Source organism: Lepus europaeus, chromosome 16 (genome assembly GCF_033115175.1).
Source record: "Lepus europaeus isolate LE1 chromosome 16, mLepTim1.pri, whole genome shotgun sequence".
NCBI classification, from domain to species: domain Eukaryota; kingdom Metazoa; phylum Chordata; class Mammalia; order Lagomorpha; family Leporidae; genus Lepus; species Lepus europaeus.
The window spans coordinates 44,948,111-45,236,468 of record NC_084842.1 but is presented as its reverse complement, the minus strand read 5'-3'; the positions used below and the strand labels follow the sequence as shown (position 1 = coordinate 45,236,468).

General features: G+C 41.7%; 1 protein-coding gene and 1 non-coding gene across 6 annotated transcripts; both read left to right on the top strand.

The window, feature by feature from the left end:
• Positions 1 to 69,067: 69,067 nt before the first annotated feature.
• On the top strand, positions 69,068 to 69,200 carry LOC133775510 (small nucleolar RNA SNORA20). The gene has a single exon (XR_009868253.1). It is a non-coding gene; the product is annotated as a small nucleolar RNA SNORA20 (small nucleolar RNA).
• A 108,060-nt stretch (positions 69,201 to 177,260) lies between these two features.
• Positions 177,261 to 285,906, top strand: ADRA1A (adrenoceptor alpha 1A). Of its 5 annotated transcripts, none has more exons than XR_009868169.1 (3): positions 177,265 to 178,897; positions 271,002 to 275,715; positions 283,232 to 285,906. XR_009868169.1 is itself a non-coding variant. In XM_062212682.1 (3 exons), exons 1-3 carry the CDS (start codon positions 178,015 to 178,017, stop codon positions 283,250 to 283,252), a joined length of 1,290 nt encoding a protein of 429 aa, XP_062068666.1. In that variant the 5' UTR covers positions 177,266 to 178,014; the 3' UTR covers positions 283,253 to 285,906. The 5 variants fall into 5 exon arrangements, 4 of the variants coding, with proteins under 4 accessions (XP_062068668.1, XP_062068666.1, XP_062068667.1 ...); XM_062212682.1 differs by having other exon boundaries at positions 177,266 to 178,897; positions 271,002 to 271,387; XM_062212683.1 differs by lacking the exon at positions 283,232 to 285,906 and having other exon boundaries at positions 177,267 to 178,897; positions 271,002 to 271,387; positions 275,549 to 277,405.
• Positions 285,907 to 288,358: the final 2,452 nt, after the last annotated feature.

The following is a 288,358-nucleotide window of genomic DNA, read 5'->3' as shown; positions in this document are numbered from 1 at the left end:
TCCCTCAAACATTACATAATACCATTCTTTGTCTCTTTTAACATCTTTTGTAATAAAGTATATTTTGTCAGATATTAGGATGGCTACATCTGCTCATTTTTGCTGTCCATAGCATAGAATATCTTTTTTTATCCTTTATACTTTCAGTCATGTGTATCTTTGTTGGTGAGATGTTTCTTGTAGGCAGTAGAAAGATGAGTCTTAGTTTTTAATCCATTCAACCAGTCTGTATATTTTAACTGGAGAGTTGAGACCATTTACATTTTCTGCCTTCACATTCTTTCATGATGAGTATCACTTAATGAGTGATAACTAATTTTTCAATTTCTGTTTGTTTTTGGAGGTCTGTATTTTACATTAATTCATAAATGAAAGTTTTGTTGCATACAGTATTCTGGGTTGACTGCTTTTTTATCTTTTAGGATTTGGACTATATCTCCCCATTCTTGCTTATCCTGTAGGGATGATGAGAAATCAGCTGTCAGTCTAATTGGAAATCCTTTGAAGATAATCTGGCATTTCTCTCATACACATTTTAGAATCTTTTCATCATGTTTTACTTTTGAAAGTTTGACTATAATGTGTCATGGTAAAGATCTTTTCTGATAATATCTTTGCGCTTCCTGTACTCAGATGTCCCTATCTGTCTCCAAATTAGGGACTTTTTCTTCTATTTCACTGATTACACCTTGTAATCCATTTTCTTTTTTGATACCTTCAAGATCTCCTAAGACAAGTATGTTTCAGGGACCAGTGCTGTGGCTTAGTGGGTAAAGCCACTGCCTGCAGTGCCAGCGTACCATATGGGTACCGGTTCTAGTCCCAGCAACTTCACTTCCAATCCAGCTCTCTGTTATGGCCTGGGAAAGCAGTAGAAGATGGCCCTAGTCCTTGGACCCCTGAACTCACATGGGAGACCAGGAAGAAGCTCCTGGCTCCTGGCTTCAGATTGGCACAGCTCTGGCCATTGGAGCTAATTGGGGAGTGAACCAACGGATGGAAGACCTCTCTCTCTGCCTCTCCTTCTCTCTCTGTAACTCTGACTTTCAAATAAAATCAATAAATAAATCTTTAAAAAAACACAAGTATGTTTCATTATTTGATATTATCTAACAAATCTAGAATACTTTTTTTTGTTTTTCTCATTTTTTATTTTGCTTTTTTTCTTTTTGTCTAAGATATTTCTAAGGATTTGCCTTCTAGCTTGGATATTCTTTCTTCTGTCTCACTAATTTTGTTGTTGAGGCTTTCCATTCTATTTTCTATTTGACATATTGAATTCTTTATTTTTAATATTTCAGTTTGATTTCTCTTCTATATCTCTACTTCCTGGCAGAATTTTTCATCCATGTTGTGTATGAATTTTGTTAGCTCATGTATTCACTTTTCTGTGTTTTGAGTAATCTTATGATTATTCTTTGGAATTACTTTCCAGACACTTCATCAATATGTTTATCCTCACATTCTAAGACACACTGATTTCACAAAGACTCAGCCATGCCCTACACCTGCCCTATTGCACTCATGGAATTCTCACAGTCACAGGGTACAAGTCTCCCATAGTCATGGGAGCAAGGGTTCCACTCTCAGCCCCATAAGCCTCCCCTATCCATGGAAATGTAATTGATCTTTTTATCCTCTTCATGTGGGCTTTTACACATCAAATATTTCTAATGTTGGTAAGTGCAGTGTATCAAATGTATCAAATTTTTGTCACTGATTGTGATTTTTTCATCAAATCTAAGGGTTTTAGGTTATACTCAGAACTAGAGAATTTTCTTCAATTTTTTCTTAAGAATTTTACAGTTTTACATTTTTCCCTGAATCATTTTGAATAAATTTTTGTGTAAGATTAAAGGTTGAGGTTAGAGTTCATGCTTTCAACTTTAAATTTCAGTTTGCTTCAGCAGCATGCGATAAAATGGTCATCATTTCTCCACAGAGATGCTTTGGTTCTTTGGCAAAATTAGGTGTGAATATTGGTATGTGTCTGATTTTGGATTCAGTCTTGTGTCCTGCTTATCTATGTGCCTGTCTCTCCACAATACTACAAATTTATGGGATACTATCAAATGACCCAACATAGAGATCTTAGGAGTTCCTAAAGGTGTGGAAAGAGAGAATGGGCTGGAAGGCCTATTTAGTGAAATAATTACAGAAAACTTCCCCAATTTGGAGAAAGATAGGGGTGTCCAAGTACAGGAAGCACATAAAATTTTTCATTCCTTTAATTTTTAGTCTGCGTGTATCTTTGTTGGTGAGATGTGTTTCTTATAGGCAGCAAATTAATGGGTCATTTTTTAAAAATCTGTTCAGCCAGTCTGTCTTTTAACTGGAGAACCGAAGCCATTTGCATTCAAGGTGACTATTCATAAGTAATGGCTTGGCCCTGTCATTTTTCCATATATATTCCTATTGTTTACATTGGATTTTGTTTGTACTTTTACTGGGGGATTTTCTACTTTCACAATGTTTCACAATGATTGCTATATTTCTATGTTTCTGTATGTAGTATATCCTAAAGCATCTTTTGTAAAGCTGGATGAGTGGCGACAAATTCCTTCAATTTCTGTTTGTTATGGAAGGTCTTTATTTCACCTTTATTCATAAATGAGAGCTTTGCAGGGTACAGTATTCTGGGCTGACAGTATTTTTCTCTTAAGACTTGAACTATGTCTCACCATTCTCTTCTAGTCTGTAGGTTTTCTGATGAGAAGTCAACTGTGAATCTAATTGGAGATCCTCTGGAAGTAAACTAGCATTTCTCCTGGGCATACTTTAGAATCTTCCCTTTATGTTTTACTGTGGAAAATTTGACTATAATGTATCATGATCAAGATCATTCATGTCTGTTAGGAGAAGAGTCTTTGTACTTTCCTGTCTCCAGGCTTAAGAATTACACTCTTTCCATGCTAATGGAAAGCAAAAAAAGGCAGACATTGCCATCCTAATATCAGACAAAATAGACTTAACACAAACACTGTTAAAAGAGATCAAAAATGGCACTATGTAATGATTAAGGGATCAATTCAACAGAAAAATGTGATTCTAATAAATGTATATGCATCCAATTACAGGGCACCTGATTATTTAAAAGAAATGTTAATGGATCTAAAAGGAGACATAGTAACAGGGAGCCTCAACATCCCCTTTCATCAATGTACAGATCAATTAGACAGAAAATCAACAAAGACAAAGAAACAACAGAGTTCATTGACAGTATGGACCAAATGGACCTGATATTTACAGAACTTTTCACCCAACAGTTGCAGAATACACATTCTTCTCATCAGTACATGGAACTTTCTCTAGGATAGACCATATGCTAGGCCATAATACAAGTCTCTGCAAATTAAAAAAAAATCAGAATCATACCATGTATCTTCTCTTACCATAATGGAATGAAATTGGAAATCAACAACTCAAGGATCTCTAGATTGTACGCAAATACTTGGAGACGGAACATGTCCCTGAATGAGCAATGGATCACAGAAGAAATCAAAAGAGAAACTCACAATTTCTGGAAACAAATGAAGATAAAAATACATTGTATCAAAACATGGGATACAACAAAAGCAGTGTTAAGAGGGGGAATTTATAACAATTGATGCCCATATCAAAAAATTGAAAAGGTAACAAATAAATGAGCTATCTGTGGATCTCAGGGACCTAGAAAAACAGCAACAAACCAAATCCCAATTTAGTAGAAGGAAAGAAATAATTAAAGTTAGAGAAGAAATAAACAAAACTGAAACCAAAAATACAATACAATGATCAGTGAAATGAAGAGCTCTTTTTTGAAAAAAATAAAATAAAATCGATACACTATTGGTCAAACTAACCAAAAAAGAGGGAGAAGATGGAAATCAACAAAATCAGAGGTGATAAAGGAAATTTAACAACAGATACCACAGAAATAAAAAGAATTATCAGGAATTACTACAAAGAGCTGTATCCCAACAAATTGGGGAACCTAGAAGAAATAGGTAGATTCTTAGACACATACAATCTACAAAAATTCAGTCATGAAGACATAGAAAACCTTTACAGACTAATAACCAAGATGGAAACTGAGTCAGTAATAAAGACCCTCCAAAAAAAGAAAAGCCTAGGATTGCATGACTTCTCTGTTGAATTCTACCAGACATTTAAAAAGACTAGCTCCAATTCTTCTCAAGCTATTAAAAAATAATTGAAAGAAATGGAATCCTCTCAGACTCCTTCTATGAAGTCTGCATCACCTTAAACCCTTAACCAAAAATGATACAACAGAGAAAGAGAACTATAGATAAACATCCCTGATGAACATAGACGTAGCAATGCTCAATGAAATACTAGCTAATTGAATATAATTTCACATCAGAAAAATCATTCTCGTGGACCAAGTTTGATTTATCCCTGGTACGCAGGGATGGTTAAATGCTTGCAAATCAATCAATTTGATACATCACATAAACAAATTGAAGAACAAAAACCATATGGTTATCTCAACAGATGCAGAGAAAGCATTTGAAAAAATACATCATTTCTTGATGAAAACCTTAAGCAAATTGGGCATCAAGGAGCATCCTTTAACATAATCAAGGCAATTTTTGACAAACACATGGGCAGTATCCTATTGAATGGGGAAAAGTTGGAAGCATTCTCCATAAGACCTGGAGCCAAACAAGAATGCCCACTCTTATCATTGCTATTTAATATAGTCCTGGAAGTTTTAACCAGAGCCATTAGACAAGAAAAAGAAATCAAAGGGATACAAATTGGAAATGAGGAAGTCTTACTATAACTATTGGCAGATGACATAATACTATATATAGGGAATCCAAAAAGCTCCACTGAGAGACTATTGTTACTCATAAAAGGGTTTGGAAAAATGGCAGGATATAAAAATCATACAAAAATCAATAGCATTTGTATACACAGATAATACCTGAGAAAGAACTTTTTTTCAACTTTTATTTAATAAATATAAATTTCCAAAGTACAACTTTTGAATTATAACGGCTTTTCCCCCTGTAACCTCCCTCACATCCACAACCATCCCATCTCCCACTCCCTCTCCCAAGCCATTCTTCATCAAGATTCATTTTCAGTTATCTTTATATATAGAAGATCAACGTTGTATATATCAAGTAAAGATTTCAGGCCGGCGCCGTGGCTCACTAGGCTAATCCTCCAATTGCGGCGTCGGCACACCGGGTTCTAGTCCCGGTCGGGGCACCGATCCTGTCCTGGTTGCCCCTCTTCCAGGCCAGCTCTCTGCTGTGGCCAGGGAGTGCAGTGGAGGATGGCCCAAGTGCTTGGGCCCTGCACCCCATGGGAGGCCAGGATAAGTACCTGGCTCCTGCCATCGGAACAGCGCGGTGTGCCGGCCACAGCGCACCTACCGCAGCGGCCATTGGAGGGTGAACCAACGGCAAAAAGGAAGACCTTTCTCTCTGTCTCTCTCTCTACTGTCCACTCTGCCTGTCAAAAATAAAAAAAAAAAAGATTTCAACAGACTGCACCCACACAGACACAGAAAGTATAGAGTACTGTTTGATTAGTAGTTTTACTGTTAATTCACATAGTACAACACATTAAGGACAGAGATCCTACATGGGGTGTAAATGCACAGTGACCCCCATTGTTGATTTAACAATTGACACTGGAGAAAGAACTTTTAAGATCAATTCCATTCACAGCAACTACAAAAAGAATTAAATGCCTTGGAATAAATTTAACCAAGGTGTCAAAGGTCTCTATGGTCAAAATTACAAGACATTAAAGAAAGAAATAGAAGACATTAAAAACTGGAAGAATCTTCCATACTCATGAATTAGGAGAATCAACATCATCAAAATGTCCATACTACTAAAATAGATTTACAGATTCAGTGTGATACCAACCAAAATACCAAGGAAATTGTCCACAGAGCTAGAAAAAGTGGTGCTAAAATTCGTATGGAAACACAAGAGATCCCAAATAGCTAAAACCATCTTATAGAGCAAAAACAAACCTGGAGGCATCACAATACCTGATTTCAAGATATACAAAAAGGCCGGCGCCGCGGCTCACTAGGCTAATCCTCCGCCTTGCGGCGCCGGCACACCGGGTTCTAGTCCCGGTCGGGGCACCGATCCTGTCCCGGTTGCCCCTCTTCCAGGCCAGCTCTCTGCTGTGGCCCGGGAGTGCAGTGGAGGATGGCCCAAGTCCTTGGGTCCTGCACCCCATGGGAGACCAGGAGAAGCACCTGGCTCCTGGCTTCAGATCAGCGCGGTGTGCCGGCCGCAGCGCGCCAACCGCGGCGGCCATTGGAGGGTGAACCAACGGCAAAGGAAGACCTTTCTCTCTGTCTCTCTCTCTCTCACTGTCCACTCTGCCTGTCAAAAAAAAAAAAAAAAAAAGATATACAAAAAGGGCAGTTATAATCAAAACAGCCTGGCACTGGGACTAAAACAGATGTGTATACCAGTGTAACAGAATATAAACTCCATAAATCAATCAGTACATCTACAGCCAACTTATCTTTGACAAAGGGGCTAAAATTAGTCCTGGAGAAAGGACAGTCTCTTCAACAAATGGTTCCAGAAAAACTGGATTTCTGTGTACAGAAGTATGAAACTAGACCACTACCTTGCCCCTACACAAAAATCCAGTCAAAATAAATCAAAGACCATTACCTTACCCCCTCATAAAAATCCACTCAGAATAGATCAATGACCTAAATCTATGACAAAAACCACCAAATTACTAGAAAACATTGGGGAAGCTCTGCAAGACATTGACATAGGCAAAACCTTTTTAAAAAAGACCTCAGAAGTATAGACAATCAAACCCAAAATTGACAAATTGGATTACATCAAATTGAGACACTTCAGCACTGCAAAAGAAACACTCAATGAAGGGAAGAGGCAACTAACACAATGAGAGAAAATATTTACTAACTATGCAATAATTGATAAAGGGTTAACAGTCAGGATCTATAAAGAACTCAAGAAATTCAACAACAAAATCAAACAATCCAGTTAAGAAATAGTTAAAGAACTGAACAGACATTTTTTTTCAAGTGAGGAAAATCAAATGGCCAATAGACACTTGAAATAATGCATTGGGGAAATGCAAGTAAAAACCACAATGAGGTTTTACCTCACTCCAGTTAGAATGGCTCTCATATAGAAATCAACAAACAACAAATGCTGGTGAGGATATGGGGAAAAATGTACCCTCTAATCCACTGATGGTGAGAATGTAAACTGGTGCAGCCACTGTGGAAGACAGTATGGAGATACCTCAGAAATCCAAATATAGACCTTTCTTATGATCCAATCATCCCATTCCTGAGAATTTACCAAAACCAAAAGAAATCAGCATATGAATGAATAATATGTACCTCTATGTTCATTACAGCACAATTCACAATAGCTAAGATATGGAATCCACCCAGCTGTCCATCAACTGTTGGCTGGATAAAGAAATTATGGTATATATACACTCTACAGTACTACTCAGCTGTTAACAAAATTAAATCCTGTCTTTCAAACAAGATGGATGCAACTGGAAACCATTATACTTAGTGAAATGAGCCAGGTCCAAAAAGACAGAGATTCAATGATTTGTTACAGCTCTTGTCTCTTCTGTTGATGAACAGTGTTTTTTTTTTTTTATTTTCATACTATTTGTTGAACTTTTTTACCTAGTGTAGGATTAACTTTATGATCATTAATTACACTGAAAACAGATCTTTAAAAAATTAAGAGCGCCGGCACACTGGGTTCTAGTCCCGGTTGGGGCACCGATTCTGTCCCGGTTGCCCCTCTTCCAGGCCAGCTCTCTGCTATGGCCCAGGAGTGCAATGGAGGATGGCCCAAGTGCTTGGGCCCTGCACCCCATGGGAGACCAGGAGAAGCAACTGGCTCCTGCCTTCGGAACAGCGCGGTGCGCCGGCCGCAGCGCGCCAGCCGTGGCGGCCATTGGAGGGTGAACCAACGGCAAAGGAAGACTTTTCTCTCTGTCTCTCTATCTCACTGTCCACTCTGCCTGTCAAAAAAAAAATTAAGAGTGGGAATGGGAGAGGGAGAAGGAAGAAGGGTTGGAGTGTGTGTGGGGAGAGGGAAGTTAGGATGGGAAGTATCACTGTGTTCCTAAATCTGTATATATGAAATACATTGAACTTGTACACCTTAAATAATTTTTTTTTAAAAAAGACTCTTTTCAGGCTAGCCATTTATTGTGGCTGCATCCCTCTAGCTGAGTTCCCCCACCCACCACCTGGCCATGAACATTTTCTGTGTCTAAATCCATCCCTCTCTTCAACCTGCCAGCCTTCACGCCTCCTGGGGAGAAAGGGACTCATAGCTGTTTTAGATCTGTGGGACCGAGCGGATAAAGGAGGCTTCCAGTCTGTGCCTCCTGTGACAGTGAGCTCCTTTTCTCAGCCTGCCTCCACCCCACTGCCTACATCGTGGTGTCTTTTAGCAGTGCAGGTGTCCTATCTCTTGCCTTTGCTTCTTGTTAATGTTCGTGATTGATCCCTGTTGCCATGTTGGTCTCACCATTAAGTCCAGGGAAGGCATGAATTTGCCTAGGCTTTATTCTGGTGTAAAATACCAGATTGTGTGCTCCTCCTCTGTTAGGTGAGGAGGGACACAAGACATGTGCCACTGCATTGTTCCCCCAGTCAAAGAGTCGCAAATCAGTTTACCTTCTTATCACCATTCAGCATCCTGCTCATTGTCACTTGCATTACTCCCAAGTTTATATTTGTACTTGAGTGAAGAATCAGGGAGAGACAAGTCTATGCCATTTCATCAGTACCGGAACTTCCACCACAATATTTTTGTTACAAATCTAGAAATTGATTTCTGGAAAGAGTTCACAAATGCAGTGAGATAGTTTCTGCGTCTTATCACAGCAGAATTCCTCTAAAACCTCTGAAGAATGAGCATAGTGTGGAGATATGTTTCACTTTTAAAATGGTGGCCCTTTATAGGTTTAGACACATCTGTGGGGAGTACTAGTTTGAGAAGCAACCCTGAGGACTGGTTCCAGAAAAAATATGGGAGTTTTCTCATAGTGAACACAAGAACAATGTTAAATATCAATATAGACATGCTCCTGCCCTCCTAAGCCAATGCATTGAAAGCAAATTCCAGAATGTATATGAAGTCTTAGACTAAAAATCTTAATTATAATCACATCTGCTTGCCAAAAAGTGCACAAATCTATGGTATGACATGCAGGTATCTGGCTCCCCTTCATCCCTACAAAACAGAATTTACAACTGGAATTAATTGTGGATGACTGGCTTGTGACTGTGTAATTTATTCCAGGCCAGAGGTCTCAGGGACAAAGCATTCCCATCTATCTTTGTTTTCAACCCTCATGTGAGGAGCCCATTTGTCAGCTTTCTTTATTGATTTTTTTTATTTGGAGTAGTGACTCAACATGTACTAGACAGCCAAATAAATTACCCATCACCACCTTCTTCACACACTTCTAGGTTTCCAAAAACCTATGACGTATGATTCTGTAATATACTAAAACTTCAAAGGATCTGGAAGTAGCTCATCACTCAAAACATATCCCATGTTGTTGGCTTTTATTGGTTTAGAAGTGAGAGTCTACTTTTGATATTTCTTAAATGATAATTTGGTGTACATTGTTATTACGACATAACAATTTGTGCATAGACTATTTGGGCATTTTATATTGTCATCAATTTTTTTTCACTGTAGTCTGATGTTAATTTTTATTTTGCTCTTTTCTCAATCCTGCGGCATAAAGTATCTTCATTTTGCAGATGTGCACACTGAAGAGAGGGATAGGACTTATTTTTTCTAAGGTCAAACAGCTAACTTCCAGCAGACTTGAGACCGCAATACAGATCTTCTGACTCCAGGCTCTTTGCAGTAAACATCAATCCCTCTGTGACTAAAGTGCAAACACAGGATGAAAGGATACATGGAGCAGAATACAAAAGGCATCATTTCATGCTGCATCCGGGAAACACTTCTGATTACCAATCTTGTATTAATTTACTGATCTGTGTGTAGCCTGTGACTAAATATGCTGATGAACTCTGATATGAATCAGCTATGTTCGTCATTGGCTAAAATTCATACTTTAGTCATACCTATGTGAGTGGTATCCTACCCTATATAAAGAGATTGTTTCTTTGTAGCTAACTTTTAAAATTATGACTCATAGAGTTACAGTTCAAAAATTTTCAAATGATTATTATTATTGTAGAAAACATGTCAGCATTATATGTCAATTTATCTCACTTCCGTTCACCACTTTGTGGAGAAGATAAATTTTGGACTTAATTTGTCACATACTCACAGATTTAACCAGAGAATGTGGCTCCACTTTATAATAAAATTTCCTTTGTTTATTCAATAAGCTGTATTAGTTTTATTATAAAACAATTGTCTATGGAGAAGATTTTAAAGTAATTGAGTCTATTTGTTTCTTTCTCCCTGGTATATTAATATTTCCCTTGTATGGTGTGTTAGAAAATATGTGACCTGGAAAGCTGCCTAATTCTTGTCACAGCTGCAACCTTACTGATGCAGAAAATTTGGCATTTATGGAAAATGAAGCTATCTCTAATGTTCTGAATGCCCTTCTAGAATCCCCCTTGTTTACTCGCTATGTTTGGAGCCTCCAAAAAAGGACAGCTTTCGGGAATAAGTGGAAAAGAATGAGGAGATGCTCATTTGTGAATACAATGGTGGTATAAAAGAAAATTGATTTTTGCCCCCTGCAGCTGATGTCTGTGGAGGTTGCTCTGTCTGTCACTGATAGCTGTGTGGGTCAGCCTATGACTTGTGAATTACAATACTGACCCACCCCCGACCAGGATTGCTGCTGTTATACGTTTCCATGGTGCCAGGCTTCCCTATCAGAGTGTGCTATTGTGATTGCTTAGTGTACTTTCCGTATTCCCTGATGCACGTTCTGGGTCAGGGATAATACCTTCTGTCTCACTGTTGCATAAATCTAGCACAGGATTGGCACATGGTGGCTGCTTAATGAATGTTTTTTTTCAACAAAAGAATGAATACAGTTAAAAATGTGGACTCATTCCCACATTCTTTTTTTTAACAGCTTTATTTAACTATAATGTTTATATAATAAAAATCCTATGTGTGTTTAAAATGTACAATTTGATGAGTTTAGACTCATGCATACACCTATAACACCATGAACACAATCACGTTGACAAATACTTCCACCACCTCCAAAAGTTCCCTCTGTCTTCTTTTGGTCATAGGGATATAAGGATACCAAGAAAATGTATAGCCAGACTTTAACTGGATCTTTGTTGTTTGCATCTTCCAAAACTAGAGGGCAGGTGTCATGGAGTAGTGGGTTAGGCTGAGCTTGGGATGCGGGTGTCCCATATCAGGATGTTAATTCAAGTTCTGACCCAGCTGCTAATGTGCTTGGGAAAACAACTAATGATTTCCCAAGTACTTGGATTGCTGTCACCCACATAGGAGACCTGCACAGAGTTCTGGGCTCTTGGATTCATCCTGGTCCAACCCTGACTATTGTAGCCATTTGGGAGGGGGGGGGTGAACTGGCAAATGAAAGATCTTTCTGTCTCTCCCACTCCCATCCCTCTGACTTTCAAATAAATAAAAAACTAAACCTTTTAAAAAATATTCTTATTAGCATCACTTCTTCTTGTTTATCTTCCAGCCCTCTTACATATGTTGTACAAACTAAATCATACTTAAATGAAATGAATGGGACCAAAAAAAAAAAAAAGGAATGAATACAGGCAAAAGGTTGACGAGGGCAATCTTCTCTCATTCTCCCCAGATAATGAGCATTTGCCCAGATGGTCATATTCTTATCATTTATCAGGTAACTCGTATCTGAGGGACAGTTTTGGAGAAAGGAGAAGGAGGAAATGGAGTGTGTATGGAGTAACAAGACAATTGTTTATTTCAAAAATAATTCTGAACTGCTGCAGAATGTGTGTCCTAAACTAACTTGTCTGTATAGATATAATCTTCTCAACACAGCAAGGGTGGTCCACATTGGGTCCAGGTTACTTCTATGATGGCAGGGAGCAGAAGGCAAGGGGAGGAATGAATTCTATGGAGCCTGGAATAGAGGCAAAAGTCCCCCATTTGACAATGCCAGGGGAGTAAGAAGGGGTTAATTAAAGAAGTGTGCAGATCCCAAAGCAATGTCAAAGTCAGGTCCATAATTCTAGTGGGAAATCCTGACAATGGTTAAATTGAATGACTTTTCTAAAAAAAGGTCAGTATTAAGGCAGGAGTCATGGGTAAGTAGATGAAAGCAAGCATGACTGGTTAAGCAGTCATTGAGATGGGGCCAAAGAATCCATCCATTGGAGGATTCCTCTGCTGAGCCACCCCAGTACAGGGCAAGCATACTGAGCGTGATTTTATGGTAAGAGTGGAGCAGATGGATGTCCTCATTCCACACTGCTGCTCTCTGAGTGCTGTCTCTAGTCCTCTCCGCAGGACTCCGAAACTCCACAACCATGGGCATCCCGCATGTTCTTTCTATACAGACATCCCAGTCATCTCTTCCTCTTTCCCAGCTTCATCCACTTCCAATGCCATCTCCTTTCCCAACCTCAGGAGAGAAATCAACCATAGACTTTAGTTCCATCCAGTTGGCCGGGCTGTGGGATTAGAATGGCTGAGTTTACCACCACTTGGATGAAGCCTAGGACCAAGATGAGAAGAGCATAGATGGAATAAGAAATAGTGTGGCCCCTACACATTGTAAATTTAGGACAGATTATCTATATATATCTATATATGTCTATATATAGATATATTTAATGATGTATGTATTCATTTGAAAGTCAAAGTTACATACAGAAAGAAGGCAAGGCAGAGAGATAGAGAGAGAGAGAGAGAGAGGTCTTCCATCTGCTGGTTCACTCCCCAATTGGCTGCAATAGCTGGAGCTGCGCTGATCTGAAGCCAGGAGCCAGGAGCTTCTTCAGAGTCTCCCACATGAGTGCAGGGGCCCAAGGACTTGGGCCATCTTCTACTGCTTTCCTAGGCCATAGCAGAGAGCTGGATTGGAAGAGGAGCAGCTAGGACTCGAACTGGTGCCCAGGTGGGATGCCGGCACTGCAGGCGGCGGGCTTTATCTGCTACGCCACAGTGCCAGCCCCAGAAAAGATATTAAGATCAAAAACTGATGCATTTTCCACACCTAACGGTGTCTTAGGGTAATGAAAATCTCTTCCCTTTACCACATTGTCTACCTGCTCTGTTTTTTCAACAGGCTGTGGTTGACTTCTATCAAGGAGGAACTATTGGGACCTTTCTCTTGTTAACCAGATAGTGAGTATCATCCAGTGACTTAGATACTGTCATTTACATACTTACATACTGACATTAAGCTGCCCCAGTCAGCTGGCATCCTTTCTCCTCTCTCTCCCTCTCTCTAAGGGATATTCCTGTAACTCTTTTTGCTATTAAGTGCTCTAGAATACCTATTCTGTCAAAAACACAAGCCTGGCCGGCGTCGCGGCTCACTAGGCTAATCCTTCGCCTTGCGGCCACGGCACACCGGGTTCTGGTCTCGGTCGGGGCGCCGGATTGTGTCCTGGTTGCCCCTCTTCCAGGCCAGCTCTCTGCTGTGGCCAGGGAGTGCAGTGGAGGATGGCCCAAGTCCTTGGGCCCTGCACCCCATGGGAGACCAGGAGAAGCACCTGGCTCCTGCCATCAGATCAGCGCGCCAGCTGTGGCGGCCATTGGAGGGTGAACCAACGCCAAAGGAAGACCTTTCTCTCTGTCTCTTTCTCACTGTCCACTCTACCTGTCAAAAAAAAAAAAAAAAAAAAAGCCTTACTCCTTCTCCCTGATATACAACACACATCTAATATGTCCAAAACAGAATTCTTAACTGTTTCTGCATTTTCTTCCAGCTATTTCTGCTTCATTTGACTTACTTATATAATTAAATATTACATCCTTCTTATACTTTTTTGGGGTCCAAAGCCCAAGAGTTTCTGTGATGTCTTTCTTGTCTTCTAAACCACATTTAAATCACCAGTGAGTCCTGTTGACATTGCCTAAAAACTACAAGTCAGGTCTGACTTCTCATTAATGTAGCCACCTTCACAACCCGGGGGAAGCTCCTTATGTTTTCCCAACTCGGCTCTGCTTCTGTCTTTGTTCACCTGTGCTCTGTTCTATTCCAAGCCCCAGAAGGAATCCACTCAGAACAGAGTTCAAGCCCTCTTATTCATCTACTTTAACCTATTCAATATATTCCCATTTCATAATTAAAATTTAAAAACCTCACCTTATGCATTAAATTCATCTATCACCTGGTTCCCAACTATCTCTCTGGCCATAGTGTGTGATAGTAAATGCTTAACACTCAGCTGTCTAGGTACAGTCCTGGCATAAATATTGGTTGATATTTTCATTTAAGATAACAAGTAAGACACATGGGTGTTGAAACTTCATCCTTGTGTCAGTGCTATGAATTAATTCTTTGCCAGATTGGATAATAATTTTCAAATACCAAAAAAAGTGTTCTCATTATTTTGTGCTATTCCAATGTAGCAAATTTTTTTTAAGTTTAATCTGCATTTTCAACATTTTCTCTATTTATTTCTTGAATCTAGACCATCAACTAAAATTAAGTTCAGCCCTGCTTTTTATTTATTAATTTCCTTGTAGTTCTCCCATCATGGATGGCTTAGAACTAACAACTCAACCTCACTGAAGACAGAGTTGGGAAGAGATGTGCAGGAGCTATGAGTTTGTCTTCTGAACTGTGTCAGGGCTGGGAACATCCACATACACCTGTCAGAGGCACACAAGTTAAATACAGTTCATACCTGTATACGATTTTCAGTCAAGCATGAACTGCACATTGAAATAAATGTAAATCGTTTAACTTGGATTTTTCTGGTCCCTTGGCTTTGTTTTTTATGGGGCAATGAAGAATGCAATTGCAGGTCAGTTTCTGAACATACTTTGTTGTGATGCTGAAACTTTCACACGATGAAGAGTAGCAGCCGCTATGGTATGCTGGTTTCATTCCCTAACCTGGCACCTTTTCTGTTTGTTTTTTTCTTCAAACTCAGATAGTCTCACCTGGCATTTGGAAGACTGATTCAACTGTTTCAACATTTCCTAGGCAAAAAAAAAATTAAGTTAATTAAAAACCAAAATAGAGCTGATCTCTGTAAAGCAGAGCACCGACGAATACCAATAAGCAGATATTTATGTTTTTATTTCTACAGAGCTTTGAAACTATTTAATATTCTATTGCACTCAGTTCACTAGTCACCAACACAGTTAGTTGGCTTTTGATCAATTTTTGTTTAACTGGTGAATATAGATTTGTAAAGCTTTCTAATCAATGAAAAATGTATTGGAGCCATGGAAAATGTGATTTTATCTCTTTAGCTGTTGAAAAACAAAGATGGGAAATAGGAAATACAAATACCTATAAAAAGATAGTGGCTGTCTTTGGGGTATATTGAGAGCCTCAGTGGGGAGTAGGGAAAGCTAATTTGCATAGCTAGCAAGAGAACTCTGCATAGGATGAAGAGTCTTGTCCAAAGAGAAGAGGAACAAAAGGCACAGGGTCTCACCAGCCCCAGGGTAAAAGGCAAACACCCTACTTCCTTCAATAGGGGTTACTCTTGGTCTCCCCAGATGCTTCTTAGTACCATATCAACACAGAGAAGACCAGGAGAGCTGGAGAGGGGGATGGAAAGGGAGAGGCCAAAATGTGTCCCCATGCAGCCAATCACAGCACAAGATGTGCCACCCATCAGCCTGACTGAGTCTGAGGCACTGCATGGTGCCTGGATGAGCTGAAGGGGAGCAGCCTGGGGTAGACTCCTGCTTTTGCACCTGCCATCGATTGTGTTGCTGGTGCCCTTGAAGGTACGGAGACACAGATGCAAACAAGAGACCTCACTCCTACTCCCATGAAACTTACCTTCTAGAGAGGAGACAGCTGATATGCAAGTCAGTTGTAAGAACAAGAAAGGATTGGAGATCAACATATGCATGAGAAAGAAAGAATTGGGTACTTGAGAGAGGGACAGGATTGGGGTGCAGGGATGTACTTTAGATTAGCTGAAGAGTAGACTCAGAAAGGTAATGCTTGAATTGAATCTAATGAAAGAAGCATTCAGGCATGTTGACTTCTGAAGGTAGGGCAGGCATTTTGTACAGCAGTCAGGACATCATTGGGACACCTGCATTCCGTATAGGAGTGCCTGGATTCAAGTTCCGGTTCTGCACCTGATTCTTACTTTCCACTAATGAACACCTGGGAGGCTCAAATACTTGAGTGCCTTCCACTCTTGTGGGATATCCAGATTGAGTTCCCATTTCCTAGGTTTGGTCTGGCCCAGCCCCTGCTGTTGAAAGCATTTTAGAGGAAGAACCAGCACATGGAAGATTGGAATATTCTCTCTCTCTCTCTCTCTCTCTCACTCTCTCTCTCTCTCTTTCTCTCTCTCTCTCTCTCTCTCTCTCTCATTGTGTGTGTGTGTGTGTGTGTGTCTTTCTGCCTCTCTGGCTTTCATTCCCATGGTGGAGTCTTACCCACCAATGTGATGGCATTTGAGGAATGGAGCCCTTGGGAGATACTCAGGGTTAATGAGGTCATGAGGGTAGGGCCCCAGATGATGGACTTAGTGCCCTTAAAAGAGGATATATCAGAGAACTAGTGTTTTGTCCCTGCTGTGTGAGGACATGGGAAGAAGGTGGCTATCTGCAAGCCAAGCAGAGGATGCACACAGACACTGAATCTGCTGGTTCCTTATCTCAGAATTCCCAGCTTCCAGAACAACGAAGAATGAATGTCTGTTACTTAAGCCACCCAGTCTATGGCATGTGGTGATTGCAGCCTGTGCAGACTAAGATACCATCTTAGTAACTTCTAATTATTGGCTAAGCCTTGACTGTCTCTGCTGTAATATGGGAAGGTATAAGCATTCATAACATGGTTTATTGGGATAATTAAATGAAATTATGCATTCCAAGTGTTCAGTACAACACCCATGACATAGGAAATTCTCACAAATCCTATTATTAATCAATTCTGTAGGAATAAATGTGGTGACAAACAAACACTAAAACTTTTTAGGAGTCTTCTTGATTTTCTTTGTATTAGCAAAGTCCTTCCTGGTGGCACCCCACAGAGTGGAGGGAGAAATACTGCAAGAGTCATGAGATCATTGGATGTGGAGCACAATGGTGGCTTCCGCAATGAGAATGCAGATGCAATGCCAAGAATGACTCTGGAAAAGGAGAAAACAGAATAATGATTTCTTGAAATGATTGCATTAACATTATCTGAAAAAGAAGAGAAGTTGAGAAAAAAAAAGATTAATATTCTTTTCATTGCCTCCTACCGATTTGGATCCAACCCAATCATATGAAGTGGTAATAGTGGTTTTGTTGGTTTCTCATGAGGAGAAGGATCAGTCTATTATAGGAGGAAAGGTAGGACTTACCAACTGTACTTCTGCAGAAACTCCTGGATTCTCCTTTTTATAGGTCACAGAAATGAATTTTTGGTTTTGTCTTCTTCTTTTCTATTTTTTACATTTTTGTTAATAAAAGAGAACAAATTTCATGTGGTCAACAGAATTCTAAGAATATAATGATAATTCCCTCCCTCGCCCTTCCTTTCTTTCATTAACTTTTTCAATAACATATTTTTTTCTTTTTTTTGCCTGTTTCTTTTTTTATTATTTTTTATTTCATAAGTGTGAATTTACAAAGTGCAACTTTTGTATTGTTGTGGCTTCCCCCCAACCTCCCTCCCTCCCATGGCCCTCCCCTCTCCCTCTCCCATCCCGCCCTTTATCGAGTTTCATTTTTAATTACCTTCATATACTGAAGATCAGGCTGTATTCACACAACCGCACAAGGTATAGGGTATTGTTTGACTAGTAGTGTTTTTAAGTTTCATAGTAAAACACATTAAGGACAGAGATCCTACGTGGGGAGCATGTACCCAGTGACTCCCATTTCAACAACATATTTTTAATTTACTTTATAGTAAAGGCTTAATTCTCCACTAAATAAAGAATTCAACAAGTAAAAATGAGAAAGCACACTGTGAAGAACTGAATTTTAATGTAGAATAAATTAATATAAATAAATAAATAAATAAAACAAATAATTTAGAATAAAATTCTCTGCCATTTACACATTGATCCAAAAATCTGTGAGCTTTGTCACATGCCCCGTGCTCCCTGACAGACACTCGAGCTCAGGAGGTCCCTTCCTGAAGGCAGCCATTGCGGACATGTAACTAAACGCAGCACAAAGAGATGCTTACTCCATGCTTACTTGGTCCAACTCAGGGCCAAGCACAGGCCACGCAAGACAGAAAGTCAAGGCTCCCTGTTGGTGTAATAGGCAAGTTATCTAGACTGGGCCTCTTACCAAAAACAAAGAAAACTCCTCACTAGCACAGGGAAGGAAAATCTTGCAGCATTGATACCCAACCAGGAAGGGAATTTTAGGTAAAAAAATTAAGCTACCTAAAGAGGCACACAAGGGTCTGAGGTGACTTCAGCTCTAAGTGGATTTGCTGAACAAAATGGCTTTGTGATTTTATCTTCATAAATACACAGACATAGGAGACTGGGGCAAGACCCCTTATCCATAAAAATGATATCTTGTAAAGGTGAACAAGAAATAACATTGATATGGATATTGGGTAAGTATCAGTAATTCACTGAGAATCACAACTAATTGGTTTTAGCAGGGTTAGAAATTTCACATCATTTCTTCTATTCAACAGCAGTTCATCTCCAAGAGATGAAATATTGGCTTATGGAGAAAAAGAGATCATGTTTAAGGAGACTGAATATGATGTTAACACATACGACTTTCTCTGTTTCAGGTTAAGGTATGAGCAAGCAAATCCAGCCTCCTGTGAGTACATCTGAAACCTCCCTGATGTGATCAGGGACAGGGGTCTCCACGACAGAGCCTAAGCAGGAATAACTCAGGGCCTGCTTGAAGGCTTGTGTCACAAAGAGCCACATCTGCTCCTCTAACCTTTCTGTCTTGCAGCAAGCAAGGTTGGTGATGTCTGGAGAGACCAAGTGTGACAATGGAAGAGTCTCCATCGGTCCAGACCTGAGTGAGAGAAGACCCACACACTGAGCAACTGCCTTGACTCCGAGGTGAGGAAGCAGGAAACTGCTACTGTGCCAAATCGTGGGCAGATTGGGATCTGCTGATGACTTCAGCCTCGTCTGACTAACGTAGAAGGACCAAGCACTTGTCCTTTTGCAGGCTAGAACCTCTGACTACTGCAATCCCAGATCACTAGGAAACTGGAAACTGGAGGTGAGGAGAGGAGTGGCAGATCAGGGGTGAGATGGGGAGACAGGGGAAGGAGATGCACTTTCTCATTATTTTCATTTGTTGCACTATGAAGACAATTGCTAACTATAAGATCCATTTTGAGACAAAGAATGAAGCACGTTGTGTTAATATTCTATTCCTATCATCTGGGACATTAGGAACTCTTCATGTGACCCTTCCTGATGTCATCATATCATTCCATCCATGAGCTGAGCAGGTATCCATTGCTGTGACTTTTATATAGTTATTCCTTCACTTTTTTTCACAGTTTTACACACTAAAGATGTATGCATCTTTAAATTAATAATATTTAATCTAATATGTAATAATATAAAAATAAATGATATAAAATCTTTCATAAGTAGAATCATTATGTCCATATTCTTCTGTGATTGATAGTTCTCTGTTATGTGTGTGAAATTCATGTCTGTGGATACAATTACTTGTCCATGTCATTTTTATTAAATCATATTCAGTTGTGTGAATGTTCTAGAATTTACATATTTTAATTAAGAAACATGTGTCTTCTGGTGTCTGCATTGTGGTGTAACAGTTGAGTCGCCACCTGAAACATGGGATCATATGGGCACCAGTTCATTCCTGGCTACTACACTTCAATCTAGCTCCAAGCTAATGGCTTGAGAAAGCAGCAGAAGATAGCCCAAGTGCTTGGGTCTTTGCACGCACATGGGGAACCTGGAGGAGGTTACTGGCCCCTGGTTTTGGCCTGGTCCAGCCCTAGTGTTTGGAGTTGTTTAGAGAAGTGAATTGGCCAATGAAAGATTTCTCTCTTTCTCTGTCTCTCCCTCTCTCTATAACTCTGCCTTTCAAATAAACAAGTAAATATTTAAAAAAATAAAATAAACATGGGGATTCTTCCCAGTTTGTGAACAAACTCAGTGTCTTACATGCCTTCAGGGGACAATACACTTATACTGTCCTATGTTATAAATACACATATATATCATTTACAGCTAGATATCTAGTTTGGTTGGGTCACAAGATACATGGATGTTCAACTTTTCTGAATAAAATAGAACTGTTTTCCACAATAGTTATACTAATTTCCAGATCCACATCACTGTAGAAAGACTTCCTATTGCTTTCCGTCCTTTCAACGGTTAGTCCTGTTGCACTTTATCTTCATCACACTTTTAAATGTATAATGCAATACCATTCTGACTTTAATTTGAATTTTCTTGATTACGAATAAATCATACACTTTTCATATATTTATTAGATAGTTGAGTTTCCTCCATTAAAAAGCATGCATTACTAGTTTCTTGTTTATAGACCGGCCCGTGGCTCACTGGGCTAATCCTCCGCCTGAGGCACTGGCACCCAGGGTTCTAGTCCTGGTCAGGGCACCAGATTCTGTCCCGGTTGCACCTCTTCCAGTCCAGCTCTCTGCTGTGGCCCGGGAGTGCAGTGGAGGATGGCCCAAGTCCTTGGGCCCTGCACCCACATGGGAGACCAGGAGGAAGCACCTGGCTCTTGGCTTTGGATCGGCGCAGTGCGATGGCCGTAGCCGCCATTTGGGGGGTGAACCAACGGAAAGGAAGACGTTTCTCTCTGTCTCTCTCTCACTGTCTAACTGCCTGTCAAAAAAAATAGTTTCTTGTTCACTGTACCCTTAAATCACTTGTCTTTTAATACTTTACAGGAATTTTTGTATATTCCAGATACAAATTCTTTGATTTTTTGTTATTTTTTGTATTCTTCCAGATTATAGCATTTCTTTTTATTCTTTAAATAGAGTCTTTTGATGAATAGAACTTTTAGGTTTAATGTGTTTGAATTTGGAGTTTTGTCAAATTCTTTACATCAAGACATGTGTAAACGTGAACTCAAAACTATACAGAAATTGGCTTGGAAGTCAAAACCTTCAGATGGAAAACCCCAACTCCAGCCAAAAACTGAGAAAAGCAAAGTTACTTCTATCTTGCTCTGCAAGGTAAATTTGTTTCGCCTCATCATTTTCTATCCACTAATGTTAAGATATGTCAGGAATTCTATTTTTATTACCATGTCTCAATCACTCTTTGACCTGTGCAACCCTCGGTTTTATATCCTACCAGTGTGCTTCCACCTGACTTGGAGCTCTGGGTCTACAGCCTGGGAACACACTTCCAAGTAGCCATTGGCTTCAGCTTAGCTTAATGCTCTGCACTGCATTTGGGCTTTCTTTTCCACTCTGAGGATTTTCCTTAAAATTTTACCATCTCTATCACATCTCTGACAAGAGATTTCATTATTTTATCCAAAATGTAAAATTGTTTTCCAGCAGAAGAATTTCCCAGGATACTTTGCATGACTCGTGGCCAGAAAAGTAAGTATAAATGATAGATATTCAGACAAGAAAATAAGAATTCAGCTGTCATTGGGTAGAAGAATTTAATAGATAAGCGAATGTAAGACACAGCAGTTTAAAACTGAGCCTAATCTTTAGTGCAAAAGGGAAACAGACACTAGCCCAGGTGTATTTTATTCCAGTTTCTCTTTCTGAATAAATGGAAATCTGTATGGAAATCTACCAACTCTGATTCCTTTAAAAAATTTGATTCAGCCAGAGGATCACAGTGTTATTTAAATCACAACATAGTTCCTGGTATGTAACATTCACTCAAGAAACTTTCTATAAACAGAAGTTTTAAAGCAGAAATATTATCCCATCTTCCCTTTCCTTAACATGCATCAATGTCTTAATTATTTACAAATTTCTTAGCTTGTACAGTACGAGATTCATTGTCTCTATTTGTGCATGTGCTACTCTCTCTACCCGGGATCTCATGTTTCTGCTTTTTTTCTTCTTGTGAGCTCTTTCCCATTCTTCCAGAACCTACATGCACAGCACCACTTTTTTTTTTTTTAACATTGTCCTTGACCATCCCCATGCACAGATGGCCTCTTCTTCCTCCTTGTTCTATTGAACTACACACCATATTGTAACTTACTGCACTGTAATGCAGTTATTTGTTATGTTAGCACTTGGCTACCAAGTGTGATACAAGTCACGTGGGAAAAGGAAAGTGTACTATTCAGTTCCTTATCCCAAAACACTCAGCAATTGTGCCTGACACAGAGCGTCAAAGATGCTGATTAAGTGACCAAATGGAGTAGCACTACTTCACAGTCAGGTTGGGAGGCTTTTTCTTTTTAAATATACCATTAAGAATTCTCATTCTGAATTAAATCTGGACAGCATCCCCATTTCTGTGTCTTCTAAATTCCTGTTACAGTAACAGTGAAGCTAAAGAAAGATGAAAAAACTCTTATCTCTGAAAGTGAAAGCTGATAGACAAGTTAATGACAGAAGTGAAGATAATCTCCACCTGCAGTAAAATAGATATAAATGAGCTAAAAATAAAGTGCATCTATGCCTCACAGCATAACTGAGTCTTGTTTTTAGGTCACACAAAATTTCAGGAAATAAAAAGAAAAGGATCAAGCACTCCTCTCAGTCAACCCAACCCCTACTTTTCCCAACTGAAAAGAGCCAAGGATTGTACCAGAAAAATGACATGCTAGCTTGCAACTCTTTGGGTGTTCACCAGGACCTGTGAAAGGAACGCGTCTGTCTTTCTCTGCTTTGGTATTTCCACAGCTATCACTGGCAGACAGTCCCAGGGACCAGCTGTGCAGAAACTGCAGGAAAGGTATGAGCTCCTCAAACGGCTGGCACTCACGGTAGTACATTCTATTCCAATAAGCACAATTCCCAGTAACACAATGTGTTTTGTGAGCATGCATGTGTGTATGTAGTGGCAAGAAGCGAGCAGAATGTTCTCCTCAAGGTGTGCAAGTCATTTTCGTTTTGTTCACTTGTTTTGAGTAACAGAGGACCAAACAATTAGGTCAGAGAAGTTCTCTGTTTACGGAAATTTCAGTTATGAGCTCACCAATTCATCGGTTCGCTGCAGCAGAGATCTGAAAAGGAGAATAAACCAGCAAATAAGACTGTGGTTCTACTGATAATTTACACATTCCACTCACTTGTGAGAATAGAGTTTCTGTAGATTATTGGTATGGGTGAAGATAATTAAGTCAACATGAAGCATATGAATATTTCTTACAATGAAAGAACAGCATCAAGAAAAACTCTGAAAATGAGATACCAGAGAACTCAGAAGAAAATCATAAAACATCAAGAAGAATAAAGAAAACATGGTATCTCCAATTCATTTTGCTTTACTATAATGAAATCCATGAGGTTATTTTGCCCACAGTTTTGTATGCTGAAAGTACAAGATTGGGCTATCCCCCTCGTTTGACCTCTGGTGAGGCTCTCACGGCTACATCACATCACGGCAGATGGCATCTTGATGGCAGTGCATACAAGAAGGACAGATTACGTGGTGAGACAGGAAGCCAGAAAGTAGGGAGGGACCAGAGTTTTTTTTTAATAACATTTTTGATATAATTAATCAAGATCCTATGAAAACTACCTTAGTCTCTTCCATGTGTGGTGCTTCCAATGATCTAATCACCTCCCACCAAGTTCCATCTCCTGAAGGTTCCACCACTTCCCATCACGATACAAGGGGACCACGCTTCTAACATATGGATCTCTGGGAGATAAACTTGAACCAAAGCATACCAGACTAAGTGTCAGAAGCAAAAGTTCACAAGGAGGTGCCAGAGCACAGAGGAAAAAAGATAAATTGATGATATAGAAATAAATGAAATACAAAAGGACAGCCACAAATCTAAAACTTGATTTGGTAGGATAAACATATGTATATATAATGTATATATATAATATGTATACATATGATAAATATATATATAAAAAACATCAAGAAATGTTTTGAAAATTGAGATTACACAGGAGACATATTCTTTCCCAAATACAAGTGTAGTATTGCATTAAGTTGGATTCTCAGAGAAATAGGCTCTGTGGTGGATAATAGTGTGCAGGAAGTTTATTAAGATGTTCTTCAGGTTCAACACCTGTGGGGAAGTAAAAGAGGATTGGGTAGAGGAGTTGTGGATGATGCAATTGCAACAAATTCTACAACAGAGATGGCTGGAGTCAGGATGCTTCATCAGAATTGTCCACTCTGAGATAAGGGGACCTGTCCTTTGTACTCCTGCCATGGTCATTCTTTCTTTCCTGGTGTGGAGATGATCCTCAGGATGGGGGATTGGCTAACCTTGAGTGAGGCAGCTCTCTTTAGCAGAGAACAATCCCCTATGGAGGGGCTCAGGACTGGAGGAATGAATGCCTCAGTCTGGAAGTGGGGCTCTTTGTGGTGTCTCAAGTCATCCATTTTATTACAAAGAGAAAATAACTGAACAATTATACTGGAGTGGATTCCTTTGTATCCATATCCTGAGAACTGAAGACAAAGTTCAATAATGTATCTAGAATATGAATTCATTTATTAACTGAGGATAGAATAAAAGGAATTTTACACATTATTAGGCAAAAGAATGGATTATTTAATATATTTCAGTGTGACAAGGGACTAATCGTTTTAATAAAAATTAAATTATGCCCTCAATTTATTCCCTATTATTTAATACCTAGATTTGCTGTGAGGAGTAAAGATTTAAAAATCCAATGACTTAAATGAGATAGAAAGTTACTCCTCTTTCAGTTCACAATCTGAATAAAGGTAACTCAGGTGAAGAATAATCCTGACAGGCTATTGACGCAGGTCCCTCCATTTTGTTCTAGCATTGCTAACAGTGACACTTATTGAATATTCCAAGACATCCCACAAACATACTGCACAGCAAGATAGAGGGTGAAGAGAGGACAAGACTCCTCTCTTTAGGAAAGGCTCTGGGATTACACACGTCACCCTTACCTGACATTCCGTTAGCCGGGGTTTGGCTCTGAGGGGAATTGAGAAATGCATCTTTATTCTGGGTGGCTATGGACCTTGCAAAAATTATTATGGCTTTTACTTCTTTTTGAGAGAAAGTAACATTGATTATAGAGAGTATTTGTCACCCACATTGTAAGCCAAAATAAATACCAATGAATTAAGATTTTAGCTATAAGAAATATAACTATAAACTACTGGCAAAGGCTAAGCAAGAATGTGGGAAATTAACACCCTCAAATATAGATAATAGGAGCTGGCACTGTGGCGTAGTGGGTAAAGCCACCACCTACAGTATCGACATTCCCTCTGGGCACTGGTTTGAGTCCCAGCTGCTCTACTTCCCAACCAGCTCTCTGCTATGGCCTGAGGAAGCAGTAGAAGATGGCCCAATTAGTAGAAACCCAAGCAGGAGAAGATGGCGGATGGAAGCGCTCTCTCTCTGTCTCTCTCTCTGTAATTCTGACAACTAGATAGATAGATAGATCATAAAGGTATTTTTAGATTTAGGTTTGTTGATCTCGAACTTCCATTTCTAGGTTTTTATCTTAAGGAATGAAAAAAATGTGCAAACATATAAGTGCACTTATATGCAATAGTGATGACATTGTTGTACATATTGATGAAACATCAAGAATGGGAGATTGTTAGATATTCAAGAATGTGAGGGGAGTAATTTTATCTTTTTATGTAGTGCTAATTTACCTCTGCAGTGGAATACTATGAAGTCATTAAATACGTTGCAAAGAGTATTTGATATAATGGAAAATGTTCAACATATGCTACTAAGGGGAAAAATTGCAAAGGGTTATGTATAACATGATCTCATTTTCTATGCATAGATAAAAAACTAAAAAAGATACAAGAACAAAAGTTAACAATACTTATTGCTATTTGCCTACTTTCCACACACATTTCCTATGTATTACTATGTAAAAAAACATAGAATCATTCAAAAGAATAGAGAGACTCTAAAATGTTTATAGCATTTAAGATGCAGACAGCGTAAGACATGGGATTCATGGTGACTTCATAGAGAACAGCACTTCCATGGTTCTTAAGGGACGTGTAAGCTTTTGTTTTGAAAACAGCAACGTGATACAGAAGATCAACCATGGCTTACGGAACCGAGAGAGCTTTGTTGTGTTAAGGAGTTGAGGCTGGAAAGTTGGGCTACCATCCTATTTCAAAGTTATATGTTATGAAGCCTGAACTCTTTCTTTCAAATAATGAAGACTCAACAAAGTAATTGGCCATGGTTACGTGGGAAGGTTTGATTGCTGAAATGGAGAAGGTGCCTCTTCCCAGCCCCTTGCCTCCTCAGCTGTGCCTCTCACTCCCCTGCTCACTACTGCCCAACACATGACCAGGAAACTTCTGGGCTCTCTTGTTCCCTCTGCTTTCAGAAGCTCACTTTCAGTCATTTTAACTTGTTATTTAATGTGTTCCTTCTCCCAGAACATTTGCCATAAGGATGTTCTTTGTCTCCCTGTCCCTCTTAGAAATGTATATTTAATTTATATGTTTGCACACTAGTGTGACTGTATCACATGAGTGATTTTAGTGCATTTTATAACAGATTTGATCCCCAAGCATACATCAGCAGACAATGTCACATCCACACAGAAACACATATGTATAATTGTTGTCATCATTTGTTTTACCAAAAAAAAGGAATTTTTTTTAAGATTTATTTTATTTATTTGAAAGACAGAGCTACAGAGCGAGAAGTCTTCCATCTGCTGGTTCACTTCCCAGATGGCCGCAACAGTGGGAGCTGCGCCCATCTGAAGCCAGGAGCCAGGAGCCTCCTCTGGGTTTCTCACACGAGTGCCGGGGCCCAAGGACCTGGGCCATCTTCTACTGCTATCCCAAGCCGTAGCAGAGAGCTGGATCAGAAGAGGAGCAGCCGGGACTAGAACCGGCGCCCATGTGGGATGCAGGTGCTTCAGGCCAGGGTTTCAACCCACTGTGCCACAGGGATCATTTTGCACACACTTTTCTAAGTGTGATTTTCTCTCTCATCAGTAACTAGAAACATTTCCATAGTACGTAATCTTACTCTACTCATTCTTTTTGCCAACTGCATGTTACATGTAGTAGCATCACTGCAATGCAAGAAGAATTCTTATATATGTTTGTTTCTCTAAGGTAAATTCCTAAAAACAAGGCTGCTGGATCAAAGGATGTGAGCAATTATAATTTTAGCAGAAAGCGACCAAATTGCTTTCCAATAAGGCTGTAAGAGTACATTTCCAATTGCTTTGGAAATAAATTGCTCTTTTCCCCAGATCTTTTGCAACAATAGATATTATAGCTATTTTCCATGTTATTGTCCTCAGCCTATTGGGAATAACATCATATCTTATTATTCTTTTAATTTGCATTCCTCTAACCATTATTGAATTTCTGCATTTTTTCACACAATGTTTTTGGCAACTGAATTTGAAAGTCCATGAATTACTATTTATACCCTCTTTTTCAATTTTTTCCCCTATATAATTCTCCTTGATGGAGGGTTATCTGACTGATCAATTTACATGGTGGCCATTGACACAGGGTCCTTGAGTACTGCTGGAACTCACATTTTCCAAAAGTGAACTGACTCATCTGTGCACGTGTCTCCCTTGAGAGGATTAATAATCCATCCAGAATCTAAATAATCCCCACACAGAAGGACCCAGTCATTCATTCACATACATTTTCTGTGGCAAAATGGGTAAAGAGAACACAAATCCTCAACTCCTAAAACACGCAAATGAATTAGGCACCTTATCAAGAAATGCAGGCCTGTGGTGGTGGGATAAGTTTCGTCCAGCTGTGTCCCATGCCACCAACGAAAATGTGAACTAGCCTGCAAATAACACATTCTTGGTAACAATGAGATTTCCAGAAGACAGATACAGCTGAGAGGTCTCACAGGGGACTCTGGTGGTAGCATGTGTCCCTCTGGTTGATTAGTCAGTGTCTTCCCTCTCCATTCTGATCTATTCCAGCCAGCTGCACACAGCAGATTATTACCTAGTCAATACAGAACACAGCTCCCATTGTGGAGTTGTTGGGCGACCTGCCATCAAGCTGTGCAATTGCTAAGACCAACCCTTCCCCCAGGAGCCTTTAATAAGTTAAAATGATGCAGCTCGCTTGATCTCCTTGTCACCACAGTGACAAAATCAAGAGAACTCAGCCTTGTTTCTATGACTAGCATCATCTAGTTTTCTAAGGAGGGGTTGCAGGAAGGTTAACACACTGATCAGTCCCTGCTGCCAGTCGCCACCAAAAATAATCCATCTGCCCACCACATCATCATCCATCATTAGCCAAAAGCACAGGCTACTCTAACTCATTCTAACCTCCAAAACAATTTTTAAAGGAACCTCTCTGATTCTCATTTCAAAATAGTAACCTCTTTGATAGCAAAAGCATTAAATAGCCACAGACATCAATGTGGAAAAGACCATCCCTGCACGTTTGACAGGAAATCTAAGTCAAATCAAGAGAGATGAAATGACTTAGCTTATTACAGGCAGTCAGTGTTAAGATGAATGCTGCCGACTCACACCAAGGTTGAAATGTTTGTGGGTGGTTCGCAGGGAAGCTGTGAAGCCTTTGCAACTGTACGTGCATTGTATGTGTCAGCGTTTTCATCAGAAAAGAGTTCATGATTCTCATCAGATTCCTACCTGGGCCCAGATTAAAAACTGGGGTAAATAGTTCCAATTCCAAGGCTTTAAGAGGGGGCTCTCATGCAGGTCAAGGACAAAATACAGTCATGCGTCACGTAATGACATTAATAATGCATTCTGACAGCTGCCGTCATTAGGTGATTTTATTGTTGTAGGAGTATCAGAGTGGATTTACACTAAGATAGCTATGACACTACTAGGTGATAAAATCTCATGAGACCTTCATCATATGTGTGGTCCATCATTGACTGAAACGTCGCTATGTGGTGCTTAACTGTAGATTCCTCAAGGATATGCAACAGGACCCAGGTACCAGAGATGTAGGTGTTTTGATGGAGAAGTAAAGGGAATTGTAACTGTCTTTCAACTTCGGTTTTTGTTCTATATGTAGTCTTTTCTTTCATGAGGCAGAAGTGATAACAGAGCTTTGAGTGTCCTCCGTTTGGGCCTATACTTCATCCTTTGACATTCAAGAGGCTGTAGAATGAGCCTCTGGGGATGGAAGCAAGGATGGAAGTCGGATGGCTTCAGCATGCTCTGCTCATGGGCTCTCCTGCTCTTCTCAGCTAGCTCCTTCTCTTCATCATCTTTGGGGAAAATGAGCAAGAGGGCCAAGTAGGCCATGAAGGACCAAGAGAACAGAAGACTGGGTGGCCATTTGTCTACACTTTCCTTATCTCAAAAAAGTGGCAAGAGGTGAGACTTTCATGCTAGTTAGCCCGTTCCATCAGAGCAAGAGATAAGACCTATGGTTCAGGTAGGAGCTAACAAATACTGAGGAGGGGTCTCTCTGTGCATCCTTTGGAGGCCTAGCTCAGAACTAAGAGGCTAAGTTGGGCATGTCCTTGGGACTGGCCATATTCAATACAACCAACACAATTTACTAGCGATTATCCATGGCATCTAACTGCATTCTGGCATCCGGCAGGTGTCATTAGTAGGTTCTGAGGGGGTAAATGCAAATTCATTTTAATAGCAATGTCAGAAAAACTAGATTTGCAAAGTCAGTCTAGCACAAATGGACCAACACACTTTTACCTACATACGTGAGTGTGGGTATATGTAAAAGAGAACTGAATTTAAATGAACATTCCTTTAGAGGATCCACACCTATCGTATTTTTTTAAATAATGGAAATTTTCATAAAAAGGAGGCTATATTGTGTCCTAATCTTTTATTGTATCTGGTTTGCTGTTCAAATGCCTGGTATGCCTAAGAACATATGCCAAGTTTCTCATTAACTTGCAGACTAGCCATGTGCTCTCTTCCCCTTGAAGCACACTTCCTACTGCTCTCCTCTCCTTGCTAACTCCCACCCACCTGTGTGGCCCGAACCAATCACCACCAGAATGGATTCTTATTTCGCCCCACCACAAAGAGCCTTGAAAATAGTCTGGCTTTCCCCAAACATACAGCTGTTCCTTGATATCCAGGGGCAATTGGTTCCAGGACTCCATTAGATACCCAAATCCTCAGATGCTCAAATCCATAATATAAAATGACACATGCAAAGGTTATATGCACAAAGGTTATATTTACACAAGGTAAATTCTAGGCAAGCAGTTTTATACTATTTTATTTGGGGAATAATAACATGAAAAAATAGTCTGTACATGTTCAGTGCAGGCACTTTTTTTTTCAGAGTATTTTTGACTTGCAGTTAGTTGAATTCATGAATGCAGAACCTGCAGATACAGAGGGCTGACTGTACATATAATTCTCTGAGATAAAAAGAAAGCACAGTTATAGAATTGGAATGCAATGTTTTACTGTAGAATAATATTATGTATACAGTACACCAAACCAGACGTTTTGTTTCTTTAAAACCAAAAGCCAAGATTGCAAGCATCTAGCAGAAGGCTAAAATATTAACAATTGCTTTATTAGTCACTTAGACATCCTAGTCAGGCTAAACGTCTGCTGCTTTATCCAATAAACAAGAAAGTAATGCCTCTTCCTATTTAAAATCATGGCTACAAATTTTAAAATCATTTCACGGTATGTGGACAGCCAAGTTATGCTGCAGATGTATGACTATAAAGACACAGGGTGCCTTAAACTAATTCTCAAAATAAAGCACATTAGATCAGCTCCTGGCTATGCTTTGTTTTGCTCCCAGCTCCTATTTCAAGCCTTAAAAGACTCTGGCTCACAGAGCTTGGATATTACAAAACCATTTGGTCAAACTGCAGGCTTTGTAACGCTTCATGACAATGAGAATCAATGGAAGGGCAGTTCATTTACTTTGTATTTAAGTAGATGATAAGTCGTAGGACCTTCTGTGAATCAAAATGTGATTCCTCTGAAGCCACTGATCTTTTTCCAAAAATAAAGAGGTTTAATGATGTTTTAATCAGAACAATGTTTAATTCTCAAACATAGCAGGTATTTAACTCTCTTAGCATGCCTGCATTCTCCCTTCTGAATTTATGTGGTTTTTTCCCGTTATTAGCGTTGCATCTTTGGTTAAATCTGTGCCAATGTCTTTCAATTTTTGGAAATGGATTTACTATAATAATTTCAATATATAAAATGATTTATTTTCATTTAAAATCATTTGTTTTATTTTTATTTGAAAGGCAGAGAGACAGAGACTGAGGAAGATGGAGGAAACATCTTCCATTCACTCCCCGAAATGCTCATATCAGGCTGGATTAAGCTAGGCCAAAGTCAGGAGCCTGGAACTCAATCAATACAGGTGGCAGGGACCCAACTACCTGGGCCACCATTGCCTGCTGCCTCACAGTATGCACACTAACAGGAACTTGAACTTGAAAACTGAACCAGGACTCAAATCCAAGTATCCAATATGGCATGCGAGCATCCCGAACACTGCACTAAATGCCCACCTCTACTTTATCTTGTTCTTATACAGTATGGTATTCTCTATATAAGTTTTAAAAATACAAAATAACAGTAAATAATGCTTGTAGACGTACACATATGCACTGAAGTTGTAAAAATACAATTTCACGACAGCAGAGACCTGCAAACAAAGGAGAGAAGAGACAGGCTAGTGGTGGTGATTTACAACATTGCAATTTATAACATCACAGTGCTGTACAAAAAGTGGGATTTGCAAAATAGATTGTAAACAAAAATCAAAAACTCCTGGGAATGTCAGAGGAGGGGTGTGTGTGTGTGTGTGTGTGTGTGAGAGAGAGAGAGAGTGAATTGCAAAGCAGATTAGAGAAGGGCCACACACCACAGGCAGGGGAAGGCACAGCAGGAGCCAGAGCTCTATAATTGTGCTCTTTTCCCAAAACAGCCAAAGATGAAAAATCTTATCAGCACTTGGAAGAAGAAAACCTGAATTCAGCCTAGTGCTGCAGCCAGTGGTAGGTGAAAACCAAATAGATCCAGGGTCCAGCAGGTGTGGGACAGCCAGCTGTAAGAGGTACTATCCAAGGGAGTTGACAGCCTCGGACAACATATAATTAGATAGAAATAAAATGAACATCCAAAATTTAGCTGGGGAACCAAAACAAAGTGAAGCAGAATTGAAATAGGAAAAGAAATTTTCTTCAGGAATGTTTTGGTAATCTAAACTAGGAACAGGGGCCAGAATTGTGGTACAGCATGTTGAGCTACAGACTAGGAGACCCACATCACATATCAGAGTGTTGGTTCCAGTCCTGGCTGCTCTACTTCCAATCTGGCTCCTCGTTGATGTGCCTGGGAAACAGTGATGGTACTTGAGTTCCTGCCACACGTGTAGGACGTACTGCTGGAGTTCCTGGCTTCTGGCTCTGTCCTGGCCCTGGTCCTGCTGCTGTGACCATTTTGGGAGTGAACCAGTAGACACAAGATTGATCTCTCTAGCACGCGCTGCCTTTCAAATAAATCAATTAAACTATTTTCGAAAGTACTGAACTTTATTTTAAAAAGTCCAAAGATATAATTGTAAAGCAGAAGCAATTATGTTGTTATTACAATAAGAAACTTGAATATGGGAGCTGATATACCAGAAGATGAGCTAGTAAACTGGAAAACATGTAAAGGAATTTCCCTGGAAAACTAAAGTGCTTTTAAAAAGAGGAAAATATAAATGGAATGTTAAGAGAGAGGGAGGATGGAGCTTCAGAAAAAGACATTACAATAAATGGGAGAGAGAAACTATGTGAAGAAATGATTATTGGGAATTACCTACAAGAAAGATACAGATTGAAAAGGCTTAGAAAGTGCCAACAGAAACAATACAGAAAACTCAAACTTCCCTAAATCATAGAATTTAAGAGCATCAAAGTCAAAGAGAATATTTTTGCGATAAGACAACAAAAATCAAAATGATGTTTGACTTGTCAGCAATAATATTGGATGGCATTAGGCCACATATATTCAATATGTAAAAAGAAAAGTAGATTTAAGCGTGAAGGATTTTGTCCAGCTGAGATTTTTTTGCACACAGTAAAGACTGCCTCAAGCAGTCTCTTTGCTTCCTTCAGAAGGATTTCCTCAGAAGGCTTCTCCAAACGCTGTTTGAAATCACTTGGAGGAAGTGCTTCCACAAAAAGAATGTGTGCAGAAGAAACAAACAGGTATGTATGTACAAGAAGTAAATGTGAGGAGATGACCGAAGACCTTGGGATGTTATAATGAACATGGGTATACCAGAAGTCCAAAACAGAATCTTAACATGAGATCTCTAACTAGAGCACATGACTAGAGTAGTGGGAGTGAAAAAACATTGCATTTCTATCCGCTTTTGTATTTTCTGCCAGATGCTAAGTAGCTACATAGTTCCCAAAATTTAACCAGATTAGATTGACTTCAAAGTGAGGATTAGCCGGAAAGTAGACAAAGAAGAAAGGAAGAACAAGACGAGCTGGTGATTGTGATTTAGCTTTGAAATTTGTAAAACTGTAATAATTAATAAATGTGTATATCTGGGAAACAACTTTATGCTGACACTAAAATCATCATTTCAGAGGCGGTTGTTTCTGGGATGGACATCTGCTCCAGAGGCTTTTACTTATTTTCTCCTTTGTATACGCTGTGAGCATAGTAAGTGCTGGAGGTGGTTTCACAGTATTTTGTCTTAAGCCGTTAGTATATACGGAAGGTCCATTATTGCAGAAGGATCCCTTTCTCCCTTAAAGTTCATCCCACAGAACATTGTAAGCTATCATTCCACCTGTAAATCAGATTCAGCTACGATCAAACACAGGATATCAGACCTAATGCACAAGGATCAAATAGACATGTTCATCCCAGTATGGATTTATCTCCTTTTGAAATTTTTACACAATAGAGATGCCATTGGATTTTTTCATTTGAGCCATAAATATAACACATCATGCTATGTATTTATTTTAGCTTGTTTCTGAAACTATTGGTCTATCCTACCTGCGGGTTCTCTCCTCAAAACACAAACACTGGGGCCAGTGTCCTTCAAGAACTAGAAGCGTTCATTTATAAGGTGCCCAGGAAGAAAACTGGAGATAGGACAGTGCAGGGGGAATAAAAGGGAAGGGAAGGGAAGGGAAGGGAAGGGAAGGGAAGGGAAGGGAAGGGAAGGGAAGGGAAGGGAAGGGAAGGGAAGGGAAGGGAAGGGAAGGGAAGGGAAGGGATGTAGTTAGGTTAAATGGGGCTCACCTGAAGGAAAATGGGTGCTGTGACCTGACAGACTTAATGAAAAGGGCTGTGGAAAGTCCTAGCATGCACCCCATGTTCAAAGGTAGCTGCTGAAAATCACAGCATTGGAGTGAAACATAAGGTAACTATCTGGTTAGCCTGGGTCAATATGTGCAGAATCCGTTCTGATATTTTGGTTGCAGTTGATTCTGTCTGTTTTTATCATAGACTACCACATAAGAAAGCTCGTCAAAAGTTTAAAAACTATTATGGGACAGCAGGTTACTATGTAGCAGGAAGACAAATGACTATTACGGGTTGCTGGTATGTTAGGCAGCTAAGGGAAGCTTACTGTTAAGCGAAAGGGATCAGGATACTGTATTGTCTGTGGCTTCAAGTTTCTAAGGCCAGAGACACAATTTTAGTCCAGTCTTGAAACAGAATATTTGCACTGGCTAGACCAGATTTCTGGGTTTATTTCACTTACAAAATATTTGGGGCTTCAACCTTAAACTTAGATTTTTATTAGCTGCCATGTTAGAATACATTTTATTAATTAACAAGTAATCTACTAACTATGGAATATTTAGAAAACACAGACTAGAAGGAAACAAAAGTAAACCACTCAACATTTTCATTCCTTCCTCTCAATCTCTCGCTTACTCTGTCATTTAAACGAATATTAAGTTGGCCAGTGCCATGGCTCCATAGGCTAATCTTCTGCCTGCAGCACCGGCACACTGGGTCTAGTCCCGGTCTGGGCACCGGATTCTGTCCCGGTCGCTCCTCTTCCAGTCCAGCTCTCTGCTATGGCCCGGGAGTGCAGTAGAGGATGGCCCAAGTACTTGGGCCCTGCACCCGCATGGGAGACCAGGAGAAGCACCTGGCTCCTGGCTTCGGATCAGCGCGGTGCGCCTGCTGCAACACACCACGGCGGCCATTGGGGGGGTGAACCAATGGAAAAGGAAGACCTTTCTCTCTGTCTCTCTATCTCACTGTCCGCTCTGCCTGCCAAAAATTTTTAAAAAATGAATATTAAGTAGTACACACAACTGAGCTAATGAGTCAGATTTCCGTGGTCTACTTTCTATCCCAGTACCTACCTCACCGTGGGGCATTGAGGCACTATCTGACTTTTCTACGTCAGAGACTTTGTCTGTCATAGATTAATGATCAGAATGTTACCTATCTCAAGGACTTGCTACATGGATGGAATAAGAAAAGTTAGTGAAGCATTTAACTCAGCCCGTGTCTGGTACTCACTATGTACTTAATAGCATTAACATAATTTTTCCTTCCACACAGGTGATTGATGAAACGAGAACTTCCTAGGGATTGTGCTGTAATGCCCAGTTCAGTCATCCCCAAAGAACACCAAGGAGCCGATACCGCTGTAAAGCACACGAGTTTTATTACAGGTCCGGCCTGGACTCTCAATCAACACCAACGCAGCAGGTTTGCATTGAGAGCCCCAACCCTTCAGTTAACAGGGTTTTTATAGGGTTTTCAGAGACATTCTATACATCATGGTACCATTTAGCAAATCATCTCATCCCACGGGAAATTCAAAGGACATCTCCTAGAACTGATTAGTGCATCCAGTGGTGGGAACGGACCTACTAAAGGTGGTTGGGTGGCTTTGGGGTTGATGCCTTTTGAATTGATTGGCTGAAGCATAGGGTCCGAGCTGCTGGGGTGTGCGTGCCAAACTGCAGGGTCTCAGGTAGCTATCAGTCACCTTGTCTGCCCTGAGAAGACACCAGGAACTCTAGGTATTTCTCTGTTATCTGTTAATCGGCTGTTGCTAGGAGAGTTTATCGCAAGGTGAGTTCATTTATTTACTTCTGGCTCAGAGTTCAGGGCCTGGTCAGGCCCAAGTTACAAGATGGAGGCCTAATTTAAAATAGTTACACCTTGATTCAGGCTCAGGTCTCACAGTGCCTACTAGTTCAAATTTCTCTTCACTCTTCGCTTTGCTGAGTGTGCGCTGTGCAGGAGCGTCTCAGCTTGATGTACTCACATTTGTCTGTTTTTGTTTGATTGCCTGTGCTTCTGGAATCTACCAAGAAGTCTTTGCCTATGCCAGTCTTACAGTCCCTCCAGTGTTTTCCTCCACTAGTTTGATGGTGTCAGGTTGAAGATTTAGATCCTTGACCCATTTTGAGTTGATTGTTGTACAGAGTGGAAGGTGAGAGTCTTGCTTCTTCCTATTGCACATGGAGATCCAGTTTGCCCAGCAAAGTGACGGTGCTTTCACCAAGGATTGTTTTTAGCTCATTTGTCAAAGATTAGTTGGTTGGTTGTAGATGCATGGATTGATTTCTGGGCATTTCAATTCTGTTCCATTGCTCTACATGTCTATTGTTAACACTACCAGGTTGTTTTGATTATAACTGCCCTGTACTATATCTTGAAATCTGGTATTGTTATGCCTCTGGCTTTGATTTTGTTCTTTAGAATTGCTTTAGCTATTCGAGGTCTCTTGCATTTCCATATGAATTTTAGCATCTTTTGTTCTTTAGGTCTGAGAAGAATGTCATCAGCATTGTGATTGTGATTGCATTGAATGTATAAATTGGTTCCAGTAGTAAGGACATTTTGATGATATTAATTCTTCCAATTCATGAAAGTGGAAAATATTTGCATTTTTTGTGTCTTCTTCTATTTGTTTCTTTAATGTTTTGTAATTTACATTGTAGAGATCTTTTACATCCTTGATTCAATTTAGTCCAAGGTATTTAATATTTTTGTAGCAATTGTGAATGGCACTGATCTTATAAGCCTTTCTCAGCCATGAAGATGATTGTGTATACAAAAGCTATTGATTTTTGTCCATTAATTTTATAATCTGCAAGTATAGCAAACTCTTCTATGAGTTCAAATTGTCATTTAGTGGAGTCTTTATGTACATTCACGTCATCCCTTTGATTTCTTTTCCTTGCCTAATGGCTCTGGATACCATTCCCAGTACTATATTGAATAGCAATGGTGAAAGTGGGCTCCAGGCCGGTCTCACTCCAGCCTCTTCCTGCAGCTTTATCACAGTGGCGTGGGCTGCTGCAGTCTGGCTTCACCTCACTCTCCAAAGCTGGCACTGAGGCTCTCCGCTGCTGGGGTCCTGTGTGGTGCCGGTGCTTGTGCTCCATGTCCATACCCTCACGTGGAGCCACAGCATCCTCTTCCTCCAGTGGGGCTTCCTCTGCAGTATTCTCCCTAACTCTTCCCTGAGATCTCACACCCTCCACTGTTTTTGAAAAACCATCTTCCCCTAGTCTAGAGCAGTAAGCCCCCTCCATATCCCCCTTCTTGGAGTCTCTCTGCATGGATTTCTTTAACTCACGCATTTACTTCTCATTGCTTCTGAGCAATCCTATGCTCAGTCTTTTGAATTCCTTTCCAAGTAGTTCATCAGTCTCTTCATCTTCACATTCTAATATTGAAGTATTGTGTTCCTATCAGGGAGTCATGTTGGCTTCCTTGTTCTTATTTCTTGAATTTCTGCATTTATTTTTAGGCATCTGTGGAAATACTTGTTGGTTTTCTCCTCTGATGGATTTTATCTTTGAACTATGCCTCTGTGGTTTAGTGGAGTGTGTGCTGTTTTAGTGAATTCCCAGAGGCATTGACTGTGTTTGGCACAGGAGCACTGGTCAGTGCCCCAGGGTGAGGCAAGTATCCAGCGTGACACTGTTGAGTGTGGCAGATCTCCTGTATTGTCAGGGGGAGAGGGGTGTGATCACCTCTGTTGGTGTAATCACACCTGCACCTCCTCTCTTCCAAGGTGATCCATCAATGCCCGGGGTTGGCCCACAGTGGGTGCAACACTCCCTAGCGCTGTTGTAGGTACTGCACAAAGGATCTGTGCAGTCCTCAGTGTAAGCACAGATCGCTCTGCAATGACCCACTCCAGGCAACCAGGGAGCTCCCAGCATCTAGCATCAGATACAGGGATTGACCAGAGACCCAGGGAATCCTCCACCCTATCGTGCAGTCACAGTGTTCCCACAGTTTCAGCACACAGGACTCCCATGGTCACAGGGTGCAGAGGCTCTGCTCTGCCCCACTAGTCTGTCCTGTGCATGGAGAGAGCAGAGACGTTCACAGAGCCAGCTGCCTGTGGGTGCTCCACCTGCGCAGTCTGAGTCCTGGAGACTGTGCTATGTTGAGAGGCTAGGGCACTTCACCATCCTTCCATGAGTGCCCAGCCCCTGTCAACCCTCCAAGTCAGACTCAAAGTCAGTGTGAAATGACTTTTTCCCCTGGATAAAATCCCTTGATCACCCACATGCACAAGAGCCGACGCAGCCACAGCCGCTACTGGTTTCAAAATGGTGTCTTCTCCCTGCCAGTTGCTGGGCTGGGCACCCCTTTTGCTGGATTAGGTGGGTGCCCTGCCCCCCAACCCCAATGGGGCTCCAGGCAGGTCTCAAAGACAGCATGGTCTGCAAGGCTCTCCCTCCAGCAAAATCACCAGCGACATGGGCTGCTGCAGTCTGCTCTTAGCTTGCTCTCCAAGGCTGGTGTTTCCTCCAGCTCTCAGCTGCAGGGATCACGCGTGGTGTCTTTGCTCACTGATGTGTGTCCGCACCTTCTGCACTGGTCCACTGCATCCCTCGTCCTCCTGCAGAATTCCCACTGCAGAGTTCTTTCCGGCTCTCCCCTGGAAATGCACTTCCTCCACTTTTTTGCCCCTGTTGTTTCTCCCTCCTCTAAAGCAGTGTGTCTTTTTCCCTATTCAGCCATCTTGGAATCTCTAAATTCTTATTTTCTGTTTTCTATTCCAAAATAAAATCCCCTTGCATATTAACTTTAAAGATTTTTTGTGGGGGAGGGAGTTGGCACTGGAAACTACATTTTAAGTCTTTTAAATCTAAAATCTCCCGTTTAAAGCATGTGATTAATACACAGTGAAAACTACAGATTTTTAAGCCTTCAATACAAACAGTTTGACAATTGAATACATTCGAGTAACAAGAGGTAAAACACTGCTATCCCCCATGGACAGTTCCCTCATGTTTCCTGTGGGCACTCCCAGCACTGCCAAGCATACCTCCCCCTAACTGTCAACTACTGCCTGCTTTCTGTCTACATAGATTAGTTTTGCTGGTAGAATTGGATTTCGTATACATGTATTCTGACAACACGTACTCTTTTGTGTCTAGCTCCTTTTGTTTAGCTTAATGTCTTTGAGAGTCATCTACCTTGTTACACTTACCATCCATGATACTTTCAATTATTCACAATTTTATCAAGCAGAGGGAAGAAAGTCAAAAGGGTACTTTTTTATTTGAAAACCTTGAGTTGAAATACTGACCCTTTGTGATTATGTGATCTTGTACAAATGATGTCATCTCAGTGCTGGCTGTGGACAAACTTCTTCTAACCCTCAACTTCCTCTACTTAAAATGACCATAAAAATCCTCGGTAGGGTGGGAAGTATTACTGTGTTCCTAAATCCTAAATGAAATACATGAAACTTGTATAATTTAATATTTTTAAAAAGAATAATAACAACAAAAAAAGTAGAATGCCAGTTGCCAGAGGCTGAGGAGGGAGGACATGAGGAGCTGTTTTTCAATGGTTACAGAGTTTCAGTTTTGCAAGATAAAAAAGTCTAGAGATCTGTTGCACGGGTACGTGTGCTCACACATACACACGTACACACAAAGAAACAAAAAAACCTCCTAAGAGTTGTCAGGAGTGAAATAGCCTAAGTGAGAGCATAGTGGTGGGCATATAGCCATTGTTTAAAAAAAAAAAACAAACAAAAACTTGTTCAGTCTGAGAACGGCAGGCAAACCACAGATGGTAACACATTCTGCCTCTTTAATGGCACAGCACACTGGAGGCAGAAGGAGCAGGAAATGCTGCTCTTCATCTAACAGGACGACGCAAACCTGATTTTCTCTCCTGGGATATGCTTACAAGGTTTAGAAGAGATGAAATACAAGAAAGCACAATCTCAGAGTTAACAGAAACAAGTACGCAATTAAGCAAAGCCAGCAGCGAGGCCGAGGCTGGGCACTCTTCTGGAAGACTTCTCTGCATCCTTCGTGGTGGGAGTCCTGATGCTTGCCCCTTGTCTTTCCTCAGGGAGGATGGAGTTATCATTGGAGGTTTACAGGTAGACATTTCTGTCGTGCTAAAATATGATGGAGTTCTTCAGCAAGAAGAACTTGAGTAAAAATATGTTTCAAGAGCATCTAGAGAACCAGCATGACTACTGCCATTAAAACGAAACTACAGACCAAAAACAAAAAGTCATTTTTCTGCCTACATTTTCATCAGGACAGAGAAATTCTCTGCATTCACATTAATTATTCCAAAACATGGAGGAATTAAGCATCTTCCTCATTTCCCATTATTAGAGCTTTTCTTTGAGAAATAGGGCACTTTGGACCACTGCAAAGAACTTATGTGGGAATGAAAATGGTTTCTGAATATATTCAATATTTATTTACGTATTTTTAAAAGATTTCTTTACTCATCTGAAAGGTAGTGACAGAGAGCGAGCAAGACACACACACACAGAGACATACAGAGAGAGAGAGAGAGAGAGAGAGAGAGATCGAGACATAGAGAGATCTTCCACCTATTTCACTTCCCGGGTGTCCGTGATGGCTGGGTCTGGGCCAGGTTAGCTCTAGTGCCCAGAGCTTTCTCTGGGTCTCCCATGAGGGTGACAGGGATCCAAGCACTTGGAACATCTGCTGCCTTCCTAGGTACACCAGAAGGGAGCTAGATGGGAAAGAGCAACCAGATCTCAAACCAGCACCCATAGTGAGATGCCAGTATTGCAGGTGATGACTTTACCCGCTACACCAAAACACCAGCTCCAGAATATATTGATACTTTGATAGATACTTTGGAGTACCCTGGCACTTTGTTATCTGGTTTGATGTAATGGTTTAAATTATCATTTAGCAGACACAGTTTTACACTGATAATACTTGGATTGGGCAGCTTTACATGAAAAAAAAAAAAAGCATACTGAGGCAATCATCTCTCTTCTTGTGGTGAATTTTACATGAATATAAAGAGATAACAGAAGTCAGCTCCTTTCCTAATGTTTCCAAATAGGGTTGACCTTACAGAAATCTAATTATAAAATACATTTATAAGCCATAATGAACCTATTAGGAAGCTGTAGCATAGATAAAGATATGAAAGTAATTTCTCTCAAATAAGATAGCAAATTAAGAAAAATAAATATGTCAGTGATTAAAATAATACTCTACATCTTTATAGTATTTTCAGATTTCATTTTTTCATTTGCCTATAAAATAGAGTGGATATTATTATCTACACTTTGTAGATAAAGAAACTTGGACTACGAGTTTTGGAATGACTAATAGGAAAAGAAATTACTCTTCTCCCTAGATGATAACCCTGCCTGAGTTTTGTAGTCTCTTATGATGACCTTTTATCATTTATGACATACTTAGACATTACCAGCTAAGGTAGAAATTTAAATCAGTTTCATTCAAAACTAAGGGAATTCACGGACTGTGTAAACCAGGGCAATTGGCATGCCTGCATCTGTGGAGAATCCGACTCCATGCTGTCCAGGTTTCTTGCTTCCTTCAACTTGCCCACATGTATTGTGTTTGATCCTCATTGCCTGCCTCTGTAGATGGGCTTCCTCCATGTGACTGGGAAGGCCAATACCAGCAGCCCCCCATGTGATTTCCTCCCAGCACCCAAATTAGAAACTCTGGGGCAATCTTCCTTAGTTGGTCTAGCCAAAAATCTTGGGCCCTGTTGGGGTCAGATAACAATTTTGAACCATTTCCTGAGACCCTGCAAGAGCTCTGATTGATCATGTAGGATATCCCTCAACCTCAACTTCCGTGATGGGCGAGGGTGATGACCTGAGGAAAATAAGGACTAGGTTGACAAGTAATATGTGTCTCCTACGTACTGGCACAGAAATAAACAGGTGGGCTGGGCATGGTGGCAGCAGGTTAAGCTGCACATGTGTCCCAGGCATCCCCCATCAGAGGGCAGGTTGAATCCTAGCTGCCTGCTTCCAGCCCAACTTCCTGCTAATGCACCTGGGGAGGTTGATGATGACCCAAGTACTTGGGTCCTTGTCACTTATATGGGAAACCAAGAATGAGTTCCTGGTTCTTGGCTTTGGCCTGGCCCAGTATTGTCTGTTGTGGGCATTTGTGGAACAAACCAATGGGTGGAGGACAGAAGATTCTCTCTCTCTCTCTCTCTCTCTCTCTCTCTCTTCCTCTCTTCCTCCCCCTCCCCTTCTGGTGCTCTTGGCTCCTGGCTTCAGATCAGCCCAGTTTCAGCCACTATAGCCATTTGGGGAGTGAACCAGCTATTGGAAGATCTTTCTCTCTCTTTCTCCTTTTCTTTATCTGTAATTCTGCTTCTCAAATAAATAAATCTTTTTGGCCAGCTCCGCGGCTCACTAGGCTAATCCTCCGCCTTGCAGCGCCGGCACACTGGGTTCTAGTCCCGGTCGGGGCACCGGATTCTGTCCTGGTTGCCCCTCTTCCAGGCCAGCTCTCTGCTGTGGCCCGGGAGTGCAGTGGAGGATGGCCCAAGTGCTTGGGTCCTGCACCCCATGGGAGACCAGGAGAAGCCCCTGGCTCCTGCCATTGGATCAGCGCGGTGCACCGGCCGCAGCGCGCCAACCGTGGCGGCCATTGGAGGGTGAACCAACGGCAAAGGAAGACCTTTCTCTCTGTCTCTCTCTCTCACTGTCCACTCTGCCTGTCAAAAAATAAAAATAAAAAAAATAAAAAATAAATAAATCTTTTTTAAAAAAGCAAAATGATGCAAAAGGTACAATCAGAAACACTGATTCTAATGCTTCATTTTGATAGTTACAGGCATATTTGCATATCATTCATTCAAATTTATATTGGTACAATCTGTAAGTTATTAAGCAATATTTGCCAAAATTCTACTAACTTTTATGTCATTTCATACTGACATTTTATATCTATAAATTATAATTATCTTAGTTACAGGTATGAAATTGTTATGATTCAACTTGAAAGATTCTTACTTAGTGTCTATTAAAGGAAATTGTTGGAACCAACCTAATGTCCAATAATAGGAAATCATCAAAGAAATCATGATATGTCAATAAATGAAAACAGCATGTAGTCATTAAAAATGAATTTATAAAGGAATACTTAATGACACAAAATGGTCAGTGTGTATTTTTCAATTGAGACGGAGAAGTCATAAATAGTAATGGAAGTAATTCTATTTCAATACATGATCAGCTTTCTAATTATTTTTTAAAAGAATTGAAAAGTTTACCAAGATAGCTTGGATAATTTTTTCCAGATGAAGAGAAATCCTTTACCATGTCATCCAATATGAGATTGTCATATAGTAAGAAATAGATATATATTTGGTTTCCACCCCTTGTTCCTGATACAAAGTTCCTCAAATCTGTATAATTCCCTGACCCATAAAGTTCTAGAAGCCTCTTTTGGTCAAATGAGGCAGTCCTTGGTCATGCAAACAATGTCATGATTAGAAACTTGGAGCTCTCAGCTGCAACCCCCCTACTGTAGAAAAAGAAGGCCTGGAGGCTGAGTTAATCAAGAATCACGCCTATGGAACGAAGCCTCCCCAAACCCCTAAAGTACAGGGTTCTGAGAGCTTCCAGATGAGTTTCCAGATTGACAAAAATGTCTACATGTGGACACCCCAAATCCACAGGGACAGAAGCTCCTCACGAGAGGTGCTGGATGGAGCAGGCATTGTGGGGCAATGGGTTAAACTGACACTTGGGACACCTGCACCCCATATCAGAGTACTTGGCTCAAATTCCAGCTACTTTGCTTCTGATCCAGCTCCCTACTAATGCATCCTGGGAGGTAGCAGATTATGGCTCTAGTATTTGGGTTCCTAACACTTATATGGGACATTCAAATGGTGTTCTGGATTCCTGCTTTGGCCTGGCCCAGCCCTGCTATAATGGGCATTTGGAAAGTGAACCAGCAGATAGAAGCTTTCTCCCTCTCTCTCTCCTCTCCTCTCTCTCCTGCTCTGCCTTTCAAGTAGATGAAACACCAGTAAATAAAGACTTTTAATAAAAAGAAGTTCCTGTACTGGGGACTCTTTTAGATCTCACTCTATGTACCTCTTCATTTTTTTTTTTTTTTTTGACAAGCAGAGTGGACAGTGAGAGAGAGAGACAGAGAGAAAGGTCTTCCTTTTCTGTTGGTTCACCCTCCAATGGCTGCTGCAGCCGGCGCACCGCGCTGATCCAATGGCAGGAGCCAGGTGCTTCCTCCTGGTCTCCCATGTGGGTGCAGGGCCCAAGGACTTGGACCATCATCCTCCACTGCCTTCCCGGGCCACAGCAGAGAGCTGGACAGGAAAAGGAGCAACCGGGACAAAATCGGCACCCTGATCGGGACTAGAACCCATGGCGCCAACACTGCAGGCGGAGGATCAGCCTATTGAGCTGCAGCACAAGCCCTCTTCATTTTTTGTCCCTTAAAATATCCTTTATTAGCTGGAAGATGTAAGCAGGTGCTTCTCAGCAAATAAAGCCACTGCCTGCAATGATGGCATCCCATATGGGCACAACATCAGCTCCAAAATATTTTGCTTTCTAAGTGTCCTTTCCCTTTATCCTCCATGCGTTCCCCCTTTGAGGTACAGAAGAGAATGGACTTGTGCAGCAACGATGAGAATAGCTTTCATCTTCAGGAAGGGATTCTGCCCCACCTCCTCCATGCTGGCTTAAGCATAACAAAGGCAGTGGTAGCTATGGATAGGGGTTTTTTTGTGTGTTTGTTTGTTTCAAGTCCAAAAGTTGCACATGCCATCTGATATAATGTCTGAAACATGGTATGGCCATGAGACTCAATGTATGAACTTCAGATTTGCCAGTAAATCAGAAATAAATTCTCTCTGAAGTCAAAGATTTTCCTTTCTGCAAGAGGTACACATACCGGATTTTAAAACCCAAAGATGCTGCTATATCCTATAGAAGAAGCTTGACTGTTCTTTTGCCTATTCCTGCTACTATTGTAATGTAAAAATACTCAGATTCTTCATGCCTTCCATTGTCTCCATACCTATGGAGAAAAATATTTTATCATTATTGTTTTTGCTATTTTAAGTGTTTGTGTCAGCTTAATGTTGTGTCATTACATAGATTTTCTTCTGTAAGATGATCTGCTTTCATTATCCACAAAAATTAATTACTAACTTAATCTTCTTAAAGGGAATCATAAAAGCTATTCACCAAAATTACAAGGAAATATCTATGTATATTCAGTGTTAAGATTACAAAATAAGAATAAAAAATTTTACATATAATAGCCTGGAAATACTAACTACACCAATTTGATTATTATACATTGTATACATGAAGCAAATTATCATCCTGTACTCCACAAATGTACAACAAAAATAATAATATAATTGTAAGAAGAATTTTTTGTACTCTAAATCTCTTCATTTTCTTGTTGCTAAGGAAAAGTGAATGGGCTTGAGGCCAATGTTAGCTCTGCCTTATTCATTTGAAAATGTCTTTTGAGTTCTTATTAGCACCACAAGTTCTCACCCATTTTTAACTTTATGTTGAATGTCTCTTCCCTTTAACCCCACTGAAGTAGAAAGATGGCCTAGAGAAAACCAAAGAAGATCCACTTGCAATGTGTTTGGAAATCAGGTACAATTTTGCTTTTGCTAGCATTGCCTTCTCCTTCATGATCTGCAAATGGTCAATGTCTGCATGGAGCAAAGAGGCATTGTTTAGTGGTGAGTGAGAGTGCTCTGTATTTATACAAGCAGTCTGCCATTCCCAACAAATGGGCCAAGCATCAGGCCTAAAGGGCTTTCCTTGCCTGACCTCTTAAGATTGCTTCATAGTGGCTGCCTTTTGGCCCCAGTAACTCCACCAACTCTCACTTCTGCAGCACAAGGTTGTATAGGAACTAAAACATTATTTTGTCATAGTTTGAATATTGACAGTAATCTTTAAAAGTCATAATACCTCGGCCGGCGCCACGGCTCACTAGGCTAATCCTCCGCCTTGCGGCGCCGGCACACCGGGTTCTAGTCCCGGTCGGGGCACCGATCCTGTCCCGGTTGCCCCTCTTCCAGGCCAGCTCTCTGCTGTGGCCAGGGAGTGCAGTGGAGGATGACCCAAGTGCTTGGGCCCTGCACCCCATGGGAGACCAGGAGAAGCACCTGGCTCCTGCCATCGGAACAGCGCGGTGCGCCGGCCGCAGCGCGCTACCGCGGCGGCCATTGGAGGGTGAACCAACGGCAAAAGGAAGACCTTTCTCTCTATCTCTCTCTCCCACTGTCCACTCTGCCTGTCAAAAATTAAAAAAAAAAAAAAGTCATAATACCTCAGGGTACAAAGCACAGGCTTTGGTGTTAGATGAACATTGGCTACTCAGCATTTGTTATTTCATAAAGTCAGTGAGTGAATAAATGAATCAAGAACCTGGAGTTAAAATCTCAGTTCTGCCACTTACAACTCTGGGGTCATGGGATAATTCTCAATCTCGGATGGCTTCCCTTTTGCTAGATTGTGTGAAAAATTAAGTGAGATAAAAGCACATAAAGCACTTAGTAGATGATATGTCCTCAGTAATTGCTTTTCTTGAAATGATGCTCAGACTGCCCACAGGCTTTATAGATACCCCCAAAAAAGTAGTCGCTATGAACTTCAATGTCAACTGAGGCTCAGCAACTTTTTCTCTGGCTGGTGCCTTTTTCTTTTAGACTTGAAGTAAATTTCTCACAGGAAGGTGGGGAGAGCATGCATTGAAAGTGTTACAAAAACTAAGTGACACCAGTGAAGGAAAAGCACTTCCCTCAGAACAAAAGACAAGCTTCCTAAAGTTGGAATTGCTCCTTCTCTACAAATCAATTCAAACAAAGAGAGGTTACTGGCTGTGTGCCATATACCAAGGATAGAAAATAAATCTGGGACTGGAAATTAGGGAACATGCTCGTTCACATTGTTCTCACTTTGGAACTGCTTCTGACTACATTTACATATATTGTAATAGCATCCTTTTTATTTACCTTGAAAAGAGGCCCATTTCCCTCTAAAATGATTATTCTTTTCAGAATTTCTGACTCTATTAGGCACAGAAAATTCTGGAAGTTCCACAAAAAACTGGCCTCTTCTGCATACAGCTTCGTTTCCCCGTTCTGTGGCTGTAGATAATCTGGGACCACTGGTAAAGTCTGGACATTCATCTGAAATGTAGCCTGCTTAACTGCCCTACCTTATTTTGAATTCATAGCTTGCTGCACTGCAGCAAGCAACAAGCTCAAGTTTAAGGAAAGAAATGCACAAACACAAATATTCTGGCTTCCATCTGAGCTGAAGAGTTAGACCAGGCAGTGAACTCAGCCAGCTCAGCTTCAGTACCCTGCAGCATAGGAACTTGGCCTCCATCCCTTACACTGCAGACTATTTATGAGACTTGAAAACAGATTAAATGGTGTCTGTAATGCATAAGAAAGGAGAGTGTGTAGCCATCCATTTCCCAAAGAATGGCAGTTCCGCAGACCTAAAGAGATTTCTAGGAGCAGAAAAAAGTCATGTGCATTCAGTATTTTGCTTCCAGTGTGTTTGAATCTGATGGGCATCTACTTATTTCCTTCTCATCGTTTGCATATTTGCATAATATGGGAGGGAAGGCAATGCAGTATCAGTGGAGCATATATTTTAGGAATCAAATGTAATAGGGCAGGGATCCCAAACACGAATACCTACAGGCTCAAGCAGATGATCTGATTTTGTAAATCAGACAGTGCACATACACTTCCAGTAGTTTGTTTCATGTAGTGTCTTAAGGGTTATCCTTTGCCAAAGTCACATACTGTTTATGTATAAATGCTCTTTATTTTTGCCAAAATATGAGAGGATTTCTTCCCATTTTACTTGAAACTCACGGACCTCTCAAAAACTCTTGATTTTTCTTGCTTTTGATAGATACAAACATATCACGATTTCATTTCTTTTATTTTTGGTATAAGAAGTCCATCAGCCCATGCACAATCATGAATGGCAACTATGCTAGTTAGTGTGAGGGAGATAACAAAAAGAGATAGAGACCATGGCTAGCTGGAAGGTGCATGCCTTGTGCTGTAGAATGAATATTGTCATCCTAACCCCCAATGAAACTGTATTTGGATATAGGGCCTTTAGGAGATGATGAAGGTTGAATGAGATCATAAGAGTGGGACCCTGGTGCCAGTGTTGTGAAGCTACCGCCTGCAATGCCAACATCTCATATGGATGCTGATTCGAGTCCTTACTGTTAAAATTCCTTTCCAGTTTCCTGATAATGGCCTGGGAGAAGTATCTGAGGATGGTCCAATTGTTTGAGGCCCTGCCATCCATGTGGGAGACCCAGATAAAGCTCCTGGCTCCTGGATTCAACCTGACTCAGCCCCAGCCACTTGGGGAACGAGCAGATAGCAGCTGGAAGATCTCTCTTTCTCTGGTTCTTCCTCTCTTGCTCTGTAACTTTGACTTTCAAAAAAATATTTTTTTTTAAAAAAGAGTGGTGGTACCCTAGTGTGATCATACTAGTGACCTTGCAAGATGAGACCCTAAGGATCTCTTGCTCGCTCGCTCTCTTGCTCTCTCAGTCTCTTGCTCTCTCTCTTTGTCTTTCCACACACATGAACACACACACATCCTAAGTAAACATGAAGAAGAGATCACATGAGAGCACAAATATACTGTGGCCGCATACAAGAGAAAAGAAGAGGCTTCAGAATGAAACCTATTTCACTTGTACCTTGATCTTGGATTCCCCAGCCTCAAGAACTGTGGAAAACAAACTTCTGCTACTCAAGTCACCCAGTCTGTAGCACTTTGTTAAGGCACCCTGAGCCAACTACCACACTTTTTCGAAAGTATGCGGCTCAATAGGCTAATCCTCCTCCTGCGGCACCGGCACCCCAGGTTCTAGTCCCTGTCAGGACGCTGGATTCTGTCCTGGTTGCCCCTCTTCCAGGCCAGCTCTCTGCTGTGGCCCGGGAGTGCAGTGGAGGATGGCCCAAGTCCTTGGGCCCTGCACCCCATGGGAGGCCAGGAGAAGCACCTGGCTCCTGGCTTTGGATCAGCGCGATGCGCCAGCCGCAGCGCGCCAACCGCAGCGGCCATTGGAGGGTGAACCAACGGCAAAAAGGAAGACCTTTCTCTCTGTCTGTCTCTCTCACTGTCCACTCTGCCTGTCAAAAAAAAAAAAAAAAGTTGTAAAGAAAGCAGAGCATATTCCTCTCTCAATTTCCATATGAGAGGACTTCAAAAAGCTCACGGTAAATGTGTATTTTGAAAAAAAAAAAAAAAACTACACGTGAATTTCAAAAAAAATTTGCACCAAATTCTATTTTCTACGGACTTTTTGAGGTACCCTCTCAGATGCTGCAGCTTGTCTACTATTCCCACTAAATGACAATAGTGCCCCCAATCTCTGAGAAAACCAAAAGTGTCTCCACAAATTTCCAACACACATCTGAGTGGAGGGAGGAGAGGGCAGTTTTGTCTTTGTTGAGTGCTTTGGATGGAATGTCTTTTCCACACTCAAATTCATATGGTAAAGCCCTAACTTCCAACGTGACGATAATTGTATTTGCACAAGAGGCTTTTGAGAAATAATTAGGTTAGGAGGGTAGGACCTCTTATCAGTGTACATAAAAGAAGAGACACAAAAGAGCTCTCTTCCTCTCTGCTGTACAAGGACGCCATGAAAAGGTAGCCATTGACCAACCAGGACACAGACCTCCGGCAGGAAATGAATTTCTCAACATCTTCACGCTGAACTCCCCAGCCTCAAGAACTGTGAGAGAGAAGGGTCTGTTTTGGAAGCCACCTTGTCTATGGCATTTTGTTCTAGCATCCCGAGGCGACTGAGACATTGAGAATCATGGGGCTTGGTGATTTCTCATGCCCCTTCCTGCCTTTGACCATGGAATACATCTACAGAAAGGATTAGAGTGCCTAGATCACCAGAGGTATGTGTTCATAGTAAATTCAGGGAAGAATGTCTGTGACTAAAATTCACTATGGAAGCCAAGATTTTGTGAGATTCCAGACCTCTGAAAAGGACAGAACACAGATGGGAGTAAGGAGGTGAAATGGGTCATGTGGAGTAGGGTGTGAACAGAGGGCCTACTGCTAGCAAAACAGGCTGCCAGGTCGACTTCCAAAGTGTCTTGAGCTACTCTGCGATTTCCTGAGGCAGACACTATGTACTCCCTGAGGATCAGCCATGGCATTGTGAAGGAGAATGAAAAATTAATGAGCTCAAAGGTCCACAAAGACCTTGGCGGCATTAGTCCAACAGACACTCAAGAGTGACAAAAAAGGCACTGATTTAGGATGGGGTGAGGAGTACTCCTTTAACAACTTTGTAAAAATAGCCTCAATAAACTTCAAAAATTACAGGTTAAACAATGATTTCATTCTGCCTCATTTTAGCAAATATTTCTTTCTTCAAGAGTCCCTAATTATTGGTTACTTGAAAAAAAAAATCAAGCTTCAGATTTGTTGACTTGAGGCCACAACTGGTTTAACCCATCTCAAGATTACTGTTTGCCTTGCTCCTGTTCCCTCATGTGTGTAATGGTTAACGTACTTTAAAAATACTTCATCCAAAATCTCTGTCTTTACAGGGTGTGATTATATGAATAATCTTGTCAGAACAAAGTAGATGTTCCCTCCACTACCCGCTCATCCACCCACCCCCTCTCTTCCTCCTTGGCAGTCAGCCCTCCTCCCTGTCTGGAGTTTATCCCAAAGTTTTCCAACAGGTCCCCAATATGGGATCTGGAAATGGAGTCAGGACCCCATGGGATGGATGTTAGTGGAGTTTCCAGCAAGAAACACATGGCCAAGGAGAGATTGCATATACGAAACAGAAAAAGTGCGATCTTTAGTACAAGGTTTCTGAGAAAAGGTGGGAGACTTTTTCAGTAGAAAGAATCAGGAAAGAGAAATATCAGGGCACCTTGTCTAATTCTTCTTTCCCACCACCACCTCCTCCTCCACTCCCTTCCTTTTTTCCTATTACTTTCATTTCAAGGTATAAACTTGGGATATTTGGACTCAAGTCAGCCATTGCCCTTCTTACACTTTTACTTTTCAGTAATTTGAAGAGTGTTTTTAACCTATTCTGGAAGGATACCAGCTCCTTTGGAGTCATAACTAAAATGTCATAGCTATCATCAAATGGTTGGGAATATAGTATCCTCCCTAAGTTAGACAGAATAGATTGCATTAAGGATTCATGATATTCAGGTTTTTAAAACAAAATCTCAAGCAAAGTCAAATAGGAAACACAAAGGAGCCCTCTCTGTTGTCCCACCTCACGCCTACCTACCTGAGACCAGTGACTTCTGAGTAAATGTGATGCGATCATTCTTTCATAATCACCTCAAAAGTCTGTCTGCCATAGTCAAAGAACCTGATGTTGAGGAGCCAGATCAAGTTTCACAGAGTCTGAAATGATCAGACACACTCTTTGGCATAACCCCTGCTGCCTGTCTTAATAGGTGGATCTGTTAGTCATTTTTTCATTACTACAACTGAAATATCCAAGTGAAAAGGAAAGGGTTTACTTTTTGATCACAGTTTGGAGGTTCACAGTCCAAGATCAGGTGACTCCGTAGGTTCAGGTATCTGTTGAGGATGATTTCATGGTAAGGCAGGAAACAGAGAGAGGAAGATAGACTGAAGTCAAATTAAATAGCCAACCTTCTCACAAGACTACCTTCTGATGGCATGCTCCCATGATTTAAAGTCTCTCAGCGGACCCACCCTCAGATGCCAGCCATAATTATATGTAGTCTTCACCCTTAACCATTTAACTATTAACATAAGACCTTAATGACCAACCCTCAAATACATGGGCCTTTGGCTATACCCAAATTGTTATCCAAACCATGATATTTCAGCCCTGGCCTCAAAAGATTCATGTTCATCTCACAATGCAAAATACATCCATTTCACCCCCAAGGGCTTCAAAGTCTCAGTGTTCCAGCATTTATCAAAATTGCAAAGTACAAAGTGTCATCTGCCTCTCATGAAACTCCCTTAGCTGTAAACTGTACAATCACAGATAAGTTACTCACTTCTAAGACACAAAGATGGGAGAGGGACAGAGTACCTATTTCCAATCTATATAGGGGAGACAAAGAAAGAGAGAGGATCCATTGGGTCAAAGCACAACCAGAAACAAGCAGGGAAACATGAAATCCTAAAGCCCCAGGTCTGGCATCCTGGGCACCTTGTGGTTCAGATTGGTCTCCCGCTGTTTTGGGGCAGCCCCATCCCTGCTGCTTCACTGACTGCAGCTGTGTTTTCAGTTCTCACAGATTGCAGCTCCACCTATGCAGCTCCATTAAGCACTGCCCTGCTGGGGACTCTCTGTGGCAGCTTTGGTTTCACATTTACACTTGGCATTGCCCTAATGGAGGCTCTCTGCAGTGGCTCTGCCCCTGTGACATGTCTGTCTGTGCCACCAGATTCTTTGAAATCAAGAAGGAGGCCATGCTGCCTCCAGGGTTCTTTCGGTCTCTGCTCTCTCAGAACACACCGGTGTCTGATGCTTTCCTGGGCTTGCCTGACCCCCTGCTTGCAGCTTTCCTCCAAGGGTCTCATGTCACTGGTCCTCTACCTTCCTGAGGTCTCCACCTTGACTTCAATCCTACAGTTTCACTAGACATCACCTCACCATGGGCTCTGGGCGGGGACTCCAACAATGCAGCCCAACTCTGCCTAGGCTGTCAGGCTTTCCTTGGAAATCTTGGTGGATGTCCTATGACCTCATAACTCTTGCATGCTGCATGTTTGTAAAACCAGCATCACATGGCTGATGCCAAGGTCTTCTGCTAGCAGGAGCCACACCTGAACTGAAGCACCCTTGGAGCACTTTGCCAGTAGTCAGTCCTAGGTAAGAAGGGTGCCCTGACATTTGTTCCTGAACAAGACTCTGCCCTGGAAGATCTCTGAAATGCCTTCAGCGTCTCCCTCTCATTGCTTTGCCTGTTAGTCCAAGGCTGCCTTTCATCTGAGCTAATCTCTTTAGCAAGTGGTTTCTCTACCCCACTTCCCTATGTCTAACAAGTTTTTTTCTTCCTTCTTTACCTGGCCAGGATATGACTTTTCCAAGTGTTTCCACTTTGCCTCTTTTTGCTCCTGATTCTAACCATAAACTTTGTTAGCAGCAAATAGCACTCATGCTGCAGCCTGAATATTGAGGTGCCTTCAAATCTACTTCACCAAACAAACTAGTCCACCATGTTTGATTTCAACCTTCCACAAAGTCTCACAGCATAGATCCAATAGAGACCAGTTCTTTGCCACCACGTAACAAGAATGGCCTTTAGTTCAATTCCATAGAATCTACTTTTAAAAACAAGTTAAATTAAATTTTAAAAATATTTATTTATTTGAAAATCAGAGTTACATGAGGTAGAGGGAGAGAGAGAGAGAAGGATCTCCCATCCACTGGTTCACACCTCAGATGGCCGCAATGACTGGGGTTTCCCATGTGAGTGACAGGGGCCCAAGTACCATTAGCAGGAAGCTGGACTAGAAGTGGCATAGCTGGGACACGAACCAGCGCCCATGTGGGATGCTGGCACTGCAGGCAGCGCTTTACCTACCTCAGAACCCTCATTTTAATCTGAAAGTTCATCAACATGGCCTTGCCTGTCCACAAGGCTCTCACTATTCTGGCTTTCTAAACCCTTTTCATAACAACTTATATTGCTCTGTTTACAGCAGTCTGAACTTTGTCTAGCCTGCTCCTCTAAACTCTTCCAACCTTTTCTGATAAACCAATTCCAAAAGCTCCTCCATATTTTCAAATAGAGCTAATATTAACAACCCCACTTCTCTGGTTGATGAAACTAGCTTGTCATCACAACCGGATACTGAAAAGGCTAGGAAAAGGCTTTTCTTTCCTCACAGTTTGGAGGTTAACAGTCCGAGACTGAGTGACCCCATTGGTTCAGGCGTCTGGTAGGAGGGAAGATCGTGGAGGAATAATCACATCGTGAGCAACTAAGCCCAGAAAGGGAAGCAGGCTGAACTAACTTAAGTAAGAAACCCTCTCACGAAAACATGGACACATCCAGATGATCTGGAGACTCCCCACTGGGCCAGCCTCCTAGATCCCATAATTAGGTCAGATATACACCCTTAATCTACTAAGCATTAATGGTAACCATTAAAGCACCCTCACATGGGCCTTAGACACCCAAATTATTTTCCCAAAACATAACAGGGGCTTTGTATTCTGATATGTGCCTCTTTAGCCCAGGTAGGTCATTGTGTGAACACCTGGACTCATGGTATCCAGTAAAAGACCCTACTGCCCATTCACTCCACAGGAAACCTCTGGATTTCTATGTTATCTCTTAGACTTAGGGACACTTGCCAAGAAGTGAGCACATCCAAATACTCACCAGGAATAAAGAAATATTTCTTGTCTCAGAGACTGGTGGTATTTTGTAAATAATAATAATAAAAATCTGCAGCCTCTTTAATTTTTATTATTTGGAGTATGCCAAAAAATTTCAGTTAAATTCAACCAAATCAAATTAGATACTAATAAGTGAGGAGCGATCACAAAGAACATAAAGTTTCATTCACCATACTGTGGGTTCCTCAGAGCAGAGCCAGGTCTTATTACCTGACCTCCTAGCATAGTGCATTTGAAGCAAGCAAAAATGAACTTGTCTCAGCCATTATCTGTAGATCATTCACCATCAAGCGGGAGGGTATAAGGCAAACACAAAAGGTAATTATAAACCAGGGCACAATGTGTTAAGCCCATAATTCAGAGACAGACAAGACATTATGATGTGTAACAATTGAGCAATCACATATTTTAGGGATTAATTGTAAAAAACTTCCCAAAGGAGGAAGTCATTGAGGTAGTCTAGGAAGAATAGGGACTTGGTGGAGGAGTGAAAAAAAAAAAAAGATGAAAATTAGGACACAGCACATTTGAGAAAGAGGGAACAGTGGGCAGGAATGTGCCTGTGCCAAGGCTCCGGGGCTGGAGAGAACAGGTTTGCGTGTGCAGGCGGGGGGTGTGGTCTCAGGCCAGCGCTGCCGGTACAGAATACCATAGACTCGAGGGCTTCAAGAGACAAAACTTCTTTTCTCCTGGTTCTAGAGGTTGGAGACCCAGATTAAGGTGTCAGCAGACTTCCCTCTGAGGCCTCTCTCCTTGGTTGGCAGATGGCAGCCTTCTTGCTGTCTTCACATTTTATCTCCTCTGGGTCAGTCGGTGCCCTAATTTTCCCTGCTTTTTAAAAATATGCATTTATTTATTAGAAAGGCTAAGTCACAGGGAGGCAGAGGCAGAGAAAGAAAGAAAGAGAGCGAGGTCTTCTATCCACTGGTTCACTCCCCATATGGCTGCAATGGCTGGAGCTGGGCCGATCCAAAGCGAGGAGCCAGGAGCTTCTTCCAGGTCTCCCACACAGGTGCAGGAGCCCAAGGACTTGGGCCATCTTCCACTGCTTTCCCCAGGCCATAGCAGAGAGCTGGATTAGGTGTAGGGCAGCCATATGGGATGCCTGCACTGCAGGTGCTTTACCCGCTATGCCACGGCATTGGTCCCTAATTTTCTCTCCTTATAGGGACGTCAGTCAACTGGTTTAGGGCTTACTCTAATGACTTTATTTTACCTTAGTTACTTTTAAAACCTTGTCTCCAAATACAGTCCCATTTTTAGCTAGTGGGCGTTAGTACTTCAGCACATGCATTTTGAGGGTACACAATTTAGCCTAACCAGAGGGCAATGCATATTAATTACACACACAGGCTCTGGAGTTCAAATCTCTGCTCCGTCACTGACTCCAGCTATGATCAAGTTATTTAAGCTCTTCTGTGCTTCAGTTTCCTCAACTATAAAATGCAGTAATAATGGTATCCTTGTCACAGAGACAGAAACAGTATCCTCATCTTCTGGCACACAGTGAGTGCTCAATAAATGTTGTCTACAGTAGTTGCCCCTTATCTGCATTTTTGCTTTCTGTGGCTCCAGAGGTTCAAAAGTACTAACTGGAAAATTCCAGAACAATTTGTATTTTAAATTGTGTGATATTCTGAGCATTATGATGAACTTGCTGTCTTTCTGCTCCGTCCCAGCCAGGCTGTGAACTCTTCCTTTGGCCAGCATACCCAGTGGAAGAGTGGAGGTTTTCAACTTAATAAGGAAAGAAAATAGTTGTATGCTGAAGTTGCTAAAATCTAGAGTAAGAAGGAGCCATATAGCCATGGAATTATAAAGAAGGAAAAAGAAATCCATGCTGTTTTGCTGTTGTGCTCCATTGTGAGAGTTATGGCCACAGTCAGTGCCTAATAGGTGCTTAGTTAGCATGGAAAGGGCACACTAAATCACAGAACTCAGAACTTCCAATGGTCCCAGGCATCCACAGAGGGTCTTGGAATGTATCCCACATGGATTAGGGGGAGCTAGTCTATTATTATCCCTGAAGTATAAATTTAAACACTGGATAAAAATACTCAAACGCTGCTTTCAAATTTCAACGATTCCAACATGTGGGAGTTTGATCCTGGGAAATTTGCTCAGCCGACAAATATTAAGTGTCTACTATGTGTCTATCAGTCAACCTCACTAGGGCTCAGCTTTTGCATTCACACAAAAGGTTTGACAAGAATACTTTCAAGTTCCTTTAAAGTCTAAAGTACAATAAGTGTGTTTATTAGATATGGATTAAAACCTGAGCTAAATGTACGATGACCAAAAAGAGAACAAAGATAGAAAGATGGGAAAACGGCAGGTTGTGAGCAGCCCTGCAGGCTGAATGAACAGTTGATATCTAGGGAGTGGAAGAATTCTTTTTTTTTTTACTTTTTTTATTTAATAATGTAAATTTACAAAGTACAACTTTTTCCCCCATAACCTCCCTCCCACCCACAGCCATCCCATCTCCCACTCCCTCTCCCATTCCACTCTTCATCAAGATTCATTTTCAATTAACTTTATATACAGAAGATCAACTTAGTATACTAAGCAAAGATTTCAATAGACTGTACCAACACAACCGCACAAGATAGAGTACTGTTCAACTAGTAGTTTTACTGTTAATTCTCATAGTACATCACATTAAAAACAGAGATCCAACGTGGGGAGCAGGTGCACAGTGACTCCTGTTGTTGATTTAACAATTGACATTCTTATTTCTGACGTCAGTAATCACCCGAGGCTCTTGCCATGAGCTGTCAAGGCTAAGGAAGCCTCTTGAGTTCACCAAATCTGAACTTATTTAGTCAAGCCCATATTACAATGGAGGTGCCTTCCTCCCTTCAAAGAAAGGTGCCTCCTTCTTTGATGGCCCATTCTGAGAAAGAATTCTTTTTTTTTAAATTTTTTGGACAGGCAGAGTGGGAAGTGAGAGAGAGAGACAGAGAGAAAGGTCTTCCTTTTTGCCGTTGGTTCACCCTCCAATGGCCACTGTGGCCAGTGCATCTCACTGATCCAAAGCCAGGAGCCAGGTGCTTCTCCTGGCCTCCCATGGGGTGCAGGGTCCAAGCACTTGGGCCATCCTCCTGTCTTCCCAGGCCATAGCAGAGAGCTGGCCTGGAAGAGGGGCAACCGGAACAGAAGCCAGCGCCCCGACAGGGACTAGATCCCGGTGTGCCGGCACCGCAAGGCGGAGGATTAGCCTATTGAGCCGTGGCACCGGCCGAGAAAGAATTCTTAATGGAAGAATACATAATAGGTTCTAGTTTAGGAAGAGGATTGAAGGAATACAAACTAGGTAGGGCTATCTAGTCAACTTTACTCAGCAAATCATTCCTATATAAATGATTTAAGCTGGAAAGCAGATGATTTAAAATTTGTTGTATTGAAAAGCACTGTTAGGCCAGTGCCATGGCTCACTAGGCTAATCCTCCGCCTGCGGCGCCTGCACTCCAGGTTCTAGTCCCGATTGCGGCGCCAGTTCTGTCTCAGTTGCTCCTCTTCCAGTCCAGCTCTTTGCTCTGGCCTGGGAAGGCAGTGGAGGATGCCTCAAGTGCTTGAGCCCTGCACCTGCATGGGAGACCAGGAGGAAGTGCCTAGATCTTGGCTTTGGATCAGCGCAGTGTGCCGGCCACAGTGGCCATAGGAGGGTGAACCAATGGAAAAGGAAGACCTTTCTCTCTGTCTTTCTCTCACTGTCTAACTCTGTCAAAAAAAAAGAAAAGAAAAAAGAAAAGCACTGGTAAAAAAGTAAGATACTTTACAAACTCTATTTTTTGCTGTTATATTGACAAAGAAGAAATCAAAATGTAAATCCTAACCATACTCCATACCTCACCTACGGAGAGGTAGTGGGCATGAAATACACCACTGCCTATGATAAGAAGTACTCCAGGAGAACCATAAGCTTAGTCAAAATTGGCACAGGTGAGGGCAATGAAGCACTATTTCCCTTCATAGATTTAACCCCAGGGATTTTCAAATTGAATATTAGATTTTGGAATCATCTGACCACTTTCCCAGAGTTTAAGTTGCCCACTAATTGATCAGAAACTTTCTCTCTTTTTTAAAGATTTATTTATTTATTTGAAAGGCAGAGTTACAGAGAAGCATTGACAGAAAGAGACAGAGAGGTCTTCCATCTGCTGGTTCACTCCCGAGATGGCCGCAATGGCTGAAGCTGGACCAATTTGAAGCCAGGAGCCAGGAGCTTCTTCTGGGTCTCCCATGCAGTTGCAGGGGTACAAGGACTTGTGCCATCATCCACTGCTTTCCTAGGCCATAGCAGAGAGCTGGATCGGAAGTGGAGCAACCGGGACTCAAACTGGCATCCACATGGGATGCCAGCACTGCATGCGGTAGCTTTGCCAGCTGCGCCACAGTGCCACCCCCCAGAAACTTTCTTGAGAAACAGATCCACATTAAAAAAGAAACTCTATTTTCTATCATTTAGATATGTTCTTGTTGTATTCAATCAACTGCCTACCATATCAATCACACCACTCTGCTGAGAAAAGTTCTTGTATTCTAGAACTTATAAATTAATGGTAAGAACAGTTAACTGGACAAGCAGCTGTATATAAATCTTGCTTTCCCAGATGCTTCATGACAGGTGCAAGTATGTGGCATCAGCTCCTCCAATCCCATGCACCCACTGTAGATTCTCACTCAGAAAAGAGTGATGAAATGAACATAGATGCTCTTAAAGCATTCCAGAAAGATAGTGGGTCGTGGTTGAAAGGCAACTGGAAAGAGGTTCTAGGAGCACCTGTCACCCAGCATCATGGTATGGCTGTGGAACCATGCTGCTTAGTGGCACCAGCCAGATCCAAACTGGAGTGGTCTATCTACAACATTGGTTAAGCTTCTCCCTGGCCCATTTTCAAATTCCTGCATTCTCTGACATGATTTAGTAAATCACTTTCTTGCTTGAACTAGCCACAGTAAGTTCTGTTCTTTGCAACTTAAAACCCTTCACGGATGCAGTAATTGATTCTAAGAGTGTCTGCTGTCAGCAGATCTTCAAGGAAATAGAATATTAGGGCTATAGGATAGTCTGGATGCGTCTAAGCTGAAGAACTTAAAGAAAGAAAACAATTTCAAAGTGTTAATTTGTCAGCCCGAGGCAGTGTCAGAAAACCAGGGACTTTCTTGGATTTCTATAGCTATGCTGAGCCACTTATCATTATTATAGACATGGGGATGAGGTAGCTAAAAATCAAAATCAAGGTTTAAGCCCAAGGGTTGCCAAAATTCAAAGTCAATTGAATTCACAGCATTGTCTGATTTTATCTGTGAATAATTAGACATCAAAATGGAATGAGTAAGATCTTGAGCAAGGGAATAGGGACAGAACAGGAGGATTTGGAGACCTCAGACCCAAGCCCCCGAAGACCTGAGACTTCCTGTGCCAGGGCCAATACTCCGCTGCCCTCTCTGAAGATTTCCCCCTGCCTTGCTTAGATACCTCTTAACAACTTCAGCCAAAGCGGTCACCCCTTACAAGGGTCTCTAGTTATCTTCCACTATATCTCTCACTTTCTCTAGCCTATAACTAGACTCAGAGACCAGTGGGTCCATGGCATCAGACACAAATCATAGCCAAGCAAAGAGAATTATGTCAGTCATTTATGTGACTGTCAATCATTATTATTACTAAGGAAATGTTTGTACCTCTTGTGGTAAAATTTAATGTGAGGTCACAGCAAGCTCATATACAAAGGATTCCTAAAGATTGAGGTATCTTAAAAATGAATATCAACATAAAGAACAAGGAGAAAACAAAATGTTTCCTGAGTGCAAAGCAAATATGGAATGGACAGTAGAGGAGGGAAGCAAAAACTGTAGTCATGCAGATTTAATCCAAGGAGATTTACCTTTGCACTTATATAAAATATAATTTCATTAAGTGAGATAAGATTATTTTTATGATTTTCTATTGTTATTTGGAGACATGAACACAAATGTTTTATAATATTGGGCAACTTCGAAGTGAACTTTCATTCAAATGTTATTCCAATGATTGAAGTGAATAATAATACTGTCAGACATGTTCATGCTCTCATGTTTTGGAAATTTCCTACCTCATAGGTCCCACCTTTGTAAGGAGAAGACTGGAGTTCACTTTTCCAATCTTACTTAGAACTAAAATTTTAGCATTTGACGAATGTCCTCAAATTAGATGCATCATGTGAAATCTCTACTTAAAACTCAGTGACTTACATGCATGGAATGAATTCTGAGCGACCAAACTCTCAGATAGAAGAAATCCAAACTGAGATGCGAGCTGCTCTCCTGAAGTCACTGAAGGATGAAGGGAAGTAGAGAAGGACTGTGGCTGGGAAGACATGCTTGACCGGAGGAAGAGAGAGACAGAGCTAATCAAGTGAATTCCCATTCCTGAGGCTTCAAGCTCAAGGCCAAATGCAGTCTACACAATGCACACCACAAAGCAGAAACTCACGTGGGAAAACTATATTGTTTCTGCCCCGTGAACCAGAAAAGAGAAGCCATGAAACTGTGAAAGCTGAAGCGAGTAGGGACTCCTGCAAGGGAAAGATCCAGATGCGGGATTCCCAAACTCTCTTGCCAAATCTCTGACTAATCCCTGAAGCATGCATGTGCTAAACAGATGTAAAGAGGCACAGCTAAAGAACTGGCTGGAGATTTGCTAAGTTTGATAAAATACAGAAGCTTGCAGATATAATACGCTAAACAAGTACCAAACAGGAAAGATGTAAGGCACACCATAGTCAAATTGTTGAAAGACAAAATAAAGAGCAACAACAGAGAACAAGAGAAAAATGATGTTACAAACAGGAAATCTGTGATCTGATTAATAACATTTCTCATTAACAACAACAACAAACAAAAGCAAAATCTAAACCAAAAAATTGTGGCCAGAAGAAAATCAATCAACATTTTTAAGGGACAAAAGAAATAAAAAAACTATCAACCCAGAATTCTTTAAACAGTAAGTATATCATCAAGAATGAAAGTGAAATTAGATATTTTCATTTAAAAGAAAATTCAAGCCAACAACTAATTCATTTTGTTTTAAAAAGGTACATAAATCACTAATAAGCACAGAAAAAGGTGTTCAACATCAGTAGTTCTGTATCTTAGTTGTGGCTTGTACTTAGAAAATAGTGTACTTGTACTAAAATTTATTAAATTGTAAATTTAAAATTGGAGACTTCTGAGGCATGAAATAAAATGGGACTAAAGTAAAGACCAAGATTCCCCAAAGAATCCACTCTATTAAGACTTCCAACTTTCAGAGGCTGTGGTAAAATCCTCAAGTCTTAGTACTAGTTCTTAAACTCCTTTGTGCCATTAACTTCTTTAACATTCTAGTAAAACCAAACCTTGTCAGATTGTTTTCATTGTAGCAAAATATACACAGCACAAAATTTACAATTATTAACTTTATAGATCAGTGGCATTAAGTACAATCACATCATATGACCATTACCACCATCAATCCATAGAGCTCTAATTTTCCCAAACTGAAATTCTAATAGGAACTTGCTATTCCCCTCTATAACTCTAGTCTTTGATTCCATTCTACATTTTGTTTCTATGAATTTGACTATTCTATGTCTTTATATAAGTGTAATCTTAGAATATTTGAGGGTTTTATATATACGATTGGCTTATTTTACTTGGCATAGTGTTCTCAGTTTTTATTCTTATTGTAGTACATATCAGGATTTCAATCTTTTTTAAGGGTGAATATTATGCTGTTGTATGAATATACCAAATTTTCGATTTCTTCATCTATCAATGCAAACTTATTGTTTCCATATTTTGGCTATTAGGGATAATGTTAGTATGATCACAGCTACACAAATATCTGTTTGAGCTCCTGCTTTTGGTTCTTTTTTTTTTTTTTTTTTTTTTTGACAGGCAGAGTGGACAGTGAGATAGAGAGAGAGACAGAGAGAAAGGTCTTCCTTTGCCGTTGGTTCACCCTCCAATGGCCGCCGTGGCTGGCGCACTGCGGCCGTTGCACCGCGCTGATCCGATGGCAGGAGCCAGGGGCCTATCCTGGTCTCCCCTGGGGTGCAGGGCCCAAGCACTTGAGCCATCCTCCACTGTACTCCCTGGCCACAGCAGAGAGCTGGCCTGGAAGACGGGCAACCGGGACAGAACCGGCGCCCCGACCGGGACTAGAACCCAGTGTGCCGGCGCCGCAAGGCGGAGGATTAGCCTAGTGAGCCACGGCGCCGGCCGATGCTTTTGGTTCTTTTAGGTAAATATCCACAAGAGGAATTTGCTGTATCCTATGGTAATTCTACATTTAGTTTTAGAAATTTGCAATAATTTAAATATGTTAAATAAGCACATTGGATTATTACAAAGGAAACCAAATACTGTGCTAAAATAAATAATTAAAATATTTAAACATAATTGTATATTGTATTAGGGATCCAAGATTGCTGAGTAGTGAGAAGTCACAATGACCTCAGACATAGAAAGATACCAGAAAAACAAAGGAAAGGCTACATTCCCAGGGGACCACGGAGAGACATTTTCATTGGAGAATGGAAAGAATAGAGACTCTATGGGGCAATGAAGAGAAAGGGCAGACATGCTGCAGCCAGCTGTATTAATGGCCACCCCTGGATCCACGCAGTAGGCTCCAGCCCTGAAGCACCATCTTGCCAAGCTAAGATGACAGGAGGCTGCCATGGCTGCCAGCACTGACAGCTTTGACTGAGGGAGAATTCCATGGTTTCCAGTGGCTTTGAGTCTGGCCTGGGGAGATGGGGGGGATATGGGTGATTACTTCACTCTGTGAAGGGAGGCCATGCTGCCTCCGTCTCCTACCATCACTAAAGTTCCCGACTCAATGGAGCACCGGTAGAGCCGGATTCTGTGCTGACTCAGGGAACAGCTGGCAGTCCCACTGCTGCGCAGGAGGCTGCCAGGGCCAGGGATGGGGCGACTTGCATGGTGAAGAGCAGGTGCCCTGCACCCTGTGACTGTAGCCTTCTGGGCATAAACCATGGAGCTGAGGGTCTTGAGTTGTGTCTGGATTCCCAAGCACACCTGATTATGGAGACTTGGAGCTCCCTCAAGGTTCGGGACAGACCTCACAGACAGGTTGGGGGACACACTATGGAGAGAATTGGTGCTCTGGACAAGTGAGAGGCACTGACATCATGAATTCTCTCCAGGCTGTCAATCAGCTAGTTCACCCTGACAGACAAGGAGCTGGCGCAATGAACAGATTAGCAGGCTCCACATCCCCTCCCCGCACTGACTGTAGCCAAAGTGCTCCACCAAGCCCATCACTCTGTGTCACTCTGGACCCTTGCTCCAGCCACAAGCTGAGGCCAGCGCTCCCTCCAAGAATGCATCTCTGGAACCCCCATAAGCCTTAGGCACTCCACTGAATGCCAGAGGCACATTTTCAGGAATAATGCCTTCAATCAAAAGAAAAAAGAAAATCATCCTCCAGAGGAGATAGTAAGGAAATTGCCCAGATGTGCAAATACCGATGTAGAAACACAAGAAACATGAACAAGGAAGGCAATATGACTCCTCAAAGGAACGCGATAATTCACTACTATTGGGCTGTGAAGAAGCGGAGATTGATGAGCTGCCTGATAAAGTGATTGTAAGGCTTCTCAAAAACACAGGGTTAAATGAATTTGTTTTCAAAAACACAAATATTTTAACACACTCACGTCTTTTAAGTTAATTCTCTTTCATTTAAAAAATTATTTGAGAGAGACAGAGAGAGAGAATGAGCGCTCCCATCTGCTGTTTCACTCTCCAGACGTCTGCAATCAATCGCCAAGGTGAAGTCAGGTGCCAGGAACTAAATCCAGGTCTCTCACGTGAGTGGCAGGAACCTAGTGTTGTGAGCCTCTCCAGCCACCTCCCTGGGTACACATTAGTAGAAAGCTAGAATTAAGACCTGGAGATGGGTATAGAACCCAGAAGGTGTCCTAACTGGTGTTTTAATTAACTGCCAGGCCAAACACCTCCCTCAAGCTTGTCTTCTTAAAGGCCAGAGAGCTTTGGCATCCATGGAAGTCATCAGTGTTTCCTGTTACACTGCAGCTGCTACATCTTGCTAGGCTGTTTCTGCTCCTATTATTTCAAAATTACGTTAGTGACTGGACCTGCTGCCCTGTCAGACGAGTTCATAGTCCTCCTCTCTGCGGACAGTTGGATGACCAGTTGGCCAACACTGAAGTCTCTCTATGGCTACTGGCCATCCAGCCATGAAATAATAAGATGGCTTGTTTCCATACCAGAGTCCTGGCCCTCTATGCCGTCTATGTTGTCTTTCACTTTTTCTGTTATAATTATTCATCAACAAATATGTAACTATGTTGATGGCATTATAGACCAAACAATCGCAAATAGTTTATTGTTGAGATAAATATTGAAGTACAGTATTTAAAATAATTTATGACTGCTTACAGATTGCTCAATGGGCATAGACCATGCCCAGTGCAGTATATTATAAAAGTAAATAGTCTTTTTAAATTAGTTTTTTCTTTATATTCCTTTTTTTGTAGGCTCTGTATGTTATGAAATGAGAACACACACATGCAATGTTTGACACAGATAATATTTACACATATTTATTCAGTTAAAATACCATACTTGTAAGAAGTATCTTTGTAAGAAAAATGTCAAAGTGATTATAAATAAACACCACTGTTTTACAAAAATTTAAGAAAAACCAAGCAAGTCTCTACTTGACAGTAGCTGAATATCAGGAAATTCTAAACTAATTGTTGCAATTTACATGTCTGTATAAGGACTAAAAACCACAAAATGAATTAAAATTTAGATATATTTTTAACATCTGTTGTATTTTGCTTACTTGTTCTGTGTATTTTGTTAGTATAAATTGAGTATCCCTAATCCAAAAACCTGAAATTTGAAACATTCCATTATCTGATAATATGGCAACACAAATGAAAAATTTCATATTTGATGTCATGTGACAATCCCCATTTAAAATTCAGGCATGCCAAAAATATCGTATAAAATTATATTTAGGCTATGTGTGTAAGGTGTATGTGAAAGAGAAATAAATTTCATGTTTAGGCTGGAGTCCCATCCCATAAATATCTCATATGTATGTGCGAATATTCCAAAATCCAAAAAGAATTTGCAATCAGAAACACTTTTAGTCTCATGTTTTTCAGGCTAAGGAATATTCAACCTGCATTGTGTACTCAGGTTGCCAAAAACAACTTAATTTACTACACAGTAAACAAAATAAAAGTTCAGGCCGGCGCTGCGCCTCACTAGGCTAATCCTCAGCCTGCGGCGCAGGCACTCCAGGTTCCAGTCCCAGTTGGGGTGCCGGATTCTGTCCCGGTTGCCCCTCTTCCAGGCCAGCTCTCTGCTGTGGCCAGGGAGTGCAGTGGAGGATGGCCCAAGTCCTTGGGCCCTGCACCCCATGGGAGACCAGGAGAAGCACCTGGCTCCTGCCATCGGATCGGCGCGGTGCACAGGCCGCAGCGCGCCTACCGCGGCGGCCATTGGAGGGTGAACCAACAGCAAAGGAAGACCTTTCTCTCTGTCTCTCTCTCTCACTGTCCACTCTGCCTGTCAAAAAATGAAAAATAAAATAAAAGTTCAAAATGCCAACAAAATCAGTATCATTTCAGATGTTTATTATTCATTTTTACAGATCCAATTTAAGTTGAAACCTCAAGGAAGAATGATCAGTCCAGTAAGATGTTGTCACATGTGATAGATTCAATGATGTAATACAAAGCCCATAATGCCTCCTGGGCTATAAGCTCTTGTCAATTAAAATATGAGTTCAACAAATTGACAAAGTCTGTCACATCTGTCCATGTTAAAAATACTTCTGAACAAAATATTTTGAGTAGGGAGGATGTAGGGGAAGCAAATCTCAACTCAAAAGAACTGAGACCTTCCTAAATGTTGAATTCAGTGCTCATAAAACCTTTTATTCACATCCTATGGAGTAGCCAAACACAGAAAGCTCCATCCCACTGGAGTAGTAACAGCATATGTTGCAAATAGTTGAGCTGTTTTGTGAGCTAGAAGGAGGAAAAACTGAAAGTGGTTTTTTTTGACTAAGGACAAGCATTGGAATAATTAACATTGTGTGTAACATTTGGAAGGAAGTCATCAAGCACTTGACAGTCTCTTCATCCTTTTGCAGGATGCAATTGGTTGAAACCACAGACATTTTTATATAATCACTTTCTTTTTCATACTCACCATTTACATGCTAATGCATCAAATAAAAATTCTTATTTTGTGAGCTCTTTTTCAAAAGGACAAAAATTGTTAATGTTTTGGAAATGGCAAAAAGATTTTTGACAATTTCACTCAAAGTATCTTCATACTCTGCACAGATGGTGCTCCTATGATGCTTGAATAACATTTGGTTTTACTACTTCAAGGCAAAAGAAAGCTCAACTTATCTTCATTCACAGATATGCCAAAAGTCTTCCAATATCTCCATAAGAAATTCATTCCTCAACCTTAAACTACGGAATCCATCAGAACCGACCTTGATCCCATGGTTACAAACAACTGAAAATGAATCTGAAGCTTTAGTGAAAAAGGTATCCATATGAAGGGATTGGTCATGGTAAGGCAGGAGAAGCAGGCTCAGGCTGTATTGAAGGGGGAAGTGAGTCAAACTTCTGTTGCAGAAATGGCCAAGCGATGAGTGCCACTAGGTTCTTGACTCACTTGGCAGCAGCCATTAGAAATAACCCCTAGCTGACCCTCTGGTTTTGCCCTGCTCCTTCAAGAATATCTGTTATCATTAGAGCAGCTGACTATACTAACACTGCCAAGATACGGAGAGAGAGAATAATTAATTGCTTTCCTGATAAGGCAAAAGGATTTTCTGAAATGCACAGCTGATCAATGGTAGCATAGTAGAACAAAGAATTCGAAGCTCTTCCCTACTAAAATTTTACAGTGATCTTATATTATGATGTTGCTTGAAATTTTGGATTCATTTATACTTTACTAATCTGCATAGGTCTATTAAGAATATTAAGAATAGGTCTATTAAGAATGATTAGAACGTGTCCTCTGTGCATGTGTGTTTGTGTGTGTCCACGATGAATTTGTAAAAGAAGTAGTATTGGTCACACAACAGTTCTGTTGGCCATACCGGTAAGCAGGAGCCAGTGCTGATTTTAGTCATGCCTTCATCTATCACAATGAGCATAAGCATGTGTTTTATTTTGAACTGCAGCACATTTTTTCTTCTTTCCAGGCCAGTGAAATCATCCTCCTGAGGGAAAAAGAAAAACAAACTTTTGGGAAGAAGGTTCTGGAGACTGTAATTGGCTACAGAAAGAATCAGCAGAGACAGATTGGTACTTCAATCAAGGAACAAATTCAATTTTAAAGCATTTTGAGGGCTCTTGTGTACCAAAGTCATCACTGAATAACTTGTACATAATACTTCATTCCAGGACAGTAAAGTCCTCAGAGTTTTGAGGGAGAAAAAAAATATGGTCTAAGAATTATAAATGTACAATTAGATTACAAAATGTAAGCTCTCTAATGACTGTGTTATTGATTAATAGGTGGTGAGCAAGTAGGGTAGAAGGGAAACATCAAGAGGGGAAATGTGGGAAATGTATGATATGAGGGTTAGGACAAGAGTTAGTTTGCAACATGCACTGAGGGATCCTGAGCCTTGATAGCTCCTATTCCTGCATGATTTCCTGAGATCCTGGAGAAACAAGGGGGCATCTTAGCTACCACTGCTGCTCACCAGATACAACAGTGGGTTCAACTGTGGTGAGTAATGAATGGTCAACTGGAGTGGTAGGGCTAGGAATTCAAGATCTAATAGGTGGTGTGGTGAAGTCCTACGTTCCAAAGGAGGACCAGCTAGAGGATCAGGTGCATGGCATAGGAGGAAATGCCTCCTTGTGGTGGCTCTGTCAGACGGATCCCTGCTATGGAACCAAGATCCAAGAAACCTCTGGATTGAAGTTAAGAGCAATATGACGTCCACCACATTCTTCACAACTTGTTCAGGTCAAAATATTCCTTTACGAGAAGCAGAAAAATTCTGAAAACAATAGCCTGGCTCTAGTTTTGCGGGGAGAAAAGAGAACTTGTCCTTGGTGGGACCTGCTTGAAACCACAGAGAATCTCTTGCCATTTACTTGCTGCTATGATCTCTCAATGCTATGCACAGTTATATGCACGGAATAAAATAGTATTGGGCCATTGTAAATGGAGATGAAGTAGTAATAGCGTCATCTCTCCTATGTGGTCTGTACATTGAAAAAACACTGATAATCTAATGGATGAATATGAAGAAGATTTGGAGAATCCTCATGCCAGGAGCTTTATTTGCCTTCCCCCCTCCTCTCCATTATTTAGGTCTCTCTTTTTTTGTCTCCATGGTTTTGCTATTTCACAATGATACACTTTAATGTGAGTACACTTTCAACCACTGCTCTGGTTACTAAGTGAACCCTTTCAATTTGGAAATTCGCATACTTTAATTCTAGGAACTTTTTAAAAATAATTTATCTGATTGCATCTTCTATTTTGTTTTATCTATTCTCTCTGGAACTGTTCTGGTTCAGATGCTGAGACCTCTTACAATAATCCCCTAATTCTCTTATGCTTTCATGTTTTCTCTGTTTTGCATCTCTTTTTCTTCTACTTCTTGATATAATTATTCAAATCTATTTCCTAATCCTTTTTAAGGTTTTTCTTTTCTGCTGTCACATTTCTTTCAAACATCAAAGAGCTAGTTATATTTTCTATGTATCTATCATCTATCTATCATCTGTCTATCTACTGATCTGTCAACCTGTCTATGGTATCCTGTATTTGTTTCACAGATGCAATGGCATTTCTTCCCTCTTGGAAGTTATTAGTAATTATTTTAAAATGTCCTTATCTTTAAATGATAATAGTCCTTCCAAGTTGTTTTTTTTTTTCTTGTTTGTGCTTGTCTCTAACATTCTTATTAGAAGCCTAGGAGTAAAATTGTAAATACTTTTAAAAAGCATCTCAGAGCTTTTTAGCATGGCAGACTTGTGCACTTTGCTGTAGAGTAACCTGGCTGAAATTTTCTTTGTGGGACAGTGTTATCACTTGTTTTAGACTTCTATTTTGTTCTTGTTTACTCTTTATCTTCTGTTGGCTACCTGGTTAGATTTCCTGTAGAAAAATCTTCGTACATCTGTTTTGAGAACCAAATTGGGGAAGAAACCTGGAGGTCTCAGCTTTGAGTAATAGGTTTTGCCTAATACCCCCATTCAGTTGGTACTGCCTCACTCCCCCAGTGTGCTCTCTTCAGAGAATAAATCTTGGGGCACAGAAGGTTATAAATGATTATTACACTCTCAAACATTTCTTCTGTTTCTGGATACCACTCATACTTCAGAGCATCCTGCTGGCCTTAGATTTGGAGAATTCTGCAATGCACAGTGTATTTGCTCTCCAATATCTCCTGCCAACTTGACATTCAGCTTCGTGAGTTCTAACTAGTCAATCACTGCTTCTGCTGACATTCAGTTTCCAAGATATCATTCTAATGATCTTACCTGTTCTCCTGTGCAACTTTATATTTTTTATCATAAATAAAATTCCCTTTCTGTCATCCTCTATTTTTGGAAGGGAGAGAAACAAAACTTCAAATTCAGTCTTCCATCTTCAACCATAATCTCCATCATCAATTTCTATATATAGAATTTTTTTTCTGTTCTTGCTTTATTTTTCTTTAACCAAATTAAGACTTGTTTTCACAATGTTGCAGGACAAAGGGAATTTTTGCATGACATTTTTGTCCAATTAACAATAATATGCTTTTTTCTTTTGTTTCAAAAGTTTATTTACTCTTTTAAGGCATTGCTACATTTTTTAGCTGCTACAATCTCAATTCAAGAATGCATTTTCAAGACGTAGGCAAAATTAGAAATTATTTCAACTCTTAGGATTTTAACTCTGCATGATTTGAAAGCTATGCCACCTTCTCCCAGCATATTTTCTTATTTTGGAGAAATTAGCTCATCTATGGCTAAAGCACCAAAAATGCAAGTGGTTCTGAAAAGTGATGATGATGTTGAAAAGAAGTGTACCTGTCAGAGAATCTCTGTATAGTGAAGACTTTTTTGTTAGTGGGAAAAATTTCTACTTTAATGGACCAAGGAGCCTTTTCTGAGTCTCCCAAGTAGGTGCAGGGGCCCAAGGACTTGAGCCATCTTCCACTGCTTTCCCAGGCCATAGCAGAAAGCTGGATCAGAAGTGGATCAGCCAGGTCTCAAACTGGCACCCATATGGGATGCTGGCACTGCAGGCGGTGGCTTAACCTGCTATGCCACAGTGCCGGCCCCTCTCTAATAATTTTATGCATATTTCCACAGTGCCATTTTTATCTAGTGTTTAAAATAAGACTAATGTAAAAAGAATGCACAGATTCTTTTAACAAAATGTACCAAATTTGCCCAAATCAGCACAGTTCATTATCTCTCTTTTACAGCCACTCCTGTTTTTCTGGAACACCACTTTCACATAGAAATTATGTGAGCAAAGATTTCCTAAGAAGGACGTCAGTACTGACAAATTCAAAGCACACTTTTCTAGTCTTGAAACCTTTTTGATCCAGGAGGCAGATAATTGACCTTGGAGCTGAATGCATAACAATTAGATAATGAGGGGAAACATTTTGAGATTTTTTTGGCTAATGGAACAAGTTTCACTCTGTTGAACTCAGCTTCAACTGAATTATTTTAATTCATAGGAATGATTGATCCCACATCCAGAGTATCCAGAGTTAAACAGTTTGATTAGGAGCCATTCTCTGAGAAAGAACTGTGAGCCCATAGTTTGAACTACACTTTCTGTTCTGAGCATATTGCATCGGAAGATACTGGTAAGAAATAGAAAATCAAAAGACTGACCAAAGCACAAATCAGATCACCTCAAGTGATCTCTCCCTCTCATGTAAGGTGGTTACGAAAGTGCTGCCCACACTTCTTGGGCTTGGAGTTTCACGAAGCAACATGGACAAGAGATGTGAGCAAACAGACACATCTTTCAATTGGGAATGGCTAATTGTGGTGGCAAGATCAGCAGAACCCCCAAGATACTTCCCAACACACAATATTGTAGTTTAGGGCTAGATTACTGGAGAAACAATATGTAGTGCCACAGAACTTCCCATTCAGTGATTGAAGACAAGTCAAGTTAGAAGCATATGAACAGGTAAAACCTAACGCGTGCAATGAAAAACATGTAACAAGCTTTTGAGACAGACACCTACTCAGAGGCATGGTAGTGGATTCTCCTTTGGGACGCCGAACAGTAGAGAAATCTTCACTAAACTTACTCTTCCCATTTCCCTTTCTCATTTTATTATAAATATTTAAATACTACACACTAGTTATAAAAATATGTCAGGCTCTACAACATTTGTGATTCTGCTTGGCAATCATAATTACTACAGCGGTTTAGCTGTAATTCTAAACTCCAAGCATTAAATTTCCCCAAACCATCCTCTTTTATTATAGCCTTTACATTTCTGAGTTCTTAGTTTTGAAGCAGGTATTGATTTGGCTAGATTTTGCCTTCCTGTGAAGGACAATTTATATGGACTTCTCATATTCTTGCTTGCCTGAGAAGGCTAGTTTGTTGAATAACAACTAAGTGAGGTATAATCTTCTAGACCCATACCCATAGCTTGTTGAATAACAAGGTATAAGCTTCTAGATCCATTCGTTTCTGCCTCCTAACTTTTTAGTTGCTCAATGTTGTCTGTCATTACGTGTCTTCTATAACTCTGAGGAAGGCCAACTTCATTTTTTCATTTCTTAAATGTGACATACCCTTTTACAACGATGTTTAAAAGATGCTTCCAGGAACAGGTATCCAGCATGGTGATTAAGAGGCTACTTGAGGAACGGACATCTGACCTAACAATGAAGCTACTGTTCAGATGCCTGTGCTGTTGGCCTGCATTAGAGTGGCTGGGTTTGAGTCTCTACTCTAAATTCCAGCTTCCTGCCAGTGGAGACCTGGGGGGCAGCAGACAGTAACTCCAGTAACAGGTGACAGGTCCAAGCTGAGTTTCCAGCTCCTGACTTCATTTAAGTCCCTCTCCCTGCCCCTAGTTCTTCCTTTCAAATAAGTAAATAACATAAAAAAATGCATCTAGTGAGAACACATAAGAAAATATTTTAAAAATAGATAAAAGATTCTCTCATCATCCTTGAGGTTCAGAAATGAGTCCAGGATATGGATCAGAATGGTACCATTCTGTTTGCATTTTTCCTGGGGGACTGCATAACCTTTCAGTAATGAGATTTGGGCAAAGCTTAGTTTAGGCAATTTTTAATCTTTTCAATCTTACTGTGTCCTGAACTTCAAATTCTTATTCAATTTTGCTCCATAAAATTTCCATAATATTTTATTTTTCTTTTCCATTTCCTCTCTTAATGCTGCCAGCTCACACTTTTATTGCCTTTTGTGGGCTTATCAGATCTCTTCTAATCAGTTAGATCTCTCATTTTCATTCTTGTTTCAACAAAACCAGGCTTTAATTCCTATGAAATCACAAATTCCTTTTAGAACTCTGTTCCATTGTGTGGCCAAATTTATCTTCTTTGCACTCATTTTTTTTTGCTTTTTACTTTTAATTCATGTTATCCCTTTCTAATAGTTTATGTGCAAAAATCCATTACTCAATTTTTCTCCTCTCATTGTAATGAAATTGTAATATTGAAGAAGGGAGGAGGCCAGGAGCTTTTATAGTGTCCACTTTATAAAGTTGCTAATATTAAAGTGTGAGTTTTGATGAACTTGAATGCAAGTATACAACCACAATATTATTAATATGATTCAGGAAATCAACACATGCATCATCTGTGAAAATGTCCTTGTGATGTTCTCTGTATTTTTTAGTTTTAGTTTTTGTGGCAAGAGCACTTAATCTGAGAACTGTCCTCTTAACATATTTCAAAGAGTAAAATACTGTTTTGTTAACTGGAGGAACTACATTGTAGAGTAGGTCTCTAGAATTTGTTCATCTGTACATCTGAAATTTTATAAACATTGGACAACAATTCACCACTCCCCTGCCAACCCTTGGCAATCATCATTCTATCCTCCGCTTCTGTGAACTTAACTGTTTTAGATGTCACATAAGTGCAATCAAGCAGTATTTTCCTTTTATAATTGGCTTATTTCACTTAACAGAACATTCTCTAGGTGCAACCATGTTGTCAGAAACTGAAGAATTTTCTTCTTTTTCATGACTGAGTAAAAATATTCCATTGTAGCTATACCCTTCATTTTCTTTATCCATTCATCCACTCGAGGACATTTGGGTTGCTTCCATATCTTGGCTATTGTGACAAATACTGCAAGGAATGTAGACATGCTGATATCTTTTTGAAACCACGATGTTAATTCTTTTGGACACATACCCAGAAGTTGGACTGCTGAATCAATGAGAGTACTTCTAGTTTCAATTTTTTGAGGAACTGATAGCAGATAGCTGGGGACTCCCTGCCTGGTCTCAGGAGGATGCTTGGCTTCAGCAAGAGAGAGAAATCAATTATGAGCTAAAAAAAAAAAAAAGGAATGCAAGAGAGTTTTATTAAAGAAGGCAGCAAAGAGCAGGGTACTCCAAAGAGAGAGCAGAGCTGAGTGTGATTAGGGATCTACATTTGTGGGGTCCAGGAAATATATGTCATATCAGGGCAGAATATTCACCTTATATCTGGGAAAGGGGTGGCAACTTACAGGAATTTAGGATCCACTTCTTTTGTCACCTATGATCACTTCCATGGGTTACCGTGGAAATAGTAAACTGTCATGGTGTAAGGGGAGTGATTTTTCACTATGATAAGTTATTATACTAAGACTATAATGTGGGTTCAGGTCTCCTGGTGGTAAGTGCCATTTTGGTTCCCATTTTTTCAAACCAATTCTTTGGTCCTTGTCTGGTTTTTGGCCCACTTCCTGGGTCTTGCACACTCTATCTTAGAACCCCAATTCTGCATTCCATAATGGTTACAATAATGATCCTTCCTACCTTAGTGTACATCAATTCTTTCTTCTCAATTTACTATTTTTGTTTGTTTGTTTCATAATAATCATCCTAAAAGGTAAGAGGTGATATGTCATTGTAGTATTGACTTGTGTTTCCTCAATGATTAATGATATGGAATAACATTTCATGTACCTCCTGGCAATTCACATATCTTTAGGGAAATGTCTATTCAAGTCCTTTGCCCATTTCTTTATCAGGTTATTTGTGGGGTTTTTGTTTGTTTGTTTGTTTGTTTGTTTGCTGTTGAGTTGTAAGAGATTCTTATATGCTTTAGATATTAGCCTCTTACAGATGTATGGCTTGAAAATACTTTCTCCCATTCCATAGGTTGCCTTTTCACCCTGCTGATTATATCCAGGGCTGTGCAAGAGTTTTAGTTTGATGTGATCTATTAGTTGGTTTTTATTCTTATTGCCTGGGCTTTTGCCTGGACGTCAAATTCAGCAAACCATTGCCAAGACCAACATCAAGAGCCTTTTCCACAGTTAGAATTGCGGTACAGTGGGTTAGGCCACCATTTTGACATTGGTATCTCATGTCAGAGTGCAGACTCAAGTCCCAGTTGCTCTGCTTCTGCTTTCAAGTTCCTGCTGATGTGCTGGAAGGGTGGTAGACAATGGCGCAAGTATTTGGGCTCCTACCACCTGTGTGGGAGACCTGGGATGAGCTCCTTACTTTTGGCTTCATCCCAGCTCCACCTGTCCCCAGCCTGGCCATTGAAGGAATTTAGGGAACTGAAACAGCAGATGGGAGCTACCATCCTCACTCTCTCTTATCTCTCTATTTTCAAATTGTGTGTATAAAGATTTATTTATTTATTTGCTAGGCAGAGTTACAGAGAAAGAGGGAGAGACACAGAGATATTTTTTATCTGCTGATTCACTCCCCTGTAAGATGCATTGGCCAGGGCTTTGCCAGGCTGAAGCCAGGAGCCAGGAGCTTTATTTGGATATCCTATGTGGGTGCTGCAGGGGTCCAAGGACTTGGGCCATCCTCTGCTGCCTCCCTAGGCACATTACCCGGGAGCTGGATTGGAAGTGGAGCAGTCAGGACATGAACTGGTGCCCCTATGGGATGCCGGTGCTGCATCTAATGGTTTAACCAGATGAGCCACAGCGCAAGCCCCCAGACATCTCAATTAAAAATTAGATTTCAGTGTTTATTACCTGAGATCAGAGTAGATGATCTTTTTAATGTGTTGTTGGATTCCATTTGCTAACATTTTGTTGAGAATTTTCGCATCTATGCTCATCAGGGATATTGGTCTATCTTTTTGTTGTATCTTTCTCTGGTTTGGGAATTTAGGTAATGCTGGCCTCATAAAATGAGCTCAGAAGGCTTCTATTCCTTTCAATTCTTTGAAAAGCTTAAGAAGAACTTGTGTTAATGCTTCTTTAAAAGTTTGGTAAAATTCAGCAGTGAAATCATCCAGTCCTGAACTTTTCTTTCTTGGGGAACACTATTACTGCTTCAATTTTAGCCTTGGTCATTGATTTTTTCAGGTGTTCTATGTCTTCATGCTTCAATTTTGGTAAATTAAATATGTTCATAAACCTATACATTTCTTCTAGATTTTTCTGGTTTGTTGGCATATAGCTGTTTGTAATAATTCCAAATGATTTTTTTGTGTTTCTGTGGTATCAATTGCACCATCTCCTTTTATCTCTGACTTCACTAAGTTGGATCTTTTTCCCTTTTTTGGTTAATTGGGCCAATAGTTTATCAATTTTGTCTATTTTTCCCCAAAGAACCAGCTCTTCACCTCACAAATCCTTTGTGTAACTTTTTTGTTTCAATTTTGTTTATTTTTACTCTATTTTTGTTATTTCTTTCCTCCTGTTAATTTTGTATTTGATTTGTTCTTTTTTTTCTGGTTTCTTTCTAGGTTAGATCATTTATCTGATACTTTTCCAATTGTTTTATATGGGCACTTATTGCTGTAAATTTTTTCTCTTAATACTGCTTTTGCTGTATCCCGTAAGTTTTTATGTGCTGTTGCTTTCATTTTCACTCATTTCAATGAATTTTTTAACTTCCCTTTTGATTTCTATGATGACCAACTGTTATTCAGGAGCATGTTGTTTAGTTTACAAGTGTTTGTTTATTTTCAAGAGTTTCTTTTGTAGTTGACTTCCAGCTTTACTGCGTTATGATATGATTTCAATATTTTAAATTTATTGATACTTGTTTTATGGCCTAGTATACAGTCTATCCTAGAGACCATTCTATGCAGTGATGAGAATGAGTACTCTGCAGCTGAGAGAGAGATGGAATGTTCTGTAGATGTTTGCTGGGTTCATTTGGTCTACAGCATAGGTTAGTTCTGTTGTTTCTTCATAATTTTTTTTTGTCTGGTTGATGAAAGTGGAGTGTAGAAGTCCTCCCATTATTATTGCATTGGAATTTATTCTCCCTTTAGATCCATTAACATTTATCTTATAAAACTTCATGGCATTGGGCATATATATGCATTTAGAAAGTAATATTCTTTGTGTCTTTCAGCAGTTTTTGTTCTAATATTTTGTTTTGTCTGATAGGAGTATAGCTACACTTGCTCACTTTTGATTGGATTATCTTTTTCCAACCTTTCACTTTCAGTCTGTGTATCTTTATTGAAGTACATTTCTTGTAGGCAGCATATAGAGGAGTCTTGTTTTCTTTTTATCCATTCAGCCAGTCTGTATCTTTTAATTAGGGATGTAATCTATTTACATTCAAGGTTATTACTGAATGCCCCATCAGTTTTGACATGTTGCGTTTTCATTTTCACTCACTTTGGTCCTACCATTTTTTGATAAATATGTTTTGAATGTTTTGAATGTTTTGAATCTGCTTTGTTCTTTTACTAGGAGGCTTTCTGCCGTCACATTCTTTCATGATGAGATTTCTGTATGTAGCACATGCTTAAGTATCATTTGTAAGTTTGGCCAGGTGGTGACAAATTCTTTTCAATTTTTTCTTCTCTTCTCTTGTTGTTTCACCTTCATTTATGAATGAGAGCTTTGCTGGGTAAAATATTTTGGGCTTGCAGTCTTCGTGTAGAACTTGAGCTATATGTGTCTATTCTCTTCTAGATTGTAAGATTTATGTTGAGAAATCTGTTGTCAGTCTGATGTAAGTTCTTGAAAAGTGAACTGCCACTTCTCTTTTGGAAAATTTAGGATATTCTCTTTATGTTTTACTTTTGAATGCTTGACTATGAATGTACCATGCTGTGTTTCTTTTCTTATCATGACTACTTGGTGTTCTATGTATTTCCTGTATTTGGATTCCATACCTTTCTCCAAATTGGGGAAATTTTCTGTTATTATTTCATGGAACAGGTTTTTCAAAATCATTCTATTTTTTTCTATCATTCCTTCAGGAACTCATATTTGGTTATTTGATGATATCCAATAGATCACAAACACTGTTTTTGTTCCTTCTAAATTTTTTTTTGTATGTCTAAGATATTTCAAAAAAAACCTGTCTTCTATATCAGATATTCTTTCTTCTGCTTCACCAAGTCTGTTGGTAAGGCTTTCCATTGTATTTTTTAATTTGACTTATTGAATGCTTCATTCCTATCATTTCTTTTGGTTTCTTGTAATATCTATCACTTTGCTGAATTTCTCACCCATGTCATGTACTGATTTCCTAATTTCATTTAACTATTTCTCTCCATTTTTGAGTAACTTTATAATCATTTTTTGAATTCTTTTTCAGACACTTATCAATTGCTCCTTCTTCACAGTCCAATATTAATGTATTACCCTGCTTCTTATGTTTATACATTGAATTTTGTGCATATCAGGACCTTTTTTTCTATCTCTTGGAGGACCTTTTTGTTTAAGGTTTTATTCTGGGGTATGTGGCTCTGGGGCTTGGTGGAGTGCCTAAGACTTACACTTGAGCTCCAGGGGCATGTGTGGATGAGGCCAGGAAGCTCCGGCACATTTTGTAGATGGACCAAGAGTTCAGAGTGACTGCCAGGACAGGTGTGATGGAACACCTCTGGCTACAGTCAGTGAGAGGAAGGGGTATGGGAGCCAGCTGGTGCATTTGAAGTCCTAGATTCTCTCTGTGCTGGGGTGACCTAGCTAATTCATAGTTCAGAGCGAGTCCTGGTGTCAGCCCACTTCACCCAAATATGTGTGACCAGATCACCAAGTCACTCCATAGAATGTCCTCCGACCCCACTGTGAGATCCGTGTGCAGGCAGTTCTGAGTCTCTGCAGTCAGACTGGGTGGGTGCTTGGAATCTAACCACAGCCTGCAATTGTCAAAGTTCCATGGTGTGTGCCCATGACTCCCATAGCCACAGAGTGCAAGGATTTGCTCTCTGATCCGTAGGTTGTCTGGCTCCAGTGACTTCAGGTAGCAGCAGGACGACTTGCTGTCCCCTGAGTAAGAACAGAGTCCAGCAGTGACTCTGTCACAGCAAACTGAGACTGGAGCTTCGGTGAGGGGTAGGAAGGGAGGCAGTATGGCCTCCATTTTTGGAGCTAAGTATTTACTCAGACCCCTGTTATCTTCCCTAGTGGACTTGTGGAATTCCTTCTCAGTTAAAGCTGCCAGTAGCAGGGGCCACAACACCTTCTTCCTACCTACTTTAGTGTGCAAGATGGCATTTCCCAGCCTAGAGTTTACGGCATAGAGGCAATGGTGGCTGGCAGCAATGATCACTTGTCCGTCTTCTCTCATCACTATCCCACAGAGACTCTGTTCTGTCTCACTTCTCCATTGAAAATTTATCCGTCAGTCTCTTGCAGACATTGTCCTTCCTTCTCTTTCTGATGTCTCTCTGTGGCTGGAAGTTAGTATGGCTTCTTACTATCAACCATCTTGGAATCAAATCTTGCATTTCAGAAAATAACTGAAAAACGATCCCTATTAAATATAAGAGTGGGAATAAGAGAGGGAAGAGATGTACAATTTGGGATATGCTCAATCGGACTTGCCCCAAATGTTAGAGTTAGAAACATGCCAAGGGATTCCAATTCAATCCCATCAAGGTGGCATGTACCAATGCCATCTCACTAGTCCAAGTGATCAATTTCTGTTCACAATTGATCATAATGATACGACTAAGAGTCAAACTGAGCACATAAACAAGACTAGTGTTTGCAAATACTAACTGATAGAATAAAAAAGGGAGAGAACGATCCGACATGGGAAGCGGATACACAGCAGACTCATAGAATGGCAGATGTCCTAAACAGCACTCTGGCCTCAGAGTCAGCCCTTAAGGCATTCGGATCTGGCTAAAAATCCCATGAGAGTATTTCAGGCATGGAAAGCCAAGAAACTGTGGCAAAAAAAAAAAAATGAAATGACCTAAATGAAAGATCTCTATGAGTGAGATCCCAGTGGAAAGAACAGGTCATCAAAGAAGGAGGTACCATTCTCTGAAGGGAGGAGAGAACTTCCACTTTGACTATGGCCTTGTCTAAATATGATCAGAGTCGGAGAACTCAAAAGGCTTCCATAGACTTGGCAACTCATGACAAGAGCCTAGGGTGATTACTGAGGCCATAAACAAGAGTGTCAAATTGTTAAGTCAACAACAGGAGTCACTGTGCACTTACTCCTCATGTAGGATCTCTGTCCTTAATATGCTGTACATCGTGATTTAATGCTATAACTAGTACTCAAACAGTATTTTTCACTTTGTGTTTCTGTATGGGTGCAAACTGTTGAAATCTTTACTTAATATATGCTAAATTGATCTTCTGTATATAAAGATAATTGAAAATGAATCTTGATGTGAATGGAAGGGGAGAGGGGGTGGGAGAGGGGATGGTTGCGGGTGGGAGGGAAGTTATGGGGGGGGGGAAGCCATTGTAATCCATAAGCTGTATTTTGGAAATTTATATTCATTAAATAAAAGTTTTAAAAAAAGAATAGTATGTCAGGATGAAGGTCAAGATTGGGATGAATCTTCCACAAGCCAGGGGACTCCAAAAACCAGTAGCAAACCATCAAGACCTAGGGGAGAGGGATGAAACAGAGTCATCACAGCCTCAGAGGAAACCAACATGGCTGACATCTTGATTTTGGATTTGCAGCTTACAGAACTGGGAGACAATACATTCCTAGTGTTCGAGTACCCATCTGAGGTACAAGGTCATGGCAGCCCCCACAGACTGTTACCACAGCCTTCGTAGCTTAGGCTGGGGTCACTGCCTAATTGTCTGATCTTCGTACTTAACTACGGGCTCTTACAGCTGCCTAACTCTGCATAAGTTATTCAACCTCACCAAACTCCAATGTACTCAACTGTATAGTTAAGATAATCATCATATCTACATCCCAGGATTGTTGCGAGAATTCTATTAAACCTACGTATAAAGAACTTTATAAAGAATCTAACCAGTAAGTTTTCTATAAATACAATCATGCTATTAAACTCTTAGAGCCTCAATAAATTCCAGAAGGTAGAACTTGTATAAGTTACAGTCTCCAGGGTACAGAAATATGCACAAAATAAATAAAAAACAAAACAAAAACTCTCCTTAGTAACAAATGGGAAAAAGAAAATAAAAACTGAGAACATGGAAAATACGGAATTCATGTCATTAGATGTTACAGAACTAGTCACAAAATATTTCTCAGATTAAAAAATGCAGAGCCTTAGGTGTGTTTTTTTAACCAAAAAGTATTAAAATAAGTGGGTAAATTAGGTAGCACAAGAACTTAATTGATGCAGCAAAGTAACTCTTAGCAGTACAAAGAAAATGATCGGGACTGTGGTAGTCAATTGAATGAGTTGACATGACTGGTGCATGTGGAGTCCAGACATTCTGATAAAATATCATTCCTGGATGTGTCAGTAGGGTGTTCCCGGATGAGACCAACATTTGAGTAGATGGACTGAAGTAGAACTCTCTGCAGTGTGGATGGCCTTCATCCAATGTGTTGAAGACCTAAATAGAATGAAAGGCTGGGGAAGAATGAATTCTTTCTTTCTGCCCATCTTCCAGCTGGAACATTTTTCTTCCCTATCTTCAGACTTGATCTCGGACTAGGGCTAGAAGGTGCACCATTGGCCGTTCTAGTTCTCAGGCCATCAGACCTGTGCTGGAGCTACATCATCAGCCCTCCTGACTCTCTGGCTACCAATTACAGATCTTGGAGTTATCAGTCTCCAAAATTGCATGAGTCAATTCCATATAATTAATTATAAATACTCACACATGTAGTCTATTGGTTTCTCTGGAAAACCCAAAAAATAAAGAAAAATGGAAATTTTTTCTGACAAGAAAAGTAACTAACTAAATAAATAATAGCAACGAAAAATGTAATTATGGCAACTAACATTTATAAAATATCATCTCCACCACAGACTGCGCTGTTTTACACAGACTGAATTCCCACTTTTATGACACAGAGACTGATTATTCTCATTTTACAGGTGAGAAAAGAGGTTTTTTTTTTAAAAAAAGATTTATTTATTTATTGGAAAGTCAGAGTTACAGAGAGAGAGAGAGAGAGAGAGGTCTAGAGGTCTTCCATCCACTGGTTCATTCCCCAACTGGCCGCAACAGCCGGAGCTGTGTCAACCCAAAGCCAGGAGCCAGGAGATTCTTCTGGGTCTCCCATGTGGGTACAGGGGCTCAAGCACTTGGGCCATCTTCTTCTGTTTCCCCAGGCCATAGCAGAGAGCTGGATTGGAAGTGGAGCAGTTGGGACTCGAACTGGCGCCTAAATGGGATGGCACCACTGGAGGTGGTGGCTTTACCAGCTGTGCCACAGTGCCGGCCCCAAAGAGATTTTTAAGAAGTGAACTTGACCACTATCACAAATCAGTATACACAATTTTGTCCCAGAGAGTGTAGCTATTAATCTTAAATTCTTGATAATTGCATACTGCACATTCTTCATCCAGAAGACAATCGGTCAAATTCTGGAGAAGACCGCACTGTCGCATACACGGATCCTAACTGTGTGTTCTGTGGCCCTTGAGCTTCGTCATTTCCATGGCCTGCCCTCATGCTCTCTGCTGCCCCCACCCTCATTCACACGTGCAAGCCTGCACATCCACGTGCACACACATCCATCTGCCAGCTGCTCAGGCCTCTCCCCAGTTAGAGTAGCAAAACAAGGAATAATGACTTTTTAAACCTAACCATTCTACTCACGGATGAATCACTGTATTTCCCACCATTTGACCATATCAAAGTTTACATAGCTCAGCCCTCCTTGAGTTCACTTTGGCCCTGTTTGGCCTCTAATACTTGTTGTGCTTGTGCGGCTCATGGAACCCAGCTCGACCCTCCCTTTGCTGCTGGCTTTCCTGCCTGTCTTACTTTGCCTTCCTGAAAGTCTATAATTTACAGCCCATGCCTTCATTTAGCCACATATGATTTAAAGACAAATTAAAAACAGGTATTTTTTATCTTTACTTAAAAATCCACAAATAGAATAAGTTCCAAAGACAGATTGTTTTTTAATATTTGTACATTTCTGGCCCCTATCATTCACCAGACAGTAACAGTGTTAAAAAAATTAAATCTCCACTCTCAGGTCACTCTCTTCCACTAATAAATTAAATGTAATTAGCTAAAATATGCCTTTACTTGTCCACTATGTTTTTACATGACAAAAAGTAAATCTTATTGTTAAGAGCTTTAGATAAATCTCGGTTGGCATATACGGAGGCAAATCCTACAAATAGAACAAAGGTAAGTTGCAATTAGTTGCTTTGTGAGCATCCTGCTCAGAAGGCCTAGTGTTTATTTCAGCTTTGCACCCACTGTATAATGACATAGGATATCTGAAACCATACACATTGAGAGACTGTAATTATAGCCATGGTACGCTTTCCTCTCTTATTTGCTAAGCTTGGTTGCAAACAGAAGCAAAGTGGAGTCAGAGTTTACTTGTTCATTTTACAGATTTATCCAGTTAGAAGTGAAATTTCAAAACCAATAATGCTTTTAAAAAGAAAAGAAAATTGCTATATTTTGTCATTCCTTTAGAGTTTGACTCATACTAAGGCAGAAAGTAGAAAAAGGGGATTTTCATTGGAGTTTTATTATGATTCACAGAATAAGGTTAGATATGTCTTTTGGTTCTAATGTTAGTCTTCTTATAGTTAAGGGTGGATGAGCCTCAGTTGGACTCTTTCAGTACATTTCATATTCTTCGTAAAAAGATCTTGGGTTCACAGAGACCTAGAATGTATCTTATCCTAAACATTCTTTCTCTTCATTTTTAATTGGCCACATAAATGTTTGTGCAATTTTCAGGTGTTCCTACACTTATTGAAACTTTTCACAGCATGATTTTGGATGCACCAAAAGAAGCTGGATTCCAGAATCTCATTGTAGATTCTATCAGATGGTTTCTTCTGAGAAGAGACAAAATCATGTTTTCACAAATAGAATTAGATTTAAAAATCCACTGACTTTTCTACTTGAAATTCATGGATCTGTCTGAGCACTGGGAATCTACTGAACTTAAACCTTTCCATATCCCACACGGTTTTTGTCCATAAGAGTCTGTGATGAAAGCCCTCTGTCCTTGAAACTCATTGTCCTTCCTTACAAATTGGCTTTTCACTTTCCAGTTCATTTTCTCAGCACTTGTTCTACTTCCTCTCACTGCCCCAACCAGAACCTGGAGTCATACTTGACCTTACTTCTCACTCCCCACCCATCCTGTCCTGTCCATTCCTGCTCTCAGCCTTCTGATTTCCTCACCTTGAAACCCTCTCTCAGCCTGTGCAGCATCATTTGTTGTCCATTTCTGGACAACAACCACCTGCAACCAGTTGTTATGCTCCCTGTCTTGTTCCTCCACCATCCACAATGCAGGTAAGGCCAGAGAGAGTTTTCCAAAAGGGAATTTTGAACAGCTGAATTCCCTTGATAAAATCTCTCAATTCTCTCCTCTTGCTTTCAAAGTTCAAATTTCTTAGTAGATTTTACCACTTTTTTTTAAAGATTTATTTTATTTATTTGATAGGCAGAGTTACAGAGAGAGGTAGAGACAGAGAGAGAGGTCTTCCATCCGCTGGTTCACTCCCCAGATGGCTGTAATGGCCGGAATTGCACCAATCTGAAGCCAGGAGCCAGAAGCTTCTTCCCAATCTCCCACATAGGTGCAGGGGCTCAAGGACTTGGCCCATCCTCTACTGCTTTCCCAGGCCACAGCAAAGAGCTGGATCAGAAGAGGAGCAGCCGGGACTCGAATCGGAGCCCATATGGAATGCCGGTGCTTCAGGCCAGGGCGTTAACCCGCTGAGCCACAGCGCTGGCCCTAACTTTACCACTTTTAAAAATATATATATATTTTTTTTTAATTTGGGAATCAGAGAGAGGGAAGCAACTAGAGAGACAGAGACAGCTCCTCTGGTTCACTCACCAAATGCCTGCAATGGCCAGGGCTGGGACAGGTCAAAGCCAGAAGCTGGGAACTCAATCCAGAGCTCCCATGTCAGCGGCAGGAATTTAATTGTTTGCACCACTACCACTGTCTCCCAGGACCTGCACTGGCAGGAGGCTGGAGTCAGGAGCTAGAGGCTGGTATGAAACCACATACTCCAACGTGGGAGCAAGGCAAATCCTTCTAAGTAGTACTTCGCTTGCTTCGGTCTCCCTCTTCAGTCTTCCTCACCCCTTTCTTCCTCTACCTGCAGCAAGCTGGGAATTTCATTCATTTATATCCTCTATGTCATTGCTTTAACTGGTCGTTTACTTGGTGTATCTCCTCCCCTACCTCACTCCCAGGGTCTCTCTCCAGAAAAGTCGTACACATCCTTTTGTACTTGGCCTTATCATTTTCTCTGGTACCTTCTTATGCCAGGTTAATTATTGCTGCAATGTACTGGCTGGCAAACCACCCCAATGTACCCTGCCTTGGCACACTGCTTATTTAAACGTTTGCCTCCTTAGTTAGACCTTCAGGTCCATGAACTGTGACTGTGCCGTTTTTGCCTCTTTTTGTATTCAGTCAGCCCAGTCCCAAGCGCCTAGGAAGCAATCAGTAACTATTTGTGGAATTAATATTACACGATTGAATACTGTCCATGATTTAAAATATCCTAGTATTCTTTCTTCTGGAATAAAAATAGATTTCTGACTTGGTCAGAAGGATTCTATCTGCTTAGCATAATAATATCTCTAATTTATTCAAGGAATAAATTGTGTACCAGGCATTATTGTAAATGCAATCAATTCTGCTATAATGTGATATTTGTTTTGAAAAAAATCACTGTGGAAACCCTTGTGAAAAATGAAAGTTGGAACAAAACAGTCAGAAATTTCACCAGTGACACCAGAAAAAAGACAGGATACCAATAAAAAAATGGCAGCATACTTTTAAAACATGTAACGAAACACACAAATACTACAGAACACATAGCACCGTACCTCCAACAAAACTCACATGGTAGAATTTGGCTTCAGCAGTGCTGTTGCTTCTGAGTTGTTTTCCAAGTGGTGGAAGGAGCATTACCTGAGTTGGGAAGGAAAACTGCAGTAACAGATGTGGTGCATGGCCCATGCCACCAACGCAGGGCGTGTGTGGACTTCTGAGGGTGTGAGCGTGTGTGTGTCTGTGCTGCATATGTGATATGTGCACACACTGAGAATAGTCTAAGCTTGCTGACTCAGCCGGATGATCTTCTGCATGCATCTAGCATTTCTCACGGGTAAGACTGCACAAAAACCAAAGCAAAACTTCAAGGGAATGCTCAGGTTGTTCACTAATACGTCAATCATGATGGATCAAATTCATATTTTTAAAACAGTATTACAACAGCACTGAGAGTAAATTAAATTTTCAAATATTAAGTCCTGATACAAAGCCAAAAAAGTTCAGTACCACGTATATTATATTAATTCCACTTTATGGATGAGAAAACTGAGGCTTCGAAAGTTGAACTAACAGACCGGCACCGCGGCTCAATAGGTTAATCCTCCGCCTTGTGGCACCGGCACACCGGGTTCTAGTCCCGGTCGGGGCACCGGATTCTGTCCCGGTTGCCCCTCTTCCAGGCCAGCTCTTTGCTGTGGCCCGGGAGTGCAGTGGAGGATGGCCCAGGTGCTTGGGCTCTGCACCCCATGGGAGACCAGGAGAAGCACCTGGCTCCTGCCTTCAGATCAGCGCGGTGAGCTGGCCGCAGCACGCCGGCCACGGTGGCCATTGGAGGGTGAACCAACGGCAAAAGAAAGACCTTTCTCTCTCTGTCTCTCTCTCTATCTCACTGTCCACTCTGCCTGTCAAAAAAATAAATTAATTAATTAATTTTAAAAAAAAGGAAAGTTGAACTAACCTGCTAAAAACACACATTTAATAATTAACAGAGCCCAGATTAGGACACAGGCAATTTTTTTCATATCTTTGGCACATGACCATTTCCCATGGTGTATATTGGAACTTATATTTTGTTTGTATTAAACAGCATTTTGCAAAAGTAAGATATAGCCAGACTTCTTGACATTTCACACCCAAATGAATACACTGACTCATTTGCTTCTCTACATGTTTGGAGGTCTGGGGTTATGTGGTCTCACCCAATGAAGTTGTGGGATGTAGGGAAAGATAGATTTTTGAGTCAGATGGATATCAAATACTGGTTCTTTGAACTTCATGGTCTTTGAAGCCAGAACAAATTAACTTCAATGAGCCTATTTCCTTATCTGTAAAATTGCATGCTAATTCATACCTCAAAATGCATGATTGGAATAGAAGGCACATCTAAGTAAAAGAGCTAATAAGGTCACCCTAGCCCTCCTCAGCACCTTGTTGAAATTCCACATTCTGGGTTGGCCATTCCCTTCTGCAAAGACTTTGTATACCACACCAGATCCCTAGAAATTTCCTTTAAATAAAATTTCCTGAGAGGGTAGTAAAAGTCCTAACTTAGAAAGAGACATGCTATAAACTAGGAGAATGAACGCAGAATTGACAGTTTTCTGCCTGCACAACTTTGCCTGCAGCTGGTTTCACTTAGTTTCAAAGTGGTGCCCCATCATCTTCTCACCGACCTTAGCCTTTGATGCTATGGTAGCTCCCTGTTTGCACAGAAACCAAAGAGTGCAGAGGATAAAAATGCAATGCCAACAAACTTATTTTCCACTATGCAACATTCATAAATCTGTCAACACAGTAGCACTCAGGTTTCCCTGACTTTATCGGGACAAGTGTGGTGAAAGGGTTGTATTAATCCCATTTAACGGATGGGGGACGTGAGCCATAGAGGGTAGAGTAATGGATTGCCGAAGAATGCAGTATTAATTAATAGCAGTGGCAGGACTGGAAATTGGATCTCTTGTCTCTACCTCTAATAGAAGCTTCCATTATGCTATCGTTTCTTCATAAAACAATAATCAGCCATTAAATCGCTCATTGGCTCATTAGTAATTATGTGAACTACACCAGCGCTATAGTCCTTGCAGGTATGCAAAGGTGACTGCAAGAGGGCATGTACCCTTGGCATGGTCACCTCTGTATGATACCAAGGAAGGGAGCTCTCTCCTTCCAAGTCAGAGGAGAGTAGAAAGGTCTGGGTAAGAGGAGCAGAATGTGTTGGAACAAAGAATTTTACTTTCTAAAACTGAGATGCTGGGCCAGTGCTGTGGCATAGTAGGCTAAGCTTCTGCCTGCTGCACTGCCATCCCATATGTGTGCTGGTTAGTGTCCTGGCTGCTCTACTTCCAATCCTGCTCCCTGCTACGGCCTGAGAAAGCAGTGGAAGATTACCCAAGTCCTTGGGCTCCTGCACCCACATGAGAAACCTGGAAGAAGCTCCTGGCTCCTGGCTTCAGATCAGCACAGCTCTAGCCGTTGCAGCCATTTGTGGAGTGAACCAGCGGATGGAAGACCTTTCTCTCTGTCTCTCCTTCTGTCTATAACTCCACCTCTCCAATAAATAAAATCTTAGAAAAAAATCTGAGATGCTGCACAATATCCAGTTTAAAAGAAGACAGATTCCGTGGAGAGTATCACTGTGAAGAGTCAGGTTAGGGGAGGACTGAGTACAGCAAGAACACTGAATCCCAGGAATAGGGCACATGAGTACCAAACGCAGACATTAGGATCAAGAGCAAACATAGGTTCACTGGACGCTAAGTCCCCTAAAGTGATGCCTCTTAATACAGAACAGGGCCCCAGATGCCCTTAATAACCCAGTTTTATCCCCCCTTCTCACTTGTAGACCTCAAAATAACAGTAGAACCTACTGGGAATGTACTATACGGACATAAGCAGCAGCTGACCAGAACAGCCTGAGCTCTGGTCCCATCCCCCCTAAAACATGATGCTCTATAGTGTTTTAGCCCAACTTATTAAGTTGCCCTGGGATTTAAAATCAAGGCAGGTGGACAGCTTGTTGGGGCTCTTCAGCTGCAGAGCAAGGAGGGCATGCAAAGCTGAGATTCTGTCTGCCCTAGCCAGTGTTCCTGAGCCTGGAAGACTAGCTCGTTGTGAGTACAAGGCTACTGTTTTACCTTGATTCCTAACTGTCAGTAATACAGTTGCTCATTGTCTTGAGACTTCCACAGTAATAGAAATTGCAGCCTGGATGCAGTGGGTTGATGTGGTAACCAGAACATGGTGAATCTGTTTCACACATTGGGAGGGGGGGGGTTAATTCCCTCCTGACAAAGTAGCTCAGTGGTTCTCTTCATTTAAAAATCACCTACATATAAGCAAAATCACCCAGAAAACTTGTACAAATAAAAATATATTGTTCAGTCTCATGCTCTCAGAGGTTCTGACTGAACGGGTGGTAGGTAGGTATTGTTTTGTTGTTTTTTTTGTGTTGTTTTGTGGTCTCTATTGATTTGAATATGAAACCAGGGTTAGGGACCATTGGAGTAAAGCCTGCAGATGGTTACAGGTGTAGGAGACTCAGTGATGTAAGAATCAGGCAGGCCCCAAGCACTTTCACAAGCACTTGGATGACAGGACTTTGACTTCTCTACTGGCCCCAAAAGTCCATGAACCTGGGATCAATCAGACTGCACTGAGGAGAAAAGAAGTCAGCATGCTGGCACATTACAGGATTGGAGGTTATTTTATGATCCCCGAAATGATTTCATATTATGTGTTGAATTAAGTACTGTGCCTCAGACATATTATTGTCTCAGAACAAGAAAGTCAGTGTTAAAAAGAAAAAAAAAGAAATTTAAAAAAGAAAATCAGAGTTAGACACCCCATAAAAAGATGGAGGGTGCCAGGTGCATGGAAGGTGTAGAATTGTGATGGTAGTGCCTTTGCTTGATGAGCATCAAACAGAAAAACTGATCATACCAGAATGATTTGCTGTGATGGTTTGAAAGATTAAGAGTCAGTGCACCGCATGGGAGATCCAGAAGAGGCTCCTGGCTCCTGGCTTTGGATCAGCGCAGCTCCAGCTGTTGCGGCCATGTGTGGAATGAACCAGTGGATGGAAGACCTCTCTCTCTCTCTCTCTCTCTTTCTCTGCCTCTCCTTCTCTCTGTGTGTGGCTCTTTCAAATAAAAATAAATAAATCTTTTTAAAACAGAGTTCGTGCAAGATCATGGTGCCAGGTTAACAGGGTAACTGTCAGTGTGTGTGCAGATTACTCAAGTTCACTATTCAACAAACTGGAGTGTCCAGAGAACAGTTTTTCCAATGTGTATTTCATTAAACACCAATTTCTTAAAGTTTTGTGAAATAAAATTAAGGGGGTTTCTTTACTGTTGGGTTTTTTCAGTCTTCCTTTTAGATTCATTTATCTATTTCAAAGGCAGAGTTACAGAGAGCGAGAGACTGAGAGAGGTCTTCCATCTGCTGGTTTTCTACCCCAGATTGCTCAATGCCTGGGTGCTGGGCCAGACTGAAACCAGGAACCAGGAATTTGATCCAGGTCTCCCAGGTAGGTGGCAGGGGTCCACATACTTGGACCATCTTCTGCTGTTTTTCCCAGACCATTAGCAGGAAACTGGATCGCAAGTGGAGCAGCCGAGACACGATCTGGTGCCTATAAGAGATGCTGGTGTCACCGGCAGTAGCCTCAGCCGCTAAGCCACAATACCTGCCCGCTTTAGTCTTTATTATAAAGGTATACACGGTGGAACTGAAAGGATGTGACACAAACAGTAAAATCTATCTAAATCTAAATATCATCTATCTCAAAAACATACTTTTAGAGAGATCCCAGTGGAATGAAGGGGCCATCAAAAAAGGAGGTACCTTTCTCTGAAGGGAGGAGAGAATTTCCACTTTGATTATGGCCTTGTCTAAATAATGTCAGAGTTTGTGGACTCAAGAGGCTTCCATCGCCTTGGCAGCTCATGACAAGAGCCTCGGGTGATTACTGACACCATAAACAAGAGTGTCAGTTGTTAAATCAACAACAGGAGTCACTGTGCACTTAATCCCCATGTAGGATTTCTGTCCTTAATGTGTTGTACTATGCGAATTAGAAGCTTCAGCATAAAGGATTGGGGAAAGTATGGAAAAATTAATTTCATGTTTCTCAAAACTGCTTCCACCCATCCAAATGTTTGAACATACTGTATGCCTTAGGTCATTTCCCTTACCACTGGGCTGTGGACTTGAACTTTTCATCTGTATCTCAACGTAACCAATGAATATATATGCTACCATAAACAAGTAGGCTATTTATCCACATGCAATGAACCAGCCTCTGCTGCTGATGCAAAGAACACAAGCCCCTACTCTCTGATGATTGGAGCGTCTGATCTTTGGACTCAGACGTACCTGGGTTCATCATGGCTGTCTGATAGGTGATTGGGGGGAGGGGCTGCCTATTAATTTTCTGTAAAGTATGATACTTTCTGTCTATAAACCATGGTCTCTGTGCTTTCGCTCAGCCTCTGAACGAAGAAGCAATGCAATTTAAACATCATCCAAAATTGTAAAATAGACAAATGAGCTCTGTGAGCATGAAAGGCGAATAGGGTCAATGGCCAGGCCTAGCCTGGGAGCCAGAACTTCAATGCATTTTCCAGCTCCAAATAGAACTAATTTGTTCTAATCAGTTTGGGGGGACCAAGCAGTCCGATGAGCACGAGATAAAAGGAGCGTTCTTCGACCACGAGGGTGGTACTTTTATGTGGCTGGCATTCGTGGGATCAAAGCTTCTGCAGCATTAACACAACCCCCAGTAAGATATTCTTGTTAGTTCCATTCTGGTAGTGTGAATCCTGAATTTAAAATTACCATGGGGGTTGTCGCTGTGGCGTAGCATGTAAAGCTGCCGCCCACAGTGCCGGCATCCCACGTATGGGTGCTGGTTCGAGTCCTGGCTTTTCCACTTCTGATCCAGCTTTCTTGAATCCTTGGGCCCCTGCACCCATGTGGGAGACCCAGAAGAAGCTCCTGGCTCCTGGCTTCGGATCAGCTCAACTCCAGCCATTGTGACCAATTGGGGAGTGAACCAGTGATGGAAGACCTCTCTCTCTCTCTCTCTCTCTCTCTCTCTCTCTCTCTTTCTCTCTGTGTAACTCTTCTTCTCTCTCTGTGTAACTCTGACTTTCAAATAAATGAATACATCTTTTTTTAAAAAAAAAAGTGTAAAATTAGTGTGAAAAAGCACTTTCTTATAGCTAGATTCTCGCTTCAGGCTGCTAAAACTGTGAAAACTTGAGTTCCACAGGTGCCAACCACATAATCACCTTTAGGGTCAAGGAAGGTCCCTTTCTTCCCTGCAATCACCCATCTGCTGGGCGCCCTCAAAGCTGTCAGGAAAAGGAAATCTTTTCTTCACTTTCTAGGGAAAGGAATTGTAGAATGAAGAAGTAGCCATTTAAATAAAGTCTTCGCATCAAGTCAGAGGGCTCGGTTTGCTCTTCTGCAGCCCTGCAGGGAAAACAGGGCCTCCCTGAGGGCAGTCTGGTGAAGGGACAGGTGCACCAGGGCTCTCATACCACAGGTGCCAGCCAGGACGCCCAGAAGCCTCTCACTAAACTCTATAAGAAAAAAGGAACCAAGCTACAAAGTTAGTGAAGTAGAAACTAGAAAGGCAGCAGAATGGAGACATCGGTCCAGGGGCTCACTCTTTGTACACACATGATGTGACTCGTCACAGCTCTGCTCAGAGGTTGCCTCCGCAGTGAAGCCTTCCTTGACTTTCCTGGAGAAAGTCTACCTGCCTCATCACTCACTTATTCCTCTCCCTTGCTCTGCCTTCTTCATAGCACTGAAATTCTATCGTCTGTCAACTTACTTGCTTAATTGCTCCCCGCCCCCTTTCTACAGTGGGATCTCCAACATGGAAGGGACTTTCACTGTCTTGCTTACAAAGATACCCTCAGTACCTTTTAAGTACAATGTGTAGAACACGGTAAGCGCTCAATAGTTGTTGACCAGAAGGATAATAAAGAAAAAAATAGAACAATACAAGGGGTCTTCATAGAGTTCATGGGCAATGCATATCATGAAAAAGTTTTTGCACCAATATCAACTTATCTCTTAATTCTAATTTGCCACAAATCTGTTGTAGGACCTTAATATGTGCTCAATTATAAATATGAGAATGGATAGATATATAATTATAACTATATGAGATTGGAAAATTGGACAAATGTATTAAAATAATAAATTCACATGTTAAACTTTCTATTGGGCTGGTGCCGCGACTCACTAGGCTAATCCTCCACCTGTGGTGCCAGCACCCCGGGTTCTAGTCCCAGTCAGGGCACCGGTTCTGTCCCAGTTGCTCCTCTTCCAGTCCAGCTCTCTGCTGTGGCCTGGGAAGGCAGTGGAGGATGGCCCAAGTGCTTGGGCCCTGCACCCGCATGGGAGACCAGGTGGAAGCACCTGGCTCTTGGCTTCAGATCGGTGCAGCACCAGCCATGGCGGCCATTTGGGGAGTGAACCAATGGAAGGAAGACCTTTCTCTTTGTCTCCCTCTCACTGTCTAACTCTACCTGTTAAAAAAAAGAAAGAAAAGAAAAGAAAACTTTCTATTAACTCCCACATAAAATAAAGATGATAAATAAAATATTAGAATAAAAAACAGGTGACTATTATCATGGGATTTGAGTTGAGAAAGGTCTTTGTACAAAGAAAAGGCTACTAGTTGTGAATGTTGTGAGATAAAAGGAAAATCTAAATATTAGAAAAAAAGAAATGCATGAATGTTTGCAATATATACCCTATATATACTATCACGGAAAAAAAGATTAATAGGAAAGAATTTGTATAATTCACAAAAAAAAAGATGAGCACCTCTATAAAAACAGACAAAAGATGTAATCAGTGTTAAAATAAAAACTCTGGATAAATTAAATTTGGCAAAGTTTGAGGAATCAATGTTTGAGGTGGTGGGCAGCCTGAGAACCAGCCGAGGTTCCAATAGCTCCACCTCTGTGGACAGAAAACAGAAGTGAGGCCCAGAGACAGCTTGATGGGTTACAGCTCCCATTTGCCTTACTTGAATGTGGTCTGATCAGTGGTTGTTTGTGATTGATTAAAGCTCAGCTATTGTGATTTGCTGAGAATTAGCTATTGTTACAAAAGAATACTCCTAGGTTTTTGTTTTCAATGAAGTTTAGGTAGTAGTCTGAAAGCAAGGTTTCAAATGTGGAGTCAACCCCAGATCAAATTTAATTTGACAAGAGACAATTTTCCAAAGAAAAAAAAGTTGTGCATGGGTAGCAAATGTACTAGAGTAGTGCCCTTCCTCCAGTTATCCAAGAAATGAAATTCTACATTCACCTATGATATTGACCAAAAGAAAACTAATAAAGACTTATACCGGGTCTTGGTGACAATGCACAGGAAGAGATACTTAAATGTTGATAATGGCAAGGAAATTGACTAAGCCTTTCGGAAAAGAGTCTCAAGATTATATATCACAAATCTTTAGAAGGAGTGTCACTTTTTCAATAGTAGTTTCCAGAAATTTATCATGAAAAACAATGTTAGGGGAATGTGGCAAGATTTAGTTACAAAGTTGTTAATAGCAATATTGTTAATAGCAATATCATGAACTTCAAACAATCTTAACAGTTTTGAATGTATCAACTAAATCATGGTTTACCTGTGTGAATTAGTTTAAATCAGCAACTTACTCAGTGAATTACGCATCACTTACAAACAACGGCAGACTGGGGCCAGTGTTGTGATACAGTGGTATCACTCTGTAACTCTGCCTTTCAAATAAATAAAAATAAATCTTCAAAAAGACAACTGTGGACAAAGTACTAGGCAATATTGGGGAGCTACCATTAGTTTTGTTAATGGTGATAATGAATTGTGGATATATTTTCTTGTAAAGTTTTTTTTTTTTTCTTAATACTTGGACTATGTCTCTCTGTTGGCTCCTAGCCTGTGGGGTTTCTGATGAGAAGTCAGCTGTGAGTCTAGTTGGAGATCCTCTGAGAGTAATTGGGCACTCCTATCTGCTAGAGATACATTCAGAAATAGAGGAACTGATATTGTGTCTTGGATAGCTTTAAAATACTCTATTTTCTCTCATTCCTCCTCTCCTCCAAATAAACACATTCATAGAATGGATGAAGAAATCCTTATTCTGGGGTCATTGCCATGTAACTGTCGGAAATTACTTAACCTTTCTGTGCTACAGCCCACCTATGACATAGGGGCAATAAGAGAAATTACTCCTGTTGTTGTTCATGCTGAACGCAGGTATGGAGCTTCCTGTAGCATCTCCCAGAGTCTGCGTTCTCCCAGGATCCAGGATAGTGCAAAGTTTTAGCAGGTGCTCAGTGAGGCGTTGAGGGAACTTCCAACAATACCACTCTGGCTCTCCTTTTTCTTCCCACCAAGGCCTGTATTTCAATGGGTCGAGGGTTAGTGAGGCTCAAAGGGGAGAAGCCTTCATTGAAGGAACAGGGCCAGAGTCCTGCACAGGGGGCTATAGAGGACAAGGACAAGGTAAAACAAGCTTTTGTTTCCTGTAATAACTCAAAAGGCAGCAGGGACCGGGCAGTAGATGAGGAGTTCAGAGACTGACTGCAGAGGCTTCTCTGTAAGCCTCTGGCTCCTTCCCTGAAGCCCCTGACCACTCTTGGTTTTTCTTCCTGAAATTATTTTCATTTAAATAAGACTTTGCTGTGGAATGAAAAAAAAACAACAAAGGACTAATAAGGAAATGAGAGAACATGGTCTTTCTGGCTTGTGGGTGACCTTTAGCCCAGAAGGTGGCCGTGGAACACAGGGACCTGCAGGGAAATTTGTCCTGCAGTTGCTTTCCCACTGAAGTGGACATTCTGAGGCTCCAGTCGCTCTACTTTCCAGTCCGATCCTCAGGCAGTGCAGCTCTATCGATGAAAAGAATCGTAGGGTGGAGTGGGAGGGTCTCTGCAGGGCGGAAAGGAATTCGTGGTCTGTTTCAAATTAGCCAGTGCAATACAAAGTGCAGCAGAAGAGCAGAGGATAGTCGGAGTCCAAGTAACTCTCTTGTATCTAAAATATCCAAACTAACACCCAAAGCACCGGATTACTACACACAGTTGTAGCTTCTACCGTAGACTTTAACATATACACCAGGAAGGAACGATTTGGCTCTTTTAATTTCATGTGCTTGTGCTTTGTATTTAGCAAGAAATCGTCATTTTTTTGTGCAAATATACTGCCAGTTTCCCCTAGTTGCTGGTCATAGAAGCAACACTACACAGGTTCTCGCTTTCGGTCATCCCCTCGTTTAGATCCATTCTTCTGTTTGTTTTTTAAGTCCGAGGGAAGGCTTTATGTTTACCAGTAATCTGGGAATGTGCAGTTCAAGGCTGTACCCTGCCTCCAGTCCTCCACCCACATCCCTGTCATTCCAGTCAGACCCTAAATCTGCAGGGATGTGTAACAACAACCCTGGGAACAATCCACTCAAGGGAACTGGTGTGGGAAAACGTGATCTTCCAGAGCTGCTGACTGTGCCTTCCACAGTGGAATCAAGAGTGGCAGGTGCGCCTTCTCAGGCTGCCACACCAGAGCACCACAGCTCTGCAGGTTTCAACAGCCAATAGCTGTAGAGACTAGAAGTCCTGATCAAAGTGTCCACAGGGGCATCTTCTCCTGAGATCTCTCTCCTTGGTGAGCAGGAGGCCACTGTCTCTCCGTAAGGTCCTTTCTGGCTTAGTCTTCCTTCGGTGGCCTAATTTCCTTTAAAAGGACATCAGTCAGATGGGATCAGGGCCCACTGCAGTCTCATTTCACTTTAATTACCTCTTAAAGGGTCCCATGTCCCAGTACAACCATGTTCTGAAGTACTAAGGGTTAGGACGTCGACAAGGGAGGACACAGCTCCTAGCGTAACTCTCTATCTCTGGCTTCCATAATTCAAGTCTTTCTCATATGTAGAATCTGTTCACCCCATCTCAGCAGTCCCAAAAGCTGTAGTCCTTCTAGTATCAGCTCTAATTCCAAAACATCATCTAAGTCAGGGATGGATGAGACACCAGGAATCATCCCTCACGAGGTAAAATTCCTTTCCAGTTATAAACCCGCAACACCAAAGCTATCTTCTTTACAAGTACAATAATGGAGCAGGCATAGGGTGGACATTCCATTCCACAAGAGAAATCAGAAGGAAGAAAGGGGCCGTGAGTCCAGACCAAGTCCTAAAGCTCAGAGGACAAATAAGCCTGTGTTGCAGGCACAGTAAGGCACCCTGCCTTCTGGTCCCACCTGAGCATGAGCCTCAGCCCTCTAGTTGGGCAGAATGGGGTCGGGGACTCCAACGAATGGAGGAGGGGGAAGACACAATTCATCCCATAACTGGCTCTTCCAGTTTATGGTGTTATCTATCCCAGCATTGTCCTTGTCCAGAAACATGGACTCTAACAGGGCTGTATTGTCAAGCATCCTTCTTGAAGCCAATGTGCAAGGTGTGGTTGGCCTGGGAGAGTAGCAGGAGCATGCACTATGGACAATGTACACTAAGATAAATTTAGGTTTGAACTCAGTTCTTTCATAAGCCATGTGGGCACATAGGTCATAGCACTGGCCTTGTCTAGCTTCATCTTTTCCCTCTCTGTATAATAAACATAATACCTAAATTGCTACAAAGATTAGCAGTCAAGTACATGAAATTCATGTGTGGTGTCCAACATATCGAGATGCCCAGTGAATGATAAGATCCTTGGAAAGCAACGAAGAAAGCATGATTTGGGGATGTGGGTACACCTAAGGCTCTCAGCGCTTGGACAAGAATGCATCACTGGGAAATAGAGATACATAGTTGGGATGCCTTTTCAACTTTAAATTATAGAATTCCTACATGACAAAGGCTTAAGTGAAGGTTCATCTGACTTCAAAAGAGCGTTGTGGGTAATCAGTTCAAGTGCTTTTCAGTTACTCAAAACTGTGGGTGCCCTCTCTTTATAATTGCCTGTATAGGGTAGACACTTTTATTTCTAAACTTCTCAGTTGAGAATTAAGGTGACTTCAGAGAAAGATCTATTTAAATTCTTTCCTAATTTTTAATTTGTTTGGTTATTGTTGTTGAGCATATTATTTTTTAAAATTAATTAACTTACTTATTTGAGGCAGAGAGACAGAGATAGACATAGACATAGACATGGACATGGACATGGACATGGACATGGACATAGAGCTCCTAACTGCTGGCTCACTCTCCAAAATGCTCACATTGGCTGGGACAAGTCAAGGGTGGAAGCTAGGAGCCAGAAATTCAGTTTAAATCTCCCTTATGAGTGGGAGGAATGCAACTACTTGAGCCATCACCTACTGCCTCCCAGAGTGTGCATTAGCAGGAAGATGAAATCAGTAGCAGAGCCAGGACTTGAACTCAGACACTCTATTATGGGATGCAGGTGTCCCAGTTAGCAGCTTAATAACTAGTTAATGAAGAATACAAAAAAGTGTAAAAATGAAACTGACATAACTTGGTTATTGTTTTTAGCCCTTGTCTGTATTACTGTGGAACAGTGGTCTTTCTACTTTTTGCTTGTTGATCATTATGGCTAGTTGTGCACTAAGTCTGTGATTATAAAGTAAACTGAAATTATGAGATTTCAAAAGTTAAAGGAAAAAGTAAGGAAAGGATGAAAGGAGGGGAGGCTGAGGGCTGGAGGGAAGGAAGGAATTATGGTTAATTTCTTAGAAGTGTATCTATAAAATAGATGGAATGTGTACTGTTTATATTGATACACATAAAAAAGTATTTCCCTTGAAAGTGAAAGGCAAAATAATAAGCCATCAAAGAAAATAAAGATTGGGGCTGCTGCTGTGGCATAGTACGCTAAGCCTCTGCATGTGCACCAGCATCCCATATGGGCACTGATTCGTGCCCCGGCTGCTCCTCTTCCAATCCAGCTCTCTGCTATGGCCTGGGAAAGCAGTAGAAGATAGCTCAAGTGCTTGGGCCCCTGCACCTGCATGGGAGATCCAGAGGAAGTTCCTGGCTTCTAGCTTCAGACCAGCCCATCTCTGGCTGTTGTGACCATTTGGGGAGTGAATCTGCGGATGGAGGACTTTGCTCTGTCACTCCCTCCCTCTGTCCGTAACTCTATCTCTCAAATAAATAAATAATAATAATAAAAGATGTCATGAAACAAAACAAAATAAAATTTAGGAAAAATAAGAAAATAAAGACATTGACTTGAGTGGAAAATAAAGACATTGGCTTGAGTATAGGAGAAATAATAAGATCAAGCATATCCATTATGACCACAAACGGTCGGCTTACATTTCCTCCTTTCCCATCTGTGTTGCCTATGAAGAGTCCTTTCTTTTTTGTTCAATATCTTCCATTCTTGTGGTCTCGAAGAAATACCCGTACCCCAAGCTTGGTGGGTCCTTGTGCGTCTTCTAAACATCTCGAAATGTTTGTTTATCAGTCTAAAAGCTCTCCGAAGGAGAGGTTAGTAATTTCATGGAGGTTCCATTAAAAGATATGATTGATGAAAACACTGGCCATTTGAGACACTGGAGCTCAATGTCAAACAAACAACTTATCACTGAACCTTAAGGAATTATGAAAATAGGAACAAATAAAGTAGTAGAAGGAAAGAAATAACAAAACTCAGAGCAGAAATAAATGAAATAGAGACTCAAAACATTATGCAAAAAATCAATGAAATAAAGAGCTGGTTCCTTAAAAGAATAACCAAAATGAGGAAAACCCTTAGCTAAACTAAGAAAAGCAAGGAGGTTTCAAATAAATAAAAGCACAGATGAAAAGGAAGACGTTATACCTGAGGCCACAGAAACTCAAAAGGTTTTTAGAGATTTTTATGAACAATTTTACAGCATCACATTTGAAAATCTAGCAGATATGGACAAATTCCTGAACACATACACTTTACCAAGATTGAGCCATGAATGACTGGAATACCTATCAGACCAGTAATAACTACTGAGATTAAATCAATAATAAAAAAACCTCACATCAAAGAAAATCTGAGGACCAGATGGCATCACTGCTAAATTCTACCAAACATTTGAAAAAGAATTAATACCAATTCTTCTCTGATTAGTTCAAAGGAAAAAGAATAGGGAATTCCTCCAAACTCATTTTATAAGATTAGTATGACCTGATACCAAAAAAATAAGAAGAGAGAGAAAAAACAGACAAGGACACAACAACAAAGAAAGGTACAGGCCACAATCTCTGATGAACATAGAGCAACACTCCTCAACAAAATACTACCAAGCTGAACCCAACAGGGCATTGCAAAGATTGCTGACCTTGATCATGTGTGATTCACCCTAGGGATTCAAGCATGGTTCAACATAAGCAAATCAGTAATACAAAAACTCACATAAGAATTTTTAAAGAGGTCTTCCATCATCTGGTTCATTCCCCAGTGCCTATAACAGCTAGAGCTGGGCCAGCCAAACCCAAGAGCTGGGATTTTAACCCTGGTGTCTCATGTGAGCTACAGGGATCTGGCTACTTGAACCAGCACATGCTGTCTCCCAGAGATTGGAAGTAGAATTAGGACTACAACAAGGCACTGTGATCATACAAGATGTGGGCATCTCACGCAGCATCTTAACCACAGCACCAAACACCTGTCCCTGTATGATAATACCTATTGCTTTCATTTGTAATAGCCCAAGCTGGAAAAAAGTCAAAATGTCCTTCAATAGGTGAATGACTTAACAGATTTATACATATATATATGTACATGTATATATATATATATATACTCTATGGTGTATTTATATATATATAAATATATATATTTATGGTGTGTATATATATATATATATATATATATATACACCATAGAGTATTACTTAGAACAGGGCAGTTACAAGCAAAACAGCCTAGTACTGGCACAAAAAGAGACATGTAGACCACTGGAACAGAATAGAAACCCCAGAAATTAATCCACACGTCTACAATCAATTAATCTTTGACAAACAAGCTGCTTTAGAAAGAAAAGAAAGAAAACAGTTGCTATTGCAAAAGAGGAAAGATGGTCAATGATTCTGGAAAAATGAAAGTTCATATTATTTAGTGCATATTTATCCATCTACAGAGATCACTAACATCATTTTCATAAAAGTAAAGAAGTGGTCAGTTTTTCAATATTCCTAATCAAGCAATAAATTTTTAAAAATTCGGTACTGAATTTGAAGACATGCTTGAAATGCAGTAAAATGCAGACCCTTAGATCTTGAACCAAGAATGGGATGCTCAGGTGCCTGTTTAAAGACCTGGCGAGTACAATAGCTCAAATTATCATTGGGGAGGTCACTCTGTAACTGAATCCTCTCCTGAAAATCTGAGGAAAATCATATTTGCGGGGGCCTTTGGCATATCGTTCAACAACTGATTGCCTACTCACTCAGCAATTACCCAGTTCTCCAGTTAAAATCTTTAGTCTTTAACATGCAGAAAGGAAATGTTTCAGCAAGGAAATTAGAAAAAAATGCAGAGGAATTAAGATGAGAGCTGATTCATGCCATTAGAAAAATGCTACTCAGCAGGAAGAAAAACTAAATTATAAGAATCCTGAGGTTGGCAAGTTCTCACAGGCCCAGTGTATCAGAATGCTGTCATCTCGTTAGGTAGCAAATCATGCCAATAAATTAATTAGCATTATCACACTTACTAGTATTAAAAGAACCGTTAGAAATCTCTTTCAGCAATCCAAATCTCACAAAAATTTAGATTCAGTTTCATTCCAAATATTCCATCAAAAAGCGGCCAGCCGTAAGGCAACACTGGTCACTTATAAATCTGAGTGTGAGAAGAAAAAGTCTTCTATACTGGGGTGGTGACTGTGTGTGTTCTCAGAGACCTGTAGATACGGGATTAGTGACCATTAGAGGCAAGAAGAAACTAAAGTCATGCAATCCAATACCTTCACTGCACCTGAATCTCAGGGCCAGGAAAGTGAAGTTGCTTCTCCCTCCACATTCAACATTCTTCCAATTAAACTGACTCTGGATCTACCACAGTAGATAAAGGATTTGGTCTTTTGGGGTTTGCTTCTGGGGAGGGGTTTCTCACACTGAAGAAGAAACACATCAATGAGCTCTTCACCTCTACAGAGGCCAAAAAAAAAAAAAACAACGGAGAAGTAAGGATTTCAGTCACAGTGTGGTTAATTTAAGAAAATGCATGCACACACACTCACGAAGTGTGTTGTTTAACAGAAATGTGTTCTGAGAAATTTCATCCTTGTGTGACCATTTAGAGTGTACTTACACAAGCTAAAATGCCTACAGCATCACTAAACAATACAATCTTAGGGGACCACCACTGTATATGCAGTTCAGTGTTCACTAAAACAAAGCAATAATTAAGGGTTGCATGATCACACATGCACACGCGCACACGCGCACACACACAAGGTTTCGAAAAACTCACGGAAAGTGCCCATTATCTTTAAAAAAAAAATCGCAAGAATTTCAAAACACTTTTGCATCAAAATAAGCTTTTCCTTTAAATCTATTTTATGAACTCTATGAATTAACACTTATACGTATATGAGCATTGTCAAGTCCCTGTTCATGTTTTACAAAAATGCTGAACCAGTTTTTGAGGCTTGGAGAAACACATTTCATTTTACTGACTGATTATTCAATAGAAACGGCAAGCAGGGAACAAGAAAATACAGCATTTCTAATAAGCAAGCCAAGGCTTGAATTAGCTTCTGCCCCTTTCTCCACTGTGTGCTCCGGAACACTATCAGTTGTTTTAGGGATTAAATGAGCTGACATTTAAAGTGCACACATCCATGCCAGGCAACCTCATAGACAATTAACTATTTCTCACAAATCAGTATCTGTTTGCATGTGGGGGACTGAAGAGTCTGCCTGGTCCTCATTCCTGGTGCCGGTGTCAGAGTGAGAGGGGCAAAGAGGGAGTCGGGGTACCCATGTAGGGACTGAAGGCACCTGCTCACCATGAGTGTTAAGGAATTGGTTTCACACTTCGTGCCAATGGATGAGACAGAAGGAAAGAAATAATAACTGATTCACAGAGAAAGTGGTTTGGTGTAGCAGAAAACAAAAGCCTATCCCAGTAGAAGCCCTCTCATGCTTACTAACTTGAAGGACTAAGAAGTGCCTATTACCACGTTTTTTCAAAACAATAACAAAATACCAGCAGTTGGGTGCTGCGTAAGAATAAATTCATTTAGCTCACAGTTTAGGAGGCTACAAGTCCGAGGTCGGGCAGCTGCGTTTGCTCTGCCTCTGCAGAGGACCACGTGGTAGACTATTAGAAATTTTCAGGCCCAGTGTGAGCACCAGGCACTCTTCCCTCTAGTTCTTCTGAATTTTTATCCCCTAAGGTCAAATATTTTCCTTCTCATGTACTGATCTGTACAATGCTAAATACTCTGCGGGGACCCTTTGGAGATCTCCAATGTTCTCTTTCTGCATGGTTTCTTTTCTCCTGTACTCTACCCTACCAACTCTAGTTGCTTTGTTTTATCTTGTCTTCTCCTCTGTCCCATCAACTCAAAGAACCTGTCATGTCTCACCTAGGTTCTCCCTCAGTGTGCTGGTGCACTGTCAAGGCAGTAAACATGGGCAATTATCGAGGTTATCTCTCTTTTTCCAACTCTTAGTTATCACTGTCCTTCATTGTCTGATGTCCGGTGTTGTATAAATTTTTGTTTCATATACACAAATATTGTCTGGCTCTTTTTAAAAATATTTATTTATTTATTTATTTATTTGAAAGGCAAAGTGAGCAAGAGTACTTGTTTTTCTTTTTTTTAAGATTTTATTTATTTATTTATTTGAGAGGTAGTTACAGACAGTGAGAGAGAGACAGAGAGAAAGGTCTTCCTTCCATTGGTTCACTCCCCAGATGGCCACAATGGCTGGAGCTGTGCCAATCCAAAGCCAGGAGCCAAGTGCTTTTTCCTGGTCTCCCACACGAGTGCAGGGGCACAAGGACTTGGACCATCTTCCACTGCTTTCCCAGGCCATAGCAGAGAGCTCGATTGGAAGAGGGGCATCCAAGACTAGAACCTGCGCCCATATGGGATGCCAGCACCGCAGGTGGAGGATTAACCTACTGTGCCATTGAACTGGCCCAGAGCAAGAGTACTTTAAAAGTTTTGTGGGGGCTGGCACTGTGGCGTAGCGGGTAAAGCCGCTGCCTGCAGTGCTGCCATCCCATATGGGTGCCGGTTCTAGTCCTGGCCACTCCACTTTTGATCCAGTTCTCTGCTATGGCCTGGGATAGCAGTAGAAGATGGCCCAAGTCCTTGGGCCCCTGCACCAGTGTGGGAGACCCAGAAGAAGCACCTGGCTCCTGGCTTCAGATCAGCGCAGCCCCCGCTGTTGGGGCAATTGGGGAGTGAACATGCATGGAAGACTCTCTCTCTCTCTCTGTCTCTCCTTCTCTCTGTGTAACTCCGACTTTCAAATAAATAAATCTTTAAAAAAATAAATAAAAGTTTTGTGGAAAATGGAATTAAAAGATAAATTTATTTTGGACCAACATGTTTTTGAAATCCATGAATTTTTTTGATAATATGCATTCTCCATCTACCCTTGGAAGGCCTCTCATATGCATGGATTTCAAAATGTTTTACACTAAAACTTATCTTTTAATTCTATTTCAAGAAATGGTTGAAATACCCTCATGCATATAACCATGTAATTAGAAATGTACCCATCAATATTTATATTAAGCTAAAGAATAAGTTTCTACTGATGTCTTCAAATCTAATTGATTATCACATAAATCATTATATGTCTTGCTTTTCTTTATCTATAATCTTCTACTCCAACATGAGAAATCTTGTCCCCACCATCTACTTTCTATTTATTTGTTGAATTCCATTATAAATATAGCCGTATCAGAATTGCCATGTACATCCCTATATGAAACAACTGTCTCAGCTAGAGTTCAGCATTTATGTACAATCCCTTTTGCCTTTAGTCTTGGAGACTCCACCCACTTTTACATGAACTTGGGTCAATGCCTTTTTCTCTGATGCCCCTCACTGAAGTTTCATACATCAGATGTTTCATACATCTGAGGTACAGTCAGGCTTTCTCACATTTTTTTATTCCATCCTGTATTCTCCAACATCTAAGTAACTCTTCTAGTGACTTTAGAGCCATAGAATAACATAACCGACACTATACCAAATAAGGTAAATAATAAAAACTTCAGAAATTTTTCCAGTATTCAGAGGAAAATGCCAAAAAAGTGGACATAAGAAAAGGAAAGCATTCCCTAAAATAATGAAGCAAAAAGAAATTCACATAACTAATAGAAACTGAAAAGTGATACCAGAATGTTTCCCTACAGTATACTAAAACATGTTTTTGAATTATGTTAATTATAATAGTGTGGCACAGATTACTTGTGATGCAAGATACAAAAAGCAGCCTGAATATATATATGAAAATTTAGTATGGTATGAAGATATCATTTTTTAAGATTTATTTATTTATTTGAAAGAGTTAGTTACACAGAGAGAGAAGGAGAGGCAGAGAAAGAGAACTGTCTTCCATCTACTGGTTCACTCCCCTATTGGCTGCAATGACTGGAGCTGAGACAATCCGAAGGCAGGAGCCAGGAGATTCCTCCATGTCTTCCCACATGGGTGCAAGGGCCCATGGACGTGGGCCATCTTCTACTGCTTTCCCAGGCCATAGCAAAGAGCTGGATCGGAAGTGGAGCGGCCAGGACTAGAACCGGCGCCCATATGGGATGCAGGCACTGCAGGAAGTGGTTTTACTCCCCACACCACAGTGCCGGCCCCAAGGTATCATTTAAAATCAGCCCCCTCTGATAGTCTTTCCTAGCTTCTCTTCCATGCCGATCTTTCACTACATTACTCTGTTATTCAAATGCAATAACTGCTATAGTGAGCTCTGTTTCTCAGGAGTTCCATCACAGGATGTGCTAACCTTGGCCATGTAGGCTGGTTTGGCTGATGTTAGAACATCTGATTCTTCTGTATATTTGATCCTCAAAGGGGTGAAAACTCCTAGTCCATTCTTGCTTCTATAAAAGTAACAATAACTGGGTATTATACATAATAGAAATTTACTTCTCACAGTTACAAGAGTTAGGGAGATCAAGATCCAAGCATCCCCTGTGGCTGGTGAGGGCTGCTCTCTGCTGCATCCTCCACAGGGGCAGAAGGACCAGAAAGAGACATCTGATAAGGAGGGCGAGGTCCCCATGACTCCATCACTTCCTCCAAACAGCCCCCCTCCTAACTTCATGGGGCCTGAGCCAAACAGAGACACACACACTCAAACCACAGCAACAGCCATCCATGTCACTCTGCCCAAAGGGGCTCAGCAACCCTATATCCGGTGAGAGCAACAGTAATATGGAAGAGTGTTTTGTGCAATGGGTGACTCTGGCAATTTCTATGCAAATTGAATGTGAACCATGCATGTGATAAAGGATTACTATCCAGAATATATAAGGAACTCAAAAAATTCAACAATAGAACAATCTAGTTTAAGAAATGGGCAAATGATCTGAACAGAAATTTTCCAAAAATGGAAGTACAAATGGACAATATAAACATGAAAAAATGCTCAGTATCACTAGTCATCAGGGAAATACAACTAAAAATGACAAGAAGATATCTTCCCATGTCAGTTAGAATGTTGATAATCAGAAAGACAAAGAATAGCAAATGCTGGTAAGATTGTGGAGAAAAGGGAACTTAGATATGCCATTAGTGGGAATGCAAATTAGTACAGCCATTATGGAACAGAGTATGGATAGTCCTCAAAAAAAAAAAAAATGGATATGCCACATGGCCCAGCTATTCCAATTCTGAGAATATAGCCAAAGGAAATGAAGTCAGTTTATGAAACACTCCTATGTTTATTACAGCTCTGTTCATAATCACAAAGACATGGAGTCAAACTGGATATTCTTTAATGGATAAGGAAAAGGTGGTATATATACATAATGGAATGTTACTCAACCATAAAAAAGAATGAAACTCTGGTAGTTGCAACAAAATGGATGAGACTAGAGATAATTATGTTAAGAAAAATAAACCAGTCACAGAAAAGCAGATATCACATATTTTCTATAGTATGTGGAAGTTAAATATATGATATAATAATACATATTACTTGCCATATTATATATATATATATATATTGATGCCATGTTATGGAGTATATGCATATAAACATTGTCTTCACTAAATTGTACCCCTCACATAATGACATAACCTTCTTTCTTTGTTTTGTGATCTTTGTCTTGAATTCTAAGCTGTGTGATGTTGCCATATCCATTCCTGATTGTTTTTGTATTATATTTCCCTGGTAGATATTTAATCCCCAGATTTTCCAGATCTTTTTTGGGGGGATGTACCTATTATAATTGCGTAGAGCTGGATTTGCTGTGTGACCCGTTCAGGAAAACATTTCATCCCAATAAATATTTACTTTTATTTAAAAAAATTAATTCACAAACCTCCAATAAGAGCAAACCTTACAGATAAAGTTCAACTAGAATGTCCGGGTAGGAGCAGGATGAGACATTCCCAGGTCAAATCTAATCCCAGCAATATCAAGGTCTCGGTACAACCTACTGAAGTTCAAGCCCAGGCTAAAGAGGAACCGCAGTAAAGAGTAGGAAAACAAGGCCAACATGAGCTCATGTGAAGTAAATCAACCCAGGCACAAAATACCAGGAAAGAGGGAGCAGTGTTTCTTGCCCTTGATATTGCTGCAGGCACCGGAGCTGGTTGTGTCTGTGATTAAGTGCCCATAACTGGCCGTATTGGAAACTGCAAGTATTATGAAACACCCTACACATGGGCTGAGTCAAGAAAGACCCATAAGTTAAAGAAGAGGGTTTGAAGAGTGTAACTCATGGCTTCCTCAGTCAACCTCTGTTTTTGTAAGTCCTGCTGACCAGGGTGGAGCTGGGGGAAATGCTTCTAGCAGCAAGAACTTCGTACCCTGAGGTGGCGGGCCCTGCACCACTTCCTCACACCCCTGCAGCCAGTCGGACATCTTCGGGCAGCCTATTTATTTTCGGTCCTCGCCCCACCATCTTCCCCGCCTCCATTCTGTCCTGGAGCTCAGGAAGGTGCTGAAAGGAGGACGCTTGCCCAAGTTAAACTTGAAAGCCTTAGAATTCAGCCTTTGGCTAGGCTGGCTGTTTTCACTGAGAGCCAAGAATAAACCTGAATCAGACAAATACCATTTGCTGAAGCCAAGAAATTGCAGAATCACAATCAGAGAATAGTACCACAAAGTACTAGTTCTCTTTTACTGCCATATTTCTCTTGCTGTCTCATGCATTGTACTAACAGATGTGAGTGTGTGTGTGTGTGCATGTGTACAAAGATGGTGTTAAAGAGTGAGGTTAAATACATTACCCTGCGTCTTACAATGGCCTCCGGCTTGATTCCTTGACATGAATTCCCAAAACAAATCATCCTGATAGCTGTGATTCCATCTGTATAATCATCTTTCTCTGTTCTTCTCTGTCAAATGAAAACCCAAAACTTCCTTGTGACCTGAGTAATTCATACTCTTCCTAAAAAGGCAACTAACATTTATAGAGTACCAGCAATGTGTTATTTTACTTAATTCTAAAAATCAACACGACAGTTATCATTGTCAACTTTATAACTGAAGACATTTTAAGGAAAACTAATTTGCTCACAATTTCACAGCTGTTAAGTGGCAGAAACAATATTTGAGTAGAAGGGTATGTGCTCTCAACACTCCTATTCTTTCTACAGCTTTTTGAGTTAGTGCTAAAACACGGAATTATTTTTGAACTGTGGAGGGAACAATATGTGCCTTACAAATAACCCAGAAAGCACAATAGAATCAACAAGACCTGAAAATTCACAACAATTAACTTTTTCCAGGACCACTTTGTTCATACGTTCTAAGTGGAAAACAGAAAAGAAATAATGGATAAGAAGATTTCTTCAACCATATATTTAGCTCAAGTCTAAATCATCTTTATCTGTTGTTATAATGTGACAGGGGCTAAAGGAAAAGAGGGGTATTGTTCTGTAAATTAAATACTCAGATTGAGAAATGTGATCCTCTAGATATTACTTACCTCACAGATCAACAAAATCAAAGAACTGGATTTTTTAAAAATGTATGTATCCTTGGAAACCATCTCAACTAATGATTTCTAACTGCATGAAGTGTGTATGATTCTAAGGACCTCCTCCAGGACCTTGGGAGGGGTGAGTGTGAAAATAGTGTCAGAGAAAAAGCAGTGAAAATGACTGGACTCCTAAATAAAAATATTTTTGAAGAAAAAAAAGATTGCTCAGCTTTAAAAGCCAGCAGGGCCGGCGCTGTGGCATAGTGGGTTAGCACCCTGGCCTGAAGCGCCGGCATCCCATATGGGCGTCGGTTTGAGATCTGGCTGCTCCTCTTCTGATCCAGCTCTCTGCTATGGCCTGAGAAAGCAGTGGAAGATGGCCCAAGTCCTTTGGCGCCTGCACCCACGTGGGAGACCCGGAATAAGCTCCTGGCTCCTGGCTTCGGATCGGCACAGCTCCGGCCATTGCGGCCAATTGGGGAGTGAACCATTGGATGGAAGACCTCTCTCTCTCTCTCTCTCTCTCTGTCTTTCTCTCTCTCTCTCTCTGTGTGTGCATGTATGTGTAACTCTTTCAAATAAATAAATAAATCTTTAAAAAAAAAAAGAAAACACTCGTGACAGAGACTGAGAGTCAAATATCTCCTCTCTCTTTCCCTTTTCTCATTAGTAACAGGATCGCAGTTTTACCAGGATGGCAATGGACCTGGCTTGGAAAGCTACATCTTCCAATGTCCCTCTCAGAGACTAAGTCCCAGCCAAGAAGGTGTTAACGGGAGATATTGCCTGGACCTTTAAAGGACAGTGTCACCCTGGACTCCCCCGTGGTGATAACAGGCTGGAGACCCGGCCCTCCTCTAGAACTACAGGAACCCTGCAGGCAGGGTTGTGTTGAGGATGAAGGACTCAGAGGAAAAGCTTCAGTCCCAGGTGGAGCTGTGCAGCCACCACACCCTCCCACTCCTAGACTGCCTGTCTCCTAACTTCTTTTGCAAGAGTGAAGAAATAAAATTCCATGCTGCTCAAGCCAGCATTTATTTCTGTCGGTTACAACCAAATGCAGTTGCAAATGATAAACCACATTTACCATATAAATAATCAAAGATCTTAAAAATAGCCTCCAAGGAAGGACACAGCGCTAAAAGAAGTTAAACATTTATCCGCTGTTCCTTTTGGAACACTGGTTTAAGTAACTTCCCAGCCATCTGGGTGTTCCTAAAGAAAAAGAAAAATTTTAACTAATGGAAGAATGTATTTATTAAAGCACATGCTTATAATTCAAACTTACTTTTACAACAAGCACAGGGAAATTTTATAGGCTCCTGCGAAATTAAGCCAAGCCATACATGCTTATTCTCAGAAACAAGTATAAAAACCAGTGGGCCACAAAAGATTTTTAAAAACACATAAAGTCAGCCAGCGCCACGGCTCACTTGGCTAATCCTCCACCTGCAGCGCCAGCAGGTTCTAGTCCCGGTTGGGGCGCCGGATTCTGTCCTGGTTGCTCCTCTTCCAGTTCAGCTCTCTGCTGTGGCCCAGGAAGGCAGTGGAGGATGGTCCAAGTGCCTGGGCCCTGCACCCGCATGGAAGACCAAGAGGAGGCACGTGGCTCCTGGCTTCAGATCGGCGCAGGCGCCGGCTACAGCAGCCATCTGGGGAGTGAACCAACGGAAGGAAGACCTTTCTCTCTCTCTCTCTCTCTCTCTCTCTCTCTCTCTCTCTCTCTCTTTCTCTCTCACTGTCTAACTCTGCCTGTCAAAACACACACACACACACACATAAAGTGAAAAATGTTAAGGTGACACCAAAAAATACCGGATCAATGTGCTTTTCCTCTTGAACAAACACTTTAGAAAGAATGGACATAAATGCTCATGAAAATTAACTAAGTTAAAATGCAGTGGAAAATATGTGTGGAGTTCAAAGGGAAATAAGTTAGTGTGAAGGCGTAATTTTACCAAGGATATTTAAAGAAGTTGTGAAGTTTGCATTGAAGTGAGGCTTACCAAAAAAGACAAGTCTAATAAAGATAGGTGACCATGTGTCACAGTCAAAGCTACTGCTTAGACACTTCACCAAGTAATGCCTGCAACTCCTCTTTTATTTGTGGAATAGATGTGATTTGAATGCAAGATCCATGAGAAGTTGAAGCCCTCCATCACTTCAAAAAACTGGCCATCCCAGCCCCAGCCCCGTGTGGTTTTCTTTTGTTTTGATTTAGCTCTGAGCCATTGTGTGAAGGAATTTTCATATCGCTCAGTCCCTCTGTCTCAGCCTAAACACCGTGAACACGCGCACCACAGAGCTCCTCTACCTGGGGACGGCCCTGTGTAGTTAGGCTGTTTCCCATCAGACCTGGCCTCGGGATGCCACTCCCACAACCCCCTACGGCCATGACAATCAAAAACGTCCCCGACATAGCCCAAGTCCTGCGAGGGGAAACCGCTTGCCCCGGAGTTGGCGTGTTTTACTTCCGTGGAGGGTTAGGGAGGCTGCCTGGTGCCAGCGCGTAAAGAAGGCGAGCACTCCTGCTGCCCGTTCTCAAAACGCTTCTCGCAGAGCAGGCCCGGCGGGGATCAGCAGCCAAGCGTCCTCTCACGAAGGGTCCTCGGTGCTTCGCTCAGGCCTGAGACCCTAGCCTTTCCGATTGCCGCGTCTTCCTGGACACTAGAGCAGGCAGATCCTCTGCCCGCTGGTACCCGGCCTCTGCCTGCCGCTCCGTGCTTCCCTTGTTTGCTCCTGAGGAGTCTCTGGCACGGGAGGCAGTAAGGCCTGACTATTCATTTGTCAGTCTTGCCCCAGGCCAAGCTGCTCTCTGGGTTGAGAGCAGAAGGGCCTGGACCTCCCCGAAGAGGTCACCGAGGATGCGCACAGTGGGCAAATCCTTTTCCCAGTGTTGCTGCAGAGTGCTTGTCAGCTAAAAATCAAACAGCATCTGGTTCAAGATGGAAACTAGAGGCCACTGGGCTTTCCTGCACATTCTTCACCAGGACGACTCAGGGAGCACAGCACAAGTCAATTAGAAACTGCACAAAAAACTGCAAGACAGGAGCTAGCAGACTCCGGACACAAAGATAACGACATAGGAAAGTGAATCGTCTGATTAGATCTGCTTATTTTGTATGCAAGCATGGAAATACAGCACTGCATTCCACTAACATGTTCAAATATTATGTCAATTAAAATTTTTAAGTAAATATATTAATTTTTTTTAAAAAAAACTATGTTGGCACTGGAAACTAGCAAAGTATAGGACCTTAATGCTAGAAATGCTAGTATATTTCTTCAAGAAATAAGAGCCTTGATTGAAGGAAGGGCCAACCCTGTAAAGAGAAAAACGGACCTGTGGAAGAGCACACCTATCATCTCCTGGGGCTGCAGATGAAGCAAATGCAAAGCTGCTGCCTCCAGGGACGTAATCCTTCGGTTAACAGAGGATCACAAAGTGGGAATGTTGTGGGGGGCTTGCATACATTTGGCATTGGGGTGTGCTAATCGATGCACACACTGCTCTCATCAACTCCCTTCCTTCCCTCCTTCCCTCCTTCCCTCCTTCCCTCCTTCCTTCCTTCCTTCCTTCCTTCCTTCCTTCCTTCCTTCCTTTTTTTCCTTTTTTGTCTTCAATTTCAGCAACATTGAGAGATTGTTATTCCCAGACACCCTTCTAAGCATCAGAGATAAAACAGTGCCCAGGAAGATCTTGTAATTCTTAGTCTGTTTAGTAAGGCTGGAAGAGCTTACAATCAGCCTTACTAAACAGACTCAGAACTACCACGTGGGTGAATTTCCACTTCAGCAGTGGGTAAACCAGGGCAGCAAACACGGGGTCCTCAGTCTTCCTAGCTTGAGCTTCACCACATCACAGCAGCACCGAGAGGAAGGCTAGAGAAGCAGAGAAGACAGATTTCCTCTCCACTACCAATCACTGCCCAAGCAAGGAAAAGATGCCCCCATAGAGGGGGCAGGGGGGAGAAGGCACAAGAAGGCAGAGTTCACTGAGTTTCCAAGTCGGAGCCCTGAACTTCTGGAAGATCCTGAGAGACAGGTGCCAAGAACTTGAGTTTGCGGGCTGTCCCAGGAAGAAAGGGTATCTGAGTTTCCTCTGGTCGGGGATTGTGGAAGGACGCACACTCACAACTGGATGACGTACCCAGAACCTACAAACTACCCCAGAGAAAAGAATTACTCTGCCTTAAAATTACATACCCCCTGATGTTATGGAACCTAAAGTAAAATTAAGTTCAGGTTTGTAAAAAACTGAGGTATATATCCTGCACAGTGAATTTGTAAAATCAGATTTATATATTTTGTCCATAAATTTCTACCATGCAAAATAAATTAGTAAATTACTTTTTAAAATATTCCCTCAATCCAGTCTCCCTCTCTCTCTCTCTCCCTCTCCCCCCCCCACTCTCTCTCATTTTTCACTCACTTCTATTCCTAAGTTTCCTTAACAGGTTCTATCATTGCTATTTCAATTTCCTCCCTCACACTCACTCATACCTCAATTTGCTCCACCAGCATTTACTAAAGCCATTAGTGACTTTTACAATTCCCAATGCAATGGCATTTGGGGAATTTTTTCAGCTCTCTTATTTGATCTGTAAATGGCATTTGACCACATCCCTCTCTGTTTAACACTCACCAGCCTTGCCTCCACGGTCTCACACCCCCTTGGGCTTTCCTATCGGCTCAGTCTTCTCAGTGACCATTACACACTGGTGGTCCTCATGGCTTGTCCCAGGAACTCTTCTTTTCTCATTCTGTCCTTTCTCCCTGCATATCTGCATCCATGACCCTACCTTTGTTGCGTGTATGCACCTGGCACTCCCAATTCATATCATTGCACCAGTCCCCTCCTTTATACTCTGGACCCCTGTGTCACTATTTACTTAACATTTCCACTTGGACTTATCAAGGTGATCTCCAACTTTACCTTTCCAGGATCAAGTTCTTGTACTTCCTTCCTGTCCAAACTTGCTCACCTTCCAGGGTCCCTGTCGTCATGAATGAACTTGGGTGTCCACCTCGTCCCATTCCACTCTGCATCTTACCCTCTGGCTTTGGTCACATTGGCCTTTCCCGAAATGGGGTGTCACTCCCTGTGGCTGCACTGCTCCCCTTGCTGCCTTCTGCCGGCAGACTTGGGCTCATCCTTTGATCTCTGCCCAAGCATTACCTATTGTAACTTTTACTGGCAATCCTAGTCTACAATAGGCTCATCTGATACCTGCTCTCATCACACCATTCCCCTTTCCTTCCTGGAAGATACATTCATTAGTCAGTGCCTGATTCCTCTCAGGATTATAGACTCCATGAAGGCAGGTAAATTGTCTTGTTACTCTCCATTACCGCAGTGCCAACATCTTTAGAATGAAAAAAATTAATGAATCAATAAAACAGAGAATTGCCTTCTGGAACGAAGTTGGTTGTCTTTCCATTTTATTTATAGTGTTTTCATATACCAACTGCATTGTTTTTATGAAATCTAATGTATTCATCTTTCCTACTTTGGGGCCATTTTTAGAATGGCCTTTGCCACACCAAGATTACATAAATATTCACAAAAATTCCCTTCCAGTACTTTTATGGCTTTATTTGCACGATTTAATTCTTAAATCCATCTGGAATTTGTTTCTGAAAGAAGTGAAATAGTGTTAGCTATTTTGTTTCCGAGCCAGTTTCTCCTAAGTTGAAAACTTCAGCTATATCCAGTAGTGTGATGTCATTAAAGATAATGGAATTTGGGAACAGAAGGCCTGGTTTTCAGCTCAGCTCCACTCCCTGTGCAAATTTTACCAAGCCTTTCCACCTTTCTGAGAACTATCAACAAACTTCATGGGAAGAAGATGGAAGGGAAGAGACGGCTCCTGAGTCTCCGTGAACAAAATGGCCATGGAAGAGGCAGGCTAGAGTGGAATGAGAGCCTACAGGCTGACAGCGTGCATTTGAGTCAAATGATCTGGGTGTCAATCACCTTGTCCTTCATTTTCTTATCTGTCTAATGGGATTAAAAAAATAGTACTCTCCCATCTAAAATCTGCTGTGAAGGTTAAATAAATTAATAAATGCAAAGCAATTAGACTAGTGTCTGAATCATGGCAGTGGTAAGTCCTAAGCAGCAGTTCTCCTGGAAGAGGAATGTCACTGTCTCAGGGAGGAGAGCAAGGAAGGGTCCCCTTTCACACTCACGGGGAGAAACTAGGAAAGATGCTGTCAGAATCTCCTCCAGAATGAGCTAGTAGGGAAGTAAAGGAAAGGAAGGAGAAACGCCAGCTGACTGGACATACAACCACATTGGCCCTCTCCCAATTCTAATTTCCTTTTGTTCTTGTGGATTTGTTGTCTTTTCTCAACATGGGAAGCATAACCACTAATGTTTTACAGCTCTAAGGAAGTAATTTTATTAAATTCAATAAATTACTACCTTGATGTTTATAAAAGCCAATTCCTTTTATACAGACAAATTTTAATAATATAACTGGCTATGCATACCTATAGAGAAGCACTGATAAAAGTGTCACAGAGTGTAAGAAAGTGGTATCGGGAGAGAACAGTATTTTGTGTCCAACCATAATGAATTTTTCCATTGCCATTTTGACCCCTCCCACGCATGAAGACCAGGGCATGGTGGTGGTGTGTTTACCTTCATCACCGCACAGAACAACCAACACTAAGCTGATGTTTTCCTCTCCCTTCCTAACTAGTGTTTCCCTGGGTTGTAGACTGACATGCTTACAGCAGAGCAGGCAGAGCCAGACCAACAATGCAGCGTCCAGACACTGGCTTCAATGATTAATGGAACTGTAGATCTCTCTCACTGAGTTCAAATGAAGGGAGTTATTACTTGTGCGGAATTTAAACACTCTCACATATCCAGAATTATCATTTCACAGTTTGTCACATAACTAGATAGCATGTGTTACTCAACTAAGAATAAAATAAATCTCTTTTAGTGTTTTCTGAGGTTTTTTTTTCCTTCAGTGCTGGGAAAAATGTTTTTATTTTCCTGACATATTCACTTCTGCAGCAGAAACATTATCAACTGACAAGTTCCCACAGAGAATTCAAATGCTTGTTTGACATCAATGATTGTAAATACAGTTTAATCATTTTGAGTTTATTAAGCCATAAGACAAATGTGTCGTTTTTCCCATGAGCAATTCACTGTAATTTATGGAATCAGAGAAATAGCAGTTATTGGAAACTTGAAAATAAATGGTCTTTTTTCCCACCTATACCTCACATTGGGGGAAACCTTCACCCCAACCCTCTTCTCCGTCAGGGAATCAGTGTGTAGAGTTGGAGCAGACACTGGTTGGATATACAGTTATGTTGCAGCATCAGCGGGTTCCACATTCCTGAATTCAGCTAGTCACAATTGGGTATATTTGACAAAATAATTACGTCTGTATTGAACACATTTAGTCTTTTTCCTTATTATTATTCCCTAAAGATAATGTGTAACAATTGTCTGCATAGTATTTGCATTGTACTCAGGATTATAACTAATCTAGAGGTGATTTAGAATATTTGGAAGGGGGAAGGATGAGGGCTTGTGCTGTGAAGTAGTGGGCTAAGCCTCTGCCTGTGGCACCTGCATCCCATATGGGTGCCAGTTCCAGTCCCAGCTGTTCTTCTAATCCAGCTCTCTGCTGTGGCCCAGGAGGGCAGTGGAGGATGGCCCAAGTGCATGGGCCCTTGCACCTGCATGGGAGACTGGAAAGAAGCACCTGGCTCCTGGCTTCGGATCGGCACAGCTCCGGCCTTTGCAGCCATTTGGGGAGTGAAACAGTGGATGGAAGACCTTTCTCTCTGTCTCTCCCTTTCTCTGTCTGTAACTCTACTTCTCAAGTAAATAAATAAGATATCTAACAAATAAAAAAAGTATTTGGAAGGAGTAGATTGTGTGTAAAAACTATGCCATTTTATTAAAGGACTTGAGCATCCCTAGATTGTAGTCCATACTAATCCCCCATGGATTCTGAAAAATGGCTCTATTCTCATCCACTGTGCTAACAACACTCAGACTCCCAGACTCCCTGTCCCTGGCTTTCTTGAATTTAATTCTTAGCCCTCCAAGCCAGCCCATGACCCCTACCTGCGGTGTGCAGCCCAGGAAATTTCCAGCTCTCACCATTCTGACTGCCCAGCCAGGCTGCAGATTCAACATCTATTCCAGCCTTGGGGTGAGTAATTCCAGTTGGCCCTCTGCTCTTCAGTGGGGTCCAGTTATCTTAAATTGAGAGGCAGGTGTGAAATGTCCCATTTGTGCTCTAGTCAAAGCTGTGTTCTCCAATCTAAGGTTGTCAGCAGTGAAATTAGCACGTTGACTCCCATTTGCCATCTGGCTCTCTTCCTTACGTATTGGAAGCCAGGGAGGGAAAGCAGTGATTAACTGAGACCAGTGTACTTGGTCGGGGCACCATGCTGTGGCACAGGAACCCTCATGATTAATGACAGCAGCAGTGTTGAAATCCAAGACAGCACTACTCTAAGCCGATGAATTTTCAATTGTTGTATCTTTACATTAATCATCTGAAACTGCAAAAAAAGAGCAAATATAATTATATTTTAATATTTATTTAAAATTGAGATAAGAATTGGATCCTGTGTAAGTGATTTTTGCCCAAAACAGGAGGAATAAAAACAAAATCACTTACACATTTACTCCCACTAAAAATAACAAAATCAAAAGCAAAAGACTCACAGCATTCCTCCTCTACCAAAATCGTTCTCTCTCTCTCTTTTTTTTAAAGATTTTATTTATTTATTCAAAAGTCAGAGTTACACAGAGAGAGGAGAGGCAGAGAGAGAGAGAGAGGTCTTCCATCCGATGGTTCACTCCCCAATTGGCCACAATGGCCCAAGCTGCGCCTATCTGTAGCCAGGAGCCAGAAGCCTCTTCTGGGTCTCCCATGTGGGTGCAGGGGCCCAAGGACCTGGGCCATCTTTTACTGCTTTCCTAGGCCATAGCAGAGAGCTGGATCAGAAGAGGAGCAGCCAGAACTAGAACCGGCACCCATATGGGATGCTAGCACTTCAGGCCAGAGCATTAACCCGCTGCGCCACAGCACCAGCCCCAAAATCATTCTCTCTTAAGTTTTCTTTTCAAGTTTTCTGAAAACCAACCTTCTCATATGGGATATTATTCATGATTTTTTATTTTAGATAAGAAAATCAGTCACTCCTTTTTGGAAAATGGCTCCATGTTCCACACTACTCCATTTCAGAATTTCATAACATTCTACTGATATTGTCAGTCAGTTGTAAGTCACTTGGTCAAAAGTTGTCATTTAACCCTGTAAGAGTTCATATGCATGCCACAAATACTCACAAACTCAGTACTCATACGCTAGATCTGCACTGGTGAGATTTATTATTTTTATTACATATTCTATTTATTGAGGACACTGTTCAATTTTGGGAGGAGCAGAAATTAATTACATTTTGACAGCTGTATTAGTTTTCTGGGAGTACCATAATAAAATGCCACAAGTTGATGGCTTAGAAACCATAAAAATTTATTTTCTCATAGTTCTAGAAACCAGGAATTGCAAGTCAGTCTATCAGCAGGGCCACAGTCCCTGCCAAGTCTCTACAGAGGTCTCCTCTCCTGCCTCCTCCAAATTCTGGTGGCTCCAGCATTTCTTTCATATGTGGCCCCAGAACTTTAATCTCTCCCTCCATCGTCATATGGCCTTCTCCTTTATACGTCCTCTTCTTTTGTTTCGTAATTGAATTTAAGACTCGCCCTTTTCAAGGATGATCTCATCCACAAATATATCTGCAAAAGCAATTTTTACAACTAAGGGCATATTTACCGCTTTGGCAGACATTCATTCCATGGGCAACCACTCAGCCCACTATACTGCGTATTTAAGGCCAAGATATAGAAATCTCAGCTACCTGATGCTGTGTTTTTGCTTTAACAGGGTACCAAAAAATCCACGGAAAAATGGAATTACTAGCATGAGTGTAGTTAGATACAAAAAAAATTGAGGTACGATAAATTACTTTTCATAATATATAGAAAATGAATATTATGACAAATATCATATTATGAATGTTATGACAAATATCATATTATGAATGAATTACACATGGATCTCAATTTTCGTATGAATATTAATTCGTATTTTCACTTCTACTTTTCCATGATCTTTAGGAAGCACTATTTTATTTTAATGATTGGAGCCCCCTTAGACTTCACTTCCTGTTTGGAGCTTTCCAGATGACCTCCATGATACATCAGAGAAAGAAGGAAAGAGGTTGTGCACTAGCATAGAGACTTTTGAAAGTTCTGTGTTGTATTCTGTGCATTGCCACGCTAAAACCCCCCTAGTAAGTGTTCATTAAATGTTTCATGGAAATAAACCTACCACAGCTCCTCCCAGGCGAAGTCACCTCCTGCTTAAACTCAGCCAATCACTTTTCCCAGCCCTGTTCCTACGGCCTGCCTTAGCTCGCTTGACACTCATGAACACCACCAGCACGCTGACGTCAAACACTCCTCAGCAATCCCACCTCAGTTCCTTGACAAGTCTGCTTGCAACTGTGCCTCCCTTCTCCTTTGTCCCGAAGGGTAATAACTCCAACACTCTTAACTGGTGGTCTTGCATCACGCTTATGAGTTTTCCTGTTCTCAAATACATAATAAGCAGACATCCAGCCCACAAGCTCTGTTTTCCCTCTTGTTGTAAACGTCTAACACCTTTTGCTATCGGGCACTACTCCCTGCCCAGCTTCTCATCACCCTTTCTGAAGGATCGCATTCCTGCACTCAGACCTTCATCTTCAGCCCTTCCCCAGGCAACATTCCCGCTAGAATCCAGCTATGGCTGAGTCACTCCGGGATATTATGAAATCCTCCTCGTCTCAAAGTCCCTGTATTTGGTGCCTTTTTTCCCACATGCCTTTGCAGTCTTCTCTGCTCATTCTTCAATTCACTTTTTCTTGGATTTAATCTCTCATTATTATATGGATGCCACCCCTGTGTGAGTCTCAAACATCTTCATGCTATCAGCTGCACTGATCATCTCTGTTTTTATACTCCTTAACTTTTATTTGAACAAATTCCCTGTCATTTGCAGATTTATACACATTGAGAAACTTTCATTTTCTATATTCTATCAGTGTCTACTTATTTTTAATTATATGCAATATATGCAGAGATAAAATCCTATGGCCAATCTACCTGCCTCGGTGTTCCACTTGGAGTTACAGACTTCAAAAAAAAAAATACTTGTAAGACTGATAAATTATGTATATATCTGTTTAAGCAGTGGCACCAAAATATTCCTCCGTTAGTATAAAATCTGCTTAACATACAAAATGCTCATTGGCTTCCTAAAACCTACCAGAATGATGAATAATTATCTGAAAAATTGGCAGGAACTTTGTTTTCTGAAAAGGTGATTGAAGCATGACGTTGTGTGCAAATTAGATTGTTAAATTATTTCTTTGGCACAAGGGAGTCTGAATATATCTCTAGGAATGCACATTTGTAGAGCTTTTTATAGTTTCCAACAAAATTTCACATCCTATTATTTTACTTGATCCTTACAATAGTCCTTATGGTACTGGTACTTATCCATTTTTCACACCTAGGGAAAATGAGACCCCTAACTCTAGCATGTCTCAGCCAATACCCTCGAGCTAGGATCCATGACCACTACTAGGGGTACACTTTGGACTCACCTGAGAAACTGAAAAAAAAAAATGCCTAATGCTGCCCCCACACCAATTACATCGGAATCTCTGGGGTTGAGACCAAAGTAGCAATAGGCAAATAAGCCAGGCACAGAAAGACAAATCCTGTGTGGTCCTACTTACATGTGACATACGAAAAAGTTGATCTTATAGAGTAGAAAGAAGCAGAGGCTGGGGTAGGAAAGGGATGTTGATCAACCGGTACAAAGACTCAGACTGGAGGAATAAATTTCAGTCATCTATTGTACCACATGTGTCCGCAGTTAATGAAATGTATATTTCAAAGTGGCCATAAGAATTGACCTTCAACATCCTCACCACAAACAAATGAAAAGTTGGTGAGACAATGGACATGAAATTAGTTTCACTGACTCTTTCTGCAAATATAGGCCTAGACCAAAACATCACTTTGTACCTCATAAATATACAGAATTATTGTCTGTCAATTAAAATAAATGAATGAGTAGAAAAGAAAACATTATTCCAGATAATTTTGCACAGTTAATTTTGTAAACCGGTTCACTACTCTACCCTTTTCTGAAATACTTTTGTCTTTCAGATTCAACCATCCTTCTCTCTCAACTGTAAAAAGTGCTTTTGCTGGAGCTTACAGGAGAAAATGAACCCCTTGGCATCAAGTTTCTTACAGACACGAATATCACCCTTTGATGAGGTAAGAACAAAGGATGAAGAAACATGACACGCAATTTAAATGTATAATTTTCCCAAGCTTCTTGTGGATATTTCTACAACTGCACTAATGGGGAAAATAAAAGATGTCTCAAAAGGTGTGATCTGTGGAAAATATCACAACATTTTAACCCATCTCATAGGTTTTCACCTATCTTATGGATATTCATAACAGCATATAGATATCATCATCTTCTTACCCTTTCTAAAGGAATTACAAATACGGCTCTGAGAATGTGACCTCTGTGTTTCTTTTATTACCTTGGGTAACAGCAGAATGGCTTGAGGAGGAGCCTTCATATCTTAACACTTGTCCTATTCATGGAAGGTCTGGAAACTATTGGTTGTCAAATAATTTTCACATTTCCCCACTTGTCTCTGAGGCTAAATTGGAAAATGACAATAAAATGGTCCTGCTTTTAAGTATGTGCTAGGGAGAAGCAATGTTGGTAAAATGCAAACTAGTAGCACACTGCAGGTTTTTTTAAATTATTGAAAGAGCATTTTCCTTACAAAATTGGACTACAAATAAAAAGTAGTTAAAAGAAATACTCCCAGAGTATATTTCAAGACTGTTATTAATATGATTGAAATAATGTAAATATTGCACTAAAAATGTGGGACAGGTGTTTGGTACAACAACCAAACCACCACTTGGGATGCCTACATCCCATCTTGGAGTGCCTGGGTTGAGTCCTGGCCCCAGTTCTGATGTCATCTTCATGCTAATGTGCACCCTGGGAGGCAGAAGGTGTTGGCTCAAGTAGTTGGATCCTTGCCATCCATGTTGGAGACACAGATTGAATTCCTGGCTCATGGCCTCAGCCTGGCCCAGCCCCAGCTTTTGTGGGTATTTGAGGTGTGAACAAGTGGATAGAAAAATCTCCCTTTCTCTCTCTCTCTCTCTCTCTCTCTCTCTCTCTCTCTCTCTCTCTCTCAAATAAATATATTAGAAATAATATTTAAATGATGGTTCCTACCTTGATTCATAAAATTGTAAGGTGCATCATTGCATTGTTTCTGCTGCTTTCTCAGCTGCATCACCTTCTCTCCCCTCTCTTCTGGAAAAAAGCACAGTCTTTTCAAGGCACCACTCAGTTTACCTCCCCTCCATGAGTCCTCCTCCAGCTGCTCTCGACCACACTGGTCTCACCATTCTGTCTCAACCACACTCAAAGCAGAACAAGCATTGTATGTTTTCCTAGCCCTCTTGCAAATTTCTACCCCACTCAGAACCCTTGCTCTGAGATGCCAGGACTCATGTCCAACAATTTAGAGACCAAATCCCATTGTATTTACAACTGACACCATGCTTCCATATAAGGGCAGTGTCTACGGAAACCAAACGACAGTCGTGATGGCTAGCTTAACGTGTCAACTTGACCAAACCATGGAGTGCCCAGACTTTTGGTCACATGTGATTATGGGCATGTCTAAGAGAGTATTTCTGGATGAGATTAGCAGCTGACTCAGTAAACTGAATAAAGCAGACTGCTCTCCCTCATATGAGTGGACCTCATGCAAACAGTTGAAAGTCTGACGAGATCAAAAAGGATGAGTGAGAAGGAATTTCTCAAGTATGACTGTCTTTGGGCTGGGACATCAATCTTTGCTGTCAGATGCAAACTACAACTGGAACTCACACCATCAGTTCTTCTGGTTCTCAGGCCTCTGTACTCAAACTGTAGTCATGCCATCAGTTCTCCAGCTTTCCCACTGCAGATCTTGAGACTTCTCAAGTTCCATAATCACATGGAACAGTGCCTTATAATAGATCATTAATAAATATATGTGTAACATGTATATATTCATATATACACGTGTGTGTGCACGCACACACACACACCTATTTCTTTTTTTAAATTTTATTTAATGAACATAAATTTCCAAAGTACAGCTTATGGATTACAATAGCTTCCCCCTCCATAACTTCCCTCCCACCCACAACACTCCCCTTTCCCAACCCCTCTCCCCTTCCATTCACATCAAGATTAATTTTCAATTATCTTTATATACAGAAGATCAATTTAGTATATATTAAGTAAAGATTTCAACAGTTTGCGCCCACACCGAAACACAAAGTGTAAGATACTATTTGAGCACTAGTTATAGCATTAATTAAACACCTAAGAATAATTGTGTATTAATTACAGAGTTCAACCAATAGTTTTAAGTAGAACATAAAAAAATACTAAAAGGGTAAAGTATTAAGTTCTTTTTTTTCTTTTTTTATATAGTTATTTTTTTATTTAATAAATGTGAATTTACAAAGTGCAACTTTTGTATTGCTGTGGCTTCCCCCCCAACAACCTCCCTCCCTCCCACGGCCCTCCTCTGTCCCACTCCCTCTCCCATCCCATCCTTCATCGAGTTTCATTTTTAATTACCTTCATATACTGAAGATCAACTTAGTATATACTAAGCAAGGATTTCAACAGGCTGCACTCACACAACCGCACAAGGTATAGGGTATTGTTTGACTAGTAGTGTTGTTTTTAAGTTTCATAGTAAAACACATTAAGGACAGAGATCCTATGTGGAGAGCATGTACCCAGTGACTCCCGTTGTTGATTTAACAATTGGCACTCTTATTCATGACGTCAGCAATCACCCGAGGCTCTTGCCATGAGCTATCTAGGCTATGGAAGCCCCTTGAGTTCACTGACTCTGAACTTGTTTAGTCAAGGCCGTGTCACAGTGGAGGTTCCTTCCTCCCTTCAGAGAAAGGCGCCTCTCTCCTTGATGGCCTGTTCCTTCTGCTGGGGTCTTGTTCACCAGGATCTTTCATTTAGATTGTTTTTTGCCACCGTGTCATGGCTTTCCATGCCTGTGAGACTTTCATGGACCTTTTAGCCAGATCCGAATGTCCCAAGGGTTGATTCTGAGGCAGGAGTGCTGTTTTGGACGTTTGCCATTCTATGAGTCTGCTGTGTGTCCTGCTTCCCCCGCAGGATCATTCTCTCCCTTTTAATTCTATCCTTCATTATTTGCTTACACTGGTCTTATTTGTGAAATCTCTTCGACACTTACCCTATCTTTTTGATCGGTTGTGTATTTTTACTTATCACTTTACCAAGTGCGCTGGCATTGGTACCTGCCTCCTTGGTAAGATTGAGTTGAGATCCCCTGGCACATTTCTAGTGCCACTATTGGAGGTAAGTCCAAGTGAGCATGACACACACCTATTTCTATCTTGTTGTTTGTTTCTTCAGAAATTCCAGACTAATATCGATATAGATTGTGTCCAAACATTGCAATATTTCAAGATGGCAAGAGGCCCCTAAGATGCTTCTGAAATATTTGTCATATGCTGGGGAGACCAGTTGACTTCTCTGTGTACCATTTAATCATCAGAAAAATTATATAAGTGGTATTTAGTGCTCATTGAGGAATAACCCCTTTTTAAAATTCTGTGACTCTAATTTTCTTTTTCCTCACTAGATGCCCTTTTGTCCATTGATTTAGCACCCTATAGGCAGCATTACATTTAACTAAACAAACAGGTAAGTCATGATCCCTCTACTTCTCACTGTGCCTTTCCTCAAGTGACATTATCCAGATGCCAATGGCATGTTGACATTTCCATTGAGGTGTGAAGGAGGACCTGTTGTGGACTATTAGCAAAATAGTCCTGCTATTCCAGTCTCAACCCATACCCTTTAAGGGGTTCAGTATCCACCAGTCTGTCAGGAACCAGTGCTGCTTGGCCTTGTTTTCTTTCCAACTTTGAGCTAACACTGAGCAGTCTGACTTCTGCCCCTGTTGCTGTAGAACATTGCCAAAATATCCACCATTCTGTTGTGAAAGGTCCCAGCCCAATCCGTCCTCCGTGTTACAGTCAGTGAATGTGTCATGCCAGGACTGACCTGGCTTCTCCAGTTTATAACCACAAATGCTTAGATACTAAAGCCCCCAAGGCTGAGTTAGAACAGACTAAGACAAATATCCTCAACTCCGAGCATTAGAATCACTTCAAAACCTTTTATTCCCAACAGCTTTATTGATATATAATTCACATAGTACATAATTGCCTTGTTTAAAGTATACTATTCAACAGTTTTTAGTATTTTCAAAGTCATGTAGCCATCATCATAATTTCAGAATGTTTTCATAACTTCAAAAAGCAAACCAAATACCCTAACCATCAGCCATCAACCTCCCTTTCACCCCCACCCTCCAGCACTAGGCAAAAATTAATCTACTTTTTGACTCTACATATTTGCCTATTATTCTTGGTATTTTCTAACAGTGGAATCATATGATACATGATCCTGTGTGGCTGTTTCTTTCACTTACCACAGTTTCTCAGGGTCCCTCCATGTTGGAGCATGTATCAGTTCTTTTCATAGTTGAGTGATATTTCATCATATGAATATACCACACTGATCTTTTCTATTCATCATTGGGTGAACACTTGGGTTGTTTTCACCTTTGAGGTCTTTAAGAATAATACTTGTATGAACACTCTTTTACAAGCTTTTGTGTAGACATATGCCTTTATATTTCTTGTTATATACTTTTGAGTGGAATTGGTGGAGCAAATGATAACTCAATCTCTAATTTTTGAGGCACTCTTGGATGTTTTTCCTTGTTCTCCACAGCTTTACACTCCCACCAGCAGTGAATGGCAGTTTTGATTTCTCTACACCTTCATCAGAACTTTTTTCTATCTGATTCATTCACTCATTCTTTTATTCAAGTAACTTCCAGAAGTTTCATGTTGCTCACAACAATAATCATAACCATTCCTTTCTAGTTCAGTCTATAAGTTTAAATAATAAGGAAAAGTTTTTTTATGAATCAATGCATAAAGCAATATTTCTTAATTATTGTCTCTTTAAAAGGAACTCTTAGGTGGCTTTCATTTCATTTTTAGTGAGCAGGTATGCCTTAGCCACTGTGTTTCCAAGTAAGCCCAGTCATTGCTTACTCATTTGTTATGCAACTGAACCACAATGCTTTTGAATTATTTTCGGTTATAGTCTCAGAGTTTTCTTTTACCTCCATAGTATACCACTTGTAAACCAAAGCATGAAGAATATAATGCCAAAATTCAAACTGAAAATAATAACAATTCTGAATTGTTATTTCAGGTTGATATTTACCAGTTCTGTAATCTGTATAACTCCTTATATAGTATGTAAATACATAGGAATGGTTTTCAAAAAAATGTAAAAATACAAAATATATTAATGAACATATCTGAATTGATTAATAATTTATTGGATATGAAGAATAGCAAACTAATTTATCTAAGAATATAGGTTGGACAGGAGTCACTGTGCACTTGCTCACCATGGAGGACCTCTGTCCTTAATGAGTTGTACTATGAAAATCAACAGTAAAACTAGTATTCAAACAGTACTTTATACTTTGTGTGTCTGTGTGGGTGAAAACTGTTGAAATCTTTACTTAGTATAGAGTTGATCTTCTGTATATAATTAAAAATGAATCTTAATGAAGAATGGGATAGGAGAGGGAGTAGGAGGTGGGATGGTTTGGAAGTGGGAGGGCGGGTAAGGGGGGAAGAACTGCTATAATCCAAAAGTTGTACTTATGTAATTTATATTTATTAAATAAAAGCTTTCTATAAAAAATTAAAAAATAAACTACTCTATTGAATCAAAAAAAAAAGAATATAGGTTGTAAACAACAGCCTAAAATCCGATATTATCTCATCACATAGAAATAGAAAAATAAAACAGCTATTTTTTTCAAGCTGTGGTCAAGATCACAGTTTTTGGTCAATTTTCAGTGCAATAATAATTGCATTTCAATATGCATATTATCGTACATTCCATTCCCAACCCAAAATAACTTAATATTTTCTGATGGATTTGCCAACAAATTATACTTCCTTTACATAATTAACACAAAGTAAATCAGATCACGCAAACCATTGCCAAAGAGAAAGAAACAAATGCTGCCATGAATAGAAGCACAACTTAAGAGAGTCTCACAGATTTAGAGGCGGCAGTGATCAGCTGAGCCATCCGTGGCTGACGGGAGGAGAGCAGAGGACCAGCCCTCCCGCCAGCTTCTTTCCTGGTGCCACAAGGCAATCCTAGTCACTGTAGTTCATGTTATCAACCACTGACTCCACATAGCCATTGGCTATTCAGTCCACAAATATTCTGAATACAGGTATGTCCCAGATCCTCAGTAACAATGCCAGCAAGCGGTCCTTACCCTCATAAAGAGTATAATTTAGAAGAAAAAATACTAAAATGGGAAAAGTGACGAATTAAAGAGTTACTCAGTACTGGGAAAGAAACACGTTCAGCCTGCTGGAAGAAAGAACATGTAAGATGAGACTTAAGAAGCAAGTACCAGACAATAGACATCAGTAGCCCTGAAAGGAGCTAAGCCTGGAGGATTTGTGGACCTGCCAGGAGGACAGGGTGACCGCAGCCCAGGCTGCTAGGAGGGAGGAAAGTAGCCAACTAAGGGAGGATGGAAAGAAACGGACCGTGGTAGGCTATGGTGAGAAGTTTTGATTTTTTTAAATATAATAAAATGGAAAAAACAGTTAAGTGTTTTAGGCAAGTGACTAACAATGATTAAATTTACATCTTAAAATGTCAGCCTAGAGGCTGGTGCTGTGATATAGTAAGTTAAAGCCCTGGCCTGCAGTTCCGGCATCCCATATGAACGCGTGTTCGAGTCCCTGCTACTCCACTTCCGATCCAGCTCTCTGTTATGGCCTGGGAAAGCAGCAGAAAATGGCCCAAGCCCTCGGGCCCCTGCGCCTGCATGGGAGACTGGAAAGAAGCTCCTAGTTCCTAGCTTCAGATCAACTCAGCACCAGCCATTGCAGACATCTGGGGAGTGAGCCAGCATACAGAAGATCTCTCTCTCTCTCTCTCTCTCTCTCTCTCTCTCTCTCTCTCTGGCTTTATCTCTCTCTGTAACTCTGTCTTTCAAATAAATAAAATAAATCTTTAAAAAAAATCAACATAGCTCTGCATTTGGTATAGAGCGGTGAGCTTCTCATAACCATTCTCCTATGAATAATGATGCAATAGGCCTCTTTAATCTATGGGAAATACACTCCAAGACCTCCAGTGGGTCACAGATACTACTGAATCCTATAGATACTGTTTTATTTTGTATACATGCATGCACAAAGTTAGCGCCTTTTCCATATTAACTAAGTGTTATAACACACTGTGGCCATAACTTTTGCAGCTTGAAGTATGACAGCAAAACTAGCATAATTTCTTTTTCTATCTTTGCAATTTCATGAATACATGATTTATTCTTTTTTTAAAAAAAAAGTATTTATGTATTAAAAGGCAGAGCAGCAAAGAGAGAGGAAGAGACAGAGAGATCTTCCACACACTGGTTCACTTCCCAAATGGCTGCAACAGCTAGGGCTGGACCAGGTTGAAACCTGGAGCCAGGAAGTTCATCCTAGTCTTCACATGAGTGGCAAGGGCCCAAATACTTGGACCATCTTGTGCTGCCTTCGCGGGCTCCTTAGCAGGAAGCTAAGAAACAGAGCAGCACCCTGCTATGAGATGCTGGCATTACAAGCAGTGGTCTCTCTGCTGAACCACAACACTGGCCTCAGATGATTTGTTATCTCAGTGTACAATTATTTTTTTCCTTAAGAATTTGCACTCTTTCACTTAAAGGAGGCACTTTATGGTTTCTTTTTGGCAGATTGGAATTGTCATCCTCATTACCATGGCACTAAGGGGCCACCATCAAGTAAAATTAGGATCACTTGGACACAGCCCTGCAACACCAGAATGGGCAATCTGATAACCAAGATGACTACTTAGTGATTTATAGGTGGGTGGCATGGATGTTGTGGGTGTGCTGGACAAAGATGGAATTCATGTCCTGGGCAGAACAGAGTAGGACAGTCTGAGATTACATCACACTACCCAGGAGGCTGTGCTGTTGGAAACTTACAAACCATTTCTTTCTGCAATTTTCCATTTAATATTTTTGTGCCACAGCTGGCCACAGGTAACTCAAACCCTGGAAGGCAAAACTGCACATATGAAAGGACCACTGTATAAACTCATGATTAAAAAAAAGCAACCACCTGGGTCTCTGGAGACTAAAACAGGCTGGCAGATCCAGGACCCATTGCTTTCCGATCCTATTTCTTTTCACTGTTGCCTTGCACATCCTTCTCTCGCCACACTAAGTACATTCTAAGACAGGCTGCACACCCACCTAGGACCCTCATCTATAGTTACAGGCCTGGCCAGCTTCTATCCTTTGCAAACCTGGACAAAGACCTTTCCTGACTAGCACATACAAAGTAACAACTTTCCACCCTTCCACTGTTGGGTCCTTGTCCTACTGTATTATCTTTCCCACGGCACCTATCATCACCGGACAGATTACATATTCATTCCTATGTTTGTTGTCCCTTCTAACCGTACACTCCTACTAGAACATAAGCCTCATCAGAGCAGGAACATCCTGGAACAAAGCATAGAAAAAATCGTGGAGTAAATGAGTGGGTGAATGCATAGGATGTGACGGAGGTGGGATTTTATTTGATGGTTCGGTAACAGAAGGGGCTCTGGACAGAGTGAGCTCCTTGGACCAAAGAGAGCTGATCAAGGGTAGCATGCACATGACCTGCCTGCACTGACGGTGCTGGACTGATCCATGAACCCTGAACGGCCCAGCTGCCGACAGCCTTTAGGTTTCCTCATGCAGAACTTCCAAGTGAGATTGTGAAAACCGAAACTGAGAAATAACTTGTTAAAATCATAGCAATCAGGGGAGGAAAGGAGCTTTCTGATTTCTGATACAAACCTCCCCTCATGCCCTCACATCTGCCCGTCTACCTGCTATGGACGGAATAGCGCACCCCCGCCTCAAATTCTTAAGCTGAAGCCCTCACTGCCAACGTGGCTGTCTTTGAAAATGAAGCCTATGAGGGTGCAGTTAGGATTAAATGAGGTCCTAAAGGCGGGGCCCTGATGCATGGTAGGACCAATGTTCTTGCAGGAGATGAGTTAGAGAACATTCTCTCTACCACGTGAAGACACAGTGGGAAGGTGGCAGCTACAAACCAGCAACAAAACATAATATAAACTTTCTGCGAAACAAAACTAAGGGTCCAATAGATATATTGATAGGCAGCCGCGCCAGCTCTCCCACTGCACTGCCTCTTCATAAAGCAGGAATCCAGCTGCCCAGCTGTGTGGCCAGGTGGGTGTACCATTCATAGGGAAATAAGCAGTGAAGCCGGACGTTTCTCCTGTGCTTAGCCCTCCTTTGTGGGCCAGCTTTCTCAGACACAGCCTTCACAGATGACTTGTTCAGCTAATTCGGGGGCTTAGTTTCGACTTTTACAACAGCCACCAGGACCATCTCTATGTGCACACTTCTGAAGAGATTTAAACAGTGTTCTCCCATCATCTTGTTCTTTGGGCACAAGCTGACTGTGAGGGTGGGGTAGGAGCAGCCAGAGAAAGACATGTTGTTCTCATTTTCAGTCTATAAGCTTCCCTGGGTAATTTGCCCAGTGTGAAAGCAGCAAAGCGTGGATTTCACTTGTGATGCTACAGACCCAGGCACATTAACCCAGTTATTTTATCAAATGAATTACAGAAAATTTCCCTTTTCTGATGCTCTAATATCACCTTAATATTCCTGAATCTGAACAAAGAAAACTGGGTACTGAATTCTTATTTTAGAAGAATCTCCCTACATCAAAAATATTGATATATAAAGCCTGGATTTGAGAATACAGAACTGGGAGAGGTTGCATTATAATTCAATTCAATTAATCCAATGTTCACAAAATGTAAATCATGTGCAAAGCACTAGTTAGGTTGTAAATTTATAAGAAAACCCAAAGCTGGTTCTTCCTATCTACTTAAAGATATGTATGAATTTCACAGGGAGCATTCACAAGTGGTGTGCAGACCAGCCAAGAGGATGATGTGTGTACAAACATCAAATTGTTCTTCACCAATTCCCATGAAATTGATTATGAAGATCAGAACAAGACTAAAAAATCAAAACCTGGTGTTGTCATTCAAGGAAGTATTATATATATATGAAATGACATGTATATGTGTTTATATGTACATGTATATATGCTAGTATATACATGCACACACACACACACATAAAGTAGTCCCTCCTGTCCACAGGGAATATGTTCCAAGGCTCCAATGAAGGCCTGAAACCACAGATAGTACTGAATGGTATTTATGCTATATTTTTTCTAGAAATATCTGTGATAAAGTTTTATTTATAGATTATAGACAGAGATAACAACAACTAATAATAAAATAGAACAATTATAACAACATATTTTAATAAAATTGCCAGCATCACTACACTTGCATGTTGGGGCCATTATCAAGTTAAATTAAGAGTTACTTGAACACAAGCAGAGTGATATCATGACTGCGAATCTGACAACTGACCCAGTTACTGAGTGACTGAAGGGTAGGGTAGCACATACACTATGGAGACACTGGACAAAGGGAGGATTCCCATTCCAGGCTGGATGAAGGAGGGTGACTAGAGATTTTGTCACACTACTCAAAATGGCACATGGTAGAAAAATGTAAGAAGTGCGTGTTTCCGGAATTTTCCACTTAATACATTCAGATCATAGTTGATCCTGAAACTGCAGAAAGACATATCGCGGATATACTGCATTCTAGAAAAATTGAAGCCTTAATGACATCATTTATAAATAGTAAGTAAAACAGAATAGGACAAAAAGAATTAACTACCACTCTGCTATCTGCTCAGAAAGTAAATGGAAGAGAACCCAATAAAACTTCATTTAACTCCTGTAAGGCTGAGGCAAGAGATGGGATACAGAGGGGCCCTGGGTGATGAGAAGGGAGCTGGGCATGATATGGAAACATTTCCACCTTACCAGCATCTGTGCGCACCTGTAGTGACAGGACCCACCAGGGAGGATCATCAGGGAAGTGACTCACTGGGAATTCACTCCCTGCTGAGATGCCCTCCAGCCCCAAGTTAGTCTTCTAGGTGCTGTCCAGTGCCCGACATTGACCTGAAAGCAAGAGGTGAGGCGTCAGGGCACTGCAAGGGAATAAACAGCAGGAACACTGAGCAGCTCCGTCTCCTTCCAACCGGACTGAAAGGTCCAGAAAGAAATGACAGCCATCCGTTCTTAAACAAAACACAAACAAAACTATCAAGTCTTAACTCTAGAAGCCAAACCTAGGCAAACCGCTCTCCAAAATCCAGTTATTATCAGAAGCAGGGACACTTTAAAGAAAGTTGTCATTTTCGTTCTCAATTTCAAAAGAGCACTACAAATATGAGATGAGTACACTATTTGAGACCCAGAAAGAAAAATGGTGTTGAAAACTGCTGTTTCTGAATTAAAAGGTTTAGTGTCGTATCAAATACTGAACAGATACTGTGGAGGATCTAACCAGTGAATGAGAAAATAAGTATAAGAAATGAAAAATAAAAACAAGGGTAAACAGAAGATATTTACTTACATTCTCAGGAGTAAAGAAAAAATAGAACAATACGAATTTTTTTCAAAACTATAGAAGAAACTTTTTCCTTAACCAAAGTAGAACCCAAGTCTACAGGAGAAAAGGACTTATAATCTACAAGGCCAAAGTCAAGGACATAGTGGCAAATTTTAAAAAGTTAAGATCAAATAAAATGTCTAATAGACATTTTGATGGAAAAAACTCACCTTCAAGGAATGATAATCATTATGATGCCAAACTCTCCTGAAACATTAAACATTCCAAGATGGTGGAACAACATCTACAGAATTTTGAGGGAAAATATTGTGACCCAAAATTCTGCACTCCATTAATTATGCAAGTGCATGTGTCTGTTTATTTGATATGAATCTAATATAATTATTATTTGAGGCTTGAAAGGGCAGAGGGAAAGGAGATTTGATAGTAGGTACCAAATGAAGTCGGGTGGAGGTAATGGATTCTGGAATTCCATAGAACAGTAGGGTAACTCTAGTCTGTTATAAAAGACATGGAACAACTAATTATCTCATATGATTGGTTTGTGCTCTGTGTATCTGTTGAAATATTGCACTATGCCCCATAAAAGGTATAGGCATTTCATGTTAATCCAATTTAAAAAGTAAACACAAAAACATGAAAAAAGAAAAATAGAAAGAGATTTTTCAATAGTTAAGGGTTTGGAAAGTATGTCTTCTGCATATTAAATTAGAAAAAGCTCCTTAGAATCATACTGCAGAAATTGGACTGCATTCAAATTATAAATAGGAATAAGGTAGCATACAAATACACAACGGGACATGAAACCATACCATGTATAGACTGAGTTTAATTATAAAAATCAGTTCAGATATAAAAACAATTTTGAAAGATGATTCACAAGCTACAAAAAAGTCAAAAATGATAAAATATATGAAGAAAATATAAACAAATGGAAAATGCAAGCAATAGAAATATCAGTATAAAAAGGAAAGAAGCCTCAAACCAAAGCGTTATCTCAGAAAAAGTCATTTTATATTGACAAATACACAATCTAAAATTAAAACATAAATGTTACAACCTTTTCTCTGACACAATAACATACCAAAATACATAAAGCAAAACCTACTTGAAATTCAAATAGAAACCAATAGAAATGAAATAGTAAAGGGATAACTTCAAAGATACATCCTCAGTCAATGATAAATCAATATGCACAATAAAGAGGACTTGAACAATGTCATTCATGAAATTGATGATCTAAATATAATAAAATTTTACTACTTAAACAAAAATAACTTATTTTTCAAGCATGCAAATAAAGTCTTATATTAGTTCATAACAGAAAACAAAGCAAATATGGAGGCATAGAAATTGTTCAGACTTCAATTTCTTGACTATAATGCAATAAAATTAAGCATATATTAAAAACACAGAAATGAAAATATTCTCAAATTCTGGTCAATATTTTAAATAAATCTGAGGTCAAAGAGGAGATCAACATCACCATTACAGACTATTTAGAGTACAATGATAATGAAAACACTATATAAACCACATTTATGGGATGTTACTAAAGTTAAATGTGTTCTTCCAAAATTTCAAAAAACAACTTGTTCCCATATGGTATAAACTGCAACAGAGACTGGCAAAGGATGAAAAACTTCACAATTTGTTTTTTGAAGAGAACAAACCCTGATATTCAATCCTGAAACCGATAGCACTATACAGAAAATATAAAATTCAGCAGTTATCAAAAAAAGTAGATCATGGTCAAGGAAGGCTGGTCTGAAGAAAAGAAGTCTTACTTACTGCTAGAAAGTCTACTGACACAACTCACATCAATAAAGCAAAACAGAAAACTCAAATAATAGTCCCATCAAAGGCTAAAAAAGGTATTTGATGGCATTCAACATATGTTCCTGACACAAACTTCAAATAAAGAAGCATAACATAATAAAGAATATTTATCTCAAACTCAATGCTAATAGCATACCTAAACTTGAGACCTACTTTACATTTTTATGGAGAAAAAAGTAATTTAAATAGTGCCAGTTATAATGCTACAAAATTACATTGTACATATCCTTTTATACCCTATATATTACTACACTATGTATTACTGTATAACTGTACCACACTGGGGTACAGACCAGGTATGTGTACTTATACTGTAGGCATTGTGAGGAATTTTCAAGATTTAATGTTGCCTATATTTCATCTTGTCCTGTGTGTCCAACTTCAGCTCTTACTGCCCTCCTCCCCCATCACTAATGATTCCTCTGGCATTTTTATTTCCTCTTAGTAAGCCGTGGGCTGTCTTTCGCTGATTTCCCAGGAAGCTTTCCACAGTGACTCAGCTCATAGTTGTGGTAACCCTTTAGGTTCAGATTTTATACAATAGAAACCTTTTAACCTAAAAATCATGTCACCTAGATCTACAACCCGAAACTACTCAAAGGAAACATGGAGGGATGCTTCAGGAAATTAGAATGGGCAAGGATTTTATTTTTTAGATCAGACCTCACAATCACAGGAAACAAAAGCAAAGTAGACCAAGGGAATTTCATCAAAGTAAAAGGTTTCTGCACAGCAAAAGAAACAGTCAACGGAGTGAAGAGGCAACTTATAGAATGGAAGAAAATGTTTACAAACTATATGTGAAAGGTTGAATATCCAGGATCTGTAGGGAACTCAACTGATTCAACAGGGAAAAAATAGAGAAAGAAGGAAAGAAGGAAAGAAGGAAGGAAGGAAGGAAGGAAGGAAGGAAGGAAGGAAGGAAGGAAGGAAGGAAGGAAGGAGGGAAGGAGGGAGGGAGGGAGGGAGGGAGGGAGGGAAGGAAGGAAGGAAGGAAGGAAGGAGGGAGGGAGAAAAGGAGGGAGAAAAGGAGGGCAAAAAGGAGGGAGAAAAGGAGGGAAGGAGGGAAGGGAGGACTCCAAATAATCCAATTTAAAAATAGACAATAGATTTAAACAGGCATTTTTCAAAGAAAGACATACATGTGATCAGCAACACTAATCATCAGGTAAATGCAAATCAAAATCACAATGAGCTATCCCTCACTCCATTTGGAATGGCTATTGTCAAAAAGACAAACAATAAAAAGTGCTGGTGAAAATGTAGACAAAAGAGAACTCTTACACAATGTTGGTAGGAATACAAATTAGTAAAATCATTGCGCAAAACAATATGGAGATGCCTCAAAAGACTAAAAATAAACTATCATATGATCCAACAATCCTACTATGGGGTGTATGTTTAAAGAAAATTAAGTCACCATGGGAGAGACAACTGCACTCCTAAGTTTATTGCATTTCTAGTCACAGTAGCCAAGGAATAGAAACTACTTGAGAGTCTCTCAACAGATGAATGGGAGTAGAAAATATGGGACAGATAGTGGAATACCACTCAGCTATGAAAGGATGAAATCTTGTCATTTGCAACAACGTGGATACAACTGGAAGCTGTTAAGTGAGATAATCCAGGTTCAGAAATATAAGTACTGCAGTATCAGTTACACGTGGAATTTAAAAAGTTGATCCCTTAGAATTTGAGAGCAGAATGGTGGTTACCAGAGACCAGAGAGTGTAGTGGGGAGGGAGATGAGGAGAGGTTGACTGACAGGCTCTACTTTAGAAGAAATAAGCTGACTGACAAGTTCTAAGTTAGAAGAAGTAAGTTCTGATGTCTTATTGCACAGTAGGGTGTTTACAGGTAACAATAACATACTGTATATCTTTTAACAAAAATTAGAAAGCTAGAAGAAAGGATTTTGGATATTTTTGCCATAAAGAAATGTGAAATGAGGAGAAAGATATGTTTACCCTGATTTGGACATTACAACATGGATACATGTATGAAAAAATCATATGGTATCCCATAAATGTGTATGATTTTTATGTGTCATTTAAAATTTTTAAAGTAGAGCATTACAAACATTATCTCTTTGTGGTCTTTAAGTCTATTTCAAAGGAAGTAGATGTCATAGGACTTCTTTTCAATGATGATTAAGACTAGACTAGGGGCCAGCACTGTGGTGCAGTAGGTTAATCCTCCCTCTATGGAGCCAGCATCCCATATGGGTGCCGGTTCTAGTCCCGGCTGCTCCCTTCCAGTCCAGCTCTCTGCTGTGGCCTGGGAAGGCAATAGATGGGAAGGCAGTAGAAGATGGCCCAAGTCCTTGGGCCCCTGCACCCACATGGGAGACCAGGAAGAAGCACGTGGCTCCTGGCTTTGGATCGGTGCAGCTCCGACCGTTGTAGCCATTTGGGGGGTGGTGAACCAATGGAAGGAAGACCTTTCTCTCTGTCTCTCCTTCTCACTGTCTGTGACTCTGCCTCTCAAATAAAGAAATACAATCTTAAAAAAAAAAAAAAGACTAGACTAGATCCTTACCTTAACTCATAGCTTATTGTTTTCATTAAGAAAAGCAGTTAAGTATTATGGTTAGAAATGAGCTTGGCACAGAAAAATATGTGATAAAAGAAGACTCTCAAAGGATATGCTGAAGATGAACTCTGTCCCTTTCATTTGGAAAATGTCTAGAACCAAGAGACAAAATAGATTGTTGTAATAACAAGCCAAGTTGCAGACCTAAATTATCTGTAATCACCAAGCCATTGGATCTGCTTCAAACTCATTTTTAAATATGTCAACATTCCCAAGACAGTCTGTGAGCAGTGGCTGATAAATACTGAAACGGAGCATCCAATTCCCTGGGCCAAGTGCAATGACTACTGGGCCAGAGGTGGGTCAAACTTCTGGTGGGCACATACTGCATCCACAGAACATAGAAGACCAAAAGCGGCAAGAAGCCAGCCAGGCAGGAGGTGAGAACAGGGTGAGCCAGCCGGGGGCATGTGGGTCAGAAGGATGAGACCAGCAACAATAAAAGGAAAGGAGAGCTATGCACACCATGAATCCGACCGACATTCTAGAGACGGAAAAACCCTGAGGACAGCAGCAAGGTCATGGGAGAGAGAGGGATGCTTTTCAGTATGGTGAGATACTACTGTGTGGTACTATGGTGGCTACACTTCATTAGATGCTTGTCAGAACCCACAGGATGAGCCACACTGAGAGTGAACCCTCGATTATAGACTTCAGGCAGTAAAGATGTGCTCGTTTTGGTTCAGCAGTTCTAATATTTGGGCCACACGAATGTAGGATGTTATTTATTGAGGAAACAAAGAGCGAGAGGTGCTGAGAGAGTTAGTAGATGCTTGTTGTGCTGTCTGCTTAGTATTTTTGCACTCCTAAAACTGCTCTAAAAAGTATGTGGAGTCTATTAATTTTTTAAAATGCATGAGTACAAGGAGGATACCCCAGAGATAATGGGAGAATTTAAAGTCCGAGTTTAACCTATGAGCTGGCCACAGTGAACCCGGCCACAGAGGGCAGTTTTCAGAGTCTAAGGCATCTCGTAAAGAGACCAAGGGTGGGACTTGGACCCCCTGATGCTGACAGCAAGGTGCAGAGGGCTTCCTCACCAGAGCAGCTCCCTTCTAAGGGAAATGTGTATCCTTACGCAAAGCTGCCATCATCAACTTGCCATCTGAGCTGGACAAGTGCTTGTATAATTCACTGAAGTGTGTTTGAAAAGCTAGCATTAGTGGTATTACAAATGTAAAACTTTCTTTTCAAAGAAAGAAAAACAAACACACTTGGAGGATTATTATGACAGAAGCCCCAGAGATCAACCAATGGAGTAATAGTAAATCCAACTCTTGACTTCAGTAGTCAATGAGCTACAGACAGAGATACAGGTGAGGACTACGGGCGGGAGGAAGAGAGGGGGAGGGAGGAAGGGATTATCATCATGCTCTTAGAATTGTATCTACAAATCACAGAATCTGTTAAAAACTCATTAAAAATTAAAATAAAATCTTTTTGCACCTGAAAATAAATAAATAAATTTTAAAGCTCTAAAAAGCTCTAACCTGTAATACATTTGAAAAAAGAAAAGGATTCTAGTCAAACCTTGAAAAAAAACTAGTGTTCAACTAAAGACACTGAGAATAGGGGCTGGCATTGTAGCACAGCGGTAAAGCCATTGCCTGTGACACCAGCATCCCTTATGGGCACTAGTTCAAGACCCAGCTGTTCCATTTCTAATCCAGCTTCCTGCTAATGTGCCTGGGAAAGCAGCAGAAGATGACCTGAGTGCTTGGAGTCCTGCACCCACATGGGAGACCTGGATGAAACTCCTGGGCCCTGGCTTCAGTCTGGGCCAGCCCCAACCACGAGGTCAGTTGAGGAGTAAACAAGTGGATGGAAGATTTTCTCTCTCGCTCACTTTTCCTCTCTTTGTGTAACTCTGATTTTCAAATAAGTAAGTCTTTTTTAAAAATATACTGAAAATGCTAAGAATAGTAAACCACATATTGTGCCTATGCATTTATGTTATTTAATTCCCTGTCTTGTTTGAATTATATATTTTTTTAAGTTTTTACTTGAATGGAGAGAGAGAGAGAGAGAGAGAGAGAGAGAGAGAGAGAGAGAGAGAGAGAAAGAAAGTAATCTTCAATCTGCTGTTTTAACTTCCAAATTGCCCATAACAGCTGGGGCTGGGCCAGACTGAAGCCAGGAGTTGGGAACTCCATCTGGGTCTCCCATGTGGGTGCAGGGAACGCAAGTAACTGAGCCATCATCTGCTGCCTCCCAGGGTGCACATTAGCAGGACATTGGGTCAGAAATGGTGCAAGACTCAAACCCAGGCATGCAGCTATACCAAGTGGCAGCTTAACACACTGCAAAACACCCACCCCTGGATTACATTTCTAAGTAGTGTTTATTAGTTAGTCTATTGAACATTTCTGGTACTTTTACTTTATCTCAAGAAAACTAGGTGAAAAGTCATTTTAGCGTTCATAAAAAAAAAAATGGGCTCAGTACTCTGAACAGCTTTCTCCCCACATATGCAGAAGCCATGAGCAGTATAGCACAGTGATTTGAATGGGCGAGTTTAAGGCTCAAATCCTGGATCCTCTTACTTATCACATGACTTTTTTAAAAAGTTTATTTACTTTTTTGGGCCTTAGTTCCTAACCCAAGGAGGACTATGTATAGAGAAGCAAGAAGGGTTTTATTTTAAAGATTTATTTACTTATTTGAAAAGCCCAATGGCCAGAGCTGGTCCAGCTGGAAGCCAGGTGCTAAGAGCTCTTCTAGGTCTCCCACATGGAGGAGGACCCAGGTCATCTTCCATTGCTTTCCCAAGTACATTAGCAGGAAGCTGGATGGAAGTGGAGCAGCCAATGGGACAGGAACCAGTGCCCACACTGGAAGCCAACATCACAGGCAGCAGCTTTACCCACTCAGTCACAACACCGTCCCCTAAACAAGTGGTTCATGCATGGTTCTTAGCATGATACCTAACATACAACAAGTGCTAACTAAATGCTTATAGTTACCTCTGAGCAAATTTCCTGCCTCTAAATCCCAGCACCTTAGGGACCATCCCTAGGGGCCACCTTTTACCTTCTTTCTCCCCGAACCTGCGTGGCTTGTTTGGCTGTCTTTGTAGCTCCGCTGTCTTTGGTCTGGATTTGTCTCTGCTCCGTCTTCTCCAGATTGATGCTCAACTCGGCAAGTCCACTTGGCTCCCGACTCTCATTTGTTTCCCAAAGCAATCTCCGGACTCCATGCCACAGCTTTGCTCTATCTATTCCCACTTTTGTTCCCTGGTTCCAGAAATTCAGGCCTTTGTCAAATACTCTATCCTGGAAGAAATTCAGGAAAAAGACTTGTAGGAACCGCTGACAACACTCCTGGTATCACAAACATTGGAACAACTGTAATTGTGTCCAACAACTGGGGCTGAATAAACAGACCATGGGGCATTTCTATGGGAATCACTAAAGATGTATTTACAGAATTTTGAACAAAAAAATTCCTTTGCTACCCTCAAGGTACATTTGGGGAAGGAGGTATGTGTCACAAAGATGTAGGTGCAATTCTATCCCCAGCATACATGTGCACTGAGGTCGATAGCGAGCTGTTGACCCTCTGAGTCACAGCGTCCTCTTATGCTAAAAGGGAATGGTAGCATCAACTTCCGATGACTCAACCAGATAACGTAAGGACATCAACAGGGTGTTCAAGTGAGAAACAACTGCAAAGTCCAAGTGGTTTAAAATAGCAAAAGTTGATTTCTTGGGGCTGGTGCTGTGGCACAGTTGGTTGAAGCCACAGCCTATAATGACGGCATCCCATGTGGGCACTGGTGCTTGTCCCAGCTGCGCCACTTTCCAAACAGCTCCCTGTTAATGCACCTTGGAAGGCAGCAGACATTGGCTCAAGTCCTTGGACCCCTGCCCCCGTGTGGAAAACCTGGAGGAAGCTCCTAGTTCCTGGCTTCAGCCTGGCCCAGCCCAGTCATTGTGGTCATTTGAGGGGTGAACCAGTGGATGGAAGACCTTCCCCTCTCTCTGTAACTCTGCCTTTCAAGTAAATGAATCAATCTTAAAAGGAAAAAAAAAAAAGTTGACTTTTTGCTCGTACTTCAAGTCCACCCAAGATTGACTGAGGGCTGTGCCCCCAGTAATCTTTAATCGAGCACTCGGGCTGATGGTGTTTGCTCTGTGGGACGTCACCTGCCGCCTAAGCAAAGGAATAAAACTGAGCAAGTCATGCATCCGACAATAAATTCCCTTTCTGAATGCTTCAGGGTCTGCCTAACTTCAAGAGACAGGAAAGTATAATCTTACCACGTGCGGGAAAGGAGGAGAACCAGAAACAGGGACAAGCGGTACAGGAGCAAACCCCAGTCACGGCGTCTGGCGCTGGAGGTTCCCCACACGCATGTCTGTATCTAACACTACATGGTGCTCAGTGTACGCCCGGAAGGTGCATAAACATAAGGGAATTGTGCTGCCATTTAATGGGAGTGACTTGATGGTCCAATCATTGGTGACCCTTTTCTGCTGTAATTATTTTTGATATAATGGCTCTATATGATTTTCAATGGAGAAAAATGAACAAGAATAATATTTGTCACTGTTTAGGATTAGCTGTTTTTGTCAAAATTTTAATGGCATAATCAAATTTAAAGGTAAGTCTTCCCTCTTTTAACTATATCTCTGGATACTCAGCAGTTAGTAAACACACACACATACACACACAAATTGTAGGCAGAAAAGCCAAGAAGGACGTGAGCAGCCTATGTATAGCTAGCATTAAAGATTCAAATGTTAAATTGATAGCAAGTGCCAAAATGTGGGCGATGCAAACTGTACCGCAAATAGCATGGTCATGAGCTTCCAGTAATGAGAATTCTGTATAATGAGCAGCCTCATTCCAAAATGTCTAATAAAAGTTTAAATAAAATCCTCCCCAAATCTCATCTTACTCATATTCAATAAAAATCAAAAAACATTATAATCTTTGCCTCAAATATCCCCCAAGAAGCATATTGAAAATTACAGCTTTTCTGATAGAAATGGTAACTAGATGTTTTTAAGAATTCCCCTAGGACTGGAGGAACTCTGAGCTTGTAACTAATAAAATCGAATCTCCTTTAAATGAAATTGCAGACTTAATGTCCTCCATTAAACTCTTCCCAATTCAGCAAGGAAAACATTTTCTCTCTGTCTCTATGTGCAGTTCTCAACCACAGCCCAGAGCCCAGTCTGCCTCCCTGACAAACCGTGGCCCCGAGTCTGGGGATGAGAGCTTCTTGCTTGGAGTCACCTTTGTCTGAGCCGAAGATGTGAGCATCGTGCTGCTTTGTTTCTTAGGAGAACAGGGTCACTGGAAAGGGTATGCGGAGATCAATGCTGCGTGTACCCCAGTCCATGCAGCGTGATATTACAGCGCTGCCAAGGAGGAGGTCGCAGCTAGTAGCTACTGAGTCACTGGCATTTTGTTTTCTTCAGTCTCTTTACTATCATGGAAGAAAAAAAGGTGGAGCAGATTGACTTGTATTAAAAGAGAATTTTTTTTAAGTTTTTTTTTTTTTTTTTTTTGACAGGCAGAGTGGATAGTGAGAGAGAGAGACAGAGAGAAAGGTCTTCCTTTTTGCCGTTGGTTCACCCTCCAATGGCTGCTGTGGCCGGCGCACGCGCTGATCTGAAGCCAGGAGCCAGGAGCCAGGCGCCTCTCCCGGTCTCCCATGCGGGTGCAGGGCCCAAGGACTTGGGCCATCCTTCACTGCCTTCCCGGGCCATAGCAGAGAGCTGGCCTGGAAGAGGAGCAACCGGGATAGAATCCGGCGCCCCAACCGGGACTAGAACCCGGGGTGCCAACGCCGCAAGGTGGAGGATTAGCTTGTTAAGCCACGGCGCCAGCCTAAAAGAGAATTTAAAAGCATAACAAATAAATCAAGAGTGTGAACCTGATTTGTGGAAGCAAACCAGAAGTAGAAAATATTTGGGGGACAACTTGGAGAAATTTGGGTATAAAGCAATGTCAAACAATTATTAATTTTATTACTAGGGATGATGATATTGTGGTTATCTTAGCAAATATCTTTATTTTTTCGAAGTACATCCTAAAGTATGTAAGGATGAATGTCATGATATCGAGAATTTTAAATATTAAAAACAAACGTAGCAAAAGCTTAATAATAATTGAATGTAAGTAAGTGATGGGTATTTGGAGGAATATTACAATGTTTTTCTCTATTTTATGCTTATGTTTCAGCATAAAAACTTGTATTAAAATAAAATGTTAATATTTAATTTGAAATTAAATATTTACTTGAAATTATTTAAATGTTTACTTTAAGTATTTGTTAAAACCTTTTTAGAGATATTGAATAACCAGTGTCAAAATCAAATTAGTTAAGTCCTAGTGTTCTCTCACACAGTAGCGTCTTCTCTCACATAGAAGCGTCACTGTAGTTTACAAAAAGGTATGATCTATTTCAAAGTAACTAGCAGAGTCCAAAGTCTCCCAACACAAAGAATGGATAAATGATTGATTGAAGAGATGGCTATGCTAATTACCCTGACTCGATGATCACGCATTGTACACATGTATCAAATTATCACACTGTACCCACCCACTAAATATGCCAGCTAAATGTTTAAAATTATTTCATTCTTAAATTTTTCTCCTTATAAAAATTTAAAATTTTCCAGCAGTAGATACAATGGAAGGTATGAGAATACAATGATAATATCAGTGACATTTAGGGCTGGAAGGCTATCAAAGAACACAGGGATGTGGAAATTGTGACTGGCAGACTCCCCAGGGTGATGCAAGAGGTTGGTGACAGAGTTCAAAGGAGACATCAGGGCTCCAGACACCGGGTGGACTGCAGTTTGCTCCCTGGAGTGTGTCCCTCTCACACCTGGCTACGCGCCTCTCCAGAACGTCCAGCTGCACCTCTTCTGGGGATCTGCTATGGCCCGAGGCACCATCGCAACACTGGCCCTGTCATCTGAGTGGAATGACAGGGCATCCGTAACAGCTCCCCACCCCACCTCTGATGCTCCCCGTCAGCAGTGAGAAAACCAATACAGCCCCTGTCCAACGCTTGGGCCGTCTCCACCTCTGACTACTTAGCTTCGGCCAGAGTGAAAGGGAGGTTTGTTGTAATTTCTAACAAAGCAGATTGCTTCCAAAAATGCTTTATTCCCAGGAGATGCATTCATTGAGCTATATTTGCCATCCTCTCCTATAATCCTTTCTTGTAAATATGAATCTTTGAAATGTGTTAGCAGTGAACAGAAGAAAGAAATTACATGGATTAAATGTGCGCTGTTGTCTCAGCAGGAGGGCCCTGCAAATATTTAGGCAGGACATAAAATTAGAAAATATCTAAAATTACACCAAAACTGGTTGCATAATTTATACTAATAAAGAATTTGAAGTTATAAATTCAATTCTCATTTCTTATTCTAGACTTAAATACGATCCTCTTTCCTTTCTTCCCTTCCATTTTATTTTTTAACTTTTGGGATGTGTTTCCATTTTATTTATTCACTTGTTTATTCATTGTATATTTGAGGAATGCAATGTGATATTTTGATATACATATACATAATGGAATGGTCACCATAGTCAAGAAAATTAACATATTCATAATCTCATGTAATTGCCTTTTATGTAATTATGCATGTTCATTTCAAGTGTACGATGCAAGTCCTTAGCCATGGTCCTCATGCTGTAGATTAGATCTCTAGGTTTATGTATCCTACACAGCCAAAACTTTGTACCGTTTGACCTCTATCGCCCCCACTATATTTCTGTAGTTAGAGTTGCTGAAGGCAAAATAATTGCAAGAGTATACAAAATACAGTAGAGAGACACACACAGAGAGAGAATAATACTGCAACATTACTTTTTTACTATGACTTTGCTCCACCACCCAATAGTAAGCAGCCTACATTGCCTTTTGGCAAGGAATTTCTTGTTTTGGTGGGGATGAGCTTTAGCTGTGGCGTTTTTGCTCCCTTCTGGTTACCTTTCCTATGATAGCAAGGAGAAAGCACCCGAAACAGGAGGATAACTCACCCCCCACCCCGGCCCTCAACAAGGCCCAGGAGCACTGTGCCCCGGCCCTGGGGGTGGGGGGTCCAAACCCCTTCTTCCTGCTCTTTGTGCTCTTGCCATCCCTATGACTTCACAGCTCAGCTGTCAGGTTGTCACTGAAATCCAAGCTCCCTCCCATCCCTTGGACTTCCCATGGTCCTAAACCCTTCTGAACAACTCTACTGCATTGCTCTTTGCATTCCGACAGAGAATCACTCTTTATGGCTTAAGAAAATCCTAGAACTGAGAAAGAATCAAAGTGAAGAATTTGGAATTTCTTTGTTGTTTTACTATTACTTTAGAGGTTTTCCAAGAAATTAATTAATTGAAATAAATACATTGCAAGTGAGATGCAGTTGAGGAAGTAATATTGGGAACTAAAACATAGGTCAGAAAATGTTATCAAGAAAGAGCAGAGTGTCAAAAAGATGAAAACAGAGAACAGAGAAGAGATGTGTGACATTCAGTGGCAACATTTATCAGACAGTTGATTAAAGTCCCAGAAGACAAAAGAGAAACAGGTATAAGCACAATAATTGAAGAGACAGTAACTGAATTTTTTTCAGCCAACGAAGAGCATTGATCTATAGATTTTAAAAATCTAGTGAATTCCTATAAGGATAAATAGAAAAGAAAGCCATACGTAGGCACATCAGAGTAAACTTGCAGAAAGCTAAGGAGGAGAATCTTAAAAGTAGCCAGAGTAAAGGGACAGCGTAAGTTCAAGTGAGTGACAGACTAGCCTACCTGTCAGCAAAAGTCAGAAACCGGGTGAACACAGTAGAATAGCATCTTCGAAATACTAGAGCAGGCTAACTGACATCCCGGAATGCCATATGGAGCCATAAGTACCCTTCAAGGGTAGAGATGAACTTAAAACATTATCAGGCAAACAATGAGAGAATTCTCTCCCCGAAACCTACATTAAAAGAAATGCAGAAAGGAAAGCAGAATGACAAGGGACATAAGGGAGTCAACCTAAACAGCACCAAGGGTCTCACATAATGTCTGGTTTTTATTTTGTATATCTAATAAACGAAACCATCCAGGCTTCTCGAGATGTGCATTTAGGGAGTCCTGGTGTGTTAGACCAAAGTGTCCTTAACCACATGCAGACACAGGAAGGACCCCGAGACCCCTGAAATCCAACTGCATGGAGAAAGACGGGAGTCCACGTCCTTTCAGGATGAGGACCCAAGACTCCATTTAACATGACCGTGCCTCTGATGATGCTGCGAGCCTTCCAGGCCAAAGTCCCCGTCAGTGCTTGGATCCTTAGGAAACAGCTGAGCATGAGTGCATCGATAAGAGGTTGGCCCAAGGAGGGTATCCTAGCTCAGCCTGGCACGCACCCGCCTCATGGGCCACACAATCGATATACTGGTTATTTGCTTCTGTTTAGCAGATCATCCGAACGTTTGGTAGCTGAAAACGTTTGGTAGCTTCTCCGTGGTCAGGAATGTGGGTGTAGCCGAGCCGGATGCCTCTTGCTCAAGGTCTCTGAGGAGACTGAGTCGGGATGTCAGCTGGGGGTGGGCACTTGATTCAGTGGTTAAGGTGCCACTTCAGACCCCCGCATTGCTTATCAGAGTGCCTGGTCCCGGCTCCACTTCTGACTCCAGCCTCCTGGTAGGTAGCAGGTGATGGCACTTGAGTTTCTGCCACCCACATGGACGATCTGGATCGAGCGCCCATCTCCTGACATTTGCCGGGCCCGGCTGTGGCTCTTCTAGGCATTTGGAAAGTGAAACAGTATATGGAAGATCTCCTTATGTCTGTCTGTCTCTGCTTCTGTCTCTGTCAAATAAATAATTTTTCGAAAAAGAAAAAAAAAAAAAAGCTGTGGGCTAGGACTGCAGCCTCATTGGAAGGCTCCACCGAAGGGTAGGAGGCTCTCCTTCCACACACGTCCACATGGATCTTCGTAGGCCTCAGCTGACCGCAGGCCTCACTCAGCTCCCTGTTTCACAAGACTCTCCATAACACGACAGCCCAGGACAGAAGCCACAGTCCTTTTATAACCTAGTCTGAGAAGTCCTATGCCACAATCCAGTCCTAGAACTGAATCCCCAAGTCCAGCCCACACTTCAAGGGAAGGGGTCACCCACGGAGAGGGGCACCAGGTGGTGGGAATCACTGGGAGTCTCCCTAGAAGCTTCCCGCCACAGGGATGAACCAGTAGGATCTCACTGCCGTGAGGACAGCAGTCTGCTGGGAGAACAGACTCCCAGGGGGAACACCGGGATCCTGAGCAGGCGGGAGAAGAGAGATGACAATAAGAAGAAGAATCACCAGTATTTGAACGTTGGCTCTGAACCAACACTATTTGTTTACATGTTATGGATTGATTGAATGCTTGTATTCCTCCCAAAATTCCTATGTGGAGGTACAACCTCCATTGTGGTGGTGTTAGAAGAGGGGATGTTTGGGAGATAATTAGATTTAGATGAGACTAGAGCCCTGATGGCAGGATTATGTCCTTTAGTGCCCCCTCTCTCTCTGCTCCTGTCATGTGAAGACACGTTAAGAAGATAAATGTCTAAGGCAGGAACAGGGGCCTCACTAGCACTCTAGCCTGCCGGCATCTCCATGCTGGACTTTCCAGCCTCCAGAAATGCTGAAAACAAACATCTGCGGCTTAATTCATCTAGTGTCAAGCAGCCAAGGAAGATTAACACACATATAGTAACTTAATTAATTCTCACAGGGTACTGATGAAAACCTGTTCTTATCGCCTACATTTCACCACTGAAGAAAATGAGCCCCAGAGAAATTTATCAATTGATTGATTGATTTGAAAGGTAGAGTGACAGAAAGACAGAGAAGAGAAAGTGAGGCTGCATCTGGCCCCACAATGGCTGGAGCTGAGTCAGGCCAAAGCCAGGAGCCAGTAATTCTATCCAGTCTCCGATGCAGGTATCAAGGACTGAAGTACTTGAGTTCTGATCTGCTACTTCCCAGGTGCATTGGCAGGGAGCTGGAACAGAAGCAGAGTAGCCTGGACTCCAACTGGAATGCAGGATTCCTGAGTGGTAAATTAATCCACTGCACCACGATGCCCCCCAAGGCATAGAAATTAAATAACTTCCCCATGATCAAGCGCCTAGTAAGTGGTGAAGGTGGCATTCAAACTGGGAAGTCTGTTCCCAGGACTTGTGCTTTTCTCTACCACACTTCATTGAGGACACTGCGTGAGCACATTGAACAGACACCCAGGTCACCCTCTGAGGATGTCTATGTCTGTGGGGTTTCAGAAAGAAGCCTCAGATACCCAATTACTGCAATTATGAAAGTGGGGTTGAGCAAAAGCTAACCTGGAAAATAAAGAGACATGCTCTTCATGTGCCTGCTAGGCAAGGAGTTGTGAAGAGACTTGATCAAGCTCATACGCTGACCCTGGGGCTACTTGGATTCCTTGGATTTACCTTTGGCTCTCTGTGCTAGTGGGAAGCTGTGGTATGTCTTAGGCACAGGTTGAAAACCTCCAGCAAGGAAACAACAGTACCTAATGAGCTCCATAAATATCAGCCCAGAGAAAATCCTCAGCAGGCAGCCCACCTTCCTCGGTAGCTTCTGTAGTTGCTTCTTCCCCTTGGGAATGTAACGTATGCAATAAGCAAACCCAGCCTTACGTCAACAGCCTGCCACAAAAGTGAGCTGGAAAAAAAAGAGACTTGAGTGAGATATAACTGAGGAAAAAAAGGAGATTTTTCACTCGGAACCTCTGCGTGTCTCCCTCTTCAAAGAACCCTGTCTTCCAGATGGCCCCGCCCGCACCTGCAGTCACGTCCATTGTCAGCAGCCATCACTGCATCGTCCCACAGTCCACGCCGTTTGCAGCCTAGTGTGGGAGGAGCGTTCTCACACACTAGAACTAGACACTATCTGCATGTCCTCCTATGGACACTAAAACTCTGCAATGTCTTAAATCGGTTTTGCTTTTACCTTTGAATTCAAATCCTCTTGCTCTTCCAGCTGACTTAGCTCCCGAAGGTCTTTTCTTGCAGCGGAGGGGATCCATCGTGGGTACCTGCCACAGCGACCCAGGAAAAGCACTGGCAAGTGCTTATTGGTGAACACAGTGAAGGAAGGCACCCTCCGAGGCTTTACATGAGCTGAAGTTTTTGTTGGCCTAGAAGGAAAATGACTATTTCCATTTGAATTTGGCCTGGCATCAACACTTTTTGCTTCTCTGGTTTGGATACCATTGGTCCCACTGCCAATTTCTCAGAATTCATCTGGAATTTCTCAAAATGTCCTGATGGCCAAAGTAACTCCAGAGCGTGAGAGAGTAATTCCGTGCGTCCCCATCTGGGGACTGGAGGCAAGTCTGGAGTGAAGCAAAGGCTCCTTGTGGAATAGCTGTGTATACGCGAGATACCTTGCAAAGGAGAGATTTCCTAATGCCAAACACGATTTGGGTCTAATGTAGAGTAGAAACTGTGACATCCTAAAATGAATGGGCAACACTGGCCCATGAAAAAGCAGAGCCAGTCCACAGTAGCAAGAGACGAAGGTCACATTTGTGCGTGATTCCAGACGAGGAGGGCTTGGTCACCCTGAGTAGCTCTCAGGCAGCAATATGCATGCATGTGCCAGCATCCCAGAGAACCCACTCTGCCAAACCCAGTCAGCGTACCCTTGTTCTGACAGCTGGATGTGAACTGTCACTGGGTTCTTTGTAACTTTCTCCAGGTCACACAGCAAACAGATTTACATGCTGATGTTGCCTGCCTGGGTTGCCATTAGCCAATGGTAAGATCCCCTTTCAACACTTTGCTGGAGGAATATTATGTTTTTATGTTAGCGCCTCTTGCCACCCGCTATGGTTTGCATAGGGTTTGGTGTCCCTCCATGGTCCTTTGTGATTAAAGGGTTGGTCCACAAGGTGGCGCTATATGGAAGGTGGTGAAATCTTTGAGCGGCAGACCCTAATGGGAGGTCCTTAGGTCACTGGAAGCATGATTTGAATGACAGTTCTTGTGGGAGCCCTTGAGTTCTCATAAGAATGTTGTTATAGAGGAGCAACACGGGCTCCCCCCCCCCATTCTCTCCGCTTCTGGTCTGAAATGTGATCACTTGCTGTGAGGTGATAACAGTCAAGAGGTGGTACACTTCTTGCCTCAGAGCCTGCACTATTCCACTTGGCCTTTAAGCCTCTAAAGCTGTGAGTTAGATAAACCTCTTTGCTTTCTAAATGGCCAGTGTCAGTTATTTCATTACAGTGATGGAAAGCTGACCAATAATCACCTTGTTTTCAGAACATTCTTAAGTGGAAGAATTGAGCCCTGCCTGGCAGATGGTGTGTCCCTAATGTTTATAGAACTTACTGGCCCTCCACTAAATGTTAGTGATGAAGGGCTGTTCCTAAAACTGGCTGTACCTGTAGGTTGTCGAGATCCAGTACACTCAGTGCTAAAAATGCATACATATCTTTCCATCAAATTTCTCTTTAATATGCATTAGAACATGTTAATATAGTTATTTACATGTCTTTGAAGTCCTTGATGGTACATATGATAATTTATTCATATTCTTAGCATTTGGTGTAATTCCCTTACAATGTAGAAATACAGTAAAAAGCCTGTTAGAATACCATCTTTAATAATCATTGTTCTACACTAAATCGTTTATTAATTTTTAAACAAATTTTTTATTTATTTATTTTATTTGAAAAGCAGAGAAATCAGTGGCAGCTGGGAGACAGACAGAGATCTTCCCTCTGCTTGTTTACTCTCCAAATGCCCAAAAGAATCTGGGATGGGCCAGGCTGCAGCCAGGAAAGAGCAGACACTTTCCAGGTCTCCTTCAAAAGGTGGCAGGGACCCAAGTACTTCAGCCATCATCCACTGCTTCCCACAGTGCACACGAGCAGGAAGCTGGAGCTGAAGTAGAACAGCGACTCGAACCCATGGACTCTGATTTTGGATGCAGACATCTCAGCTGCTGCACCAACACTTCCCCTACTCCCTCCCAGTAGCTCAAAGATAGATATTATCAACCCAAGCAGATATGTCCAACAGAAGGAAACATGCTCAGCTCCCTGATCCCTTTCATATTCTCTCACACAATTGTAAATGAGGCTATAAGAAGGCGAAAACCAGCCTGGTTTCACACTCCCCATTGAAACATACTCCTTAGGATACCTTCACGGAGGGTTCTAGAACATCATAGGAGAAGTCCAAAATATAAATTGGCTCCATAATTGCTGTCATACACATAATACCAAAGGATGAATGGTACCAAAAGCCCAGTCAGCCTGATCCTCTGGGCAGAAGCCCAGTGGAAGCCAGGCCTAGGACAAATGATGCTATTCTGCGGCTGTCCGGTTCCTACCTTCAGAAACTACCGAGGTCAGTTGCTAGACACTTTGTGTGAGAGACGCAATTTCCAGAAGTGCAGTGAAACCACTTAGACACTTATGCCCCTAAAGACTTCCACCCGTGGGAGTATTTACCAGCAAAGCTGCCGCCCTCTGCTATGCCCAGTACTTACAGTGACATAAAACAGGGTAAGGCTGAAGTTTTCACCTCACCTGTGACAGCAGGAAGAGTAGATGGCTTCTTCCTGCCTCTGTAGGCACCACTGATTCTTACTGATGCTTCGTCTTCAGTCCAGCAGGCCAAGACTCAGGAGCTGTGATCTTGGGTTCCTTGCCAAACTGATTCCATGTAAATGTGACTAGAGACAGCACTGAGAGCTTGTCCTAGTCCTTGAGCCCCTCCTTATACCACCCCAGGCCTCATGACAATGCTACCTAAAAAATTCTTCCTCCCCATACTAACCTGGTCAGTAATCAGCAAATTGACAGATACTCAGACAGGACTGAATGTAAAGAGTATGTCTTGGTTGTGCCTATTTGCAATTTAGCTTGTATTTAAACAAACAAAAAAGGGAAAACACTTAATGATTATTTGTCATCATGAATGTGAATTTCAGAAAGTAAAATATCTATTTGCTAGGCAGGACTGGGGGGTAGCGGGAAGCAACCAAGACTCAGCCAAACCATGGGGCGCCGGATTCTATCCCGGTTGCCCCTCTTCCTGGCCAGCTCTCTGCTATAGCCCGGGAAGGCAGTGGAGGATGGCCCAGGTCCTTGGGCCCTGCACCCCATGGGAGACCAGGAGAAGCACCTGGCTCCTGGCTTCGGATCAGCGAGATGCGCCGGCCGCAGCGGCCATTGGAGGGTGAACCAACGGCAAAAAGGAAGACCCTTCTCTCTGTCTCTCTCTCTCACTATACACTCTGCCTGTCAAAAAAAAAAAAAAAGAAGAAGAAGAAAATTGCAAGTATTTTAGATTTTGTGGGCCACGTGCCTCTCGGTTGTGTGTTTTTTTGGTTGTTTAGTTTTACAAATCTTAACAAAATTTAAGAAATTGTTTCTGGAGAATTACTACAAAATATTAGACTGGGCATCTCTAGTTGGCCAATGAAATATAGCTTACCAACCCCTGAAAAAATCAAATTGTGCTACTAGATATTAGCATTATTCTTTCATTTGATCATTTCTCCAGGTCAACTATACATTTGTTTTATTTTAGACATTTTGTATTGAAAGATTTATGATTTAGGTTCAGAAAATCTAAATTTCTACCCTCAAGTCACGTTGGGCCAATTCATTCATCTTCTCTAATCTTCAGTTGCTTCATCATAAAAATGTGTGTCAGAAGTGAGTATCTTAGAAAGTTTTTCAAAGAATTCAGCAAGATTAAATGTATGTGAAAGTTCTCTGTGAGCCATAAACTCTATTAAGTGTTAGTTGTTATTCCTGTTAATGTTATGGAACTCCTAGGAAATATAATTACTCTAATAACATTATGGTTTAGTTGTATATATACAGTTCCAATGACAGAGTGTGGGAAAATCTAAGGAAATATTGGTTGGAGTCATAAATTATTAGAAAGCTTCGAACTTTTCTTAGAAACTCCTATTTTGTTTGTGTGGGAAACTACTTGTAAGCAAAAGAAGTTGTGGTTTCCTAAATTTCCACATTCAAAGGAGAAAACCACAAAAGAAAAAAGTATTTTTGTTAAAAAAATGCAGAGGTTGATTTTCAAATAGTAATATTTTTCCTCTTGGAATTAAAATGAAAAGCGTTCATTTCTTAATAGAGATTCTGCTGAAAATTGCTATCATATACTTGAGTAAAGAGAAAAGGCATGTTCAACTAAATCGTGTTGGCTGGTTGTGACCACAATGTTTCCTTGTTGAAATTATTTAGGAATTGAGCAGCTATTAAATGTTACCAAACTTTAGCAATAGCCAAGACAAAAATAAATGTTTATTCTTCCCATGAGACTCTTAAGGAATTTCTTGGATGAGGTTGGATGCATTCAGGGTATATGGCCACAGAGGCTTAAGGTATGTCTCAGAATTAAAATTAATTAAGAACTTCAACAAATTATGATAAATGGTAATAACAAAATATGTCTATTACCGTATGCATTACACACCATCTCCAATTCTGCAGTTTTCTTTGCTTTTGATTCATATTTCATACCACACACAAAACCCATTACAGGTAGACAAAATACCTACATAGGAAAGGTCAAGCAATAAAGCCTCAAAAGATAAAATAGGATGATGTCTTCATGGCTTTGAGAAATAAAACACATAAAGAAAAAGTTGGATACATCTGTTACATTAAGATAGGAAGTTCAGGCCGGCGCCACGGCTCATTAGGCTAATCCTCCGCCTGCGGCGCCGGCACACCGGGTTCTAGTCCCGGTCAGGGCGCCGGATTCTGTCCCGGTTGCTCCTCTTCCAGTCCAGCTCTCTGCTGTGGCCCGGGAGTGCAGTGGAGGATGGCCCAAGTGCTTGGGCCCTGAACCCCATGGGAGACCAGGAGAAGCACCTGGCTCCTGGCTTCGGATCAGCGCAGTATGCCGGCCGTAGCGTGCCATCCGCGGCGGCCATTGGAGGGTGAACCAACGGCAAAGGAAGACCTTTGTCTCTGTCTCTCTCTCTCACTGTCCATTCTGCCTGTCAAAAAAATTAAAAAAAAGATAGGATGCTCAGTTCATATAAGGCATGACTAAGAGCATGAAAAGGGGAGCCATCAGTTTGGGGAAGAGCCCTGCAGTGCAGGTTGCTAACCGCCAAAACACAAGTATTTACAACATATAAAGAGCTCATGCATGTCAATAAAAATCCAGGTAATTGCAAAAAATGTACAAAAACCTTCAGAAATTACAACATCCAGACACAGTTTACATACTTTTTATGGCTTTATGCACTAGTTAAATAAAAATTAAAGTCACTGCAAAATACAATACACACATCAGAACTAAAATGAAAAGATAGCTTAATAATCTACAGGAACTAGATAGTTAGTAAATTAATCTGAGAGAATAAATTGGAACAAGTAACTTTTGGAAACTATTTGGCAGTTATCCACTGTTGCTGAATATACATGTATCCTAGGGCCCCACAATTCCCCCAAAATGTGTACATGTTCATATTTGTACCAAGAGACTTGTACAAAGATCTTGATAAACTTTTATTCATAAAAGTAGTTCTTATATTCATGAAGAATTCATAATCTGTGTCTTATTCATACATAATTTATTCTAGAGCTGTACTATATAATACGAAGTCACTAGCCACTTGTGACTATTTAAATTTAAATTAATTAAAACTGAATAAAAATAAGAAATTTTAGGTACTTAGTTACATTAACCATGTGTGTTAAGTGCTCAGTGGCCATATGTGGTTAATGGTTACAATCTTGGAGAGCACAGAATACAGAAAATTTGGGATACTAAGAAGTTTATTGGAAAGCACTGTTCTCAAGAAGAAATACAGTAATGTTTTCATGTAATAATGGTACATTTCACATGTAAGATTGAGTGAAAGAAGTCAGATAAAATAATTCTATGGTATAATAGAATTCCATGGAAATAAAAGTAAGAAAAAATAGGCATAACTGTCACCTTGTCAGAAGTCAGCATGTTTATGTCCTGTGGGGAGGAGGTGGACAGTAGTGATCGGAAACAGGTATGAGGATTCCACTGGTATTCTGGTTATATTTGTAGCCCTTAATAAGGAAACTTATTTTGTGAAGTCGATCTAGCTATGTACTTATGATTTTAATATTTTATTTTACTTCTACACAGATTATCTGTCAATAAAAATGTGTTTAGAAATAAAACTAAGTAAGAAATACCTAAATATCAAAACTTCAAAAACAGGCATGAATAGACACTTGACAAGAAAAGACAGTGAAATACCCAATGAACAGGGAAATGCAACCTAAAGTAACCATGAGCTGATTCTACACACACACACACACACACACAAATGGCTAAAACAAAGAAAACTCACGACAAAAATTTTTGTGTAGGTTGTAACTGGTACTACTATATTGGAAAAAGTCAACAGTTACGAAAGTAGGCATGGTCATGACAATATTATCCATAGTAAACACTGGACATAACCCAAATGCTCCAAAAAGAGAAGAAAGAAAAAGGAAATATGAGTTTCCTCACACACTGAAATATTATATAGCAATGACATCAAATTGCATACTTGACTTACAGGAAACAGTATGATTGAATTTCACAAATACAATCTCAAGCCACATAATCAAATCTTCATAATATTGTATAATTTGTATAAAGTTTATCAATAGGCATAAGTGTAAAATTGGGCATCAAGACAGTGTTTACCTACAGGGAAGAAATAATTGACAACAAAGGGAGTTTCTAGGGTTTTGACAATGTACTGGTTCACAACCTGGGTAGCTGTGAAAATCTGCCAAGCTGTGCATTTAAAATTGGTAAATCTTTCTGCATCTGTGTTTTACTTCAATTTAAAAACTTTAAACAAAAGATAATAGATGGACATTTTTAAGGAATTGCACAAATCTTTAAAGGGCATAACTAGTATCCAACAGAATACGAACTAATTCCCCTTTTTTTGTGAAACGTTAGATGATAAAATGTAAAATTAAAAGCCTAACATTACCAGAGACATAAAATATTACTTCATCAGAATATATTTCTCCTAAGTACATGATTTGATAAATATACAACAAATGTATGTATCAAGACATCAATTTGTACCCAATAAATATGTCCAATTGTAAAGTATAAAAAAATTAAAAAGCTTTGTGGGTCATCAAAAGAGTTACTTAAAAACAAATTACAACAAGATTGATAAAATTCTAAATGAAGAGGAGAAAATATAACATAGAATTTTGTTACCAATAAAACTATCTTTAGAAAGAAACAAAATAGATAATAGTATTTTCAGATAGAGACATATTAAGAGAACATTATACAACTTAAGAATATCTATGAAATAAATATTGAAAATTGTATTTCAACAAGACTAAGAAATTCATAATGAAGACATTTTTGTTTCCTTTTTCATTAATGTGTTTCAGTGTTGCATGATAAAGACCTCAAAAATATTTATGACATGAAAAAGAAAAGTGAACTCAGGAAAGAACTAGGCAACACCAAGGAGGGAAGAAATGAGAAAATACGTTGGTAAGTTTAATTAGAGCTACTAATTGTCAATTTTATTTTCAAAAGGGAGAATTAAATTCTAATCAGTAGGGGCCGGCGCTGTGGCGCAGTGGGTTAAAGCCCCAGCCCGCAGCGCCCGTATCCCATATGGGCACCAGTTCGAAACCCAGCTGCTCCTCTTCTGATCTAGCTCTCTGCCATAGCCTGGAAAAGCAGTAGAAGATGGCCCAAGTCCTTGGGCCCCTGCACCCACGTAGGAGACCTGGAAGAGGCTCCTGGCTCCTGGCTTCAGATCAGCTCAGCTCTGGCTGTTGCAGTCATTTGGGAGGTGAACCAGCAGAATGGAAGAACTCTCTCTGGCTCTCTGGCTCTGTAACTCCGTCTTTAAAAGAAATAAAATAATTCTTTAAAAAAAATTCTAATCAGTAATAATAAGGATCTGGAAACTGCAGTTTGAAGGCTAATGAAAGTATCCCACCTTCATGCTTAAGTGAGGGAAGCAGAGAGAGGACTTTTCTAGTTTTTGCTTGACAACATACTTACGTAGGAATAGCAAAACTTTGACAATAACTATGAAAAAACTATAACATATGTAATCTTTCAAATCAATATTGGATGAATACAAATAAATTTATCAATATTGTAAGAAGAAGGAAAACAGGGAAAGAAAAGCAGAGAAAAAGAAACAGAAAATGAAATAACAGGCATGAAAGAAACACGGATAACTGACCCTAAGCCTACTAGTTATCTTAATGCCTGTGAAAAGCAAAAAGAATTTCATATAACAGGGTGACAAGGTTAAAGCAATTGTGGTGGCCTGCACCATAGCTCACTAGGCTAATCCTCCGCCTACGGCGCCGGCACCCTGGGTTCTAGTCCCAGTTGGGGCGCCAGATTCTGTCCCAGTTGCTCCTCTTCCAGTCCAGCTCTCTGCTGTGGCCCAGGAAGGCAGTGGAGGATGGCCCAAGTGCTTGGGCCCTGCACCCGCATGGGAGACCAGGAGGAAGCACCTGGCTTCGGATTGGCACAGTGCTGGCCGTAGCGGCCATTTGGGGATGAATCAATGGAAGGAAGAACTTTCTCTCTGTCTCTCTCTCTCACTGTCTAACTCTGCCTGTCAAAAATAAATAAATAAATAAAGTAATTGTGGTATCTATGTAGGACATTTCCATACAAAAAAAAAAATGACCGAGAAAAATTGAAAATAAGTGGCTGAAAACTTATCAACCCAGAATAATCTAAAACAATGTTACAGTAGAAATATTTGTGTCATAATAAATAAACTTTAAAGGAATATTTAACAGGAAAAACAAAGGAATATAACATTTTGATGTGTTGGTAACTTTTTCTCGGACATCCTCTCAACACCATGAAGAGCATTGAATGAATAATCATGAATTGAACTGCATCTAGACACAATATCAACAAATGCAATAGAACAGTTGCCAGAAAAGTAGGAGAAAATGCTAAATATGCAATCAATGGAAGACATTGGGACACTTATTACAAAAACTACCATATCGAGATCTAAAATTAGTGAGGAGGGGCCAGCGCTGTGGTGCAGCAGGTTAATGCCCTGGCCTGAAGCGCCGGCATCCCATATGGGCGCCGGTTCAAGACCCAGATGCTCTACTTCAGATCCTGCTCTCTGCTATGGCCTGGGAAAGCAGTAGAAGATGGCCCAAGTCCTTGGGCCCCTTCACCCTCGTGGGATACCTGGAAGAAGCTCCTGGCTCCTGGCTTCGGATTGGCGCAGCTCCAGCCATTGTGGCCATTTGGGGAGTGAACCATCGGATCGAAGAGCTTGCGCTCTCTCTCTCTCTCTCTTTCTCTCTGCCTCTCCTCTCTCTGTAACTCTGACCTTCAAGTAAATAAATAAATCTTTAAAAAAAATAAATCTTTAAAAAAATAAATAAAATTAGTGAGGATAAATAAATTTTTCATGAGAAAATGTGTTTGATTTAATAGTAGCATAGTGCTGGCCGGCGCCGCAGCTCACTAGGCTAATCCTCCGCCTTGCGGCGCCGGCACACCGGGTTCTAGTCCCGGTCAAGGCACCGATCCTGTCCCGGTTGCCCCTCTTCCAGGCCAGCTCTCTGCTGTGGCCAGGGAGTGCAGTGGAGGATGGCCCAAGTCCTTGGGCCCTGCACCCCATGGGAGACCAGGAGAAGCACCTGGCTCCTGCCATCGGATCAGTGCGGTGCGCCGGCCGCAGCGCACCTACCGCGGCGGCCATTGGAAGGTGAACCAACGGCAAAAGGAAGACCTTTGTCTCTGTCTCTCTCACTGTCCACTCTGCCTGTCAAAAATAATAATAAAAAAAATAGTAGCATAGTGCTCACCAAATAGATAGTATTTATTTTTTCAAGCACATATGAAACACTTCAAAAACTAACCATGTAGTTGATTACAAAAATTTTAAAGTCAAGAGGCCAGAGTTGTAGTGTAGCAGGTTAAGCCGCCACCTGCAATGCCAGCATCCCCAATGGGAACCTGTTCGAGTCCCAGCTGCTCCACTTGTGATCCAGCTCTCTGTTAATGCTCCAAAGAATGCAGTGGATGGCAGCCCAACTGCTTGGGCCCTTGAACCTATGTGGGTTCAAGAAGCTCCTGGCTCTTGGCTTCAGCCTGGTCCAGCCCTGGCTGTTGAGGCCACTTGGGGAGTGAACCAGTGGATGGAAGATCTCTCTCTCTCTGACTCTCCTTTTCTTTCTCTGCCTATAACTTTGCCCTTCAAATAAATAATAAATCTTTAAAAAAAATGTTAAAGTCAATATCATATAGAGGATTTCCCCTGATGTCCCTGCAATTAAATTCATTTCTATGTTAACGTTGTAACTTAAAATTTTAAACTAAAAAAACTGCAAGCTATGTAATTGTAGATAAAGAAGAAAAACATTGAAATCCATGAAATGTTTAGAACTGAATGCCTATGAAAACAATTCTACAACGTCAAACATTATAGTGTATTTAAAGAAATTAAGTGGGTTTTTTTGGCTATCATTGCATTTGATTAGGAAAGAAAGTCTGAGGATGAGTTAATAAAACATCTATCTTACTAAAGTCCAAAGTGCTAGAAAATATATCAACATAAGACAAAAAAGAAAAGAAAATAATGGAAGAGAAAGCATAGTAAAATGTGTCGTGATCCCTATACAATTAAAATTTGTTTAGAGATACAAAAACAACACTAATGAAACTAAGAAGCACAATATAAAAAGGCTAATTTGTTATAACAATAAATTTTTTAGAAAAACATAGGAAAAAACTTTGGAATCTAGGCTACACAAATTTTTGGATTTGACACCAAAAAGCATGATCTATAAAACAAAACAAATGAATAAATTAATGTGATCATATCAAGAACTTTTGCTTTTGTTAAGATAATGAAAAGACAAGATTAAAAAATGGGACAAATTAACAAACTATTTGCAAACCGAGTATCCAACAAGGGATGTATATCTAGAATATATGCCAAGAACTTCCAAAACTCAATAGGAAAATAAATCCAAATAGACAATTAGCAAAAGGGTACACTGGAAAGGATATATAGATGGCAAATAAGGACATAGATGTTCAGCATCACGCCATTAAGAAAATGTAAACTAAAAACACAATGACATGTCATTACAACACTATGATCATGAACAAATGTTTTTAAAAAGTGATAGTGTCAAATGTTTTTAAGAAGCAGAGAAACTAGGTCATTTAAAATTGCTGATGGTAATGTAAAAAGATGCTAAAATAGTTCAGTAATTTCTTATGAAACTAAGCAGTTATATATACATTACACCCCAGAAACTATATGTTTGGATGTTTACCCCTCCCCCCAAAAATACAAAAACATGAGTTCATATAAGTATCTATACACAAATATTTGTAGAACCTTTATTCATAATAACCTTAAACAGAAAACAATTCAACTATCTTTCAAAAGGTCAATGGTAAAACTAATAATAGTACATCTATAGTATGGGATACCATTTACCAATAAAAAAGAACTACTATTTCATGTACCACCTTGATAAATAGTATTCTGAACCACAAGAGCCTAAAATGATGCAGATTTTATTCTTTATTTTATATAACATTTTGAAATTAAAAAAAATTGTCAAAGTGCAAAACGTATTACCTGTTGTTGGATGTAGGATGGATGGAGGGTAGGTTAAGGAAAGGGTGTTGTTGGGATGTGGGATGAATGAAAGTTAAGTAGGTGATAGGAACTGTTATATATCTTGAGTTTATCAAAATCAATATCAGTGTCTTATTTGTACTATTTTTCTATGTTTTTACAAGATGTTAGCAATGAGGAAGCTGATAAAGGGTACAAAGAATCTATTATTCTCTACAACCACATATGATCTATCATGATCTAAAATAGTAATAAATTGATATAACAGAGATGACATTGGCAAGACAGCATAATAGTGGGCCTCAGGCTTTACTCCCACCCAACAGAAAGTTCAGATAACAAATATCCACATGCAAAAGCATGAAATTGGACCCCCGATCTTAGATCTCACACAAAAATCAACCAAAAATGGATTAAAGACTTAGAAGCAAGATCTGACACTGTAAAAACTCCTGAAACAAAACACAGCTGGGAAAGATTCTTGGTTGACCTTGGCAATGATTTCTTGGATTTGACACCAAAAACACAGGCAACAAAACCAAAAATAGACAAATGGGACTACAGAAAACCAAAAACTTCTACACAGCAAAACAAACAATCAGCACAGTAAAAAGGTAGAAAATATTTGAGGGGCTTGCGCTGTGGCATAGAAGGTTAAACCTCCACCTGCAGTGCTGCCATCATATATGGGCACTGGTTCAAGTCCCGGCTGCTCTATTTTATTTTCTTTTTTTTAAAAAAAAAGATTTATTTATTTATTTGAAAGGCAGAGTTACAGACAGGCAGAGAGGGAAAGAGGGAGAGAGGGAAAGAGGGAGAGAGGGAGAGAGGGAGAGAGGGAGAGAGGGGGAGAGGGGGAGAGAGAGAGAGAGAGAGGTCTTCCATCTGCTAGTTCACTCCCCAAACTGTCACAATGGCCAGAGCTGAGCCAATCCGAACCCAGGAGCCAGGAGCTTCATCCAAGTGTCCCACGTGGGTACAGGGACCCAAGGACTTGGGCCATCTTCCACTGCTTTCCCAGGCCATAGCAGAGAGCTGGATTGGAAATTGAGCAGCCAGGACTTGAACTGGCGCCCATATGGGATGCCAGCACTGCAGGTGGTGGCTTAACCCTCTAGGCCACACAGAGACGTCCCCACAACAGATAGCTTGATAAGACATAATCATGCTATAGAGTAAACACAAGGAACATTAAATAATGAATTGAAAAAGCATAAACAGAAATAAAAATTGAGTTTGTAAGAGCATTTCATGAAAATAAATATGCCAAAAACCATTTTCATTCAAATATTAGTTCATTTTATTATTATAAATAGCCCTTGCTTATATTCCTGCTGAACTATGGTCTTTTTACTTTTTATTTGTTGAATTCTTTATTTATTAGAGCATTAAGCCTTGACTATAATGTAAATTAAAAATATGTTATCTCAAAAAATAAATTATCAGTGCCGGTGCTATGGTGCAGCAGATTAACACCCTGGCCTGAAGCGCCGACATCCCATATGGGCGCCGGTTCAAGACCTGGCTGCTCCACTTCTGATCCAGCTCTCTGCTATGGCCTGGGAAAGCAGTAGAAGATGGCCCAAGTCCTTGGGCCCCTGCACCTGCGTGGAAGACCCGGAAGAAGCTCCTGGCTCCTGACTTTGGATTGGCACAGCTCCGGCTGTTGTGGCCAATTGCGGAGTGAACCATCATATGGAAGACCCCTCTCTCTCTCTCTCTCTCTCTCTCTCTCTCTCTCTCTCTCTGCCTCTCCTCTCTCTGTGCAACTCTGACTTTCAAATAAATAAATAAATTTTTTTAAAAAATCAAGTTTAAGTGGCCAGGGAGTGCAGTGGAGGATGGCCCAAGTTCTTGGGCCCTGCACCCCATGGGAGACCAGGATAAGCACCTGGTTCCTGCCATCGTAACAGTACGGTGCGCCGGCCGCAGCGCGCCTACCGCGGCAGCCATTGGGGGGTGAACCAACGGCAAAAGGAAGACCTTTCTCTCTGTCTCCCTCTACTGTCCACTCTGCCTGTCAAAAATAAAAATAAATAATAAAAATAAAAATAAAAATTTTTTTTAAAAATCAAGTTTAAAAAACTAAAATAAGAGTTATGTTAAAATGGAGAAAACTATTTAAAAAGACAATCAGGGTAACTGAGAACATTAAAGCAATATAAATGCTAGACAAAAATTTCCTCCCTTGGGGTCTGTATTGTGGTGCAACATGTTAAAACGTCACACTAGCGTCTCATTTGGGTGCTAGTTCAAGTCCTGGCTGCTCCACTTTCAATCCAGCTCCCTGCTAACGCTCCTTGGAAAGCAGTGTAAGATGACCCAAGTACATGGGTCCCTGCCAGTCATATGGGAGTCCCGGAAGGAGTTCCTGGCTATTGGCTTAAGCCTTGGTTCAGCCCTGGCCATTGCCCGCATTTGAGGAATGAACGAACATAACTCTGTCTTTCAAATAAACAAATCTTTCTTTAAAAAAAATTCTCCCCTTAAAAGTCATTATGCCCAAGTATTTTGTAGTTGATTTGCACAACTTCTGAATAACAAAAGTTCCAATTTGTTTAATGAGAACAGAAAAAATGTACTTCACTTTTTTCAGGTACTAAAATTGTAATTACAAATCAGGAGAAAGACATAATAAGAAAAGAAAATAACAGTCCAATCTTATTAGTAAATATCACTAGAAAAATGTTTCTAAATAAATTTTTAAAATTGAAACAAAAATCATATAAAATAAAATACTATTTTCTTATGTCAGCAGTTAAAAAATTATGCAATATAAAAACATCAATTCAAGTCATTCACTGTGTTAATAAAATTTTTTTTTGACAGGCAGAGTTAGACAATGAGAGAGAGAGAGAGAGAGGCAGAGAGAAAGGTCTTCCTTCCGTTGGTTCACCCCACCAAATGGCCACTATGGCTGGAATTACGCTGATCTGAAGCCAGGAGCCAGGTGCTTCCTCCTGGTCTCCCATGCGGGTACAGGGCCCAAGCACTTGGGCCATCCTCCACTGCCTTCCCAGGCCACAGCAGAGAGCTGGACTGGAAGAGGAACAATCGGGACAGAATCCGGTGCCCCAACCGGGACTAGAACCCATGGTACCAGCGTCGCAGGTAGAGGATTAGCCAAGTGAGCCGTGGCGCAGCCCTATGTTAATAAATTAAAAGTGAAATTCAAGTGATCATCTTAGCAGCTACAAAAGTAAAAGAGACTGTTTATAAATTATAAATTATATGGAAAATCATTCATATTATTTACCTAAAGATATAGAAATATCATACTAAAGCCTGCAAGCAACCCCATCAAAGGATGGAGGAAAGGATGCCTGTTATCACACCTCCAATTCAGCATGATAGTGGAGGAAATGAGACACAAAAACAATAAAAAAAAACAGGGAGTATAAGAATCTGCAAGAAAGAGATCAAATTTCTACTTAATATGGATAATTATCTTTATAGAAAATTCAAGTTAATCCACAGGTAAAAACTGGACAGAAATCCCAGTTATACTTGCTCCAGGTGCTAAAAGACAATTTGAAATTTCAAACCAGCTGGAAGATTAACAGAGCAATCCCAAGTGGAGAAAGCCACAAAAGCCATGAACACCAAAATCTCCACATAAAATCTACCCAAATGACTAGATGAATCCTGAGTCACTGAGGCACAGGCGGTATTTCAGGAAATCCTGTGGAAACTCTACTGGAATCTTCAAAGGGATAATCCAGCTGAGCTGATGCTCATAACAGCAGAGACAACTCAGAGTTGGATTCTAGGCAAGTCAATTAACTTTGTTGAAACAAAAATCAATACTCTTCTAAGGAACATTACAAAACACAGAGTCCCCCAAAGGTATCATTCACAAAGTCCAGCATATAATAAGGAAAGAACTAGATACATTAGGAAATATTAAAAAAAAATTGTATTACCAAGGAGGGAAAAGCAACCAGTGAAAACTAATTCCATAGTTACTCAGGATTGAAATTATCAGAAAAGACTTCAAAACAGTTATTGTAAATGTATTCAAATACTTAAAGGAAAATACAGTCACAGTAGTGAATAGCTAAAGAATCTTATCAGAAAAGTTAAAACTATAAAGATAGAAAAATGGAAATTCTAGAAATAAAAAAGTGCATGAATGAATTAAAAATTCTGGATGATCTAACAGCTTCTAAGGAAAAATAAGCAAGTTTGAAGATTGATCAATGGAAATTATCCTGCCTGGAAACAAAGGAAAAAAAAATGGAAGCAACCTTGGTGTAAGGCAATACCAGGTAGAGTGATGTAACCCATATGTAATAGGAAGCCTGTGAAAGAGGGAAACTGTAGCAAAGATACCTTTGAAGAAATGACAGCTGGAATTATTGCAAAGATGGCAAGAGAGAGAGGAGAGAGAGAGAGAGATTTACAGATCTAAGAAGCTCAGCAGGATAAGTATAAACAAAGTCATAGATAAATCATAGTCAAGCAGATGAAACTCAAATATATGGAGAAAATCTTAAAATCAGCAAGAGAAAAATGAAACTTTACCTGCAGCGGAACAGTGAGGAGAATTTGACTGACTTCTCCAAAACAATGGAGGCCAGAAGACAACACATTTATTCTGGAAATTAAAAAAGATTTGTTAAACATTTTATAGTATTTTCTTACCAATTAAAGTTATAGTTTAACATTGCTCCTTTTTTCTTTTATCAAACTAAACTATTGAATATTGACACAGTTTGTAATTTTTTTCACAGGCTTTATTTTTTGTGTCATATTGTTAAAATATTTCCCTAACGTGCGTTATCCGAAGCAAAAGTCCCCTCAAGGGACTTTCACCAACCTTTCTCCAGTTAAATTCTTTTTTTCCCCAGAAATCTTTATTTACGGTGTACAAACTTTATGCATTTCATAAATACAACTTTAGGAACATAGTGATTCTTCCCACCATACCCACTCTCCCACCCCTATTCCCACCCTTCTTCCTCCTCCCTCTCCTATTCCCATTCTTATTTTTACTGAGATCTATTTTCTTTTTTCTTTTTTTTTTATTTGACAGGTAGAGTTATAGACAGTGAGAGAGTCAAAGAGAAAGGTCTTCCTTCCGTTGGTTCACCCCCAAAATGGCCACTACGGCCAGCGTGCTGCACCTATCCGAAGCCAGGAGACAGGTCTCCCATGCGGGTGCAAGGACCCAAGTACTTGGGCCATCCTCTGCTGCCCTCCCGGGCCGCAGCAGAGAGCTGGACTGGAAGAGGAGCAACCGGGACTGGAACCCCAGGGTGCTGGTGCCGCAGGCGGAGGATTAGCCAAGTGAGCCATGGCACCAGCCAACTAAGATCTATTTTCAATTAACTTTATACACAGAAGATTACCTCTATACTAAGAGTTCAACAAATAGTATGAAACAAAAACTGTTCCTTAACAGTTTTTTGATTTCTCTTTTGATTTCTCCTATGACCCATAATCATTTAGGATCATGTTGTTCAGCCTCCATGTGTTTGCTTATATTCTAGAGATTTTTGAGCTATTGATTTCTAGCTCCATTCCATTGTGGTCAAAGAAGATGCATGGTATGATTTGGACCTTTTCTTAATTTGCTGAAACATGCTTTATGGCCTGGTGTGTGGTCTACCCTAGAAAAAGCTCCATGCACTGATGGAAAGAATGTGGATTCTGCAACTGTAGGATGAAAAGTTCTGTAGATATCCATTAGGTCCGTTTGGTCTAGAGTGTCGATTATCCACTTAAATTCTTTTCAATGCACAGTCTGTTTCTTGCTCAGATCCTGGCCAACACAAAAGTGATAAACTGACTATCCTGCCGTGAAATTTAATTAAGAGCAGAAGCCATTTTTGACATTTTACTTTCCTGATTGACGCTTTGTAATAGTTGCCTTGATTATCCATCTTGCTATTATGTCACAAGCCATTGGTAGCTACAGAATTTTTGGATATGGGAACTGAGAGGTGCAAATCTGATTGCAGAGGGAGGCAAGAGATGTTGCCTTGAAGTTGAGCTTACATATCAAGAACACTTTTTAGACCTAATTTTTATGTTTTTGGCAGAACCACAGTTGAAAGGGTAGTAACTATCAATGCCTTTCCCATGTTATTAGAGACTACCACTTAACTTGTTTCATTAAAATTCATTTTCTCAAAAAGAAAAACAATCTATTTTATTTTACGTATTTAGAAACTCATTTGTCACTGAAAATGTCAAGCAGATGGTTAGAATTAGCTGAAATTTCAAGGCTTGCTCAGGTGATCATATAACAGGTCTTTCCAATAACCTACCTATTACAACTGGTGCTAAAATAAGGCTTGCTTGACTTATGATTTTTTTCCTATAGGATTCTTAGAATTATCTTAACTGGACTCATTTAATTGTTCCAATTGAGTAGAAAAATATGATGAAGGTCATTTCATAAAGTGAAAAAATAGAAGGGTAAAAATTGTTTTACTTTGGTATTTCTGGTCCTCGAAAGAGTGAGAGAAGCCCATCATATTAATACCTGTCCCATAGCTTCTTCTAGAAAGTAGAGAAGCTGTAGTATTGGCAGTTAAATTAGCCAGCCTGGATAAAAACTGAGTATTGATCCCACACTCCAGCTTACCCTTCAATAAACAGGAGGAGTAAGTATCTTGTAAGCCTAAAATTACAGCCTATTATCTGCTGAGCTGCAGTCAGAGAGAATTAAGGACCCCTTCTCCTCAAGCTCATTCTACAAGGCCTTCATCTCAGAACTTTAAACTTGGTGCAGATGCCCGTCCGCTCCCTATGGGTTAATTTTAGTTGCACCTTAAGTGTTCAGTGTGGAAAGAAAATTCACTGAGTAGAGAGAAGCCCCTGTAATTCCTCTCATGAGGTAAATCTTCCTGATGACAGGGAAAAGTCACTGATAATAAGCTTCTATAAAATATGCGCAAAATATGGGCAGATAAAGTTCACAGGCTACCCAGGTATAAATAGATGTGTCACTTCTCGTTGATTAATGGGAGAGCGCCTCTGCTTACATAAATTCATGAAGTTCATTCTTTAAATATCTATGACAAGAACAAGAAGAAATGGCAACAAATATCATAAAATGCTAACTTCATGCGTTAATTTTGGTCCTCCAAGAAATAGACACCAAAAGATGATTATTCACATAAGCGATTGACTCGGTAAACAACTGTGAAAGAGCACGCAAGAGGAGCCCCGGGCCGTGATCCACGTGGGAACCCTGGCATGACGGGAAGGAAGGAGGGCTGGAAAACACAGTGCAGTCTCTTTGCACACTGGACAGAAAGCTTCAGCAGACTTGAAACAGTCACCCACATAAGAAATCCCACATCTTGGAGTAGCAACTTGCATTAGAACCTCTGCGTGCTTAGCCATGTTTGGGAGCAGCCTGAAGGACGCGTGGCCTGAGTGCAGGAGTGGATCCAGAAATTCCCAAATCAGACTGCCAGCCAAATATGCCCCCTGTTGCAGAAGATCTGAATGATACATTTTCATGGTCACCAACAGATAGAAGTTCAGAGTTGGTGTTGTGGCACAGCAGGTTATGCCGCCGTGTGCAAGGCTGGCATTTCATATCAGAGCTCTGCTTCCAATCCAGCTCCCTGCTAATAAACCTGGGAAAGCACCAGAGAAGGCCCAAGTATTTGGGCCCCTGCCATCCATATGGAAGACCCAGATATAGTTCCTGGCTCCTGGCTTCAGCATGGCCCAGCCCTGACCATTGTGCCCACTTAGGGGACTAGCAGAGAGAAGATCTCTCTCTCTCTCTCTCTCTCTCTCTCTCTCTCTCTCTCTCTCCCTCCCTCCCTCCCTCTCTCTCCCTCTCTCTCCCTCTCTCCCTCTATCTCTGTCACAGTGCTTTCAAATAAATAAAATAAATATCTTTTAAAAACAGAGAAGATAAGGTGAGTTCAAGGAAATCAATAATAGAAATGGGGAACACACAAATATAAAAATAGACAATGAACATTATCCAAAATTGTCTGTCTACCACTCCTTACCGTCTTTTCCTTTCTGTGCTCTTCCCTGCATTGCCATGCCTGGGACAAACTCTGACATCAAGATTCTGGGCCACACTCCATCGATGAGAGGAATCCTCCGAGATTTCGGCCGATGAGAGAGAAGCTATGGCCGTTGTTTACGCAGTGACAGTGCTGTGCAGGGAGCTCCTGGCAGTCCCACTTGTCCCTGAGTCAGACTGCTGAACTCACCGGCATGGCTTCTTGATTTTCCTGCACTTCTAGAGTTTCTGAGAGCAGGTACCAGAACCATGAGTCATACTAAGCTTGTTTTTTTATACGATGCCCATTCTGCAGTATTGTGCTATTAGCCACAGAAAATCGACTAATACAATAACGTTAAATGTTCATAATACTTGGTCCTCTCATTTCAGTTACAGAAATCAATCTTAAGGAAAAACTAGAGTACAATGGTTTATGTATAAAAGTATTTGTCATAGCATAGCTTATAGGCCAGAAATTTTTGGAAAGCCTAAGTACCCAAAATGCCTGAGGCTGAGTAGTGTATAGACAACCAAAGCTCATAGCTCCGGGTTTCAGGGGCTGCAGCACTCCAGATCAGGGTGCCAGGTGTCCAGTGAAGGGCTACTTCCTGGACCACAGGTGGCCGTCTTTTTTGCTACATCCTCACGTGGTGGAAAAGCTAGGGAGCCCTCTAGGGCTTCATTTATAAGGGTGCTCATCTCATTCATGAGAGCACAGCCCTCCTCCAGCCACACCTCCTAATACCGTCGCCTTGGACATTGCATGTCAACATATGAATTTCTCACGGACACAAACATTCATATCATAGCGTATACATAGCCTGGAACTGCTATGCAGCTGTCATAAACCATGTTTTGGTTCAAAATTAATAATATTAGTAGGATTTCATGAAATGTGCAAGTGAAAAAAAGTAAAATACATAATTTTAGACACAATATGATTATAGGGTTCTAGATAATGGATATAATGTTTAACATATAATATATAACAAAATAAATATGTATACATAATACATTATATAAATGTGTGTCTATAGTTCACACACATGAACAAAAACTGGGAAAATGTGACAGCTCTATAGCAGTGGCTCTTTCTCCAATTGTAAGATTACAAGTCATTTTTATTTTTATATGTTTCAAAATATACTATTATGAGGGTATATTCTATTTATTTTTTAAATAATTATTTATTTGAAAGGCAGAGTAGGCCGGCGCCGTGGCTCAATAGGCTAATCCTCCGCCTGTGGCGCCAGCACACTGGATTCTAGTCCCGGTCGGGGTACCAGATTCTGTCCCGGTTGCCCCTCTTCCAAGCCAGCTCTCTGCTGTGGCCCAAGAGTGCAATGGAGGATGGCCCAAGTGTTTGGGCCCTGCACCCCATGGGAGACCAGGAGAAGCACCTGGCTCCTGCCTTCGGATCAGCGCGGTGCACCAGCCACAGCGCACCAGCCGCAGTGGCCATTGGAGGCTGAACCAATGGCAAAGGAAGACCTTTCTCTCTGTCTCTCTCTCTCACTGTCCATTCGGCCTGTCCAAAAAAAAAAAAAAAAAAAAAAAAAAAAGGCAGAGTAAAAAGAGAGAAGGAAAGGAAAAAGGAGACAGAGAGAGATCCATCCACTGGTTCACTCCCCATATGCCCACAACACTAGAGCTTGGCCAGGTGGAAGCCAGGATCCTGGAGCTCTATTATGGTCTCCTGCATGAATGACAGGACCCAGAGCACCCCAGCCATTCTCCACTGCCTTCCCAGGCACATCAGCAGGGAGCTGTACCAGAAGTGAGGCAGCTGGTTCTCGAACTAAGATGCCAGCATTGCAGGTGGCAGCTTAACTCACTGTGCCACCACACGGGCACCGCAGCATGTGTTTTACAACCAAATACAGGTGAATAAACATTTTAATGGGCTTACAATAACCCATCAGCAATGAAGTAAAGTATATCTATACTTCTTGTTTCAGAAGACATTTTTTAAAAAAACTTTTATTTAATGAATATAAATTTCCAAAGTATAGCTTATGGATTACAATGGCTTCCCCCCCATAACTTCTCTCCCACCTGCAACCCTCCCCTTTCTCGTTCCTTCTCCCCTTCCATTCACATCGAGATTGATTTTCATTTCTCTTGCATACAGATAAGTTTAGTGTAAAGATTTCAACAGTTTGCACCCACATAGAAACACAAAGTGAAACATACTGTTTGAGTACTGGTTATAGCACTAAATCACAATGTACAGCACATTAAGGACCGAGATCCTACATGAGGAGTAAGTGCACAGTGACTCCTGTTGTTGACTGAACAATTTGACACTCTTGTTTATGGCCTCAGTAATCTCCCTAGGCTCCAGTCATGACTTGCCAAGGCTATGGAAGCCTTTTGAGTTCACCGACTATGATCATATTTAGACAAGGTCATAGTCAAAATGGAAGTTCTCTCCTCCCTTCAGAGAAAGGTACCTCCTTCTTTGATGACCCATTCTTTTCGCTGGGATCTCACTCATGGAGATCTTTCATTTAGGTCATTTTTTTTTCCAGAGTGTCTTGGCTTTCCATGCCTGAAATACTCTCATGAGCTTTTCAGCCGGATCTGAATGCCTTAAGGGCTGATTCTGAGGCCCGAGTGCTGTTTAGGACATCCACTGTTCTATGAGTCTGCTGTGTATCCCGCTACCCATGTTGGATCGTTCTCTCCCTTTTTTGTTCTATCAGTTAGTATTAGCAGACACTAGTCTTGTTTATGTGATCCCTTTGATGTTTCAGAAGACATTTAACAAAGGTGTTGAGAGAATTTGATTGACATGTATCAACTCACATTTGCTATCAATGATCAAACTATCATTCACCTGATCAGTTGTAGGCTGATATGACTCCGTATTCTCACCTTGCTCTTTCAATATGGTCTGTATGGATAATGTGGTGCATAGACATGAAGCGAAATTATTTTCTGAGGGTAATGGGGATTTGGACAAATGCTGCCAAAGACAGAATTATTATCTCATCACCTTCAGGAGTGCCTGCGTATTGTGCTCAATAAAGGATTAGAACACAACGCTTGTTTGGAGAATTGTGATTTGATACCGTGTCAATATCTTTCTGAGCAATGTTTTTCATTTTCCTCTCACTTTAACTTTTTAAGCCTTAGGAGAATTAGTTGAGAAGCCAGGTCTTTGTGGTGGATACTAACATTAAGCCCTCTACTCTGTCACTTGGAATCGTAAATCCCAGAAAACAGCTCCGTATTCCGTTGTGTATTGTTTTCTAAGAGAATGAGTGACAATTTTTTTAACTTTGAAGTCTCATTTGCTGACTTTCTTCCTAGTCACAGAATTGAGTCCTGCCAGTTGAAGGCATTAGGCATATGTTAATTGTCCAGCACTTTTTCTCTAGGCAGATTCCCTCAGAGCTTCTGGCCACACACACACACACACACACTCACACACATCACTCTATGATTCGGCTGTTGATTTAACTTCCTCAGTTTTGTCTCCCAATCTGAATCCTGCTGATCCTACAAGCTCTACAGCAGCCAGTATCATCCTCCTAGACTCTCTCCTTCAGAGGATTGCTCAACTTCCATCACACCTGTGATTTCTACACAGCTGCACCAGTAAGTCCAAGCAAGAGAGACCCCCTTTGGCCATTGATTTCCCTGGAGGGCAAAGAGTCCACGGGACTAATATGATATGCCAGCATGGTAATAACCTTCCTTCCAGACCACGCTCTGGGGCCCAGAATCCTCGGCTCCAAATGTCCACTCAATGAATTTCAGGACCTTTAGGCCTTTTTTCAGGCAGACAACATCACAAGTATGTACACCCGAGGCCCAAGGCCAAAAGGAGCTGTCTAGACATATGGGCCAGGGTGTTCACAAAAACGTGCATAGTCCTTCAGGATGTGGACAGAGGGAGGAAGTGGGGAAAGAGCAGGAGCAGCCATTGGGCAGAGCCAGTTCTCCCACCTTGGCCCCAGTTGGGCCACCCTGCTTTCACCATTGGGTTGAAGCATAATGCTCAGGTCATTTGGCTCACTCTCCAGCTAAACCTGTAAGTACACTTCACTTTAGGGTAACACACAAAATGAGCAGAATGGGAAAAGGGTTCTTAATGTTAGTGATAACAGTTAACGGGCCCAGCACTGCAGCTCACTAGGCTAATCCTCCACCTGCGGCGCTGGCACCCCAGGGTTCTAGTCCTGGTTGGGGTGCTGGTTCTGTCCCGGTTGCTCCTCTTCCAGTCCAGCTCTCTGCTGTGGCCCGGGAAGGCAGTGGAGGATGGCCCAAGTGCTTGGGCCCTGAACCCGCATGGGAGACCAGGAGGAAGCACTTGGCTCCTGGCTTCGGATTGGTGCAGCGCACTGGCCATAGCGGCCATTTAGGGGGTGAACCATCGGAAGGAAGATCTTTCTCTGTCTCTCTCTCTCACTGTCTAACTCTGCCTGCCACAAAAGAGTTAACAAGCATAATGAGCTGCATTCTGGAGAGACACAATGTCATTCAACCCTAACACAAGCAAACTTCAAAAATCTCATGGGAAATGGAGGGACAAGTTTATTTTGCTGCAAAACTTTTTTGAAATCCTTGCACGATTTTCAGATACATTTTTCCATGAACTTCTTGAAGGCTTCTGATAACATCCAGTGGGGTTTCATTGTCCCTTTAAAAATTAGGAAACCAAAGCTCAGAAAAGGCTAAATTTTTGCTACATTCTCGTAGGACAGTGTCTCTATGACTCCACAGTATACTCTAGCTTCACTCCACCTACACGTACCCATCCATGTCTACCATTCTTTAAGAGTAAGCAATGGATAGGGAGTCACTGTTTGTGAGTCACTAGCTAGCAACCAAAAAATTAGTCTCAAGAGTTAGTGCTGCAGAGCCTGATCTTCACAGGCTGAGCAGCAGATTCGACAGACCTACCTGGTAGCACAGAAAACCTGCTCTTCATTATTGGCATCAGAGATTCTACCCACAAGGTGAGGAAATGTGCACATGGTTGATTTTGGGGAGTGGGAGAGAGTTCCAAAGACCCTGGTAAATGCTGACATTACAAATCTGAGCGATTTTCAATTGTCTTTCTTGCGAAAAGCACTACTTCTCCTATGTGCCCTGGAACTTAATGGAGAACTCTTGTTCATGGCATACCGTTAGCGAATGTGAAATGAAACAATATAACTCCCAGGTGGAATTTCTGAAGAACAAACATTATACACACGTTGGGTGATAAGGTGTTAAGAGATGTAGTCTAGTGTCTTGCACCTGATGGGCCCAAGTCCCAGAGAGCACCAGTGACTTAATAATCAGAGAGCTGGGACTAGAAGCACCCAGGCTTGCTGCCTGCTCACCCATGTGTTCTTTCTGTAGTATAAAATTCAGTTTATGGATGAGAATGCCATTTGTGCACATATATTTTTAAAATAATATTAAAATGAAATAAAATTTGGTAGGTATGGATACCATTCCCATATCAGGGGACTAGGTGCATATATTGTATACAAAAGAGAAGCAAATATAAACACTAGCTCTTCAATGAGCTTGGGCTCCCCGATTCTCCCATAGACACTCCTCTAAGGAATTTTGAAATTTGTTGCTATAAAAAAGCCTCCCAAATATTTTATAATACAAAATGCTAATAAATGCTCGGTCAAGGTAGGGAATTTAAATGCATACCACTGTCCAAAGCTTTATTACCAAGTTTAATGGAACCTAGTAAGGCTTAAGGACGTTATGCTTACCTGAATCAATAAAGATTAAAGAAGATGACTTAAAAGGTGGGAATCAAGTGGAGAAAATTCTTGTATGTTCTCCATATTCCGAAATGCATATGGTTTTATCCAGTCAAATGGTAAATAGCATGGAACCTACCAGAAAAAAATTAAGTACACAGACTGGTCATGTCAGTTTTTCAGACTCCAACTATCGATGTAGCAAAGGGAATTAAAGAGAAGCAACACTCCTTCAAGAAGACATGTTCATCTGAAAACAGGGGAAAACTAGGTGGCATTTTAAAAACAGTAAACCATGTGAGAAACCACAGTGAGAAAAATGGTTTTTAAATCCATGTGTGTGAAGAGGCTACTCATATTAAATAGGGTTTAGGTCAAGGGAAGGAATTTATTATCTTTCTGTAAAGGTAATTTTATTACTAACAAATGTGTTGAAATTTATTTGAGTTCGGTTATTTTTTTGAAATATCTGAAAATCCTAAAACGTACCTGCACATTTTGGAGCATGAGGCTTATTTTTGATTTAACAAGTGTTAATCGAGTCCAGCTGTTCAAAGTAACTTCCTTAGGCGTTTCTGTGAACACATCCCACACTCAGCCACGTCTGGCACAAGTGTCAATGTGTCTTTAATTTTAAAAGCAGCCCATATAAAGAGGTAATTTACTACAAACAACTCTCTTCCCCGCCACACACACACACACACACACACACACACACACACACACACACGAGAAAACTCTCCGGGTTCCACACCCTTGCGCAGTTTGCCGCAGGGTAATACGGTAACAGCAGGAGATTACGGTACTAGCTGGGCTAACAGCCTGTGTTACGTCAGCGAGAGCTGCAAAGTTGCTCCCCGTTCTTTTCTGGTGTCAGGGAGCTGAATATTAAAAGGGTCATAGTGGAGTTATTGGTTGGCTGCATTTTTTTTTTCTTCTCCTCTTTTCACTCTTTATTTTTAAATGCCCAGGTGAAGTACGAGACAGTGAGCCAGCAGCTTAACGACATCGGGGGTGAGTCAGCGGGTGCACAAGCCCTAGGATTTGGTTCCTCCGGAGAGGGTCCCCTCACCCCCAAACGAAGAGGCGACAGGAGGCTCCTGGGACTGAAGCTGCGGCCGCTCAACCCCCGGCGCGCCGGCGGGTGGCTCCGCATCTGCGCTTCGGGTGAGTGCGCTGCGGCGCTGGGCGCTGGGCGCGGGGAGCTGGCACCCCGCAGGGCCCCGGGGGGCTGAGGTCCGACCGCCCCTGGGCTCCGGGAGGGCAGGAACCCTCGCCGGCCGCCAGCGCCTCTCGCTCTCCTCACCGGCTCTGCCGTTCCAGCACCCGTACCCAACCCCCGTTCGCATTATGTATTCTGGAAAGTTACTTCTGGGGAACAAGTGTCTTTTTAAGCCGGAGCGAATCGCCCCGAGGTGAGAGAGAACGGGGGGCTGCAGGGGCTTGCTTTTAGTACCACCAGGGAGGTCTTGCATTGGGGAGCTTCACCCTGGTCTTTGCACGGGGGCGCGCGCCCCCGCCCCGCGCTCCGGCCGGGGATCCTTGGCTCTGTGTGCCGTTGTGAAAACTCCGGTTTCTGACGCAAATTGTGGCCTCCCCAGAAAAGCCGTGGTGTCCCCGGTCCGCCGGCACGCGAGCTTGCTGCTTGCGCAGTGACCGCCACATGCGAAGCCCCTTCCGCACACACGCACCCTGCACCCACCGGGCTTCCCAGAAGCCGGGGTGTGGCTCGCGGCTCGCGCCCCCCAGGGACGGCCCGCCCTGTGGCTTGGAGACCCATTCTGGACAGACCCAGGTAGCGCTCAGCCCTCCGCACCCGCTCGGCTTCGCTCGGGAGGGCCGGTTCACAAGCCCGCGCGCTCTGCCCACCCAAGTGCAAATTCCTCGGGCGGGAGCGTGCGCGTGGCACAGACCCTGCGGTCCCCGAGTCGCAGCGGTCGCCTCCTCCAGGTGACTGCGATGCAACCTGTTCAAATGGCAACCGGCTACACCTTCCGGATTCCACCCGCTGGGCTCGGTGCAGCACGCACTCCAGCCGTGCTCTGAGCCTTGAAGGGCTTCGGGGATTCTTGTTTTCTTTTTCTTTCTTCTGTTTTTGGCTTCGGATCTTGAACTTGGTTCCGAGGCGGCTAGGCGGAGCGCGCGGGGGCGGGTTCCCAGCGCCCGGCGCGGCACGCAATCCCCTCCCGCGTAACCCTCGGCCAGGCTGCTCCAAGCCTCCGGTGCGCCGCAGAGTTGGCGGATCTCGAGGCTGGGGTCCCTCTGCCTGCCCGGCTCTGCGCGACCACGCTCCCTGGGCGCCTGGGTCACCATCCGCCTTTCTCTTTGCGCTCTTGCAGGAGGCCACCGGCAAAGGCCGCCCGGAGCCGCCTGGGTCTAGACAAGGATTGCACACCCATGTTCCCCGGTCCGCGAGCCAAAAGCTGGAGCCAGCGCGAGCCCGCAGAGGGACGGACCAGCCGTGGGTAACTGCGGACGGGGAGCCGAGCGCACGCGCCACGGCCGCTGCCTTTGTGCGTCGACGGCCGATCCGTGCTCGCCTGTGGGAAGACTGGCGCTGGAATTTTGAATTCCACATTTTGTGCACAATGCGCAGTCTTCTCGGCACCGAAGCAAATCAGACAGTGCAGAAAGGCGGACCCGCCTCGTTCTAGGACTGCGTGTTGGCAACGAGTCGCCTGGAGCTTCACGCACTGCCGCGCGTGGGGAGGGGCTCGGGGGCCCCCGGGAGAACGCAGCAGGTGGAGAGAGTCTCGGGGCGGCCCCGCGCGGCCCCAGCCATGCCGCCGGTAATGGCCGGCACCTTAGCGTGGCCCTCCGAGGGTTCCCAGGGCCGGCCCGGATTGTTCCCCACCCGCGCGTTCTCTCTCGCCGCCAGCCAGGCACAGCTGGCAAGGCTCTCCCGCGCCGAGACCTTCTGACTCCCTGGTTCCCGCCTCCGCCCCCGCGCGAGGGTGGCCCGAGAGAGCCGGAGCTCGCCCGGCCCCGGCCGGGACCATGGTGTTTCTCTCTGGAAACGCTTCCGACAGCTCCAACTGCACCCACCCGCCGGCACCGGTGAACATTTCCAAAGCCATTCTGCTCGGAGTGATCTTGGGGGGCCTCATCCTTTTCGGGGTGCTGGGGAACATCCTGGTGATCCTCTCCGTGGCTTGTCACCGGCACCTGCACTCGGTCACCCACTACTACATCGTCAACCTGGCCGTGGCCGACCTCCTGCTCACCTCCACGGTGCTGCCTTTCTCCGCCATCTTCGAGATCCTGGGCTACTGGGCCTTCGGCAGAGTCTTCTGCAATATCTGGGCGGCGGTGGACGTCCTGTGCTGCACCGCGTCCATCATAAGCCTCTGCGTGATCTCCATCGACCGCTACATCGGCGTGAGCTACCCGCTGCGCTACCCCACCATCGTCACCCAGCGCAGAGGCCTCCGGGCTCTGCTCTGCGTCTGGGCCTTCTCCCTGGTCATCTCCATCGGGCCCCTGTTCGGCTGGAGGCAGCCGGCCCCGGACGACGAGACCATCTGCCAGATCAACGAGGAGCCGGGCTACGTGCTCTTCTCGGCCCTGGGCTCCTTCTACGTGCCTCTGACCATCATCCTGGCCATGTACTGCAGGGTCTACGTGGTGGCCAAGAGGGAGAGCCGGGGCCTCAAGTCCGGCCTCAAGACCGACAAATCCGACTCGGAGCAAGTGACGCTCCGCATCCACCGGAAAAATGCTCCCGCCGGAGGCAGCGGGGTGGCCAGCGCCAAAAACAAGACGCACTTCTCCGTGAGGCTCCTCAAGTTTTCCCGGGAGAAGAAAGCGGCCAAAACGCTGGGCATCGTGGTCGGCTGCTTCGTCCTCTGCTGGCTGCCTTTCTTCCTGGTGATGCCCATCGGTAAGTCCCTCCCGCAGCTCCTCTTACCATTCAGGGGTCTTCACCCCCCCCACCCCACCCCCGGCCCCGGGCCCAGCCCCCCACCCCGGTGACTCTAGACTCACTGTCGAGGTAGAAGGGGCAGGATCCGCGCTTCAGAGAGCAGAGTTCCCAGGGCATTCCCAAAGGCTCCCTGGCGGAAACGTGAATTTTCATTCTCTTTCTCCTGCAGTCTCATTTACATTAGGTCCTAGGGCACCTTTCCAGCTACTCTAAAGTGGCTTCCAACGGATGCAGATTAATTGGTCTCCTTTATGAGAATCTCGACTTTTCTTAAAGCCTTTAAGCCTGTAGTTAATTTAAATACATCCACCCTCTTTCGAGTCTCCAGGAGTCTCCAGCAAGAACTCAGGCCGCTGTGGAATGCTGCTTCCACTCTGCTAGGGAATGAGAATGCAAATTCTCTTGGCCTGAAAACAAACACTATGCTTATTCTGGACAAAAGTGTGGTTTCATTATTACATTAGATTATTCACAAAGGTTGGTTATAATGGTCTGCTTATGCTCTGTATCTGTGTTAACTCTATTTTCTGAATTTATCATGAAGAATGGTATGGTGAACTGCTTGCAGGGGTGGGGGGGTGATGCTTTCATGTCCAATTTAAGCCTTAAAGAATTCATCATAGTGTTTCTGATAAGTAAATACTTATTCCTTTACTTTAATAGTAAGTAATAAAACAAATGTTGTCCTTAGCCAAAGTCATCCAGGAAGCTGCAGATGACATTGCTTGAAAATAATACACTAAAGTTAACAATCCAATTTTTGCAGATGCTACATTAGCTGTTGTCGAAATTAATCAGCTCTGTAGAAGTATCAACAGGCTGATACACTTGGAATAGTCATCTATCTCTGAAAGGTCTTCAATGGGATCCCAAAATGGTTGTTAGCTATTTTTAGTTTGTGACATCAAATATAGACTCACACACTGGCTGTTTACTAACTCTAAGAAATAAAAAGTAGTGGTAAAAATTAATAAAATGCTTCGGGTGCTTTAGAGCCAAATTTAAATGGCATATACTTACAGTGCCGCAATTCGCAACCCTGTGTCATAAATAGCAGCCATTATTTTTTGAGTGCCAGCCATGTTCCAGACATTTTAACGGGCTTTTTTATTTCATTAGTCTTCTCAGCAGCTCCATGGGGTATGCATTATTATCATGAATTCACAAGTTGGGGGAAGGGATTCTTCAGTTCCTAAAACCATAGCCACCAGTCTCACAAAGCTATTTTAAATTGGAATTAAAATTAAACAACACTAATAGATAGTTCCTCAGTCCCATTAGCCACATTTTAAGCGCTCGATAGCTATGCATTGGCCAGTGGCTACTGTTTTGGACAGCAGAGATGTGGAGCATTTCTGTCATTGCAGAAATTTCTATCCAACAGTGCTGCTGGGGAAGCAGTCTGCCGCCTGGCCTTCGTTGTGCCTGCCCATCAGTATTACTTACTGGGCTCCTGGAAGTGCATCACAGTTTTGAGTTTATCAAAACAACACTTTTTACCTGCTTACCTACTACCTGCATTCCACCCTTTACTGTCTTTTGAACTTGGCACATTTATTCATTCCATTCGCATGCTCACGCATCAGGTATTCGTTGAACAGCTGTTTCAGATACTTAGAATGGACAAGGCAGAAAAATTTTTGCCCAGGGGATGTTTGCGTTCTCTTGGAAGAGATAGACATAGACAAGTAAATATATCCTGAAAGGTCAAGGACAAACAGGCAGGATATAAAAAGCCAACAGAGTAAGAGCACAGTGAGTGACAAGCATGATGGGGTGGGTGGAAAGGAAAGTCCTAGCTGGAAGTAGTGTTTGAGCAGTATTTGATGTGGGGAGCAAGGTTTGCAAGGTTTGGGAGGAAAAGATTGCAGGCACAAAGAACAGCAAAGATAGGAAAGAGCCAGATTTCTTCAAGGAAGAGCAAAGAGGGCGTTGTGGCTGAGCTACAGACAGCAAAGGGGAAGACAAGTTCAAAGTCAGCTTAGGAAGACGGGATCAAAATTATATGAGGTCTTGTAGGCCAAAGTGAAGTGTACTTAATATTCTAGTTGTGTTGGGATGCCATTGGAGGGTTCTTAGCAGGTGAGTGGCTAGCCTCCTTCATGATTCTAAAGGGTCATTCTGGCTGTTGGGTGGAGAGTGGGCTTTAGGAGGGACAAAAATGGAAGCAGGGAGTCCAGTTAAAGAAGCAGAGAGGAGAAAGATCATGATGCTTTGGATTTAGTTGGGGCAGGTGGCGGTGGTGAGGGTGATAATATTAAGCACTTATTTCGAAGATAGAACTGACAAGTTTGACATAGGATGTGAGAAAGAGAAGAATTAATAATTTCTAGGTTTGGTGGCTGAGTAACTAACTGGGTAAATGGTAGTGCATCTTACTGAAATTGGAAGAGCCAGGATGATACAGCTGGAAAAGGCTGGAGGTGTGGGATTTAGAATTTATTCCATGTATAATATGTTGAGAAGTCTTCTAGACATCTAAGTGGAGATGCCAAATAGATTTATGAATTTCTAGCTTGGAGGAAGGGTGGGCTGTGGATAAGCTTGGGACACATCAACATATTTAAAGCCACAGGAAGGGAAAGACCTACAAGAGAGAAGGTATTAAGGAGAAAAGAAGGATAAGAACTGAGCCTTGCAGGCATTCTGATACAGCAAGGTATAGAAAGAGAGCCAACCAGCAAAAGAGACTGAGAAGGAGTGGCCTGGGAGAAAGGAAGAAATTCGAGAGTGTGGTGTCCCTGAGGCTGAAAGAAGACGTTTCAGGAAGGCAAAGGTAATCCAGTGTGTTCCATAGACCTGCTAGATCAAGGAAGAGGAAGACTGGGAACCAACACTGGGTGTCCCGATAACCCGATGCTTTGTGATAGGAGGAGGGCTTCAGTGGAGTGATGGGAAAGAAAGCCTTATTATGTGCTTTCTAGAAAGAACAAAGCTGAAGGGGTGGAAACGGGAGAATAGACAGTTCATGAGAAACTTCTCTAGAGTAGAGCTGGGCAGTAGGGTGTAGCTGGAGGGAACCAAGAAATTTTCAACGGTGGGGGTTGTGACGTCATGTTTAGGTTCTGATGAGAGTGATAGGATAGAGAGAAACACAGATGGCTTAGCCAGAGCAGTGATGGAATTCAGTGCACAAATGGAGGCTGGGAAGTGAAAGGGAAGGCTAAGTACCTGAGCACTGAGACAAGTAGATATAAGGAAGACAGAGATGTCGTGGAATATTCTTTATGTCTGCAGTGAAATAACAAGCAAGATTGTTAGCTAACAGCGAGGAAGGATTAGAGAATGTTGAACATTTGGAGAGCAAAAGGATGTGAAATATTCATCTCTGAGAGCAGGACAATAAATGTATTATGGAAATGTAGTAGTTATCAAGAAGGCTTGAGGGTCTATTTGATACTTATGGTCATAAATTTGAAGTAGAACATTCAAGAAGGTTGTGTATCGCTTTCCAACAGCTTAGTGCCTGAGAGATGCCAGGACATGATGATGACAGACTCTTGAGTTCTGGGAAACGTGATGAAGAGGGGATGTTTGTGAAGGGAAACAGATCGGGCCAGCCATCAGGGAACATGCAGAGCCTAGGGTGTAAAGGAGCCCGAGGATGGCAGGTGACCTGAGAGTCTGAGACTTGTGATGGTGAAGGAGCTACACAGGAGATGAGCCCCTCGGGCCTGGGGCCTGGTGTCCTAGAGGAAAGATGGTCACTCTGGTCTAAGTACAGCCTCCTCTTGTGTCTGTGCTTTTGGGGGAGATGGTAATGTTGATCTGAACAAGTTGTGGTGAGACAGGAGCACTCTGAATCACTGGGATTCCTTGAAATGCTAATAAAAATGGTATGGCAGAGGGAGACTGAAAATTCTGATTAACAGTGGCCGAGGAGGCTGCTCACTAGAACAAAGGATCCCTACATCCACCAATCTGTGATCTGCAATTTCTTCTTGACACCAGCTGAGTAAGAAACTATCCCTCCTAGAATGTACTGACCACAAAATAAGTATCAAACACTGAGTTTGAATTCGATGAATAAAGCATGTTGCTTGCCCAGGAGAGTCTAGTTAAGGAGACAAATTGTGAACAATTAATACAAGCCTGAACAATTAATACAAGCCTCAATGTGGCATTATTACAATGCCAAGAAATATAGTGGTTTTCTGTATCTGGAGAAAATTACAGAAGCTTCTAGAAGTACTGCTGTTGACTGAACAATGACTTAAAGAAGGCACTACTTCTGCTTGGTCATCAGTGAGATGTTATTTGTTTTTATTAAAACTCTTAAGTACATTTTTCATGCAAAATGGGAACAGAAAAATAAGCATGCCATTTTATTATCATACACAAGGAACATAAACTCCTAAGTGTGACAGGTGCTCTCTTGGGAAGAAGAGGGTTTCAGTCTGTCTTAAGATATCAAAGAGCAAAGGAATTAGAAACTGAAGCCAGGGCAGGGATGAGTGTAATATACGAGGCTGAGGTGAATGCCCACATAGGATAGGAATCAACCCAGGAAATTAAGGTGAGTGGACTCTCTCATTGCCTAAGATCCCACTTCTATATATTTTTTAAAGATTTGATTTATTTATTTGAGAGGTAGAGCTACAGACAGTGAGAGGAAGAGACAGAGAGAAAGGTCTTCCTTGCATTGATTCACTCCCCAAATGGCCACAACTGCCGGAACTGCGCCAATCCAAAGCCAGGAGCCAGGTGCCTCTTCTTGGTCTCCCATGCAGGTACAGGGGCCAAGCACCTAGGCCATCTTCTACTGCTTTCCCGGGCCACAGAAGAGAGCTGGATTGGAAGAGGAGCAGCCGGGATTAGAACCAGCGCCCATATGGGATGCCGGCGCCGCAGGCGGAAGATTAGCCAAGTGAGCCACGGCACCAGCCCCCCCCACCCCACTTCCGTATTGTGAGAAGACTGTCTCCTTAAGCGCCGTCATACTTCCCTTTTTCCCAAGCTCCTCTCCACCAAGGCTGGGTGCCTGCTGGATTGAAGAGTGTGGCTGCAGATAGGAATCTCACTCGTCTGTTCCCAAATCTAAATTTTGCTAGTCTTGTTTCCTTTCTTCATCCAAAATGGTTGCTTGGAACTCAGAGCCCTCTCAGCAGAAAGAGGTCACACTTGAGGTTGTTATCAGTCATTCATACCTTGGAGTGAATGCTTTTACAAAACAAGTTTTGCATGCAGATGGATAAAGAAAATGAAAGTGTTAGCCTTCAACATGTGGAAGAGAAGGAAAAATGAAAACTGTGTCCCCCAGGAAAACTCTTCTACCTGAAGCCTGTGCATGGCCCTCGCCTATTCCATCCCATCATCCAGATCCCACTACCTCCAGAGGCAGTGTGCTGACTGGGAATAGTATTGGCTTGGAATTTAAACCCAGGCTTTCTTAGTGATAGAACAGGGAGTGTTAGCTGGCGCCGCAGCTCACTAGGCTAATCCTCCACCCTGAGGCGCCAGCACACCGGGTTCTAGTCCCAGTCGGGGCGCCAGATTCTGTCCCAGTTGCCCCTCTTCCAGGCTAGCTCTGCTGTGGCCAGAGAGTGCAGTGGAGGATGACCCAAGTCCTTGGGCCCTGCACCCCATGGGAGACCAGGAGAAGCACCTGGCTCCTGCCATAGGATCAGCGCAGTGCGCCGGCCGCAGCACACTGGCCGCGGCGGCCATTGTGGGGTGAACCAATGGCAAAGGAAGACCTTTGTCTCTCTCTCTGTCTCTCTCTCTCTCTCACTGTCCACTCTGCCTGTCAAAAAAAAAAAAAAAGAACAGGGAGTGTTACTCAGGTCAGCTACCTAGCACAGTACTTAGCAAGAGTAAATAGACTAAATGTTAATATCACTAGAATTCACATGATTCACAGACCATTACTGACATATGTCAATCAATATATGGATGTTGCCATGAAGGGTGGATATCATTGGAGGTCTGAGAAAGAGAGAGCATCCAAAGAAAGTGATGCAGCAGGCAACATTGATTGAACACATAATTATGTGTCTGAATTCTGGGACTGTTATCTGATTTCAATATGAAACCTAGCATTATTGTTGGACTTCAGCCATTGCTATTCTGCCTGAGTCAAAGGAGGCAACATAGCATAGTGACATGGCTCATGTGCAATCGAATATTCAGACTACTGTGCCACAGCACCAGCCCCAGGACCCTGATTTTTAAAGCAACAGTTGACCTCTTAATGATAATGGTGTAAGGAGAATCCAATAGCCATTAGAATTCTTTTTTTTTAAATTTTTTTTTATTTTTTTATTTTTATTTTTGACAGGCAGAGTGGACAGTGAGAGAGAGAGAGAGACAGAGAGAAAGGTCTTCCTTTGCTGTTGGTTCACCCTCCAATGGCCGCCGTGGTAGCGCGCTGAGGCCAGCGCACCGCGCTGATCCGATGGCAGGAGCCAGGTGCTTATCCTGGTCTCCCATGGGGTGCAGAGCCCAAACACTTGGGCCATCCTCCACTGCACTCCCTGGCCACAGCAGAGAGCTGGCCTGGAAGAGGGGCAACCAGGACAGGATCGGTGCCCCAACCGGGACTAGAACCCGGTGTGCCGGCGCCGCAAGGTGGAGGATTAGCCTGTTGAGCCACGGCGCCGGCGCCATTAGAATTTATTGCAAGATGAGAGGCCAGGTTTTCAGTTACTTTTACTGCACAGCACACCATCTTAAAGCAACAGCATCTTATGACTCAAAAGTCAGTGGACTTTTGCCCCCAGCTCATCTGGCAGTCAGAGTTGACTGTCAATCCTAATGGCTTCTCTTCCTCCAGTGGTTTAAATCAGTGGTTTTCTTTTTTAAGTTTTATTTTATTTATTTGAAAGACAGAGTTACAGAGAGACGTAGAAACAGAGAGAGGGAGGTCTTCCATCTGCTGGTTCACTCCCCAGATGGCCGCAATGGCTGCAGCTGTGCCAATCCAAAGCCAGGAGCCAGGAGCTTCTTCCGGGTCTCCCACGTGGGTGAAGGGGCCCAAGGACTTGAGCCATCTTCCACTACTTTCCTAGGCCATAGCAGAGAGCTGGATCAGAAAAGGAGCAGGCGGGACCAGAACTGGCGCCCATATGGGATGCAGGCACTTCAGCCCAGAGCTTTAACCCGCTGTGCTACAGCACTGGCCCCTTAAATCAGTTTTTGTGTAGCATAACAATTCTTTCCAAGATAGCCAAGGCAGAACTTGCCAGGCCTTTGAAGAACTGAGCCTACATCTGGCCTCACATCACAGCTGCTTCACTCTGTGGTCAGAGCAAGTCATGAGTTCAGGCTACTTTCAAGAGGAAGGAAAACAACTTCATCTCTTGATGGGGGAGCAGCAGGTGCAGAGGGGTTGGGGGATTGTCGTGGTCCTCTCATGGACTACTGACCTCCCAAGCATGTCAAGCAACATTTATCCTTCATCCATCAGTTATATGCAGAACTTCCCTTGTGCTGGACTTTATGCAATGTCCTGAGTAGAAACAGTCAGCGTTCTTGACTCCCAGTCTCCAGAGGGAGATAGACATGGATCAGACAACCACATAATACAACCCAGAACTGTGTACGGTGCCATGAAGGCCCAGATATGGTGCCTTGAAAACTTACACCATGGATAAGGGTAGTGCGGAACAAGAGAGGTCAGAAAATCTTGCTTGACCTCTGAGCCAAGATCAGTAGAATGAGTAGGAGTTTCATGGTTCAAAGGGGAAAGTGTGCAAAGGCTCTTGTCAGGGCCAGCCTGATGTCCATGAGAATTCTGTAGAAAACCACTGTGGCCAGAGCTGAGAAGCCAAGAGATAACTGGTGTCAAATGAAGCTGGAAACAGGGGGACCAGACTAAACAAGCCCAGCTAGTCACTTTACACAGTTTTGTTTTCATCCAAGGACTGAGGAGCAGGGACGATGTAGTCCAGCTTATACTTCCAACTGCCAAAGGTTTAGTGGGAAGGAAGATTGTGGATAGAAGAGTTGGGAGACTTTTCCATAGGACAAGATGGGAGACACAGGCCAAGGATGAGCCTTGGCTCATGTCATTTGGAAATACTTATGTCTGTGAACCACAGCATGGCTCTGGAATGCCTCTTCTGTCATTGCCTTCCGAGTTTAGATTTACGAGAAAACTATGCCTATGATCACAAATAGTATAACGATATTTGGCTTTAAATTAATTTTGGCTCTTTCCACCAGACAAGTCTGTCAATGAAGATTTATTGTCATATGCAGAAGAATGTGCTGCAGGCTCCAAAGACACTGACAGTGAGTTCTAACAATGCTTTGAACAATAGCTGACTCAAGTCAGGCTGCAGGCAGGCAAGTTATTGCTTTGAAGGCAGGATAACCTTCAAGTCACTTAATAACAAAGTTATTGCTCTCTTCTGTTACTTCATAGTTTTATGGTAGGTTGGAGGACAGCTGTCAATGGCAGTTTGTCTAATAATTTTATTGTGTTTTAGCCCCACTATTTGGCTTATCACCTTGAACGTGCATAATGGTTTTTCACTTTTACATTTTGTATATCTTTACTATTTGAACCTTTCTTTCCACGTTTTTATTAATCCTTTCTATTTCTTTTGTGGACTTGCCTATCTATATTTTGGGGCCTCATTTTCAACAGTGGTTTTTCTACTCCTCCTTTATCTGTAGGCTCATTTTATCCATTGAAGATATTAATCACTACCTATCATCATTACTGGGTTGCCCAACTTCTCAGTTGTATTCAGATGTGCCAAGAAAACATAACTTCTTTATTTCCCCACAACTGATATGATCTTTCTCACAGACTTTTATGAAAACATCACACACACACACACACACACACATACCCTTTTAGCTAAATCCAGTAAACTCATTCAGATCCAATAATTTAAGCATCACTTTTACATACTCGGCCTCTTTTGGACAACTCAAGTCTTAGTCCAGACAGGCTGCTAATTTATGAACAATAGAGACATTTCTTGCAGTCTTGGGGGCTAGGAAGTCCAAGATGAAGGCCATGGCAGACTAGTAGCTGGTGAAGGTGAGGCCCCACTGACAAATGCGCAGATGACACCTCTGGCTGGGTGCTTCCGTGGTGGGAGAGGCAAGGCAGATCACTGGGTCTCCTAATCTCCTCCTAAAGCTCATCTCCTAAGACTACCAGTTAAGAATCAGGGTTTCAATATCAGCATTTTAAAGGAACTCAAACGTTCTGATCATAGCACCTGGCCTCTCAGAACGGTTCTTCAAGGTGATGACCAGACCAAGGGGACTGCATAACCTCAAGAAGTCAGAAGGGGGTAGAAAATTTGGGCCCTAGTTGTGTTGTTGTTGTTTAATTTGCTTTTTCTTTCTTTCTTTTTTTTTTTTTTTTTTTTTTTTTTTTTTTTTTTTTAGTGTACTACACTAGGGAGGTTGGTTTAGTCTAGTGATTGGACCACTCTCACCCCCATCCTTTATGCTGTTTTCTTTCTTTGTTTTTTTTCATTTTTATTGATTTATTTTCATTTTACTTGGGGGGAGGGAGAAATAAAGACACAGAGAGAGAGAGAGAGTGAGAAAGAGATAGAGGGAGAGAGAGAGAGATACAGGGTCTTCCATCTGCTAGTTCACTCTGCAAATTCTTGCAACAGCCAGTGCTGCGCCAAGAGCCCAGAATTCCACCCAGGTCTCCCACGTGGGTGGCAGGGACACAAGTACTTGAGCCATCACCTGCTACATTCCAGCAAGAAGCTGAATAAGTAGAGTAGCTGGGCCTCGATCCAGGCACACTGATACAGGAGGTGGGCATCCCAAGCAGAAATTCAGTCCACTATGGTAAACACTCACCACCACCACCCCTAACCATGCTGTTGTCTCCTGACAGATCTGAAGCCACTCACCCATGGACCATTGTGACCACCTGATGAGCAGCCACACTTAGCCTTTACAGCAACTGTGGCCCTTGGTTCTTGGTTTGAGTGGTACCTGCTCTGTTGTCATTGGCCACCTTGTCCCTACAGCATCCATGAACACCCTTGACAACCTCTTGAGCCAAATTCTGGGTAATATTTCCATCCCAGTCTCAGGGTATGGAGAACCCTCTGAGTTCCTTTCACAGTGCATAGAGGAGGTAAGCTAGCCATGCTCTCTGTCCACTACGCTGGCTCCTACTTTTAACGGGTAGTGGAGCCCTTAGGGGAAGGACTGCTTTCTCCTGGACATCCTAAATGGACAGCAGAAAAAAGAATCTCTGCCTTCAACTTCGTCGTCAGACATCTTCAGCTGCCTCCAACTTCCGTGCCACGCGGGAAGCGCAGGACAAATGTCCGCTGCCTCTCTCCACCTCCTCCTGCCCTGGTGTTCCTCGGGTCTTCCCGAGCACACTGAGATGTCTTTCCTCTGCCTTTTCTGACTCACTGAGGTGCTCCTCCTCCTTCCCAGGGTGGCATCCATCTTCTTTGGAATAGCAATGACAGGTGAAGGTAGACTGCAGGGAGAGAGAGGCAGAGAGAGGGAATAAAGAGGAATCTTTTAAAATACTATAATCCTTGTATATATTTAGCAATTACTTTTTTTACATCTTATTGTTTTATGATTTTTACAAATATATAAAGATATAATATTTTGGGAGCTGGAGTTGTGAGAGTAGTGAGTTACGTCACTGCTTCTAACACCAATGTGCTATATCCTGTCCTGGCTGCTCCACTTCCAATCAAACTCCCTGCTGGTGTACCTGGGAAGGTAGCAGAAGAGGGCCCAAGTTCTCGGGTGCCTGCCACCCACCCAGGAGACCTGGAAGGAGTTCCTGGCTCCTGGCTTTAGCTTGGCCCAGCCCCAACCATTGTAGGCATTTGAGGAGTGAACCAGTAGATGGAAATCTCTCTCTCTCTCTCTCTCTCTCTCTCTCTCTCTCTCTTCCTCTGTAACTGTATTTCAAATAAATAAGTAAATTTTAAAAAATTTTATAACATCTTTGTGTAGTTAAACAATTTAATTTGTGACTTTATGGAATGTGCCTTCTCCAGGATTCTTGGTGTGAACTTGCGCAATGTCAGCCAGATAACCCCTGCTTCCTCCTCACTCTCTCAGAGCATCACTAGTAACTTACCTGGAATTCATGTGGATGTGGTTGATGAGACTAACTGCATTTACTCTGAAATGCTTAACCAGATAATCTCAAAAGATTTATTGAATAATCCATCATTTCTTGTCTTTTGTGGAAGACATTTGTTGTATTAAAATAATCTGGGATCTATTTTGAGTCTCCCACTTATGTTCCATTTATCAGTCTCTTCTCTAGCATTGGTGCCGCAATATCTTAATGACCGTGGTTTCATCATACATTTTAATGCTTTTAGAATTAAGTCCTTGGGATGAATATTCTTTGTCAAAGTTTTCTTATTTACTCTTGTACATTTGTTTTTCCCAGAAATCTCTGGACTCATTTTTCCATTCCATTTATTCCAGTACTACTTTTGGACCATACACTTTACTTTTAATCACTCGCTAACATCTCCTGAGAAACTGGTTATAGCAATGAAGTTAAGAAATACTACTTGAGTCTTTTGACATTAAAGAATGATATTGACTATTGGTTTTAGATTAATACACTTCATCATATCAAGGAAATATCTTTCTATAGTTAATAAGACTATACAGACCAAATTTAAAATGCATTTTATTCTATAATAAATGCTGCTTTTTAAATACATGTCAGTATAATCTTTCTCATCGACAATAAATTTTATTTCATACTATTAACCTGCCCATTTATTATTGCTTGATAAGGTGGCATTACTATTTTTATAGTACTGAGGTATAATAAATATTTTACTTCTGGCTTGCATTTCCACTTCTATGTGAGATGAGTCTGTTGTTCTAGTGTACTGTTTCTGTCACATTTTGTGATCAGGTTTATGTTAGCCTCATAGAGCCAGTTGCAGCACTTTTCATTTTTTTCTATGATCCGTATCAGTTTAAATAGCATAAGAATTATGTGTTCCTTGAAGGTTTAAAAAACTCGTCCATAAAACATGTGGGCACAGCTCCTTTTATGGGTGCAATTCTTTGAGAATGGTTTCTATTTCTTCCATGGATAGTGATCTATTCTGATTTGATAAACTGTTTTCTGATTTCCTATTTTACTTCTCATTGATGTTCATCTTTTTAACATGTATGTTTCCATATAAAGTTCTGTTACCTTTCATTTCTTTGCTGTCTTGCTCATATCCCACATCATATATTTGTGATGTATTTCTTTTTGTCCTCAATGAGACTTCCTGGAAGACTATTTTACCCTGTTTTTTTTTTGTTTGTTTGTTTCAAAGACTTTAGTCCTGTAGTTATTAATCACTTTACTCTGCTTTCCAGTGCATTAATTTAATCTCCAGTGATGTCTGCTGCTTATTTCCTTGTTATATTTTACTCTTCAATATTAGCTTGAGAAGAATGTTTAGTTCATGTATTTTGATTCTTTCCTATTTAAGATTAAAAGCAATCAGTGTTGTATGTTCCCTCCAAGCAAACTTTAATTGCTTCCTTATGTTTTACTGGGTAGTATTCTCATCCAATAGATCTGTATTCCTAGTTTTAATATTTCCTTTGCCTTGTGTGGACAGGAAAGGATTCATTATGTGTATGCATGTGTGTGTGTGTGTGTGTTTTTCTAATAGTTAATTTGAAATTTATCAGTAGTTTCCCTTCCGCTTTTTTTTTTTTTTTTTTTGACAGGCAGAATGGATAGTGAGAAAGAGAGAGACAGAGACAAAGGTCTTCCTTTGCCATTGGTTCACCCTCCAGTGGCCGCCATGGCCGGCACACCACGCTGATCCAAAGCCAGGAGCCAGGTGCTTCTCCTGGTCTCCCATTCGGGTGCAGGGCCCAAGCACTTGGGCCATCCTCCACAGCACTCCCTGGCCACAGCAGAGAGCTGGACTGGAAGAGGGGCAACCGGGACAGAATCCAGTACCCTGACCGGGACTAGAACCTGGTGTGCTGGCACCACAGGCGGAGGATTAGCCTATTGAGCTGCGGCACCGGCACACTTTCTAAAAATTAATTTCTGATTTCCTACACTGTGATAAGAGAGCATGAACTAAGTAATTCTTAGTTTGTGGAATTATGGTTTTCTTTAAGACAATGTATTATCAATAAGCAACATGTTTAATAGATGTACACTAACACCTGTAATAGTGGTGATTTTCAGGTCTTCTTTGTCCACTCTTCTTGATTTTTGCCTTGATCCATCATCTACTTTGTCAAATATCGAGAGACATACAATAAGCTTTCCCATTATTACCAGTTTCTTCTAATTATTTCTTATATTTTTAACAGGTTTTGTTTCAAATATGTTGATGCTGTTACTTGACAATAAGAGGTTAATTCAATAATACCTTCATTTAAAGGTGCTCTTTTGCCCAACTTAATTGTTTTTCTTGTCATATACAATAAAAAATTAACATTGCAATCTCTAATACATTTTGTTTGCATTTGCAAATATACCTTTGCTTATCTTTTTATATATCAGCCTGTGTATCTTTTATTTTTCAGTTTCTAATCTGGACATTTAGTTCTTAACAAAGATTTAATTAATTTCTATTATTGTTGCATACTATTTAGTTTGAATTTTGTCTTTTTTAATGCTTTTTGGCTTTATACTTCCTTCATTTTCTTTGTTTTCTATTTTTGTGAAACAGATCATTTTTTTCTTCGCTCTTAAATTATGCAGTGATTTGGAAAAGTTGTCTCCTGATTTTAGTTCTAGTAGAGGTTACTTTGACTTTTTCAAATGTATTTTTTAAGCTTCATTCTCTCACCATCTCCCCAGTACCCACTTTTATCCAACTAAGATAAGTTTAGTTTTCTGTTTTTTCTTCTATTTTCTGATTTCCCTGAAGCCCACATCTTTTGATTAGTAGAATTTTGCATTTTTTAAAAATTTTATTAGAAAGACAGAGAGAGGGAGAGACAGATAAAGAGAGATCTTCCATCCATTGTTCACCCCCCAAGTGGCCTCAATGCCAGGGCTGGGCCAAGCCAAAGCCAGGAGCATCTTCCAGGCCTCCCACATGGATAGCAGGGGTCCCAGCACTTGGGCTATCTTCCAGTGCTTTTCCCACGCCATTAACAGGAAGCTGGATTGGAAGTGGAGCATCCCAGACATGAACCTGTGACCAAATGTGATGTCTACATTGCAGGCTCAGCTTTACCCACATTGTCACAACACTGAATTTTGCATTCTAGATGCAGGTCATTTCTATTAAATTTTTTTCTATTAAATTTTCTATTAAATTTTTTGCCTACCCTGGCTTTTGAATCTTTCTATAATTTAGTGATACTGTGGTCACAAAGTTTAAAATATTTGTTGTTATATTAAGGAAGAATATTGAATCAAATAAAAGTTTACCGATTTTACAAAATTTTACATTTTGTAAGCCTTTGGAGGCCTGAGATTTAAGACATGAAGTACAATTTTCTGGCACAGAGTTTAGGTAGATATTTCTACATTTCCAAATACTGCTGTTAATGTTTCTCTTCTGTGTCTTGTTTAGTGCTTTATGCATGACTTGAGGTCAACTTGATTATTGTTTCTCATCAAGTGTTTCTTTATTCATTTCTCACCAAGATACAGTACTTTTGCTGTCAAATTTAAAAAAAAAATATGTCTCCTAAGAAATTCTGAGTGTAACTTTTATTGCTATTACCGAAAATCTAGTGCAACATTTTGCTCTGAATTCAAAGAATCCCTCATGGGTCACATTCCTGGCTCCATTCTTTCTCCTGGAATATATATATATATATATATATATATGCTACATTTTGGATCCCCACACCTTCGTCATATTTTCTTCTGATTTCCATTTGAATTGCTCATGTGCCTGTTCTACTTTATCTGTTTGGTTTTGGTGATAACACATCTCTTCATCCTCTCAAATCCACTCCGTTTTACTGGCACCTCGTTCCATCCTCATTACTGCCTACACTCACTTCACAACTAAACAGCTCTCTGAGTCGCGTTTCAGTTCCAGTCAGAAACCTTGAAAGGCAGACCCTTGCTCTCATTCTTCAGCTCCTTCTATAATGAAGGGCGGAATCTTTCCACAGGGACAGTCATTTTTCTCTCTTTCTTTGACCTCATCGAGAATGACCTAGTATTAAAATTTGAAATGTGCTCTGTTGGAAACCGGATAAGCCCCTGCTCAAAATCCTTCAGACCCAGATTAAAGGGAGAAGAAAAGGATTGTCTTTCCTGAAGCTTAAATTTGCCAGAGCGCACCTCCATGAGTATTTACCCATAGGGAGCAGGGGAGGCAGAAGGAGTTTCTCTTCTGCACGGCAGAGTTGGCTTGTCCTCCTTGCTTGGCAGACCCCCTGGGAGCCATGCCTCAGAGAGGCCCCTGGCTTGTCTGCTAACCTTGTCAGGGAAGACCTAGGACCCTTGCCACCTGGCAGAGACCTTAGCGTTGGTAGTCTTCTCAGACACGCAAGGGCCAGGGAGGTGTGTCTTTGAGAGCTGCGCTGAGCCCACCTGCGTCCCCAGTTTTTGTGACGCCAAGTCGTGGAGCATGTCCCTGAGCAGCTGGGAGCACTCACCTCTCCCTCCTTTTCTTGACATGAGCCAAGGACTCATCAGTCCTTCATTCAGCTGGTTCTAACCAAATTAGAGTTTCCAGAAACTTCTCAGCAACTCTAGCTTGTGACTATTGTCTTTCCCCGGGGTTTTTACCAGTGATGTAAATGTTACCTACATGGATATTCTTTCAGATGTGTTAAGAATTTAGTAAGAGAATCTAGACATTCAAGTTGATCTGGAAGTCGCTGCCTCGGCACAGGCTCCTTTTCAGAGTGAGGTCCAAGTGTGAAGCAGCAATGAGTCTCACCTGAAGTGTGATCATGGCCTTCAGTCCTTCGGATGTCTGTGGGTCCAGACACAGCACACAGGTCGTCCCATAGCCTTTCTTCTCAGCACAGTTGGAGAAAGACACCTGTGAGGTCAGACAGCACAGGGCTCCTGGGCAGTAAAGTAAACTGAGCTTTCCCTGTGGCCCTGACCACAAAGATTGGGTAAAACCATGGGAAGAGTGTAACAAGCCTCTTCCTGAGAAAGAGAGGTGACATTGTCCGTGTATCTGGGAACATGTGGTGGTGTGATAGGTGGTTGTCTTTGTCAGCTAAGCCTGCTATAGCAGAATACCAAGGACATGGCTTACACGGCCAATATGCATTTCCCACAGTTCTGGAGGCTGGGCGTGTGAGACCAGGGTCCAGCATGCTCAGGTGCGTGGTGAGGATCCTCCTGGTGATCACTTTCTCTCCGTGTTCTCACGGAGAGCGCTGCTGCCTTCATCTCCTTGTAAGGACACTCATTCTATCATGGGCACTCCACCCTCATCACCTCATCTACTCTACCTCCCGGAGGCCAAGTTCCTGAAGACCATCTCACTGGACGTTAGCTCTGCAGGTGAACTGGAGGCGGGGTGGGGGGTGGTTAGAAGCATTCCATCCATCCATCCATCCATCCATCCATCTCAGTTAGATGCCGTTTATTTTAAAGCATCGAATTTAATTCCCATCATAAGACAAAAGTTGCTGGGCTGATCAAGTTGAGAAAGTGGCCGCGTGAAACGCCAGGGGGCATCTTGCTGGAGCTGCCAGGCAGCCTTTCCTGGGAGAGAGGAGTGAAAAACCTGGGATCTCACCTGATTCCGCCCCTCCCCTTGCACTTCCTCACTCCCCATCTGAGGGAAGAGGGACTTGCCTGGAGCTGGTGCTTTCAGAAGTCGCAGCATCAGAATGCTGCGCAAAGCAATCCCACTCAGAAACCCAAGATACAAAGCAGACGAAGGTGGCGCCTGCGTCAGCCGCCAGGGAACCCTGAGTCCCGGACACTCAGCACTCCCTTCCTGCTGACAGCGGCCGCCACAGGCGTCGGAGCACAGGTTGCTCTCTGTGCTAATGCTGTCTGCTTCCAAGCTCATTAAACGGTATCAGGAGAAGTTCTGGGAGGAGTAGGCTTTGCGTTTTCAAAGGAGAAGGAGGCAAACTTAACAAAGAACGCTTGGGCTGTCACTATTCTGGAATGCTGGCGGAGCAGTAGGCTTTGCCCAAAAAGGGTTTGAAAAGGGAGCATTGCTACTCACGTTCTTTTTATGTGCTAGCCACATTTAGCTTAGTGCCAGGGCATCTAGTTGTCGGTTAGAAACCTGCTGTTTACAAGTTGACCGCGCAGCTCGGTCTTCTGTAAAGAGATGTGGTTTGAAGTTCACCTGCAATCTGCAACAGTGTGTTTGTTTTCTCTGGTTTCGCTGTCATTTGGAAATTACCAAAGGAAGATCTCAGAAATGTTTGTGTGTTTTTGTTTTTTGGGTTTTATTTTTTGAAGGGAAACTCTAGGAGAAGATGCAATCCCGGAATAGCATTGACTCCCTAAAGAGGTCAGTAGCTGTCCACCAGGGACAATTTTCACCTGCAGGAAACATTGGCAGTGTCTGGAGACAGTTTTGGGTATCAAAGTGTCACAACTGGAGTGAGATGTCACTGGCTCTAGAGTTAGGCCTAGGTTAAGCTAAACATGCTGCATTGCACAACAGCCCCAAATGCCATAGTTCCAAGACTGATAAACTCTGGTTTATATTATAGGAACCCCTAAAATTTATGAAAATATTTTAGAAACTCCAGTTTAAGGCAGAACACCAATTTTATTATTATTCAGATTTTTTTCAAGGTGATTCAACAAAGAAATTCTGGGGTCTCCAGGTGCCTCAAGGTCCCTGATGAGGTAATGGTTATCTACCCACTTTTTTTTTCTTGTGATAAAATTCATAAATTAAATTCACCATTTTAACCATCTTAAATTGTACAGCTCAGTAGCATTTGGTGTACTGACAGCGTTGTACAGCCATCACCCCATCTAATTCCGAAGCATAATGAAACCCTGTACCCATCGCTTCCCACTCCTCCCTCCCCAATCCCTGGCAGCCATCAGTCTGCTTTTGTCTGTGTAGATTTGCCAATTCTGCATATTGCACCTGCATGAATCATATAATATGTGACAGTCGGTGTTTGCCTTCCTTCACCTAACTTCATCCAAGTGTAGCATTTATCATTGTGTCACTCCTACTTTGTGACTCATACTCATTGTACGAGTAAAGCCTCATTATATCTAGCTATTCATCACCTGATGGACATTTGAGTTGTTTCTATTTCTCAGTTATTGCGAATGGTACTGCTATGAATACTGATGTACAAATTTTTGTCTGAATACTTATTTTCAGTTCTTTAAGGTACATTCCTGGAACCGGAATTGCTGAATTATATGGTACAGCCAAATTGTGTTCTACAGCAGCTGTCTCAGATTACATACCCACCAACAGTGTATGAGGGTTTCGTTTTTCCACAATCTCTTGGGATTTTTTTAAAGATTTATTTATTTATTTGAAAGAGTTACAGAGAGAAAAGGGAGAAATGCACACGCATACAGATATAAAGAGAGAGAGAAAGAGAGAGAAAGAATGTTTCATCTGGTAGTTCATTTCCTTAATGGCCACAAAGTGCAGGGCTGGGCCAGACCAGAGCCAGGAGCCAGGAGATTCTTCCGGGTCTCCCACATGGGTGGTCAGGACCCAAGCCATCTTCTAATGCTTTCCTAGGCCATTAGCAGGGAGCTGGATCAGAAGTGGAGCAGCCAAGACTCAAACCAGTACCCATATGGGATGCCAGCATCACAGGTAGCAGCTTTACCCACTACATCACGACACTGGCCCCATGTTTTTTTCTTTTGTAAAATTGTTATATTCTCCTAGTGAGTGTGTTATCTCAATAGTTTTTCACTTCCCTAATGACTAACAATGGCAAGCCTCTTTTCATGTACTTGCTGATCATATAAATGTTTATCCTCTCCTAAGTCATAGTCAAGTTCGTTTTCCACTTTTTAATTGAGCTGTCTCTATTACTGAGTTTTAAGAGTTACTTATGGCCGGTGCCGCGGCTCAATAGGGTAATCCTCTGCCTTGTGGTGCCGGCACACCGGGTTCTAGTCCCGGTAGGGGCACCGGATTCTGTCCCGGTTGCCCCTCTTCCAGGCCAGCTCTCTGCTGTGGCCCAGGAGTGCAGTGGAGGATGGCCCAAGTGCTTGGGCCCTACACCCCGTGGGAGACCAGGAGACCAGGAAAAGCACCTGGCTCCTGCCTTCGGATCAGCGCGGTGTGCCGGCCACAGTGCGCCAGATGCAGCGGCCATTGGAGGGTGAACCAACGGTAAAAGGAAGACCTTTCTATCTGTCTCTCTCTCACTGTCCACTCTGCCTGTAAAAAAAAAAAAGTTACTTATATATTGAGGAGGCTTACCACATATATGATTTGCAAGTATGTTCATTGCAGGGCTGTTCTTTTACTTTCTTGAAAATGTTCCTCAGTGTACAACTGTCTTAAATTTTTATGAAGTCTAATTTATCAGTCCATTCTTTGCTTGCTTGTTTCTGGTGTCATATCTAAAAAATAATTGTTGAATCTCAGGTCACAAAGACTATTTTTATACCTTCTTCTAAGAGTCTTTTAGTTTTAACTCTTAAAGTTAGATCGTTATTCCACCTTGAGATAATTTTTATATATGGTGTGAAGTAAGATTCCAACTTTATTCTTCAGCATGTGAAAATCCAGCTTTTCAAGTATCATTAATTAAAGAAAATATTTTTGTCCTGTTGAATGGTCTTGGCACCCTTGTTGAAAATCAATTGATCATAAATATATGGATTCATTTCTGGACTCTCAATGATATGCCATTGCATGGAATTCTATTCCATATTCCATGTGACTATTATCCTTCTGCCAGTACCACACTGTTTTATCTACTGTAGCTTTACAGTAATTTTTGAAATTGCTACCTTCTGTTTTTTACATTTCCAAAAGTGTGTTGGAAGTTTTAAAAATAACTATAATGTGGGTTTGTTCTTTTTTTTTCAGAAAATTATATATAATAATACAGGAACACAATTGTTTTAGAATTCCTAAGTTCAAAACCTCTGAAGATAGAAAGCTCTACATTAATAAACTGATACTAAAACAAAATGTAATCAAAACTCATTTGAAGAAAATCCAAACCAAACTCATTATGAGTCTACTTATAAATTTTATATTCACACATTATGTCATATAAATATTTCTTTACCCCACACCATACTGATGTTATTATACAGTATATAGTATATGATCCACATTATCTTTATAAAGTCTGAAAAATCCTAAATTCTAAAGCACATTTGGCTCCAAAGTTTTGGGAAAGGAATGGTGGGCCTCTATCATTCTGTTAGGAATGAGCTCTGGTGCTCAGAGCTCTTATGACTTTCTGGCTCTGATTAGAAAAACACAAAGCAAAGCAAATAATCTCAACTTGTTTCATGCAACTGATACTTATGGTACAACTGACCTGTGTTATAATGTCCATGTATTAGGTACTTGACCTCTCCATCTTTGCAGCCTTTATGAGAACTTGTGATCTGCACATAATACTCCCTCTTTAGTTTCATTTACACAGTCTGGAATTTTTCACTTTAGTCAGTTCATTTGCTTTAAACATTGCTCTTCTGGTTCAGCCCTTAAAATGAAAACACCCAGGCTATCCATGAGTTGCTTGCATTCTACCTCTGATGCATCCAAGCCCTAACCTAACGAGTGTTATATTACCTAACTCCACAGCTCCTTTTTAAGATTATGAGAATTAAGGTTATTTTTTTTTATCTTCACTTTGCCTGCCCCCAAAATGAGGTTCATAGAGGTAAAATAGTCGAGCTCAGTGCCACTAGTCTAGTAAGTGGCAGAAGAGCTGTCAGGATTTTTCCTCTGTATCTTGTTAATTGCCTCAATAGAAACATGTTGATCATGGAGCAAACAAGGTATTAGCCATGGTCTTTATCCTGACTCTGTCATGATTAGCTCATGTGGTTTCCTGGAAAAAAAAAAATGAAGAAATAGACAAATGAGAGGAATTGAAGCTGAAAAAATCCAGGGCAGACTGGAGGATGAGCAGGGAACTAGCGGGAACACGGAGTAAATAATTAACATGGGTTTACTGTTCAATGAGTTCTCAGATGTTTTCACGTCCAGTTCTTATCATGAACTTGCTGACTAATCAAGAAGCATCCACAAAGCACTAAGCGTTTATTATGTACTCAGCACTGAGGTACTTCTTACGGAGGATACTGAAGAAGACTCAGTGCTTTCAAGTCTAATGTGGGAAAACCGTGCGTGAAACCGTAGTCATCGGGACAAGACAGCATTCGTGACAAGTGCTGTTGGGATTCAGGCATAGTGTAGATAGCCCTGGAAGTCACCATGGAGGTGACTGGGAGTTATCCACTGGGTCTTGAAAGGTGGAATTCAAAAAAACCAGTAGAATTTCAGGGCAGGAGTGAGCACGGCACATGTGTGGGTTAGTGAATAATCCCTGGTGTGTGCTTGGGAGGGGAGTGGGAGAGAGAGACTCACAAAAGACATCTTGTGACTACATTTGGTAGGACAATGTTTGTCCTGGATGTCAATTTGAAAATTGGATGAAGATTTTAGCCTTTTAGTAAAGGAAGTGGGAAGTCACTAGGGTTAAACCCTAAGGCAGTTGAGTGACATGGTGGGACAGCACTAGGACAAAATTGAATACGTAGTGATGGTAGCATGTGTGCAAGTGAGATTCCAGCTGATTGAATGAGGATTTGAACAGGGGGTAAGTTGCAGATGGTGAGGCAAAGACATTTCAAAGCAGATAAATAGGAATCAAAGGCTGCTGGAGAAGAATTCTAATGGAATTGACAAAAGGTAGTGTTGAGTTTGGAGTCTGACATGAGGTTATGATGAGGATGAAGTTACAGTAGGCCTTTTTGTTTTGATCATATTCAACTTGAAATTGTGGTGTTTAAGTAAATTAATTGGTACTTTGCTGTCCAACACAGTCGTCTTTACATGACATGTGACAATTTAAATGAAAATTGGGTAAAATGAAAAATTCAGTTCTTCACTCGAGTTAACCACATTTCGAGTGCTCTATGGCTATATATGGCTAACAGCTACCCTGCTGGGAAACACTGGTATAAAATATTTGCATCATCTCAGAATATTTCATCATTGGATAGATGAATCAATAGCAAATATCAGCATTTTGGTGAGGTGAGAGCTCTTGAGATGGGAGTCACAGGCTGAGAGATAATAAAGCTGACTCAGTGGATCTCTCTTAAGGAGCAGGGCCAAGGACTAAACTGTAGAACATGTGTGAAATTGAAATGAATAGGTAGAAGAAGAACTAGCAAAAAATTTCTCAAGGTTTGGGGAAGGTAAGAGACAGCATAGTATAAAACTCTGGCCGCAGAAGGAGGAGAACATTTCAGTGAGGAGGGAGTGATGCCAATGTTGAATGTAGCAGAGAATTCAAAGAGAAAGAGAATTAGAAAAAAAAAATCATTGTGTAATCTAGGGTCAATAATTGTGATTTATTGAACCCAACACAGAGTTCAGGAGAGATATCATTCAAAAGAATGCAACCAGTTTTTTTTTTTTTCTCTCAATGTAGAAGATAAGGCCTAGAATATTAGGGATGAGAGGCTCATTAAGGATGTGGGGAATGGAAGTGGAGATGGAGTGCAGAGCCAGCAGCTAGGAGAAAAGGGAAAGAAATGAGTGGTTGGACTGTCACCACCAAGGGCTTCAAGGTCAAATTTTTATTTTTTCAAGAAAAGGAAAATGGGTACAAAAGAAGAAGAAATTTTCAGGTGTTGGTTGTTGGTTGAGAAGACTAGGAGGAAGCAGGTATGCATGATAATCAGATGCTTCCATGGTTGGCATTGAATGAGGAAGGGGGCACAAGGAGGATGGCTTGCTTTGGGCGTTTGGGGTTCGGTTAAAGGGACTTGCGGGTGGACTCGGGACCGTTGTCCTGGGAGACCAGAACAGTCACTTGAAGCCAGACAATGTCTGCTTGCTTTTGCTCCTCTGGCTTCACCATGTCCCTTTGCCTGAATTCATCCCTTTGATGGGTTTGTTTTGGGGTTTTAGTTTATTACAAGCTGACACTAAAGGCACTAGGTGCATAATTTCATGGATCCATGAGGACATTTGGAATGATAGGTATTTTGAGTCACATTTCAAAGATGAGGAAACTATGGCAGAGGTTAGTTAAGCAACTTGCCCTGGATCATGCAACAAACAAGTGGTAGAGTAGGAATTGAAACCTGGCTCTCCCTGTTGCCAACTCTTGTGCCCTTAATGTCCTCTGAGTTTTCCAAGCAGTGCGCTGAAGCGACTGGTCTATTCCTGCTATTGTGAGTGGCTCCACCACACTAGGATCATGCCCACATAAGGATGTGTTTGCTCTCTGTAGCCATAATTCTCCTCTAGTTACTGAGAGGCGGAAAAAATGGTTGTAGGGAAATAACACAAATAACACCTCTTGGTGTCAACCCAGGCTCCACGGGGGACAAAATGCTTAGCAACTCTTTCAAAGTATCCAAGACAAAACTTGACCTTTAAGCAGTTTCTCCATTTAGAGTTAAATTTGTCTTCAGCAAATATGGTTTGAATAAATCAAGACCTCCTGTTTTAGCTATTTAACTGGGAAGGTAATATTTCCAATCTGATTTTAAATTTTCCTCTTGCCAAATTCCGCAGGGCAAGAGGGAAAGAAAAGGAATGCTTAAGTTCAGGATAAAAAAGAAACTTCCCCAAGAAATGTGTTGTTACGAACCATCACTGTGGTCATCATAACTATCATTTTTATGTTCCAAACCAAAGTCTGTCATTAACTACTTTTACCCCAGCTGGTTTGCATCCTGTTGTTTGTAGAGAAGCCATTGGCAGGACCCAGTTGTGTTACAAAGTTCAGGTGTCAATATCAAATGGGCCTCCTGGGACAAATACCAGGAAGAAAAGCTTTGCACACAATACCCTCTACCACCCAACCACTACCTTCGCAGACTTGAGCACTTTGCTACTGTGCTGACCAAGTGTGGGAGCTCCCCAGAGTCCGCTGTCCTCTCAGGTCAAGCCATCAACTGCTTCTGCTGGTGACTTCTCTATATGGCTGTGTCCCTTGGAAAAGAATTAGAGCCCCAGACTTTTAATTTACTAATGTCCCATCCCTCCAAGTATTCTTGAGTAATAGTGTTTCATAAGGGTCAGAACGTAGACTTGACAGTGCGACCCAAATACAAATGTGAGACGTTGCATATTGCCTCCTTGTGATTCACTCAGGCTTCCAGATGGAAATGATTTCCCAAGGTCAGTGCAAAGCTCCCTACCAAGGTGTCTCATATGGAGAACATATGGTGGAAGGTTGTGCTGAGGGTCAAGGCCTGCCTTCCAGTCCTTTCCCTTGACCTTTGTCAGAGTTAGCCTGTCTCTGAGAGAGAACTGTTTCCCAACTGGAAGGGAACTACAGGGAGGATTTGTGTCTTTCCCTTATGCCATTCCCACCCCAGTCCTGCTCCCATTTTCTAGGCTTAGTGAGGGCATTAAGAAAGAAATGTGCCTTTTTCCCCAAATCATTTCTATTTCTTAAAATAAATCCCAGCTTGCCTCTTCTGGGAAGCCACCCCAGAGTGGACTATGATCTCAAAATATATTTTGTTCATGTTATCCAAGAAGCTTAGTGAGAGCCTACTGGCTTCCAGGCACCAAGAGACCCAATTTCAGTGTGGAGAGAAACACATAATAGAGCCCCACAAAGGGCTGTAATCATTGCACAGGAAGAGTTGGAGGAGGTTGGTTTTCCAATTTAGGGGTCTGAATTTCAAGAAAGTCTTCATATGGATTGGCCTTGTGGAAAAATGGATTAAGCAGCAATCCCTTATTGAATTATTGAATTATTATTCCCCACATCCCTTATTGACGTGCTTGGCTCAAGTCCACTCTACTCTGACTACCCTACTTCCAATCTGGCTTCCCTGGTAATATGTCTGGGTGGTAGCTGATGATGGCTCAAGTACTTCGGTCCCTGCCACTCACATAGGAGACCCAAATGGGATTCTTGTCTCCTGGCTTTCGCCTGGCTCAGCTCTCACTTTTGTGGATATTTGAGAAGTGAACTAGTGGACTAGTGGATAAAAGATCTCTGTCCTCTGTCTCTCTCTCAGACACACACACACACACACACACTGTTTCTCAAATAAGTAAGTAATGGGTGTATCTTTAAAAAAAAAAACAAATAAAGCCCCAAGGCTGTGAAGATATTTTTTTTTTTTTTTGGACAGGCAGAGTGGACAGTGAGAGAGAGACAGAGAGAAAGGTCTTCCTTTTTTGCCGTTGGTTCACCCTCCAATGGCCGCCGCAGTAGCGCGCTGCGACCGGCGCACCGCGCCGATCTGATGGCAGGAGCCAGGTGCTTCTCCTGGTTTCCCATGGGGTGCAGGGCCCAAGGGCTTGGGCCATCCTCCACTGCCTTCCTGGGCCATAGCAGAGAGCTGGCCTGGAAGAGGGGCAACTGGGACAGGATCGGTGCCCCGACCGGGACTAGAACCTGGTGTGCCGGCGCCGCAAGGCGGAGGATTAGCCTAGTGAGCCGCGGCACCGGCCTTAAGTCTTTATAGATCAGTGATATAGCTAGCCATCTAGCTATATTAGTGACCCACAGCCTTCTAATCTAATTGGCGTGTCTGGTTCATTATTATACCATGTGTTTTAAGTACACACATCTGCATGAAAGTTTGTCTTCACATCATCTTAAGCAACGATCTTGAGTGTGAAAAACTGGTCTTTATTACACTGAATACAATACCTGAGGTGCCTGGAACAGAGCTGAGAACATAGTGAGGGTCACCATAACCTTGACTCTGGCCCTGGAACTGAGGGCTCGTATCTCAGGATAGACGGGCATTATGTGTGAGACATGGCCCTGTCCAAATGGTGTGGAGGAACAAAGTCTTATCTAGTTGAGAAAAGTATTAACACCTGAGCCCAAAAGCTACAGAGTGGGGGACTTGCCCCTATTACTTTTATCTTCCACCATTTCTTTGATGGCAATGGCACCTCCAATTTAGCCATGATTTCAGACTTCTAAATTTCCTTTTTTATGTGCTCTTGGAGAGTTTCATTCTCTCCAGGGCTTAGCTCTTCATTAGCAGAACAGTAGGGTGATCATCTCTTAAGCTCTAAATTTTATTCTACAGGCCTAACCTGAATCAGTCTTAATCTTCTTTGAATTCTTGGGGCCTATGCACAGTAGTAAGTACTGAACAAATATTTATTGAATTAAATTAAAGAGAACTGAAGTCCAGTTCTACATCAGTGAAAAGTGCAGGGATCCCAGGCAGCTCTACTGTCTTCTGTATGAGCCGCAGAACCAATGGTTGGGTTTCCCACCTGTCCTGGAGACTTGCAAGATGGTGTAACTGGTGACTTTGTCTTGAAACTGCTCCAACTTGGCTTCTTCAGATGTAGATTCAGAAAAAACCTAGACCTGGGCTTTATGGTATTAAATATCTTAATGTAGGGGGCAGGTGTTTGACGTAGTAGTTAAGCTGCCCCTTGGGATGCCCACATCCCATGTTGAATACTTGGGTTTGAGTCCCAGCTTTGCCCTCTATTCCAGCTTCCTGCTGTTGGACACCATCAGAGGCAGCAGATAATGGCTCAGGTAGTTGGATCCCTGTCACCCATGTGAGAGACATGTATTGAATTCCTGGCTCCTAGCTTTGGTCTAGCCCAACCCAGGCCATTCTGAGCATTTGGAGAATACATCAATGGATGGGAAATAACTCTCTCTCTTTTTCTCTCTCTCTCTCTCCTTTTGTCTCTCTCTCTCACACACACATACATACATACATACACACACACATACATACTGAATCTGTACCTTTCAATATATTCAATAAATAATTTCTTTAAAAATCTGAATTTATAGAAAAATATATCAATTATCCAATGTACTTATGAACAATCTTATAAACTAAAGATGTGTCCAAGCAGCTTTTTGGGGCCTGAAAAAAAAAAGATAATAGCAACCTAGTGTGAAGCATCTGTATGATTAAACAGCTGTCCTGGTTTGTACTCAGTTACTTGGCTTCACTTTACACAGCTCTGAAAAACAAGAGTCTTGTGATCGGTATAGACAGCCAACTGGAACGACTCAAGACGAAAAGAAAAATGTGAACTGTCTCGATTGTGTGTTGTACTGCTTATAGTAACTTAAAGACAGTTCTATTTCTGCATCTTCTAGATTGCTTTGATGGAGAATAAAGCAATGTATTGAAGTAGGTGTCAAGGCCAGTAAAGGCAGGCATGCCTGAGCTGCACCTAAGAGCTACTAGTCTGCTACTCAATGAGGCTTCTCCCTTGTGTGGTCCCTGGGGTGGGTTTCAGAGTAGCCATTGCAAAAAAAAAAAAAAAAAAAAAAAAAAAAAAAAAAACCTTAATGAAAGTTTTTAGTAATATTGCTGCAGTGCAATATTTTCTACTATTTTTAAGTAAAAATCCATAGATTCATCATTTAAATGATAAATTCAGTTATTAGATTCATCACCTACACGATGACATCAGAAATGTTCCTCCTAATGCGGTGAAGCCATGTGAGGATATGATCAGTAGTTCAAGGGCTCCGCACAGTATGATGCTTTCTACTCCAGGATGTGAAGTAAGGAAGGCAGGAAGGGACGATGGCAGTTTTAACAGAGCACTTTTCCAGCCATGGCTGTGGAGTTAGACTTAACGAGTCACACATCAGTAGCTCCATGAAAGGATGGAAAGAACTGGAATCAAAACTCTCCAGGGTGCACTCCAGCCTGGCCACTAACCCCTTTGGATGCCATGAATGTCTGTATGAGCGCCTGCATTTGTTACCTGAGAAACGAGGTTTTTAAAACACTGCCCTCATAGTTGACCCAACCGTTGAGATGCCAAGAGGGATGCCTGTGACTCATAATACTGGTTTTCATGTCTGTCTCTGGCCCCCGACTCCAGCTTGGTGCTGCTGCAGACCCTGGGAGGCAGTAATGATGACTCCATAGCTAGGTTCCTGTAACCTATGTGATCCTATAACCCCCTGGATTGGGGTCCTGGCTCCCAGCTTCAGCCTTGGCCAGCCTTGGACTTCCTTGGCATTTGGGGAGTGAATCAGTGGGTGGAAGCACTTTCTTTCTCTTTCTCTCCCCTGCCCCCCCCCCCCCCGGTTCTTGCTCTCTCACTGTTTCTCTTTGTCCCTCTGCCTCTCTTTGAAAAACTTAAAAAATAAATACAAAGCTCTCCCAATTCCTCAAAACAGTATTGTTAGAGAGTCATGTGAGAGAAAGGCTTTGAGTGCCATAAAAAGGTGTTATAAAAATGTAAGATTGTCCTGTTACCTAGACCACAAAGTGTGGAGCGTCCTTTACTAACGTGGTAGCCAGTCTGTCTGTGATGGCTTATGGAATCGCCCAGTCAGTGGGCAAGTGCCATCGAAGCAAGTAATACTTTACAGACTCCTAAAGCAATCTGACAGAGTAACTTTATATCTATCAAATACAATGATAAAAACAGGAGCTTGTATTTGCTTAGCATTTGTTTCTTTTTCTTTTCATCCAGTTCTCTTTTGACATTTATTTGTCTTACATTTAAAACAAATACTGGTGCATGATAGATCTAAAAACCACTGGCTCTTCACGCAGATGATTTGAGAAGCTCTGAGATGAGAGATGCTTAGAGGCCAAGCGACAAGTGGAAAGCTAAGATAGGAGTCTGCATGGGGCGCCCATCTGCTGAAAGGTCAGCAGGAAGTGGAAAACATGCAGCATTCCAACTGCCAGATGTTAGTGTCCTATGGACCTAGACCGAGGAGGTGTGCTCAGGTCTGACCGTGGAGACTCCCTCAGTAGCAGCACAAGGAACAAAGCCCTAAAGCACAAGGCTGTGTAGTTTTTCCTAAAGTGGTGCCCAAGGACCTGGAGGCTGGACCTCTTCTTCTGGGCTGGTGGGACTTGGGTGCAGATGGCCCCATGATGAAGTAACTCCACGAGAATCCGTAGTCAACTCAGGAGAGAAAGAGAGAGGCTGCTCATCTCCAGATCCAGAAGCGTCAGGAGTGGCTGAAAAATCACCAGGAAGCCCGATTTTTTTGGTTTCAATGTTAATAAATTTATGTGACTTAACAATGCATATATATTTTTTAATTTATTTGACAGCTAGAGTTAGACAGTGAGAGAGAGAGAGACAGAGAGAAAGGTCTTCCTTCCATTGGTTCACCCCCCAAATGGCCGCCACGGCCGGCACTGCGCCGATCTGAAGCCAGGAGCCGGGTGCTTCTCCTGGTCTCCCATGTGGGTTCAGGGGCCCAAGCACCTGGGCCATCCTCCACTGCCCTCCCGAGCCACAGCAGAGAGCTGGACTGGAAGAGGAGCAACTGGGACTAGAACCTGGTGCCCATATGGGATGCCGGCTCCGCAGTCAGAGGATTAACCAAGTGAGCCATGGCGCCGGCCCCTACAATGCATATTAATATAAAATAGGGCATATTCATTCCCTCCTCCATCTCATTTTAGCTTTTCATTGTACTTATTCCTCCAGAGGAACTTTAGAATTGTTTTATCTAGCTGTAGATAAACTCCTGGTTGAAATTCTGTTCACTTATATATTAAGATGGATATAAATGGTGTCTTCACAATATAAACTTTACATCCAAGAATATATCACTTATTTGCAGTGAGCTAATTTTGTAGCATTCTCTATTGTTTATTCCATACATCTCTTGTTCAATGTACCCCTAGGTGCTTTAGATTTTTATTTCTACAGTAGATTTGTATTTCTATTTCCATTATTTTGTAATTCTTATTAACGAGAGTTAATTAGAATTCTAACTAATGCTGCTATGCAAGAAAACTGTAGATTTTAATATATTTAATATTTACCCAACCACCTTCCTGTTTTCTTATTCTGCTGCTAGTAATATCTTCCAGGTGATCCTTCTGTGTTACCCAGGAATACAAAAATTACCTCCATGCACTAACTCTGCTTCTCCTTTCCAGTACCTATAACTCACCTTATTCTTGGCTAATGGCTTGGCTGTTACTTTCAGACAACACTAAATAAATGGCAATATCCTGTTAGAATATGACAAGCTGCTCGATTTGTCTTTCCTTCTCACCAGAATCGTGTTACTTTGAAGCCATGCACCAGCCTCCTCATCCTGTCTGTAGTTCATCAAACACCTGCTGATAGAAATAAAAATCTCGTTCAGATGACTGGGAAAGACAGTTGGGAGAAATGTGACTCGAATGCACTGTCTCTGCTTTGTCTTGTTAACATGGTACGAGGAGAAGGTGGAATTTAGAGACTGATTATATGCCTAATTATGAGACGCCTACATTTTTTATAGCATTTTAATTGGTCTCAGGAGGAATGCCTCCCTGAGTCCTTGCCGGCCTTCTTCGTTAGGACTGGGTCAGAACAAGGGCCTTAACTGTACCGCACTCTATGCATAGCTCTGCCTCCCAGGAACACAGGGGCTGTTCTGAGGTCTCCTCTGTATATTATTCCTGGTTCCCAAAAAAAAAAAAAAAAATGAACTCACATCCAAGGTACCCACCCCTGACCAGCAAAAGGGAAACAAAGTTTATCCCTTGGTTCTATTTCTGACTTTCCTTCAGACAGGAGGCTGCTTCCCCCTGTGGCGAAGTCAGGGGAAATCATCAGGCTGGTGTCACCACCAGAACTGCCCATCTGTTTCCCATTCAGCTGGCGCACTTAGACTTCAGAATTGTCAGTGTTAGAAATAAATTTTACACTGAGGTCCCTCTTCTGTTTATTCTTTTTCTGTAATATTTAAACACACATGCACACACACACACCTGTAACTTTGCAACTTCACAAACAGGAGTGCATACACACAATCATGTCCCTATTTGGTGGGTGCCATGATGTCATGTCTGGGTCTCTCCCCCTTCCCATTGCTAGGTGAGTTTATGGCTGGCAGCTCATCTGAGCCTCACCTCCTGGTGGCTGCTCCCTGCTCCTGGGAACTGCCTCCTTCAGGGGGCAGCCCACCTCCAGAGTCTGGGTGATGTCCTGATTCAGAACATCTGTCCAGAGCAATGGGCTGAGTCCAGCTGTGTCCTCTACCACATCCTGCCTGTTTCACTCCCCCAGAGCTGTGACACTGGGACAATTCCAGTCAACCTCCTGCAGGCACGCCTCTATCCTAGAGCCTACTTCCCAATGGCTATATCAGAGTCTACATCCCTGACCCAAACACACAGTGTGCTTGGATTTTTTAAATTTCATCATTTATCCTGTTTTATCTTTTTTTTTTTCTCTTGTCCTGTATGCCAACTTTGGCCACACCAGTGTCTCCCAAGAAAATACTTGTTCATGATCTGATTTGTATCTGCCTGTGTATTCTTTCCTGGCGTTTTCATCTAGTTTTCTATGGAAGCCATCTGTAGTCTGTTGTATTCAACCCTTCCTCCCTCACTAGACACTTACCTTGTTTCCAGGCTTTGCGTCTACAAACTATATCTGTGGTTTACAGAAGTCCTTTTGCATATGTCTTATGTGACACACTCTTAAAAGGAGATTACCGGTTTAAAGAATATGCATGTTTTCAATTTTTTTAAAGATTTATTTACTTATTTGAAAGGCAGAGTTACAGGGAGGCAGAGGTAGAAAGAGGGAGAGTCTTCCATCCTCTGGTTCACTCTCCAAATGGCCACAATGTCCAGAGCTGGAGCCAGAAACCAGAAGCTTCTTCTGGGTCTCCCACACAGGTGCAGGGACCCAAGCACTTGATCCATCTTCTACTGCTTTCCCAAACCATAGCAGAGAGCTGGATTGGAAGAGGAGCAGCCGGGACATAAACCAGCACCCGTATGCGATGCCAGTGCCACGGGCAGAGGCTTAACCTACTATACACCACAGTGTCGGCCCCACGTGTTTTCAATTTTAAAAAGTTTTCATAGAAAATTTTCTCAGGAGTCTGTTACACCACTTCACCAGCAATGTGGGAGCACAGCCTGCTTCTGTTTCACAATCTGAGTGGCTCAACTGACAATCAAGGGGCCCAGTCACATCAAAGATGCTGGTCACAATAGCATCATTGCTCACTGCACACCCAATCCTGCTGCTTCCCTATGGAAGAGGAGTTTGGTGAGGGGAGGAGAAGGCAGATGGGCTTGAGGAAAAGTCCCTGTGTGTGTGGGTCAGGGATGTAGATGCTGATATAGCCATTGGGAAGTAGGCTCTAGGATAGAGGCGTGCCTGCAGGAGCTTGACTGGAATTGTCCCAGTGTCACAGCTCTGGGGGAGTGAAACAGGCAGGATGTGGTAGAGGACACAGCTGGACTCAGCCCATTGCTCTGGACAGGTGTTCTGAATCAGGACATCGCCCAGACTCTGGAGGTGGGCTGCCCCCTGAAGGAGGCAGTTCCCAGGAGCAGGGAGCAGCCACCAGGAGGTGAGGCTCCTTCCTCTAAATGGATGAAAAATCTGAAGAGGAGACTTTCGGGAGCCTGCCTCTGCTCCAGTCTGTGAAGCACACAGCCCAGCATCTCCCAGGAAGAGGCATGAGCCAGCCTGGAATATGTGGCTACACAGGGCAGGGGGCTTGCAGGGCAGGGGCTGCTGCTGGCAGTCCCCAGATGACCATGAAAAGAACCCTAAAAGACAAAGAAGGAGCCAGGATCAGGATCAGGAGGCAGTGGACTCACAGAGTCCTTAGGTCACTGTGTGTGCAATTATATTCTTGTCCCTGGAAAAAAAAAAGAACAAGAAGAGATGGGCATGTTACTGACCTACCCTAGCTGGGAAGGAAGAAGACTGGGATGAAGATTCTCAAATTTAGGGAGATCCATTTAGGATATTTGGATACAGATGCACTTCCTCCAATATGCAAGATGTGGGGTGTGACCTAGCACTTCTATGACCCCTGCCCTTCCGTGATTGGTCATCATCAGTGGCCAGGGAAGGGAGGTGTAGGGCTGACCCCCAGGGCAGACCCAGGAGAGCTTGAGGTCAGAGTGCTTGCACACTGGGCACAGCATTGCAGACTCGGCGTCATTGACATCTGTGCTTTTGCTGGTGTGTGAAATTAAGCTGACCCTATATGCTATTTGGGTGACAGAGAATCATTATCCACAATAAGCATTTCATAACTCGGTCTATTTAGGCCAATTGTTCTAAATCTCTTATTAGCTATGTTAGGCATGCTATTATCTTAATCTTCTTAACGTCCATGTGAGAGTTTGACAAGTCAGCAGGGGATCTGGCCTTTGCTGCCAAGTATGTGTGATTAGGTTACAGCCCCTGAGGTTCCTGTTCTAGGGCCCACCCCCACCCCAGACTCATCTCTCAAGGTTACTTCTTTCCCTACCAAAGACCTCAGTAGGGCACACATTTGACCTGGGGCTTAAGACACCTGTTATGATGCTCACATCCCATCCTGGATTTGGTATTTAGCTCCACTTCCAATTCCACCTTCCTGCTAATCTAGACCCTGGGAGGGGACAGGTGATGGTTCAAATTTTTGAGTTCCTACACCCCCCTACAAATACACATAGGAGACCTGGATTGAGTTTCTGGCTCCTAGTTTGGGTGTGGTCCAACCCTGGTCATTCTGGATACTAGGATAGTGAAACAGCAGCCAGGATCTCTGTCTGCCTATCTATCTTTCTCTGTCTCTCAAATGAATAATCAAATTTTTAAAAAGACCTCAGTCTCCTGGAGTTCATGAAGTAACTGGGAACAAAGACACACAGACCAGTACCCCAAGATCTCATCAATCTTTTAACCTTGTATAGATCAGTAGAGAAAGGAACAATAGAGAGATGGAGACCTCCCTTAACTGGGAGGCCTCAGTAACAATCCAGGCTGCAGAAACAACTCTGATATTCTGCAGTAGGAAAGTTCCAGTGGGAGTATTTGATACTGCGTTAGGAGATGGACCGCTGTGTCTCAGGGAAGGAAAATAATTTGGATTTGGGGAGCTGAGATGACTGTGGTGTAGCAGTCTATTTCTTGGTTATTTCCTTAAGTAAACTGTGATTATCATCTCTGAAAACTCTTGTATTCACCACTGGTGAGAAGCTCTGGCTGCTCTGTCCCTCCAGCAAGATGATCTTTGGTTTTACCTCTTCCTCTTCTTGTGTTAAAAGAATATTATGGCCAGCACCGCGGCTCACTAGGCTAATCCTCCCTCTGAGGTGCCAGCACTCCGGGTTCTAGTCCCGGTTGGGGCACTGGTTCTGTCCCGGTTGCTCCTCTTCCAGTCCAGCTCTGTGCTGTGGCCCTGGGAAGGCAGTGGAGGATGACCCAAGTGCTTGGGCCCTGCACCCCCAAGGGAGACCAGGAGGAAGCACCAGCTGGCTCCTGGCTTCAGATGGGTGCAGTGCCGGCCGTAGCAGCCATTTGGGGGGTGAACCAACGGAAGGAAGACCTTTCTCTCTGTTTTTCTCTCTAACTCTGCCTGTCCAAAAAAAAAAAAAAAAAAAAGAGTATTATTTAGTTCCAGGGTGTCATGTATTCATGGCAATTTTCAATCTGGTACTCACTTGTATCCTTACAAGAACAAGGAGTCCCGATGGCTAAGTTTGGGGTTCTGGAGATAGCAGAAATAGAAACAGGATTCCAAAACAACTTGTAGAGCGCAAGGTCTTAGGGAGCATCATATCACAGCCAACTTCCTCCCATCTTTGAAATCAAGGTATCTAGAGCTGCCTCTAAGGTTCAAAGGCAGGTGCAGACAAATAAGCTCTGAAGCATCTTATATAAATATCCGTCTTCTGTGCCTACCCCGCCTGCTGCTTTTTCTGCAGGAGACCTTCCCAGGAGCTATCTCCTGGTGTCTGACAAGGACAGCTGCGAGTGGGAGGTACTAATGTGGTAATTCTGGAACTGTGGTAAGCAGAAGAATCTCCTAGGTGGCTTATTAAATACATAGGTTCTCAGCCCCCACTCCCCAAAAGCTCTGACTGTCTTGGGCTCGAGTGGGTCCTCAGTGTTTGTGACAGAAATAGTAGAACTGAGTCTAGTAGAAGCTCCCTGGTCACCCTCACATAAACGTGGTGCCCTCTTCAAGAAGTTAACATTCCTTCTCCCTGAAACACCCCAGCCCTCCACACACACACACACACACACACACACACAGAGAGAATTAGCATTTGGACAGGTGGAGTCACTATTTCCCAACTGAATCAGGCTTCTCTGATTTGTCTGAGTTTGGCTCAGGATTTTCTGTGTTGTCTCTGCAAAAACTTACGAGGGGCATGTGAGGTAGTCTATAAGTGACACAGAGTTACTGATCTTTTCACAGGTTTTCATTTCTGTTCAGTTGTTCTGCTTTCCATCATTGCCTCTTTGCCCATCATTATAATAACTTCCAAGTACAGGAAATGCTCCATTTTTTTCAGAAGTGAAATCAAGGGTCATGTAAGTTCTCCCTGCATCTCTTTGATATGAGATTATTTTATCATATTGCTTATTGCTCTTTTTTTGTTTTTGTTTTTCCCTTTTTCCATTTATTCAATTGTCCATCTTTTTCCTAACCATTTTTATGGGTGAAATTTATAACAGAATTTTAGATGTCAAACTCCATTAGAATTATGCTATTATGCTATGGGTAAAGTAGGATATGTATTCTCCAAATTCATGCAACTGTTTAAACTCTGATGTTAAATATTAATGGTCAAAAAAAATATTAATGGTTGATTGATTAATGATGGCATCTGAGAGGTGGGGCTGTGCTGTATGAGATGTGACGCTTTTGCAGAATTACATGCCAGACACTGTACAGTGGCCATGTTCTACCTCATCCATTCAACTCTGTGAGGTGGTAAACCTTGCTCCCTGGAGACAGGCAGGAAGCATGTTTCGGTTAAGGTAATAATGGCTGATAAAGGATGTCATTGTGACTCTTTCCAGGTGGACTGTGCTTTAAATTGTAACTGGGATAGAGACAGGAAAAGTACCTACAATCTGGAGCTCAGCACAAAATCTAGGTGCTAATGAAGAGGCTTTAGTAACCACAGATAAATAGCAGGTATTGATATAAATGCTAATTTTCTCCCTCAACCAATTAAAGGAAGGCAGCCCGAGGTCAGGGAGACCAGAACAGTATTTTATTACTTGTGAAGAAAGTGCAATGAGTATTTGACTTTACAGATGAGACGACAGAGCTCCAGTGCTATGATCTGAATGTGTGTGCCCCTCTCAAGTTCTTATGCTGAAACCTAATGTTTCAACATATGTTGAATCCCTAATGCAATGGGATTAGGAGTTGGGAACTTTAGGAGATAAATAGGTCACAAGGGCAGAACCCTGATGTTTGGAATTAGTGCCCCAAAAAAGAGACCCAAGAGAACTCCCTCACCCATCCACCATGTAAAGACACAGCTGGAAGTCACCATCTATGAACAACGAAGTTGGCCCTTAGCAGACACAGAATCTGCCCGCAGTCTGACCTCACGGTAGATGGGGTCACAATGGCCGGGGCATGTGTGGAAGGAAAAGATGACATTTCTGGACTTACCAGTCTCCAGAACTGTGAGATATAAGTTTTTGTTGTTTTTAAGCCACTTAATGTATGTTATCCCATTATAGCAGCCTAATCAGACTTAAGACACTGAGATTAAGCAGGCGTTATGCATCACCCAGCTGGCGAGTGGTGGAGATGGTCACATCTGTCTTACTTTAAATCTTTGAATCAAACCTCAACATTTTCTATAAGCAACTTTTGGCTGCAAAGAGACAGGAAATTCACAGTCATGGTATCATCCTATGGCAGTCCCTAAAGAGAATCCAAGTAGTAGAGCCAAATGATGAAAAGTGCTTGCCACGTGCCAGATGCTGTGTTAAGCACTTCTCCTGGATCATCTAATATCATTTTCATGTAGAACCATGAGGGGGATTCACTTACATTTCATTTTACAAATGAAAAGAACTTGCCCAATCAGACACAACTGTGTCATCAACATGTCTGGAGCCCTGGCCTTAGGAAAGGCACAGCACAGCATGCTGGAGAGCTAGCAAGAGGCCTAAGACCCTGCCCTCTGTCTGGGAAGGCTTACACATACGTACCGTGATAGAAAAGCAAAGCATCATGAGTGAGTGCCAATGGTTGAGGGACTGCGTTGGACCAGAAAGAGATGGCCAGGGGCTAGATGAGCATGGTACTTACAGAGCAAAGTACTTTTAAGGGTTTGTGAAAGTATTTTCATTTCTTTAAAATCAGAATTTAAAAATAAACCTTAGTCAAAGTAATGGTATGTAATATAGTCATCTTTACATCAAAAGAGTCATAAGACACAATTCTTAGTACTTTGCATGGAAGGGGCCCATGGAGTGATGAGTCAACATGTAACTCTGCAGGTGCCTCCTAGATTCAGGTCACTCCAAGTCATTGGAAGGGGCAGAGCTTCAGGTGGAAGAAGCTTGGGTCCTTGAAGGTGGCACATAGAAGAACTGTTTGCTAATCAGAAACACCCAACTACCAGTTAGAAATAGATTCCAGGTATCATCCCATGAGCCCTCGGTCAACTGTTCAGCACTTCTCATTTCCTTTTCTCAAGAAAAACAGAGTCACACCATCTGAGGGAGGAAATTCAACCTGTACTCAGCCTGGACAGGCAGAAAACATCCAGCGCCCTTTAATGCACAGTTTTAGTTATCCTCATCATGAGAGTAAGATCAGCTGATAGGTAGGTTAGCCATCTCCTTAAGGAAGAAGATGTAAGCATGCTCTGGATAGAATGTGTTTCTGGCATGGCCAAGGCCCAGGTCAGTACCTGGAACACTAGAGGAACTCAAGAAATTAAGCCCATGTCCTCATGCAAATACCTGTGGGTAGAACTCGAAAATGAGCTCTCTGCTTTAAGTAAGTAGCAACTAGACAACTCTGTGCCTGGCATTGTATCATAACATGTATGCAGAATATGAGAGAGATGCAAGAATGGGCCCCTTCCCATAGAGATCAGTAAGGCAAGATGGGGAGTGTAAGTTAATATGCACAATAGATACAACTTGTATACAATTATAAGCTAAATTTTGCTTTATCTTAAAGAAGCATTAGGAGCTCCATGAGGGCTGAAGTAACTAAGTGTGTTTGTTCCATTGTCATTGCTATAATGAAATAGCAAGGCAGGTTGTTTATAAAGTAACAAATATTATTTACCTCTTAGCTTGGGGGTTGAAAATCCAAGCTCAGGAGATCACAGTGGTTTAGTCTCTGGGGAGGATCTCATGGCAGACGGGGTCACAATGGCAGGGGCACGTGTGGAAGGAAGCGATAACATTGACACATGGGAAGCCAGAGTTGGGAGAGGGACTAGGCTTGCTCCTTTTATACAACCCGTTCAATTAACTTCAAGTCCCACAAGAACTACCTCAATTCCTTTTTGGGGCAGTGCTCCCAGTGATCTAAGGACTACCCACTAGGCCCTACCTCTTAAAAGTTCCACCATCTCTCACATCACCACGCTAAGGACCAAGAGGAAGCACAGTAACCTTTTGGGCACAAACTACCACCTCCAAGTTATAGCACAAAGGAAAACTTCTTGTGGGAGGTGGCACTTGGCCTGGGATTTGTAGATAGGAAAAAGTAAGTAGGATTAACAATTCTGACCAGAATGGCTGAGACTGCAGATGAAGCAAACATGGCCTTGGGGGAGTGAGAGACCCTAGGATTACCAAAGGCAAATGTACATGGCCACTTTGTGGAAAATGACAGAATGAAGAATGAAGGAAATCCATCTTCCTCCCTACCTGCTCTCCCCACCTTTGTAACACAACCATAATCTCCCATTTCAGTGTTAGGTGGAAGAATGTTTACAGACAAGAAGAAGAGAGAAGACAGGAAACAAAACTATAGCAGGAAAGAGGAAAAGAAGCTAGGGAGTGTAGAAGAATGACTCACAGCAGCCCTCAGAGATAGTCTCCATCCAGCTCTTGAAGAGCTATCTCTTCCTTTCTCCTAACCTTGAAGTGGGGACCAAGGCTCTGAAAAGTGTATCAAACTCAAAGCAGCACTTGTGGGTGTCAAGGTTTTCTCTGCAGCATGCAGGCACCTTTGCTTTATGTAATGCTTGAATTCAGAAAGTCAAATGCTGACAGAATGGAGCTAGCACATTGTTGCAGTTACAGGTAACTCAGTTCCACGCTGTAGATCTGCCTACCAGCTTAACAACTACAGATGCGACTGAAACCCAGTGTGCGGTCAGAAATGGAGACCACCCTCTCTTTCTGTAGATCATTAAGAAACAAAAATATCCGTGGATTTAAGAGCCTTGATATCTTTTGTTGCAAGAATAAAGATGGGCTCATTTAACGTGATTTCTACCTGTTCTTCTGTGATTAGTGTTTAAGTGACTGTCTCTAAGTATTAGTCACTCTGAGTAAATGAAATGATGCTATGGTAATTGGCCATGTGGTTTTCTTCTCTTCCCTGGGGATTTTATTTGGCTCACAGAGCACTTTTTTACACAGGCCCTGTGTGCACTCTTTATTTAGCTAATTAGAGGGCTTAAGGGAGTGAGCTGGCATTGGAAGGAGGAGAGTAGGAAGGAGAGAGGCAGCATATTGTAATGGGAAGAAGACCTGATTGAAATGGGATATCGGCATTCTGGTCCAAATGAATACATTTTCTCCACTGTGGAGCTCTTATTTTGGACACTTGTGTCACATACATCATCTCATTTATTCCTCACAATAGTCCTAGAGTGTTAGTATTACGACCTCCTTTTCAGACATAAGAAAAATGAACTTCCAGGAGGCTGTTGTGGCCAAGGTTTCCCAGATGGTAAGAAGCAGTGCAGGGCTGGAGCTCTGGTCACCTTAATTTCTGGGATCGATATTACCTGGATTAAGATACTGCACTTCTCCATCCTGGCGTTAGTTCACTGGTCGTGATTCTGTAAAGATGACGGCTCCTCCAAAATCCTAAGTGCCTTTCTTTCTGAGCAGTTGGAAACCATTAAACATCTTTGCTATCTTTCTCCTTTCCTGTTCCAGCCACTTTTATTCTGTTTTTCTTCTTTTTCCTATCACATCTAAACCAACAGGTGTTGGGGGAGGGGGTCTTAGCAAGATGAGACAGGGAGGGGCACCATGGATCACTTGGTTAATCCTCTGCCTGCAGCGCTGGCACCCCATATGGGCACTGGGTTCTAGTCCCGGTTGCTCCTCTTCCAATCCAGCTCTCTGCTATGGCACTGGAAGGCAGTGGAGGATGGCCCAAGACCTTGAGCCCCTGCACCCACATGGGAGACCAGGAGGAAGCACCTGGCTCCTGGCTTCAGATCGGCACAGCGCTGGCCGTAGCGGCCATTTGGGGGGGTGAACCAATGGAAGGAAGACCTTTCTCTCTGTCTCTCTCTCTCTCACTGTCTAACTCTATCTGTCAAAAAATTTTAAAAAAGAGAGAGAGAGAGAAAGAAGCAGTTCTGTTCATTAGGTGCTCTGTTTTCCAGTCCTTTCTTCTGAAAGAACTCAGAGCAACATAGTATGGGGCCAATACCCAAGGGTTTGAGTTTGAAGATGCCACTTCCTGTTCTGTTGCCATCTTCTTTTATTCTGGTGCTTTGACCAAGCCATACTCTAACTGCAACTGTGGTGCCTCATCTCTGTGACTGTAATTATAAAACACATCAGAGTGGTTGTTCTTTGGAAGTCACAAAACATGCAAAGCTCAGGTATAAATAATGGAACAGTGATCCTGGTGAGTTCTTATGCCATCTAGTCTTGATTGTTCGTTTTACAGGAAGAAGGGTAAAGAGTTTCCTGATAGCACAGTTATGTCAAGAACACAGGCAACCTGAGGATATCTGGCCAACAGTTCCTAGAACCCATTCATTTGTCCCCTTTCCAATATAGGGAAAAGATCTTCTTCTTCATGGATTTCTTCATGGATTTCCTGACCTTCAAATAGATCTAATGAGCCAATGGACCTCCTTCACGTGCCCTGGCTAAGTTCCTCTGAGAGGAACCAGAGACATGATTTATCAGGGACGAGGTTTTCGTGCCAGGGCATATTCCTATTGGGGACCTATCTCAATAATAAATTCTATGAGGTGATGCTCTGGGAGAAAGTAGATGAAGGTCACTGCCCATGCCCAGCCCCCAACATCACACTCCCATGCAGGGTAGGGCTAAGCGGACATCAGAGTGTGGAAGGTGGACATTGTACCTAGGGCCTGAATGAGTGTGTCACAGAGAGGTGCACTCTTTGGAGAAAGCCTAGCCACATTGCTTGCTTCCTGAGTGCATTCTCCCCCACTTCATTCATTTCTTGTTGATGTTTGTTCTATTCATGCTCATAACAAAAAAAAAAAAATTGTAGTTCATGGGGTTAGGGGAGATGGCCTTCGTGGCCCATTCCAAAGCATTCTTGAGTTATTATTATATGGACCACAAATATCACCTTAGGTTGCAGCTACAGTGTCTTCAAGTGGCTTTCCAGATTTTGTTTAACTCTGCACAAAATCTTTGAGGATTATTATAATCTTCATTTTATAACAATGTAAATCTGTACTGTTCAGCATTGTAGCTATTTAAACTTAAATGACTGAAGTTGAGTAATTAGAAGTTTCATTTCCTCAGTCATGCTAGCCCCATTCAAAGTTCTCAGTGGCCATATGCTAAGCACTTGTATGTGTCATCTCTGTTAGCCTCCAGATAGCTTAGCAAAGCAATCTATGAAGTAAGCATGGCTTCCCAGATGAAGACGCTAACTCTTGGAGAGACCTGTTCACTTGCCAAGATCACATACAACCAAAGAACAGTGAATATTGGTTAGTCTGGCTCCAAATCTTCTCTCCAGATTCCCATATTGGACTATACCCCTGAGGGAGAAATAGCAACAAAAAATGCTTACAAAATGTGACTAGTGACTTGTGCTTCTGGAAGATGGAACAGATGTACTTTACCCATTCCTCTCAGTACCACAGCTGAAAACGCTGGCCATTGCACATAAAGTAAACAAAAGAACATTTTGGAAAGTGGAAAGAATGAAGATCAACTAGAAGACGTGAGATCTAAAGAAAGATCCAGGAATAATTCCCTGGATTTTATCAGAGTTGGAGCTCAAGAAGCCAACGACTCAGAAACTCAGACAGGCACATACAAAAATGGTGCCAGCTTAAGCCTGCACTCTCTAGCTAGAAAACCTAGGTAGGAGCAGAAAAAGCAAGACACTTTTAGGAAATAACTGCTCTACTTCAGTGAAGCACCATAGAAAAGAAAAATTGTAGCCCACTCCACCCATGCCAGCAAAGTCTGAGTGGGGAGCCTAGACTTGATTTCTACACTTGCCAGGCTGTAATGAAGTACCTGCACTTCCCACCAGGTGGTGTCAAAGAAGGCAAAGTAGTGAGCTGGGACTTAACCCCAACAAGTGATAAAAGGGTTCTTCCGACTTCCATGCCTGTCTGGCAGTAATGAGGTACCCTCCTCCATCCCAAGCAGGAACACATCAGTAGAGAGCAAGTGGGCACTTGGAATCCCACCCCCATCCAACTGCAATGATGAGCCCTTCCCTTCAACACTCTGTTTATGGAGACCAAATGGGAACCTGCGTTTCTATAGTATCTGACAATAATGAGGCAGCATGCCACTCTTCCCCTGCAGAGGTGGCTTCAGAGAAAGCCAGCTAACACAGAAAGTTTAATGAGCTCTGGAGTCTCCTAATACTTAAAATGTACATGCTTCAACTGAAAATCACTCATCATATTAGGAACCAGGAAAATCTCAAACAGAATGAAAAAACACAATTGATGGCAGTATATCAGTGCTCCATATTCACAAGTCCTACATCACATATTTGATGAACTGTTTGTCAAAAAACATTTTAAAAAATTACACTGTGGCTGACATGTACTATGTAGTTAGGCCAGGGACGATTACATCTACACTAAACACGGACAGACTCTTGTCTTCCTGGCATTATTACTTAAATGCAAGTATAACAATTATTTATATCGTGCTTGCACTATATTAGGTAGCACACGTAATCTGGAGATAACTTAAAATACTTGAGAGTATTGTCTAGGTACTATGCAAACTCTGCGTCATTTTAAATAAGGAACTTGAACATCCATGGACTTGGTATTCTGGATTTAGTAGCCTGATATCCCACATATTTGGATCCTGGAACCAATCTCCAGCAGATACCAAAGGATGACTGTTCTTACAAAAGAATTCAGAATTACCTGACAAAGATTTTAAAGAAGCCATCATAGAGATGCTTCAACAAAGAGTCATATACATGATTTAAACAAATGAAGCAATAGAAAGACTCAACAAATAATATTTCAGCAAAAAACATAAAGTATATAAAATAAAACTGATTGGAAATGTTAAAATTGAAATTATAATAACTACTTTTTAAAGTAAAACTTAGACTCAACAGTAGGAAGAAATAGAGGAAAGAACCAGTGAATCAGATGATAGAAAAAAATAAATTATCTAACCTGTATAACAGAGGAAAGCATTAACAAAAATGAACTTGCCTTCTAGGGTGTACATTAAAGGAAAGCTGGTTTGGAAGTGGAGTGGAGACTTGCATGGAGGTACTTTGACATGTGACGTAGGCTTCCCAAGCAGCATCTTATCTGCTCAGCCAAACCCCAATCCCTCTGCTTGTATTTTCCTATTTCCTTCCTTCTTGCCTTGGGTTTATTTTGCTCTTCTTTTTTGCTGCTTTAAATGAGTGCCTAGAATGCTTCTTTGATTTTTTTTTCTGTTTTTGAAAATATTTAGTATGAAAAATTTCTGTCTCAGCAGTATTTTAGACATGTCTCACAATTTTAATGTTATAGTTTAATTTTTATTAGATCAATTGTATGTATGTTATACTTTTATGGAGACTTCTTTGACTCATGGATTATTTACAAGTGTGGTGTTTAGTTTCAAAGTGTCTGATCAGCTGATAGAAGATCTCTCTCTCTCTTTCTCTGTCCCTCTCTCTCTGAGGGAATGGACACCACTGCATTTATTATGAAGCCACATCACCCTGATACTAAAACCAGATGTCAAAAATGAAAAATACAGTCGTTAATCTAATGCAAAAATCCTCAACAAACTAATAACAAATAGAATTCAGTAATAATAAAAATAATTATGTGATTACCAAGTGGGTCTTATTTCAAGAATGAAGGCTGGTTTCATAGTTTAAAATCACTCAATGTAATTCATCATATTAACATGCTAAAGAAGAAAACTCACATATTAATATTAATACCAAAAAATCATTTGACAAAATACAATATGTGATCATGAAAATGCTCAACTAGGAGTAAATGATGAACTTTCTCAACCTGATACAGAACACCTACAGCAAACCTACAGATAACATTAAACATGATGCTAAAAGATTAAACATTTTCCCTGTAATATCAGAAGCAAGACCAGGATGCTCACTCTCACTACTCTTATTCAACATATTTCTGGAAGTTCTAGACAGTTCAGTAAGGCAAGAAAAGAATAGAAAAGCATACAGATCAAAATGAAGAAATAAAACTGTCACTTCTCAGGGATATATCGATGTTGAAAATTCCAAAGAATCAATTTTTTTAAAAAATCTAGAGTTAATAAGTATATTCTTCAAAGTCACAGAATACTAAATAAACCCAAAATCCAGTTGTATATTTAAAAACTAGCATGAATATACAAACACCAAAAGTAAAATGCATTATCACCACATTTTTTTTTAAAAAAGAAATAGATGCAAACTTAACAATGTATGTGCAGGATTTGTAAGCTGAACAATACAAAAATGCTGCTGAAATAATCGTAGATCTAAATATATGGAGAAACATTGTATTCATGAATTCAAAATGGTGAAGATGTCAATTCTAATAGTGAGATACAGGTTTAAAACAATCCCTATAAAAATCTTAGCAATAGTTTCATAGTTATACATGAGACTACTCTAAAATTTAAAAAAGAATTTGAGTGCCTGAAACAATCTGAGAAAGGAGTTTGAAGTGAGAAGAATCACTCCACTCAATTTCAGGATTTGTTATATGGTAACAGTGTTGTGTGGATTGGCAAAGGATGGACACATAACTTGATGGAACAAAAGAAAGAATCAGAAATATACCCACATTTTCTGGAAAGGTACAAAAGCAGTTCAGTAGAAGACAAACAGCTTGTTCAACAGATAGTACATACATAAGCAATAGAACACCCACAGGCAAAACTGAACCTGACCTAAGTATCATACCTTGTATAAAAAGTAACTAACAATGGATCTCAAACATAAATACAAAACATAAACCCATGTAACTTTTTTATTTTTAAGGCAATGAGGAAAACTTTGTTAGTTAAGTCACGTGAAGAACTGACATCAAGCCATGAGGAAAAAAAAAAAAAAGAGGATACATAGATAACAGGAAAAATTAATACATTGGGTTTTATCTAAACTGAAAAACAAAAACACTCTTCTCCTCAGCAAAAGATCCTGTTAAGAAGATGAAAGAGGCCAGCGCCGCGGCTCACTAGGCTAATCCTCCGCCTGTGGCGCCGTTACCCCGGGTTCTAGTCCCGGTCAGGGCGCCAGACTCTGTCCTGGTCGCTCCTCTTCCTGTCCAGCTCTCTGCTGTGGCCAGGGAGTGCAGTGGAGTGCAGTGGAGGATGGCCCAAGTCCTTGGGCCCTGCACCCCATGGGAGACCAGGAGAAGCACCTGGCTCCTGCCTTCGGATCAGCGCAGTGTGCCGGCCGCAGCGGCCATTGGAGGGTGAACCAACGGCAAAGGAAGACCTTTCTCTCTGTCTCCCTCTCTCTCACTGTCCACTCTGTCTGTCAAAAAAAATAAATAAATAAAAAAGAAGATGAAAGATTAGTTATCTACAAGAAAAAAATTTTGAAAATTGTACATCCAACAAAGGACTGGAATCTAGAGTACGTATAGAACTCTGAAAACTAAACATTAAAAATTCAATCCAATAGAACATTGAGCAAAGACATGAACGGACATCTTACTGAAGATCATAGATGGCAAATAAGCACACAGAAAGATGTTTGCCTCTTTAAAGAAATGCAAATTAAAACCACAATTAAACATTACTCCACACCTATCAAGAACCTAAAATTTAAAAATGATGACAACACCAGAATCTGGCAAGAATTCTGGGAAACTGAATTACTCATGCCTGGCTGGATGGCTCATACCATGATGCCAGCAGTGCAAAATGATACAAATAGTTTGGGAAAGTTTCTCTATTTCTTAAAATTCTAAACTACCATAGAACCCAGCAATTATACTTCTGGGCATATATCCCAGAAAAATGAAAAATCTATGCTCACACAAAAAACCTACAGAGAGTATTTATAGCAGCTTTATTTATAATAGCCCCAAACCAGAAAGAACCCACACATTTTGCAGTGAGTAAACAGTTAAGCACACTGTGATACAGCCCCTGCTCAGCAATAGGCACACTCAGAGAATTATGCTCACATTATATACAGAAGCCAGATCGTCCCAAAGTCTCCGTATAGTAAAGCCAAGTCTGTTTTCTAAACATGTTCAGTGTTCAGGTTTTGGTAACTGCTTGTGGCGTATGGGTGAAAGCGTCCACAAATGCATGGATTAGTGAGATGGCAATAGAGCAGAAAATGCTTCGTGTATGGCAAGAAGGTGGTGAAAAATCTACAGAGAAAGGAATAGCTGTACCATGTAGCTGAGCAGTTAGGAAGCTGTAAACCAGTGACTACCAAGGACATTCAGTCAAGAAATTACTCCTGGAGCTGAGGTTTCCTGGCATTATTGAGACTAAATTGAAAAATAAAAATTGTATATATTTGAAGTATACAATGATATATATATTACAAAAATATTGCCACAATCAAGCCACTTCATTGTAATTTTCATGTATGTATGTGATGAGAACACATAAGATCTACTCTCTTAGTAAATTCAAGTGTATAATACGATATTATTAACTACAGTCACCATGATGTTCATTAGATCTACAGAATTTATTCACCCTGCTATACTGAAACTTTACCTCTACTCCCTTCTTTGACAGCAATCTACTATTTTTTTTTGAAAGGCAGAGTTTTACACACACACACAGAAAGAGAGAGAGAGAGAGAGAGATTTTTTCCATCTACTGGTTCACACCCCAAATGGCTGCAACGGCTGGAGCTGGGCTGATCTGAAGCCAGGAGCCAGGAGCCTCTTCTGATTCTCACATATGGGTGCAGAGAACATGGACCATCTTTCATTGTCTTCCCAGGCTCACTAGCAAGGAGCTGGATCAGAAGTGGAGCAGTTAGGACTTGAACCAGTACTCATATGGGATGTTTGTGTCACAGGTAGCAGCTTAACCTGCTGCACCCCAGATCCGACCCCAACATCTACCATTCTATTCTCTGCTTTTATGAATTTGACTTTTTTTTGGACTCAGCATATGAATGAAATAAAAAAATATTTGTCTTTCTGTGTTTAGCTTTTTTCCCTTAAAATAATGTACTCCAGGTTCACCCAACAATGTCCCAAATGGTAGGACTTCCTTCTTTTTAAAAACTAGTAATATTTACTTGTATGGATATGTTGTAGTGTCCAAATTTCCCAATCAATGCAAAGGCACAGTTGCGGATGCAAAAGCAGAGGTTTATTTGTTACCAGCCGGCTGGGACCTTCTACCCTCACACAGGCAAAAAGGCCCTCTCGTTTGCATAAGAGAGGTTTTTATAGCCTCACACTTACAAGGGTGCAGGTCATCTCCTACATAGGTTATCTTTTCACTCTCTATATGGCAAGCTATTGGGACCTAACATGTTCATTGGTTCATTTAAACGTATAGGCTATATACGTTATGTGGCGGGAAGGCCACACAAAGGGGACAGCACAGGGAGGCACTGGCGGGAAGTGCCACACAAAGGGGATGGCAGGAGGAGGCACTGGCGGGAAGCTTTGGGCTATAAATTCCAGGGGAGCTGGTGGGGAGCAGAAGGTCATAAATTCCAGGAGAGCTTACTTTCTTTGTTCTCAAGGACCCGGCCTGCCCCCTTCATGGCCCAAGATGAGGCCTAACAGTAGGCAAGCAAGCAAGCCAGAGTACAGAAGAGAGACCGGCATTTAGCAAGCTAGGGGCTCCAATCCCTACAATGTCACATTTTCTTTATCCACTCATTTGTCAATGGGTACTTAGGTTGTTTCAGGTTTGTGGCTACAACTGACAGTGCTGCAATGACTGTGGGAGTGCACATAGATGTTTCTTCAACATACCGATTTCCTTAGGTAGGAAGTCAGTTATGAGGTTATGTGTGTGTGACAGGCCTAAAGAGAAGACATCTATATGCATCTGCATCTCAAAGTCATCCTAACAATGTTTCAGGGGAAGCCCAGATTTTCGCATCCTGCCTGCCCTGCCCCCTTCTACCTGATAACCTGCTAGGTGGAGGCCCTCACCCCTCCTGCTTCCTGCCTGATAAATTTGCCACAATCTCCCAGGTGCAGCCTAGTATCTGCATCTCAAACACCATGCTCCCTTCCTCAGGTCTGATAACATTTGCATCCATAAAGTCCTTTGTTTCAGACCTTCAAGAAAAGTTTTTCTATTTACATCCAAAAAGCCCTTTGTTCCAAGAGGAGCAGAGGTGGGGAAGCAAGACCCATCTCCTTAAAAACCCCCAGCCTCAACTGGACTGTGCGCTCAGCTCTCTGCATCTTTGCTGAGCTGCCCGCCTGGCCTGGTCAGATGTAATCTCTCCACTCCTTCCTCCTCCCCAGTCTCTCAGGCTCTGTCTGGAGAGGTGCCCATCCGTCCTTACAGATGTCCCTTCCTAATAAACCTTGCTATTTTACCTCCCACTACTCTCTGTCTCACGCCTGAATTCTTTCTTGCGTGAAGACAAGAACCCTGCAATTTCTCCGGTAACACCTTTCTCTTGGAAACGTACCCAGAAGTGGAACTGCTGATCTCATGGTAGTTTTCTTTTTAATTTGTATGAGAACTGTTTTCCATGGCATCTCTACCATGTTACTTCCTCACCAACAGTGAAGGATTCCTTTTTCTCCACATCCTCCCCAATGATCATTATTTTCATCATTATATGGTAGCTATTTTAACAGGTGGCAAGTAATATTTCATTGTGGCTTTGATATGTGTTTTCATGGTGATTAATGATGAGGAGCACCCTTTATGTGACATTTTATGTCCTATGTCCTCTTTGGAGAACTGTCCATTCAGGTACCTGCTCATTTTAATATCAGATTATTTATTTTCTTGCTATTGAGTTCCATATGTTCCTTATGCATTTTGAATACTTAGCCCTTAGCAGATATATGGTTTGTAAATACATCTTCCATTCTGTCAGTTATCCCTTCAGTAGGTTGAATGTTTACTGCATAGAAGCTTTTCGGTTTGATGAAAATCCATTTGTCTGTTTTTGCCTTTGTAGGCTGTGCTTTTTAAAAATATCATTTCCCAAGCCAATGTCAGAAAGCTTTTTCCTTATGTTTTCTTCTATTAGTTTTACAGTTTGGGGTACAATATTTACATCTTTAATTCATTTTGCATTGATTTTTATAAGATGTGAGATAAGAGTCAAATTTAATTTTCCTTCATGTGAATAGAGTTTTCTCAACACCACTTATTGAAGAGACTTTATTTGCATGTGAATGCAGTTTTCTCAATGCCATTTATTGCAGATACTATCTTTTCTCCCTTATATGTTCTTGGCATCCATTTTTAAGGTTAATTGATTGCGAATGTGTGGATTCATTTCTGGGCTCTCTCATGTATTTCATTGGCCTATTTATCTGTTTTTATGCTTGCACCATAGTGATTTATTTATCTATTCATGTATTGATTACTTGAGAGACAGACTGAGAGAATGATAGAGCTAGAGATAGGGAGAGAGAGAAGGAGACAGTGAGAGAGGGAGAGAGTGAGAAGCAGAGGGAGGGAGGGAGGCAGAGAGAGGGAGAGAGAAATAGATAGGCAAGAGAGATTCCATAATATTGCTCATGCCCCAAATGCAATGGCTAGGCTGGGTCATGACAAAGCCAGGAGCCAGGAACTCAACCCATGTCTCCCACATGGGTGACAGGGAACCAACTACTCGAGCTGCCACCTGCTACCACTCAAGCTCTGCATTAGCAGGAAAAGTGGAATCAGTAGCTACAGCTTAGAATCAACTCAGGTACTCTGAGATGAATGTGGGCATTGTAACAGCTAGGCCAAACACCTACCTCCATATAATTTTGATCAATGCAACTTTATATTATATTGAAAAATCAGCAACTGTGATGTCTCTAGCTTTGTTCTTCTTACATATGATTGATTTGGCTATTTAGAGGTTTCTGTAATACCATGAAAATTTTAAAATTATTTTTTCTGTGAAAAATTCCATTGTAATTGATATGCAATGCATTAAATCTATAGGCTATTTGGATGGTATGCATATTTTAATATTGTTTTTCCAAGTCACCGAAATTGTATATTCTTCCATGTATTTGAATTTTTAAAATTTATTTTACATATTATAGCTTCCATTATACAGATTTTTCACCTGCCTGGTTGCATTTCACCTAAGTATTTTATCTTTTTGATACTACCATAAGTGGAATTGTTTCCTTAATTTCATTTTCAGATAGTTTATTGTCAGCATATAGTAACATAACTGAGTTTATAATGTTTATTTTGTTTCCTGCCAATGTACTGAATTTGCTTATTAGTTCTAATAAGTTATTCATGGAGTTAGGTTTTATAAATACAAGATCACGTCCCCTGCAAATGTAGATAACTTTATTTCTTCCTTTTCAATTTGGTTGTATTCTATTTCTTATTCTTGCTCTGGCTCAGACTTCTAGTGCTAAGTTGAACAGAAGTAACAAAAGTGGGTGTTCTTACCTTGTTCCTGATCTTAGAGGAAAAGCTTTCAAATTTTCATGATTGAATATGATGTTAGCTGTGGGCTTTGTTATATATAGCTTTTATTATATTGAGATACATCTCTCCTAAGCCTAACTTGTTGAGAGTTTTTATCATTAAGGAATACTAAATTTTGTTGAATGCTTCTTCTGCTTCTATTGAGATGATCATATGATATTTTTATCCTTCACTCTATTAAGATGGTCCTTGTCTAACTTTTCTATCAGGATAATGTGGGCCAAGTAATATGAAGTGGAGAGGGTTCTGTCTTCAAATTTTTTGAAGAGTTTTATAAGGATTGAAATTAATTTTTCTTTGGTAGAATGACCAACAAAGTCATCAGGTCCTGGGCTTTCTTTAGTCAAAGAATTTTTATTATTTATTCAATCTCCTTATTCATTATTGGTCTAATTGGACTTTCTATTTATGTGTGATTCAATTTTAATAGTGTTTATGTTCCTAGGACTTTATCCATTTCTTTTCAGCTATCTTATTTGTTAGTATATAACTTTTTATAGTTGTCTCAGTTTCCTTTGTTCTTTTATGATATCAGCTATAATCTGTCTCTTCCATTTACAATTTTATTTATTTGTATCTTCTTTTTCTTGGTTAAACTAGCTAAAAGTTTATGGATGTATTTATCTTTTCAAAAAACCAACTCTTACTTTTCATGATTTGTTCTATTGTTTTTCCAGTCACTGTTTCATTTATTTCTGTTCTAATTTGTATTATTTCCTTCCTTTGCTAATTTTGGGCTTTGTTGCTTTTTAGTTCCAAAAAGTACAAACTTAGATGATTTATTTAAATCTTTTATTTTTTTCTCAATGTAGACATTGATTTCTTTACACTTCGATCTTAGAATGGCTATGTCCCATAAATTTGGTATTTTGGGTTTCATTTTCGTTGGGTTCATAAAAAAGATTTTTGCATGTGTCTTGAAATCTTTCTCCAATTAATTATTCAGGAGCATGTTTCTTAATTTTCACATACTTTAGTTTTCTGGGATTTCTTCTTAAGACTTTTATTTAATCCAATACTTTTATATAATCTATTCTGGAGAATGCTGCGTATGCAATTAAGAAAAATATGTCTTCTTTTGCTGTTGGATTGGATGTTATTTATATGTCCATTGGATCCTTTTCATCTGTATTGTAATTCAAGTCCTGAATTTCCTTATTGATTTTCTGCCTCTGTTATCTGTCCATTATTTAAAGGAAGGTATTGAAGTCCCATACGAGTATTGCTATTTCTCCCTTCAGTTCTTTTAACATTTGCTTTATATTCAAATATTTAGGTGCTCCAATATTGTGTACATACGTATTTGTAATTGCATTATCATGATGGATTGTTCCCCTATCATAATATAATGACCCTTTGCTTCTTATGACAGTTTTTTTATTTAAAGCCTACTTCCCCTGGTATAAGTATCTTTTGGTAACTACTTTTATGGGATATCTTTTTCCATTACTTCATTTTCAGCCTACATATGTCTTTAAATCTATAGTGAGTCTCTAGTAGGCAGTATATTGTTGGATCGTGTTGAGTTTTTCTTAAATCCATTTAGGCATTCTATGTATTTTTTATTGAAGAATTGAATACATTTATATTTAAAATAACTGTTGATTGGCAAACACTGTTTAATGTCAATTGCATACAAAAATTTTACCCTTTTATTTCTCCCTTCGTACATATATTTTACGTTACAATGCCATAATTTATACTTTTTATATTGTGTATCCATTAACAAATTATGGTAGTTAAGGATGGGTGCTGGGTCTCGCAGTTAAGATGCCGGTTAAGACATCACATCCCATACTTGAGTGCCTGGATTTGACTCCAACTTCTTGTTAGTGCAGATCCTGAGAGGCAGTAATGACTCAAATAATTGGGCACCTGCCAATCATGTGGGAAACCTAGACTGAGTTACTGGCTTCCACTCCAGCACCAGCCACATCTGAGACTTTCTGGCTGTTTGAGGAGTCACTCAGCAAATGAGACCAATCTCTTTCTTTCTCTCTCTCTCTCTCTCTCTCTCTCCTGCATTCATTTATTCCCTTGCTCCTTTCCTTCACTACCATCAAATAAGTAAACAATTTTTAAAATTATTGTAGCTATAGTTATTTTTTTCCTTCTTAAAATCATTTTATGTGATTATTTGCATTTTATTTGAAAGACAGAGAGACAGGTGAAGAGAGATCCTCCATCCACTGGTCCATTCCTCAAATACCAATAGCTAGGGCTGGGCAGGCCAAAGCCAGGAGCTCAGAACTCATTCTGGGTCTCCCATATGGGTGACAGGGACCCAAATATTTGAACCATCATCTGCTGCCTCCCAGGGTGTGCATTAGCACGAAGCTATATGAAAAGCGGAGCTGCTGGGACTCAAACCAGACACTGTGACATAGGATGTGGGTTCCCAAGTGACAATCTAGCCATAGTACCAAATGCTCACCCAGTAATTTTTCTTTTAATATTTATGATGGAGTAATAGTGATTTACATAATCCCATTCCAGCAGAAGAAGATTCTGAATTTGACTATATACTTACTTTTATCAGGAATTATATTCTCATGTTACTAATTTGCATCTTTCCTTTAAGATTTATTTTATTTATTTGAAAAGCAGATTTACAGAGAGAGGCAGAGACAGATATAGAGATGTATCCTCATTCACTGGTTCACTCTCCAAATGGCAGCAACAGCCGGGGCTGGGCCAGGCAGAACAAGAGCCAGGAGCTTCATCTGGGTCTTCCACATGAGTGCAGGGACCAAGCACTTGGGCCATCTTCTGCTGCTTTCCTAGGCACATAAACAGAGAACTGGATTAGAAATGGAGCAGCCAAGTCTCAAACCAGCACCCATATGGGATGTCAGTGTCATAGACTTACCCACTATGCCACAGCACTGGCCCCATCATCTTTTCATTTTAACTTGAAGAATCTCTTTAGCATTTCTTGAAAGGTAGGTCTAGTGATGATGAACTCCCATAGCTTTAGTTTGGGAAAATTATTAATTCTCCTTAAATTCTGAAGAACATCCTTGCTTGATAAAGTATTCTTGGTTGGCATTTCTTTTTTCTTTCTGCACTTTGAATATATTGTTCAACTCTCTCCTGGACAGCAAGGTTTCTCTGGGAAATCTGAGAGACTTATGGAATTTACCTTGTATGTAATGAGCTGCTTTTCCCTTGCTGCTTTCACAATTCTACCCTTGTCTTTGACTTTTGATAGTTTGATTATAATGTGTATCCTTTTTGCAATCCTTTGAAATTCATAAGCCTGAACATTCATATACCTTCAAAGACTTGGAAACTATTCAGCCATTATTTCTTTAAATCAGCTTTATTTTCCTTTCTCTTTCAGTCACCCCCCACACTCACTCTTCCTTTCTCTCTTCCTATTCTTTTGGATCCCCCATTGTATGTTTATTACTTTATTTTATGGTATTTCATAAATCTATTTTCATTTTTTTCTTTTTCAATATTTTTTGACTGGACAATTTCAAATTACCTTTGAGTTCACAGATTCTTGTGCTTGATCAAGTCTGTTGTCAGAGCTTTCTTCTGCCTTTCCATTCAATTCATGATATTCTTCAGCTCCTGGGTGTCTCTCTCTCTCCTTCTCTCTCTTTCTCTTCTATGTCTCTGTTAAACTTCTCATTTTATTTGTGAATTGATTTCTTGGCCTCATTAAACTGTCTGCCTATATTCTCTTGCATCTTTTCTGATTTTACTCAAAACAATTATTTTAAATTCCTTGTTAGACAACTCACAGATCGTCATTTCTATGTCAGTTGCTGAAAAATTACTGTGTTCCTGTGCTGGTGTTGTATTTCTTTGCTTCTTCATGTTTCCTGAAGTCATGTATTGTTGTCCTCACAAATGCAGATGCAGCCACCTCTCCAGTATTCCCCGACCAGCCTCAGGAAGGACAGACCTCCATGAGATTCTGGTGTCTCTCTGACTCTTCCTGCTGATTCACCTGCTCCACTTCTCTTGTTCCTTCCGGGGGGGTGGGGGGGTGGATGGAGTCAGTCCTTAAGATTGTATACCTTAGCTCAGTCCTGTTGTGGCCAGGCTCCTGTGTTGAGAGCTTCCTGTTTATTTTTGGGAGGGCAGTGCCCTAAGGAATTCAAGGTTCACTGCCTTCTCTGGATGCTGCTGAGTTGAGCCAGCTGTCAGCATGAGCTCAGAGACAATCTGCAAAGACTCACACGCTCCATCTGTGAGAGCACTTGTGGTATGCCAGCTATGGGGAGGAGGAGCACAGAGTACTAGGGGTGCATGGGGGCTGGTTGGGGAGGACCATGGGTGATATGACTGAAGCATTGATTATTCCCCATTAAACAGCAAAGCAACTTCTGTCACATATTAACAGTCCATATATATACATATGTAATACATATACATATATACATGTACATATATATACATATGTAATAGATATGCACATACATATATACATATGTATACATATATGTAACTGTGGACTCTTCATTTTTTCCTGTATTTGTCTATTCCCAATCGAGAATAACAACAACTTATTTTACATTGTTTATCTTACTTTATAGACCTTTTAGAGTAGTTTTAGGCCCATAACAAAGCTGAACAGAAAGCACATAGAGAGCTCCTGTCCCTGCACAATGCATGACCTTTTCTATTATCAACATGCCCCTCCGAAATGATACAACTAATGAAGCTACTCTGGCATAATGCAAACTCCATAGCTTATATTAGATTTTTTTTAAAGATTTTATTTATTTATTTGAGAGTAGAGTTACAGACAGTGAGAGGGAGAAACAGAGAGAAAGGTCTTCCATCCATTGGTTCACTCCCCAAATGGCCGCAACGGCCGGAGCTGCATCGATCCAAAGCCAGGAGCCAGGTGCTTCCTCCCAGTCTCCCATGCGGGTGCAGGGGCCCAAGGACTTGGGCCATCTTCTACTGCCTTCCCAGGTCACAGCAGAGAGCTGGACTGGAAGAGGAGCAACCAGGACTACAACCGGCACCCATATGGGATGCCAGCTCTGCAGGCGGAGGATTAACCTACTGTACCATAGCGCCGGCCCCTTATTTTAGATTTCACATTGAGTGTGGACACACTATGGGTCTGAACACATATATAATGATAATCCATCATTACAGTGTCATAAAGTGTAGTTTAACTGCCCTAAGAAGCCTCTGTGCTCTGATTATTCATCATTCTCTCCTCCTGAGCTAATGGTAACCAGTGATCTTTTCACGGCCTTTCTAGTGTTGCCTTTTTCAGAAGTTTTATTGTTGGCTCAGTACAATATTTACCCTTTTCCAGATAGGCTTCTCTCACGTAGCAATGTACATTTAGGTTTCCTCCGTGTCTTGATAGCTGTGTCATATCACATTGCCTGGTTGTATAACATATTACTTATCCACTCACCTACTGAATGCCATCTGGGTTGTTTCCAAATTTTGGAAGTTTTGAATAAAGCTTCACATTTATGAGTATGTTCTTGTGTGAACATGAGTTTTTTACTCCTTTGAAAAAATACTGACAGCACACTTATCAGACAGCATGCATGGGAACAGTAAGTTTAGTTTTATAAGAAACCAGTAGGGGCTGGCGCCATGGCTCACTTGGTTAATCCTCCACCTGCGGCACTGGCATCCCCTATGGGTGCCAGGTTCTAGTCCCAGTTGCTCCTTTTCCAGTCCAGCTCTCTATTGTGGCCTGGGAGGGCAAAGGATGACGGCCCAAGTGCTTGGGCCCCTGCACCCACATGGGAGACCAGGAGGAAGCACCTGGCTCCTGGCTTTGGATCGGTGCAGCACCAGCCGTGGCAGCCATTTGGGGAGTGAACCAACGGAAGGAAGACTTTTCTCTCTGTCTCTCTCTCTCACTGTCTATAACTCTACCTGTCATATAAATTAAAAAAAAATGAGGGAAAAAAAAAAAAGAAACCAGTAAACTCTCCCATAGAGCCGTGCCATGTGCATTCCCACCATTTATTTTCATATATTGACTGAATACTCAAGAAAATTGTTGAGGTTTTTTCAATTAATTCTAATGATTTGTCTGTTGATTTTGTACCCAGACATTCACTAAATCGGTGGATAGTGACAGTTTGTTTCTTCCATTCCACTCTGCTGCTTTCTCTTGTCTCAGAGCACCGTCCAGGGCCTCTGCACAATGTGGGAACAAGGGTCAGCAGCAGTCACCATTTTCTCATTTCTGACTTTAAGGAGAATGCTTCTCACATTTCAACATTCATGGCCATGGGTTCTTGTTAGAAACTTTTATCTAAAAAGATCATCTCTTCTCATTTTGTTTTGCTAAGAGGTTTTGTGTTTATTGGATACTGAATTTTATTAATGCTTTTCCTGAGTCTTTTGAGATAAGCACATGATTTTCCCCATTAACATGTTAATATGATGAATCATTTAATGATTTTTCTAATAGGCAAAATAATTCTGTCGTATTAAACGATTTCTGGTATAAGTCCCTAGTAATGACATATATTTTAAAAATCAAGTTCCAGCTCCTTTTGCTAGTTTTTTAACAGCTTCTCAAATCTTTGCAAGTGCAATTGGACCTTCATTTCTCTTTCTGGCAATCTCCTTGCCTGGTTTTGTATCAAGGATATATTTGTCATATAAAATAAACAGGGGAAGATTTTCCTCTTTTTCCATACATCATACTTTAAGATATTTCAGTCTTCAGTTCCTTGAATGTTTGGTGAAACTTGTCTATAAAATTTTCTGGGCCTATTGTTTAGGGAGTAGCAAATAGAAATTTTTCAAAATGATTCCAGAAAATTTTAAAGACAAACAATGCTGATCATGTTGTCTTTGGATAATGAGCAACCAGGGACTGTTTTCTACTTAATATTATTCAACTTTTAAATTGACATAAATTTTCACAGAGCAAAACTTACCTTTGTAGTATACAGTTCTGCAGTATATAGTTCTGTTCATTATGACACATGTAGCCACATACTTCAAAAATTATTTTTAAAATGCAATCAAAAGATAAGGTTATTGTGCTTCAAAAATTTGAAATCCATGCAAATGAGTGGTGTTCCAAAGTTTCATAGAAAACTATTATGAAAACACTGCATGGAATTCAAAGTTTTCTGTACTTGTCTTTTAATTCTATTTCTCCACAAAACTTTTATAGTCCCCTTGTATAGAGTTACAGGACTCTGTTTTAAGACATTATTTATGGGGCCAGCGCTGTGGCATAGCAGGTAAAGCTGCTACCTGCAGTTCCATCACCCCATATGGGTACTGGTTCAAGACCTAGCTGCTCCACTTCTGATCCACCTCTCTGCTCTGGCCCATGAAGGCATTAGAAGACGGCCCAAGTCCTTGGGCCCCTGCACCCACGTGGGAAGACCTAGAGGAAGCTCCTGACTCCTGGTTTCAGATCGGCGCAGCTCCAGTTGTTGCAGCCGATTGGGGAGTGAATCAGTGGATGGAAGACCTCTCTCTCTCTCTCTCTCTCTCTCTCTGCCTCTCCTTCTCTCTGTGTGTAACTCTGACTTTCAATTAAATAAATAAATCTTTTTTAAAAAAGACATTGTCTATCTGTGTAGCCTTTCTGGAGATACAGACAGATAGTCATATGGGTGCACCTGCCAAGGAACCAGTTATGTCTTTTCATGGCTTATCATGAAGGAACAACCAGTGTACCAAAACCTCACCCTTCATTCTGTCCTTCCCTCTCTCATTTTCCTTTCCTCTAATTCTTTCTGCCCTAGGAGTGAACCTCTCAGGTAAAGCATCATCTCTTAACCCTCGCCTTAGTCTTTGTTTTAGGGGGAACAAACACTTTGCTCATTAATTTTCAGCTTTCTTCTTTTCTACTAGAAGTTTAAGACTGTAAATTTCCAAGTCCTGTTTTGCTTACATTCTACAAGATTTATTTTTGTTGTTGTTCAATTCTCAACCAACACTTCTTCTTCTTCCCTCCAAAGAGTATCCAGGATGAGACAGATGTGGTTCCGAATCATCTATCTCTCCACTGAAGACACAAATCTGTGACAGCTCCCACTTTGTGCAAAAGATTATGTTTCTAATTCCCCAATTTGTATGTAAACCCAAGGCCACATCTTCTGTCTTAGCTCTTGTTTTTCAAGAACAACAACTGCTCACAGGAGCTTGAAATCAGTGCTACATTAATACTTAGGTTTTCAACCACCTCTAATGTTAGTGAATTTGTTTTTTTTCTGTCTTAAATGTTTAACTATGTGTTTAAGGGGGAACTTATCAAATGTCATCCGTCGCATCTAGGTAGTCTGTTGCAGAAGATTCTTCAATATTTAAACTGCTCATGTCCAGAAATGGAAATCTGCATGTAACCATTAAGTATGTATGTTTTAAAAGATTTATTTATTTATTTGAGAGGTAGAGTTACAGACAGAGAGAGGGAGAAATAGAAAGAGATCTTCCATTTGCTGATTCACTCCCCAAATTACCACAAGAGCTGAAGCTGGGCTAATCTGAAGCCAGAAGCCGGGAGCTTCTTCTTGGTCTCCCGCATGGGTGCAGGGGCCCAAGCACATGGGCCATCTTCTGCTGCTTTCCCAGGCCACCAGCAGAGAGCTGGATCAGATGAGGTGCAGCCAGGATACCAACCAGTGCCCATATGAGATGCCAGTGCTGCAGGCTCCTAAGTATCTATTTGAGAGAATTATTTTACTATCTTTTACCATAGAATTTCATCCAATTTGTTTTGAGGAGAATTTAATAGTGGAAAGTTTTGACATTTTAGTCCATGTGTCTAGAAGACAGTGATCAATAAAAGGAATAAAGCAGCTGTTACCTTTGTGGGAAGTATTGCCTGGAGGCAGCCTGCAGGACCCTGCAGAGTGCTGGAAGTCTCCCATGTCTCTGTCTGGCTGCTGATTTCCTTTGTGTTTAGCTACACATAAAACTATTGAACTGGGTAGCAAATATTTGGACACTTTATAAGTCTTAAATTATATCTCAATAGTTAGAAAATAGATGAGAATGGACTTCCACTAACATGTTCCAATGAATTGAGAAAGATTTTGTAAGTGGGCTCTGAGAAGACTGGAATTTAGTGTTAATGAATGAAAAGACTTTTCTATAAGAACCAGTTTGTCTTTAGGCATCCAGAAGCTGAGAGAATCAGCCTTCTCTCTTTGCCACCCTCACACAAAATGATGATGCACAAATGAACCAAGAGTCGATCCCTGTTTGTTGGTGGACTTAGTGTTAGCGCAGACTGTTTTGTATGGATTCAAAGTATTTCTTTTAAGTTCACATTTTTTTATTAATTAACTCTAAAAGCTAGTTGAGCACAAAAGCAAATTTCTGGGAAATGATGAAAGAATAAAATGTCACGTCAGGTGCATCTTGACTATTTTCTAAGTAGTTTTTCAATGAATTGGCCAATTATAGATGAAATTTCTTTAGTTTACTTCCAAACTGTTTGGGATCAGTCAAGTAGGAAGCACATTTTCAAAAGCTGACATGATCATATATATGATTATATGGAAGTGGGCATGCGGGGGTAGAAAGGCGTACCTGAAAACCGGTTCTTGTCTCCACTCAAGTTCCTGAATCATTTCTCTAGTGAACTCGTTAATTTTCTAAAAGCAAAATCACTTGACATATTTTAAGCTGGACATGCATGGTAACAGGGCACTAATAAGAGCTTACCTTCTTACTTAGGTTATTTCAGATCAGCCCATAAATAGTCAGTTACCTTCAATGAAGCTTCTTGGAAAATTCTCCATCTTTCCATTCCTTAGCGGAGTGCTAGAAAATTCTAGCAGATGGTTTCATTCAGGATGCACATGCAGCCTCTCTCCCCAGTGAAACAGAGCAGCTGCTGTAGGCTTGTTGCCTGTCACCAACTCTGGATGGAGCAAGGGAAAAACCCACAATCCCCATTACATTCAGTAGAAACTGCAGTGGGAATTCAGAAATGCAGCATGAAATTAACTCAAAGTGGAATTTGCCTGAATTACTAGAACTCGTATGAAGATGACCCTTCTGTAAAAATTGCTTTGCTATTTGTGATGGATTCAGCTGGTCAAGATCTTGGCTTTATCAGCTTGACCTCTGAGCTTATTAAAGCCTTAATAGTTAACAAAAAAAAAGCTGTGGGCAAGCCAGTGGCACTTAGGGCAGTGAAGAGCAGGAAATAATGGGGGCAGCCAGCCTTCAAAGGAAGACCTCCCTCTTAGGTCCAGAGTTCCACTGTGTAGTAAAGGCTGCGATCTGAGATACAGACAGGGCGTCACGACTTAAGAAGGAAGTTCCTTTAACAAGCTAGGAAATCCAAGGACCAACTTGCTCGAGGTTATTTGCCAAAATGATATGGTAAGCCATTTGGACAGGTAAGCTATGTCCAGAATTGTCACTTATCTTTGTGTGATATCAGGTTGCCTGTATTGAGGCTAAATCAGTGGCTATACCTCCCTCTTTGTGGGAAGAGGCCATTCCAATTAAAATACATTGTCCAGTAAATAGTAGAGGTAGGAACTTAATATATGTTTATTTAAGTGAATGCAAGTACACTGTGTACTTTACTAGAGCACATAAGAGTTTGTATCTTTTTTTTAAATATTTTATTTGTTTATCTGAGAGGTAGAGTTACAGAGAGGGAGAAACAGAGAGAAAGGTCTTTCATCCACTGGTTCACTTCACAAATGGCCACAACTGAGGCCAGAGCTGAGCCAGCCCAAAGCCAGGAGTCAGGATCTTCTTCTTACGTGGGTGCAGGAGCCCAAGCAGGGCCTTTCCCAGGCCATTAGCAGCTGGATTGGAAGAGGAGCAGCCAGGGCACGAACCAAAGGAGTACCCAAAGGAGATGCCAGCACTGTGGGTGGAAGGTTAGCCTACTATGCCACAGTGCAGACCCCAAGAGTTTGTATCTTTTTTTTTTCAAGATTTACTTTATTTTTTATTTGAAAGAGTTATACAGAGAGAGGTAGAGACAGAGAGAGAGGTCCTCCATCTGCTGGTCCACTCCCCAGATGGCCTCAACGGCCAGAGCTGCACCCATCCAAAGCCAGGAGACAGGAGTCTCCTCTGGGTCTCCCTCGTGAGTGCAGGGGTCCAAGGACCTGGGCCATCTTGTATTGCTTTCCCAGGCCACAGCAGAGAGCTGGACTGGAAGAGGAGCAGCCAGGACTAGAACTGGCATCCATATGGGATGCCGGCGCCTCAGGCTAGGGCTTTAACCCGTTGCGCCACAGTGCCAGCCCCAAGAGTTTGTATCTTAAAAATGGTTACTAGATCTACATTCATGGGATCCTCCCAGTTCTCCACTGAAGCTGTAAGGCAAGTACCAACCTAGCCTCCTAGGGCAGGATGACATGACTCACTGGGAAATAGAATCGGCTGTTCCTGATTTTAGATGTTCTATTCTTTCCAGCTCATGGAAGCTGATACCAGGATTCTGGTTGCATTTCCATCACTGAGGAGCTTCCTTTGGGGGATGGGGCTCTGTGTTTTTAGGGTCATTAGCTCTTGTCAGGGGTGCTGAGCCACAGGGACTGATAGGTTTTCTGTGTGTGGCCAGAGTGGCATATAGGAGAAGAGAGAAGAATATTCTACACAGAGAAAATGACATAAAGTCATGAAAGCTAAAAGATAATATTGAGACAGTAGTTCAAATTGGCCTTGAAGGAATAATGGGACATATGATTGGAAATGCCCAGTGATGTTGTATTTCAGAGACAAATTCAAGATATTTACAGAGCACATCCACAAGATCCACATCTTGAGAGGTATAAAAATCACAATGGTGAGCAAGGTAGGTCCCTACTTTTACAGAGCTCACCTGTCAGGCCAGAGCTAGCTAAGTCTCTGGTTATAAACAGCAATGCAGACTTGCTTCATTACACAGAGAGATATCCTTGATGGCAGCAAAACGGCCCACCGTGGTGTAGGGGTTAAGATGGCAGTTGGAAAGCCTACACGTCATATCAAAGGGCCGGTGTTTGAGTCCCAGATTTGCTCCTGATCCTAGTTTCCCAATAATGTGCACCATGGGAGGCAGCGAGTGATGACTCAACTAGTTGAATCCCTGCAACCCAGGTGGAAAACCTGGATTTAGTTCCTGACTCAACCTGAGCCACTGAAGGCAATCAGGGCGTGAAACAGAAGATAGGATCTCTCTGTCTGTTGGTCTCTCCATGTCTCCCTCTCTCTCTCTCTCATCTTTTTGTCTCTCTGATTCTCAAATAAATAAATAAGAGAGAGAAAAATTAACAAAGTAAAAGGGTCCACTAAAATTGGGGAGGTGGTTTCCTCCCAAAGCTTTCTAGATGATTAAATAGCCATTAAGAAGGAAGAGGAAAAATAAATTATTTGCTGCTTAAAACAATGTCCAAGTAAGAGTAACCATAAAAATAAAAAGAAAGAACATTTGTCAAAACTGTGTGCATGCAAAGAAACATGTTTGCTGTCCCACTAGATGTAGAGTTGTAGGAGGGAAGATATCACAGGCAACTGAAGTTCCTCATTTCAGTGAGTAGGAGAGCAAGGATGACATCTCAATGTGTACTTCATGATCAGGAAACCTACCCAGCAGAGGGGGTGCAAAGAGAAAATAAGGTCAGTTTGAGAGACGATTGAGGTGTTTGCGAGGGAACACTGTAATACCAGACAGTTGAGCCAGAGCAGAGGACACACATTAGCAGGAAGGCTCTGTCATCAGTGAGGAAGTGACCTGTCCCAAGAACAACTGAGATCACCAAGGGAGAAAAGGCAACAACAACAACAAGGGAGAGAGCAAGTCCAAAAACTCTTCAAAATTGCTGGCTATTCATCTCCATAATGTATGTAGCAGGAAAGTTAGGGAGCAACCCAGGTATCCTGTAGTAAGGGTCTGGTTGAATGAACTATGCAAAATGCACACAATGAAATATTATCCAGCTGTTCCAAAGGATGAATATCTTCATGCATTATTAGGGAAGAGAGGGTATCAAGTCAAAAGCAAGGTGTAGAAGTACATGTAAGTGCTACCTTTTATGTAAGGAAGGTAAACAAATAGGAATATATAAACATAATTTCTTATTTCAGATGAAATAAAACACTGATAAACAAGAAACTAGTAAAAAAAATAAAAGTATTACCTGTAAGGATTGAGAAGAGGTAGAGGAGACAGAACCAGAGGGGATGACTGCTCAGAGTATACCTTATTCTGTTGTAAGTTTTGAACTAAGTAAATGCACTAGCAGTTCAAAGTATGGACTTATAGAAGTACAGAAATGCAAAGTGCATAGCCCTGTGTCTGGTCTAAGGGGGTTGTGAACTGGGTTCTGTTTCCAAAGAGGAGCAGGAAGTGATGGTGGAGGGAATTAACTGCCTCGGAGTTTTGGACCTTGAAAAAGAAGAGGTAGGAATATGAAAATGTACAAGGAAAGAGAAAAAATTGATGAGTCCTGGCCCTTTGGGCATATTTACCTCTTACTCGGTCCTCTGTAATCCCTGATCTGTAGTCAAACCACCTTCTCTTGCCTTTACCTGAACATTTTGAGACTCTGCCTTCTTTTGCTGCTACTTCTACTACATTCCTACCAAAGGAAAAGCCTTTCTCAGTTTTTTCCACCCATATGAATCTCTATTCAATAGATATCCAGGCATCTCCATACATGAAATGCAAAGCATCATGGTACACTCCCTCCCTGGAAGAGTTCCCGGTCTATTGAGACAGAGACAGATGAATAATGCAGAATGGCTCAAACAATTTCTCAGATAGGTGACATTTCCTCTAATTAGTGAAAACTGATCAGGGGAAGAGCTCCCTGGAACCAAGTCCAAAAGAATCAGAAGGATACCATGTTTCTAACTTAATGGACCCAGTTTTATTATATTATCTTGATTTCTGAAATTAATATCTTTAGCCACCTATGTGCTTAGTCACTCTCCCACATTATTGTTTCATCGCCAGTAGAAGCAGCTTTGTGAAAATAGCTATGATTCTCCTCATTATATTGATGAAGAAGGGGGAGATTGGGGAGTTAGGTGGCTTGCCCAAGGCCAAAAGCTAATTGCTCCCAGGAGACTATGCTTAGTGCAAAAGGGTTAAGTTTGTGATCTTTACGAAGGGAAATAATTAGTTTCTGGGAAAAGTACTACAAGGCTCTCTCATCCTATGTTGATTCTACCTGCTAATGGAACTTAAATGAGTCAAGAGTTTCTGGAATTTTAGTGATTTATTCATTGAACACGTTTATGTTGCTAACATTTCCCCCCATGTAAGCTTAACAGGATTACCAAAAGCAAAGTCAAGCTAAGTAGTCCTTCAGTGAAGATACAAAAAATTCAGCACATATCTGAGCCCAGGCCATCCTCCCTCGGTTCAACACCAGCTTCTCCCCATCCATTCTGCTGAACTAATGTGATGGTCTCGTCCCTGCTTCTCAGTCTGCTTCTCTGTGGTGGAATCCAGATTGTCACTTGTCCTTTCTGCAGATGCATGGCCGAGGCTTCTCCTTTGCCAGGGCATCCTCTCAGGCCACTTCTAGCCAGGGTACCTGAATTTGCCCTTCCTACTCCATCCTTTAAGGTTTGTGGCAGCCTTACATAATGGATGAACTCTCAGTTAAGCAAGAGCAGAGAGACGTGGGGAGCAACCTGGGATTTTCTGGCAACATCGGAGATTCCATGTTAAACTATAAGCATTTCATCCGCTACCCTGTGTGAGGCATGGCATCTCGCCATTAATCAATGTCGCCCCTTCTCAGTGATGAGTTACTATCTGGATTCCCATAGACCATCTGGACAGGGGCCTGGACACTGGAGAGGTTCTATTTTTATCAGGATCTGGCATGGCACTTGCATTCCATTAAAACTGAGCCAGAAGTTACAGAAAACTTGACTTGTGCTGTTTTTTCCCCACCTAGGGCCACTATTAACCAGATAAAGGATTTTTTGCACTCTGTTATCTATTATACAACAAGCGAAGGACAAAACAGAAGCCTACTTTCAGTTAAACAAAACAAACACTTGGACATAAACACTCGGCTTCTGGAGCCTGCTCCACATCTCTGAAGGAGGCTGTTGTGGCAGTTACTTTGATGCAAACACAGTTAGGAGGCTGAATGAATTGCAGCCCAGTTAAAAATAGGGGAGTAATAATTCCTGCAATGGGTTATGCCTGGGCTGGAGGGGACAGCAGAGGTGGGGCAGAACGAGAGCATGGCAGGGATATTCTTTCTTCCTTCGGAGGAAGAAAACCATGAGATGGCCATGCCCGCTCACTCCTCCAGCAAAGAGAATGTGGCCGCTCCTGGCCGGACATCTGAGTAGAGGAAGAGACGGCTCCGAAGTGCTAGAGTCCAAATCCACTTACTTCACTTACTAGTGGCATAGTTTGAGCAAAATAGTTAGTTTTTCCATGCTTGTTTCTTAATCTGTAATAATACTAAAGGGCTTGTGTCCTCCTAGCATTGTTAGAAAATTAAATGAGAGGATGTACAGAACGCATTTAGAGTACACTAACCATATGATGACAGCGTGTGTTGGGTCTTGTTTTGCTTAGAACCTTGGTTTCCTTTCTATACAGCAATGTGGTAGCCCAGTAGACAAGCAATTTGCCCTATCTTTTTTTTTTTTTTTAGCATTTTTTTTGACAGGCAGAGTTAGACAATGAGAGAGAGAGAGAGAGGCAGAGAGAAAGGTCTTCCTTCCGTTGGTTCACCCCACCAAATGGCCACTATGGCTGGAATTACGCTGATCTGAAGCCAGGAGCCAGGTGCTTCCTCCTGGTCTCCCATGCGGGTACAGGGCCCAAGCACTTGGGCCATCCTCCACTGCCTTCCCGGGCCATAGCAGAGAGCTGGACTGGAAGAGGAGCAACCAGGACAGAATCTGGCACCCCAACCAGGACTGGAACCTGGGGTACCGGCGCCGCAGGCGGAGGATTAGCCTATTGAGCCACGGCGTCGGCCTGCCCTCTCTTTAAAGTGAGAATAAGCCCACCTTATACATGCTAACCAGGAAATGTTAATTCAGTATTAATTAATTGTATGAATGAATTGTATGAATGAATTGTCCAGCCTGTGACATTCTAGAATGAAAGAAAGCCCTTGCAGCAAACCAGGAAGGTGATTTCAAGTGAAGAGCTGAGCAGGCATAGATGATACTCCCATTTTCAGGGTCACAAGGAGGTATTATCTAACTGACCGTTAATTATCTGATTCTTAGATTTCAATGAATATCCAAGTTACAAATTTCTACTGGCATTAGAAAAAAATATTCAGAGCCATGCCCCATATCTCCAGAATCAGTGTCTATGGAATCTGAGTGGGGTTGTGTGCGTGTGTCCAAAACTGAATTTTGATGCAAAGACATGCAATTGCTCTTACTGATGAACTATGAAATTCCAATTTCAAGGCTTCCCTGTAGCTGTTAATAATGAACAATAAGAATAAATTAAATTTCTATCAGACTCTATAATTTCTATTATTTTTCATACATCATCTCTTTCTATCTCTAACACAACCATCATTGGAAACATCAGATGTTTTTCTAATGAGACACACGGATGTTGCCTGTGACATTCTGGAATTAGACCCCAAAGTTGTAGATATAATTTGTTCATTAAGCAGTGGTACGTGTTAGAGTGATTCAGAGCAGGACTGTGGCACCAATTAAATCCACGGAATTACAGACCTCTGTCCTTAAGCAAATAATGAACTTATTTTTTATCTCTATATATTAGCTTGTAATTTCTAGAATCCTACATGAATGAAATCATAAAGTTTGTGCACTTTGTTACCTCTTTCATACACCATAATGATTTTGAGATGCATGCATGTTGTGTTTATCAATGGTTTGTTTTTCTTAATTCTGGAGTAATACATCTAAGGTCATGTGTTTCTACCGTCATCTACTGGTGAACATTTGGACTCTTTCCAGTTTGGGGCTATTACAAATAAACCCACTTTGAGCATTCATATAAAAATCTCTGTGTGGATATATTTTTTCACTTTTCTTTTGGCTGAGTCATATGATAGGCATATGTTTAATTTTTTGTAAAATTCCCTAAATATCTTTTGCAAGATGATTGCAGTGGTTATATACTGTCATTATGATTTTAATTTGCATGTCCTTGATGACTAATGATACTGAACATCTTTTTGTATGCTTATCGGCTGTTTTAATGTCTTTCTATATCAGATGTCTACTCAAAGCTTTTATCTATTTTTATTTGGATTTATTAATATTATTTTATTATTATCAAATCTCTGCCTATGTTCTGGACACAAGTACTTTGTTCATTATTAATGTTGGCTGTAATGTCTCTGTTTTGGACTGAGTAGAACGTGGCTCCCTGGCTCATGAAGGTGTTCGAAGTCATATTAGTGGTTGATGGGTTACTGGTGGAGATTTGATCTAATTATGGCGCCAGAGAGGGGTCTGCTGGGAGATCTTTAGTTCACCATGGGCTTGCCCTTAGAAGGTAATTCATGCAAGTGGGCTGGCGATTCCAGTCGAGTTCTGCCTAGCTTCACTCTGCTTTGTGGCTCACCTGTGGTCATTGCTCCACACCTGTATGGCCATTGCCAGCCTCCTTCAGACACCAGACTAATGGGGCCACCCAATCCTGAACTGTGAGCCTCCAAGCTGTGAGCCAACCTGTTCCTTCCCAAGAAGCTCCTCCAAGGCATTTTAGTTAAAATAATGAAGCACTATTAAAGCAGTCTCAAATGCTGTTTCTTGATGAGCAAGCGTTTTCATTCTGAACAACTTTATCTCCTTTTATCATTATTGCTCGAAGTCCTGTCTATGAAATATTTCCCTACTTTAAGATCACAAAAATATTTTACTGTTTTCTTCTAAGAGCTTTACAGTCTTTGTATTTATGCTTTTTAATTGCCAAATTAATTTTCTGCATGTGGCATGTGTTATAATTCAAGGATCCCCTTTTTACGTCTGGACACCCAATTACTCTTACACTGTTTTTGGAAAGATTCTCTGTTCTCCCATTGAATTGCTTTTGTATCTATGTTGAAAAATCAGTTGACTACACATGTGTGGTCTCTTTCTGGAGTCTCTATTCTATTCATCAATTAGTCTATCCTTATGTTGTTAAAATATTGTTTTGATTACTGTACCTTTTTAGTAAGTTAGAAAGTCTAAATTTCTTCTTTTCCAAATTGTATTGACAATTCAAGATCCTTTGTATCTGCATAGAAATTGATTTATTCAAATGTTCTCTTTCTTCTTAAATCGGTTCTGAAGGCTTGTATATTTCAAAGAAATTGTCCATCTGGTCTAGGTTGTTGAGCGTATTTTACCATACTCCAAATACTCACTTATTATCTCTATCTCAAGAGAGATTCCAGAAGCCACACATGGGAGAACACGTTGCAGGAGAAACGTGCCAGAAGGGAGACCTTGTTCTGTAATCTAGTTCAGCTGAGACCTCATAAAGCATACCTTAGGAGTAAGCTCTTCCATCACTAGAAGCAATGGCAAAGCCTAAAGCCGAGTCTCAACAGAATGGATCCATCTACTAGGTCATCTGGTCATCTGGCAGGCACTTGCCCTGTGCTTACACAGTGAAATGCTTGGCCATACATTTATGGAGCCCTTCTGCAGATGAATCAGACTTCCCCGCACATCTTGCTCTGCCCTGGCACCTTGCCACGCAGACTTCTTCCCTCTCAGGTTCCCTGAGAACAAACTCTGTTTCTTCTACCCTGAGATAGGCTCTGTGAGGGCTCCGCTTCCCTGGGCCACAGTTAAGAGCTCGTATGATGTGTTTCCTTTTCTAGACAATCAAAACCCTAAATGGTTGAAAACAGGTGCTTCCTATAGTGTGCCCAATTCTATCCTTTTTTTTTTTTTTTTTTAACTTCAGAGAGTATGTCAATACTCGTTGCTATGTCATGGCTGGAACGCAGTGGTAAACTTCTGAACAACTGCTCACATTAAACTGACAAATGCAATGCAATGATAGGTAACTCTCCAGTATTTTAGCTTAATTAAATTCAGCATCCATTATTGAAATTCGTCATATAAAAGCACCACGTAAGAGAGTGTTGAAAATCACATACGTGTAAAACAAAACACCTACTCTGAAAGATCTCCCTTGGCTGAGAGGGAGAACAGAAAGAAGGATAAGAAACTATGACCAGCGCCGTGGCTTAACAGGCTAATCCTCCGCCTTGTAGCGTCAGCACACCGGGTTCTAGTCCCGGTTGGGGCGCTGGATTCTATCCCGGTTGCCCCTCTTCCAGGCCAGCTCTCTGCTATGGCCTGGGAAGGCAGTGGAGGATGGCCCAAGTGCTTGGGCCCTGCACCCGCATGGGAGACCAGGAGAGGCACCTGGCTCCTGGCTTCAGATCAGCGAGATGCGCTGTCCGCAGCGGCCATTGGAAGGTGAACCAACGGCAAAAAGGAAGACCTTTCTCTCTGTCTCTCTCTCTCACTATCCACTCTGCCTGTCAAAAAAAAAAAAAAGAAGAAGAAGAAGAAAGAAACTATTATATACCAGAGGTTAACAAATGCCATAAGAGGAAAACCCCAAGCTCCCGTGGGAGCAAGGAGAGGATTTAAGAGAGTTCAGGACTAACTTGTAAATACAGACATGACGGTGGTGGTAGATCAATAGTATTTTGGAAAAGTTTCTTTAAGAAATAATTATTCAACTGGGTACTGAAGAGTGGTAGTGTACATACCCACCCACCCCCAGATAGCCTTTTTGTAAACTTTAGAATATTTCATAAACTTTGTGTCTTTTTTTATAGGCGGATACCATCCTAGTCATATTTTTCATTAGACTCCAGATAGTCAAACAGGTTGACTTTCCCTGCACATGTGTTAAACAATATGTCAGGATAATGGAATTATTATCTCTATCTGGGGAACTAATTTGGAAATGAAAAATGTCCTTTTAAGAAAAATAAATGAGAATAAGCAGGAGAGACGTGAGAGTTGACAGTGGTTATGACTTGTGTAAGCAGAGGGATAAGTATATTTAGATCTGCTTAATACACTGGGAGTCCTTTTTAGACTGTGTTATTTCTACATGGGTTAAGAGAGCTGTGTTTTCTGAGAGAGATTCAAAGTCTTACCCCCAGGAGGCTAAAAGAGCAGACCACTTGGAGCATCACTGGAAGTTGTTCAAGACTAACTTGTCAATGCAGACAACAGTTTGTTTCATTCAGTGAGACAATTAGCTCGACAACACAGAGACGTCTTTATCCCTCTTGCATCATTTTCGATACGCTGGGCATAGTGAGTGCTTAATGATTATTCATTGCAATAGTCACCATGTTGTCACCACTTTCCCATTGAAATCCTCCTGAATCCCACTTCTCCACAGCCTCAATAAACACTCTAATACAGCTCTTCTCAGATCTGTTGGCCTCAGACCCTTCTACACTCTCCACATTATGTAGAACCTCACAAAGTTTTTGTCTATGTGTGTATTGTATTTGTCAATATACACCATGTTAGGGGCTGGCACTGTGGCACAGTAGGCTAGACCTCCGCCTATGGCACTGGCATCCCATATGGGCACCAGTCCATGTCCTGGCTGCTCCCCTTCTAATCCAGCTCTCTGTTTATGGCCTGGGAAAGCAGTGGAGGATGGCCCTGCACTCACATGGAAGACCCAGAGGAAGCTCCTGGCTCCTGGCCCCTGGCTTCGGATCAGCCCAGCTCTGTCCATTGCAGCCATTTAGGGAATGAACCAGTGGATGGAGGACCTTTCTGTCTCCCTCTCAAATAAACAAAAAAAAATTTAAAAACTTGCCAGACTAAAACTGCAAAAACTTTAAGATTTATTAGTTCCTTTATTTTAAAAATTATTTGCATATTCAAGGTATACAACAAGATGCTATCTGGATACATATAGACAGTCAAATGGATGATTTGTGAAGCAAATAATATATCATCATCTCACATACCTACCGATTTTTATTGTTGTTGGCTTTGCGGCAGGAGCAGCTAAGATGTACTCTATTAGCAGACTCCCAGATATAGTAAATTTTATGAACTACAGTCCTCCTGTTGTTTGTACATGCATGAGATCTCTAGACTTGTTCACCCAACCTAGCTGCTGTTTGTAACTTCTGAGCTATGTCTCCCCAGCAGGGACTGGGTAACCACTGTGTCTTCTCTGTCATATTAATTCCCTTAAAATAGCAATGATAAACCAATAACATACTGTTGTGGAAAAAGCAACCGTATTTTCCAAATTTACGAAAAATGATGAGTGACATTGCTTTTCATTTTTGGAAATATTTTTAATGTCTGGTTATAAATGACAGCTAGCACCGCCTATCTGTTTCTTCTTTCAACATGTAAAAACAATAAGTCATGTCATCTCTGGAACGTTCCACTGTTCTCTTGTGAGAGAATGAGAGTGAAAAAGGCAAATAGTGTCTTGCTATTGTTATGGATGTATTTGCCACCTTGGAGGCCCTTTGGAGGACATGGAGAATCCATGTTCTACTGGGACTCTCTTCCTTTCACACTCAGTCCTAGTCTCATCTCTGTTAATACTTGCTCAGTGAATAGATAAACCTCTCCAACATGTCCTGGACTTAACTGCCTTGTAAACAAGGCCATATCAGAGTTTTCTATGATCGCACATTGCAGAGGCTGCCTGACAATCATGATACCAAACGGGAACATCTCTGCCTGATTTCCAGGCCTCCTCCATCTTAGCCCCTCCTTCCTCATTCAATGATGTTTCCACCCAAGCTCATGGCAAGCCTCGTTTCTCATGGTTGCCTTCACATAAAACGCCTCCTCTGCACTGTCTCAGCTGTCCCCATGGTGCTCATTCTCTGAGGCCACTAGCAGGGTACATTTGTCCTCAAATCTCTCCTCCATGAATGCTGTGTCTCAGTGACAGTCCCCTCTGACAGCTTTGGTGGCCTTGTATGCTGTGAATTGCTGTTGGATTTCTGCTAGTCTTGGATCAAAATGAATCAGGAGGTCAGGAACAAGGTCTCTCCTTTTGTGTCCCTCACAATCCTGAACACATTCTGTTTTCAAAGCAGAATGAATTAAAAACCAAACTCATTTAAGAGACTTTTAAAAAACTTGAAAACACAGAGGCAAAACAAACAAAAATCATTGATAACCAGTGAATTACTTTTATACTTATGTCTTCATTCTTTTTTTTTATTTTTCAAATGTTTGTTATGGAAATGATCAAACATACACAAAGTAGAGAAAATAGTCTAATGAAGGTGAGGTAGCCATCACTAGATTTTAACAATAATAAATAAATATGTAGGGGGCAGGCACTGAGGCACAGAGGCTAAGCTGCCATAGTCTAGCAACCCATATTGGAGTGCCAGCTGGAGTCCTGGCTCCTGCACCTCTGACACAGTCTCCTGCTAGTGCACCTGAGAAGTAGTGGATGATGGCCCTGGTACTTGGGTTCCTGCCCTCTCTACAAGGGAGCTTGAAATGTTCCAGGCTCCTGGCTTCGGTCTTGTCCAAATATACCAAAATATTTAACTCACACAGAAAAGAACTTCGGGCTGGCGCCATGGCTTAACAGGCTAATCCTCCGCCTTGCGGCGCCGGCACACCAGGTTCTAGTCCCGGTCGGGGCGCTGGATTCTGTCCCAGTTGCCCCTCTTCCAGGCCAGCTCTCTGCTATGGCCCGGGAAGGCAGTGGAGGATGGCCCAAGTCCTTGGTCCCTGTACCCGCATGGGAGACCAGGAGTATGTACCTGGCTCCTGGCTTCGGATCAGCGCAGCGCACCGGCCAGTGACCACTTGGGGGATGAACCAACGGAAAAAGGAAGACCTTTCTCTCTGTCTCTCTCTCTAACTCTGCCTATCCAAATAAATAAATAAATAAATTCAATTTAATTAATCAAAAACATTTTAGGGACTGACACTGTGGTGCAGTGGGTTAAACCACAGCCTGAAGTGCTGGCAACCCATATGGGTGCTCGTTGGACTCCCGAATGCTCTACTTATGATCCAACTCCCTACTAATGTGCCTGGGAAGTGCTTGGGACCCTGTACCCATGTGGGAAATACATAGGAGGCTCCTGGCTCCTGTGTTTGGGCTGTCCCAACCCTGGCCATTGCAGCCTTTTGGGAGTGAACCAGCAGATAGAAGATCTCTCTGTCTCTCCTCTCTCTATAACTCTGCATTTTAAATAAATAAATAAATAAAATCTCTTTTTCAATTTAAAAATTAACTTTAAAAACTTAAAATATTGGCCGGTGCCATGGCTTAACAGGCTAATCCTCTGCCTTGCGGCGCCAGCACACCAGGTTCTAGTCCCGGTCGGGGTGCCGGATTCTGTCCCGGTTGCCCCTCTTCCAGGACAGCTCTCTGCTATGGCCCGGGAAGGCAGTGGAGGATGGCCCAAGTCCTTGAGCCCTGCACCCACATGGGAGACCAGGAGAAGCACCTGGCTCCTGGCTTTGGATCAGCACGATGAGCCGGCCGCAGCGGCCATTGGAGGGTGAACCAATGGCAAAAAGGAAGACCTTTCTCTCTGTCTCTCTCTCTCACTGTCCACTCTGCCTGTCAAAAAAAAAAAAAACTTAAAATATATCTAATTCTTAGGAGACCTTTTATGTTAAAAAAAAATCATAAAAATAAGAAACAAAATACAAAATGTGGTAGACAACCCAGGTCTTCATGAGGTAGAAGGCCCAGTGAGAAAGCCAAAGTAATAACAAACTTGTTGCCTTGGCTTGTAAACACAGCATGACTTGGGAAAAGCACCCATTATCTATGTAATTAAACTCAATTAGGGCTAGAAAAACCCTCAGATGGACAAAATTATACCTTACCCTTTTATAGTCACAACTGTATTACCAGACAACACAGGCTATTGAAGAAATGTATGTGTTATTGTAAGTATGACTTCTCCTCATTATCCTAAGAAAAGTTCTCTCCAAGTTCTTCTTTACCCATGGTTTACTTTCCACAGTTTCAGTTACCCATGGTCCACTATAGCCCACTATAGTCCAAAAATAATAGATGGAATATTCCAGAAATAAGCAATTCATTAAGTCTACATTGCACAGTATGTGGAGTAGCGTGATGAAATCCATCCTGCCTGGGATGTGAATCATCGTGCTGTATATACCGCCCATCCGCTAGTCACTGAGTGGCCATCTTGTGGATGAGATGTCCTGTTCCTCTTTCAGTGTTTGTGTTCATGCTACTCTTACTCCGTAGCCTAACGCACTCCACCATCCCCGTGTCATTCACCTCCCTTCATAACATCATGTTGGCACCATGTCGCCTCACATCATCATCAGAAAAAAGGGTGAATACAGTATAGTAAGATACGTTGAAAGAGATAGAGACCACATTCACATACTTTTATTATACTATATTTTTATAATTCTTCATTTAATCATTAATTATTGTTGTCATTCTCTTACTGTGCATGCATTCAACTTTATCATAAATATGTACATGCAGGAAAAAAAAATAGTATGCATAAGGGTTATCCCACACCTGGATAAGGGGAAATTGATGTACTTGAGATTCTCATGGCAGCTTCTCTGAGAAAGTAACAAGTGAAAGGCCCAGCAGCCCAGTGTTTAGGTGATGAAAACCACTGCCCCATTGTCAAGAAGAGCACACAGGTGGCCAGAGCCGGAGACCCCTCACATCTCAGGAGGGAGATACACCACCAGACGGTCAGGAGGTCTTGCTTCTGACCTCAGAACTTACTCCTAAATGTTAAAAATAGACGACATGAGCACAAATGAATGAATGAGTACTCTGAATGTCGGTGCCGAGCTGACACAGGTAGAGGAAGACCACAGAGATCACAGTAATGAATGTTCACCGCCAGGCACTGTGCTATGGGCTCCAGAAACAGGCTGAGAGCAGGTAACAAACGTGTCCTTGTCAGGAGATCGCTGAGTGAGCTCTCAGGACTTCCTTTCCAGAGGCAGGGACTGAGAACTCAGCCGTCTGTGTCAGAAGGTGATGTGTTTATGCAGCACACCAGATGGTAGCAATTTCCATTACCTTCTCTCCTTCCCTCTTTCCTTACTTCGTATTCAGGAACTGCAGAGTATGGTTCTCCTTTTAAGCCTAGACTTTGTCCAACATTTTGTCATAAATGAAAAATCATGCTTTCTGGACTAGTCTTACCTGATTCTTTGTAAGCATGCTTTATTAATACAGATGTGTCAAATGTTTTTGAAGTAGCTTTCAATAAAGAATATAATGTGAACAGTTTTTCCCATGTCCAAAAATTTCTACACTGAGAACACATAATTATTAACTTTCACAAATTTTATTTTTGTTTTAAGGATTTGAATTATACTTGTCTCTGTCTTCTGAAAATATAGTGCATGGGATGTGTGATTAATTCTCTTAACCACACAGATGATAGTCAAAATGTGTATAGTAGATCCCAGATAGACTGTAGAGAAAGTTTAGAAACTACTAAAATACAGGCAGAACGTTCCCACTCCCATAAACAAGTAAATCATGAAAAGTAAAGAATTTGTCATACCCTATAATATACCCCTATTTCTATATGTGCATTTTTAAAGGCTCCTAATGCACAATTTATTTATTGCAATATTAAAAAGAAAGCAAGACATTCAGAATAAGCCACCTTTATTCCCCCAGTAGAGCTTGCTTTCTCAGGAAGTTCTAAAACTTTAGAGTTAGAATGCCTCCTAAAGAATATTTTAATAAGATGATGTATGGTGCTTGAATTCCCAATGTGATGCCTCAGCAAGTGGTTCTCCATTCTCTTCTAGGACATTCATCATTAATGGGAAGGCCAGATTCCAGGGCAGAACAAATATGTCTTCCTACAGAGTTCAGCTGTTGGTGAGAGTTCTGACCCCAACAGATGTGCAAATGTCCTGAGTGGTCTCCCTATCTCTAGGTCCCTAGCAGCCTCCCTTATTGATTATTCTTAGTAAATATAAGCTATATTTTAAAATTAGGAAAAAATTGGAGCTGGCATTATGGTACAGCAGGCTAAGCCACAGCTTGCAACAGTGATATACCATATTGGAGTGCTGCTTTGAATCCCAGTTACTCTGTTTCCGAGCTAGCTCCCTGATAATGTGCCTAGAAAGGCAGTGGTAGATGGCCCAAATACTTTGATACCTGCCACTCATGTGGGAGACCCAGTTGGAGTTCCAGGTTCCTGGGTCCAGCCCTGGCTGTTGCAGCCATTTGAGGAGTAAACCAATGGATGGAAGATATCTTTGTGTGTGTGTGTGTGTGTGTGTATCTCCCTCTGTCATTATGCCTTTCAAATAAATAAATAAATCTTGAAAAAAAATAGTAAAATCAGAATCTTCTGGACCCACAGACTCAAATACAATCAAAAGCTAACCACATCTAATATTGATTCCTATCTTGAGACATAAAGGAGAGCTCACTTCTAACTCATCCAATCAAATCTGAATAAGCGAAGACAATGAGAGTCATTATTTTCATTTCGGCAAACTAACTCTGCTTTTTTCCCTTTCGGTGAATGTTTTTCTGTGACTGAGAGACAGACTGACAACTCCAGCCAGGTAGACGCTCTGCCGCTTCAGCACTTGCCTGCGGAAGGACTAATATTATGCTGGAGTTGCTGAACAATGCTACTGTTCCCTAAGAGCTCATCCAGAAAATATTATTTACAGTTATCCGATGTGTTCTGAATAAATCGCCCAATTAAAGCAAATGATGACTGGGCATTCAGAGGGGGTCACAACCATGGGAAATCATCTTTCCTGAGAAACACAACTGCTTAGGGTAACAGAAAATCACCGCTGGTACCAGGAACTATATCTTTTGATACAGATTTCAATGCATTTGTCTCTCTCTTTGATTTTTTTCTTCACCTCTTTCTATATTTGTCTTTCAATATCTTTATCCATGTCTTGGATCTTTCAGGTTTTACAAAACTTTCTGAACCATTGTCCTCACTACTACTGGGTTGGAAATTCATGAATGGTTTCTAGGCTTTGACCTTGGGAAAATATTTTCAGTGTACATGCTGCTTTCTAGAAGCCTTTTATTTATTCTTTAGGAATAAACTCTGCCACATCAACCACTATAATCTTAAACCACATCCTAGTGAACGAAAGATACCATATCACTCAGTTGAGTTTAACAATTACACATTTGTTTAAATCTTGTTGGCTGTTAATTCTCTAATGTTCTGCAATACCAACTAGAGTCTTTGGGATGCACTTGGAAAACTATGTTCAACTACCTGGTTATCCAGCAAAGTGAACTTTCAGTCTCTAAGACCTGTAGATCTACTAGGTCATCATACAGAATCTGTACTTCATCATGAAATCGGGAGTCACTGAAATAATATAATTAATTATTTTCACAGAATCTCTCTAGCCACACTATGAGAAATGGGTTGGAAAGAGATAAGACAAGCAGCACAAAGTCAGTTAGAAAGCTCTGGCAAGGTTCTAGCTAGTGATGATGGTGGCCTGAATTGAGAAGGAAGTTCAGTGTCAGAGATGAGCAACTGTGGAAGGCAGGGGGGTGGTTGGAAGTGACAATGAATTTCTGGCTTTGACAAGATTATTATCATCTGAGGATGGGTAACAGAACAAAGAATAGATTTGGGGAAGGTGATGAGGACAGGTTAGTTTTGCTAAGGATGTGTTGGTTTGCAGGCATCCAGAGCAATGTCAGTAACAGTTGTGAATGCAGGACTAGAGCTCAAGAGCCAGATATGGTCTAGAGATTTCAGAGTCTTCAGGGAAAAGAAGGAAACCGAAGAAATGGGAGCTTCCCTGGCTTTAATCTTAATCCTGAAAATAATAGACAGTCCTCAGCTGAAATAGCAGAAAGCTTGGTTAAATTTGAAGAGTGAAGATGTCCTTTTCGAGAAAGCTGAGCTTCCTCAATGTTGCCTTTGTTATGAAACAGAGACATGGCCAATTCTTGTTTTCAAAGATGTCTATAACCCAAAAGCACCATACTCTTGCTTTTTAAAGCTAAAGAATAAATTGCTCTAAGCTTTATCTCTGTTTCAAAATTATTTAGCCCACTTGTACCACATAATGGCTTCCAAAAAGAAATCTTTTATTGTTTACATGAGCTATTAAAATTCTACCCCAATACACACATTTTATATATGTAAATATAAAATGTTTGAATATCACTCATGTTTGATGGAGGCTAGGCAACGTGCTGGTCTATGTTTGAACCTAGGGCTCGTTACTGACTTCGCAGGAGAGAAGTAGCAGAGATCCAGAGACAGCCTCCATCTCTGGCTTACCCTGAGCAGACGATAGAGCCATGCAGGAGCTAGGAGTACAGAGCAAGATGATATTTATATTCCTACTTTAAACTTAGCTGGATCACGCTGGGAGATGGCGGCAGTATCAGCAGGCACCAAAAGGATCTGGTGTATCATTGCTAAGGACTGAATTGTCCAGATAACTCAGATTAAACATCTTTATAGCAGTCCAGAACCAAAAATCCATCTGTCTGTTCCCCTGTTCACCTTTCACTTCCAACACCCAAGCATCAGTCAACGCACCCATGACCTTCCCGGCAAGAACCAGGACTTGAAGCTGCCTTAGTCTTTAAGCTGAATAGCAAGGGGCATCATCCTCAAAAAGTCTCACACCTCCTCCTTGAGAGACTGATTTTGTTTTTTATGTCACTGCTTTGGATTTGTCCTTTGATTTGCGTCCCACAATTATGAGTGGAGATGACAGCTATCATATCATAATTACAACCCTTTCTACAGAACCCTATAAAATGTCTTTATAAGTACTGGAAGTAATAATTTTATGAAGTGCCTGTAACCTGGTTAAATAAAATTATTTGGTAGATGATCTTGTTTTCATATAAATATGAGTGTTTTGAAGATTGGAAAGATAACGTTTTGGAATGTGAGTAAAAACAGACTCTCTTATCCATTTAAGAGTATATTATATTCCTAGCTGTAAGTGGTTGAAGCAAGAATTTTATTCAAAATGTCATTTTTTTCCATAAACAGAAGTCACATTTGACTCAATAAATATTTATTGAGAATTGTGTTCATCCCTGAGAGATATCAGTGAAGCATAAGTAGGGTGTCTTTACAAAGACTAAAATCATAAGGATTCAATGCCATTCATTCAATGATATTTTTGGATGCCTACTATATGCTATAAACTGTTTTAAGTGTTGAGGACCCAGCCGTGAAATAAAAAAATAAGCTACTACCTCAAGCAGTTCATTTTCAAGAAACAAAAGAAAGAAGTATTAAATAAATAGAAGATAGCATAAGTGCTGTGGAGAAAAGTAACTGGTACAGCTGGCGCCGCGGCTCACTAGGCTAATCCTCCGCCTGCGGCGCTGGCACACTGGGTTCTAGCACCGGTCGGGGCACCGGATTCTGTCCCAGTTGCTCCTCTTCCAGTCCAGCTCTCTGCTGTGGCCCAGGAGTGCAGTGGAGGATGGCCCAAGTGCTTGGGCCCTGCACCCCATGGGAGACCAGGAGTAAGCACCTGGCTCCTGCCTTCGGATCAGCGCAGTGCGCTGGCTGCAGCGCGCCGGCCACAGCAGCCATTTGGGGGTGAACCAACAGAAAAGGAAGACCTTTCTCTCTGTCTCTCTCTCTCTCACTGTCCACTCTGCCTGTCCGAAAAAAAAGTAACTGGTGCTAAATGCCTAGGGGCAATGAAAAAACAAGTTAGACTGCAGTGAGGGAATGTCTCAGAGATGAGCTAGACTTTGAATGCAGCCATCAAGATAGAATTTGAACAGGTTCAAGTTTGAGGAGATACAGGCAGGGGAAAGGTCACTGAGAGAAGAGCAAGGGAATGACGTGAGAACCACAACCACACATGCTCAGACCATGGTCACCTTGGTGGATTAATAGTTACAGTGAAAAGTCCACCATGACAAAAAAATAAATCCTTAGTGTTAGGAACTCATAATTCAATTTAACAAGTATATATTGGATATACTCACAGAACATAAATTACAAGGACAAGAATCTTGTGCATATTACTAACCATTCTACCTCTAGCATCTATAATAGAGAAGGTACTAAGTAAATTGTTTGTTAAATGCATGTAGGGCTCTTGAAACCAAATGATGAAGGGTGATGTATTTGAACTTGATCTTATCAACAGCAAAAAAAAAAAAAAAGTAATGCACAAGGCTTATCTTGGCAGATACACCATTATGAGATTCCCTTAACCACATCACTGAACCCCTTAAAAAGCTTCTCCTCCCTTTAGTTATTTTCCTTCTAGAACTTTCCCTCATGGCTCCCACTACTTTCTTCCCTTCCCATACCCTTGGGACACTAATAGATGACCAGTAGAACAGCTTTTCAGGAGCACATGTGCATATGTGCAGCTCAAATACTGTCAAGCAGCATGGGAGCTGCAGAGCAACCCCAGCCATGCTGTGCCCCACCCAGAAGAGTAAACTCTATTCCTGAGCAGTGGCACTCTCTCTTGGTGGGCTTCAGAGCGCTGTCTGAGCCTCAAGGCAGGTGCCTCTCATGATGATAGCCCTTGGGGTTCTTTTCCCAGCCCTTTTTCTATTCTTCCTCCAAGCTGCTGTGGAAACCCTCAGGACACAGTTCAGGGTGTCCTCCCCCTACCCCTTCCCAATTCCTTGGGTTCCCCTTCCTTCCACACCCTGCCCTTTCCCTCTTGATCATGTTTTTATAAGGTGTTCCTTCATCATCTTGTACATTAGATTGTTTTCCATGGCTATAACAAAATACCTGAGGCTGCGTACTTGTGAAAACAAAACAAAACAAAAAAACAGGTTGTGGCTGGTGCTGTGGTACAGCAGGTTAAAACTCTGGCCTACAGCACCTGCATCCCATAGGGGCACCAGTTTGAGTCCCAGCTGCTACTCTTCTGATCCAGCTCCCTGCTAATGTGCCTGGGAAAGCAGTGGAAGATGACCCAAATCCTTGGACCCCTGCACCCACACGGGTGACCTGGAAGAAGTTCCTGGCTCCTAGCTTCGGATTGGCTCAGCTCTGGCCATTGTGGCCATTTGGGAAGCGAACAAGTGGATGGAAGACCTCTCCCTCTGTCTCTACCTCTCTCTGTAACTCTTTCAAATAAAAAAATAAATCTTTTTTTTTTAAGAAGAAAACAGGCTTATCTAGCTCACAATTTTGGAGCCTGAACATCTAAACAGTGAGATGCCAGCTCTCACAATCTCACCCCACCCCTAGCTGCATCGTGGTGGAGCATGAACAAGAAAGAGATATCAGCTGGAAAGATACAAATCCTGAGAGGGAGGAGGGACCAGTTGTGATCTTTTAGAACAACCCACTCTCATGGGAGCTAACAAATGTCCCGAGAATGACATTAATCCAATTCCAAGGGCAGCCCCTCGTGACCTAGGTACCTTACACCAAGTTCTGTCTCTTAAAGTTTCCTCTACCACCTAACATCACCAAACTGGGGACCAAGAATCCAACACATGAGCCTTGGGGGACAAACCACCTACAAACCAAGCACTCTGCTTGATGTGGGCCTATTTTTCTCTTTTGACTGTCAGTGTACCTAGAAACATACGTGTTTACATATAGGAGCAACGATTGCCTGGTCCAAGCTTTTAACCTTACAGGTGAGGCAACTGAGCCCCAGGAGAGGAAGGTGGCTCACCCAGCCTTAAACCATCATCCCTGCATGCTGGGGTGCTGGGCTTGGGAGTGGAGAAGAAAGATCTTCGGAAGTTGCTTCAAAGGAAAACACGAGTGGGGCTTGGTGGTCAGTTGAAATGTCAGAGGCAAAGGAGGGGGAGGAATCGGAGACACATTCTGCTCTCAGGCAACTGCATATTGAGTCTCAGCTCTGAGCTTGCCTGGCCCCTGTCACTGGAGAGCTCACCATCTGAGCTCTGGAGGATGAGCCAACCAATGGGAAAACGTATTAAGAAACTATAAAGTGCTGATATGCACCATGAGAGACAAAAACCACACTTGTGAGTTTGAGGACGACACTTCTGTAGACTGGGTGATCAGGGAAAGCTTTTGTGTGGAGATGATACAAAGATGTTTCAAATGGAAGACTTGCAAAATAACAGTGACCTTAAAAAAAAGTAGCAAAGTTGGAAAACAAGCCAGTTAATGACGGAGACCCACTTTTTAGAAAGAGCCCAGAAAAGAACATGATGACTTCTTCATTGCTAACTTTTTTCCTGCAACAAATCATCGTTTGTTAGGTAACGGAAGAAAAAATCTGGGAATCTCTAGAGAGTGTTTTGAATTATTGTTTCAACACAAGGAGGTCCACTGGGGGGAATTTTTCAACAAGGGATTAGTTAGCATGACAGGATTCCGAGTTACTCTCTCCTGAGTTACTGTGAGCCTTTAGATCCAACCCATGGACTCTGGCACATGCACTCCCCTTTTCTAGAAGGGAAAATGCTGCTTGGAGCTTTGTGAGCTTGAGACAAACCATCCGGAGAGCTTTGATGCAAGCAGCTTGGACTCATCTGGGGTGATATCCCTGACTCTGCAGTTACCCTTGGCCACCAGAAGAATGCTGTAGACAGTGCTTAATCTGCCACTTGCAGAAGGATGAAGGATGAGAGAATATCTGCCCGAGTGACCTCTTTCCTGGCCTGGCTTGAAAGGAGAACTGGCTCTTCACAATGGGAAACAGGCCATTGTAGCCCCAGTCCCTGCAAAAGGAGACAACACTTCCATCCCGCACCAGGCAGGCCTCCTGTGTATACACCCAGCACACAGTGTGCACTTTCCCCATCCTCACTGCATCTTCCTATGCCTCCACTCCTTGCCTTGCCTGTTTATTGTTCATGCTTCCTTCCAGAAAGGTCAGAAAAGACTTAACATGCTCCTTCCAGGGAGCAACTCCTTAACTTTATTCAGAAATGAGGACTGTGCAATTTTAAGGCCTGTTTAAATATAGGAAGAAAAGATAAAGACAAGATTCCTTCCAAAGAGGCACTGAAGAAACATCGAAGAAGCATCTCCTTGCCCCATTTGTGAGCTTGATGCTCCCAAGAGGACATGCTGGCTACATGAGGTGCACCACCCAGAGGTACACTTGGTCCTCACAGGCTGGGATCCAGACTTAGCCATCTTTGCAGTCACCAAAGACCACTGAAGCTGACAGAAGCTGAAGGCGTCCTTTCAAGAAAATGTATCTATATTTACACAGACCTATATTTCATTTCACAGGTAGTCTGCCCATGAACCTTGGGTTGGGAGCTTGGTGTTCCAGTCAATGGCTACTCTGCCTAGAATTCTTAGAGACTTCTGGCCACCATTCCAAGTAGCTATCTTAAAGATTCCTGCTTGGCTGAGAATTGTCCAAGGGTGGCCCTGCATGAACCCCAGGAAGACTCAGGCAAGCCACTGTGACACAGCCAAACCAGCAACTCAGCACAAAGGCATCTGGTAGAATCTCGGAGGATAAGAAGCTTGGGTCTGTTTTCATGCTATGACTCCTACAGCTTTTCTATGGGGTCTAGCTGGATGGCACAGCATTTTCTTACTGGTAAGAGGGTGCCAGACCAGCATTGCGGCATACTGGGTAAAGCAGCTGGCACTCCACTTCTGACCCAGCTCCTCGCTAGTGACCTGGGCAAAGCAGCAAAAGATGCCCGAACTGTTTGGGTTCTTGCCACCCACATGGGAGACCCAGATGAGGTTCTTGGCTCCTGGTTTTGTCCTGGCCCAGTGCTGGCTGTTGTGGCCATCTAGGGAATGAACCAGCAAATAGTAGATCTCTGTGTGTGTGTGTGTGTGTGTCAGTCTGTCTGTCTCTCCCTCTCCCTCTCTGTAACTCTTTCAAAAAAAAAAAGTTACAACTAGTCCAGTCTGAATGTTGCTTGGTACTGGAGCTTATTGGCCTTGGGAACTGGCTGCCTAGTTGTGTGACACCTTGTTTCTCTCCTCTATTCATTGGATGTGTACCACTCCAATCAGAGAAACCCCTGGCTAGACAATAAGAAGCAGTTAGCAGTTATTTTCCCCTATGGTCATATAATATTAGCTTCTCTTTTGGAGACCACATTCTTTATAAAAACTGGGGTCATTAAATCAAATTTTGGGGGTTTTTTGGACACACTTCTGACAAGCCCTTCAGAACAGTATATCCTGACTTTGCAAGGCAAGGAGCTACTGATGATGCTTACTTTCTCCCTCCTTTCCCATTAACTCTCTGAAACCCCTACTCATAAAGCGAAAGCTGGACATGTCACCATTCACATCTCTGTGCCATCATAGGATTATGTGGCATCCAAAGATCAAGAGCAGAAATGAGTAAAATGGAGCAAAGTCTGTGTCTAGTCATGACTTGGCATCAAAGCAGTGATTTTGGGAAACCACGCCATTTGCAGTAAAATCACTCCCTTTGATAAATGCCTCCTTCTTCTGTAAAGTAGAGGTTAATGACCACAAAGTTCAATTTTAACATTCTCTGAACCCAGTTTACTAGGGTTCATCATAGCCCAGTAACTTCCAAGTTGTCATTAGGATGTCAAGTTTTCAGGTAGGTAAAGTAAAGCCCAGAAACTATGACATTAGTAGCAGGAAGACCAACTCATAAATTCCTTCTTCTATACTGAGTGCCATGGTTTGGATGTGGTTTAACCATGTCCATCAAGGTTATGTTGTGACTGGAAGCTTGGTCCTCAGGATAGTGATATTGGAATAGAGTGGAATCTTTAAGAGGTGTGACCTGTTGGGAGGTCCTTAGGTCATTTGGAGTAGAAGATAATTCTCACACAACTCCTTAATAATTCATATGAGAGAACTTTTCCTGGTTCTGGAAGTGTTCCTTCCTCCCACACATGCTCTGTCATCTACCATCCACCAGGAGCCTGTGCTGTGCCATTTAGACTTTGAACCAGCAGAACCTGTAAGCTAAGTAAATCTCTTTACTTCATAAGTAGGCTGTCTTACATATTTCATGATAGTGACAAAAAGCTAATAATTCTGCCTTTTGTCACCCTGATTCTGAAAGAAACAGTAAATTCAGGAGTAACCCCACAATTACCAAAGCAGGGTTGGAATTCAGGCACTACATTTCTTTTTTTACTATTTTACTTAAGTTATACAAAAATCATATATCTCAAATATGTATATTTAGGAACATAGTTATACTTACCACCCTTCCCTCCCTCCTGCCCACACTCCAACCTTTCTTCCTCCTCCATCTCCCATTCTCACTCTTAATTTTTACAAAGATCTACTTTCAGTTTACTTAATGATTGTATGGTTAACTCTACAATAAGTAAGAGAGTTCAACAAACATTTGAAGAAAAAAATGCTGTTCCTCAACAGAAGACTCGAGGGTTATAAATAATCATCATATCTCTAAATGTCCATTTCATTCCAATACATTACATTTTAGGTACTCTATTAGTTACTTCAGATCAGGGAAAGCATATGTTATCTGTGTTTTTAGGACTGGCTTATTTCACTATGTGTAATGGTTTCCAGTTGCATCCATTTTGTTGCAAAAGACAGGGTTTCATTTTTTTTACAGATGAGTAGTACTCAATAGTGTATATGTACCAAAATTTCTTTATCCAGTCATCAGTTGATAGACATCTGGATTGATTATATATCTTAGCTATTATGAATTGTGCTGCAATGAACATGAGAGTACAAATATATCAAGCACTACATTTCTATTCTCACTGAATTTTGCAGTAAAGTGGAACACTGATGTAGCACGAAGTATACCAACACTTATGGAAAAATGGATTTTTTTCCTGATACTAAGGCATTCAGGGCAACCTTCTCTGTAACTTCATTGTTAAAATATTATTCTAGGGCCGCAAATATATTGGAATGAATCCTAGTGTCCCATAATAAACCTATTTGATGAGCCCCAGACCAAAAATGGAAAGTTAAATGTTTCCAATGAATAGGTCATCAAGTGACAAGACATAGAGGCATCATGAGTTAAAATGAAAATTGAAATCCTTATTTCAATTTGTTCTTGGTGTCTAGAGACCTCAAACCAGAAGTGAGGAGTCTGAATCTCCAAGGATAAGGATGTTGATGACAGTGTTTGGCCATAAAGATTTGCTCTACCCATCTCAGTCTCACCAATTTTAAGATGGTCAGTGTGTTTGGAGGGTTGGAAAAAGACAGAAATTCTACAGCTGACAAAATAGTGGAAGGAAATTCAGTGAAGGGAAGAGTCCCAAGGGTTTGGGGATTTTCCAAGGCCCAAGAATAGACCAAGCAAATTCACATGCAAAGGATGACCTGACCTGTAGGACGAGGTGTTCAGGGAATTAAGCTGGAAGCTGCTGACTCCTGTTGAACTGAGTCTGGGTGGAGATGGGCAAAAAGAAAACATAACTGTGGTGAAAATGTAAATAGTAGCCTATCTATGTGGGCAATCCAGAAGTCAGGCTTTTCCTGTTAAGTATTATGAGAAAAACTACAGTATTAGATACCTACAATACAGCAATGAAACAACAAATACCGAAACATCACCACAGAAGAAAACAGACCTGAACAGAAACAATGGGCAGAAAAAAAAGGGAACAAGAGCACAGGAAGAAGGCGAGGTTAGGGAGAGAGAGAAGGGAGTCTGGTTATCACAGATAGGAAAACCAAGCCACATCGTGCAGCACAACCATGGATAGCACACTTATTGAGTCAGTCAGCCGATCAGTAGGTCAGTTGATCAGGAGGTCACTAACTCATTCAACGCCTTAAAGAGGCCTGTGATGTGCTAGGACCTAAAGCTCCATGAGTGAGCAAAACTGATATGGTTCATGTTCAAATGGAATTTACAATCCAGTGATGGGGTCAGAAGCATCCAGCCTTGACTAGGCTGGTCCAACCCTCATGCTGCATGCCACATTGGGTGGACTGGGAGAAGCATCCTTCAGCTGTCTTCACACTCTACAAAGAATCATCAGTCCTCAGTAAAAATGGATCTGAGAATAAATTGAGGTTGGGGATGGAAATGATGGGGAGTTCAGAGAAGGCAGTGCAGGTGGAAAGGTTTGGGCAGAGAAGTAGATGGCGAGATAAAGGACCTTGGTTGGGACCAACAGCTCTTTTCCAAGCCTGATTCCAGCTCAAGCTCCCTTTCTTAAGACAGGAAAAAAAACGAAGCAAAGGATGAGACCTTAGGTCATGAATAGTGCAAATAAGGAGGGAAACAGTTCTTTGCTGTCTTTCCTCTCCCTATGGAAAGTTCTTGAAGGAAGTACAGTTATAAAATTCCTCTCCTAACCCCAGCCACATATCAGGAACTACCCATTGGGAATCACATGGATCCCCTCCATGGGAAGAAGAATGTTCCAAGCCGAGCAGATGGAGCTCGTGACCTGCTGCTGCTGGAAATGTCAGATTGAGAGTGGGCAAATCTGTGCTAAGCTTAGACACATCTGGGTGCTATCACACAATGGGATAAAACACATGCCGTTGTTAATGGAACGTTCTCTGGTCTGGAAGCATCTCCTACTGATGGTCTGATAAATCGACATCTAGAGATTTGGTTGGATTAACAAGAAAATACCCCAGGAGGAGAAAGACTGGAAACTGGTGTCCAAGTCTTAGTGTAAATTAGTTTTAACCAATGCCTCTTTTCAACTGTTTCTGAGCTGCAGAGGGGAAAAAATGGATGTTTAGACAGAGGTGTGCAGAGTGGGGAAGACCACCATTTGCTTCTGAAGGTATGAATGCAGCAGTAAAACTGGAAGAGAGAACTCAGCTCTGGGTCAGCTAGACCTGGAATTAGGGTAGAGTCCTAGGAAGGAAAGAAGTGATGGGAAGGAGATAATCAAGAGGAAATATTGAATTTTATTAATGCAAAAATTGGGCTCTGTAAACAGAAAGAGAATCCTTGAAGGAACTGTGGGAAACTCCAAGGCTCTTAAATCACTTTATTAGCATTCACAATCATATTTCTTGTATTTTTCCTTTCTTTTAAATTGAAATGCTTCAAAAAGAGAAAATATACTCCCTTCACTAGCTGATTTAGGGAGCAGTGAAATTTCCAAACAAGCTGTTTTTTGGCACGCCCAGCTCATGAACACTTACAGTCATTAAGCATAGGACAAGGCAGAGGCATTCGTGAAGTGCGTTCCTTGAATCACATTGCTGTCACTATTAAGAAGAAATATTGGACACTATATAGGCATCATATTGCAAGATGAGTTTTTTCTGGGATGCGTTGTGTTCACACAAAACCACCTGCCTTGTTAGTATTGACCACTTTCTTACCTCAGAGGTAGTTCAGAGCAGCATCTTTCCAATTCAGTTTCCCCCAGCGACACACTTCATCACCCCATATGTGCCATGCTCTTCCCCAAAAATGCATTATTCTAGTATATGTTGAGATTTCATAGACCCTAAAATCAGACTTTCAAATTTTGAATCCCAATCTTATTAGAAACTATCTGAATAAACTTGACTGTGCTTTTTAACCTCATTAAACAATGGCTTCTTTATTTGTAAAATGACAGTATTGATAAAAGTCAGCTAATGCATAATGTTAGTAAGAATAGCTAAGTTATATGTAAAGTGTTTAGCATGATGCTTAGCCCAAACCATTCAGTGGCTGTCAACTGTATTATAATGATGGGAGGACAAAGTTAATAGCTTTAGAGTTAATGAATAAAATGTTCTCACTTATTGTTTCCTAAGTAAACACTGTTCGTGTGTGTGTGTGTGTGTGTGTGTTCCTTGAGACAGACTGAACCTAGCAAGGAGTGCGCTTCAGTAATTTAAGTGTTCCCATCAACCACTGCACCATTTTGTCTACTTTGAGTCCTGCAGTGTGTGTGTTAGTTGACTCTTTGTCTATATTTATGAGCTTTTCTGACAAGTTTCAGAGCATTCTTTTCCAGAATGGATTTTAAGTGCACTCAGCAGTGTATCAGGACTCTGCTGAATCCAAAGAAAAGTCACAACATTAAAACTATGGGCTGAAATGAAAGAAAAGGATTCTCAAGACCATTAGAGATTATCCATACAACTTGTTCCTGCTTCAGATTCAGATTCTTCAATCTGAGGCCCAAATGGACAATAGGATGGTGCCCAAGACCACTCAGCTTAGCATTCGTAAAACTGGGACTAACAACCTCTGGAAGAAAGAACAGGAGGTTGGGAGTGAAGAAAGAAAAAGGAAGAGGTGAAATGAAGGTCAAGATGCCCTTCCACAGTCTTCCTGAAAGGACTGAAGAGGGATATGTAGGTTTTGTCCTTCATGAAGTACCCTCACTAAGAACCACTGGAAGGACAGCATTGTGGTACAGCGAGTTAAGCCTCCTCTTGAAATGCCAGCAACCCATGCTGCAATGCCAATTCAACTCCCTGTGGCTTTACATCCAATCCAGTTCCCTGTGGATTATGACCCAACTATTTGGGCCCCTGCCTCCCACATGGGAGACCTGGATGGAGTTCCTGGCTCCTGGCTTCAACCTGGTTGTTGCAGCTATGTAGGAGTGAATCAGCAGATGGAAGATATCCCTCTCCCTGTCTCGCTCGCTCTCTCCCTCTCTTCCCCCCTCTCCCTCCCCATCTTTCACTCTCTGTCTGTCACTCTGCCTTTAAAATAAGTAAATATTTAAAAAACAAAGAACTACTAAAAGTCTGGGGAAGAAAAAATAAAGCACACTGGATGAGGTGTTCTGCATCTCTGTACCTATCAATATGTTAGTACTGTAACTCTAAAGTCTGTGACCACCTTTTTAAACATTGCTTTATTTTGGAAATAGAGAAATTGGATAATATAACCCCTAAGGTTGTTGCCACTTTAAGCTTCCACTGTTTTGTGATTCAGCTTCCAAGAATTCTGTGGTAGTTACTGTGCAAGATGTTAAGGACCTCAGAATACTTCCTGACTTGCCAGTCAATGGGTAAGATTTGGGTAGAGAGGGTAGAAGAGGTTATTTAAGACACAACAGCCTAATTTGAGAAGACACAAGCCAATGACTTGGAAAATAATCTGTAGTAAGTCTGGCTGGAATTGAATATTAATAAGCAAAACTGTTAGCTGGCTGGTTAGATCAAGGACTATGGAGGATCCCAAATGTCGTGCAGTTGACAAACCTCTGCAGCCACGGGGAAATATTGAGAAGGGGGATATACTGGCATTATCAGGGGCTAGCACCTGGCTCACTTAGTTAATCCTCCACCTGCAGTGCCGGCATCCCATATGAGCACCAGTTCTAGTCCCAGCTGCTCCTCTTCCAGTCCAGCTCTTTGCTGTGGCCCGGGAGTGCAGTGGCAGTGGAGGATGGCCCAGGTCCTTGCGCCCTGCACCTGCATGGGAGACCAGGAGGAAGCACCTGGCTCCTGGCTTTGGATCTGCAGAGTTCCAGCCATGGTGGCCATTTAGGGGGTGAACCAATGGAAGGAAGACCTTTCTGTCTGTCTCTCTCTCACTGTCTATAACTCTGTCAAATAAATTTTTTTTAAAAAAGGCATTATCGAGAAAAATAGTTGAGGATCGCTGGCCAAAATTTAACAGAGCTGATACTTTGTAAATTTAGGATTCTTATTCAAATATATGGCTCCATTATTCAGAAAGGAAGGGATTCATAAGCATTTAAATAATGTCTATTTAACACTATGTAAGCTGTATATTCAGGTAACTGAATTTTAATATGGGTCATTTGAATGGATTCAACTTGTGGTGAAATTCAGGAAAAACTATTTGCATATGTAAATTCAGTCTATATGTCATGTTTTCATTTTTTTAAGACTTCTCAAAAGCCATCAGATATTATTGTGAGAGCCAATGAAACCTTATCTATTAGACCTGCTTCTATAATTGATGGTTGCTATGGTTTGGATGTGGTTTGTCCCCTAAAGGTTCATGGACTGGAAGCTTAGTCCCCAGTGTGGGGGTATTGAAAAGTGGTGGGACTTGTAAGAGATGGGGTCTAGTAGGCGATTGGGTCATAACCATCCTACTGAAGGGACTAATGTTAGTCTTGTGGAGTGGGTTAGGTCTCACAGGAATAGATTTATTCCCTCAAGAGTAGGATTTTACAAAGCAAGGCCACCCCACAAGTGCTTGGCCTCTTCTGCATCCAGATATTTCCCTTTCAACCTCCCTGACATATTGTGATACAACTCAGGGGGGCCCTCACCAGATGCTATAGCCATGCTGGTTGGGCTTTCCAGCCACTAGAATTGTGAGCCAAATAAACTTTTTTTAATAAAGTACCCAGCTTCATTTTGTTATAGCAACACACATTTAAAAAAAAAAAAAAAACTCAGACAATGGTACTCCCTCAGACCAAGTAACAATGGTCTTTGAGGACGTTGCAAAAAGGTTATATTCACAGGGACTAGTCAGTCAAATGTGAAAAATGCAATTGTATTTGGAATTGTTCGAAATTTTTCAAAGATAGAAAAGATATCTGTTTGCTCGTTTTCATAGCCCATTGGCCTGTTGGCTTGCAAATAATATTTGTAAATCTGTCTGTTTTCTTCTAGGGTCTTTCTTCCCTGATTTCAAGCCCCCGGAAACTGTTTTTAAAATAGTGTTTTGGCTCGGATACCTAAACAGCTGCATCAATCCCATCATATACCCATGCTCCAGTCAAGAGTTCAAAAAGGCCTTTCAGAATGTCTTGAAAATCCAGTGTCTTCGCAGAAAGCAGTCTTCCAAGCATGCCCTGGGCTATACTCTGCATGCCCCCAGCCAGGCCCTGGAGGGGCAGCATAAGGACATGGTGCGCATCCCAGTGGGATCTGGAGAGACCTTCTATAAGATCTCCAAGACGGATGGGGTTTGTGAGTGGAAGTTTTTCTCTTCCATACCCCGTGGATCTGCCAGGATCTCTGTGCCCAAAGACCAATCAGCCTGCACTACAGCCCGGGTGAGAAGTAAAAGCTTTTTGCAGGTCTGCTGCTGTGTAGGGCCCTCAACCCCCAACCCCGGAGAGAACCATCAAGTTCCAACAATTAAGATCCACACCATCTCCCTCAGTGAAAATGGGGAGGAAGTCTAGAGGACAGGAAAGGGCAAAGAACGAGGGAATGATCTTAGTTACCCACCCCTCTTCCTACTCAGAATGCCTGTTCACTTCTCCTGGAAGACAAGATAGGTCTATCAAATGGGGGGACCACCTGGGAAGAGAATGGGGAGGACTCAACTCATCGGGCATCAGGTAGGGCACGAGGAGCTGCCAGTTCTGAGTGATGCCGAACAGCAGTCCCTGCCACTAGTGTACCCTCAGTCATTCTCTGAGCCCACTGTCCACAACTGGCCCTTTCAATGAAAAACACCATGGGAAACAATTTCATACACAATCCAAAGGACTATAAATATAGGATCATGATTTCATCAAGAGTATTTTGAGCATACACTCTAAGTTTGGAGCTATTTCTTGATGGAAGTGCGGGGATTTTATTTTCAGGCTAAACCTACTTGACAGCCACATTTGACATTTATGGAAAACAGTTCTAGAAAGGAAGAGCTATGAGATGATGGCTGATATCCAGGTACATGGTCTTTAGAGCAGGTTTTTAAACTCCACCATTCCCAACGTATCCAGTTTCTCAGTTTGGGTGACAGTTGACAGTGGGATATACTTTGGCTGCTCCTTATTCCCTAAAGATGACAAGGAGGGGCACTTACTATGTCTCCGAATACAATGGTGGCACACTCTCTCCCCTTGAATCTAGAAGGGATGGAATGAACTAGTATAGGAGAAGATGGCTTTTCCCATAGCAAACAATAGTCTTGAGGGTTATTTTTTTCAAGTACTAAGGACAAAAATCTATTCAGCAATTCCAAGATCCGATGAAGGAGGGCTTCTTCTGTAACATTTAAAAATCAAGAGGTTGAGGTGATGTGGGTGCTGATTTTATGCTAAAATACATGCTCCTAGATGATTCCACAGTCTTTTTGACATGGCCTGGAGTGGTTCTTCCTGGCAAATCGCTTACTTTCTCCAGAACTCTGTTATGAAAGCAAAATAGTGCTTCCACTTCTTCTCCCCTGCTTCACTTAATGAATGGGGCTCATCTATGGCATGTCAGCATGATCCTTAGGGTCCAGATATATCCTTCCTGAACTTTGAAAGATACTAATGCTTAGCTTTGTACAAATACTGACTGATCACCAAAGAACTGTTAAAAACAGAAATTTGCAGACAATTTTTGACAGAACTCCATTGATTCTAGCAAAAGATCTAGTAGTCTAGTCACCTCTCCTATCCCCACTTTCTGCAGGGACATGGGAAACATCATCATTTTTGTTCTGCGTTTACCAAATTTTGGGGAAATCTTAATAACTTGGTATTTTGCTAATGATGAACATGGTAACTATGTGTAAAAAACTTAAATATGTCTGTCATTGCACAATAAGAATTTAAAATGGGACTTATGTTTGGGGAATATTTTTGACAAGAATCGCTGGTCTAAAACTGCCAACCATTTCCATGTCTTCTTTCCTCTATTTTGGTAATTTCCTCTAAGAATTTCAAAGAAAATTGTAGTTGCTATTACATGATCTCCAAGGTAAAGATCACGAGCCCATCATCTTTTCCTTTTTCCCTTGCGGAAAAATGATCATTTCCCTAAATCCTTCTAAAGGCAAATCTTTTTTCCATGTTGCAATGGAGGTTACGGCTGCATGTGAATTTGGGGTTTATGGTTGGTTGTATTTGGACCTAGAACATGAATGCTTCTTCTAGAGAATGTCTTGCTAATTGGCTGGATAGAAATTCAGCCTTGTGGTCAATACTTAGATCCTGGCACCTAGCTACTGACTGCAATTTAATACTTTTTTGGTCTCTTTGCATGTCCAATAACAGCTTTACAAGACGTGGGTATTCTATTATAGAGGCAGGCATCTAAAAAGAAGTTGAATGTGCAAGGCTTGCTTCTCTTCTGCCTTAATAGAAAAGATAAGTTTAGTTGTTAAAAGCGATTCTTTCAGGAACTGAATGAAAAAACCACGCTTGACCCAGATCCCCTCTTCAGTGACAAGTGTTTCTGTGTTAGAAAAGATCTTTAAACACCTTTATAGACAAATCTAAATTTTAGATATGGGGAAGTTCAGAGCACCTGAAAGCTAGTGTCCATGCCACTTCTAATTAAAATAAACAACTAGAAAATCTTTCAGTCATCAGATAAAAACCATGACAATTATTTCCATGTAAAATCATTCATAAATAATTTGTTTGTTATACTGTTCTCCAGCCCTTCTCCTTCCAGAGAGGTAAATTTTTAACATGTTTTTCCTTTCCCATAGCATGATATGGGATATAGACACACTGATTTTACAAGAAGTTGATAATGTCACCCAAAACTTCCATGAAATTTCCAGGAGTTGAGTATGTTTTACTCATCCACAAAAATCCCTATACCTTTAAGCATGCCAGAAACCTTTCTAAAATTGTTACAGTTACACAAATGATTGTCGTATTTATACTCACATGTTTACTGCTTTATTAGGAGTTTGAGGAATTTACCCAAAGTAGCAGTGGTTAAAAGGTCTTCTCTAAAAGGAGCTGCTTTGGAATTGTCTCAACATCACAAAAACCAATCTGACATTGTGGGATAGACAAAATTTGAGTTTGTAATTCAGATTTCGTGCATTAAGAGAGATCTTGGACTCTTTATTCAAGAAATTCCCAGGTTTTTGAAAGGGATTTCAGAAAAAAAGTTTACCCACCACTGTTTTCTTCCTTTTGCCTCTATCAGGTCTCATCCAAGACTTCTGTTTGTAACCATGCAGCATGTCTAACACTCTAAAATATTAAACCTTCGACCCTCCTACCACCTGCTTGAATGGGCCCATCTGTGGTACATAATACTTTCTGTTAAATTCTACTGTGTGCCTATCTGCAGGGCATCTCACACCTGTTAACTCTACATCTCATAACAACTCTATTTCTATTTTAGAGATGAAAATGTGAGAGTTGAAAGAGATTACAGATTTGCCCAAGGCCAAGAAGAAGCCACAATTCAAACCTGGGTGTCCCTAACACAAAAACTACATATTTTCCATAGCACCTTTTCCTCGTAAATAGTGAAGAGAAAAGGGCTCCAGTTTGGACTGGGTAATGTTTTGTTTCCTCAAGATTTGCCTCCAAATTGAATTTAGTAAATATGCTATACATCTCCAACCCAGCCAAATCCAAGAGTAGTTCTTCACTGGAAGGGTTGATGTCTACAGTTCTATCAAATATCATCACTTTCTTAGGGGTCAATGGCCCAGAGTGTTATTAAGGCCTTGTAACAATGAATTTTACCAAATTGTGAGAAGATGGGCATTTGACTAAAAACAGCAAGCCAGATGTAGATAAGAAATACATTGATTTTTGGTGTGTTCTAATTATTCATTACCAAGCACTGTTCATCTGAACAGGTTTAGGTAGTTTATCCCTTTTAATAGTAAATGAAGATAAATACAACATCCTTCATATCATTCACCTGTATTTCAACTTTTTTTTGAGTTGGGAAGAGGGGGAAGGATTATAGGAACCGCACAGAGTGTGTCGAGCGAGCCTTTGAGTTTCACAGATCACCTCCACGGGAAAAGGCTGCAGAATGCTGATCTTCAGCAGACAGAGCCCCAGGAAGTCTTTGAAAATGAGGTAGACAGGCCGCTTTACTTGCTCCTGAATTTCCTTGCACAAAAGAAAGCTGTGTGCCCCAAGCATCTTGGCTTCCCCCGTCTTCAAAGCACACCATCACACAGACCTACTGACCCAGGCGGTTTCATGGCTATGGCCTGAGAGTAAGAGCACTGTAGGAGCTATTTGCTCAGGCAGGTAATTGTTCACTGTTTAATCATAGCTACTTACTCACCGCTTGACAAGCATTCTCAATAGCTTCTGGGGCTGGTTCTGCTCCTATCTTCTTGCCAAAAGAGATGCTCCCTCTGAATACTTGTTGACGTAATTAAGGAAAGGGCTCTGTTCATCAGACAGAAGGCAAAATCTTCAAGCAAAAGCCAGGGTGACTAAAAAGAAGGCAAAAGTGATAGTTACTCTGATGGTTACTCTGATCTCTTTTTACACTACTAGGACTTTTAACCATGAAACTCTAGTCGTGCCCAGCTGGACCACTGCACCTGCTCTCTGTCTACAAACTGCTGTGGAGCCGGGCTGAGCCGGGCTGCCATGGTGCCACCTACCCTCAAAAGGCAATGGCAGCAGCAGCCTTCTGGCCCTCCAAAGTCTCTGCAAGATGAGTGAGTAGAGATGACCACTGTGGGCTTGGGCCAGCAAAGCAAGTTAGAATTTCAACGAGGACACCAACCCCTTGCCAGTGCTGCCATCAGCTTGTTTATGCACCCCAGGCCCCAATGTCAAGGGGGTGGGCTCAGAATGGGCCCTATCTGCTCTATGGAGGAAACTGTGACCTCTTCTTTGCTACTGTAACATGGATTATTGCCTTTCCCACCTAAAGAGAAGCTTTGGGGGTGGGGGGAGTGAACTGAGGAGAGAAGAAACTTACCGTAGACATTGCTTGAAGTGGAATGGTTTAGTAATGCTTTTGTGCAACTAATAAGAAACTGCCCTAAACTATTAGACTTATACATTTCAAAAGACAAAATAATTGTCTTTGTCATTGTGGGGCTCAGGAGTTATTAGATTACTTCCCTACCGTTCATATCATAGCCACCTTATTAGCTAGAAATGATTATCACTAAACTGAAGAATACATGCTTCATTAGGGAAAAAAAAATCTAAGCAAATTTACACAGCATTTGAAAAAAAATGTAGGTACTGGTCTATCAAAAAGTCTGAACACTTAGGTACATTCAAATATAAGATAGAAAATCCCAATTGAGTTGAGAATTTCTATTCATTTTTGTAGCACTTCATGCTTATCCATGTATTTTTGCCTATTTCAAGTACCTCCTGTCCAACAAGAAGAGAAGTAAAGGATTATTATCTAGCCTTAGGATTTGAAGAATCCTGGAGAGGGTAAAACTTAAGGATTTGCTTGAATATCTCCTATCCAGCTTCCAAATCTTTTTTCCAGGACACCCCAAATGTCTTCAGGAACCACTTAGACTTTCATATTACACGAATTTGTCTCTGACCAGTAATTTCAGCTCTATTTGCACTTTCTCTCCTTTTTCTCTGAGCAGCACAGGGCCAAGTTCATGTTTGTCTATGCTTCACTCCTTGGCTAAAAGCAAGCCCGTGTAATTCTGTTCTTGTTCCCAAATAGGCAGCCACAGAACCAAGGAAGTAGGCAGGGCAAGAGGCTCTTGATTTGCTCCACAGAGTGACACCTAAGACAAAACCAGCAGTGATTGTCACCTTAAGGTCCTCAGGAACCCAAAGTTCCCAAAGGCAGTTGTGGGAACACTCCTTTTCCCAGTGAGCCTGCAAGTCATTGTGTACACACTGAGCAACAGCAGCAGCAAACTACCTCTCCTGCACCCAGCACTGCACTTGGCATGGAAAACCCAGAGAGGCACAGACAGTCCCCAGCTTATGAACTGGCTGGATTCCAAGTTCATGAGAAGTAGAGAAGTCATGACTGCATTTTTCCAAGAGGCATTATTGTAAATGGGGGAAGGAAAAAGATGTTCCTAGAGGAACCAAAAAATAAAAATCTGTGCAACATACACCTGCAGTTGACAAACCTTTTCTGTAAATGGCTAGATAGTAAATATTTGGGCCTTGTGGCCTATATGGTATCTGTCATGCATTCTTCTTTGCTGCAACTTTGTTGATGAGTAAAGATAATCCTTCAAAATATAGAAGCCATTCTTGGTTAAATAAAATAAACTGTAGGCCAGATTTAGCCATGGGGCGTCCTGCACCATCACTAGCTTGCAATACCTACAACAAATAATGCTAAGCTGTGGCTTTTGATATTCAACGTATGAGCATCTTTATTAAAATGTATGTCATTGACACATCTCCACTTTGCTAAATTGTTCTCGTTTGTGTTCCCAGTCTGCATGAGTGGCTTGATAAAGTGAAAGTTTATACTCAGGGATGGGGCCTGCTCCACAGGTCACTGTGACTTTATGAGTAGGTATCAGAAGAGAGTCAGGGCACATATCCGTTCCTCTGTTATATTCTGTAGAACAGACGGGTCTGCAGAGGCTCAGGTGAGTCCATGGGGTCTTCCAGTTCTTCACCTCATAAGCAAAATTCCCCTAGAACAGTCAGGCTGACTCTGAGAGTAGCACAGCAAATAGATGGCACTTGACTGGGGCCGACTAAAATTCCTCCCAGGCCTTGGCACTCACTGAAAGGTAGACTCCCCAGAGACCTCCAGAATTTGGGGTCCACACTGGTTCCTTGAGGAGGTCTCCTGACCACAGTGCCCTACATCAGACATTTGAGAGCCTGCTTGGAATTCACAATGAGGTACCGAAATGGGCACTCAGTGGGAGGGACATCTTCCAAAAGACAAAAGTAGGATGTTTTCTCCTCCTCCTCTTTCTCCATTGATTCTTTCTTTTCCTATTTTTCCTTAAACTCTGAAATTGTCTAACTAGAATAGAAATGATACTACTCTTGGAAAACAGATTGGGTCTTTTCCTGGGGATGCCAAAGCCATGTTTCCCAGAGCTAACACTTTGTTGGAGGGACTTCCTTCCCCTGCTCTCTACAGTCCTGATAAGCAATGAGGAGGGGGATGGTGTTCTCATCCAGTTTCCAGCACCCAGGACAGGGTGTTCATAGTACAGGGAGTTGCGACTCCATAGCAGGGCTCTGGGGCAGAGCATGGAAAGGTAGTGGGTGTAGAACTTACATGGAAGGACCTAGAAATACTGAGACCATTTAGTAATAACACCACTGCCCACATTGAGAACAAAAAGGAAGGCTGATGTAGGTGGCAGCTTCCCTTTGCTTCTCTTCCCCTTGCCCTTGCTTGATCTTACACCTCCTGATTCCTTTCCTGACGCCATCCTTTCTGTCCATATCCCACCCTCTGCTGCTTGCTACCCTACAAGAACTGAGAGATGCTGAGTAGCTACACTTGCTCCGTATGCAGCTCAGGTGACACGATGATGCTCCCCTGAGCAACTCCCCCACCTTCCTGGATCTGGCCTAACTCGCTGAGCTCTAGCCCTCGCAGCCTGCAGTCAGCCCAGGGCAGGTAATGGGGCCAGCAGGGTGAGGCCATTCTCAAGTCCCTGGTCCACAAGGATTTTTACCCTCTGCTCATGTGGCTGCCTTCCTGCTCTTATCCAGTCAGCTCCAAATGGTGGGCACTGACATGGCACACGGTCACATTTGGGACAAGAGTTGACAGTGAAAGCGATTCCTGTGGTATCTCTGCCACTTCCCATGCTCTGATCGATTGTTCAGAAATCTTTACTGAGTCCTTCAAAGTCACCTCCCCTTCCTTTCCATCCTTGTGGTTTCTTTCCTGTTCCTTCTGCTTCTTGGGAATGCTTTAAGGGTTTCAGGGCCTTGATTAATCCCATACATAAACAGGGTTTCATATTAGCACTGAGCAAGGATTCATCTATCAGGAGGTGTGCCCTAGGCAAGACTGTCAACTATGCAGAGTGTTCTTTCTTTTCAGGGGCTCTGCTCCTTGGCCTTGTCCCCACCAAGCCCTCTGCTACTGGACTATGACCTTTCTTCCTCATTCTCTCCTTTGTGCACAGACAAAATGTGTCCATCATTCTTTTCCCAGATCAGAAATTCAAACTCAGACCCCCCTGATCTTCCCAATCCCTCTCCAAATTCTTATAACAATTGTCGATAAAGTGCATTTGGGGACTAATTACATGCATTATTGTGATACTTCTGTTGCTTTTAAAATCCATGTATATTTAAAGTGTACCTTGTCTACACTTTACTTGTATGGGGTCTGTCTTCTCAGCTACATGAGAGCTTCTGGGGGCAGGGACAGCTGAGGACTGGGACCCCTCATGAACCAGCAAGGAGAGAGGGGAGCAGAGTGGAGCAGGTGGTGGACAAGGGCTAGAAGTTCAGATCCACAATGACTTGGAACTATCAGAGGGTCTTCCCAGGGAGACTCAGGTAATAGCTGATGGCCCTAGGGTTTCTGAAAAGGCACAGTCGTATCTAATTAGTGCTACACAGCACAACACTGGGGAATCCAATGTTGCCGTCTTGAGTCAGGTGGGTGTGTGGTCACCCCTGAGACACCTGCAGCCAGGAGAGCACAGCCCCATCACTGAGGACAGGTGAAACAGAACAAGATGTGATCAAGAACCCGCAGAGCCCAATCCCAGGAACCTGGACACTGAGGACAACAGGGGAACCCTAAGGTCATTCCAGGGCTTCCATCCCAGCCGTAGACTGAGGGTACTTCAATGTTATCTGCCTGCACAAGGACTGGAAAATGGTACCAATGAGCCTTTGAATAGCTTCTGAGCAGCTTTCTTCTACTCTGTTTCATAGCCTGAGAAGAGAAGAAAGGAAGCTATATTGATGTGATTTGATATAAGGATATACACAACTAAATGCTAAAGGGCATTTTAATTCAGATCTCCTGAAGACCACCTCCCACCCTAATTGCATAATCCCTCAATGACTACGAAGTGCAGTGCCGCTGTCCGTGCTGTATGGTCTCAAAGCACCTTGACCTGTGCACCTTGCTTCTCTTGTGAAATTCTATCTCATTTCTCTTTCATCAGCTCATCCAAGTTCCTTATGATAGCCAAATTTATTGCACTGCATCAGGATTGGCTTGAATGGTGGTTCCCTGACTGACATAGAGTGATGTTTTCTCTTCTGCCCTGGTTCTCGCTGAGTAGCAAAGAGCATTTATCCTCATTTGGAGTAACCCAGACAGCTCTAACTGAGTAGTGTCTTCTGCCATGCTTTCTGAACAACGCGATGCTGCTTTTTTTCCTTCTGCCCCTGCCCCTTCCCTGAGGACTCGCAGATTGAAAGGGTTTCTGGTTTCACAATATCAATCACAATGGAACATGCTTGTTGTCTAGAGCAATGTGACTGCCCAGCCTCAGTCCAACCTAAAAACTAGAGGGGAGAAATCACATGAGAAGGCAGGACCTACAAAAGTAGTCAGTGATTCCAGGCCAAAAGCCATCTGAAAGCAAATTTGAATGAGTGTAGCAATGGTTTATTGATTTCTCTTCTAAAATAAATTATCTTTCTTCCCCCACCATGGTCTGCGTTCCTTTTGCTAAACCCAGCCTTATCTTTCATAATGAAAAGATTTTGTCTTGGCAGCTTGGCTAATGCAAGTCTCAGGGGTTGGGCGCCCTGTGGCCCATTCATCAAAAGCTGAACATCAGGATGAGGACTTTGTGCTCCACAGTGCCTGCCCCTCCCCTGCTCCAGTGTCTTACCAGAGGTGACAGAGATTGTAAAGGGCAGAGAAGGAGAGGACATTGATGAATGGACAGGCAAATGAGCAGCTTTGAGCTACAAATAAGGATGCCTAAATTAAACCAGATGAGTCAGAAGTCTAATAAAAAGTATGCCTGTGAAATATTTTTAAGAGCAAAACACACAAGTACTATAAACATTTAATAAAAATTTATTGTTCATTTCCTACATTTTTTAAAGAGTGAAACACTCTTAAAGAGTGAAACATTTATTAAGGAGTAATTGGATAAAAAAATGAGGCCCCGTGTTTGCTGTCACCTCCCTCTCCAGCAGCTTGCCTGGCTCCTGCTTTCCTGTGCTGAACATGACAGTAACCCTGATACCTAAACTTCAAGCGAGAGCTGACTCTCAGCAACACGGCCTCAGCGTTGAAAGCCTGAATGAAAACAAGCTTTCCCCATCGGATCTGAAGGAGGACAGCTCTTTCTGTCTCTGGGTATCACAAGCCACAAGCAGTACACTTTGCAGTATTACCACACTTATTTAACCTGATCTTGCAGGCAACACCATTCGTTTCCTTCCTACCATGCATCCCTATTGAATTGTACAGAGATGAGGACTAACTGGCAAAAAATACTACTTTCAAAGCAACTACCATATACCAAGCCCTTTGCACACTCTGGTATGGTAAAGTGTAAGATTTTACAGTCACGTTGCAAAGGAAATAATTTCACAGAGAACCAATTCAACCACATGGGTATGAGAAGAGGAGACGGGATAAGGTCTGTGGAAAGTTCAGGAAAAAGAGAAAGGCTGGGAAAAGTTGAGCTTACACAGAGCTTATCTTGGAGTTCTCTTGTGCCCACCTCTTGACTTCCTGACCTCTCTGGACCCACGTCCTCAACTGTGAAATAGGGTGAGCAGATGGAAGGGTATCCACAAAAATGCTGCATGAGCTGATAAAGCATGACATCACATAGGCCCATAATTCATGCCAGCAGTCTTTCCCCATCTCTACTTCGCCTCCCAAATTCTAACTAAATGAGACTTTAACATACATTGGGTTTTGGCCGGCGCCGCGGCTCACTAGGCTAATCCTCCGCCTTGCGGCACCGGCACACCGGGTTCTAGTCCCGGTCGGGGCACCGATCCTGTCCCGGTTGCCCCTCTTCCAGGCCAGCTCTCTGCTGTGGCCAGGGAGTGCAGTGGAGGATGGCCCAAGTGCTTGGGCCCTGCACCCCATGGGAGACCAGGAGAAGCACCTGGCTCCTGCCATCGGATCAGCATGGTGCGCTGGCCACAGCGTGCCTACCACGGCGGCCATTGGAGGGTGACCAACGGCAAAAGGAAGACCTTTCTCTCTGTCTCTCTCTCACTGTCCACTCTGCCTGTCAAAAATAAAAAATAAAAATAAAAAAAAGCATACGTTAGGTTTTATATTTCCAGGAGCTGGCCATCACCCACTGAAGACACTAGTTTTTCCTTCGCTAGAAAGGAAGTCACCCAAGCAAGTGCTGCACCACAGCTTGGGTGCTGTCATCCTAAACTCAGGTGCTAAGTGCCAACCCCCAGCTCTCAGCCACTCACACTGGGAAGTTTTGTTTTAGTTTTTAAACACAAGACGCACTCTACTCCTTTGAATGCTTCCACCACGTCCCCATAGTCAGCCTAGAGCAAGAATACCCACTGCCTATGTCTGTCATCTTCCTCACAGCGGCTATTTGAATAGGAAATACTTTGATTTACCATAGTTACTCTAAGAAAGCTACTTCCTAAAACACAGTCACTATGTGAAAGGGGAGCACGAATGCTGATACAGCTGAGTCTATGCAGAAGGGAAATCATTTTTGACCACTGAGAGAAGGCACAGGATTTGAAGCAAAGCTTGAGTTTAAAATCTTCCAGGGACATAGGGCTGAGCAGTGCTTGGCAACTGTCAGAAGTAAATGTTTACAAGACAAAACAGTAAATCCCCAATCATGGACAGACGCAGTTTTGACTTCAGTGGGAATTGAAATCCATAGCCTGGGAGCTCCAGGACATGATCCCAGTTCTAATTTCAGGTCTGCCCATCAGAGTCTAGGCATTTCTGTGGACTCTGTCAGTGGCCACCAGGAACCTTCTGGGCATGCCTTGACAGGACAGTCCATCCTACAAACTCAGCTCCCCACGACTCAGCCTGACGCAGGCAGACAGCCATCCTCCAAGGCTGGATCTGGCAGGGGCTGGCCACCTGCTTCCTGCCAAATGGACTCTCATGACTCGGAATCTCAAACTTGCTCCAAACACAGAGGAAAGTTCACTTTCAGGGATGAGGCTCTTGGCGCAACTCTGATTCTTATAAACACAGCCTCTTGCTATTTCAGTCTTCTGGGTTTTGAGATACCGCTGCTGAGGGTGGGAAGAGTGAACGGGTTGGTGTTGGCCCAAATTAAAATGAAGAGTTTTCTGTTCTTTCAGTGCTTGGAGAAAGAAAACTAAGAGCATCAACTTGCAGGGAGCAGAATGTGATGGGCCTGGCTAATGGGGAAATAAGTATGGGTCTCCGTGTAAGAAGAACCAGCTCCTTCAAGGTCTGAACTTGTCCAAATGTATACATTGGGTTTGGAGTAATAAGTCTTACTCTACACAAGGATGAAACTTCAATCATGTTGATGCATGATGCAAAGTATATTAATTATTATATTATTGGTTAAAGGTCAACCTACCTTGTTTCTTAAGGGGAAGTATTCCCTTTGCAAGAAACCAGTTTCCTGTCCACTGCTGCCCTTACCATCATTCAGTGAAGTGGGTACAGCCCACTCACCCTCCCTGCTGCCCTATCTTTTGAGTCCACCTCAGGAGCCAGAGTCTTGCTTGATGTATGGATTTGCTTCTTTATCAAGCATTCATCTTGGGCACAAATCTATTATATTACTGTTGCCATTGCTGAAATAACAATAACTCAAGAAGTGACTGTGAATTCAAAGAGAAAGAAGAATATTGATCTGGGGACAAAGCCCATGTTTTTTAAGTTGGCATAATACAGCTGCCACCCATTGCATTTTTAAGAGTTAAACCCTAAATTTGTCTGGTTTCCCTCAAAGTCTAGCACATCCATAGATGTAGAGGAAACCAAACTGCAGAACAAATCACCTTCTTCCAAAGGATGCTGCCGTTGCACCTGCTACTCTCTCAATCATTCATCCATTCTGTAATTTGCAGTGAGGGGGTGGAGAGTAACAATAGTGGAGATGCATCCTTGCCCTCATAGCACCTGTGTTCTGCGGGGGTACAGGCAAGTCAACAAGCCTTCTAATGCGCTTATTCACAGGGTGCCATGGGGGCACCAGGGCACCCCACACCCAGTCTCAGAATCCGCCTTTTCAAAAATAATAACCTCTATGTGGGAACCTGGAAGATAAAATGGAGTGGGGAACAGAAACAGTTGTTCCAGGAAAAGGATTACTAAATCTGTGCAGAGACCGAGGGACTGGTGAACCTCGGGCATTTGTTGGGGATGACCCTCCTCCACTGTGTCAGGATGCATGGAAAACCGGGCTTACTGATCATGGCTGCACCTGCCTCCAGGCCACAACTGCTTGGCTCCCCTATTTTTTTTTTAAGGCTTGGAGGAAGTCACGGGAAGAGCCAGGACGTGGTGAGTCCAGGGGCTTTCCCAACAGAGCTACCATGTTTGGCTTGGCTGGAAATCACAAGGCCTTGGTTTCCCACTTATCTGATTCTCTTTGTTCTCAAGGCTTAGCACGGGATTACAATGATGACTAAACATAAGAAAAAAAACCTATTTCTCATTGTGCAAATAAACATTTGTTCAAACATGAGGCGGCTAATCCATAAAAATAAGCAAACGCCTTGGATGTTTTAGCAAGCAAATTGTATACAAAGGCAATTCAGTGTTACTAAAAACTGAGGAGTTATTTGTAATAAGAAAACACTGTACAGTATGTTTTTAAAGAAAGAGAGGATTTCTCCTCCAAAAACAAAAAAGCAGAAAACAATCAGGTCCCCAGCACACCCCAAAGGCGGGTTTCCACCTCATCCTGGGAAAGAGGTCATCATACGCTGTATCCGGGCACGTGACAGCCAAGCGTGCCTGGAAGCTTGTCACAAGCCAAACGTAGCAGGAGTGGTGGGAGACACAGAAGCAAACATAAAGGACTTGCAGCTGCCCCCTTGCAATCAAGGAGTAATCAGGAAGAACTCAACTTGGTGGGGCTCAGGAAAACAATTTGGAGGTACATTTTTGCCTGTGAAGTTAAAACTCTCTTTCAGTAAATAAAGCCGGTGCCATTTAAACATGAACCCCATGACATTTCCTGGCTTGCTGCCGCGTTTCTGCTTGTCTCTGCGTTAGATCTGCTCAAAATACAAACACGGCATTTCCACGTTGCCAGAGAAGTGAGTGCGGGCCGCCTGGCTGACCTCAGTGCTTTGGTTTTCCTTTAGTCTTTACAATTGGTGTGGCACATAAGCTCCTGTAAGGTGCGATTTCTAACGCAAAGTGCTTGTCAAGCACACCTACCTGCTCCAGGTTTGGGCTTTGGTCTGCTGAGCTGACGATCTCGTTACCTTTCCTTCCATGTTCCAAACAAGTTTTCAAAAGAATTCCTGTGAATCATGCTGAGTGTTAGGTAGGTATGCTACAGGGATATTCCCCCTCCTATACCAGATTAATATGTTTATGTGTGTGAATTGTTATACTTGAATTATTGGCAGCATTTCGTATGGTTGCATATATATGATGTCTGGGCTGACTACAATGGCTTCAAAGTATTTAATTCCTTTTAAATGAACTCAATATCCTTGGAATGTGCTATTTAAGTGTTTCTGAATTTTCTACACCCCCTTTTTACAGGTCTGTTTGTTTATGCTGTGATGTAGTGAACAATCATGTTAGTTTGATGTTTTTGTTTTTTAGGAAAATGAATGTACATATGACTAAGCAGATGAATAAGTTATTAAAAAATATAGACTTCATGGATCATGCTTAATGTTAAAAAATGAATTTATTTTATTTGTTTAATAAAGTTATTGTTCAAATGATAGCAATTTACTTTGTCCTTATAAATACGAATGCCATATATTTAAGTGTTGTTCAATATCGATGTATGTTCTCTAATAAAACATTTTAAACTTCTTTCTTTAAACACACAATGCCTTAGTTCTTCAGTCTTGATGTGTTGTTAATAATATTTCTGTTGAGAGGGGTGGCGCTGTGGCATAGTAGGCTAAGTCTCTGCCTGAGGCACTGTCATCCCATACAGGCACCGATTCAAGTCCCAGCTGCCCCTCTTCTGATCCAGCTCTCTGCTATGGCCTGAGAAAGCAATGGAAGGCGGCCCAAGTCCTCGGGCCCCTGCACCCATGTGGGAGACCTGGAAGACGCTTCTGGCTCCTGGCTTCAGATTGGCCCAGCTCCAACCATTGTAGCCATTTGGGGAGTGAACCAGCGACAGAAGACCTCCCTCTCTCTCTTTCTCTCTCTCTCTCTCTCTCTCTCTGCCTCTCTCTGTAACTCTACCTCCCAAATAAATAAATAAAATCTGAGAGAAAGAGAGAGAGAGAGAGAGAGAGGAAGAGAAGGAAAGAAGGAAGGGAGGGAGGGGGGAGGGGAGGAGGGAGGGAGGGAGATACGGAGAATTGATGTCTTCACCCAAGCTAATAGGGTAGATTAGGGGAAGAGGGCCTTATTCAAGACAGAGCCAAAAAAAGAATACAAATGGATCATCAGGATTGGAGGCAGCTAGCAGATGAAGGTGATAATGGAAGCCAGACACATGAAAATGTTGAATAGGATGAATGCAGATGTAGTAAGTGATCCAAGACAATAGGTAAGGGGGGGCTAGTGGTTAGAGAAGGTCATGGGCAACAAAGTTCAAAAAAAAAAAGTCCTTTGACAGAGGTTCTTGTCTGAGCATGATCTCAGAACCTGGGAGCCCCAGGGATGCCCCTTCTGCTCCATTCCCTCCCTGCTATTCCTGAACAGTGTGGGGTCCTCGCTGGAAACATGAACTCGAGAGTCAGATTGTCTGGAAGCCCTCACAGTTTCCAAACTTCCTGAGCCACCTGCCACCTATATGATCTCAAGCTGGCTGTTCACTGCCTCTACATATTCATCTCTCCTCAGCAATGGGAATAATGACATCACTCAGAATTGCTGGGATAATGGAAATTTTTAGGAAAATGCCCGACGTATTTCTAGCACTCAGAAATTACAGGTTGTTCTTTTTGTCATTAATCTTGCTGCCTTTATTACGGCTCTCATTTTGGCTGCCCACAAAGATAAGCCTCTGCTTCCTGGTGAGGAGGGATCATTTTCTACCCAAAGTCCTTAGCATCTAAGTCTAATGATAGTGCCACAGCTCTTGTGCTGATTAGAGTTTCGACAAATGAAGTCATGTCTTACGGATGCCCTGTTAGTCACCATCCGGACTCAGTCACATGACCCTGGGCTCGTTCCCCAGAGCCCCATGGATGGTGGGAAGTGGAGGGCAAATGCAGGGTGGGAGAACATCCTAAAGTACAACAAAAGTTTGCAACTGTTCAGAATTCAACTTCACAGAACTCGGAACTGGCGCAACTGATTCATAGATTAATGTCACTGTATTGTCCTGATGACTTCTCTTTTTAATTCATCTTTTACCCTAGGATACAGACTATGGGAAAGAGATAAAGTGGGGAATAGGTAATTTTGCCACTCATCAGTATCTGTGAAGGTAGAGGGATAGTTTGAAACAGTGTATTAGTCCATTTTTCCATTGTTACAACAAAATACCTGAAGCTGGGTGCCTGTAAAGAAAGGAGGCTTAGTAAGGTCATAGTTTTGGAGGCTGAGAGTCTAAACAGAACAGCACCTGCCTTTGCAAGGGCCTCATGGTGCAGGGCATGGTGAGGACGATGCATGTGAGAAGGAGAGGTCATATAGCCGAGCCAGGAAGCCAGAGAGTTGGGGGGTGGGGGAGTCTTCCTCTCGGGGTCCCATGAGAACTGCCTTACTCCCTTCTGTTGGCAGCACCCTCAATGAACTGACCAACTCCCAACAGACTCCGCTTTTTTTTTAAAAGCCCCACTGCATAGAAGAAGGCATTTGGTCAGTTAAGATGATGCTTGGGACACTTGCACTCCATATTAGAGAGCCCAGGGTCGAGTCCCAGCTCTGCTGCTGCTTCCTGTTTCCTGCTAATGTGAACCTTGGGATGGCTCAAGTACTTGGGTCCCTGCCACCCATGTTAGAGACTTGGGTTGAGCTACTGGCACCTGGCTTTGGCCTGGCCCTGGCCTGACTATTGCTGTCATGTGGAGAGTAAACAAGCAGGTGGGAGATCGCTCTCTGCCTTTCAAATAATTAAATTAAATTAAATAATTAAATAAGAATAATTAAATAATTAAGTAAGAATAATTAGATCAACAGTGTAATGAAGATGTTAAACATCCCACCACCTCTCAACATGGCCACACCGAGGACCTGGTTTCCAACACATGAGCCTCTAGGGGACAAACCACACTGAAATCACAGCAGGTGACAATAGTGACTCAGGGCCATATCTACTGTCTGTTTTTTTATGTTAGCTAGCATTTACTATG

Bases quoted from the DNA above. Each gene is read 5' to 3' on its own strand.
- ADRA1A (XM_062212681.1), top strand. From the start codon at position 178,015: ATGGTGTTTCTCTCTGGAAACGCTTCCGACAGCTCCAACTGCACCCAC. The intron at 178,898-271,001 runs GTAAGTCCCTCC...GTTTTCTTCTAG, and splicing joins CTTCCTGGTGATGCCCATCG to GGTCTTTCTTCCCTGATTTC.